The sequence below is a fragment of the Prionailurus bengalensis genome, chromosome A1, assembly GCF_016509475.1.
Source record: "Prionailurus bengalensis isolate Pbe53 chromosome A1, Fcat_Pben_1.1_paternal_pri, whole genome shotgun sequence".
Classification (NCBI taxonomy): Eukaryota; Metazoa; Chordata; class Mammalia; order Carnivora; family Felidae; genus Prionailurus; species Prionailurus bengalensis.
In genome coordinates, this window is record NC_057343.1 from 396975 (window position 1) to 600420 (window position 203446).

At 37.9% G+C, this 203446-nt stretch overlaps 2 protein-coding genes and 1 long non-coding RNA gene across 8 annotated transcripts; 1 reads left to right on the forward strand and 2 right to left on the reverse strand.

The window, feature by feature from the left end:
* Positions 1-33431: 33431 nt before the first annotated feature.
* RNF17 (ring finger protein 17) lies at positions 33432-148505 on the forward strand. 2 transcript variants are annotated; one of them, XM_043574478.1, is made up of 37 exons: positions 33432-33581; positions 35730-35824; positions 44524-44615; positions 54680-54791; positions 55702-55785; positions 57194-57294; positions 62069-62240; positions 63701-63777; positions 64503-64577; positions 69183-69490; positions 70487-70576; positions 71794-71952; positions 74834-75023; positions 76141-76309; positions 78388-78578; positions 79501-79642; positions 90939-91092; positions 91306-91421; positions 92380-92500; positions 95801-95921; positions 97968-98195; positions 99105-99255; positions 99411-99529; positions 105182-105272; positions 106435-106550; positions 108172-108458; positions 109774-109937; positions 125627-125746; positions 126917-126997; positions 129203-129328; positions 130801-130857; positions 134376-134492; positions 135710-135878; positions 138445-138580; positions 143440-143629; positions 147761-147860; positions 148329-148505. In XM_043574478.1, exons 1-36 carry the CDS (start codon positions 33452-33454, stop codon positions 147857-147859), a joined length of 4950 nt encoding a protein of 1649 aa, XP_043430413.1. In that variant the 5' UTR covers positions 33432-33451; the 3' UTR covers position 147860; positions 148329-148505. The 2 variants fall into 2 exon arrangements, with proteins under 2 accessions (XP_043430413.1, XP_043430420.1); XM_043574485.1 differs by lacking the exon at positions 130801-130857.
* Positions 148216-149241, reverse strand: LOC122480310. The gene is made up of 2 exons (XR_006296549.1): positions 148906-149241; positions 148216-148858 (listed from the first exon to the last, which is right to left on the reverse strand). It is a non-coding gene; the product is annotated as an uncharacterized LOC122480310 (long non-coding RNA).
* A 129-nt stretch (positions 149242-149370) lies between these two features.
* CENPJ (centromere protein J) lies at positions 149371-203114 on the reverse strand. 5 transcript variants are annotated; one of them, XM_043574501.1, is made up of 18 exons: positions 202969-203080; positions 201217-201424; positions 199345-199854; positions 198723-198846; positions 193113-193412; positions 190804-190915; positions 189429-189531; positions 187674-189303; positions 184036-184168; positions 174179-174344; positions 170070-170312; positions 166249-166333; positions 157669-157733; positions 156815-156934; positions 153671-153811; positions 153263-153347; positions 152839-152959; positions 149371-150509 (listed from the first exon to the last, which is right to left on the reverse strand). In XM_043574501.1, exons 3-18 carry the CDS (start codon positions 199786-199788, stop codon positions 150317-150319), a joined length of 4065 nt encoding a protein of 1354 aa, XP_043430436.1. In that variant the 5' UTR covers positions 199789-199854; positions 201217-201424; positions 202969-203080; the 3' UTR covers positions 149371-150316. The 5 variants fall into 5 exon arrangements, with proteins under 5 accessions (XP_043430436.1, XP_043430445.1, XP_043430469.1 ...); XM_043574510.1 differs by lacking the exon at positions 201217-201424 and having other exon boundaries at positions 202969-203114; XM_043574518.1 differs by lacking the exon at positions 152839-152959 and having other exon boundaries at positions 150382-150509.
* Positions 203115-203446: the final 332 nt, after the last annotated feature.

Sequence of the window (203446 nt, forward strand, 5' to 3'; positions counted from 1 at the left end):
CATAGTACTCTGTCATTTTCTCAGGGGTCACATTGAGAAGCATAAAAGAGGTCAGGGGCCATCATTGTAGCTTTATGTAAATAGCTTATAATATACAATGTATATTATGTGTGTATATGTAAGTGAAAATCGTATTGCTGTCCTCAAGGTCTTTCATCTGTATTTTTAGCCCCAATTATCACTGGGTTAATCTCACATCAGTAGTAGCAGTGAACTGGAAACCCTTCCAGGCAGCGACATCATGACCTTCTCATTCCAGTCTTGACAAGGCAGCTAATGCTTTCTAAACTTCAACTAAGAATAATTTGTCCTCACTCTGTTTCCTGCCAGGCTGTCTGAGTGCTCCTGGATGTGAAGGTTGGTAGCTCTTGGTCCTGCCAGAGCCAGCCAGGGAAGCTATAAATACAACATAATGCTCTAAGGGGTTTCACTTGACTTTGAAATAAGTTTGAAAGGAGTAACATATGAAGTAGATGTCTCTTCACAGCAGGAGTCCTATCTAGAATTACTTTCATATTGTACATACACTACTCTTGCAAAAAGTTGACACTGAAATATTTGTAAAATGAACACATAACTAAGGAATTCCGGAAATGAGAGTCATAGATCAAGTAGCTTTCTTAAGTGGTAGACAGAATAAGGCAATAAAATCCCATATCAGAGGTTATTTTTGTTTGTTTGTTGGAGGGACTATTTCATTGACCCACTAAGGTAGGCCTAGATACATTTTAGAAATAATAGCAGAGTTAACTTTAATTGGTGTGGCACATTCACAGCAACTCAGACAGATAAAAATGAGGCCAGATTTATTGAGTCTTTATTTTTTTAATCCATGTTTTATTCAGATTATAAAATTGCAGCTCATTTTAGAAAACTCTAATATCCAAGAGTAAAAATAAAATTAAAATCATCCTGAATCTAACTACTTAGTAACATATAACATAGTAGTTATTTCCTTGGGGTTTTTCTATACATACATATTTTCAGGCAAAATTGAAATACAAAGTTTCCCATTCTGCCTTTTTACTCACCATTGAAGATGTGGGGGTTTTTTGGTCTTTTTTTTTATGTTTACTTTTGAGGGAAAGAGAGACAGAGAGAGAGGAGGGGCCGAGAGAGGGGGAGGACAGAGGATCTGAAGTGGGCTTTGTACTTACAGCAGACAGCCTGATGTGGGGCAAGAACTCATGAACCACAAGATCATGATCTGAGCTAAAGTTGGACACTTAACCAACTGAGTCACCCAAGAGCCCCTGAAGACATGTTTTTTAATAATGTGCAATATTCCATACTGAGAGTACTTTAATCACATCCCCATTGTTGGTTGATTTATTTCAAACTATTCATCTTTAACAACAACAAAAAAAAGGCTGTATCTTGTCATTAAATCTTGTACTACATCTCTGATTATTTTATATTTTTAATTTTTTTTAATGCTTATTTATTTTTGAAAGAGAGAGACACAGAGCACAAGCAGGGGTGGGGCAGGGAGAGAGGGAGACACAGAATCTGAAGCAGGCTCCAGGCTCTGAGCTGTCAGCACAGAGCCCGACGCAGGGCTTGAACCCACAAGCCATGAGATCATGACCTGAACCAAAGTCAGACACTTAACTGACTGAGCCATCTAGGCACCCCTCTCTGATTATTTTATAATTGATTTCTATGGAATGGAGTGGAAACAAAATGGAGCATTTTAAAGGCCCTTGATACACATTACCAAGTTTCTTTTCAGATAAGCTGTCTCAATTTACATTCCTGTCAGCAATAATAAAGCGAATATTTATTTTGCCTGTCATTAGACATGAAAGATTTATCAACTCTAAGAGATTTTTATTCATTCACCAAAGATGTAGATTGCCCACTGTGCAGTCTGAGCATACAGCAGGGAACAAGACAGAATCATGGAGCTGGTACTCCAATGGAGTGGCAGAAAAAATATAATTGCAAAAGGGTTAGAAAAGACATAATGAGGCTTAGAGAGTAAACTATAGGATGGGGAGGTGTGGTAAGCCTACTTTAAATGGGGTGGTCAGGAAAGTCCTTTTTCTTTTAATTTTTTTAAATGTTTTATTTATTTTTGAGAGAGAGACAGAGTGCAAGCTGGGGACGGGCAGAGAGAGAGGAGGACACAGAATCCGAAGCAGGCTCCAGGCTCCAAGCCGTCAGCACAGAGCCCGACGCGGGGCTCAAACCCACAAACCGTGAGATTATGACCTGAGCTGAAGTCGGACACTCAACCGACTGAGCCACCCAGGCGCCCCAGGAAAGTCCTTTTTGAGGAGGTAAGTGACAAGGAGCAGCCACTGTCAAGAACAGAGAGAAGAGAATTCCAGAAGAGGGGACACAGTGAGGTGTGGACAGCAGGGACATGAACAGCAGGTGGCAGGAATATGGACAGCAACAGGAATTAACAGAATTAATAGCCTGGTTAATCAGGCAGTTGGAGAAATAGTCAAGAATCTGTTCACATAGGGTCTCATAGTCCCTATGAAGGAGGTTGGATTTCATTACAAATGCAATGTCACACTATTAAAGTTTATTAATAAAGGCAGTGATTTGCTCCAGTTTACATGTTACAATCACATGGGCTTCTACATAGAGGACGGGGGGGGGGGGGGCAGGAAAGAATGGATGTAAGGAGGTGAGTTAGGCAAGTAAAGCTATGATTTAGCTTTACTATATAAACACTTCCATGGAAGAATTTTGTAAGGGAAGTTACCTGTAGATGATCCAAATCAGGCCACTAGAAAGGTCACCAACTTCCCTGACTCCATGATCATCAAGATGAGAGAAAGAAAAAATATTGAGGCAAGGATCTTCCTCCTAGGAGACTTCTTAAATAGATAGAACTAGATATACATCTAAATGTACATATGCTAGTTGCTCCTGACTCTACATTTATAAAGAGCATAAGGTCTCCACATTCATTCATTCTGCCATCATCATTCCACCTGTGGAGTTTAATGTCTCCCAAACAACAGTAAAAATAGCTAATATTTATTAAATACCCTATTACATCCTGGGCACTGTGACACCTTCCTAAAAGCATTGTCTCATTAATGCTTACAACAACTGGACCAGTTAGTAGTGTCAACCTTGCATTACAAATAAGGAAACGGAGACTCAGGTGAAGTAACTTGCCCAGTGCTGTGGATTTCTTCTGCTCCACTAAGCGCTCAATTTTAGAATCTGTGAAATGATGCAGGGAGAATTTGTGCTTCCATGGAAAACTACCTGCTTGTCTAGATCACACCCTTCAGGTGTTATTTAAAGTTATCAAGAACTGACAGCAATTCAAAATATTCCTTGTCTATAGATATGCAAAAGACTCCCATCTCCTGAGGGACAATCCTCCTTCCTCTGGAAAAGCCAGGTTCATTCCATTTGCACAATCTTCTGACATTCCTTGACTACAAAGAAATACATGCTTTCTGTCCTTTCAACCGGTTCTAACAACTGGTTCCTACATCTAAATAAAAGGCCAATAAAATCTTTAAGACTTGTTCATTCCATTGCTTCTAGAGCCATGATTTTATCTTTTCTTTGAAAAATATCCTTTCACAATGAAAAGAGAGGAAGAAAACTGCCATTCACTCCTTTCAGGGGCTCCTAGCTTTGGTGCAGTTGGATATCTACCAACTCCAGGGGGGCTAATCTTCCCCAGCCAGCTGCCCAAACAAGCCCCAGGGCCTGCCTTCCATTTTCCACTTTTGCTTCATTGATGCTGTTTTTTCCACCTCAGACCAGCTCTCTGGCCAGGCTCCTTCCTCCCCAGACCCCATTCTTTGTTCTCGACCCTCTCCTCTTACATACCAGAACACAACTCACCAGATTTTATCTTCTCGGTCCAGAGGCTCTAAGATAAAATGTAATGGAAATTTAAGACAAAAACCTGATTTACTTTAAAGAGACAGAAGCTCCCCTCTACAGAGTTATTGTAAAGATAAACAAATGTTGTGGAGAAAAGCACTTTGTAAGCCTGAAAGTACAAGAATTTATTAGTTTTTTTTTTCTTTTTGCATTTTATAGTCATAACATGGAATTTCTCCCTCTTGCTTTCATTTTTCAACAAAATCAAGCACGTGCTAGGTATACAGCACCAGGCTAAAAGATGTGAGGAAACTAGGATTGATTAGTGTGGTGCTAGCCTCGTAGGAGCAAATGATACAACAGGAAAGGCACGTTTGTAAATGGGCTGTGGATCGAGGTCAGGGTTTGACACAGGCAGCAGAGGCAGTGTTGTAGGTATTCAGACCACCCTCCGCAGGTCTACTCAGCCGTTAGGAGGTGGGATTTCAATGGCAGAGATGAGGCAGAGCATCACAGCTAGGGAAAGGAGCAGGCAGGGGCCAGAGGTGTGTCCCAGTAGGTCACAGTGTGTCCCAGGGCCAGTCCCCTTCAAGGTAGGTTTCAAGATACCCGGGTGAAGTAACTGGAGGGCAGACAGACACATCTTCTGAACCCTGTGTGCCTGGGTCCAGTATTCTTCCTGGTTGCCCCTGGGGGGCTGCAGTATCCGTGACCAAACCCCCAAGAGACAGAAATAAAGTTGCCTGTGGGAGTAAAAATCAAATGAACTCATCCAGGGCCAAAGCAGAGATGGCAGAGTTATCTTAAATAAGACCCATGCTAAAGACTGTCAGTCAGAAAGCAGCTGTTCACAACAGAGACAAAGAAAAGGAACGCTGAGGCCTGGTTGATAAACCCACTCATGCCTGTCAAAAGGAAGGAGCCTGGTCTCCCTGACCCATGTGATGGCTCCCCTGGTAGGTCTAGACCTAAGGTGAGGACAGGTATTGGCAGGCCCACATCAGGTCACAAACCACATCTGCTTTCCCTAATTCCAAATTCATGTATCGACTTTCTGACTTCTGATGCAACCAGGGGAGGAAAGCCTGGCTGGGGAACGTAAAGACCTCATGCCCATGGCAGTTACTTCATAATGTTAATTTATTACACCAGCATCTCGTTGACATACTTGAGCCTCTATGACATCAGTCATGGTGGAATAATTTGACCCTCTGAAGCCATAAATTCCCTGGAGAAGACTAAAGGGCCACTGCCCCTGACAGGTCTGTGATCATTCCTTTTAATGTCTAGGGTGGGAAACCATGGGCTGGTCCTAGGGGACAATGGGAGGTAAGCCAGGATAGCAGACAGTGGAGCCCTTGAGTGACTGGCTCAGGAGTCAGGACTTTGTTCAACAGGCAAACAAGCCCATAGGTGTAAAGCACCTAGAAGAGTTCCTAGCACCTAGTAGCAGCTCAAAAGGTGTTTGCTATCCTTATTAGAACTTCACAAGTCCTTATTGGCCTGCAAGGCCCTGTGCAATGTGCCTTTGACCTCTATTCTGTGATCTGTTCACACAGGCCTTGACCTGGCTCCTTCAGGATACCAAGTGGTCACCCAGCTTGGGACCTTTGTGCTGGCTGCTCACTCTACTAGAAATGCTTTCTCCCAAATACCCCCAGGCTTCTTTCCATCCCACCCTTCCCAGATCTGTCTGATGACTACCAACACCCCAACACTACCTTCCCCTTTCCATGCTTCATTTTTCTCCTTAGCAATTCTCAGTACCTGACATGCTCCGTGTTTTACATGATGATCTGTTTGGTTGCCTGTCTCCCCATGGACAAGCCCTGAGATGTAAGCTCCCAGAGGCCAAGAACTTTGGTCTCGTTGGTTCATTGATAAGGCCTAGAAAAGTACCTGGCACATAGTACATGCTCAATAATTATATGATGAATGGATGATTGGAGGAGCTTGGAACAGACTGTCAACAAGGGAATGAGTTAAGAAAACAGACCTAGAAACAGAAGCATGAAAAGACCTATATTCCGAAGACAGAAGGAAAGGAGAGGGATTCAGAAGTGAAGGAGAAAAGGATTATTCGTAGTGGAAAAGCATCTGGGCCTTGGAGTCAGATAGATAGAGCTAGGTTAAATACTGCTTTCCATTTATTACATTACTATGGCATTCTCTCAGTATTCATCTATCGTCTCTAGAATAGGGATAATGATATCTGCCTCACGGGGCAGCTGAGGGCATGAACTTATGAGGCCCTCATGTCTTTCAATTGCTGCTCCTTCTTTTTTCACTTTATAGTCACCAGATGTAGATCTATTTTTTCATTAACACTGACATACATATGTAATTTTAATTAATGGGGTCCTATTATACTATGCATATTATACTTTAATTTTTTTTAATTTTTTTTTAACGTTTATTCATCTTTTTTTTTTTTCAACGTTTTTATTTATTTTTGGGACAGAGAGAGACAGAGCATGAACGGGGGAGGGGCAGACAGAGAGGGAGACACAGAATCGGAAACAGGCTCCAGGCTCCGAGCCATCAGCCCAGAGCCCAACGCGGGGCTCGAACTCACGGACTGTGAGATCGTGACCTGGCTGAAGTCGGACGCTTAACCGACTGCGCCACCCAGGCGCCCCTAACGTTTATTCATCTTTGAGGGTCAGAGAGAGACAGGGCATGAGCAGGGTAGGGGCAGAGAGAGGGAGACACAGAATCCGAAGCAGGCTCCAGGCTCCAAGCTGTCAGCACAGAGCCCGACGCGGGGCTTTCAATTCACAGAGAGATCATGAGCTGAGTCAAAGTTGGATGCTCAACCGACCGAGCCACCCAGGCGCCCCGACTTTAAAATTTTTTTTTAATGTTCATTTATTTTGACAGAGAGAAGGGGAGGGCATGCACAGGGGGAGGGACAGAGAGAGAGGGAGAGAGAGAATTCCAAGAAGACTCTGCTCTGTCAGCACGAAGCCTGACTTGGGGCTCAATCTCACAAACCATGAGATGGTGACCTGAGCTGAAATCAAGAGTCAGATGCTCAACCAACTGAGCCACCCATACACCCATATATTATACTTTTTATATGCAATATATTTTTTTTTTATCTTAACCATTTTTTTTTTAAGTACAGCTGTCACACGGTGTTGCATTAGTTTCAGGTATATGACTTAGTGATCTGACAAGTTCACACATTATGCTATGTTCACAAGTATAGCTACCGTCTGCCCCATTATATGATTATTACAATATCATTGATTGTATTCCTTATGCTCAGCTTTTTATTCCTGTGACTTACTTATTCCATAAGTATTCCAGTTAATCCATAACTGAAGGGCTGTATCTTCCTCTTCCCTTCACTCATTTTGCCCTACCACCCCCCTGATCCCAGCAATCATCAGTCTGTTCTCTGTATTTATAGGCCTGATTCTGCTTTTGGTTTGTTTATTCATTTTTTTTTTTTTTTAGATTCCACTTATGAGTGGATACATTTGGTATTTGTCTTTCTCAGTCTGACTTATTTCACTTAGCATAATACCCTCTAGGTCCATCCATGTTGTTGCAAATGGCAAGAGCTCATACTTGTTAAGCCTGTGTAATAATATTCCATTTTGTATATACTACATTTTCCTTATCCATTTGTCTATTGATAGGCACTTACGTTGCTTCTATGTCTTGGCTATTGTAAATAATGCTGCAATAAACATAGGAGTGCATTTATCTTTCCCAATTAGTGTTTTCATTTTCCCTTGTTACCCAGTAGTAGAATACCCCGTAGTAGAATTATTGGATCATTATTTTAATGTTTTCAGTACCTCCACACTGTTTTCCAGAATGTCTGTGCCAATTCCTATTCCCACCAAGAGTGCATAAAGGTTTGTTTTTCTCTATATCCTTGCCAACACTTGTGTCATGTTTTTTATTTCAGCCAGTCTAACAAGCATGAGGTGATATCTCATTGTGATTTTTGATTTGCATTTCTCTGATAATTAATGATGTTAAACACCCTTTAATGTGTCTATTGGCCAACTGTATGTCTTCTTTGGAAAAACATCTACTTGTGTCCTCTGCCCATTTTTTAATCAGCTTGTTTGGCTTTTTTGTTGAGTTGTATCCGTTCTTTACATATTTTAGATATTAACCCCTTATCAGATATATCATTTGTAAATATATTCTTGCATTCAGTAGATTTTCTTTTTGTTTTGTTGATAACTCTAAACAACATATCCTTTATTGTGTAAGAGCCTTTTATTTTTATGTCATTGAAGTTTATTTTTGCTTTATTTCCCTTGCCTTAGGAGACATGTCTAGGAAAATGTTGGTACAGCTCATAGAGAAATTACTGCTTGTGCTCTCTTTTAGGACTTTTATGGCTTTAGGTTTCACATTTAGATCTTTAATCCATTTTGAGTCTATTTTTATATATGGTGTGCAAGATTTTTCTTTTTTGCTTGCTTCTCCCTGCCACCCACTCCAGGGAATCTGTGTTACCAAGTTGGTATGCAATCTTCCTCATTTTCTCCATGCTCATATAACCATAAAGAAATAAAAGGTAGTAATAATACAGCATTAACTTGAAATCACTAAGAATGGAGTAAAAGTTAACTTTGCAAATATGTAGAAAGTAGCAAATATATATGCTAAGCAAAATAAGTCATTCAGAGAAAGGCAAATATCATATGATTTCACTCCTATGTGGAATTTAAAAAACAAAGCAGATGAAGATAGGAGAAGGGGAGGAAAAATAAAATAAAACAAAAACAGAGAGGGAGGCAAGCCATAGGAGACTCTTAAATATAGAGACTAACTGAGGGTTGCTGGAAGGGAGGTGGGTGGGGGGGATGGGCTAAATGGGTGATGGGCATTAAGGAGGGCATTTATTGGGATAAGCACTGAGTGTTATATGTAAGTGATGAATCACTAATTTCTACTCCTGAAATCAATACTATGCTATATTAACATATAGTGAACTATATGTTAAATTCAGTTCACTAAATTTAAATTTAGAACTAACTTAAATTTTATTTTTTTATTTTTTTATTTTTGTTTTTTTAATATGAAATTTATTGTCAAATTGGTTTCCATACAACACCCAGTGCTCATCCCAACAGGTGCCCTCCTCAATACCCATCTCCCACCCTCCCCTCCCTCCTATGCCCCATCAACCCTCGGATTGTTCTCAGTTTTTAAGAGTCTCTTATGGTTTGTCTCCCTCCATCTCTAACTTTTTTTTTCCTTCCCCTTCCCCATGGTCTTCTGTTAAGTTTCTCAGGATCCACGTAAGAGTGAAAACATATGGTATCTGTCTTTGTCTGTATGACTTTTTTCACTTAGCATAACATTCTCCAGTTCCATATATGTTGCTACAAAAGGCCATATTTCATTCTTTCTCATTGCCAGTAGTATTCCTTTGTAAATACAAACCACAATTTCTTTATCCATTCAAAAGTTGATGGACATTCAGGCTCTTTTAAGAATTTGGCTATTGTTGAAAGTGCTACTATAAACATTGGGGTACAAGTGCCCCTATGCATCAGCACTCCTGTATCCCTAGGGAAAATTCCTAGCAGTGCTATTGCTGGGTCATATGGTAAATCTATTTTTAATTTTTTGAGGAACCTCCACACTGTTTTCCAGAGCGGCTGCACCAGTTTGCATTCCCACCCACAGTGCAAGAGGGTTCCCTTTTCTCCACATCCTCACCAGCATCTGTAGTCTCCTGATTTGTTCATTTTAGCCACCCTGACTGGCGTGAGGTGGTATCTCAGTGTGGTTTTGATTTGTATTTCCCTGATGAGGAGTGACGCTGAGCATCTTTTCATGTGCCTGTTGGCCATCTGGATGTCTTCTTTAGAGAAGTGTCTATTCATGTTTTCTGCCCATTTATTCACTGGATTATTTGTTTTTCGGGTGTGGAGTTTGGTGAGCTCTTCATAGATTTTGGATACTAGCCCTTTGTCCGATATGTCATTTGCAAATGTATTTTCCCATTCCGTTGGTTGCCTTTTAGTTTTGTTGATTGTTTCCTTTGCAGTGCAGAAGCTTTTTATCTTTGTGAGGTCCCAATAGTTCATTTTTGCTTTTAATTCCCTTGCCTTTGGACATGTGTCAAGTAAGAAATTGCTGTGGCTACAGTCAGAGAGGTTTGTTCCTGCTTTCTCCTCTAGGGTTTTGATGGTTTCCTGTCTCACATTCAGGTCCCTTTATGCATTTTGAGTTTATTTTTCTGAATGGTGTAAGAAAGTGGCCTAGTTTCATTCTTCTGCATGTTGCAGTCCAGTTCTCCCAGCACCATTTGTTAAAAAGACACTCTTTTTTCCATCGGATATTCTTTCCTGCTTTGTCAAAGATAACTTGGCCATACTTTTGTAGGGCCAATTCTGGAGTCTCTATTCTATCCCATTGGTCTATGTGTCTGTTTTTGTGCCAATATGATGCTGTCTTGATGATTACAACTTTGTAGTAGAGACTACAGTCTGGGATTGTGATGCCTCCTGCTTTGGTCTTCTTCTTCAAAATTACTTTGGCTATTCGGGGTCTTTTGTGGTTCCATACAAATGTCAGGATTGCTTGTTCTAGCTTCGAGAAGAATGCTGCTGCAATTTTGACTGGGATTTCATTGACTGCGTAGATAGCTTTGGGTAGTATTGACATTTTAACAATATTTATTCTTCCAATCTGTGAGCACGGAATGTTTTTCCATTTCTTTATACCTTCTTCAATTTCCTTCATAAACTTTCTATAGTTTTCAGCATACAGATCTTTCACATCTTTGGTTAGGTTTATTCCTAGGTATTTTATGCTTCTTGGTGCAGTTGTGAATGGGATCAGCTTCTTTATTTGTCTTTCTGTTGCTTCATTACTAGTGTATAAGAATGCAACTGATTTATGTACATTGATTTTGTATCCTGCAACTTTGCTGAATTCATGTATCCGTTCTAGCAGACTTTGGGTGGAGTCTATCGGGTTTTCCATGTTTAATATCATGTCATCTGCAAAAAGTGAAAGTTCGACTTCATCTTTGCCAATTTTGATGCCTTTCATTTCCTTTTGTGTTCTGATTGCTGATGCTAGGACTTCCAACACTATGTTAAACAACAGTGGTGAGAGTGGACATCCCTGTCGTGTTCCTGATCTCAGGAGGAAACCTCTCAGTTTTTCCCCATTGAGGATGATATTAGCTGTGGGCTTTTCATAAATGGCTTTTATGATGTTGACGTATGTTCCTTCTATCCCGACGTTCTCAAGGGGTTTTATTAAGAAAGGAATCTGAATTTTGTCAGATGCTTTTTCTGCATCGATTGGCAGGATCATATCATTCTTTTCTTTTCTTTTATTAATGTGATGTATCACATTGATTGATTTGCAAATGGTGAACCAGCCCTGTAGCCCACGAATGAGTCCCACTTGATCATGGTGAATAATTCTTTTTATATGCCGTTGAATTAGAGTTGCTAGTATCTTGTTGAGAATTTTTGCATCCATATTCATCAGGGATATTGGCCTGTAGTTCTCTTTTTTTGCTGGGTCTCTGTCTGGTTTAGGAATCAAAGTAATGCTGGCTTCATAGAAGGAGTCTGGAAGTTTTCCTTCCCTGTCTATTTTTTGGAACAGTTTGAGAAGGATAGGTATTATTTCTGCTTTAAATGTCTGGTAGAATTCCCCAGGGAAGCCATCTGGTCCTGGACTCTTATTTGTTGGCAGGTTTTTGATAACTGATTCAATTTCTTCACTGGTTATGGGTCTGTTCAAGTTTTCTGTTTCTTCCTGTTTGAGTTTTGGAAGTGGGTGGGTGCTTAGGAATTTGTCCACTTCTTCCAGGTTGTCCAGTTTGTTGGCATGTAATTTTTCATAGTGTTCCCTGATAATTGCTTGTATCTCTGAGGGATTGGTTGTAATAATTCCCTTTTCGTTCATGATTTTATCTATTTGGGTCATCTCCCTTTTCTTTTTGAGAAGCCTGGCTAGAGGTCTATCAATTTTGTTTATTGTTTCAAAAAACCAACTCTTGGTTTCATTGATCTGCTCTATAGTTTTGTTTATTTCTGCTCTGATCTTTATTATTGCTCTTATTCCGCTGGATTTGGGGTGTCTTTGCTGTTCTGCTTCTAGTTCCTTTAGGTGTGCTGTTAGATTTTGTACTTGGGATTTTGCTTGTTTCTTGAGATAGGCCTGGATTGCAATGTATTTTCCTCTCAGGACTGCCTTTGCTGCATCCCAAAGCGTATGGATTGTTGTATTTTCATTTTCATTCGTTTCCATATATTTTTAAATTTCTTCTCTGATTGCCTGGTTGACCCATTCATTCTTTAGTAGGGTGTTCTTTAACCTCCATGCTTTTGGAGGATTTCCAGACTTTTTCCTGTAATTGATTTCAAGTTTCATAGCATTGTGGTCTGAAAGTGTTCCTGGTGTGATCTCAATTCTTTTATACTTATGAAGGGCTGTTTTGTGACCCAGTATGTGATCTATCTTGGAGACTGTTCCATGTGCACTCGAGAAGAAAGTATATTCTGTTGCTTTGGGATGCAGAGTTCTAAATCTATCTGTCAAGTCCATCTGATCCAATGTATCATTCAGGGCCCTTGTTTCTTTATTGATCCTGTGTCTAGATGATCTATCCATTGTTGTAAGTGGGATGTTAAAGTCCCCTGCAATTACCACATTCTTATCCGTAAGGTTGCTTATGTTTGTGAGTAGTTGTTTTATATATTTGGGGGCTTCCCTATTTGGCACATAGACATTTATAATTGTTAGCTCTTCCTGATGGATACTCCCTGTAATTATTTTATAGTGCCCTATTTCATCTCTTGTTACAGCCTTTAATTTAAAGTCTAGTTTGTCCGATACAAGTATGGCTACTCCAGCCATACTACTCTTTTGACCTCCAGTAGGATGACAGATGGTTCTCCATCCCCTCACTTTCAATCTGAAAGTGTCCTCAGGTCTAAAATGAGTCTCGTGTAGACAGCAAATAGATGGGCCTTGTTTTTTAATCCATTCTGATACCCTATGTCTTTTGGTTGGAGCATTTAGTCCATTTACATTCAGTGTTATTAGTCAAAGATGTGGGTTCAGAGTCGTTGTGATGTCTGTCGGTTTTATGCTTGTAGTGATGTCTCTGGCACTTTGTGGTCCTTGCAACATTTCACTCACAGAATCCCCCTTAGGATCTCTTGTAGGACTGGTTTAGTGGTGATGAATTCCTTCAGCTTTTGTTTGTTTGGGAAGACCTTTATCTCTCCTTCTATTCTGAATGACAGACTTGCTGGAGAAAGGATTCTCGGCTGCATATTTTCTCTGTTCATCACATTGAAGATTTCCTGCCATTCCTTTCTGGCCTGCCAAGTTTCAGTAGATAGGGCTGCTACTATTCTTATGAGTCTACCTTTGTAACTTAGAGCCTGTTTATCCCTAGCTGCTTTCTGAATTTTCCCTTTATCCTTGTATTTCACCAGTTTCACTATGATGTCTTGTAGAGAAGACCGATTCAAGTGTACGTCTGAAGGGGGTTCTCTGTGCCTCTTGGATTTCAATGCCTTTTTCCTTTCCCAGATCAGGGAAGTTTTCAGCTATGATTTGTTCAAGTAAGCCTTTAGCCCCTTTCTCTCTCTTCTTCTTCCTCTTCTGGAATTCCTATGATATGGATATTGTTCTGTTTGATTGCATCACTTTGTTCTCTAAATATCCCCTCATACTCCTGGATTTTTTTTCTCTTTCTCAGCTTTCTGCTTTCCCATAATTTTATCTTCTAATTCACCTATTCCCTCCTCTGCCTCCTCAATCCGTGCTATGGCCGCCTCCATTTTATTTTGCACCTCATTTATAGCGTTTTTTAGCTCCTCACGACTATTTCAGTCCCTTGATCTCTGTAGCAATAGATTCTCTGTTGTCCTCTATGCTTTTTTCAAGTCCAGCAATTAATTTTACAACTATTATTCTAAATTCTTGTTCCGTTATACTGCTTGAGTCGGTTTTGATCAATTTGTTAGCGGTTGCTACTTCCTGGAGTTTCTTTTGAGGAGAATTCTTCCGTTTCATCATTTTGCATGGTCCCTGGGGTAGCTCCAAACTGCAGGGCACTTCCCCCGTGCTGTCCAGAGTAACTTGTGTTGGTGGATGGGGCCGCAGTCAGATCCGATGTCTGCCCCCAGCCCACCACTGGGGCCACAGTCAGACTGGTGTGTACCTTATCTTCCCCTGTCCCAGGGGCAGGACTCACTGTGGAATGGTGTGGCCCCTGTCTGGGCTACTTGCACACTGCCAGCCTTGTGGTCCTGCTTTGATGGGATCAGGCATATTAGTGGGGGTGGAACCACAAGGTGCACAGGGGCAGGAGGGGCAGGCTTAGCTCGCTTTGCTGACAGTGGTCCCCTGAGGGAGGGGCCCTGCAGCACCTGAAGGGAGGCAGACCCGTAGGAAGGATGGATCCATAGAAGCATAGCATTGGGCATTTCCATGGTGCAAGCAAGTTCGGTGATGGGAACTGGTTCCCTTTGGAATTTCGGTTGGGGGATTGGAGAGGGAGATGGCGATTGCCAGCACCTTTGTTCCCCCTACCCCGAGCTGAGCTCTGTCTTCCAGGGCTCAACAACTCTCTCTTCTGGTGTCCTCTCACCCTCCCCACTCTCCAAGAGCAGAGCTGTTCACTTTTACCATTCCAGATGTGAAGTCCCGCTGGCTGTCAGAACTCATGGAGTCCAGCCCCTCCGCCTTTGCAAGCCAGATTTCGGGGGCTCTGCCTTGCCTGGCGGGCTGCCCCTACAGAGCACCAGCTCCCTCCCACCAGTCCATGTAGCACGCACCACTTCTCCACCCTTCGTACCCTCTTCCATTGGGCCTCTCGTCTATGTTTGGCTCCGGAGAGTCTGTTCTGTTAGTCTTCTGGCATTTTCTGGGTTATTTAGGCAGATGTGGTGGAATCTAAGTGATCAGCAGGATGTGGTGAGCCCAGAGTTCTCCCACGCCACCATTTTCCTTCCTCCCAAATTTAAATTTTAAAAAATTTATTTTTAATATTTATGTTTGACAGAGAGAGACAGGGCATTAGTGGGGGAGGGGCAGAGAGAGAGGGAGACACAGAATCCGAAGCAGGCTCCAGGCTCTGAGCTGTCAGCACAGAGTCCAACGCGGGGCTCAAACTCACAGACCTGTGAGATCGTGATCTAAGCCAAAGTTGGATGCTCAACCAACTGAGCCACCCAGGCACCCAGTCCCAAATTTAAATTTTAAAAAAAGGTACAGGTAATGTCCTAATTTCTGCATTTACTCAACTTCTTGGCCTTCAAGAAAATCCTCCTGTAGACTATCCCAGTGGTGGCATTCTGCCCATGCCTTCCTTTAAAAGAATAGAAAACAGATTTATTCAACTACTCAACCGGTAGTGATAATGTCCTCTGGTTCTTGGGGAAGGGTAGTATTTTAATTCCAGGGCAATTAACATACAGTGCTGTATCAGTTTCAGGTGTATTGTCCTCTAGTTCTTTTATATTCTTCATGGAGCTTAGTATACTTTTAGGCAAATAACAGGCTCTCAATACTCACAAAATAGTGAACAAATCAGACTAAGCACAGGGTAGGGGTGTGCTAACTGATAGAGTAGCAAGTAGTCATTAATGGCCACTATAATTTGTAATTTGAGCACACAGAGAAATAATCGCTCTCCTCTTCATTCTCAAACTTCACATAAAAAGTAGTCTCTCTTAGAAGGACGTAGACTCCAAAATTTTCCTTCCAGTTAAGACCGCTTTTTTTCTCTTCAAAGAAAATGTTCATAATGTGTCCTTTCATTTATAATTTTATGAAGGTTTCCATTGAACATGTAAAGAAAGTAGAAAAATTCTAAGTTACTATGAATGTTTGGTATTTTTCCCACTCTGCTAAAATCCACTTTCTCTTCCAATGAAATGGTTTCAGAGATTCCAATAAAAGAGAGAGGAGGCAGTCTGGGATCAATCTTCATGGAATACCTATACATTTTAATTATTTGCATATGATCTGCTTAGATTTTCACTCTGTTTCAGTGGGTTCCCTTGCATTTGTTAAAAGTGGGCTCTCTTGCATTTCATTATGCTTCTACTACTGGAAAATGGGCATTTGCATGTTTTATCTTGTTTTGCCAATGGATCTATAAAGTGTAGCAGAAAATAGCATCTGTTGTTTAGGTTGTTTGATTCTGTATATTGTTTTTATTTATTTATTTTTTTTATTTACATATTTAGGTTTTCTAAAAAGAGGGAAATACTCAAGAATAAAAGAAATCAACAGTGATTTTTTAAAAAAAAATCCCTTACTGTTTCTGCTTCCCCTGCCCTAATTTCCTTGAAGTCTGACTTTTTTCTCCACTGGGGCAGCTCTCATCAAGTCTGGTGAGCCCCTTCTCAGTCCTCACTATGCGGAGCCTCCTGCAGCATCATATCATATTCTAGAAATTCCTTTTTCTAAAATTTCCCTAGCTCTGTGCCCACCCTGAGTGGGGCAGAAAGCTGACATGTGGTGATATCACTGAAAAACAGTGACATATGATTGGGAGTCAGAAAAGCATAAAGAAAGGCAGTCTGTAATAATGCTAATAGATATGGGCCCTGGAATCAGCCTACTTGGGCATCGTCAAAGCCCAGCAACCGAAGAGCACCAGAAACACACCTGCAGTCAAACAAAGCGAGGTTGAGTTCACTTGCTGCTTCAAAGGAAAGAGGACACCAAGAAAATCATGGGGCTCTCAGTGCAGTAGAACTTGAAGGGTCTTGCTATAGGACCTGGTTTGTCCTGGGAGAGTCTAAGGAAGGTCTAGGGGAGCAAGAGTTAGTTGTGATTGCATGCCATCAAGAAACCAGGGCAAATTGGTGGTTGGGTATCTTGGTAATTTTTATCCAGGAGGGGGGTTGGATTAAAGGGGGTGAAAGCTGTCATGGATAAAGAAACTCACATTAGCTGGAAAAGAGCAATATTTATTTCTAATCTCTTTCTAGGTTCAGACATGAACCAAGTAGTTGTATTTCCACCCCCATTCCACCTTGGCCACGGAGTGGATGTATCTGAGTCGTGTTTAGAGTCTTTGAAAATTGTTCATGCTCAGTTGGGAATACTGTGACCTGTAAGCTTCCAGGGCTGTTTCCTTACCTACACAATTTGAATTTATTTAGCTGGTAAAGCCTTGTACAAATAACTTTCTCTCTCTGTACTTCAGTTTGCTCATTTGTAAGATAGTGATAGTAATATTATCTCACCTAATATAACTGTTGTAAAGACCAGAAGACTTAATACACATAAAATGGTAAGTATTGTGTGTCACACATAGAAAGCACTCAATAATTGGTAGCTCTTACTATCAATGTCATTCTCATGATGATCATTATCACAGCTTTCCATTAGCTTAGAGATGACTTCTCTGAAGTAAAATGCTTCCAAGCTGGCATGATCACTTATGTACACACACACACATTTCCAGAGGCAGGATTTTTCCAATTCTGTTCTCTCAAGAAGCTGTTAAAAAGGCAGTGTTGGGGGTGCCTGGGTGGCTCAGTCGGTTAAGCAGCCGACTTCGGCTCAGGTCATGATCTCGCGGTCCGTGAGTTCGAGCCCCACGTCGGGCTCTGTGCTGACAGCTCAGAGCCTGGAGCCTGTTTCGGATTCTGTGTCTCCCTCTCTCTGACCCTCCCCTGTTCATGCTCTGTCTCTCTCTGTCTCAAAAATAAATTAAAAAAAAAAAAGTTAAAAAAAATTTTAAAAAAAAGGCAGTGTTGGTTTAGATATGCTAAATAAGAAAGTCCTTCAACAACCGTGATGAGAGTTACATTATACTCAAAGTGCAACTGAAACAAGGGGAAGAAGGCCAGGGAAGCCTTTCTTGGCTATGAAATCCTCCAACGATCTTTGCAAAGTACCAGTTTCCCCAAATTAATATGAACTGAGTCCAGTAAGAATAATAATAAGCACAAATACAAATCACTGCAGACTGTTAGTCACCTAAAAATACCCTAGGATCTTCTGTACTAGGAGGGCAACCATATAATTTATCACTCAAACTAGGACACTTATGAAAATAAAATGAGGCCTTATTAATAATTGTGTTGAGATAAGAGGCCCAAACAAGGGTGTCCTTGGCTAACCAGGATGCATGGTCACCCTGTGCATTTGGTGAGACCTGGCAGAAAAAGCACAGGTCTGGGGGCCAGGACTCTCCATCCAAACATATTCACGGACCACTCATTTAGCCACTCAACAGTGTGATCCCCTCAAATGTAAGAGAACAATAATGATGGCCTCTATCCATCTCAGGAGGAAGACGTGAGGAAAGAGATGTTAGTACTTGTTTAAACCACATTTCATCAAGTGGCAACATATTCCTAACGTTATTCAACATTTTCCATAGGGGATCTGAGAATCTGGACTCTTAATAAATTACTGAAATAAGGACTTATGCTCAAAACCAGCAACCTTGCCCTACTTAGCAGTTGGGGTCAAATAACAACAGAATGTAGGGCTTTCTCAGGAGAAAGATACCTCCTTTAACCACCAACTGTTCAAGCAGCTTTCATGGGGGCCATTCCAGAAAGATGGTCCAATCTTCAGAGACTAAAACCAAATACTTAGACTATCTCCAAAATGGTTAGCTCCTCAATATGTGTCCTGTTTGTATCCAAAATGCAGTAGTTGTTTACCACCTAAAAGTGACAGATGAGGGACAACATGGAAAATCTGTACTGTCTTGGCCTTCTGATTCATCTGAATTCTCCAGAAAGTAGCAGCCATTCTATTTATATATTATTCAGCTAGCTCTTTCATAAACAGTAATTAGCCATTTCACATAGTGTGTTATTGGAGAGAGGGTGTTGTAGCCACTCTGATTAAACAGAATGGACCCCACCCAAAATTTGGTGATGTCGAAACCATACACCAAGAGGATATGGAAAGATTTATTACTCACATAATGAGACTTTCTGCTTCCAAGTAGGTCCAAAAATGGCTTGTGAGAACAGAAAAAGGAAAGTAGGGGTGAGGATGAGTTGAGGGTTCCAAAAGAGAAAATACCCAGGCTTTTATTATCTTTTCCCGATGTGGGACAGAAAGAAAAGATGAGTTTAAAAGCTGTCGGCAAACATCAAAAAGAAGGAGTCTGACTCCTTAATACAGGGGGTATGTCTGAGTCAAGTTAGCTCAGTGGGACAAGGACGGCAAGCATAAAGAAAAAACAGGGACACATCTGATCAAGGACTCTTATCCACATAAAGAAAGAACTCTTAAAACACAGCAAGTAAGAAACAATCCAATTAAAAAATGGGCCAAAGACCTTAACAGACACCTCACCAAAGAAGATACACAGATAGCAAGTAAACACATGAAAAGATGCTCCATATAACATGTCATCAGGGAAATGCAAATTAGAACAACGAGAAGGTACCACTACACACCTATTAGAATGACTAAAATCCAAAACACTGACAACACCAATTGCTGGTGAGGATATGAGCAACAGTAACTCATCCGCTGCTGATGGGAATGCAAAATGGCATAGCCACTTTGTAGGACAGTCTGGCAGTTTCTCAAAAATTAAACATACCCTTACTATATGACTCAGCGATCATGCTCTTTGGTATTCACCCAAAGGAGTTGAAAACTTAAGTCCACAAAAAACCTGCACATAGCTGTTTATAGGAGCTTTATCCATAATTGCCAAAACTCAGAACCAACCAAGATGTTCTTCAGTGGATGAATGAATAAATAAACTGTGGTACCTCCAGACAATTGAATATTATTCAGTGCTAACAAGAAATGAGCTATCAAGCCATGAAAAGATGTAGAAGAAACTTAACTGTATATTACTAAGTGAAAGAAGCTAATCTGAGATTACATACCATATGATTCCAACTATATGACATTCTGGAAGAGGCAAAACTATAGATACAGCAAAAAGATCAATGGTTGCTAGTGGTTGGGGAGGGGGAAGAGATGAATAGGCAAAGGAGTTTTCAGGACATTGAAAATATTTTATGATATAATGATTTGTCTAAATCCATTGAATATATAACACCAAGAGCGAACTCCATGTTTAACTATGACTTTGGGAGATTGTAATGTGTCAGTGTAGGTCTGTTCGTGATTACAAATGTACCATTCTGGTGAATGATGTTGATAATGGAGGAAGTTATGGGTGTGTGGGACGAGGTGGTACATGGGGAATCTTTCTATATTTCTCTTAATTTTATTACAAACCTAAAACTACTTTCAAAAAGAAAAGAAACAACATCGCAAACAACACAGTTCTAGAAGCCCTACATGGTGCTAAAAACTGTGCCAGGCACTGACTACAGACAGGGTTTTATTTAGTGCTTATCATTTGCCAGACACTGTTCTAAGCACTTTTATATATGTTAACTCAGTTAATCCTCCCAACAACCTTGAGAGGCAGGTATATTGTTATCCCATTTTGCAAATGGGAAAACTGGGGCACAGAGAGAGTGAGTACATTGTCCAGGTACACATGATTAGCTTTAAGTAGCAGAGTCAGGAATCAGACCTAACCAGTCTGACTCCACAGTCTGTGCTCTTAGCCACTGTGTGATACTGTCTCTCACAAAAGAGGGATCAGTCAATGCCTGTGAAACCCAAAGTTATTTCAGTTTCTTCTACTTGAAGAGAATGCACTCTCCAAGAATACTTTCCATAGTGATTTTTATATATTAACATAAAAAAGAAAACCTCAAAAATATGTGAATAGTCTTACACAATTTTTAAAATTCCATTTAGTTTTGTAGTATTGTGGGAATCAAAAGCCGGAGGTAGGTTTACTACTATTTATATTTTATAGGAAGAAAAACCACAGCTCTAAGAATTTAGATTTGGACTACAGACCAAAGGACTGAGGACTACAGACCACTGTAGCCAGACCTCTTCAGGACCCCTCATGCTTCACCTGGGCCAACCTCTGAAAGGTAATTTCAGGTTCATTCAAAGAGTAGACCTGGAAAACCTGCCGATGGAGAGCTCACTTGCCATGTCTCATGTCTCACTCATGCGATATGAATGCTAATGCAGTCTGGCCACCGGATTTTAGGGCATAAAGTGTAATGAGAAGGCTGCTGTAGTTTCCACCACACATTCATCTTTTTCAAGTGTATGCTGCCCCTGGCCACAGCCCCAAATTCTTTCCACTCATTAACATCTCCAGGAACATGGGAGGGCAAGTGTTATTTAAGAACAGCATTAATACCTGACACTTGTTAACAGTGGACTGTTTCAAAGCCATTTCACACTTAATTCTCATAATAAATCTGAGGAATGATCTGGGTATTTTACAGGTAAGAAGAATGAATCTCAAAGAGATTCACTTGCCTAATGTCACACAGATAATCAATGACAAAACTGAATTTATCTGTCTCCTGGTATGGAGTATTTTTCATGGCCCCATTGAATTCCTCATTCAAAATTCTTGAAAGATAGAAGGGACTAACCAGAAACCCTGAGCAGGTTATGAGTCAACAAGAGTCCATTTTAGTTCATGTGCTCACTGTGTGTCAGACACTGTGGGAGCCCTCTGCAAGCATTATCTCAGTGAACCCTGTAAGCAGCTCTACAAGGCAGTGACTATTATCATGCCCATTTTGCAGATGAGGGCTGAGGTCCATAAGTAATAAGTGTTCTTAGAGACCTTTGGCCAACCTAAGCCTTCCTACTATACTGCTCTGCTTCGGTGGTGTACAGGCCCATTTCCTTCTTTCATTTCCTTGGTAAGCAACATCCTGGGTAGGAGAATCTCCAGCCTATGAGGAGAACAGCTCCTTATTCTGGAGCTAAAAACAACAACTGAAGCTCTTCTACCTATCGCTACCAACTGATCCCCACAACCTAAAAGAGAGAGAAAGCACTTGAATCATATCATTCCCCTGCTTAATAAAATCCAAAGTTTTAGCATAGCCTACAATGCTCCGTATAATCTGCCTTTGTCCACCTCTCCAGCTTCATTTTGTACCATCTTTCTCACCCACCACCACTAACAGGAAGGGTGTCAACAGCACCCTGCAGGGGATAATATGGGAGCCATCTTTAGGAAAATGCAATCTGCCTCAAAAAAGCAAGACCAATCCACGTGAAACAATTAAAGACTGATAAGAAAAGAGAACAGACATTTCTCCAAAGACATTCAGATGGCCAACAGACCTCAACATCACTGATCGTCAAGGAAATGAAAATCAAAACTACAATGAAATATCACCTCACACGTGTCAGAAAGGCTAAAATCAACAACACAAGAAACAACAAGGGTTGGCAAGGATGCAGAGAAAGGAGAACCATCTTGCACTGTTGGTGGGAATGCAAACTGGTGCAGTCACTGTGGAAAAGAGTATGGAGGTTCCTCAAAAAGTTAAAAATAGAACTATCCTACAATCCAGTAATTGCACTACTCAAAGGATACAAAAGTACAAATTCAAAGAGACACATGCAGCCCGATGTTTATAGTGGCATTATTTACAATAGCCAAATTATGGAAGCAGCCCAAGTGTCCATAGACTGATGAATGAATAAAGAAGATGTGATATGTATATATAATGGAATATTACGCAGCCATAAAAAGAATGAAATCTTGTCATTTGCAACAACATGGATGGAGCTAGAGAGATAATGCTAAGCAAAATAAGTCAGTCAGGGAAAGACAAAAACCAAATACTTTCACTCATATGTAGAATTTAAGAAACAAAACAAACGAGCAAAAGAAAAAAAGACAGAGACAAGGCAAGACATAGACTCTTAACTGTAGAGAACAAACGGATGGTTACCAGAGGGAAGGTGGGTGGGGGGATGAGTGAAATAGGTGATGGGAGTTAAGGAGTGCACTTATGATGAACACCAGGAGATGTATGGAAATACTGAATCACTATATTATACACTTGGAACTAATATAACACTGTGTCAGCTATAGTGGAATTAAGATAACAGAAAATAAAATGAAAGAGAGCATAATTGACAGCTAAAATGGATGGTACAGACAAACCACAGAGATCTTAATACTGGTGGGAATCCACCACCTGTGTTCAGCCCCGGTGGGGACCATTTGAAGGAGGCGTTGGGGATCTGAGAGCAGTTTTATGTAAAAACACAAGGATGAATTGAGACATTTAATATACTGTTTGTACTAAAATGACATAGGCCAGTGAACATAGGAATGAGTTATTGGTTTCCAAGAACTTCTATCAATTCTGATGTGAGTTTTATTTGCCTTTAAGATGAAAAGTGAGGGGGTTAGAGGAGATAAGAGGAGGAACACAGAGAGGAAACAAGAGGCTGAGAATTAAATATCCCCGTGAGAAAAGGGTGGTAAGCATGACCCTATTTTGACTCAGGCTACATCACCACACCCCCCACTGCAATTTTTCCATAGTTCTCAAATCCTCCTTTACTACAATGAGTTTAAATACCCCTTCATTTGTGTCTTCCTTTCCTCCCTGAAGCTACTGTCAAAACTGATACCATGTGTTAGAATCATACCCAGTGTTGTGAACTGCATTAAAGACATATCTGACTCAAGTATGGAGAGTGAGGATGGCATTGACAACAGGAAATGGCAGCCATATAATACCCAGCAAGACAACATGAGACTGGAGAAGTGACTGCTTCTCAAGCTTTGCATGAAACGTTTTCATTCTTTTACAACATCTGAGAGGAGGGACAGGGAGCCTACTGTCCATAAGAAATGGGCAGGTGAGGGTTTGGAAAGGTAGAGAACAGAAGCTGCAAGTGTGTGCCTACCCACCACTCTGGCCAGGGCTCCTGAGGAAAGGCTCCAGGGGCAGGACCGCCTTTCAGGTAACAGCATAGCATACACAATCAGTGACTATTACAGTCGGTCATAACAGGTCATGTATTTTTCTATTGAAAGTTACCTGCAAATGCAGTCCCTTTCATCTGCCTCACCACAGAGTAGATGCAAAGCCAAGCTTGGGCTCACTGTCCCTTGGAGATTTTCTAATCATAACAACTTGCCTCAGGGTGCCTGGGTGGCTCAGTTGGTTAAGCATCTGACTCTTGATCTCAGCTCAGGTCTTGGTCTCAAAGTCCTGAGTTCAAGCCCCACATTGGGCTCCTTGCTGGGCATGGAGCATACTTAAAAATAACAACTTGCCTCAAATATAAACAAATAAAGTCACTCTAAACATGGGTGTTGCTTCTCCCTCAGTGTCTATACCTTTATGTTTCTAAAAGAATTAAAAAAGGTGTAGATAGCAGGGAATGTAGGTCTTAGAATGGATGGAACTAGGGAAATGTACATAAACCACCGAGTAGTCAGAAGAAACTTCAGCTATGTAAGGCAATCTGTCTCTCAGTGAGCTTCACCTCAACCTCTTAAATCGGAACCTCTAGAGCTTGGGCCTCTGCATTCCCATAACCTCTCCAAGGGATTCTTAACACACCAAAGTCTGGGAATCACTAGTTAACTTCTGCTGGCTAAGTTCAGGCTAGAGGTATGTAACCTCACCCAACTGTCAGGAAAGCAGTCACTTGCTCTGACAAATGCATATGGAGAATTCTCCCAATTAATGAGTGGAGTCCTGAACAGAGCATAGGAGGAACAGTGACAGATGCTTGCACCCTGCTGCCCTGTAAGAAGGCTCACAGGGGTACATTTCCTCAGGCCCTGCAGGTTTCTCCCAATTTCTAGGATTACAGAGCTCTTCTTGGAGCTATTTCTCAAGAAAGGACACTGTAATCCCATCTTGTCTACTAACTCGTCATAGCCAGGTTGAAATTTGCTGATCCCTACAAAAGGTCCCCAAACCTAGCCTGGAGCAGCAACTGTCATCTCTCCTTTCATCTAAAATTTCATATTGATCCAGTTCATCTCTGTTACAAGTCCCCAAAGTAAAGTCTTCTGGAAGTGGGCATCAAAATTGGTGTAGTAAAATATAGGAGCACGGTCCAGACACCAGAACACCAGAACTCTAACTCTACCCAAGGAAGTCAGAGTGGTTCTGAGCCTTGGCCTCCTCATCCCAAATGAGGAAGGGTATGTAGGAATCTTTAAAGGTCCTTCCTGCTCCACTACCCTGAAATTTCTAAGAAAAAATCTAGAGTCACTTTCTGGAAGAGGTGGGTATTCTGCCACCTCCAGACGCACATAGAAGACAGTGTATACCTTTTCACTGCACACCTCTGATAGTAATGCTTTAGGATAGAAAAGGCAGAAGCAACATGGCAGAAGACCTGAAAACTACCTCCAGAGCATAAAGTTGAATCAAACTGCAAATGCTGTTTGTTATGGGCTGGGTGCCATCTAGTGCATTTTGCGGCTATGTCAAGCTGGTTAGTGGTATGTTTGTGAGATCTCCCTACTGCCATCTGGTGTTCTGATGCCATGTGAGCATTTACTACATTACTACTGAGTATATACTATGTATGAGGCTCTGTGAATGTTGTATAATAAATTATTTTAATGACAACCTGATACTTTCAGAGAGTCTAGGAAAAAATGTCAAGACTTGCTTGCACCACGCAAACGCCCAACACTGTACTTCTGTGGATCCATCCCTCCAACGGGTCTGCCTCCCTTCCGGTGCTACCTCCCGCAGGGGATGACCACGGCAAAACGAGCTAAGCCTGCCCCTCCCGCCCCCGTGCACCTTGCAGATCCACCCTGGCTAATATACCCCTGGCCAGATCCTACCGAAGCAGCACCACAAGCCCAGCAGTGTGCAAGTAGCCCAGACAGGGGCCACACCACTCCACAGTGAGTCCTGCCCCTGGGACAGGGGAAGATAAGGTACACACCAGTCTGACTGTGGCCCCAGTGGTGGGCTGGGGGCAGACATCGGGTCTGACTGCGGCCCCATCCACCAACACAAGTTACTCTGGACAGCACAGGGGAAGTGCCCTGCAGTTTGGAGCTACCCCAGGGACCATGCAAAATGATGAAACGGAAGAATTCTCCTCAAAAGAAACTCCAGGAAGTAGCAACCGCTAACAAATTGATCAAAACCGACTCAAGCAGTATAACGGAACAAGAATTTAGAATAATAGTTGTAAAATTAATTGCTGGACTTGAAAAAAGCATAGAGGACAGCAGAGAATCTATTGCTACAGAGATCAAGGGACTGAAATAGTCGTGAGGAGCTAAAAAACGCTATAAATGAGGTGCAAAATAAAATGGAGGCGGCCATAGCACGGATTGAGGAGGCAGAGGAGGGAATAGGTGAATTAGAAGATAAAATTATGGGAAAGCAGAAAGCTGAGAAAGAGAAAAAAAATCCAGGAGTATGAGGGGATATTTAGAGAACAAAGTGATGCAATCAAACAGAACAATATCCATATCATAGGAATTCCAGAAGAGGAAGAAGAAGAGAGAGAAAGGGGCTAAAGGCTTACTTGAACAAATCATAGCTGAAAACTTCCCTGATCTGGGAAAGGAAAAAGGCATTGAAATCCAAGAGGCACAGAGAACCCCCTTCAGACGTACACTTGAATCGGTCTTCTCTACAAGACATCATAGTGAAACTGGTGAAATACAAGGATAAAGGGAAAATTCAGAAAGCAGCTAGGGATAAACAGGCTCTAAGTTACAAAGGTAGACTCATAATAATAGTAGCAGCCCCATCTACTGAAACTTGGCAGGCCAGAAAGGAATGGCAGGAAATCTTCAATGTGATGAACAGAGAAAATATGCAGCCGAGAATCCTTTCTCCAGCAAGTCTGTCATTCAGAATAGAAGGAGAGATAAAGGTCTTCCCAAACAAACAAAAGCTGAAGGAATTCATCACCACTAAACCAGTCCTACAAGAGATCCTAAGGGGGATTCTGTGAGTGAAATGTTGCAAGGACCACAAAGTGCCAGAGACATCACTACAAGCATAAAACCGACAGACATCACAACGACTCTGAACCCACATCTTTGACTAATAACACTGAATGTAAATGGACTAAATGCTCCAACCAAAAGACATAGGGTATCAGAATGGATTAAAAAACAAGGCCCATCTATTTGCTGTCTACACGAGACTCATTTTAGACCTGAGGACACTTTCAGATTGAAAGTGAGGGGATGGAGAACCATCTGTCATCCTACTGGAGGTCAAAAGAGTAGTATGGCTGGAGTAGCCATACTTGTATCGGACAAACTAGACTTTAAATTAAAGGCTGTAACAAGAGATGAAATAGGGCACTATAAAATAATTACAGGGAGTATCCATCAGGAAGAGCTAACAATTATAAATGTCTATGTGCCAAATAGGGAAGCCCCCAAATATATAAAACAACTACTCACAAACATAAGCAACCTTACGGATAAGAATGTGGTAATTGCAGGGGACTTTAACATCCCACTTACAACAATGGATAGATCATCTAGACACAGGATCAATAAAGAAACAAGGGCCCTGAATGATACATTGGATCAGATGGACTTGACAGATAGATTTAGAACTCTGCATCCCAAAGCAACAGAATATACTTTCTTCTCGAGTGCACATGGAACAGTCTCCAAGATAGATCACATACTGGGTCACAAAACAGCCCTTCATAAGTATAAAAGAATTGAGATCACACCAGGAACACTTTCAGACCACAATGCTATGAAACTTGAAATCAATTACAGGAAAAAGTCTGGAAATCCTCCAAAAGCATGGAGGTTAAAGAACACCCTACTAAAGAATGAATGGGTCAACCAGGCAATCAGAGAAGAAATTTAAAAATATATGGAAACGAATGAAAATGAAAATACAACAATCCATACGCTTTGGGATGCAGCAAAGGCAGTCCTGAGAGGAAAATACATTGCAATCCAGGCCTATCTCAAGAAACAAGCAAAATCCCAAGTACAAAATCTAACAGCACACCTAAAGGAACTAGAAGCAGAACAGCAAAGACACCCCAAATCCAGCGGAATAAGAGCAATAATAAAGATCAGAGCAGAAATAAACAAAACTATAGAGCAGATCAATGAAACCAAGAGTTGGTTTTTTGAAACAATAAACAAAATTGATAGACCTCTAGCCAGGCTTCTCAAAAAGAAAAGGGAGATGACCCAAATAGATAAAATCATGAACGAAAAGGGAATTATTACAACCAATCCCTCAGAGATACAAGCAATTATCAGGGAACACTATGAAAAATTACATGCCAACAAACTGGACAACCTGGAAGAAGTGGACAAATTCCTAAGCACCCACCCACTTCCAAAACTCAAACAGGAAGAAACAGAAAACTTGAACAGACCCATAACCAGTGAAGAAATTGAATCAGTTATCAAAAACCTGCCAACAAATAAGAGTCCAGGACCAGATGGCTTCCCTGGGGAATTCTACCAGACATTTAAAGCAGAAATAATACCTATCCTTCTCAAACTGTTCCAAAAAATAGACAGGGAAGGAAAACTTCCAGACTCCTTCTATGAAGCCAGCATTACTTTGATTCCTAAACCAGACAGAGACCCAGCAAAAAAAGAGAACTACAGGCCAATATCCCTGATGAATATGGATGCAAAAATTCTCAACAAGATACTAGCAACTCTAATTCAACGGCATATAAAAAGAATTATTCACCATGATCAAGTGGGACTCATTCGTGGGCTACAGGGCTGGTTCACCATTTGCAAATCAATCAATGTGATACATCACATTAATAAAAGAAAAGAAAAGAATGATATGATCCTGCCAATCGATGCAGAAAAAGCATCTGACAAAATTCAGATTCCTTTCTTAATAAAACCCCTTGAGAACGTCGGGATAGAAGGAACATACGTCAACATCATAAAAGCCATTTATGAAAAGCCCACAGCTAATATCATCCTCAATGGGGAAAAACTGAGAGGTTTCCTCCTGAGATCAGGAACACGACAGGGATGTCCACTCTCACCACTGTTGTTTAACATAGTGTTGGAAGTCCTAGCATCAGCAATCAGAACACAAAAGGAAATGAAAGGCATCAAAATTGGCAAAGATGAAGTCGAACTTTCACTTTTTGCAGATGACATGATATTAAACATGGAAAACCCGATAGACTCCACCCAAAGTCTGCTAGAACGGATACATGAATTCAGCAAAGTTGCAGGATACAAAATCAATGTACATAAATCAGTTGCATTCTTATACACTAGTAATGAAGCAACAGAAAGACAAATAAAGAAGCTGATCCCATTCACAACTGCACCAAGAAGCATAAAATACCTAGGAATAAACCTAACCAAAGATGTGAAAGATCTGTATGCTGAAAACTATAGAAAGTTTATGAAGGAAATTGAAGAAGGTATAAAGAAATGGAAAAACATTCCGTGCTCACAGATTGGAAGAATAAATATTGTTAAAATGTCAATACTACCCAAAGCTATCTACGCAGTCAATGAAATCCCAGTCAAAATTGCAGCAGCATTCTTCTCGAAGCTAGAACAAGCAATCCTGACATTTGTATGGAACCACAAAAGACCCCGAATAGCCAAAGTAATTTTGAAGAAGAAGACCAAAGCAGGAGGCATCACAATCCCAGACTGTAGTCTCTACTACAAAGTTGTAATCATCAAGACAGCATCATATTGGCACAAAAACAGACACATAGACCAATGGGATAGAATAGAGACTCCAGAATTGGCCCTACAAAAGTATGGCCAAGTTATCTTTGACAAAGCAGGAAAGAATATCCGATGGAAAAAAGAGTGTCTTTTTAACAAATGGTGCTGGGAGAACTGGACTGCAACATGCAGAAGAATGAAACTAGGCCACTTTCTTACACCATTCAGAAAAATAAACTCAAAATGCATAAAGGGACCTGAATGTGAGACAGGAAACCATCAAAACCCTAGAGGAGAAAGCAGGAACAAACCTCTCTGACTGTAGCCACAGCAATTTCTTACTTGACACATGTCCAAAGGCAAGGGAATTAAAAGCAAAAATGAACTATTGGGACCTCACAAAGATAAAAAGCTTCTGCACTGCAAAGGAAACAATCAACAAAACTAAAAGGCAACCAACGGAATGGGAAAATACATTTGCAAATGACATATCGGACAAAGGGCTAGTATCCAAAATCTATGAAGAGCTCACCAAACTCCACACCCGAAAAACAAATAATCCAGTGAATAAATGGGCAGAAAACATGAATAGACACTTCTCTAAAGAAGACATCCAGATGGCCAACAGGCACATGAAAAGATGCTCAGCGTCACTCCTCATCAGGGAAATACAAATCAAAACCACACTGAGATACCACCTCACGCCAGTCAGGGTGGCTAAAATGAACAAATCAGGAGACTACAGATGCTGGTGAGGATGTGGAGAAAAGGGAACCCTCTTGCACTGTGGGTGGGAATGCAAACTGGTGCAGCCGCTCTGGAAAACAGTGTGGAGGTTCCTCAAAAAATTAAAAATAGATTTACCATATGACCCAGCAATAGCACTGCTAGGAATTTTCCCTAGGGATACAGGAGTGCTGATGCATAGGGGCACTTGTACCCCAATGTTTATAGCAGCACTTTCTCAACAATAGCCAAATTCTGGAAAGAGCCTAAATGTCCATCATCCGATGAATAGATAAAGAAGTTAGGTTTATATATACAATGGAATACTGCTTGGCAATGAGAAAGAATGAAATATGGCCTTTTGTAGCAACGTGAATGGAACTGGAGAGTGTTATGCTAAGTGAAAAAAGTCATACAGAGAAAGTAGATACCATATGTTTTCACTCTTACGTGGATCCTGAGAAACTTAACAGAAGACCATGGGGGAGGGGAGGGGAAAAAAAGGTTAGAGAGGGAGGGAGCCAAACCATAAGAGACTCTTACAAACTGAGAATAAACTGAGGGTTGATGGGGCATAGGAGGGAGGGGAGGGTGGGAGATGGGTACTGAGGAGGGCACCTGTTGGGATGAGCACTAGGTAGTGTATGGAAACCAATTTTACAATAAATATCATACTAAAAATAATAATAATAAACTTTTTATAAATGTTAAATCCACTGTTTTATTGAAACGAAAGTAGAACCAAGGTTAAAATACACTTGATGCTTTTAAAAGTCATAATAAAATGTGGAATATCTATCTCTGTATCTGTGTTCTGAGATGGCACTACACCAATGGTGTATACATAGAGACACATATGTAATGAGTAAATCAAGGTTCAAGACCCTGCCCAACCAAATTACTGCATTCTGATATTTCCTTTGTACCTCACTTTCTCCCACTCCTATGCAAATACCAATGACAACAAATCTGAATTTTAAAATAGAAGAGAAGGTAATAAAGCTTGTAGAAGATAATAAATACAATGAATATTTAGCTTGGGGAAAGATTTTAAAACAATATTCACAAATTGCAAATCTTAACGAAAATTCCATAGTAAAATACAACACTTTTGGACAATAAGAGATATCATAAAGTAAAACACACACACACACACACACACACACACACACACGCACACACACACCCCAAAACAAATCATAGCCTAGGAAAGGATATTTGCAATGGAATCTAGAATAAAGAATTGCTATAAATCAGTCAAGAGACAACCCAAAAGGCAAAAAGAAGAATATGAAAGTCTAAATGAATAATAAACATGAAAACTCATTAGTCATTAGAGAAATGTAAGTAAGGCCACAAGGAGATATCATGGCACAGGCATTGAATTGGCAAAAAATAAATAAACAAAACAGCTGCTAATCCAAGCTTTTGCATGGTAGGTTAGGTTCACACACTGATGGCAGGAGTGAACAGGTAGGCTAAAAGGTAAAGAATTCTGTTTATCTTGTATACCTTTAGGTGGGGAAAATATCTCCCCTGTTACCTACAATATATACATGCTTTCAGGTAAGCTTGGGATTTGAAATATGCTGTCAGGGTAGTCTATCAAAACACAAGCCAAGACATTAAATTAAAGTGCTCCTAGATTCATCATGCATTGAGGTGCCTAAAGGAAGCAAAAATGAAATCTGGGGAAATGTATCCTTAATACAGGTCTTACAAGATTCCCACAGATAAACATTTTCAAACATGAGCTTAAAATCCAAAATTACAAAACATATGAAGAAACAAATCACCACGAATGAGGACTGGTAAAAATAATAAATTGCATATTTATACCTCTGAAGAATATCAGAAAAAGGAATGTTGGGGTTATATAACAAAATAAGTGTGCTTAAAATATTAAAGTAATAAAAGATGGAACAAAAAACATGAGAAAGGAACATAATTCTCTCCAAAAAAGATCAGGCAAAATTTGAAATAAAAAAAAAGAGAATATCTAGAATTGAATAAAATAGTCACTGAAAATTTAAAACTCAGTGGTCATGTTAAATAGCAGATTATGTACGGCTGAAGAGAGAATTGATTAACAGGTATAGATATCTGAAAAAAATTCCCAGAATGCAGCACAGAGAGATAAAGAAATGGAAATATGAAAGCGAAGTTAAGAAAGGTATAGAATGAAAAGGCCCTATTTACTGTCTAACAGGAGCTCCAGAAAAAATAACAAGGGAGAAATAATATTCAAAGAGATAAATGTCTGAACATAATATTTGTTTCTATTTTTTTAATAGAGGAGAAAAAAAGGAATATATGCAGGCAGTTATTCTTACCCTCTGAAGGCACTCTGCCATCTCTAGATGTTTCCTCCACAATATACCTGCCCCATTGCTACCAGATTACTTTAGCCCTTGCTCTTACAACTTCACTAGCACTCTACTGCTTGAAAGGTAAAGTCCAAACTCCTTAGTCCAATATTGAAGACTCCCCAAAATTCTACCCCAATATACCTTCTCCAAAAAGCTCACTTTAAGGAAATTCATGCTCTGACTTAATGGCCTACAAATTAAATTCCAGAGAGGCCACTGCACCTCCCACTTTTCTTTGCTTAAGCCATTCTTTCTCTCTGGAATGCCTGATGTCCTGTTTACTCCTTAAAGTCCTACCCAGGTTTTAAGGTCTAATGTAAACCCCTATATCCTTTAGGAAGGCTAGACATCATCTCTTCAGAATGCAGTAATTCTTATTGTTTCTAATCTCCTCTGGCACTTAACACAAGCCACCCCCAGCAGAAGTTACCGTTTTAGAGGTAGAGGGCTACATACCTCTCAAGCAGGAACCTGTTAGTTTACAAATGCTTAGCATCCCCAACTGCTCCCAGCAGTGCCTTGTATACCATTAACAACTATTAACGATGACCAGACTTTAGTTTGAAATTGTTAATGGAACCTCCCCACCGGTAGATACTGATAGGTTCTCCACTAAGGCTACTATTAGTCAAGCCCCCACATTTCCAGCACACAGGTTTAGGGCCTCTAGCCCTAATATATTGAGGGAAGAAGGATGACTTCAATACAAAAGATTGTTTTCTACCTGTAAAGTCGACAACAATTTAAGTAATAATACGCGAAATCTGAATTTGAATGCAGTAAGAGTGCTACGGGAGTGTGCTTTAGGTAAAAATCTGAAAGTAAGTGGTCCTTCCCTGACCTCCGGTGGCGTCCTTCCTCAGACTGTACCCGCCCAAGTCCAAGCCGAAAACAGCCACCCCCGCACCTGGAATTCCGGACGCCCCAGCGTGGCAAGCTGAGAAGGCGGGCTAAACTCTTTGATTGGCTATCAGGAGCCGCCTGCCCTGAGGATTGGTCGCTGCCGCAAGGGACGCCGGGACTGGCACGTGGTACCCGTCCTCGGATCCCGAAGGAGGCCGCCATGGCGGCAGTACCTTCGACGGCTTGTTTCAGCTTGTCTGCCTATCGGCAGATGGGGAGGAAGAGTCGGCCGTGGGGCGCTGCCGAGATTCAGTGCACTCAGTGTGGAAGAAGGGAGTCCAGAGTTTCTGGTGAGGAGACCCCCATGGGGCCCAGCCCCGCCTTGGCCATCTGCCCTCCATAGGCTCTGTCCCAGTCAGGCTGCTGGGCCTGGAGACGGAGAGCAAGGCCTGTCCCGAGGGCTGGGAGCCGAGTGGGGTGGCAGTGTGGGGCGCTGCTCAGTTACAGCAAGGTGGACCTGGAGAACTGTGTCACAGGCCTCCCTGCGTGTCTGCAGCCCACCCTCGGGGCGGCAGAGACGTCCCCTGTGGTCAGGGTGGCTCCGTACCTCTCCGAAGCTTTCTCCACTTGGCACCTGCTTCTCTCCCTTTTTCACTGATTCTATTAGGGAATGGTGTGTGAGCTCTCTTGAGCGTTAGTTCAAAAACTCCCCCGGGTTCACAGATTCGTGAAAGGGTAGATGTAAAAATTTAGCCCATTGTCTTGTGATCAAGAAGTAACGAAATTTGATTTGCTTGTGTAGATTTTCTTGCAGGAGGAGTAATGAGTAGACCACTTTAAAACGTTCCAGGATTAGAAAACAGATATTTGGCATTGGGAGGGAAGCGTTATCGCTCAGTTTGGCTTAAGGCATTGTTTGGGAAACAATTCACTCTTTTTGTGCATCTTGTGTTTTTTCTTTGTACATCAAGGGGGGAAATCCACTGCACTCCTATGGATTTAGAATCTGCTCCAGTGAAAACACTTTCAGGTTACTTTAATGTAATTTAAAATGCCTTAGAGTGCTGTCTCTGGCGGGAGTTGTTGAATTTCAAACTGCAGTTGCTGAAAAGTCTTATTACCACTCCAATGACTACTTAACATTTATACTTTAATAGTGAAAATCGTTCATTTTCTCAGTCCCTCCGAGATGGACTCCGTTTGAGAGATGTGAGTGAACCTTTGTAGAAAAAGTTGGTTAGTTGTGTTTTAAGGTGGGGAGCCAAGTTTCTCCTACTCTTTTTATCACAGCTGTCGCATAGAAAATCTCCATTGTTTGAATCAAATAAGCATTACCAGATAAAGTTTACGAACATGACCTTTTAAAATCACTCATGCTTCCATATGTTTGTATTACAATGCTCAGAAATACTAGGTGGTATTTAGGCATATAAAATTGTGGAAGTGCTTTGTAAGCTATGATGTATCACAGATTAGACTGGTACAATATCAGAAATTGTATAAGGATAGACAAGTTAAACAATTTTGATTTATTTGGAAATATTATCTCTGAAATTTAAATAGAGCTGTAAAATTTAGCTTGGTCATAAGCAAGTTTCAGATATTTCGCTTGGCTTGCAAACTAAAGCTTTTTTATCAAAAGAATGTAATTCTTATAAATCAGCAAGAACACTGTCTTTTGGCAATAAAATATAACTGATTTTATCTAGTGCTTTTCCTTTTTTTCTTAAAAAGTGTTTTAAAATGACAACTTTTTGAAGTTACATAGCTAAAACAAATATGTTTACTATGATAAGCTTTAAATTCTATTGACAGCATTAAAATCTTGATATTAGGCTTTCACTCAGGATTATGGTATTTCCCCTCATAAATGCTAGGTTTGTGAAATTATCTTTATGTGAATCATGTATGTGTGACAGTAGTAGCATCTGGCTTCTGTCAAGTATCTTAGGTCATTGTAAGAGAGAGGTCTTGCCAATGTCTCATATCTGCCCTCCCTGTTCCCTTCACAGGATTGGAAATATAAATTAGAGGCAATGGGAACAAATAGAAAGAGTATTGGACTTGGACACAGAACTAGGCTGGAGTCTAGATTATACCATTTAGCCACATCACCAAAAGGTTTATCCATTTCTAAGTTGAATGTAACCTTCCTAAGCCTACTTGGCTGTGATATGTACAAGGATCAAATGACGTATGTCAGAACATTTTGTATGATTATAAGATATGGCAAATTCGAAGTAGTATCGGTACCAGAAACTAAATTAATGCAAACAATATTACATAGCCCTGCTTGGCTTTCAATTTGACTTTTTCCCTCCTTCAGACTTAATAGCTTCTACTGAATTTTGTTTAACAGGTCCTGCATTTCTAATGAAACTTGATATCTCTTCCCATGTAAGAGTCCCCTCTTTTAACTTTTCCCTCTGATTAATGCTGCACATTCAATGCTAACAAACTATAGACAGTTTAATTCACAGCAGAATTTCATTTCATAGGTCACCACCATGAACTTCAATGTGGACATGCTTTTTGTGAACTGTGCTTGTTAATAACTGAAGAACACAACACAATTATATGTCCTGATTGTGAGGTAAGTTTTATCATCTTTCATAGTCAGTATATTATAACCTACTGTTGAAGGTAAAAATGTTAGAGAAAACATACTTCTAGTTAGAACCTGAAATTTTGAATTTTTGCTGCTGAGTCTTAAAGCAGCTTAACAAAAGATAAAGCTTTTTTTGATTCGTTTTATAATTGTTACGAATATTCAAGAAAATACAAAGTTAAAGTTCTACATTAATCAGCCTATATATTTTGACTCTTTTTAAAAAATAAGTTTTTAAATTTTAGAGAGAGCAAGTGTGCAAGCAGGGGAGAGGGACAGAGCGAGGGAGAGGGAGAGAGAGAGAATATCTTAAGTAGACTTCACACACAGCATGGAGCCCAATACAGGCTCAGTCCCATGATCCTGGGATCATGACCTGAACTGAAATCAAGGGTCAGATGCTTAACTGACTGAGCTACCCAGGCACCCCTTTGGAGACTTCTGTGGAAAATTGCCTCTTTTTAATTATTTTCATTTATTTTTTTACATTATTTTTAATGTCTATTCATTTTTGAGACAGAGAGAGACAGAGCATGATTGGAGGAGGGGCAGAGAGAGAGGAAGACACAGAATCCAAAGCAGGCTCCAGGCTCCGAGCTCAGAGATATTAGCACAGAGCTCAATGTGGGGGCTTGAACCCACGAACTGTGAGATCATGACCTGAGCCGAAGTCAGACGCTTAACCAACTAAGCCACTCAGGCACCCGTATTTTTATTTATTTTTTACGTTTATCCTAATTTTTACTGTTTCCAATGATCATTTTTGTTTATTTTTTCAAATTTTTATTTAACTTTTAGTTAACATACAGTTAATATTGGTTTCAGGAGTAGAATCCAGTGATTCATCAATTACATACAACACCCAGTGCTCATCATAACAAGTGCCCTCCCTAATACCCATCCCTCATCTGGCCCTTCCCCCACCCACCTCCCTCCATCAACCATCAGTTCTCTAAGAGTCTCTCATGGTTTGTTTCTCTCTCTCTTTTCCCCCATCCCATATGTTCACCTGTTCTGTTTCTTAAGTTCCACATATGAGTGAAATCATGTGGTATTTATCTTCTCTGATTAACTTATTTCACTTAGCATCATGCATGTAGCTCAGTCTGTGTCATTGCATATGGCAATATTTCATTCTTTTTGATGACTGAGTGATATTCCATAAGAATGTCTTTTAACACACATGCACACACACCATTCATCTTTATCCATTCATCAGTTAATGGACATTTGGGCTCTCTCCATAGCTTGGCTAATGTTAATCATGATGCTGTAAACATAGGGGTGCGTGTCCCCCTTCAAATCTGTATTTTTGTGTCCTTTGGGTAAATACCTAGTAGTACAATTTTTGGATCTTAGGGTAGTTCTCTTTTTAACTTTTTGAGGAACCTCTATACTGTTCTCCAGAGTGACTGTACCCGTTTGCAGTCACACCAACAGTCCAAGAGTGTTCCCCTTTCTCTGCATCCTTGCCAACACCTGTTGTTTCTTGTGTTGTTAATTTTACCCATTCTGACAGGTGTGTGGTGGTATCTCATTGTGGTTTTGATCTATATTTCCCTGATGATGAGTGATGTTGAGCATCTCTTCATGTGTCTGTTAGCCATCTGGACGTCTTTTTTGGAAGTGTCTATTCATGTCTTCTGCCCATTTCTTAGCTGGATTGTATGTTTTTTGGATGTTGAGTTTGGTAAGTTCTTTACCGATTTTGGATACTAACCTTTTATCAGATATGTCATTTGCAAATATCTTCTCCTATTCTGTAGGCTGCCTTTTAGTTTTGTAGATTGTTTCCTTCACTGTGCAAAAGCTTTTTATTTTGATGAAGTCCCAATAGTTTATTTTTGCTTTTGTTTCCCTCACCTCTGGCGACGTATCTGGTAAGAAGTTGCTGTGGCCAAGGTCAAAGAGGTTACTGCCTATGTTGTCCTCTAGGATTTTGATGGTTTCCTGTCTCACATTTAGGTCTTTCATCCATCTTGAATTTATTTTTGTATATGGTGTTTTTACTTATTTTTAGTGACATATATTCCTTTCAAGTCTCTACCTTTCTTTACCACGCCAATAGCATGCAAGGAAATTTTGAACTCTCCCTGACCCTGAAACTTAGTGTGTTATCGAATTTATATTTGTAGAGATGCCATAGTTTAAAAAGAGAAACAACACAGTAGCCTGAAGTAAACTTCACAGGCACTAAAAAAGTACAGTTGCACTAAGATTAAAATCTATAGACCCATAATAAAGTAAAATTTAATGAACATCCTTTGCATTTGCTACAAATACAAATGTAGTTCAATTTATATAGTATGTCCCTGGAAAATTGTCTTTTAATCTGTAAATTCTTTTTCTTTTTTTTAGGTTTACTTATTTTGAGAAGGAAAGCATGGGAGTGGGGTGCAGAGAGAGAGAGGGAGAGAGAGAATCTCAAGCAGGTTCTACAAGGTCAGAGTGGTCATGATGCAGGGCTTGAACTCATGAATCTTGAAATCATGACCTGAGCCAAAGTCAGACACTTAATCAACTGAGCCACCCAGGCACCCTTTAATCTCTAAATTCTTAATGTCCCACTTGAGATATCAGATGATGAGGATTTGTAGCCATTGTTTTCTGTCAGTGAGACAAACAAGATAGAAGCTGAAGATCTGGAATGCAGTCATAGTTCTGTCACACAAAGCCTGAGTTTCCTCATTCATGAGATGGAAATAATACCTACTTTTCTTATAGGATTGTAAGTCAAATTTGAGTTATGTAAAAGTTCTCTACAAGCTTCAAGACCATTGAAATAAGTGTTATAATCAACCCATGATCATTTAGGTGTGGATTAATTGGTTTGTAGGTTAAACATGGTAAAAAAAAAAAAAAAAATTCATACATGTAAATTTGTGAAGGTTTGAATTATAATGGAAACATTTACATGTTAAAAGATGTCTATTTTGGAATTACATACTTTACAAATTATGGCCTTTATTGTGGGAAATTCTTTTCTCCTGTCCTTTTTTTGACATTGGGTTCCTCAAATGTGGCTTCACTACATAGTTAAAGGGGAGCCTAGTTCCTGTGGTTGTAATGGAAGATCCCTGACAGATTCAGTCTTGTGGTGGGAAAGGGAATAAACAGGCAACTGGAACTGTCTCTGCTTATATCCATCCTGTTATAATACTCAAAAAAACAGAGACATTTATTAGAACAGTAACCTTTCCCTTTTTTGGCAAATGACTTCATGCTTAGTGTCTTAAATCATTATACTTGTATTATTTTGAATAACATTTACATGAATGTTTATGGTACATTTACAAATGCTAGTTTTGATTTTATGGTTATGATAAATCTATTTTGTATCATTTTAACTAGTTCTGACTCTTACTTCAGGAGATCTGTTTCATCCTTCCCCTTTCTCCTCTTGTGCTTTTAGCCCAGGGAATTGACAAGGAACTATAATCAGATTCTTCACATGCGCTAAAGCTGATCCTTATTTAAGGGAGTCCCTTCAAGTAACCTTCCTGAAATTGTTACCACTCTTTTTTAATTTTTGAGAGAGAGAAAAATGAGCAGAGGAGGGTAGAAAGAGAGGGAGACACAGAATCCAAAGCAGGCTCCAGGCTCCAAGCTGTCAGCACAGAGCTGGACACAGGGCTCAAACTCACAAACTGTGAGATCATGACCTGAGCCAAAGTCGGACGCTTAACTGACTGAGCCATCCAGGTGCCCTGTTACCACTCTTTTATTAGTTTTTAAAATGTAGATTTTTGCTTATATCTAATATTTATTTTGAATAGGAGAATGAACTAGTTTAAATTAGTAAAAAGACTGAATTTATAGACTATTTGAGTAATGTAGTTTATTATTTTTATATTACATGCTCTTTTCTAAAGAGTAATTTAAATACTTATGTTCACATTAAGTTTATATTTATGATTTATCTTTAATGTTGAAGGCCTAGGTATTTAAGCCTAAAATGATTCTATTCCGGATTAATAGATATACTTATGTTCTTATTTCTGAGTTTGGGTAAACATGAATTTATCTACCGGTATGTTTTTTTTTTTAAGAGAGAGAGAAGGAGTGGGGGAGAGGGGCAGAGGGAGAGAGAATCTTAAGCAAACTCCACACTCAGCCCCAATATGGGGCTCAGTCCCATGACCCTGGGATCATGACCTGAGCCAAAATCAAGAGTTGGACACTCAACTGACTGAGCCACCCAGGCACCCCTACCTACCAGTCTTTATCTTTCATAGTTGTATGGTTTTTGATAACATTGGTTCTTTGCTTTTGATTGATATTAATGGTTACTTCATAAGCATTCTACATTTTGCACAGCAAGATGGCAGATTTTGTTCATAAGATCATACTTAGGTATCATTCCAGAAATACTGACATTGTATTGATCTATTGGACCGGAGTCCAAAAATATACCATGTGAGAAGGGAAGGATAAGTTTTCTAATCAATAGATAATTACTATCTATTACCAGTCCCATGTGGATTAGAAATGTAAACATGCAAATTAAACATTTAAACTAAAAGAAAGTACAGATAATTGCATAATCTTGGATGGGGAAGCCTTGTTAAAACCTATCACTGAAAGCAGAAACCATAAAAGAAATACTGGCCAAATTTGACTGCATTGTTTCATTTACAGGTAGCAAAAACAAGCAAAAAACTCACCACAAATAGCAAACTGAGGGTTGCTGGAGGGGAGGTGGGTAGGGGGACGGTTTAAATGGGTGATGGGTACTGAGTATTATATGTAAGTGATAAATCACTAAATTCTACACCTGAGGCCAATATTAACACTGTTTTAACTAACTGGAATCTAAAAACTTGAAACTAAAAACAAAAACCAGTGATAATTACGTAATTTTTGTTTTATTTTTTTTAACGTTTATTTATTTTTGAGACAGAGAGAGACAGCATGAACGGGGGAGGGTCAGAGACAGAGAGGGAGACACAGAATCTGAAACAGGCTCCAGGTTCTGAGCTGTCAGCCCAGAGCCCGATGCGGGGCTTGAACTCACGAACCGGGAGATCATGACCTGAGCCAAAGTCGGACACTTAACCCACTGAGCCACCCAGGCGCCCCTCTAATTACATAATTTTTTTAAAAATGACAAGCTGTGAGGGTCGGGGAGAGAACCTGTTTTATATATTAAAAGTTAAGAATCTGTATACAATTTTAACTGAAATCTTTTAGGTCAGTTGTATTTAATATTTTCTTAAATTTTCTGGAAGAGGTATCCTCTCAAATCTGTTGATAGTAACATTAATCTCTTAACTGTGAAATGCTAAACCAAAGGGGGATAAGTGAATAGGCATATAGAAATTAAGGTTTTAGCTGCCAGTTTGGGGGTGGGATATTCTCAAAAAATAACTTTCAGTCCAATGTGTTGTGTTAATAGTAACACTTTTTCAGGATGCCTGGGTGGCTCGGTTCAGTGTCCAATTCTTGATTTTGGCTTAGGTCATGATTTCACAGTTCATGAGATGGAGCCCCAAGCTGATAGCAAAGAGCCTGCTTGGGATATTTCTCTCTCTCTCTCTCTCTCTCTCTCTCTCTCTCTCTTTCTCTCTCTGTCTCTCTCTTTCTTTCTCTCTCTCTGTCTCTCTTTCTCTCTCTGTCTCTCTCTGTCTCTCTCTTTCTCTCTCTCTCTCTGTCTCTCTTTCTCTCTCTCTCTCTGTCTCTCTCTGTCTCTTTCTCTCTCTCTCTCTCTCTTTCTCTCTCTCTCTGTCTCTGTCTCTCTCTTTCTCTCTCTTTCTCTTTCTCTCCCCCTCTCTCCCTCTCCCTCCCTCCCCCTGCCCTGCCCCCTGCACATGAATGTGCTCTCTTACTCTCTCAAAAAGCATTAAAAAAAGTAACATTTGCCTCCTAATTATCTTATAATACAAGACTACCTTTGGTCTGTTATACTTAAAACCTTAGGGGCACCTGGGTGGCTCAGTCAGTTAAGTGTGAGACTTTGGCTCAGGTCATGATCTCACAGTTCATGAGTTCAAGCCCTGTGTTGGGCTCTGTGCTGACAGCTCAGAGCCTGGAACCTGCTTCAGATTCTGTCGCTCAAAAATAAATAAACATCAAACAAACAAAAAAAAAACCTTGACAGACATCCTCTCCCCCACCAAAAAAGTATATTTAAATGGTGACTATAACATGTAGTAATCAGCTTTATTTCTCGTAGCAACATTAACTTTCATTAGAGTCTCCTACAATTACTTTTTTTAAAAAGTGCATGTGTGCAAATTTAAGTTAAATCAGTCGGTAGTACTATGTAGAAGGAAAGATGAATTTTTAACTCAAAATTGACTTCCCCTTTGGGGGTGCCTGGGTTGCTCAGTCAGTTGAGCATCCGGCTTTGGCTCAGGTCATGATCTCATGGTTTGTGAGTTCGAGCCCCGCGTCAGGCTTTGTGCTGACACCTCAGAGCCTGGAATTGCTTCAGATTCTGTGTCTCCCTCTCTCTCTGCCCCTCCCCTGCTCATGCTCTGTCTCTCTCTGTCTCAAAAATAAACAAAACATTAAAAAAAAATTGAGTTCCCCTTTAATAGCAAACAGTTGGGGCCGCCTGGGTGGCTCAGTCGTTTTAAGTGTCTGACTTAGGCTGAGGTCTGATCTCACAGCTCCTGAGTTCAAGCCTTGTGTAGGGCTCTGTGCTGACAGCCCAGAGCCTGGAGCCTGCTTAGGATTCTGTGTCTCCCTCTCTCTCTGCCCCTCACTTGCTTGCTCAGTCACTCTTTCTCTCTCTCAAAAATAAATAAAACATTAAAAAAATTTTTAATAGCAAACAATGAGTATAGCTAATGTATAGACCTTAGCTGGCTTTTGAACATTGGCCGATATCCTGCAATTACTTTTAATGGCTATGTAACAAACCATTGTACATAAGTTCCGTAATTATTTACTAATACCTTTATTATAAACACTTAAGTGGTTTTGAAAAATTTTCACTATACCTTTAAAATTTTTTTAATATTTGTTTGTTTTTGAGAGAGAGAGAGAGTGCGAGCAGGGGGAGGGGGCAGAGAGAGAGACAGAGAGAGAATCTGAAGCAGGCTCCAGGCTCTGAACTGTCAGTGCAGAGCCCCATGCAGGGCTTGAACCCATGAACTGTGAGATCATGACCTGAGCTGAAGTCAGATGCTTAACCAACTGAGTCACCCAGGCACCCCAGTTTTTCACTATATCTGTATATAATTCTTCAAAACCACCCCTCCCCAAAAAATTCTGAGCCAATTCTGTTAATTTCTAACTCCAAAACAAATTAATGTTTGAATTTGTCATATTTACTTTAATGTTTGGCATTTTGATGGGCGAAAAGTAGTTATTTTCTTACTTTAAACTTTAATTCCCTGACTATTAGTGAAATAGAGCACCCTCATATGTTGACTTCAAGCTTCCCTTTTGGGAGAATCTTTAATAGATCCTGAAATATACTTTGGATATTTCCCTTTTGAATTGTTTTTTTCCCTACTTGTAAGAAGAGTTCATGTGATAGGGATATTAATATCTTATTCTGTATATCTTAACTATTTTCTACCAGTCTTTCACTTTTTCTTACATTTAGCCTTTCAGAAATGTTTCTTTTACTTGTTTTCCTCCTCTTTAATGGTTTCTGGGTTTTAATTAGACCTTTCCATTTCAGAGTTATATATGTATTTTGTATGCTCATTTCATTTTATGATACATATTTAAATATTTTATAATATGTGATGTTAGGTGGGTGTATAACATCATTCTTCAAAATGATTAGCTGACTTTCTCACACTACTTGTTGAATAATCCTTCCTCTTTTTATTTATTTTTTAGTTTTTAATGTTTATTTTTGAGACAGAGACAGAGCATGAATGGGGGAGGGTCAGAGAGAGGGAGACACAGAATCTGAAGCAAGCTCTAGGTTCCAAACTGTCAGCACAGAGCCTGATGTGGGCTTGAACTCACAGACGGAGATCATGACCTGAGCCGAAGTTGGATGCTCACCCGACTAAGCCACTCAGGCACCCCTCCTTCCTCTTTTTAATTAAAATGCCCCTTGTATTCTGTATTAAGTTTCCATATATATATGGATCTGTTTCAAGGCTCTATTCTACTCATTTATTGTGCCAGTACCTTAGCATTTTAATTACATTAGCTTTATTATCTGGTGGGATAAATAAATCTCTACTGAATGATATGTTGAAATTTTTGTAATTCTCACATAATATATTTTCCATATGGACTGTAGAATTGTATTAATTTTATATTAGATGTATTTAAGGATATTAAATCTTTGTCTCCAGGAACTGGACATTATTCATTTATTCTGTTCTTGTTTTATGATCCCCAATAAATTCATTTTCTTTTCTTAGAACTTTTTTCTTACTAAATTTATTCTTAAATATAATTGTGGAGTTTGAACATAACTTGAGATGTCATTGTGAATATTTTAGAGTAGATTTTAAAAGTATCATTACAGCTATTTCCTTTAGAGTTGTGGTAGAATTAAGCAATTTAATTAATGTTCTGTTTAATAGTTGCCAAAATTAGATTTCTTCAAATATTAAAATAGGGTAAAAGCATCATACATGAACAGTTTTTTCTTTGATTTAAAGAGAATCTTTAAGATTATCAACTTTATCTATGAATGGCACACTAGTTGTTTGAATTCCAGATAAACAGAATTTGTTGAATGACTTTGTTTTTATTCTTGTCCTAAGGTTGCTACAACTATAAATATGAGACAAGGATACTACCCAACAGATGGATGTATTAAAGAAGATTCTTTTATAGAAAAACTGAAGGCTAAAAAGTATGTTCTATGTGCCCTTATTTTAGTGTTTAAATTTCATGTATTTCTGAAAGGATAATTTTAGCATCATTGGTAAAATGTCATTCTTACATCAGTGTTTCTACCCCATTGTTTATAGAGTGTTCTTTATCTGTTTTACATTTTTTTGAGTACAGTTGACATACAATATTACATCATTTTCACAACAGGGATTCAACTTCTTTATATGTTATGCTATGCTCACCACAAGTGTAGCTACCATCCGTCAGCATACAGCACTATTACAGTATCATTGATTATATTCCCTGTGCTGTTCCTTTATTCCAGTGACTTACTCATTCCATAACTGGAAGGCGTATCTCCCATGTAGAGTGCTCTTTTATAATTTGTCTTAGCTGTTAATGGAATGGACAAACTCCTACGGAAGCAACATTAATTTGTCCTTATTTAAAGTGGCGGGGAAAAAGAATGCAAGATAAAGCTGAGAGTATCATTCTAGCAAAAGTTATTGTGGTACTGGCTGAGAGTAAGATGTGGTTAAGTAACCTATTTCTGTATTGATTCTTAAGTATCACGAGTATGATACAGTGGAGGACTTTGGAAAGAGATGGTTTGAGAGGTGATTGATAAAATGAAAAGTGATAACTTGGAGATTCTTTTATTTTTCCTTTCTTCCATAAGACTGTGTGTGTGTGTGTGTGTGTGTGTGTGTGTGTGTTAGTAACGTAGAGATTTTTTTTCTCAATTGGTAATGCAGAGATTTTTTAAAAACATATCCCACCCAGCTGGAAACCAGCACCTGAGTTATTTTTTATTGCACTTATTTATTTATATATGTCTTCTGTTAGTCTGTAAGCCCCTATAAGGGCATGGACCACATTTTATTGCCTTCTACATCCCTGGTGCCAAACACAGTAAACATGTAATAAATGTTGTGTTAGATGAAATACCGTGATATTTTGACACTTGCTAGATTTTTCCATGTTTCAGTCCTCTAAGTAAGTTTACTCTTATGGTTGACTATGGAATGGATCAATGTGAAAAAATAATAAAGTTTTACTTTGCAACTTTATGAGAGTTAAAGAAACTTATTATTAATTCGCTGAGACCCTACTCAGATGGTAATTATATTTTTGTATAAGTTTAACTTTTTAAAGCATATTTAATGTGGTCATAAATTATGTGGGAAATAAGAGAAATACAGGAAACCCTTAAGGAATGATTTCATTTGAAACGTGGCTTTTTTTTTTTTTATTGTCAAGTTAGCTAACATACGGTGTAGTCTTGGCTTCAGGAGTAGATTCTTGTGATTCATCACTTACACACAACACCCAGTGCTCATCCCAACAAGTGCCCTCCTTAATGCCCATCACCCATTTTTCCCACCCACCCAACCTGTGCCCCCATCAACCCTTAGTTCTCTGTATTTAACAGTCTCTTATGGTTTGTGTCCCTCCCTGCTTGTATCTTATTTTTCCTTCCCTTCCCCTATGGTCATCTGTTAAGTTTCTCAAATTCCACTTATGAATGAAAACATATGATATCCATCTTTCTATGACTGGTTTACTTCACTTAGCATAATACCCTCCAGTTCCATCCATGTAGTTGGAAATAGCAAAAATTCATCTCCGAATAGTACTCCATTGTGTATATATACCATATCTTCTTTATCCCTTCATCAGTTGATGGGCATTGGGCTCTTTCCTTAATTTGGTTATTGTTGATAGCGCTGCTATAAACACTGGGGTGCTTGTGCCGTTTTGAATCAGCACTCCTGTATCCTCTGGATAAATTCCTAGTGGTGCAATTTCTTCATCGTGGGGTAATTCTATTTTTTGTTTTTTGAGGAACCTCCACACTGTTTTCCAGTTTGCATTCCCACCAGCAGTGCAAGATGGTTCCCCTTTCTCCACATCCTCACCAACATCTGTTGTTTCTGGAGTTGTTAATTTTAGCCACTCTGGCGTGAGGGGGTATTTAAATGTGGTTTTGATTTGTATTTCCCTGATGATGAGCAATGTTGAGCATCTTTTCATGTGTCTTTCTGCAATCTGGATGTCTTCTTCGGAAAAATGTCTATTCATGTCTTCTGCCCATTTCTTCACTGGATGGTGTTTCAGGTGTTAAGTTTGGTAAGTTCTTTATAGGTTTTTGATACTAATCCTGTATCTGATGTGTCATTTGCAGATATCTTCTCCCATTCCATGGGTTGTCTTTTAGTTTTGCTGATTTTTTCCTTTGCTGTGCAGAAGCTTTTTATCTTGATGAGGTCCCAATACTTCATTTTTGCTTTTGTTTCCCTTGCCTCCAGAGACATGTCAAGTAAGAAGTTGGTGTAGCCGAGGTCAAAGAGGTTGCTGCCTGTTTTCTCCTCTAGGATTTTGATGGTTTCCTGTCTCACATTTAGGTCGTTCGTCCATTTTGAGTTTATTTTTGTGTATGGTGTAAGAAAGTAGTCTAGTTTCATTTTTCTGCATCTTACTGTCTACTTCTCTCAGCACCATTTGTTAAAGAGACTGTCTTTTTTCCATTGGATATATTTTCCTGCTTTGTTGAAAATTAGTTGACCATATATTAGTGGGTCCATGTCTGGGTTCTGTATTCTATTCCACTGGTCTATGTGTCTGTTTTTATGCCAATACCATATTTCCTTGATAATTACAGTTTGTAATACAGGCTAAAGCCTGGGATTGTGATGCCTCCAGCTTTGGTTTTCTGTTTCAATATTACTTTGGCTACTCGGGGTCCTTTGTGGTTCCATACAAATTTTAGGATTGTTTGTTCTAGCTCTGTGAAGAATGCTAATGTTATTTTGATAGGGACTGCATTGAATATATAGATTTATTTGGATAGTATTGACATTTTAACAATATTTGTTCTTCCAATCCATTTACATGGAATGTTTTTCCATTTCTTTGTGTCTCCTTCATTTTCCTTCATAAGCTTTCTATAGTTTTCAGCATACATATCTTTTGCATCTTTGGTTAGGTTTATTCCTAGGTATTTTATGGTTCTTGGTGCAATTGTAAATGGAATCAATTCCTTGAATCTCTTTCTGTTGCTTCATTATTGGTGTGTAGAAATGCAGTCAATTTCTGTATATTTTATATCCTGCAATTCTGCTGAATTCATGTATCAGTTCTAGCAATTTTGGGGTGGAATCTTTCGGGTTTTCCATGTAGAGTATCATGTCATCTGGAGAGAATGAAAGTGTGATTTCTTTGCCAGTTTTGGAGGCCTTTTATTTCTTTGGGTTGTCTGATTGCTGAGGCTAGGACTACCAACACCATGTTAAACAAACACTGATGCACGTGGACATCCCTGTCGTGATCCTGATCTCAGGGGAAAAGCTCTCAGTTTTTCCCCATCGAGGATGATATTAGCTGTGGGCCTTTCGTATATGGCTTTTATGACATTAAGGTATGTTCCTTCTATCCCTACTTTCTTGAGGGTTTTTATTAAGAAAGAGATGCTGTATTTTGTCAAATGCTTTTTCTGCATTTGTTGACAGGATCCTATGGTTCTTACTCTTTCTTCTATTAATGTGGTGTATCATGTTGATTGATTTGCAAATATTGAACCAGCCCTGTAGCCCAGGAATGAATCCCACTTGATCATGGTGAATAATTCTTTTAATATACGGTTGAATTTGATTTGCTGGTATCTTGTTGAGAAATTTTGCATCCATCTTTGTCAGGGATTTTAGACTATAATTCTCCTTTTTAGTGATGTCTTTATCTGGTTTGGGAATCAAGGTAATGCTGGCTTCATAGAATGAGTCTGGAAGCATTCCTTCTGTTTCTATTTTCGGAACAGCTTGAAAAGCGTAGGTATTAACTCTTCTTTAATGCCTGGTAGAATTCCTCTGGGAAGCCATCTGGTCCTGGACTCTTATTTGTTGGGAGATTTTTGATAACCAGTTCAATTTCTCTGCTGGTTATGGGTCTGTTCAAATTTTTTGTTTCTTCCCATTTGCAATTTGGTAATCTGTGAGTGTTTAGTAATTTTTCCATTTCTTCCAGTTTGTCTAGTTTGTTGGCATATAATTTTTCATAGTATTCTCTAAAATTCTTTGTATTTCTGTGGTATTGGGTGTGATCCCTCCTTTCATTTGTGATTTTATCTATTTGGATCCTCTCTATTTTCTTTTTGAGATGTCCGACTAGGGATTTATCAATTTTGTTTATTCTTTCAAAAAACCAGCTCTTAGATTCATTGATCTATTCTACTGTTTTCTTGGATTTTATATTGTTTATTTCTGCTTCAATCTCTATTTCTCTTCTTCTGCTGTCTTTGAGCTTTCTTTGCTGCTGTCTTTCTAGTTCCTTTAGGTGTGAGGCCTGGTTGTGTATTTGGGACTTTTCTTGCCTCTTGAGATAGGCCTGGATTGCAATGTATTTTCCTCTTAGGACTGCCTTTGCTCCATCCCAAAGGGTTTGGACTGTCATGTTTTCATTTTCATTTGTTTCCATATATTTTTTTCATTTCTTCTTTAATTGGTGAACCCATTCATTCTTTAGTAGGGTGTTCTTTAACCTCCATGTATTTGGAGGCTTTCCAAATTTTTTCTTGCGGTTGATTTCAAGTTTTTTAGCATTTGTGATCTGAAAATATGCATGGTGTGATCTCAATCCTTTTATATTGGTTGGGGGCTGTTTTGTGACCCAGTATATGATCTGTTTTAGATAATGTTTCATGTACATTCAAGAAGAATGTGTATTCTGCTGCTTTTGGATGAAAGTTCTGAATACATCTGTTAAGTACATTTGGTCTAATGTGTCATTCAGAGCCTTACAGTTTCCTTACTGATTTTCTGTCTGAATAATCTACCCATTGTTGTAAGTGGAGTATTGAAGTCCCCTACAATCACAGTATTACTATCTATACATTTATTTATGTTTGTGATTAATTGATATATATATTTGGATGCTTCCATGTTGGGGGTACAAGCATTTACATTTGGTAGCTTTTCTTGATAGATAGACCCCTTAATTATGATGTAATGCCCTTCTTCATTTCTTGTTACAGTCTTTGTTTTATTTTATTTATTTTTTTTAAATTTTTTTTTCAACGTTTTATTTATTTTTGGGACAGAGAGAGACAGAGCATGAATGGGGGAGGGGCAGAGAGAGAGGGAGACACAGAAGCAGAAACAGGCTCCAGGCTCTGAGCCATCAGCCCAGAGCCTGACGCGGGGCTCGAACTCACGGACCGCGAGATCGTGACCTGGCTGAAGTCGGACACTTAACCGACTATGCCACCCAGGCGCCCCCAGTCTTTGTTTTAAAATCTAGTTTGTCTGATATAAATATGGCTACTTTGGCTTTCTTTTGCCATCCAGAGCATGATAGATGGTTCTCCATGCCCTCACTTTCAATCTGCAGGTGTCCTCAGGTCTAAAATGAGTCTCTTGTAGGCAGCATGTAGATGGATCTTCTTTTTTTCCTTTTTTTTTTTTTTTAAATCCATTCTGATACCCTGTGTCTTTTGATTGAGGCATTTAGTCCATTTACATTCTGAGTTATTATTGAAAGATATGAACTTAGTGCCACTGTGTTATCCCTAGATTTCGTGCTTGTGGTGATGTCTCTGGTCCTTCATAGTCTTTGCTGCTTTCCACTCATATAGTCCCCCTTAGGATCTCCTGCAGGGCTGGTTTAACGGTCATGAACTCCTTCAGTTTTTGTTTGTCTGGGAAAGCCTTTATCTTTCCTTCTATTCTGAATGACAGGCTTGCTGGATAAAGGATTCTTGGCTGCATATTTTTCCTGTTCAGCACATTGAAAATTTCGTGCCACTCCCTTCTGGCCTGCCAAGGTTCAGTGGACAGGTCTGCTACTACCCTTATGTGTCTACCCTTGTAGGTTGAGGCCCATTTGTCCCTAGCTGCTTTCATAATTCTCTCTTTATCTTTGTATTTTGCCAGTTTCACCATATGTCATGGTGTTGACCTGTTTTTGTTGATTTTGAAGGGAGTTCTTTGTGCTTCTTGGACTTGGATGTCTGCTTCCTTCCCCAGATTAGGGAAGTTCTCAGCTATAATTTGTTCAAATAAATCTTCTGCCCCTTTCTCTCTCTAATCTTCTTCTGGAACTCCTATGATACAGATATTTTGTTTCATTGAATCACTTAGGTCTCTAATTTTCCCTCATTGTCTAGTAATTTTCTTTCCCTCTTTTTTTTGAGATTTATCATTTTACTTAGTTTTATCTATTTTGCCTACTCTCCCCTCTTCTTTTTCCATCTTCCCTGTCACTGCATCTATTTTATTTTGCATCTCATTTATAGCATTTCTTAATTCATCATGACTATTTCTTAGGTCTTTGATCTCTGCAACAATAGATTCTCTGCTGTCTTCTATGCTTTTTTTTCAAGCCCAGCTATTAGTCTTATGACTGTTATTCTAAATTCCTGTTCATATATATTGTTTATATCTGTTTTGAGAAATTCTGGCTGTCATTTCTTCCTGGTATTTCTTTTGAGGAGAATTCTTCCATTTCATCATTTTGGCTAGGTTTGTGTCTTTTACATGTTTTAATAGCTTGTTATGTGTCCTGTAACTGTGAGACCTGCTATATTAAAAAGGGGTCATACACTATCCAGGGCCTGGCCTTCAGGAGGTGTTTTTAGAGTGTGTTGGTGCACTCTGTTGTTGTGTATTTGGCTGCTCTACTCCACTGATCAGTCTTCTACAAAGCTCCTCCTTACTCGTCGTGGTGGATTGTTTAGACCTTCTGACAGGTGTGCTTTGATTTTTTGTTGAAGTAACCCTGAAAGAAAGGGAAGGGGACCTGATCCCATAGAAAGAGAAAAATGAAAGGGGAAAAAGAAAAAAAAAACAAAACAAGCAGAGAATCAGAGAAACTATAAGTCTTAATCCAGAGAAAGAGAAAGGAAAATAAAGAAGGAGATCTAGAAAAGGTGTAAAAAGAATAAAAATGCCTGATTACACAAAGAAACAAAGCAGAGAAAGAACAAGAAGAAAATTTATATATATACATTAAGAATTGACCAAAAATCAAATCTGAAAGTATGAACCTGATTCCAAAGGAAAAAAAAGAAGAGAATATAAAGAAAAAGAAGAGAGAAGAGAAGGAAAGGAAGAGAAGAGGGGAAAAAAAGAGCAACAGACTAACATACAAAATCACAGGACAGGGGCATCTGGGTGTCTCAGTCAGTTAAGTGTCCAACTTTGGCTCAGGTCATGATCTCATGGCTCCTGAGTTCGAACCCTGCATCAGGCTCTGTGCTAACAGCTTGGAGCCTGGAGCCTGCTTCAGATTCTGTGTCTCCCTCTCTCTCTGCCCCTCTCCCACTCGTGCTCTGCCTCTCTCTCAAAAATAAACATTAAAAAATTAAAACTCAGGACATTTGTCTGTTGGTATCTGGGACCAGTGACTGTGCTGGTCTGGAGGAGAGGTCAGCTACCTGCTTTGGGTCAGTCTCGCTCCAGTAGATAAGCAGTTGCCAGGCACGGAGGGGTGGGGTTTAGTGTAAGCGGATCCTGCTCCATGGGGGCCACTGTCCTGTTCCCTGAAGCCCCACTGTGTTGATGATGGGGAGAAAAATGGTGACACCCCAGTCTCTCCTCCCCAGACCAGGAGTCTCAAACTATGCTGTTGAGGCAGCCCTTACAGGGTAGCATGGGCGGTGGGCTTGTCCTGCTCCACAGTTGTCCCACGCCTCCTAGGTGGTTAGCTTGGATTCAAAACCTGATGTCTTAAAGGATCCCACACCATGAAGACCCAGTTCTGGGGTAGCGCTGCTCTGCCCTGCCAATATGGCTAGCACCTGCAGGATCTTTTGTCCTTGGAGGGGCAATATACCCTCTTTCCACAGCACTCAAGGGAGGGGACTGTTCTCTCCCAATGCACCCCTGAGATTGCTACCAGGCCGGGGGACTGGCTTCTCTCCCCACTAGCACATGCACATGGTCTGGAGAGTCATGCACTTTTGAAATCTCCATTCTTCAGCTCCTAAGGCTGTTTGCAGAGTAAAGACTGGTACTCTCCGTGTTTCTCATTCCCCAGTCCGTGGTCCGGAGAGGTTTTTTTCTTGTCCTAACACAAAACCACAATCCATAGCTTCTCTTTCTCTCCCTTTCATCTCTGTACATAAAGGGATCCCTCCCCTCCATTGCCATGCTGTTTTATGTCCCCCAATTTGCATACACACACCTCTGTCCCACCAAACTATCTCCTTCCACCTGTGGAGATTTTTCTGTCATTCCCCAGATAGATTTCCTGTGTGTTCCAAGTGTCCTGACCTCAATACAGCTGTGTTTGAGGGAGGAGGGAAATCCTGGTCCCCCTACTTCTACACCATCTTAACTTCTTAAAACCTTTCCGTTTTGTTAATGGCACTGAGCATCTGTAAATCACTCTAGTTCCTCATATCCCATTCAGTTTGTCTCCTGTAAACCCTAACTTCCACAGTATCTTCCGTATTCGTAATTTATCTTTGATTTCTACTTAGTCTTTTTTGACTACCTTCTTAGTACATCCATACTTTTCCCTGATCCATGCTTCTTCATTACCTATCTAAATAAAATCCAAAATTTTTTACACTTAGCATTCATAGTCTTTCACATGACTGCTGCAGCTTCTCTGTCTGGACTTAAACGAGTACTTCAACAGAAACCAAAAGAATAGTTATCTCTGTAGGTAGTAAACCACTTAGCTAAAGTCTGGCAGCTGGGTATTGAGAGAACCAGTGGAACTCTGGCTTACTGAGTACCAACCCCTATATTTGTATTCCTCCAGGCATTTCCTCCAAATGCTCTGTGTGAAATGATTAGAATCAATCTTTAGGAATCTTTTTGGTTCCTTGTGACTCAATGGCCTCAACAAATTTGAGTCCCTGCAGAAGTCCAGCAGATGACTTACTAGGTGAGGTAGACAGAGTTTAAACAATGAGTGGTATGAATTGTGGCAGACAAAAGAAGGCCCCTCCAAAGGAGGTGGCCCATTCTCAGCTCCAGTCAATTACTTATGTGTGTTAAGACAAATCCAGTGTTGCCAAATCTTCCTTTTTATTCCCCCAAGAGAAGATAGACATCTAGACTTCTATGTGAAATTTTCTGACTTTTTAAAACTTATATAAGTTAAATGTGATTATGTGTTTGTCTAGATATATATCATATGTAGTATGGTTATAAAGTGAAATTTCACTTTCGGAAGTAGATGAATCCATTTTAAGTACCCAAATTTTTTCCAAATTACTGTTTTTTTTTTAAATTCTCCATACCAAGTATACTTATGTTAGAACCTCCTATTCCCTAAATTCAGTAGATTGTGGTTTAAAATAATTGTTTATTTTTAAATAAACATCCCTTGATACATAATGTATTTCCTTCCTGATTTATCTTTAATATCTTGAAACAGGAATTGAAAAATGGACTTCTTGGGGCTAATGTATTCACATGTTTTCAAGAACATGAATACTCACTTTTCAAAGTAATTGAATGTTTAAAATTTGTCTATTTTTTCTGTAAAGGTAACATATTTAAACAACATAATTTCTTCCGTAAACTATCTTAGGCTTATGACTAAGTAAACACCTAAGAGTTTACTATATGTGAGCCATGGGAGATACAAAAATAAAATAGGCAAAAAGTCTAGCATGTGTAGATAAGAAACTGAACTTTTTCTTTTCACATTAACTTACCTGGTAAATTCATTACCTTTTTGTAAATTATCCAGGCCTGTGAGTACATTCTATTAATAGCTGACATTTGTATATAAGTAATTGAGCTTAAAGGCAGTTCAGTGGCTATCAACACCTCTACCAAAAAATAATCAGGTAAGGAGAGGTAACTAGGAGATTAAAGCACAATTTATACTGTAAGCTCTTATTTTTAGGGATTTGCTAAGAAGTTGAATTCTTGGTTAAAATTAAGTTTTATATGAAAGCCTGTTTAGCCATCGCTTCTCTCTTTGCTTATTATAAATGAGAACGAACAGTACATGTTAGTATTATGTAATACATCATATGAATTATTTTTGATGGACAGTAAAAATGAGAATAGAAGGTTAAAACTGTTATATTAATGTGGCATCTGAAATAATGTACTTGACATTTTTCAGGATAAGGAATTGTTTTCAGGACTTTAAAAAGACTACTGATCAGCTAACTATTGGTTTGGAACATTCAACATCCACACACAAGACTATTTTGAACTCCTCAACTGTAATGGCGGTATGAAAAAATGTTACTTATGAAGTAAGATGAAACCAAACATTTTTACTTTGTGTCTGGTAGCTTAATTATTGTCTCTTCTCAAGGTTCCTATAATTATAGATTTTTGGAAGCATGAAGGTAAGCGGCAAACCTATACTCCTTACTTGAATCTCTTGTTTTATTATAATTATACTTGAACAATTCTTATTTCTTCCTAAGGCAGCCCATTCTCCTTTGACCAACTCTGTAGTGTTCTTGACATTTAACCATATTTAGGTTCCCTTTGAACCTAGTTATTGAATCCTATTACATGAAACTTGTATAAAATACAGGTTTTAAATTCTAAAGGTGATTTTTCAAATCATTTTAATGGCAGCTAAAAGGCCTAACATTTGCTATGATGATGATGGTGATGTTATTGTTGGAAGATTGAATCTTACCTGTTACTGTAAAATAATGTATTGTTTTAGTTTAAGATTAGAAATAGAATAAATTCCAAAATACTATTATTAAAGAGAACTTTGGTGATCTGGGGAATGGAGAAAGCACTTAATTTTGCTGTCTTTTACTTCAAGTTTAAATTTTAACATAGCCAAATTATACTCTTCTTTAAAAACTTAATTTTTACACGTGTGTGCATTTATTGCCATGATAATTTTTTCAAAATAGTTTTAAGTTGCAGAATATTCCATTTTTTAAAAAAAGGTCTCTAAAAAAATCTGGAATACCATAATCAAAACTCTAAAATGTTAATGGTTTTGAATTTCTGGGTAAGTAGGATTGAAAGTGTTGTTTTTATTATGTTCAGACTTCTATGGTGGTCTGTTGCTTTTGTAACGAAAATTGTAGCTTGATGTTTTTGCAACTAATACAGTGTATCTAAGCATCTATTTTTATATTTGTATGTGGTCCCCCTTCCCCTTCTTAGGAAAGTAAAACTGCAGAAGAAGAAATTGAGGAAGCGTTGAAGATAGCGGGCTATAATTTTGAACAATTAAGTGTTGCTGTAAAAGTAAGCATTTTGAATGATTAAAGCCTATTGTGAATTAAGGCATGTTCTTTAAATGTGTTCATTTGGATTTTTTTTTTTACTGAAGTTGGAGCTTAGCACTGAGTTATTGAACAGGATAATCTAATGGTAGAGAAACATACAAAAGAATGGAAAACTCCCATGGCCTGCTGAGATTGGTCTCTTAGCATTGTTGTGCTAGCAGCCTACTGAAACTGGAGCACTATTAAGGAACCACGATTCTTTCTTGCTATGAGCTGAAGTTTGTCTTGAAAGTATCGTAGATCATCTTTCTAACATTGCGCATTACTCAGCTGAATACCCTTAACACAGAGTCTTGTTCTCTTTCCTTCCTTACTCCATCCCCCAAAAGAGAGACTCACTTGGTGACAAAAGCAAACTCCTAAGCACCTAATAACAACAAATTAACAACCAAGGCAATCAAAAGAGTATAGCAGATGTGGGAGTTAAGACCTCGGGCGCCTGGGTGGCGCAGGCGGTTAAGGGTCCGACTTCAGCCAGGTCACGATCTCACGGTCCGTGAGTTCGAGCCCCGCGTCGGGCTCTGGGCTGATGGCTCAGAGCCTGGAGCCTGTTTCTGATTCTGTGTCTCCCTCTCTCTCTGCCCCTCGCCCGTTCATGCTCTGTCTCTCTCTGTCCCAAAAATAAATAAACGTTGAAAAAAAAAAAAGACCTCAACATATGAATTTGGGAGGGGGGCAGACAAAATTCACCCTATAACAGCCTGCCCTCTGAAACCCACCTCCAGATTCATGTCCTTTTCATATGCAAAATACATTCACCCCATCCCTTCAGCATCAAGTCTAAGACCAGAATCTAATCTAAATATCTTCTAAATCAGGTATGGCTGGGGTTCAGGGTATGATTCAGTTTTTCCAACATTGGTTGTACAGGTATGGGATTGCTGTTCCTATTCTAAAAGGGAGAAATTGGATGGAAAAAAAATGGGTCATACATCTTAAGCAATAATTCTTTGTCAAAAAGTGCAAAGATGTGGAATAGTTAACATTTTAACTCAAGTATGTTTTTTTAATATTATATATTAAGGTTCTTCCATTTAAGGAATCCTTCCAGAGACAAATTCAGCTATCCAGAGTGGCTCTTCCTGTAATGATAAAAAGGAATAAGAAATTTAGAAAATGTAGTGGGATTTTCTAGGCCTTTTTGCCAGTTTATTGGTATTCAGTGTCAACAAAGATGTGATCTTGATGACAAGTAACAGGATTTAAGTTGGAACCTTATAACTTATTCCATTTTTATCACCTAATCTCCTTTGTGTTGTTATTTTGAAAGGTCTAATAAGTACCTGTTACTTTTAAAATTATTTAAACAGTACAATTTCTATAAAATAAAAATACCAAATTAGGTCTTTGTATTATGTTCTTTCCAGATGCTTGAACACATACACAGTGAAACAAAAGCAGAAACAGTCAGTCTTATAGAGGTTCTGGAGAAACAGTTTGATCAACTTTTTACTTCTCTTGATTCCAGGTAATAACTTAAAAATATATATTCAGGGTGCCTGGGTGGCTCAAGTGTCCATCTCTTGATTTCAGCTGAGATCATGATCTCACAGTTCCTAGATTTGAGCCCTGTATCAGGCTCTATGCTGACAGTGCAGGGCCTGCTTGGGATTCCCTCTCTGCCCCTCCCTTGAGCATGCTAGGTCTCTCTCTCTCTCAAAATAAATAACTAAAACTTAAAAAAAAAAATAGAAACTCAATGAAACTGAAGTTTTTAACATTAGCTTGTCACTTTATTTCTTTGTATAAATTGAAGTAATGAGTAACTTTTGAATGAGTTTGGAAGGTAATGGGTGATTCCTACAGGTTGATGTCTACAACTTGAAAACAACAATTTGTACATTTTAAAAACTTTTTGGCTATTTGCCGTCTGGTTCTAAAGCTAACTTAAATAAGCTTCTTTCTTAAAGCAGCACAGAAAATTATTTTAAAAATCTGAATCCATGTTGCAGAACTTTGCTTACTTGAAAAATGCAAACATGCTTTTTCTTCTACATCATTCCATCATTTTTCATTGTTTATTTGCATCAGAGAAAGTAATAACTAACACTCATTTCTAGACATACCACACAGTTACATATCCATCACTTTAAAACTCTGATATACATGATCTTTCATTTTTTTCTTTCAAAATTTTATTTAAATTCAAGTTATCATATAATGTAGTTTTGGTTTCAGAAGTGGAATTTAGTGATTCTTCACCCAGTGCTCATCCCAAGTGCTCTCCTTAATGCCTATTACCCATTCAGCCCATACCCCCTACCTCCAGCAACCTTCAGTTTGTTCTCTATAGTTAAGTCTTATTTGCCTCCATCTATTTTTATCTTATTTTTCCTTCCCTTCCCCTATGTTCATCTGTTTCTTAACAAAATCATATGGTGAAATCATATGGTATTTGTCTTTCTGTGACTTATTTCACTTAGCATAATACACTCTAGCTCCATCCATGTTGTTGAAAATGGCAAGATTTCATTCTTTTTGATGCCTAATATTCCGTGTATGTGTATACACACACACACACATACACACACACATATATATATATGTATATATATATATATATAGGGTGGTATTGTATACATATATATGCACCCATGTGTATGTATACGTGTATATATATATATATATATAGTATATGTATATATACGTATACATAATACATTTTCTTTATTCATTAGTTGATGGACATTTGGGCTCTTTCTGTAATTTGGCTATTGTTGAAGTGCTGCTATAAATATTGGAGTTCATGTGCCCCTTCAAATTGGAAAGATAAAGACAGAACTACCCTATGACTCAGCAATTGCACTCCTAAGTATTTATCCAAAGGATACAAAAATACATCTTTAATAATTTTTAATCACATTTTTCTTTTTTTTTTAATTTTTTAAAATGTTCATTTATTCATTTTGAGAGAGAAAGCATGAACAGGGGAGGGGCAGAGAGAGAGAGAGAGAGAGAGAGAGAGAGAGAGAGAGAGAGAATCCCAAGCAGGCTTCACCCTGTGAGAGCAGAGCCCAACATGGGGCTTGATCCCACAAACAGAGATCACCACCTGAGCCGAGATCATGACCTGAACCAAAATCAAGAGTCAGATGCTTAAACAACTGAACCACCCAGGTGCCTCCAATTTTTAATCACATTTTTCAATTCAAGAAATAGGATCATAAAAGTTTCAACATGCCAAAAGTAATATAATTAGTAACAGTATTTGTCCATGGACTCTTAGTGCTTTTTTCTTTTTTTTTATCCCATTAGGATGCCTCGGACATAGTCTTCAATATACTATGAAATAGGTTGATTTCTTTAGTCTTCCATATTGGTATTATCGATATCACATGTGGTCGTTAATTATAACATTTAAGTTACAAGTCATGTGCATGCATTTTAAACTTTTTTATGGTGCAAAATATACATAACAAAGATTACCTTGTTAGTCATTTTTTAATGTCCAGTTTAGTGCCATATGATAATTTTATGTTTAACTTTTTGAGGAAACACCAAAGTTTTCCACTGTAGCTATACATTTTACATTCCCACCAGTAGTACATGGGGTTCCAGTTTCCTCACCAACAATGTTGTTTTCTGGGTTTTTTAAATAATCATATCCTAACAAATATGAAACACTAATCTTATGGGTTTTTTGCATTTTCCTCATGACTGGTTGGTTATGTTGAGTATTTTTTCATGTGTGTATTTATTCCTCATTTATATATCTTTTTTGAAGAAAAGTCTATTCAGGTCCTTTTTTTGGACTGGATTATTTATTTTGTTGTTGGGTTGTTGGGTTGTAGAAGTTCTTTATACATTAATGATATTAATCCTGTATCAGATCTGTCGTTTTCAGAGACTTTTTTCCCATTCTTTGGATTGCCTTTTCACTCTTTGCCTTTTCATGAAAGTTATTGATAAAGTTCTATTTATTTTTTTCTTTTGTTGCCTGTGCTTTTGGTGTCCTATCTAAGAAATCATCACTGAATCTAATGTTATGAAGCTTTTGCCCTATGTTTTCTTCTAAGAATTTTACAGTTTTAGCTGTTACACTTAGTCTTTGATTGATTTTGAGTGAACTTTTGTGTATGGTATGAGAGAAGGGTCCAATTTCATTCTTTTCCATGTGAATGTCTTTTCTCAGCACCATTTGTTGAAAAGATGGTTTTTTCTCTGTTGAATGTCTTGGCATGCTTGTCAGTACTCAGTTAACCATATCTTGTGAGGGTTTATTTCTGGGATCTCTGTTCCATCAGTCTGTTCTTATGCCAGTAGCACACTTTTTTGATTACCATAGCTTTGTAGCAAGTTTTGAAATCAGGTTGTGTGAGTTCTCCAACTTTGTTCTTTTTCAAAACTGTTTTGGCAATTTGTGGTCCCTTGAGATTCCGTATGACTTTTTTAGGGTGGGTTTTTCGGTTCTGCCTGAAACATCACTGAGATTTTGATAGAGACTGCATTGCATTGTAGATTGCTTTGGGTGGTATTGTCAACAATATTAGGTCTTCCAATCCATGAATGTGGGATGTCTTTCCTCTTATTTTTGTCTTCTTTCATTTCTTTCAGTAATCTGGCATAGTGTGTAAGTGTACAGACTGTTCCCTCCTTGTCTGTTTATTCCTAACTATATTCTTTTGTGTTTTGTGTTAAAGGAATTGTTTTCTTAATTTCCTTTTCAGACTGTTAATGTATAGAAATGTGTCTAGTTTTTGTGTGTTGATTTTGTAGCCTACATCTTTGCTAAATTCATTTATCAGCCCTGCTAGTATATTTATGGCCTCTTTAGGGTTTTGTACATACAAAATCATGTCATGTGCAAAAATAGATAATTTAAACTTCTTTTCAATTTGGGTGTCTTTTATTTATTTTTTGCTTAATACTCTGGCTAGAACGTAACAATAATATGTTAAATAGCATTGGCCAAAACACATCCTGATCTTGCTTCTGATCTTAGTGAAGAACTGACAGCTTTTTCTCTAACTAGTTTAATGTTAGCTGTGGGTTTTTCATATATAGCCTTTACGTTGATGTAATCTCCCTCAATTCCTGTTTCTTTTAGTGTTTTTATAATGAAAGGGTGTTGAAATATGTCATCCTTTTTCTAAATTTTTTTAACGTTTATTTATTATCAAGAGACAGAGAGAGAGCATGAGCATGGGAGGGACAGAGAGAGGGGGAGACACAGAATCCGAAGCAGGCTCCAGGCTCTGAGCTGTCAGCACAGAGCCTGACGCAGGTCTCGAACTCACAAACCGCGAGATCATGGCCTGAGCTGAAATTGGGACGTTTAACCAACTGAGCCCCCCAGGTGTCCCTATGTCATCCTTTTTCTGCATTGATTGAGGGGATCATGTAGGGATTTTCACTTCTTTCTGCTGTGGTATTAATGTTGTGGTATTAACGTTCGTTGATTTTCATGTGTTGAATCATCTGTGCAATGTAGGAATAAATCCCACTTGGTCATGATGTATTCTCCTTTTAATATGCTGCTGAATTCAATTTGCTAATATTTTGTTGAGGATTTTGCATATAATAATCATAATCATATTTGTAGTTTTCTTGTAGTGTCTGCATATGGCTTTGATAATGCTGGCCTCTTAGAATAAGTTAGAAAGTGTTCCCAGCCCTTCAATTTTTTGGAAGGGTTTGAGGAGGATTGTTGTTAATTCTTTAAATTTTTTGTAGAATTCACCAGTGCAGCCATCTGGCCCAGGGCTTTTCTTTGATAGCTCGTGGGTTGGAGCCCTGTGTCAGGTTCTGTGCTGACAGCTCAGAGCCTGGAGCCTGCTTCCGATTTCTGTGTCTTCCTCTGTCTCTGTTCCTCCACCCACTCATGCTCTCTCTCTTTCAAAAATAAATAAACATTTAAAAAAATAAAAAAATAAAATCTTATTGTATATTTATGTGTTATGTGTGTGTTGATGGAAAATTTAAAATGTGAAGGCACATCACTTTTGAGAAATGAATACAAATGGGTCTTTGAAATGGCACAAGTGATTACAAGATAGGATTTCTCTTTTAGGTAGAATCATCTCGGGTCTGTCTTCTGTGACATGACAATTATATCCTGCTTTTTCTGTAGTTATCCATACATAGTTTTCAATTGTAATACATTTCAGTTGAATTGAATGCCTCATTTACCATGTTCATAAACTAGTGAAATTACCCTTTTGTTACTACTCACGTACTATAGACTTACTTTCATGTGCATATTTATAAAATGCTGTAAAATAATTTTGGGATCTTATATGAAGGAAAAAGAACCTGTGTGAAGAAGTAGTAAGAAATACAGATGATTATCTGTCAAATGTAATAATGGCTAAAAGCTACATTGAAGAGAAAAAAAATGATTTGGCTGCAGCTATGAAGATAGCAAGAGAGTTAAAATCAGCACCTTCTTTAAGGACTTATTGTGACCTGAATCAGGTAATTTTAATAGATCATAATATAAATTATTTCTGAAGTGTATTATTTTACATGCTTTGGAATATACTATTTAAGACTTAAGAAGAATATATTTTTAGATTATCCTAATTTATTTGGCCTCAATTCTTAGTTTGAATTCTAAGACAAACATTAATTTATTTAGCCTTTTGTTATTTACCAGTTAGGGAAATGGTTCAGTAAAGTCTTTATAACACACAATCCGAAAGCAAGTAGGGTGACATTGAGTTGAAAATGGATGTTCCTAAGATATTTGAATAAAAAATGAGGATATATAAGGGCAGCAAACTTAATGGGACTTGTTTTTCTTTTCATGATATGAATTTAGATATGTCTGTCAGCTCGTAAAAACTTAATTCAAAAAACGCCTGGTGGCAGTTGAGCGTCTGACTCTTGATTTGGGCTCAGGTCATGATCCCAGGGTCACAGGCTCAAGCCCTGCATTGGGCTCTGTGCTGAGCATGGAGCCTGCTTAAGAGTGTCTGTCTGTCTCTCAAAAAAAAAAAAAAAAGTCTCTCTCTCTCTCTCTCTCTCCCTCTCTCCCTCTCTCCCTCTCCCTCCCTCCCTCCCCCCCCCCACCTTCTCCCTCACTCATGCTCTGCTTGCTTTCTCTCTCTCTAAAATAAAATTTAACTTAAAGATCTCATTCAGGGTTTTTCCCCCTTCTTCCTGCCTCTCCGAATATGCAGGTCAAGAGATAGGGTGTGTCCAGTATGTCCTGTCATCTATCCAGGTGCCTAGGGAGCATAGTTGGGCAAAAATAAAAACATGTTTCTGATGAGATTGTTTGACAAGACAGGGTTAACCATTGATCTTATTTTCTGAGTTCTACCTTGCTCTCTTTGGATATAGATCCTACTCTATTGTCTTTGAGTCCTCATGGCCTCATTTCCCACAGATAAGCATGTGTTTGGGAAGAACTGAGGTATAAAATAGAAGCCATTGGTTTTTCTGCCTTCAAAGTCTATAAGTGAAGGGTGAAGAGTTTGCCACCATCTTACTTGGTCAGGCCTCTCTCCAGTTGTATTACACATGTTCATGAGGCATTAGGAGGTGTAAAAAAGTGATAAGATTTGGTCTTCTCCCTAGTTAGATTCATTAAGAAGATGAGGCAAAAAAGACATTTGAGGATAGCAGTGCAAATGCAGAGTGAATCTGATCAGAATTTTCTGTGATTACATAACTATATTCTATTTGTTAACTACTGTCTTTTGTTGTTATCTGTTATTTATATCTCTAAAAGATTTTAAATTTCGTTAGGGAAAAAATTCATAAACACCTGATTTGCTCTCATTGGATGCCTAAAGTCAAACCTTGAACACATTAATTAGTAAAACACTTATTAAAGGATATAGTTTTAATTCTAAAATCTTAATTTGTTTTAGCGATAATTTATTTTTTAAAAATTTCACATCTGAGTAACACTTCTCTTCTGATTCTAGATTATCCGTACTTTGAAATTAACATTTGAGAGTGAATTGTTACAAGTTAGCACTCTAAAACTAAGGAATTCTCCCAGGTAAGAAGTTATAACTCAGGAGAACATAACAATTAAGTATAAAATGTATTAGAGCCTAGATTTATTAAATAGCAAGCAATTATAAATTGAAATTTGGGTCACAAATGTTTCCCAAATTAACAACCATATAATTTAATAGTAACTTATACATTAGAAAAAAATTGTTATATGATATTTGTCTTTCTCTGACTAGTTTCGCTTAGCATAATACTCATATGAGGACTTTAAGACACAGAACAGATGAACACAAGGGAAAGGAAGCAAAAATAATATAAAAACAGGGAGGGGAACAAAACAGACTCTTAAGTATGGAGAACAAACAGGGTTACTGGAGGGCTTGTGGGAGGGGAGATGGGCTAAATGGGTAAGGGACATTAAGGAATCTACTCCTGAAATCATTGTTGCACTATATGCTAACTAACTTAGATGTAAATTTTAAAAATTAAATACAAAAAAAGGAAAAAGAAAAAAATTGTTGTCTTTTAGGGTTTTTAATGTCAGCAACTGACTTTTAAAGAAAGTAACAGATTTGTATTAGAGCATTTAAAAATGTTCTGTCTTTTAGAGTTTAATGTCAGCAACTGACTTTTATAGAAAGTAATAGTAAAAGTATAGGAAGTAATAGTTTACTTTTATAGAAAGTAATAGTTCAGTTCAGCTGACTTTTAGAGAAAGTAATAAACTTGGATTAGAACATTTACTTACATGCTAGTGTTTTATTTCAGGTTGAATATGAATTGTAGTGAGATCATCTGTATGTTCAACAATATGGGAAAGATTGAATTTGAGAGCTTAACAAAGTAAGTATAAGAATGGCAACATGCCATTAATATCTGATAGAGTCTAAGAGACAGAAAAATTACCTAAGAGACAGGAAAATTGATGTGTTGTATGTATGATTCAAAAGCTGTAAAATAATATAAAGGGCAATGGTTTCTATCCATTAAATTCTGTGTGAGATATTTAAGAATGAAACGACCTGGAACCAGTATTAAATGATATATATGTGAAAGTTATCTTTGAGATTCATTCATTCAGACAGGATTGAACACTGATTTTGTTCTAAGCACTAACATGATAAACATTATATATGTCAGAGAAGTTACAATAAGTAGAGGATGACATATGTAAACAATAAAGTGAATAATTGCTATGATAGTAATATATACAGAATTTAATGGAGATGCAAAGGAAAGGAATGGTCCATTTTTGGTGGTAACAATCGATTTGGGAAAAGGAAAATTTTATCTATGAAAAATGACTAACAATTGGAAAGGCAATCAAAAAGGAGGGACGCATCATAACAGAAAGAAAGGTATGGTCAGTGAGATAACATACTACATTCAGGGAACTGCATATATAATTTCACTTGGTAGACGATACATATAAGCTAAATCCTGAAGACTTTGTATGCTGTGCAGCAGTTTGGACTTTTTTTTTCTACATCCATGTTATCCAATATGGTATCCATTAACCACATGTGCCCATTTAAATTTAAGCACAAATTAATTAAAACAAAGTTAAAAGAAAAAATTGGAGGGGTGCCTGGCTGGCTCAGTCGGTAGAGCATGTGACTCTTGATCTTGGGGTCATGAGTTCGAGCCTCACGTTGATCGTAGAGATTACTTTAAAAAAAAATTGAAAAATTGGATTCCTTAATTGTACTAGCACATTTCAGGTGCTCAGTAGTAGCCACTTGTGGTTAGTAGCTACCATGTTGGACAGTCCCACACTTGCATTATCATGGAAAGCTCTATTGGACAGCACAGCTATAGACAGTTGAAAACCACTAAAAGATGATTTCAACATGAAAATAAAATAATTAGTTTGAATTTTAAAAAGATACCTTTGGTGGCTATTTATAGGATTATTTGGAAAGGAGTATGAGGCTAGAGGCTGAAGGATCAGTGGGGCTATTGTATCAATAGTCTCAGCAAATGATGAGAAACAAAACATAGGTAGTATCACTAGAGAGCAATAGATATGACAAATGCTAAGTAGGGAAAATTGATAAAACTTACTGTTTGAGTGTGATAAATGAGGGAAAGAGAAGCATCCTTTACAGGCCTGGCTTTGGTGATTAAGTTGATGGATTGGTATTCACCAAGATTGGGACTACAAGAAGAAAATTTGGGAGTTGGGGATAGTAGACATGTTGAGTTACTGTTGTTGATGAGATGTATGGGGGAAAATGTCCAGAGAGCAGTTAGCTACATGTGCTAAAACTTAAGAAAAGGTCTTGAACTTGATTCTAGGTTTAGGATTAGTCAGAATACAGATGGTTTAGAAACCCACCGAAAGAAAATAAGTTCATTCAATTTTAAGTGGTATGTGTCCAGGGGAAATCATCCCTCAGGGAGCATCACATTCATTACCTTCTAGAGTTTAGCCCACAGTGTTAAAAGGTCAGGAACAGACATGAGCAGATCTGCTTTAAGCCAGGTAAACTCCTGTAAGCCAGATTCACAAAACTGAATTCCAGTTTAGCCAGAATGCTAGTTTATTAACTTAATGGACAAATACAATTGCCACAGGGACTAGGATACTTGTGTTGGGATTCTTTTCTAGTCCAGACAGGCCTAAGAAGCGAAATTATCAAAAATTTCTTTGTTTGCAGTCTTGTTTGGAATAAAGGGGAAAAGATTAATCAAGTAGCTTAATAGCATTAGGCTTAGATAGCACATTTCTTACCTCAGAGGAAAGACCCTGCCAGAGGTCTAGAGTGCCAGTCCTTGGGCTCAGGGCATCTTCCCCCAGGTGTGGAGCCCTGTACCATATTTGTCTGTGACCTTACTTTTGTGCTTCCATGGATAATCATCAGTCTTTGCAATGAATACATTCTTCTAGATATTTCCATAACTTGAATATTGTCACTATTGAACATTTTTAGTATCAAAAGCTATTCTGTCTCTTTAAGAGTCTGCATATATCTTGTTTTGATTTTAAATTTAATTCAGAGTAGTCTTAAATTTTTTCCTAGTTTTAAGAGAAAGTACACTGTAATCTGCTTCTACTTATTACAGGTGGTAATTAAACAATGGGTTTGCCCAGTAAGAGTAGGTACTGACATAAGTCAAGGACAGTACCTTGGAAAAATATTAAGTTTTAAAACTGAAAAAGGGCAACCTGCAAAAATAAAACAAAACAAGATTGAGAAGGAATAGGCAGAGGTTGAAGAACAAATGGGAGCAAGTGGTGCTCTAGAAGTCAAAGGAGGAGTTTGAGACTGGACTTGGTGGACAGTGTTAAATATCCCAGGTCAAATGAGAGTTGTTATAAAAAGGAATGTGTGGTTTGCAAAGTTGTGTACATATACATATCCTCAGATATACATATCTTTTGAATTCAATGTGTATTCAAAGCATACCTTTTGTTGGAAGAAACAGATAATGTGTCATTGCTGAATCTAATTGGCCTTGTTCTTATTTCTAAAATGCTTTTTATTTTTTTATTTAAAAAAATTACTTTTAAGTTTATTTACTTTGAGAGACAGAGCAGAGGAGGGGCAGAGAGAGAGGGAGAGAGAGAGAATCTCAGGCAGCTTTTGTGCTGTCAGCCCAGAGCCCAACGCAGGGCTCAAACTCATGAACCATGAGATCATGACCTGAGCTGAAACCAAAGTCCAACGCTTAACCGACTGAGCCACCCAGGCACCCCTAAAATGCCATTTATTTATTTATTTATTTACCCATCCCAGCTGAGGATTTATTGGCATAAATGCAACCATATCAAAACATAAGTTACGAAAAACACAGTCACGATGTGCCCCCTCCTCCCAGCCCAGGCCCCTAAAACCCCCTTCTGAGAGAGGGAAGGAAAGGAAGAGGGAGCCCCCAAACTGCCTAAGAATGCCGCAGCCCCTGGGCCCGTGCAGGGCCAGCCCGGCCAGGGTGGCAGAAGCCGGATGCCGCCCCAGTGCATCCAGTAGTCAGTGGAGCAGGACAGCTCACACAGCTGGCCCTTGAAGTCCAGATCGATGGTGAAGTCCAGGTCGCGATTATTCTTGGCATTGGGCCACATGCCAATGGTGCCAAAGATCTCTTTGCCCGTCTTCACGGTCAGGTAGTTTTCCATGTAGAGCACGGTCTGCTTCCAGCCCTAAAATGTTTTCTCAGTGATGATCTGTGATGAAGCTAAATTCGTAATGGGTTAACTAAAAGACAAGCTTTTTGAGACTCCATCTCATTTCTTTGATAGAATTTCTGTACTTGTAGATTTGATAGCCTAAATCTATGTGGATATGTGAAGAAGATAGAAAAACATGGAGTCAACCATATAAACGATTAGCTGTAGGTTAGTGGCAACCAAATAATACCTCCCAAAGGGTTCAGACTAAAGGTGGTTTTTAGGCTAGGTGGAGATTTCTAATGATCTGTTCAGGATTGTACCCTTCACTGTTTCCTATACTTTATTTTTAAGCTAGGGAATTAGAAGAAATAACCATAATTTAAAATCAAACAGCTAAGCCAAATCACAATGATTTTTTAAGCCTATATTCACTGTTTTTTAGGACTAGAAGATTATGACATGACTGTATCAACTTTTTCCTTCAGCTTCTCATTGATTATACCTCTTGTTGACCTTTTAAAACCCCTAGGTTTCTCTTAAAAACTGAGAATAAGCTGAGGGTTGATGGGGGGTGGGAGGGAATTGAGGGTGGGTGCTGGGCATTGAGGAGGGCACCTGTTGGGATGAGCACTGGGTGTTGTATGGAAACGAATTTGACAATAAATTTCATATTAAAAAAAAAACCTTAGGTTTGCTTAGGGCTGGGAATGGGCAAAAGTTCCTTCTGGGTTCTAAAATTAGATTAAAATGTTCTAAAATTAGATTATGGTGATGGTTGCACAACTGTAAATTTAGTAAAGATGATTGAGTTTCATGTTATGCAAATTATACATCAGTAAGGCTATGTAAAAGATACTTCTGAGGCACCTATACAGCTTTACCTTTTTATATGTGTCATGGTATTTTTTTAAGTTTATTTATTTTGAGAGAGAGAGCATGAGCAGGGGAGGGAGAGAGAGAGAATCCCAAGTAGGCTCCACACAGCCAGCACAGAGGCTGATGTGGGGCTCAAACTCACGAACCACAAGATAATGACCTGAGCCAAACCAGGAGTTGGATGCTCAACTGACTGAGCCACCCAGACACTCCTATATGTGTCACCTTATTAACTGTCATGTGAATAGGAAATGACTTGAATGTAGATACAAAAAATTTATGAAACAATTTAAAGTAGCCATATGCCTATGTATTTTTTTCCTCCCAACTTTTATTTATTCCAGTTAGTTAACATGCAGTGTAATATTGGTTTCTGGTACAGAATTTAGTGATCTATCACATACTTCCAACACTCAGTGCTCATCACAAGTGTTCTTAATACTTGTCTATTTTTTAAACAGATGTAATCCCCAAGAAAATGAAATAGAACAGAATGTTCAAAAGCAATATAATCATAAAAAGGAATTTTCTTGTCATGATACATACCCATCACAAGAAAAGAAAAAGATTGATGTGTCTTTCCTAAATAATGAAGCCCCACCATGTTCTTTGCAATGGGAAACCAATGATGTGCATTTAGAAGCAGAAGATTTCCAGCCACAGAAAGAGGTTGTTGCAACACCATCCCCTAAAACCATTACTATTCTGCCTCAGATGGGATCTAGCCCTGATGTGATAATTGAAGAAATTATTGAAGAAAACCTGGAAAGTGAGTGAAAATACAAAAGCAAGGAAACAATATGTCCGTAATTAGAAACAAAATTAGTCCCTATATTTAATAGAAAGATAGTGCTGTTATCTTATACCTTCTTCATTATGAGTTAACATCCATTGATTCCTTGTCCCTGCTTTCACATTTTCCAGAGTTAGGATAATTTTTATTTTTAATGCAATAATCTAAACTCTAAGATGTTAATTTAATGTTTGGTTTAATTGAAGTATTTGACTTTTTGGTGTTCTACACATAAACCTTATATAAAAAATGAAGATACTTGTAGAAACGATCTCATGTCTTTGTCCTTAAAGAATAGCTTCTCCTAAATCTTTGTTCTGAGATATAATCTGTTATAAAAAAATTTTTAAAGATATCACCTGTTACATAATCTGAAATAAAATCTGTCATGAATATAATAGCATCTATTTTGTAACATTTCAATGTATCATAATACTTTGATTAGATTTACAATGTTGTATTCTCCCTATTAACTACTACTACTGTGTAGTTATATTACTGGTCTTCTTTAGGACCATTTTCAAGTTCCATTTTAGTTCTCTTCCACCCACCACTTCCCAGTCTGTTTCATTGGTTGATTCTACAGAATGACATTTTGAATGAAACAGCGGGGGGGGGGGGGGGGGGACATATTTTCAGTTGTTTCTATTGTATCTTATCACTGAAATCTCAGTGAGTTAAGAGATCTGTTATCCATCACTTCTCAGTCTGTTTCATTGGTTGATTCTGCAGAATGACATTTTGAATGAAAAAAAAAAAAAAAGGAGGAGCATGTTTTCAGTTGTTTCCATTGTATTGTTATCACTGAAATCTCAGTGATTTAAGAAATCTATTATGACTTTACCTACTGATAACAAGGAGTCTTACCATTCCAGTATTTTGCCAATTCAAGTACAGCTTTTTAAACAGTAGTATACCATTGTCAACTTAATAAAACTAGTACAATTGCCTTTATTTCCTATTTTGATGAAGCACGCTTCACAGATTATCTTGTGGAAACACCTAGAGAGCCAAAAAAGCCTTTTCAGAAAAAATCATCTTCCGCTGTTGGATCAAAAGCAGGTACTTTAGCAACTCTGAACTTGATGTTGTGGAGTTTGCTGTACGTAAAGTAACTCTTACATAGTATGAAGGCAGTGAGTAAAATGAATATTACTATCAACTAAAACTTCTTCCTTTTGAATATTAAAGGTTTTGGCTGTTATTGGCAAAAATGTTTCTGAAATTTATAACACTTCTGTCAACTGTCTCCCCAGTTACACATATTTATCTCTTTACCCCATATTCAATATGGATATTATTCTTTGTGATCTGTATTGGATAGTTAAAATGATCCACTTGTTCAGTTTTTATCATCTGTCTATACTTGACTGTCTCCAATTCCACTCCTCCTAGTTTTTGAGTGTTAAACATTTTTACTAAATGAAACATCTACATTGTTCAAAAATTATGTATTAAAATACTGTGAAATTTTTACCTAACTGTTCCCATTTCATTCGGTCCTTCTTTCCCTTCCACAGTTTCTTTATGCATATACAAATACACATACATTATTTTTCTAACTTGTTTTTATACAAAAACATAGCACACCGTGCACACTGTTCTGTTCTTTTAATTCCTTTTTTTTTTTGTAACATTATATTCTGAACATCTTTTCAGTAGCTACACTTGGCTTCATTACTGCTATAAACAGAATATTTTTTTCTTTTATTCTACCCTCACTACCACCCCCAGCTTCCACCAAAACATATATCTCTTCCCCTAAATGGTCCTTAGTATTTGGCTTTGCCCAGATGTTTTTTCACCCCTTTCTAGCCAGGTAAGATTTGTGATTCAGAGTATCTATGAGCTAATTATTAGTTCTTTGGATATAGTATAAACAGGATTTTTTGAGATATGCAAGAAGTCTATTTAATATCAATGGAGTTCTGAGTTCCAAAATATCCATAATGATGTTTTGTTGTAATATGATAGAGTTATAGCATATCTTGACTTCAGCATCTAACTACCACATGAACTACAATTCCACTTAAAATACCTGGCATGTAAAATAAAATAGTTGCAGTTCAGGTTATGCTAAAGGATTTAATGTTGGTAGTGGGAACTTTATCAGTCTAGTTACTATTTTGGGTTTGGACTTCTTTTTGTGGGGCTTAAGTATTCTAGAGTTTTCAATGCCACAAGACACTTAATATTCTTTTAGAGGATATTGCATTCAGTTTTTGTGAATTCATTCCTAACTTATGATTTGTTAATATGGGTTAAATATTCTTATCTAGGTTCTCCAGAGCTAGTTTTTGTAAGCCATGTAATACATCCTTGCCACTTTTATGTCCGGAAGTATTCACAAATTAAAGATGCAACAGTACTGGAAAAGAAGGTCGATGAGTTTTGCAATAAGAGTTTACACCTTGATCCTTCAGACCTTTTGGAGCTAGGTAATGAAATATTACTCCAAGCTAAAATATCAAGTTTATGTAAATATTATATAGTATTTGGCCAACCCTTATAGGCTAACCCTTATAGACCTTTTATAATACAGATTTGTTCCAAAAGCATAAAAGTTTTATAAGAGGGGTGCGTGGGTGGCTTAGTCAGTTGAGTGTCTGACTCTTGATTTCAGCTCAGGTCAGGATCTCACAGTCTGTGTGATCGAGCCCTGTGTCAGGCTCTGCATTGACAGTGCAGAGCCTGCTTGGGTTTCTCTCTCTCCCTCTCTTTCTGCCCCTCTGCTATTTGTGCTCTCTTTGGCTCTCTCTCAAAATAAACTTAAAAGTTTTGTAGTGATATAATTTTATTTAGGTAAGTTAGCTAAATATTGACTGCTGAGTGAAGTATATATAAAACCTCAATTACAGAGTGAAAGGAGTTATTTTTTTAAATTACAAAGCCCGTCGCAGGTTATCTAGTTTGCTTCCCTGTCTCCAGGGAAAATTGGCCTCTAACACGATTCCTTGTACTGTGGCTGTTAGTCCCTTGCTGTCCACATGTGAATATTGAGGATGTCATTAAGCACTTAAATGAGATGCAGGAGAACACCGGTACCTGTTTCCTAGGACCCCACAGAGGGTAGTATATTTTGAGGGTACCCACACTGAGGGTTTGTGTAATTTGCCATAATTTAGGGTCTTATTGCAAATGTTTTCCTTATAATACATTGACTAAATTTGATTATAATAAGATGAAGCTATTATTTGTTTGATTTATTAACAGAGTGAGAAAACCATCTATTAATAGTAATCAATGCCTATGTATAATACCAAAAAGTATTACCTGTTAGTTATATAGTACTTTAAAAGTGTGACTAACTCTCAGCTTATCTGTGTAGCTTCTCAGAATATTCAAAAATTAGGATTATCGTATACTTCTGACAAAAATTAATAGTAATTTTTAACTTTAGATAACTTTTAACTGTTGAGTATCTAAGAAGAAAGAAATGTTGTATTAAACTTAACTTTTATGGCTACAAGTAATTCTCTAAAATTTAATACATGTCCGAAAGAGTTCAGCTTAGATTCAGAAAATTTTCTAAAAAAGCCAAAAAGTCATTCATTGTTTTCAATTAAGGACAATTATTATTTCAAGGCAAATAAATTTGCATGACTTAAGTACCTATATTTTGAGTAATGAGTGATAAGGGAAGAAATGTGAAATGATACTTCAGGAGGATATCCTTTTGTTCCTTTTTCCTACATATGCTCTTCACTGCAAAGGACAACAAATGTCTTCAATAGTCTTTTAACTTACCTATCAAAAAAAAATGGTTTGGGGCTCCTGGATGGCTCAGTCAGTTAAGTGTCTAACTCCTGATTTCGGCTCAGGTCATGATCTCATGGTTTGGGAGTTCAAGCCCCACATCAAGCTCTGCACTAGTGCAGGGATTTTCTCTGTCTCTCTCTCTCTCTCTCTCCCTCCCTCCCTCCCTCCCTCTCACGCATGTGCCTTATCTTTCTCTCTCTGAAAGTAAATGAATAAATAAACTTAAAAGAATGGTTTAATAGTGTATAGTTTAAAACTAAGAATAATTGGTTACGTAGTGTATCTACCTAAGAGAAACGTTGATGATAATCTTTAAGCCAAAATAATTGGTTACGTGGTACATCGACATAAGAGAAAGGTTGATGATAATCTTTAGGCCAAATAAACATTTTGGTTAGAACTAAAATTAAAAGGTTGCCCTAATGTGCCTCTCAACTATCCTATTTTTTTTTTTATTTTTTTAAAAAAAATTTTTTTTTTTCAACGTTTATTTATTTTTGGGACAGAGAGAGACAGAGCATGAACGGGGGAGGGTCAGAGAGAGAGGGAGACACAGAATCCGAAGCAGGCTCCAGGCTCTGAGCCATCAGCCCAGAGCCCGACACGGGGCTCGAACTCACGGACCGCGAGATCGTGACCTGGCTGAAGTCGGACGCCTAACCGACTGCGCCACCCAGGCGCCCCACAACTATCCTATTTTTATTAGCATGTCCAGAGGGGATTATACAGGATCCCTCTGTATATAACCAGTGGTCAGATCTACCAGTTTATCTCAGATAGGTAACTTAGTTGTTAAGAGGATGGACTCTAAGACTACTTGGATTCTCCTCCTACCTCTTTGCCACCATCTCCATAGGGTTGTTGTGTGGAGTAAGTAAATTCAAACGTAATGTACTGAGAACATCACTGAGATCATAGCATTCAAATTCAGGCCTCCTTCTTTCTTGACCTTTTTTCCTGGTTATTAATTTGTAATTCATCTGATCTCTCCCTAAGGTCTTCCTCTGCTGCTATGTCCTTGGTTCATCTTCCCCTTCTCTGAACTCCCAGTGTGTATTTAATTTTGGCATGTCACATACTGCCTTTCATTGTTTCTTTACTTTCATTCCTCTTTATCAAGAGAAGGTAATTGCTTCTTCCTTTATGCTCCCAAAGTATTTTACAGATTTCAGCATTTATATATCTGTACATCTATGTGTGCACACGCATGGATAGAAAATTTTTATTGTTGTAAGTACAGTCATTTGTCCATCTCTTTTTCTTTCTTGAGCTTCTTGATGGCAGGATGGTCTCATTCATCTTTGGTATAGTTCATAAAACATAGGTCTTCAATAAGAGACTGCTAACCTTGTTTTTAGCTCCCTATTTAGCTATATAACAGAAACTATCACAGTATACTACCTTTATTTTTTTCATAGCACCTGACATGTGTATGTCCTCAGTAAATAAATGAATTAAGATTTCTTCGTGATGAAACTGATATATGTGTTCGTAAGTTAGAGCTTATTAGGTATTTTTCTCCATAAATACTGATAATGATTTGTCTTCCTCATTATTTAGGTGCAAGAATATTTGTCAACAGTATTGAAAATGGAATGTGGTGTCGAGGAACTATCACTGAATTAATTCCAATAGAAAGTGAAAATATTAGAAAATTTTGTAGTCCAACCAAATTCTCAGTCCGTGAAGTTGCACTAATACAAATATTCATGGTAGATTTTGGAAATTCTGAAGTCCTAATTGTTACGGGGTATGATGTTTTATAGTTGTTACATGTTTCTGGCCTGTTGATCATGGGGGTGGGATACTAAAGAATAAAGGAAATTGAAAATGGGGATAGAGAGGAGTAATTTATCATTCTTCACTTCTAAGGCATATAATTTGGCTCTATAATTTGTTTTACTAATTACTAAATTAGTGAAGTATTATCATTTATCAATGTTACTAGGTGAGGAGCTAGTAAAAGGAGATTTTTTTTTTAATTTTTCTTTTTCAACGTTTATTTATTTATTTTTTGGGGACAGAGAGAGACAGAGCATGAACGGGGGAGGGGCAGAGAGAGAGGGAGACGCAGAATCGGAAACAGGCTCCAGGCTCTGAGCCATCAGCCCAGAGCCTGACGCGGGGCTCGAACTCACGGACCGTGAGATCGTGACCTGGCTGAAGTCGGACGCTTAACCGACTGCGCCACCCAGGCGCCCCAAAGGAGATTTTTTATGTAACCCAAACTTAAGTACTTTTCTGTGTTGCTTCAAAACAGGGAATGATGCACAAAAGTATTTCCTTTAAATAAAGTATTACAACTAGCTGCAGGATGACTCAGTAAAATTTTAGATCAGACTTCTATAATTTTATCAGTGCATATTGAAGTGGCATAGTGTCTAACCGTAGGTATTCAAAAATATTTCTCTCAGTCTTCTAGGAAAATAAAACAAAAATGATAAAATAATAAAAATAAAACTGAAAATGTTTCTATAGTAAGGACCACTATTAACTATAAAATGGTCACTATCTAATGGCCATAGCTTTATAAATAAATAGATTTCTGTTTGAGGACATCATTATCCCCTTTAAATTTAAGCCAAATAGAAATATGAAAGACAATTCAGATTAAGTCAGTTGAGATTTAATTCTATAGAGAAAAATCAATGTCTGTACTTATAAAAACTAGGTTAAAGCTATGCAGTAAGTATGAATCAGAGTATAACTTTCTGGAAGATTCAGCTTAAGGAGACTATCCTTAGAAATGCATACCTGTTTTGACAGTAAATTATATTTTTAAAAAAAGAAATGCATACCTTTTATGGAGGAAAGCAAATTTGTGTTTCAAGTATTATTTTCAATAAATACCACTTGAATTCTTCTAGAGTTGGTGATACCCACTCAAGATCAGAACACACTGCTGAGCAGCATATAGTAATAAATGACTTATGCCTAGTTCTTAGGAAGTCTGAACCGTATATTGAAGAGCTGCTGAAAGACATCCAGCCGTTAGCACTGCCATGCTCATTGAAAGACATTGTTCCACAGAATTCGGTAAGTGAGACTTAAATTATTTCTTCTTTGGGGGCTAAATATTCCAATTTTAGCTATGTATTACCAGTCAGATTGCAAAGTGTAAGTTCGAGGCACCAATTGTCTTGTAAGTACATTTTGCATAATAAACTATCAGTGCCAGTAAAAAAGGAAATGAACTTCAGGTTCCATAATTAGAAATATTCTTAGTGGGAAATTGAGTTGAATAAGCATATATGCATGGAATTATAGATGAAATATCCAAATAAACCACTAAATTTGAGTCAGATGTGGAGAGAAAAATTTTTAAATATAGTGTAGTGTAAGTTTCCATTTCTTTACTATTTTTGTGGCACTTTGTTCCTTAGTTGTAGCCCATATCACATATTACTTTGCAGTATTTAGGAAAAATTTCATAAATATTTAAGCATAAGTACTTGCATATTTACTTGCATTGTCTATTCCCCAGCAAGACTCAACAACTCCTACAAGACAGGAATTGTGTGTAAGAATATATGTTAAACTGTTACATTATTATGAAATCTATGAAAGCAGGAGTCTGTGTCTTTGCCCATCATTGTATTCCCAGCACATAGCAGATTACCTAGCACATAGTAGGCATTCAACATATATTTGGAAGAATGAATAAATAAAAAGTAAAAGGAAATATATCACACGCGGTGTTTTCCTCAAAATGGTAAAATTGGTTTAAATTTTGTCTTTTGTAATTTTTGGCATTTTCTGAGTTGGCTTTAATTTTATAACCTTTAGAAAGAGGTTTTATTTTTTAAGAAACATGTAGCTTTTTCAAAATTTGAGCATAGTTGGCACACACAGTTACATTAGTTTCAGGTATACAACAGAGCGATTCAACAGCTCTGCTGGAGGTATCACAATTCCAGATTTCAAAATATACTACAAAGCTATACTAATCAAAATAGTAATGGAACAGAATAGAGAACCCAGAAATAAGCCCATGCTTATAAGATCAATTAATCTGTGACCAATGAGGCAAGGATATACAATGGGGAAAAGACCGTCTCTTCAATAAATGGTGCTGGGAAACTGGACCATTTTCTCATACCATGCACAAAAAGAAACACAAAATGAATTAAATTCCTAAATATGAGACCTGAAGCCATAAACGTCCTAAATAAAACATAGTAATTTCTTTGACATCGGCCAGAGTAACATTTTTCTAGATATGTCTCCTCAGGCAAAGGAAACAAAAGCAAAAATAACGTATTTCGAACTACACCAAAATAAAAAACTTTTGCACAATAAAGGAAGCCATGAACAAAACGAAAAGGCAGCCTGTTGAATGGGAGAAGATATTTGCAAATAATGTATCTGATAAGGGATTAATATTTAAAATCTATAAAGAACACCAGAAATGTATAGTTTTAACTCTTAAAATTTACTTTAGGTATGGTGGGGGGACTTAAAGATTCAAAGATCAACTTAAAAATTTTTTAAATGAGTGAATACTTATCCTTACTGTTTAAGTAGCATGTACCTCCTATATTCCTAGTTAACGGAAACTCAGTTAACTGATGATTACAGATATCTTGATTGCATTACATGGCTCCCATTATACTTTCAAAATTACCTTTTGAATTTGTCATTTAAGAGAAAAAAAACTATGCAATACTTGTTTTATTTTAGAATATTTATAATCTTTGTATTAATATTCAGAGGTGAAACTAAATTCTAAAGTACAATAGCTTATGGACACCTTGAGACTGTTCATAAAATCAAAGGTCTAGGGGCACCTGGCTGGCTCAGAACATGTGACTCTTGATCTTGGGGTCGTGAGTTCAAGCCCCATATTGGGCATAGAGCTCATACACACACACACACACACACACACACACACACACACACACACATCCATATATTGTGCATACATAAGCACCGACCTTGGGTTTGTGACCATAACTGTTGTTTAGTGTCTATGGTTGAGTCCCTTTGCTCGTTTGCAGTCTTTGGTTGTATAAAGCCAAATCCAAACAAAACCAAACCAAAGATAAATCCAGAGTATTGTACCATTAGCACTAATTATAATTACTAAGTACATTGGAATTTTACTTTTTCCACAGAATGAAGGCTGGGGACAAGAAGCTAAAGTAGAATTTTTGAAAATGGTAAATAACAAGGCTGTTTTAATGAAAGTTTTTAGAGAAGAAGATGGTGTGCTTATTGTAGACCTGCAGAAACCACCAACAAATCAAATAAGCAGTGATATGCCTGTGTCTCTTAGAGATGCATTAGTTTTTATGGAATTAGCAAGGTAGGTAACTTATTAAATACTTTTGAGATTATAGTTATAAATTGGAATAGCAGAATTTACCTTTAAAAACTATGGACTGACTCCAAAGTGAACATTAAGAGATTAAAAAAAACGCTATTAGTTTTCTAAGTATAGTTGTCAGAAAATGACATTCAGATAATTTAATAAAGAAATTAAAACTCAATTACAACTCAAAATAGAAACTGTAGATACTGAAACAAATTTTAGACTCCCGATAACTTCACAGACAGCTCCCCTAGGGTTTTAAGAATTACAGTTTAACAGTGCCTGACTTAAATTTTCTACCCTTCAGAGTAAGTTCATGATCACCCACTCTGTATTTAATGTCTGAATCTAGAATAGATACTTCAAGTTTCTTCCCCCACCCCCATCACTGATGAACAAAGTAGGACGACTGAGAGAGATAGTGGAAGATACTAACTTTTTGTCTGAGTGGGGAGATGACTCTGGAAGTGACCCAAGTAGGTTTCATTGTAGAGAAATAAGAGTAGTATTAGAGCTGGAGGGGGCCCACGGAGACCCTCAGCTGGCCTGGGTGCTACTATGAACTGTGGTTATCAATTTAACTGAAAGATGAGAAACTGTTTTTTTGTTTTGTTTTGTTTTTGTTCAAAAGAGGAGAATCCTTGAATCTGAGTAGAAGAAACAGGCCTGGCTCAAAAATGTTCCAACACAAAATTGAAGGTCAATTGTTGACTTTGGAGACTTGACATCTTATTTAACCTAGTTTGATAATTGGAGACAATACCAAGAAATGTATTAGAAGAGAAATTGGAAAGGGAATACTCTTGGTAGATAAATAAGTGTATGCACAAGTCTTTTCTTCAGACCAAGTTGCTAAGAGAAGAGATTCTTTGAAGAAAATGGTTCTTGCTTATGCTTTGATTGTGCTTTCGATTAGGTTTAGGTCACAATCACCAAGAAGCCACTCTGAAAAAAATATGACTTTACATTATCACCCACCTGTTTTGCCTAAAGAAATGACAGATGTTTCAGTTATGGTTTGTCATATAAATAGTCCTACTGATTTCTATCTTCAGTTGGTAAGTATTTAGTATTCCTTAGAGACCAAGTATTTTTTTTTCAAATTTTAAGTAGCAATGTATAAGGGAAATGAGTACCTAGTATGACTTTTAGAACAATCCAATACCAACATTCTGTAAATTTAAGTTTCATAGCTGCAACTTTAAACAAGAAATTCTCATGATTCGTAGTAATTTAAGAAACTCTTAATCATGCAAATTAGTGAAATATAGAAGGAAAGGACAGTGAAGGATACCTAATATATGTGTTTCTTGCTACCTTATGAAATCTGGGCAATAGGAAAGCACGTAGAACTGTCATCAAAATACTATGATAAAACCTGTTTCTGACCGTGAACATCTGAGAATTTATTAATTATTACTAGGTAATTTTCTGAATTTGAACACCAAAATAAATTCAAATCAAAGCCATTCATATTTAATTTTGAATGTGGATTGATGGGTTTGTTTAGCTAGCTACTAACAATGAGTTCGTCATTATTAATCTCTTTGTGTCAGTGCTTCATATGAATTAACTCATTCTAAGGGGAATAATAAGTGAATAACTCATTAAATTTTATAACAATCCTGTGAGAAAGACACTAGTATTTTTGTATAGATTGGAGATTCTGACCAAAAGGATGCAGCAACTTGCCTGAGGTCACACAGCTACAGAAAGGCGGAGCCAGGATTAGACTGGGTAGTGTAGCTTCATTCAGAACCTGTCATCTTAAACCCTGTACCATGTTCTGCGGGCTCCCCAGATAAGTTGTGGAAGTCGCCTTATTTGGCCCTAAGTTAGGACTTGCATACATTTCTTTTATTGAATTTTTTTTACAGTGTCTTATATTTAAATTGAAGTAAAACATATATAAAATTAACTATTTTAACCATTAATGTATAGTTCAGTACCATTAAATACCCCAAGTGTCATGCAACTGTTGCCATTATTCATCTCCAGAACTGTTTCACATCCCAAATAGCTCAGTAACCCTTAAACAATAACTCCCCATTTTTCTTCCCCACCCCAGCCTCTGATAACTTGTCCTACTGTCTTTATGAATTTATCTGTTTCACTTAGTATAATGTTTACATGTTATAACATGTATCAGAATTTCATTCCTTTTCATGACTGAATAATATTTCAGTGTATGTATATACTACATTTTGTTTATACATTCATATGTTGATGGACACTTGGATTGTTTCAACCTTTTGGCTATTGTGAATAATGCCGCTATTAACATGGGTGTTCTAGTGTTTGAGTCTCTGCTTTCAATTTTTTTGGGTTTATACCTAGATCTGGAATTGCTAAATTATATTATAATTCGGTTTGTCTTTCTGAAGAACTGCCAAACTGTTTTCCACAATGCTGCACCATTTTATATTTCCATTAGCAATGCATAAGAGTTCCAATTTTTCCATATCCTCACCAACACTTTTTTTTTTAAGTAATAGCTGTTTAGGATATGGATTGTATCTCATTATGGATTTGATTTGCATTTTCCACATGGCTCAGATTGTTGAATACATTTTTCCATGTGTGTATTGGCCATTTGTATATTTTCTCTGGAGAAAGACCTATTCCAGTCCTTTGACCATTTTTGAATTGGATTATTTTGTTGTTGGGGTGTAGGAGTTCTTTATACATCATGGATTTTAATCCTTTGTCAGATACATCATTTTCAGATTTTTCCCCCCATTCTGTGGGCTGCCTTTTTACTCTCTTGGTAGCATTCTTTGATCCACAAAAAATTTTAATTTGGTAATTCAGTTTTTCTGTTTTTTTCTTTTGTTGCCTGTGCTTTTAGTGTCATAGTCAAGAAATTTTTGCTGAATCTAACATTACGAAGCTTTTCCCTTATGGTTTCTTCTAAGAGTTTTATAGTTTTAGCTGTTAGACTTAGGTCTTTGATTTCGAGTGAACTTTTGTGTATGATATGAGAGAAGAGTCCAATTTCATTATTTTCCATGTGGATGTCCAGTTTTCCCAGCATTGTTTGTTGAAAAGATGGTCTTTTCTCCATTGAATGGTCTTGGCATACTTGTCAATATGCAGTTAGCCATAATATATGTGAAGGTTTATTTCTGGGATCTCTATTTACTCCATCAGTCTATTTGTTCTTATGCCAGTAGCACACTTTTTTGATTACCATAGCTTTATATAGCAAGTTTTGAAATTGGGCTGTGTGAGTTCTCCAACTTTGTTCTTTTTCAAAACTGTTTTGGTAATTTGTGGTCCCTTGAGATTCCATATGACTTTTTTAGGGTGGGTTTTTCGGTTCTGCCTGAAACATCACTGAGATTTTGATAGAGACTGCATTGCATTGTAGATTGCTTTGGGTGGTATTGTCAACAATATCAGGTCTTTCAATCCATGAATGTGGGATGTCTTTCCTCTTATTTTTGTCTTCTTTCATTTCTTTTATCACTGTTGTGTAATATACAGCAAGTGTCTTGTTTAAGTTTATTCTTAAGTGTATCACCTTTTTGGATGGTATTGTAAAGGGAATTATTACTTTCATTTTCAGATTTTTCATTACTGCTAAATAGAAACATAACTAACTTTTATGTCTTGGTTTTATATTTTGTAAGTTTGCTGAGTTTTTTTTCTAACAGGTTTTCTTTGTGGATTCTTTAGAGTTTTGTACATATAAAATTATATCAGCTACAAAAAAGATTATTTTACTTCTGGCAGTTGGGATGCCTTTTGTTTCTCTTTCTTATTTAATGGCTCTGGTAGAAGTTCTAATATCATGTTGAATACAAGTAGAAAAGGCAGGCATCTTTTTCTTCTGTCTGAGGGGAAAAGCTTTTGTCTTTCACCATTGACAATGGTATCTGTGGGTTTTTCTCATATGGCCTTTATGATGTTGAAGAAATTTCCTTCAATTCCTGTTAGAGGAGAGAGAGAGAAGGGTTGGAGGATGGGCTAGATGGGTGATGGGCATTAAGGAGGACACTTGTTGGAATGAGCACTGGGTGTTAAATGTAAGTGATGAATCACTAAATTCTACTCCTGAAACCAATACTAATACACCATATTTTAACTAACTTGAATTTAAATTTAAAAAAAGTAATAATACCATTTTTGGGGCACCTGGGTAGCTCAGTCGGTTAAGCATCTAACTTCTGCTTAGGTCATGATCTGGTGGTTTGTGGATTCGAGCCCCTCATCAGGCTCTCTGCTGACAGCTTGGAGCCTGGAACCTGTTTTGGATTCTGTGTCTCCCTCTCTCTCTCTCTGCTCCTCCCCAGCTCACGCTCTGTCTGTCTGTCTCTCAAAAATAAATAAATATTAAAAAAAATTTTTTAATACAATTTTTGCATCAACTGAGATGATCATGGTCTTTCTTTTTCCTTCATTCTGTTAATGTCTTTTGCATTGTTTTAGTTTGTTTTGTATTTTAAACCATCATTGCATTCCAGGAATCCATCTCCCCTAGATCATGATATATAATCCTTCTAATATGCCATTGAATTTGTTTTGTAAGTATTTTGTTGAGGGTTTTTACATCAGTGTTTATAAATGGTATTGGTCTATAGTTTTCTTATCATGTCTATGTATGGCTTTGGTTTCTGGTAGTGTTGGCCTCTTAAAATGAGTTAGGATGAGTTTATCCCCCCCAGTTTTTTGGAAGAGTCCAAGAAGGGATGGTATTAATTTTTTTAAGTGTTCATTTAATTCCACTTACAGTGTAATATTATTTTCAGGTGTACAATATAGTGATGCATTATTTCCTTATATATCACCTGGTGCTCCTCACAAGTGCTCTCCTTAATCCCCCATCACCTATTTAACCCATCCCCCCCAACCACCTCCTTTTAGGTAACTATCAGTTTGATAGAATTCATCATAGAAGCCATATGATCCAGGGCATTTCTTAATTTGGAAGTTTTTGATTACTGATTCAGTCTCCTTGCTAGATACAAGTCTGCTCAGCTTTTTTTATTCATGATTCAGTTTTGGTAGGTGTTTCTAATTATAGTAGATTCTTATAATGCTTTTTATTTATTAAAATCGGTAGCAATTCACCCATTTTCTTTTAATTTTTTTAATGTTTTTACTTACTTTTGACAGAAAGAGACAGAGGTGTGAGTGGGGGAGGGGCAGAGAGGGGAGACACAGAATCTGAAGCAGGCTCCAGGCTCCCTGTTGTCAGCACAGAGCCCAATGTGGGGCTGAAACTCACAAACCTGCTCCAAAGTCAGGCGCTTAACCAGCTGAGCCACCCAAGTGCCCCAAATTGACACATTTTGTTTCTGACTTTAGTAATTTGCATTTTTCCTTTTTTTCTTAGTCAGTGGTTTGTGAATTTTGTTAATTTTTCAAAAGCCCACTTTTGATTTTGTTTTTTTTAGCCATTGTTTCTCTTTTTTCTATTTTATTTATATATAGGCTCTAATCTTTATTATTTTCTTCCTTCCAGTTTTGGGTTTATTTTACCTTTTTTTTCCCTTAAGGTTTATCATTAGGTTATTTATGATCTTTCTTTTCTTTACTGTATATATTTTACAGCTGTAAAGTTCCCTTTTAGCACTTTTGCTACATGCCATAAGTTTGTTGTGAATTTTTCAGTTTTTCTCTGTTAATTTCTAGTCTTCTTCCATTGTGATTAGGAGAGATACTGTGTATGTTTTCAGTCTTTTAAAATTTATTAGGGCTTGTTTTGTTGCCTAACGTATTGTCTATCCTGAGAATGTTTCATGTGCACTTGAGAAAAATTCTGTTGGCTTGAATGTTCTATATATGTCTTTCATGTGTAAGGGGTTTATACTGTTGTTCAGGTAATCTATTTTCATCTTGATAATCTTTGTAGTTCTTGAAAATGAAGCACTTAAGTCTCCTTTTATTGAAAAACTGTCTCCCTTCAATTCTGTCAATATTTGTATCATATATTTGAGGGCTCTGATGTTTGGTGCATATATATTTGTAATTGTTACGTCTTATTGGTTAATTGACCCTTTTATCAATGTATAATGTCATTCTTTGTTTCTTGTAATATTATCTGACTTAGAGTCTATTTTGTCTGGTAATAGCATAGCCACCCCGGCTCTCTTTTGGTTACTGTTTGCATGGAATACCATTTTCTAATTTTTCACTTTCAAGCAATGGATGTTTTTGGATCTAAAGTGATTATCTTATAGATAGCATATAGTTGGACCATTTTTTAAAAACCCATTCTGTAAGGGCACCTGGGTGGCTCAGTCAGTTAAGCATCCAACTTTGGCTCAGATCACCATCTCCTGGTTCATAATTTCAAGCCCCGCATCAGGCTTTCAGCTATCAGCACAGAGTCTGTTTTGGAATCTCTGTCCCTCCCCTAATCGCACTCTCCTTCTCTCTCAAAAATAAATAAACATTAAAAAAAAAAAAAGATTTAAAATCCATTCTGCAAATCTACCTTTTAATTGGAGAGTTTAATCCATTTAAAGTACCTACTGTTGGAAAGGCTTCTGCCATTTTGCTATTTGTTTTTTGTATATCTTCTAGCTTTTTTGTCTCTCATTTCTTGTATTACTTATCTCTATTGTGTTTAGTTGTGTGGGGTTTTTTTTGTAATGTCATTTTTTATATTTTTAAAAAAAAACATTGTCATAAAAAAATAACAAAATTTACTATCTAACCATTTTTAAATGTACAGTTCAGTAGCGTTAACCATACCCACATTGTTGTGCAACAGATCTATAGAACTTTCATTTTGCAGAACTAAAACTCTCTCCATAATCCATTCATCCATTGATGGACATTTGGCTTGCTTCCACCTCTTGGCTATTGTGAATAATGCTACAGGGAACATGGCTTTGCAAATGTTGTAGTTTCATGTTTTGATTATCTTCTTATTTCCTTTTGTATATATCTGTAGTTTTTTTTATAATTACCATGGGGATTACATATAATATTCTAAAGTTATAACAATCTAATATGAACTTATACCAACTTTAATTGCACAAAACCCTACTCCTGTGCAGCTCCAAATTCCCCATTTATATTATTGATGTCAAAAATTAATCTTTAGGACACCTGGGTAGTTCAGTCGACTAAGCATCTGACTTTGGCTCAGGTCATGATCTCACGGTTCACGAGTTCGAGCCCTCTGTCAGGTTCTCTGCTGACAGCTCAGAGCCTGGAGCCTGCTTTGGATTCTGTGTCTCCCTCTCTTTCTGCCCCTTCTCTGGTTGTGTGCCCTCTCTCTCTCAAAAATAAATATTAAAAAAGTAATCTTTATACATTGTGTGCTAATAGATTTCTGATTTTGTTTTTTAAATCCTATAGAAATAGATATTATCCTATAGAAATAAATAGAAATAAAAGTGGAGTTACAAACCAAAATTAATATTTCTTTCATGTGTGTCCTTGTATTTACCTGAACCACAGATCTTTATATCTTCATGTGGCTCTGACTTACATGCTAGAGCTACACTCTATCATCCTTCTAGCTCTACCTAAAGGACTCCCTTTAGTGGTAGTGCATTTCCTCACCACTTGTTTCTCTGCGAATGGCTGAATTTCTCCCTTATTTTTGAAGGACAGTTTTGCTGATCTGTAATTCTCAGTTGACAGGGTTTTTTTTTTTCCAGCACTTTAAATTTATCTCCGTATTGTCTTCTTTCCTCAAAGGTTTCTTAGAAGAAATCAGCAAGTAATCTCACTGGTGATCCCTTGTACATGACAAGTTGCTTTTCTCACACTGTTTTCAAGATTCTGCCTTTGTCTCTGGTTATTGATAATTTGATTATAATGCGTATGAGTGTGTCTCTTTGGGTTTATTCTACTTGGGGTTTGTTGAGTGTATTAGCTTCCTAGGGCCATTGTAACACAATACCATAAAGTGGATGGCTTAAATGACAAAATTTTGTGGTCTGAAGTGATGGAGTCTAGAAGTCTAAAATCAGGGTGTTGGCAGGTTTCATTCCTTCTGAGGTCTTAGAGGGAAAATCCATTCCATGTCTTTTCCTTAGATTTTGGTGGTATGCTGGCAATCTTTACCACTTGTTGGCTTCTGCATTATCCCAGTCTCTTCTGCTGCCTTCACATGGCATTTTCTCTGAACTTGTCTGTCTCAATTTTTTAATAAGGACACCAGTCATATTGAATTAGGTCCTACCTAAGACTTTATTTTAACTTGATAACCTCTGTAAAACCCTATCTTCAATAAGGTTACATTCTGAGGTACTGAGGGGTTAGAACTCCAACATATTTTTTGAGGAGGACACAGTTCCCAAAGCAGTCTACTCTCTGCTCCATCAGAAATTGATGTCCTTCTCACATGCAAAATGCATTCATCCCATCCCAATCATTCCAGCATCAATTCTGAGTCCAAAATCTTATACATAAGTATCATCAGCCAAAAGTCCCAAATCTCATTGTCTAATTCAAGTACAGGTGAAGAATTAGTAGCATACAAGCTGGGGCAAAATTCTTGTCTATATCTGAATATGTGAAACCAGAGGAATCTAAAACCTAGCGGGGCAAATTCTATTAGATTCTTATGACTTGAGAATAATCTTCACTGGCTAGATGCTCCACCTTTCAGTCCCACTAGGATTATTCAGCCTATTTTGGCTTTACCTACTCAGCTCTAGAAGCAGCCTCAATTATTGGAATTGAGTATTTGTCTTCATGCTGTGGAACCCAGGAGGCTGCACCTCTTGGAACAGAGGACAAGTCAATCCTGCCTCTCAGACTTGTGCCCTCTGGGCTCCTGGTGGCAGTAGCAGACACGCCAGCCTCTGAACTACCTTCAGGGTCATTATACCTTTTTCTTCAAAGATAAAACATGTGCAGGGCTGAATAGCTCCATCAGCTCACTTCCTGCCTATAGAATCCCATAAGTTCAACAGCCTTCCTTCTTTCTTCCCATCTCTATTCCCTCCATTTCAAGCTGGCAGAGTTTCTGCTGAGATGATTGATTGGATCCACAAGCCACCTGCCCATAATCTCTTCAGCCACACCCTTGGTGTCCTCTCTAAGCATACTTTCTCATTGTTTACAATATGGATAGGCTGAAAATTTTCTAAATTCAAGTTATGTTTCCTTTATGTTTAGCAATTCTTTATCTCTGTCTTCTCGTGTTTTACTGTAAACAGCAAGGAGAAACCAAGCTGCACATTCAACAATTTTCTTAGAGATTTCCTCAGCTAAATATTAAAGTTCTACTTTCTATCTGACAGAATACAATTCAACCAAGTTCTCTACCACTTTATATCAAGGATTGCCTTTCCTCTAGTTTCCAATAACATGCTCCTAATTTCTGTCTGAGATCTCACCAGAAGAAACTTTGACATTCATATTTCTACCAAAATTCTTTTCAAAGAAATCTGGACTTTTCATTCAAACACTTCAAAACTTCTTCTCTATCCATTACCTAATTCCAAAGACACACCCACATTTTAGGTATTTTTTACAGCAACATCCTCCTTCTCAAAATCAAAATCTGTATTCATTTCCGAGGGCTGCAATAACAAAGTTACACAAATTAAGTGACTTAAAGACCATAAATTTATTGCCCCATAGTTCTGGAGTCTAGAAGTGTGAGATTCAGGTATAAATAGGGTTGGTTCCTTCTTAGAGCTGTGAGTGAGAATATTCCATTCTTTTCTCCTAGTTTCTGGTGGTTAGCTGGAAATTTTGGGTGGTCTGTGACTTGCATTACCATAATCTCTGCTTTCATCTTCACATGCATTCTTCTGTGTTTGTCTCTGTACCTAAATCTTCCCCTTTTAATGACACCACTCATATTGGATTAAGACCTACCATAATCATTTTCACTTGATTATCTCTGTTAATATTCTTTCTCCAAATAATGTCACATTCTCAGGTTCCAACTCCAACACATCTTGCTTGGAGATATAATTTAACCCATAACATTGAGCTTCTTGGATTTAAAGATTCATGTCTGTCACTAAATTTGGGAGGTTTTCAGAAATTATTTCTTCAAATAATTGTTTTGCTCCTTTCTTTCTCTTCTCCTTCAGAGACTCCCATAATGTGTATATTAATATGTCTAATGGTACCCTTAGTCTCTGTCCAAGTCCTGAGTCTCTGTTCCCTTTGCTCTTTTTTCTTTTCCCCACTTAATAATTTCAGTTACCCTATCTTCTGGTTCACTGATCCTTTCTCATGCTTGCTCAAACATGCTGTTGAACCCTCTGGTGTTTTTTTCACTTCACTTATTGTATTCTTCAGCTCCAGAATTTGTTTGATTCCTTTTTATAATCTCTATCTCTTTGTTGGTATTTTAATTTTGGTCCTATGTTGTTTTTCTGGTTTCCTCTAGTTCTTTATCCATGTGTTCCTTTAGTTCTTTGAACATATTTAAGACAGTTCTAAAGTCTTTGTCTAGTAAGTCCAATATCTGGGCTTCCTCAGAGGTGGTTACTATTTATTTTGTTCCTATGAGTGAGCCATGTTTTCCTTTTTCTTTGTATTTCACCTGGTTTTTTTGTTGTTGAAAACTGGGCATTTGACTATTAGAATGTTGTAACTCTGAAAATCAGATCCCCACCTCCCTGGGATTTGCTGGGTTTTCTTAATTGTTGAAGACTATAGTGGTCGGTTTGTTTGAGACTTTCCCATTCTATTTTTGTAAAGACTGTTCCTTTTTGTGATCACTAAAGTCTCTGTTCCTTTAGCTTGTGTGCAGCAAATGTTTTGACAGAGATTTCTTTGAATGCCAGGAACTTGATTGGGTTTTGCTTGGTTGCAGTAAACCCTTGACTTTTCCAGAGTTCTGAAAAATTTATATGGCTTCTCATTTTTTTTCAATGTTTCTGTGTGGGAATGAGAACTTGGAACCCCCAGTCTGCTATTTTGCTGATGTCACTCCTCTGTTGAATTTTTCACTGTTCCCTTTGGATAACCTATTAATGGAAGAACATGAATAATATCTACTTAGAAATAAAAGTTTAGAAAATTTTAAAATTTTAAGTAATTTAAATGGAATAACAAGAAAAGCTAGATTCACAAAATTTCCACTCGCATTATAATGCTCAAAAAAGAGAAAAACCTAATTTTTTGTCATTTGAAATGGATTTTAAAGTATTTTTTAAACTTAAGAATTGGTATTTGGAAAGATAATCAAACGTTTATCTATGATGTTTTGGGATTGTTTTTTTAAGAACTGTGTTTCAGATGCTTTAAGAACTACAGTAACCAAATAGTCTTATTTAGTACAAGAAATTTCAGATTTGCTCAATGCAGTCATTTCACAAACCCTACTGAAATTACTGAGTTAAAGAATTAGCAATTCACTTTAAAACCACGAGATTGATGGTTCATAGGAAACTGGACATTCATATAATGCCAGAATAGTACTACATGAATTATTTGGTGGGTACAGGATAAAAACATAACTGTACAACAGAGGGATCAGAATCATCACCCCAATCTATATGTGAATCTTAGCATGTTAATATTGAGTTAGTGATTATTATGTCTTTTGATGTATTGCAACCTAAGTATATTTACAACGTAAGTATAATTACTTGTATTCTGGCCAAAAAATGTTTGAATCCATCACACCTATAGATACCAACTTTTAGCTTTTGGGAAATTTCAGGAGCTAGATACTACCTAATGGAGGAACAAGCTAAATAATAGCATGAGGATGTAACTACATAATAGATGCTCTTCAGCAAGACTAAGTCATTAAAATAAAAGTACCATGGTAGATTCTAAAAGATTTATTGAAATAACCAGATATAATGTGTAGTCTTGAATACTGGTTTAGGTCAGCATGGGGTATCTAAATGTGGTCTGGAGCATTAATAGGAATCCTTACTGAAATAGAAAAGTGAGAACTGATAGAAAATGCAAATTATCAAACTGTAATCAAATTGCATATATGATATAATTTCATTTTTGTTTTAAAAAATATGGAAAGTTTGTGTATAAGAAAAGGATCTGGAAGGATATACATTTAAGGTATCTGGATATGTTTTTAATGTTCTTGTTCATTTTTGAGAGAGAGCATGAGCAGGGAAGGAACAGAGAGAGGAGGGGACAGAAGATCTGAAGCAGGGTCTGTGCCAACATCAGCAAGCCTGATATAGTGCTCAAACTCATGAACCATGAGATCATGACCTGAGCTGAAGTTGGGACGCTCAGCCAACTGAGCCACCCAGGTGCCCCTGGAGAAATGTGATTTTTAAAACTTTTTGTTATGTCCACATTTGCTAATTTTATATATTGCTTCTGTAATAAGATACTTCAGATATAAATTATGTGACATGATTTATCTGATTCTAACATTTGGTAATTTTATGAATAGTGCTTATAATACATACCATGTGTTTTAATCCCTTTATCTCTTAGATAGAGAGCCTGGATTTTTTATTTCTATTAAAGACAATTGAGGAATTCTATAAAAGTGAAGATGGAGAAAATCTGGAAATCCTCTGTCCAGTTCAAGATCAAGCCTGTGTAGCTAAATTTGAAGATGGAGTTTGGTACCGAGCAAAAGTCGTTGGTAGGAGATTGCACACTATTTCTACGGGCAAATGTTATGCTTAAAAACTGATCCCATTTGAGTTGGTACAGATTAATCATGGAAGTGATGTTATTTGATCTTAACATTTTGCTCAGTTATCTATCTTTAGTAAGCTAGGGGTAATGTTGGAAGGTAAATCTCTGGGTCTCTTTTTTTCCAAGTTTGCAATTTCTAATTTCGTAACTTTTGAAGGATTGCCTGGACGTCGTGAAGTTGAAGTTAAATATGTGGACTTTGGCAATACTGCAAAAATAACACTTAAAGAAATGCGTAAAATAAAGGATGAGTTTCTGAATCCCCCAGAGAAGGTAATCTATTTATCATGAATCATAGGGTTAGAATATTAGCACAAATATGAAAGTAATTTTAGAAATCATTTTTACCATAGAAATATTCTGTTAACATCTTTGTCTGTAAGTAATTTCTAACACATAGACTATAGAAAAGAGTTGCTGTGGTTCCTATAATTTTCTATATAGCAACTATAAGTTATTAAGATGTATGTATATCTTAGCAAATAAGCATTAATTATAAATGTATATGTGTATGTATGTTTGTGTCTATGTATTACTGTTCTGCAGCTCTTAATGTTATACCAGTATAATGAGGTAAGAGGATGATGTATTTTGTGAAAACAAAACTCATCATAGGAGTATTTTTACTGCAATCTCATTTATGTGTAAGTATATATAACATGTGCAAGAGAGAGAAAAGTCTGGAAGAAAAAGTGAAAAATTACCCTTCTCTTGGAATCCTACTCCCCAGAGATATGGTTAAGGCTGATTTTCTATCTCATGTTGCACCTAAGCGTTTGAATTTGGTTAAACAATATTTTTCATTTTAAAAATGGGTAAAAATTATAGGAAAAACTTGAAAATACAGATAAAAAGAGGAATCACTCAGAATTGTTGAATATTTTTGATATATATAAATCTAAGATGTGTCTTCTCTGTTTTTAGCGATTATAGGATTAGACAAATAGTCCTATAACCTGATTTTCTCATTTAACAGCATATCATACTTTCAGTGGATGCTTGTTATATCAATGTCTAAATGTGCAGTAATTCCTTCAACCAAATACTCTGTTGATTCCAATTATTTGTATTTATAAAATATTTTGTAGATACCTTTGTACATTTATTTATTTTCTAAATATGCATTAAATTCAAACACAAAGTTTTTTGTTCACATAAAATTTTATTGTAATTTTGAAATAATTGGAAATTAAGTTTACTTTTCTTAATGGCACAATTCTGTTTGACACAGGCAATCAAATGTAAGCTGGCCTATATTGAACCACGTATGAGAGCAGTGCAGTGGTCCAAAAAAGCTAAGGACAAATTTGAAGAAAAGACTCAAGATAAATTTATGACATGTTCAGTCGTTAGTAAGCTATTTCCATTTTCATTTGTTGCTGTATGGTCATATATACTTTTAAATAAGAGTAACATTATAACATTTGCCAGATCTCAGAATAAATTCAATGTGTCATCAGTAAGAGTAGTGAGAACATGTGTTGAGCATTGGGTGTAGTAGGTATAGTTGCAGGCTCTAGAATCTAAAATCAGCAAGAGGCAGAATTTACCATCAGAGACCAAGTCATCCCAAGAGTGTCTGGTTGGCTCAGTTGATGGAGGGTGTGACTTGATCTCAGGGTTGTAGGTTCCAGCTCCACATTGGCTATAAAGATTACTTAAAAATAAAATCTTAACGGGCACCTGTCTGACTTCGGCTCAGGTCACAATCTCATGGTTCGTGAGTTCGAGCCCCACGTTGGGCTCTATGCTGACAGCTCAGAGCCTGGAGCCTGCTTCCGATTCTGTGTCTGCCTCTCTCTCTCTGCTCCTCCCCGCTTGTGTTCTCTCTCTCTCTCTCTCTCTCTCTCTCAAAAGTAAATACACATTTAAAAATTTTTTGAAACATAAATAAATAATAAAATCTTTAAAAAATAAAAAGATGAAGTCATCCTGGACGTGGCCTCTTGAAAGCTCTAAAGCCAGAAATTAGCTTCTCTTATTTCTGTTTGCATTTTTGCAAGGACTCTATCCTGATTTTGGCATGATGGATGCTAAAGTTTAATGTGCAGGGAAGTGAGGGGAAGTAGGACATAACTGGTAAATAGTTTTCATATGTTCTTTCTTTTTTTTTTTTTTCATTTCATATGACTTAAGTGAATTCAACTGTAGGCTCTCCCCATATTTAGAAAAAAAGTTGTTTCTGTTTTGGAGGAGTTTGGGTCCAAGATACAGGCTGACTATTACCTTACAATTTTATAACCCAACATGTTCTGAAAATGAAAAGTTGAGTAGCAAAATCTGATCTGAATTGACATGAAGGTACATACAGTCTTTATCTCTCTCCTTTATAGTGAATATCATATATTCCGTTTCGGGATAATAATGTATGTTTGTAGGCTGCTGCCTCAGTCTGCTAGAGCTATTACAAAATATTGAGTGTATGTTTTACATAGTCTTTCTCAATTTGAAGAGTTCTGAAACATGTCTGGCCCCAAAGGGTTTGAATTCGGGTATGGGGAGGTGTAGGATTCTGTTGTTTATCTGACTGTGTTGGTCTTAATAAGTACTAGTGTAGAATATACAAGATCATGTTTACTTAGGGTTGATTTATGGGAATTTCCAGGGTAATTTTTACAGCACCTATTTGTTCACATTTATCATACTACGTTAAATGAACCCAACTACTGTAAGAGCGTTAGCCTCTTTTACAGTGAGGAGACTGAAGCTTACTGGTCAGCTGCTCAAGGTTACTTAACGTAGAACTGATGCCTATCAGTGATAATTTATATACATTGTTTATACAAGAAATTGTTCTGAAGAAATAGTTTCTTTAGGGAGGAATGTGATTATAGATATTGCATTGTCAGTCAATAACATTTTTATATCTGTCTTCTCTGATATGAACAGTAAATTAAGGGCTTCTTAGTCCTTGAGTTATCTCCACTGATTTTGTGCAGAATTTAACCTAGATAATTCTGCTTACCAACTTTCCTTTTGGTATTTTATTCTGTTGGTTTTAGCTCCCCCTCCCTGCAGTGGACCTGACTTGGTTCCTTTCTTTCCTCTTTGTTTTGCTTACTCACTTAATTACTTGTTACACCATTAATATCCAAACACTAGTCACAATATAGTTATTATCCTAGGTAATTTGAGCAGGGCCTTCTGGCACTCCTTAAATCTAAAATACCTCATCAACCTGTGCAATGATGAAATTAAGAGTTTTAAGACATTAATATTAAAATGAACTACCACAGACCAGAAGGGGAGCTTTCCATTAATATGCATTGTTACCTTATAAAGCAACGGATATTTAAATTTTAATTAGCAGAGCAAGGAAGGTGGTGACAGTACAGAACATACAGGAATAAAGAACTTTGTGTATGGGAAATATAGTCAAAGAACTGAAGGGAACGCGAGAGCACAAGAAATGGAAAAGTACGGAGATGAAAATTTATTGAGGCTCATCATCGTTTAGCCTTTTATTGCTAGATGACGTATCTGATCCATTAAAAAGGAGTCCACAATCATTTTTAGGCCCTTGGAAAAAGTTTTGTAATATGTGTTTTTATGATATAGGATGCTGGTAACTCTTCATCTTTTTATTTAGAATCATCATTCTGGCCTGCAGCTCCAACTGCTGTTGTATAGAAATTGTAGGCATAAACTGCAGTTTAAGTATGCATTCACTGCATATGTTAAGGCATTGAAGTGTGTGTTTTCTAAAGAAATTCCTCTGTTGTTTATGCAGATACATATTAGGCAGGTTCTCTGTGCTGTGTACCATAAGCAAGTAAACAGGCACATGAGATGTAAATTTTGCGCATAGTTAAACTCCCAGTTTAGTTTAAGAAATCTAAATAGATCTACTTGTTGAAGTAGCCAATTTGTTTTCTAAAAGAAATTAAAAGTTAGATGGTTTGTTCTAAAAACAGAGGAATGGGAAAAAATTCCAGGTTCCAATCTTTTTTTTTTTTTTCAACGTTTATTTATTTTTGGGACAGAGAGAGACAGAGCATGAACGAGGGAGGGTCAGAGAGAGAGGGAGACACAGAATCGGAAACAGGCTCCAGGCTCTGAGCCATCAGCCCAGAGCCCGACGCGGGGCTCGAACTCACGGACCGCGAGATCGTGACCTGGCTGAAGTCGGACGTTTAACCGACTGCGCCACCCAGGCGCCCCCAGGTTCCAATCTTTAAGGGTGTTTTTGGAGTTTTTGTTGTTTTGAACTTTGTGCCATTTTTCTAAAAGCTGTAAACCTTAGCAGATAATCACTGGACTGAATTAACTTTCATTCTTTTGTCCTCTGGAACTAGTTTGAATTTAATAAAACAGTTTATAGACACATCAGAACACTTATTCAATGAATATAGGTCAAGTTATATTTTTCTGAGTTTAAAAGCTTTAAACTGCTTTTGATGTGTTATAGAACAGCACACAATAATCTAAAATAAAAATTGTATTAATTTGCATATGTTACAGACTACATGGACAATTGCTTTATGTTTGCAAAGTGCTACTTTTACCCCTGCAGAGAGACTTTGATATTACTTAGCAAGAAACCACATGTATGCAAAATGAAATTAAGTTTCCTGTTATTTAAAATTGCCTCATTTAGTATATTTTATGACATATTTCTTTCTTTCCCCAAACTCGTCTTAATGGTTTTACAGAAATTCTGGAAGATAATGTGCTGTTAGTTGAGCTTTTTGATTCTCTTGGTGCTCCTGGAATGACTCCTACTAGTATAAATGACCAGCTAGTCAAAGAGGGCCTAGCATCTTATGAAGTAGGGTAAGTAGACCTACAAACTTTAAAAAATTCAGTTTATTCACAGGAAGGTGGTAGGGCACCTGGGTGGCTCAAGTTAAGCATCAAGAGTTAAGCATCCGACTCTTGATTTTGGCTCAGGTCATGATTTCGTGGTTTGTGAGTTTGAGCCCTGTGTTGGGCTCCACGCACTGACAGTGCGGACCCTGCTTGGGGTTCTCTCTCTCCCTCTCTCTCTGCCCCCCCACCCCCCACTGCTTGCTCTTTCTCTCCCTCTCTCTCTCCCTCAAAATAAATAAAACTTAAAAAAAAAAAAAAAGAAAGTGGCATATCATTTTCTTTTGGATATCTGCTTTGGAGTTTCCCCCTGTTTTTGAATCAGGAAAAATAGACGGAAAAATAATTGGAGTCATTAGTTTAATGGGGAGTAGAGTGGCTTTTCCCTCCCTCCCTAAGTGACCCTGAAACCAAGAGAATGGCTCCTCAGGATTTAAAGTACTTCTAGAAAGAGAATAGCATCTTATTTCTAGGTAGAAGATCTGCTTTAGTAGCCCTTTGTACCTATTTGAGAAGAGAATTAGTAAGAGAAATGTCAGTATAGAGTAGTTAGTGGTAGAATTAGCCCACATTCCCATTTGAAGAAATGTGAATTTTTTCTGGGTTCAAGTGGATACGTTGAACGAGAGCTAGATTTGAGCCATTGTGCTAATAATACCCAAGACAGACCAGTGGTTGAGGTGACCGCAGTATAGAAGGGCAGAGGGGTGGGAGTGTTTGCAGTAAACATTAATTAAATGGAGGAAATGAATATATGGATCTCTGAAGAGAGACATGGTTAAGTGATTCACCTGGGAGTTAGCAGCATATAAATGAGTCCATTTGAATAAATGAAAATCACTTTCATTATTCATCTCAATTTCCCTTGATGAAGATGCAACTATGAGGGTTATAATCTATGAGAAAGAAAGTCCAAAACTGGTAGATCATGAGCCTGAGACTGAAGAAAAACCAGGAACCAGAGAGAGAACGTTTCAAGAAGGAAAGAGTAGCTAGTGCTGAGAATTCAAGTCAAGTAAGGGCTGAAAATTATCCATTAGATATAGCAACAAAAATTAAGTCACCTTGGTTAGCTAAATCTCAAGCTTATTGTGAAAGAAATTAAGTTTTTCTTTAATAAAAATAAAGGACATCTAATTATCTGTGTTTTCAGTATGAACTAACCTGACTTATTAAACATTCTAAACACTTCAATAATTTCTCTTTTTAATACACCTTCATAGCAATTGGCTTCCACTTGTATTCTCACTGGCAAGTGGATTGATACTTTTTAGTCATCAAAACAAATTATCAATAATGCTTCTCTTTTTGAGTACAAGATATCAATGGCAGATGATGAAATTATGAACAAACTTGGTATTTAAAACGCTTCTAAAATAGAAAGTTTGGGGGCACCTGGGTGGCTCCGTTGGTTGAGCATCCAGCTCTTGATTTCAGCTCAGGTCATGATCACAGGGTTGTGGGATCAAGTCCCATGCTGGACTCAATACTGAGTGTGGAGCCTGCTTGGGATTCTCTCTCCCTCTCTCTCCGCCCCTCCCCCCACTCATGCTCTTGCTCACTGAAAAAAAAAAAAAAAGAGAGAAAGTTTGACTTTTAAGGGTGGTTTTTGTACTTACTTTGGTAATAGTTAGCCCTTTTTAAAAAAAGAAACTAAAATTGCTGTTAATATGAAAACTGGGAAGTAGCGAATCATAGCTAAAACTTGTTCATCTCTAGGGGTACCTGAGTGGCTCAGCGGTTAAGCTCCCGACTTTGGCTCAGGTCATGATCTTGCGGTTCATGGGTCCGAGCCCCACATTGGGCTCTGTGCTGACAGCTCAGAACCTGGAGCCTGCCTCAGATTCTGTGTCTCCCTCTCTCTCTCTGCCCCTCCCCTGCTCATGCTCTATATCTCTCTGTCTCTCAAAAATAAACGTTTAAAAAAAAAACTTGTTCATCTCTAGATGTAAGCAAATACAAACATGAATATTTTGCAAACTATTTTTGCTAATGGGTTTTGTTATTTTCCAGGTATACCCTCAAGGATAATTCCAAAAAACATAGTGAAGTATGGGATCCTTCTCCAGAAGAAATTATTTCAAATGAAGTAAACAGCTTAAATCCTGTATCTATAAAATCTCTACCTAATGAGAATCTCCAATCACTTTATAATAAGGAACTACCTGTACATATCTGTAATGTGATATCTCCTGAGAAGATTTATGTTCAGTGGTTATTAACAGAAAACTTACTTAACAGGTATAACATATAAGGAAAACATGGATTGCATATGGGCTTTTTTCTATATTTTGTTTCAAAAATCTAGAAATCACAAATGTAGAATTTTATTTATTTATTTTTTAATTTTTTTCAACATTTTTTATTTATTTTTGGGACAGAGAGAGACAGAGCATGAACGGGGGAGGGGCAGAGAGAGAGGGAGACACAGAATCGGAAACAGGCTCCAGGCTCCGAGCCATCAGCCCAGAGCCTGACGCGAGGCTCGAACTCACGGACCGCGAGATCGTGACCTGGCTGAAGTCGGACGCTTAACCGACTGCGCCACCCAGGCGCCCCATAAATGTAGAATTTTAAAAGCAAAATTATTTCAGTTAAACAGTCACTGAAACACTGGTTAAAAGTATACAAATAGTGTATTTACTGGCTATTTTCACTATATTAGAATTAGTCATTCCCCAAATACTTATTGAACACCTATTTTTGACAACCAGTATTGTAGGTGTTGGGGATACAGTGGTAAAAACATTTACAAGTCTTTGGCGTCATCAAGCTTAAATTCTGGTAGAGAGACAATAGACAAAATATTTACTGTAGTAGATGGTGATAAAGACAGTAGAGTAAAAGCAGTTGAGGAGGAAGGCAATTTTGGATGATCAGGGAAGGCCTCAAAAAGACTATGACATTTGAAATGGATCCTAAAGGAAGAGAGGGAGTAAACCATGAGGGTATCTGGAGGAAGATCATCTCATGCAGAGGGAAGAACAAGTTCAAAGGCCCTGCAGTGGAAATGTGCTTGGGTATTCAAGGAAAAACAAGGTATCCAGTTTGGCTTGAGTAGAGTGAGAAAGCGGGGACAGTAGAAGACGTGGTTAGAGACTTAGGTGTTGTAAGAAAAGGTTTGAAAGTTAATTTTTTTTCTTTATACAGTTTAGAAGAAAAGATGGTAGCTGCTTATGAAGACTCAAAATGGGAACCCATTAAATGGGAAAATGATATGCACTGTGCAGTTAGGATCCCAGATAAAAATCAGTGGCAAAGAGGCCAGATCATCAGAATGGTTACAGACACATTGGTAGAGGTAAATGCAGAGTTAAAAATATAATTGTGAAGGTGAATGGATTCAGTATTTTTATCTTGAAATTTTTTAAATCTAATTTTTATTATGCTATTCAATTTGTGAAAAACATTTTGAAATACTGTCTTTCCACAGACTCAAAGTTACTATTTTCATAGGTTTTGCTGTATGACGTGGGTGATGAACTAGTAGTGAATATTACCTGTTTACGAGAGCTTCAAGAAAACCTAAGGACAATGGGAAGATTATCTTTGGAATGCTCTCTTGTTGATATAAGGTAGTTTTTAGCTGAGTAAATTTTCTCATTATTGAATAATTACAAGTATTTTTCTTTTTTGTTTGGTTCTTGTCAGTTTTAATTTTACTAGAATTCTGAAATTTCATAAATCTAGTTAATTTGGGGGGCGCCTGGGTGGCTTAGTTGGTTAAGTGACTGACTTCAGCTCAGGTCATGATCTCAGGGTTCATGAGTTCAAGCCCCACCTCGGGCTCTCTGCTGTCAGCACAGAGCCCACTTTGGATCCTCTGTCCCCCCTCTCTCTGCCCTTCCCCCACTCATATTTTTTCCCTCCCTCTCTCTTCCCCCCCCACACACAAATAAGCAGTTATTTAAAAATCTAGTTAATTTTGAGGTTTTAAGAAGAGGGAAAGATAAAAATTTGGAGCACATAAACTTTAGAGGTACCAAGGAATATAGATAGGTGAGTATCATGGGTATCTAGGTAGATTCAAACTGTTAAATTATTAAAAACTTGAAGGACATAGATAGAAATAAAGTATATTTTATAAGCTTAGCATTGCATGGAAAGCTAAAAATATATAAATTACCAAAAAGTGAATTAGGATTCTGAAAGTGGCATGAAATACTTTTTGAATCTAGTAGAATTCTACCATAAACACAGAGCAGTTTGGATAGCAAAACTAAAGACAGCACAGTCAATCTCTAAAACCTAAGTAGACAACTAGGTTTCCCTCTGTAAGCCCCAAATACAAACAAGTACACCATGTGGTACACCATGCCCTTATGGACCCTTAGGGTTATCGGCATTTGTGTGGAAGGAAGGCTGACTGGGATTCTAACAGCTCTGAGAATAGGAATTGGCAACAGGTTTTCACTGGAGCATGCAAGCCAATCTGAGAACAACAACCAAGACCAAGAAGGGAATAATGCAAGATGCTCTTCATAATTGGATGTGAGAGATCTATAATGTGCCGCATTTTTGTGGTGCTGAAACCTTAGCCATATAACCTTTGGAAGTAAACTGATGCTCTCTTCCGTGACCTCACACTGAGCAGAAACTGTTGGGGATAGAGCCTAATTTGAGCAAGACAGACACTGGGGCAAAGGAAAGAAAAGATGCAGATAAAAGTAGGGGAGAGGAGCAAGATATCAAAGTATGAGGCCATATTTTCTGTCACTTTGGGAGAACAGCACCAGAGAGTTCTAGAGCCATGAAGCTAGGAAAGCAATAGTGATCTACCTCTTCCTTCTAAAAGCACAGGAAATTTTCTTTCATTTAAAACATGATGATGTATCATTTGCAAATATGTTCTCCCATTCAGTAAGTTGTCTTTTTGTTTTGATGGTTGTTTCTTTGCCATACAAAAGCTTTTTATTTTGATGTAGTCCTCATAGTTTAATTTTGCTTTTGTTTCCCTTCCCTCAGGAGACATATCTAGAAAAATGTTGCTATGGGCAATGTCAGAGGAATTACTGCCTGTGTTCTTTTCTAGAGTTTTTATGGTTTCAGGTCTTACACATAGATCATTTTTTCTAAAGAAGACTTACAGATGGTCAAACCACAATAGGTATCTCTTCACACATGTTAGAATAGCTATTATCAAAATGACAAGAAATAACAAATGTTGGTGAGGATGTAGAGAAAAGGGAAACTGATGTACTATTGGTTGAAATATAAGTTGGTGCAGCCACTATGGAAAACACCAAAGAGGTTCCTCAGAAATTTAAGATAGAACTAGTATATGATCCTGCAATTCCACTTCTAGGTATTTATCAAAACACAACTGAAACACTGATTCAAAAAGACATACACACCCCTATGTTCATTTCAGCATTATTTACAGTAGCCTCACCAAGATAGGAAAGCAACCTGTCAACCTGTAGATGAGTGGATGAAGAAGATGTGTGAAGTGATATCCCATTGTACCAGAGTAATTCTGGCCTTATAGAATGAGTTTGGAAGTATTCCTTCCTTTTTAACTTCTGAAATAGTTTGAGGGTAAATATTATTATCCCTTTCTTAAATGTTTGGAAGAATTCACCTGTATGGTCATCTGGTCCTAGACTTTTGTTTGTTGAGAGGTTAGGGTTTTTGTTTTGTTTTGTTTGTTTGTTTGTTTTTATTGCCTCACTTTCATTACCACCAGTCGGTCTGTTCAGATTATCTTCCTGACTATGTCTTGGAAGATTCTGTGTCTCTAAGAATTTATCCATTTGTCCCAATTTTTTGTATATAACTGTTCATAGAAGATTCCTATGAGACTTAATATGGGTATGTATTATCCCCAGATTTCTTTTTGAAAAATACAGAAGTGGCAGTTTTCTGTTTGTAGGGCACATTTCTTCATTGATAAATCCATGGAAATAAATCTAATTCTTTGTAATAAGAATTATAGAATTTTATAAAGGGGGATTAGGAAGTATAAACTTCCCTTTATAAAATAAAGGGAAATGAAATTAAAAAAAACTCCCTTCATAAAATTCATGGAGATGAAAAGTCAGCATAGGGAATATAGTCAATAATGTTATGATAATGTTGTATGGTGACAAACTTACCAGGGTGAGAACTGAGTAATGTATGGAATTATTGAATCAATATGTTGTACACTAGAAACTAACATAACTTTGTTAATTATACTTTAATAAAAATAAGAGATTTATAGAATCTTAGAATTGGAACTCAGAGATCTTAGGGGCATCATGACAGTAATTCTTTTTATACCAGCCCTAATAAATGAACAGTCAAGACCAGCTGACTTCACTGCTGTGGAGCACATCTCTTTCAGTCACTAGTATTTCCCTACACTGTATTAAAATTGGTCTCCACAATAGGATACCTTGTTCTTAGTGACCCCTTTCTGTTCTAATTGCTGGTAGACCATTTATTTAATGTTCTTGAAGAGCTTATCAATAGTAGTTTCCATATCTGCCTGTTTGCACAGAACATTAATCTTACAGGTACCTTTTCCACTGTCTGCGATTACTAAGAGTGACTGTGGGGCCACATCAATAAATTTGTTCTATAAATTGAAAGAATTTAACGCCCTGGAATGGAAATTTCAGGCCAACCATCCTAAAAATTCTTATCCTGGGGGCGCCTGGGTGGCTCAGTCAGTTAAGCGTCTGACTTTGGCTCAGGTCATGATGTCATGGCTCATGAGCTTGAGCCCTACATCGGGCACTCTTTGTCAGCGCAGAGCCTGCTTCACATGCTGTGTCTCCCCCTCCCCCGCTCATGCACTTTCTCTCAAAAACAAACGTTTTAAAAATTAAAAAAATATTTTATCCTAATTTTCAGTTCTACCTTGAACAGTTCAATCAGAGCAATTGAACAGAATTCATCAATCCTTTAATTGTATCCAATAATGTAGAGAATGTGTTCCTATACGCACCTTGAATTATATCTTTTGGACTCAAATGAGATACCATTATTTCATGAGTCTAATACTGGCTAACCTTTAGCACTTCTGGACCCTGTGTTAATTGTCTTATAGGCATTACTCTAGTTAATCCTCACAATAAACCTTTAAGCTATAGATAAGGTATTATTTATAGATAAGAAAATTGAGTCTTCAAGAGGTTATTTTCCAGAGTAATACATCTATTAACTTTTGAGCTAGGATTATAAACAAGTATGAATTTAGAATTGGAGCAAAGTGCCTGGGTGGCTTGGTTAAACGCCTGACTCTTGGTTTTGGCTCAGGTCATGATCTCACAATTTGTGAGATCAGGCCCCAAGTCAGGCTCTGTGGTGACAGTCCAGAGCCTGCTTGGGATTCTCTCTCTGCCTCTCTCTGTCCCTCCCCTGCTATAGACAAATAAATAGGTTGATATTTTAAAAGAAGAATTGGAGCTCTAATCACTATGATTTACTACCCTTCTGAAAAATCTTTTTCTTATAGTAAAATATACAAAACATATATTTTGCCATTTTTAGTGTACATTTCAGTTGTATTAAACATATTCACAATGTTGTGCAACCTTTACCACTATCCATTTCCAGAGCCTTTTCATCTTTCCCAACTGAAACAGAGTTGTATGAATACAGACCAAAGAATTTTTTAATGTTGTAAATACTTCATAGTCTTAAAAGTTAATATTTACAAAATGTATATTCATAATAGAGCATAAGAAAATCTTAATGTTAACACTGATTATTTTTAAATATTTATTTGGGGGAGAGTGCATGTGGGGAAGGGGCAGAAAGAAGGGGACTGAGGATCCGAAGTGAGCTCTGCACTGAGAGGCTAGTTGCAGCAAGCCCGATGTGGGTCTCAAACTCATGAGCCTCGAGATCATGACCTGAGCCAAAGTCGGACACTCAACCAACTGAGCCACCCAGGTGCCCCTGTTAACACTGATTTTTATCTGAATATCGTCATAATAAATTTTGAAAACCACAACTAATTCTAAGAGTCACTGATAATTTAAATTCTTAATTCTTAAGAACATCATTTGGGCTTCTTAGTAAATAGTGTAGCATATTTACTAAATCCTACTTGGTCAAACTACATGCACAGTTGGTTTTGTTCACTCATTAATATGAAAAGATTGGCCAGGTTAGTTGTTTACCCGATGGGTCGACTCCATGGAAACTCCAGATCTAGAAATCATGTATAGAGGACCTTTAGAGCCTGCATTATGATACTTGTAATCTCTTTCATGGTACTAGTTCTTTATTCTTTGGAGGCGGATTTGATGGAAAGTCAGTCAGTTTCAATTCCACAAACTAAAACAGACGAGGAAATTGAATATTCTGCTTTTCATTGACCTATCAATATTCATTGAACATTTTTTTAAACGTTTACTTATTTTGAGAGAGCGCACGCGTAAGTGGGAGGGGGCAGAGAGAGAGGGAAAGAAAGAATCCTGTGCAGGCTCCACGCTCAGTGCAGGGCCTGACACAGGATTTGATCTCATGATTGTGAGTGAGATCCTGGCCTGAGCCGAAATCAAGAGCTGGATGCTATTCCTGAAATCATTATTACACTATATGTTAACTAACTTGGATTTAAATAAATAAATTAAATAAATAAATAAATAAATAAATAAATAAAGTCAGATGCTTAACCAGCTGAGCCACACAGGCGCCCCTATTGAACATTTTTACCATGAATATTAAAAATAAATTGTCCATAAATTATTGAGGCTAATATTCATGGGTTGCAATTCATATTAGATTTAAATTCCAGAAAAAAGCTTTCAAAAATGTTTGGGCAGTGGAATCATTATTGCAAAGGGATTGTTCTTTTTAAATTTCCATTAAATAGTTTTAAAGTGCTTTCTGTGTGCCAGGCATTAGGGATATGATGATGGACATAACACATAATACGTTATCCCCACTCTCAAGAGTTTATAGTCTACTCAGCATGTATGAAATGTACATAATAGGTAAAAAAAAAAAAAGTACATAAAACATTACCTTTTTAAGGGTTCTCAGTGTAGCTGCAGAACAGATATACATGTTAGCATATGATATGATCCCTAAGTAGAATAGAGAGGAATAAGCAAAAGTCTATGAAAACAGAAGAAAATTATGAAAATAACAGAAGCCATGCTTTAATTGATTTCTCACTACATATGAAGTTTGTTCATATATATATGAATATATACATATAGTGGTTCTTTTATATTTCTGTATCTTACGCTATTTGTTATAAAACAAGTTGTCTGTTTTTGTTGTTTTAGACCAACTGGTGGGAGTGACAAGTGGACAGCTACAGCTTGTGACTGTCTTTCATTGTACCTGACTGGAGCTGTAGCAACCATAATCTTACAGGTGTGTAGTGGGCTAAACAGTTACAATGATGTTTTCTACAATTTATTGTTGAGAAAATAACAGCAAACTATTTGGATTTTTTGACAGCATTTTTGGTCTTATTTCAAGTTATAACACCTGTTTATTATAGATACCCCATAGATGATTATATGAATTAATCAAAACATTTCTAAAGTAATAATCTTGAGTTGATAATTTGCATGTCAAAAAACATGCTAGAGAGCATTTCTAAAGCCTTTTGCTATTCTTTACAAACTGAAGAGTTAGTCTTCTAGTGAAATCATATTGATTGTATGCATAAAAATGGGTGTTTGTGTAAGTATAGGTTTGAGAAGAGGGATCTATTTTTTCAGAACCCTTAAAAGTATTCTTTCTTTACTTTTATTCCAATGGGATACCTTTTATTGTGTTAATGATTAGAATTTTCTTAGGTAATTTTTCCGTGTTACTTTTTCTATGTGTACTTTCTCTATTTTCCTAATTCCATGTGAAGCAGAGTATATAGGCCTTGCAGCACTTTCCTTTCTTTACACACACACATACAGCACACCTGGGAAAATACATTTCAGTTCTGTAATTTGCAAACGGTTTAGGAAGATAGACAAATTTGTAACTTATGTTCCCCCAGCCTGTTCTGGGCTGAAAGAAAAGTTTGCAGTCTGCCTCCCCTGACAGATACACCCATGTTTCACCTTGACAGTGAAGTCTTCCTGGGGTGCCTGGGTGGCTCAGTCAGTTGAGCGTCCAACTTTAACTGAGGTCATGATCTCGCAGTTCGTGGGTTTGAACCCTGCTTTGGGCTCTGCACTGATGTTGCAGAACCTGCTCTCTGTCTCTGTCTCTTCTCTGTCCCTCCCTCTCTGCCTCTCCCCCACTCATGCACACCTGCTTACTCAGTGTCTTTCTCAAAATAAATAAACTTTAAAACAAGATAAGACAGTGAGGTCTTCCTGACACATTTCACAAACCAACTATCTGTCCCACTTGACTCTCTTCCATGTTATTTTCTCTCTGATAGAGTCAGGTACCAAAATAACTTTACTTGGTTGGAAATTTATTTTTCTGACTTGGATAAATGTGGAGGAAATGCCTGTGAGAAGTATGTTGTTTATAAGGTTTCCTTTTAGTATTTCATATTTACTGTTTTCTTAAATCACTGCAGGAAAACAATACAACATGGCCATTACCTGTGAAAATTTTCTGCAGAGATGAGAAAGGAGAGCGTGTCGATGTTTCTAAATATTTGATTAAAAAGGGTTTGGCTTTGAGAGAAAGGAGGTATGTACTTTTTTTTTTTAACACCAGTTTATAATGAAGGCTTCTTACTTGCCTGTGTAAATCCTTATATCTGTGTGCTTTCAAACCTGAACTTCATCTTGTTTGCTCCTAATGATTTACAAACTTAACCTTGAGAAGCCAGCTCAGAAATAAATTCATTCAGGATTGCTTATTTCTTTATTCAGGTTCATTAGCTCTTACATCTTTAAATCCCTACTGACATTTCTGTTTTTATGTTTTCCCTTTTGCTTTGGCATTTACACTCTAAACCAAAGGAAAAGAGAATTACATACTGGGTACCATATCTGAGCCCTTTGCCATCATTTGCTTAGACAGAAATGTTGAAGCTTTATGTTGGAAATTGTGGTAGGTATATACCAAAATGTGTTTATGTGAAACACGAATGGATAGCAGAAAAGTAATTGAACAATATTTAAATTTAAAGACCTTTCAGGTACTAAGTTTGTGGTTTAAGGTACCGTTGGTACAAGAGGCAAAGGATGAGGATATTGCTATAGCCCTAGCTGCTGCTTTTTATTTCTCGCCTTCTAGATACAAGGCCTATTAGAACTGCAAACACATGTTCCAAGTAGCCACTTTGTACCATACGTGGCCAGATCTCTTTTTTTATCTTGCACTATTATAAATTAACTTATTTGGGCCAGGACCCCAGTCCTGCTGTAATGGTAGGAGAATGAGAAATCAAAAATAAAATGGGGCATGAAGTAGTTAGGTAAGCATGGTAGCGTGTACTGGCATACAGCAAGGCTCTGCGTAAAGATACCCTGCATGTGTCTCTTTTCAGGTTCACTGGCTTTAGGCTAAAGCAATTCCTTGGTAAAAGAATGGTAAAGTGGAAAGTGCTAGGCAAGTTAATACTGCTAACTGCTAACTGATGTTCTTTACTGCTTTTACGGCACTAAAACTATCAGCTGTCTCAAGGCTGAAGTCCAGGTGGGAACGATGTTAGTTGAAGAATTATGTAGCTGTCTCACAAGTGCTTATCTCCTTTTTTTTTTTTAAAGAAAATACAAGAAAGTAGAAGAAACAAAAACCTACAATTCTATGAAAATAAACAATATTTCCTATAGGTTTTTTTTATAGTAGGCGTACATTTTTTTAACTGGAAGGGAATGACAGGAAGTAAAAAAATTATGAGTTATAGCTTATTACCACTGACACTATCTCAGTAGTGCTGAATTATTTTTAAGGGACTTACTATTTGTATTATTTTGATAGAATGTGTGTATGTTCTGTCTGTGGACTAAATTAGAATCAGCCTGAAGATGTTGTATTTCCCTTTAAGATCTAGTTAATTGTACAATACTTGTAATATACTTTGAGATTTTAAGACAGAATAACATGTAAATATGAGACAGTAATTTAAAACATTTAAGTGAAATTATTACTTTTTTCTCAAGCTGATTTATAATTTAAAACAATTTTTATTATAACTTAAATTATGCTCTTTTTTATGTAACAAATTAGACTAATGTATCCTAGACTAGAACAAATATTTTCTTTAAATTTCCAGTATATTTGAAGGACTCTCTTTATATTGTTTTCCAAAGAATGTTTTTATTTGCTCATGTTTAGATATATTATTTTTTGGATGTTACAGAATTAAAAAATTAAATAACAGCCATTCATCTGAGAAGTCTTTGGAAATCCCCCCAGAACAAGAAGATTCAATGGTTACAAAGTGTATTAAGACTAACTTTGACCCTGACAAAAAAGCTGCTGATGTTATCAGTGAACACAAGGTATCTGAATTTAAGCAGAAAATTCCAGAACCAAGAACCACTGGATGCTACAAACCACCAGCTATTCCTAACATGAAAGTATTTGAGGCAACAGTCAGCTGCATTGGCAATGATGGAACTATATTTGTAGTACCTAAGTTGTCAGGTAATATCTTTTATGTTATGTGGGATTGATTAATCACTAAAAGTAGTAGCTAGCAGCCCCATTCTCTATGAAGTATACATAGATTGAAATACCTTGGGCAAGGTTTAACCTCATTTTCACAGGTTTTTTGTGAAAATAACTCATGCAAAGTGCTTTTCACATAAAAATCATTTGTTGAGACATCAGGGATAGACACTGGGCATAAGAAAAACATGGAGCTGGTTCCAGGTTTGTAGGACCTGGCACTTATGCAAGTTTGGGAGCTCTCCAAGAGAAAAGAATACAAAAGTTCATATTCTGTAGAATGAGGAAAGAAACCACAACGAATGACTGAAGATTGGGAGCCCTTTGAGAATATTCATCTCCTTCCTGCTATCTCTTTAGGCTTACGTACAAATGTTTCCTTACTACAACCTGGGTGCATCCAGCATACTTTGTAACTAACAGCAGCTCTAGCACTCATGGGTATTTAAGTCCATTAGCTCCATAATAAGTATTCCAGCTATGGATAGGGGTATGATGGCTATGCATTTGTTGAAATTTTTGTCTCATTTGTTGACCTCCTAAACCCTGTTTTTCTAATTCAAACACAAAACAAATCTGTGCAATTTGCTAACCTAGAAGTGAATAGTCATAGCTAAAGCTGGTTGACTGTTAACGTTGTCAGGCAATGTGCTAGATGTTTTACATTTAATCCCCCGCAATACTGATAATGGAGACAGGTTCTGTCATACCAGGTTTACAGATTAAACTGAGGCTCATGGAGGTAAAGAAACAAGATCACACAACTAAAGTGGTAGAACTGATGTGGCAGTTGCCCCCATACTTTGCCTTCAGTGGTATCAGTTATGGGGATATGTATTTACTGTGGAAATGATGAGCCAATTAGCAGCAAATAGCAACATTAGAATTTTAATTTTATATCCCAGAATTATGTTGTGTCTATCTAAGCATCAAGTAACACCTGACTTGTGTTCTACTTTACTTAAGTATGCTGGTAAAATGACATTATCTTAACATGGTAGTTCTTTTATATTAGGCTATCTGTTAATGTGTTTAGAGCTTTTAACCATGCTTTATTCCCAAAATAATGCTTACATTTATAACCAGAGATCAGAATAATTATTTACATGCTGTTAGTTCCATGTTTTGAAACATATGGAAGCTACTGAAGGAGTTATATTTTTATTAAAGCTCTAGTAGTTCCTTATACTATTATCCCGGTGATGAGATTATTAAAGGTTATTGATGATTTCATATTGAAATTGGGAGGAAATTCTTCCTAAATGCTTTCTATTTTTAATAATTTCTTCAGAATTTGAGCTAACAAAAATGATGAATGAAATTCAAAGTAATTTAAAATGCCTTGGTCTTTTGGAGCCTTATTTCTGGAAAAAGGGAGAAGCCTGTGCAGTAAGAGGATCAGATACTATGTGGTATCGAGGCAAGGTAATGGAAGTTGTTGGCGGCAGTATTAAGGTGAGTCTGGTATACTTTTGTGACTACTTTAAGGCTAAATGTTATAATGTTAAGTGATCTTTAGAGTATAAATACATGAAAGTTTGATTAAAACATGTATTAATGAGTTCAGTCTTGTAGGAAGACCAGATACATTATACATTTATTCATAATAAGAATTTTTATTTCCAGGGCACCTGGCTGAGTCAGAGTGTGTGACTCTTAATCTTGGGGTCATAAGTTTGAGCCCCATGTTGGATGTAGAGAGAACTTAAATAGGGGCCTGGGTGGCTCAGCTGGTTAAGCATCGACTCTTGATTTCAGCTTGGGTCATGATATTGTGAGATCCAGCCCCACATCAGGCTCTGTGCTGACAGCATGGAGCCTACTTGGGATTCTCTCTTTGCCTTTCCCCGACTTGTACATGCACACATGTGTGTGCTTTCTCAAAAATAAATGAATGAATGAATGAGTAAGAATTTTTACTTTAAAGTATATTTATTAACTTGAATAATCAAAAAATATTTCCAGGTAGAGATTTGGCTTTTGGTGCCTTAATGGTACCACTTACTTGTAATTGGCAGCCCTGTTCGTACACAAACAAGTAAGGCAGCTTGTTTTCCAATACGTTAGATATTTCCTTAGCAAATTTGTTTACAGCCCAGCTAATTTACCCTTTCACAGTAACAGTTTATCTTTCCAGAATACTGAGGTAGTACTTGAGTTTCATGCAAAATCTTCAGAGAGAACTGCATATTTTGAAAAACCACATTCTTGGGGGGGGAGGAAAAATTAAAGAGAAAAGTCTTTTGTTTCTTCTTGCACAAGACTTTTATTACATATTTGATGATGATACCTAACAATTACATAGCACTTCAGGTTTTTAAGCTTCTTTCGCATGTGTGCATTCATATTTTATAATTCATTTCCAACTATCGAATAGATTATTCACATTTTACTAATAAGAAAATTGATATTTAGATCCAGTGACAAGCCCAAGGTCACCATATCAGTGAGTAGTGATGCTGGCATTCATACCTATGCATCTGATTGCTAAATTTCCAATCTGAGTCGTGTGCTTTTTCTGCTGGACTATAAGCTTTAAATCGTTTTAATAAAAGTGAAATGGTTTCAAATTTTCAGTATTTGAGCATATGGATACTTAAAGATTCATGTGTTTAAATGCAAATGGGTCCACTTTCACATACATTTGAATTGTTCAGGTAACCTTTTTCTTTCTTAATATAAAAGTAAACTAAAAATCAGGGCACCTGGGTGGTTCATTTGGTTAAGCGTCCAACTTCAGCCCACGTCATGATCTCACGGTTTGTGATTTTGAGCCACACGTCAGGCTCTGTGCTGACAGCTCAGAGCCTGGAGCCTGCTTCGATTCTGTGTCTCCCTCTCTGCCTCTCATGCTCTGTCTCTGTCTCTCTCTCCCACAGAAAAAAATAAATAAACTTGCATTGTTGTCATGACACGTGAACTTTACGTGTATGGAATCTAAATAAATAGGATGGTGGTGAACATTGATTTTTCTCACACTAAGATCTCTGTTTTAAATTTGTATTATACTTTGGTATTTTAATAATTACTTTTTATTTTTTGTTAAGGTCATTTTACATTTCAAGTATACACAATAAATTTTTCATTCCTTAACCTGATATCTTTAAAGTTTATCCTGTGGTCTGCTTTAAGAAATAATTACAGGGGGTTAGGGGAAGATGGCGACATAGGAGGATGCTGGGCTCACCGAGTACTGCTGATCACTCAGATTCCCCCTACACCTGCCTAAATAACCCAGAAAACTTCCAGAAGACTAGCAGAACAGATTCTCTGGAGCCAAGCACAGATGAGAGGCCCACAGAAGAGGGTAGGAAGGGCAGAGAGGCGGTGCACGCTCCACGGACTGGCGGGAGGGAGCCGGGGCGGAGGGGCGGTCTGCCGGCCAAGCAGAGGCCCCGAGTCTGGCTTGCAAAAGGGGAGGGGCCAGACGGAGTGTGTTCCAACAGCAAGCGGGACTTAACATCTGGAAGGTTATAAGTTAACAGCTCTGCTCGGAGAGCGGGAAGGCTGGAGGACAACGGGAGGGAGAGTTGTTGAGCCCTGGACGACAGAGCTCAGCTTGGCGGGGAACAAAGGCATTCGCCAGCCCCATCTCCCTCGCCCATCCCCCAGCCAAAATCCCAAAGGGAACCAGTTCCTGCCAGGGAACTTGCTTGCACCATGCAAACACCCAACGCTATGCTTCTGCGGATCCATCCCTCTGGCGGTCGGCCTGACTCCCTCCTGGTGCCGCAGGGCTCCTCCCGAAGCGGATCTCCGAAGGATAAGCGAGCTAAGCCTGCCCCTGCCACCCCTGTGCACCTTGCCAATCCACCCCAGCTAATACACCAGATCCCCAGCACCAGAAGCCTGGCAGTGTGCAAGTAGCCCAGACAGGCCACGCCACCCCACAGTGAATCCCGCCCCTAGGAAGGGGGGAGAGAAGGCACAAACCAGTCTGACTGTGGCCCCAGCAGTGGGCTGGGGGCAGACAACAGGTCTGACTGTGGCCCCGCCCACCAACACAAGTTATTCAAGACAGCACAGGGGAAGTGCCCTGCAGTTTCGCACCACTCCAAGGACTATACAAAATGACAAAACGGAAGAATTCCCCCCCAAAAGAATCTCCAGGAAATAACAGCTAATGAACTGATCAAAAAGGATTTAAATATAACAAAGTGAATTTAGAATAATAGTCATAAAATTAATCACTGGGCTTGAAAACAGTATAGAGGGTAGCAGAGAATCTATTACTACAGAGATCAAGGGACTAAGGAACAGTCAGGAGGAGCTAAAAAATGCTATAAATGAGCTGCAAAATAAAATGGAGACGACCATGGCTCAGATTGAAGAGGCAGAGGAGAGAATAGGTGAACTAGAAGATAAAATTATGGAAAACGAGGAAGCTGAGAAAAAGATAAAAAAATTCAGGAGTATGAGGGGAAAATTAGAGAACTAAGTGATGCACTAAAGAGAAATAATCTATGCATAATTGGTCTTCCAGAGGAGGAAGAGAGAGGGAAAGGTGCTGAAGGTGAACTTGAAGAAATAATAGCTGAGAACTTCCCGGATCTGGGGAAGGAAAAAGGCATTGAAATCCAAGAGGCACAGAGAACTCCCTTCAGACATAACGAATCAATCTTCTGCATGACATATCATAGTCATACAGGCAAAATACAAGGATAAAGAGAAAATTCTGAAAGCAGCTAGGGATAAACGTGCTGTAATATATAAAGGGAGACCGATAAGACTCGTGACGGATCTCTCTACTGAAACTTGGCAGGCCAGAAAGGAATGGCAGGAAATCTTCAATGTGATGAACAGAAAAAATATGCAGCCGAGAATCCTTTACCCAGCAAGTCTGTCATTTAGAATAGAAGGAGAGATAAAGGTCTTCCCAAACAGACAAAAACTGAAGGAATTCGTCACCACTAAACCAGCCCTACAAGAGATCCTAAGGGGGATCCTGTGAGACAAAGTACCAGAGACATCGCTACAAGCATGAAACCTACAGACATCACAACAACTCTAAACCCATATCTTTCTATAATATTGAACGTAAATGGACTAAATGTGCCAACCAAAAGACAGAGTATCGGAATGGATAAAAAAAAAAAGACCCATCTATTTGTTGTCTACAAGAGACTCATTTTAGACCTGAGGACACCTTCAGATTGAGAGTGAGGGGATGGGGAACTATTTATCATGCCACTGGAAGTCAAAAGAAAGCTGGAGTAGCCATACTTGTATCAGACAAACTAGACTTTAAATTAAAGGCTGTAACAAGAGATAAAGAAGGGCACTATAAAATAAATACAGGGAGTATCCATCAGGAAGAGCTAACAATTATAAATGTCTATGTGCCAAATAGGGAAGCCCCCAAATATATAAAACAACTACTCACAAACATAAGCAACCTTATGGATAAGAATGTGGTAATTGCAGGGGACTTTAACACTCCACTTACAACAATGGATAGATCATCTAGACACAGGATCAATAAAGAAACAAGGGCCCTGAATGATACATTGGATCAGATGGACTTGACAGATAGATTTAGAACACTGCATCCCAAAGCAACAGAATATACTTTCTTCTCGAGTGCACATGGAACAGTCTCCAAGATAGATCACATACTGGGTCACAAAACAGCCCTTCATAAGTATAAAAGAATTGAGATCACACCAGGAACACTTTCAGACCACAATGCTATGAAACTTGAAATCAATTACAGGAAAAAGTCTGGAAATCCTCCAAAAGCATGGAGGTTAAAGAACACCCTACTAAAGAATGAATGGGTCAACCAGGCAATCAGAGAAGAAATTTAAAAATATATGGAAACAAATGAAAATGAAAATACAACAATCCAAACGCTTTGGGATGCAGCAAAGGCAGTCCTGAGAGGAAAATACATTGCAATCCAGGCCTATCTCAAGAAACAAGCAAAATCCCAAGTACAAAATCTAACAGCACACCTAAAGGAACTAGAAGCAGAACAGCAAAGACACCCCAAATCCAGCGGAATAAGAGCAATAATAAAGATCAGAGCAGAAATAAACAAAACTATAGAGCAGATCAATGAAACCAAGAGTTGATTTTTTGAAACAATAAACAAAAATGATAGACCTCTAGCCAGGCTTCTCAAAAAGAAAAGGGAGATGACCCAAATAGATAAAATCATGAATGAAAAGGGAATTATTACAACCAATCCCTCAGAGGTACAAGCAATTATCAGGGAATACTATGAAAAATTATATGCCAACAAACTGGACAACCTAGAAGAAATGGACAAATTCCTAAACACCCACACACTTCCAAAACTCAGGAGGAAATAGAAAGCTTGAACAGACCCATAACCAGTGAAGAAATTGAATCAGTCATCAAAAATCTCCCAACAAATAAGAGTCCAGGACCAGATGGCTTCCCAGGGGAGTTCTACCAGAAGTTTAAAGCAGAGATAATACCTATCCTTCTCAAGCTATTCCAAAAAATAGAAAGGGAGGGAAAACTTCCAGACTCATTCTATGAAGCCAGTATTACTTTGATTCCTAAACCAGACAGAGACCCAGTAAAAAAAGAGAACTACAGGCCAATATCCCTGGTGAATATGGATGCAAAAATTCTCAATAAGATACTATCAAATCGAATTCAACAGCATATAAAAAGAATTATTCACCATGATCAAGTGGGATTCATTCCTGGGATGCAGGGCTGGTTCAACATTCACAAATCAATCAACGTGATACATCACATTAATAAAAGAAAAGATAAGAACCATATGATCCTGTTAATGCAGAAAAGGCCTTTGACAAAATTCAGCAACCTTTCTTAATAAAACCCCTTGAGAAAGTCAGGATAGAAGGAACATACTTAAAGATCATAAAAGCCATTTATGAAAAGCCCACAGCTAACATCATCCTCAATGGGGAAAAACTGAGAGCTTTTTCCCTGAGATCAGGAACCCGACAGGGATGTCCACTCTCACCACTGTTGTTTAACATAGTGTTGGAAGTTCTAGCATCAGCAATCAGACAACAAAGGGAAATCAAAGGCATCAAAATTGGCAAAGATGAAGTTAAGCTTTCACTTTTTGCAGATGACATGATATTATACATGGAAAATCCGACAGACTCCACCAAAAGTCTGCTAGAACTGATACATGAATTTAGCAAAGTTGCAGGATACAAAATCAATGTACAGAAATCAGTTGCATTCTTATACATTAATAATGAAGCAACAGAAAGACAAAGAAACTGATCCCATTCACAATTGCACCAAGAAGCATAAAATACCTAGGAATAAATCTAACCAAAGATGTAAAAGATCTGTATGCTGAAAACTTTAGAAAGCTTATGAAGGAAATTGAAGAAGATATAAAGAAATGGAAAAACATTCCGTGCTCATGGATTGGAAGAATAAATATTGTCAAAATGTCAATAGTACCCAAAGCTATCTACACATTCAATGCAATCCCAATCAAAATTGCACCAGCATTCTTCTCGAAACTAGAACAAGCAATCCTAAAATTCATATGGAACCACAAAAGGCCCCGAATAGCCAAAGTAATTTTGAAGAAGACCAAAGCAGGAGGCATCACAATCCCAGACTTTAGCCTTGACTACAAAGCTGTAATCATCAAGACAGCATGGTATTGGCACAAAAACAGACACATAGACCAATGGAATAGAATAGAAACCCCAGAACTAGACCCACAAACGTACGGCCAACTAATCTTTGACAAAGCAGGAAAGAACATCCAATGGGAAAAAGACAGTCTCTTTAACAAATGGTGCTGGGAGAACTGGACAGCAACATGCAGAAGGTTGAAACTAGACCACTTTCTCACACCATTCACAAAAATAAACTCAAAATGGATAAAGGACCTGGATGTGAGACAGGAAACCATCAAAACCTTAGAGGAGAAAGCAGGAGAAGACCTCTCTGACCTCAGTCGTAGAAATTTCTTACTTGACACATCCCCAAAGGCAAGGGAATTAAAAGCAAAAACGAACTACTGCGACCTCATGAAGATAAAAAGCTTCTGCACAGCAAAGGAAACAACCAACAAAACTAAAAGGCAACCAATGGAATGGGAAAAGATATTTGCAAATGATATATCGGACAAAGGGCTAGTATCCAAAACCTATGAAGAGCTCACCAAACTCCACACCCGAAAAACAAATAATCCAGTGAAGAAATGGGCAGAAAACATGAATAGACACTTCTCTAAAGAAGACATCCGGATGGCCGACAGGCACATGAAAAGATGCTCAGCGTCGCTCCTCATCAGGGAAATACAAAGCAATACCACCTCACGCCAATCAGAGTGGCTAAAATGAACAAATCAGGAGTCTATAGATGCTGGTGAGGATGTGGAGAAACGGGAGCCCTCTTGCACTGTTGGTGGGAATGCAGACTGGTGCAGCCGCTCTGGAAAACGGTGTGGAGGTTCCTCAAAAAATTAAAAATAGATCAACCCTATGACCCAGCAATAGCACTGCTAGGAATTTACCCAATGGATACAGGAGTGCTGATGCATAGGGGCACTTGTTCCCCAATGTTTATAGCAGCACTTTCAACAAGAGCCAAATTCTGGAAAGAGCCTAAATGTCCATCATCTGATGAATGGATAAAGAAATTGTGGTTTGTATATACAAAGGAATATTACTGGCAATGAGAAAGAATGAAATATGGCCCTTTGTAGCAACCTGGATGGAACTGGGAGTGTTATGCTAAGTGAAATAAGCCATATCTGAGAAAGACAGATACCATATATTTTCACTCTTATGTGGATCCTGAGAAACTTAACAGAAACCCATGGGGGAGGGGAAGGAAAAAAAATAAAAGGTTAGAGTGGGAGAGAGCCAAAGCATAAAAGACTCTTAAAAACTGAGAACAAACTGAGGGTTGATGGGGGGTGGGAGGGAGGGGAGGGTGGGTGATGGGTATTGAGGGAGGGCACCTTTTGGGATGAGCACTGGGTGTTGTATAGAAACCAATTTGACAATAAATTTCATATATTGAAAAAAAAATAATTACATTAAGGGTGCGTGGGTGGCTCAGTTGGTGAAGCATGTGACTCTGGATGTTGGGGTTGTGAGTTTGAGCCCCACATTGGTTGTAGAGATTTCTTTTTTTTTTTTTAATTTTTTTTTTCAACGTTTATTTATTTTTGGGACAGAGAGAGACAGAGCATGAACGGGGCAGAGGCAGAGAGAGAGGGAGACACAGAATCGGAAACAGGCTCCAGGCTCTGAGCCATCAGCCCAGAGCCTAACGCGGGGCTCGAACTCACAGACCGTGAGATCGTGACCTGGCTGAAGTCGGACGCTTAACCGACTGCGCCACCCAGGCGCCCCAGAGATTTCTTAAAAATAAAATCTTAAAAAAAATATTACATTAAACTGTACTCACCCTAACTACCTGTAATGTACTCAGATACCTTTTATTCAGTTCTATTTCATTTTTTTAAATGCTGATTGCCGAACCAACCCAATTAAATAGTAATATGTTAATTTCATTACATTTGGGCAAACTAAATCACTTATTGACATTCCTTATTAACTTTAAAAAGTACATCAAAACAGTATGGCACTGGCATAAAAACAGACGCAGTGGAAGAGAATAGAAAGCCCAGAAATAAACGAATGCTTATGTAGTCAATTAATTTATGACAAAGGAACCAAGAATATACAATGGGGAAGAGACCTTCTCTTCAACAAAGGTGTTGGGAAAACTGGACAGCAACATGCAAAAGAATGAAACTGGATTATATCATACGCTATACACAAAAATTAACTCAAAATGGATCAAATATTTGAAATAAGGACCTGAAACCATAAAACTCCTAGAAGAAAACACAGGCAATAACTCCCGATGATGGGTCTTGGTGACCCATCAAAGGCTGCCAAAGCAAAAATAAACACCTAGGACTACATCAAACTAAAAAATTTCCCACAGCAAAGGAAACCATCAATAAAATGAATAGGCAGCTTGTCAAATGGGAGAAAATATTTGCAAATCATGTATCTGATAAGGTGCTAATATTCAAGATATATAAAGAACCCATATAACTCAATAGCAAAAAACAATCTGGAAATTTGGTAGAGGATCTGAATAGACATGTTTCCAAAGAAGACATACAGATGACCAGCATGTACATGAAAATGTGCTCAAAATCACTAATCTTTAGGGAAATGCACCTCAAAGCTACAATATCACTTCGTACTTGTTAGGACTGTTATTAAAAAGTCAAGAAATAACAAGTGTTGGTGAGAATGTGGACAAAAGAGAACCCTTGTGCACTGGGAATGTAAATTGGTACAACCACTACAGAAAACAGTATGGAGGTTCCTCAAAAAATTAAAATAGAACTATCATATCCAGAAAGTCCATTTCTGGGTATTTATCTGAAGGAAATGAAAACACTCAAAAAGCTGTATGCAAAAAAAATATATATATATATACACACACACATATATATATGTATGTATATGCACCCCCATGTTCATTGCAGCATTATTTACAATAGCCAAGATATGGAAGCAACCTAAGTGGTCTATTGATGCATGTATGTATATGTGTGTATATATATACATATATATATATATATATATATATATATATATATATAAACACACACATACACGCGCACACATGCATGCAATGGAATATTCAGTCACAAAAAAAGAAGGAAAACTTGCCATTTGCAACAATATGAATGGATCTTGAGGGCATTCTGCTAAGTGAAATAAAGTTAGAGAAGGACAAATACCACATGATCTCACTTATTTGTGGAATATAAAAAACAAAACACCATCACTATCAAAAAATACTAAGCTCATGGATACAGAGAACAGATTGGTGGTTCCAAGAGATGAAGGGGTGGGGTGTACAAAGTGGGTGAAGGATCAACAAATATGAACATCCAGCTATAAAATAAATCATGGGGATGTACAGCATGGTGACTATAGTTAATAATACTATAATAATACTATATTGTATATTTGAACATTGCTAAGAGTAAATCTTAAAGTTTTCCTCTCACACAAAAAAATTTATGGCGATGGATGTTAACTAGATTTATTGTGGCAGTCATTTCACATTATATACAAATATCAAGTCATTATTTGTATACCTGAAACTAATGTTATATGTCAATTAAAATAAATTTTAACAGGGCGCCTGGGTGACATGTCAGTTGGGCATCTCACTTTGGCTCGGGTCATGATCTCATGGTTTGTGGGCTTGAACCCCATGTCAGGCTCTGTTTTGACAGCTCAGAGCCTGGAGCCTGCTTCGAATTGTGTGTCTCCCTCTCTCTCTCTGCCCTCTGCCCACTCGTACTCTCTCTCTTTCTCTAAAAAGTAAACATTAGGGGTGCCTGGGTGGCGCAGTCGGTTAAGCGTCCGACTTCAGCCAGGTCACGATCTCGCGGCCCGTGAGTTGGAGCCCCGTGTCAGGCTCTGGGCTGATGGCTCAGAGCCTGGAGCCTGTTTCCGATTCTGTGTCTCCCTCTCTCTCTCTGCCCCTCCCCCGTTCATGCTCTGTCTCTCTCTGTCCCAAAAATAAATAAATGTTGAAAAAAAAAATTTTAAAAGTAAACATTAAAAAAATTTTTAAGGGGTGCCGGGGTGGCTCAGTCGGTTAAGCGTCTGACTTCGTCTCAGGTCATGATCTCGCGGTTCATGGGTTTGAGCCCCGCGTCGGGCTCTGTGCTGACAGCTCAGAGCCTGGAGCCTGTTTCAGATTCTGTTTCTCCCTCTCTCTCTGCCCCTCCCCTACTTTCACTCTGTCTCTCTCTGTCTCAAAAATAAACATTAAAAATTTTTTTAAATAAATTTTAACTTTTAAAAAGAAAAAATTGGAATGCATATTAAAACAAAAAACACAACTGGAAGAGACAGAGACACATTAGAACAAGACATGACAGAGATGTTGGAATTACCTGAGAATTTAAAACAACTATGATTAATATGAAAAGGGTTCTTGTGGATAAAGTAGACTGTGCAAGAACACATGGACAGTGTAAGCAGAGAGAGAAAAATACTAAGAAAAGACAAAGTAGAGATAAATACATAAACAAAAATGAATGCATTTGATGGACTTATTAGTAGACTGGACACAGATTGTGTGTGTGTGTGTGTGTGTGTGTGTGTGTGTGTGTGTACATACACACACATCACACATCTTGAGACCTCCCAAACTGAAAAGAGAACAAAGACTGAAAAAAAAATTCAAATACCCAAGGACAACTACAAAAGGTATAACATATGGATAATGTGAATACCAGTAAAAGAAAGAAAGGATTGAAAAAGTATTTGAAATAATTACAACTGAGAATTTTCCCCAAATTAATGTCAGACACTCAACCACAGTTCCAGGAGCTAAGAGAACACTAACCAGGATAAATGCAAAAACAAAAATTTTTTAAACTACACCTGGGCATATCATTTGGAATTACAGAAAATTAAAGAAAAAATCCTGAAAAAAGCCAGAGGAAAAATGGACCTCACCTATAGAGAGACAAAGAATTAGATCCAGGGTCAGCTGGGTGGCTCAGCTGGTTAAGCGTCCGACTCTTGATTTCAGTTCAGGTCATGATTTCATGGTTCATGGGATTTAGCCCCACGTTGGGCTCTGTGCTCACGTTGTGAGCCTGCTTGGGATTCTCTTTCCCTCTTTCTCTGCCCCTTCCCTGCTCACATGCGCATTCTCACTCTCTCTCAAAATAAATAAACTTTTAAAAAAATTAAGAATTACATCCAATTTCTCCTCAGAAGCCATACAAACCAGAAGGTGGGTTTAAATGTTTAAAATCTTAAGAAAAACACCCCACCAAACTGTGAAATTAACCTTCAAAACTGAGTGATAAACAAAGACTTTCACAGAGAAACAAAAATTGAACTTGTTGCTAGTAGACCTGCCTTGCAAGAAATAGTACAAAAAATTCTTTAAAGAGAAGGAAAATAATAAAGGTCAGAAACTCAGAACTAAGTAAAGAGAACTGAAGAAGGAATAAGTGGAGATAAAACTTGGAGTTTTCTTATTCTTAATTGATGTAGCATAATAGTTCAAAGTAATAATAGCAACAATGTGGTTAGTATATATGCTTATGTACATATATACAAATATACCAAATGCATATTTATGCTTGCTTAAATATAAGTGAAATAGATAACCATAGTACAAGGAATGGAAGAAAGGAATTAGGATTGTTTTGTTATAAGGTATTCACGATACCTGCAAAGTGGTAAATGTTTTTTGAAAATAGACTTGGATTCAGTGTAAATGTTTAATAATGATAATAATTCAGTATTATAGTAAACTAAATGGAAACCACTAAAAATTGCTTTTTTTTTAAGTAGGCTTCATGCCCAGTGTGGAGCCTAATGTGGGGCTTGAACTCACAACCAAGAGATCAAGACCTGAGCTGAGATGAATAGTCAGATGCTTAACTGACTGAGCCACCCAGTTGCCCCTAAAAATTGCTTTTTAAAAAGTATAATTGATATGCTAAGAAAAAGAAAATGCAATTATATAAAATGCTCATTTAAAACCACGAGGCAGAAAAATAGTGGAAAACAAGAACAATGAACAAAAGCAGTAAATGGAAAATAGTAACAAATAAATGTACCAATTAACTGTATGTTGTCTACAAGAAACCCACTTTGAGTATAAGACACATATAGATTTAAAATGAGTGGAAAAAAATGAGTGGATAGAGAAAAATATTCTGTGCCAACACTCATTGGAAGAAAGCAGGGATATCTATAATTTCAGAGTAGACTTCAAAGCAGGAAAGTTATCAGGGATAAAGAAGGGCATTACATAATGACAGAGGAATCAATTCTCTAAGAAGACATTACAGTTCCTAATATGTATGTGCATAACAACAAGAGTAAATCTGCACGAGGCAAAAACTAATAAAATTGGAAAGAGAAATACCCACTAACATAGTTGTGGACTTCAACACTCTATCAGAACTGACAGGTCTAGCAAGCAGAGAATCAGTAAGGACATAGTTGAACTCAAAAATACCATCAATCAACTGGATGTAATTGGCATCTCTGGACTAATTCATTGAACAATAATACGTTCTTCTCAAGCTCACATGGAATATTTATCAAGATATACCACATTCTGAGCCATAAGACACACTTTAAGTTTAAAGAGGTAGAAATCAGTGTCGGCTCTCAGACCAGAATGGAATTAAACTAGAAACCAGTAACAGAACGATAATCCCAAAATACATAGAGATTTAACAACAAACTTCTAAAATACACATGGGTCAAGGAAGAAATCTCAAGAGAAATTTAAAAATATTTTGAGCTAAATGAAAATGAAAACACTTATCAAAACTTATGAGATGCAATGAAAGCATTGCTTGGAGGAAATTCACAGCATTAAATGCATATATTAGAAAAGAACAAAGATTAAAATCAATTTTCTAAGTTTCCACCTGAGGAAACTACAAAAAGAAAAAATTAAATCCAAAGTTAAGCTGAAAAAAATAAGAATTTGAGCTGAAATTAATGAAATTGAAAACAGAAAATCAAGAAAGAAAATCTATGAGATTAAAAGTTGTTTCATTGAAAAGATCAATAAAATCATTAAGCTTGCAACCACGCTAATCAAGAAAAAGAGAGGACACAAATTACTAATATCATAAATGAAAGAGGGCACATGAAAAGATAATAAAGGAATATTATGAGTAGATCTATACTCACAAATTTGACAGCCTAGATGAACAAATTCCTTAAAATGACACAATTTGTCAAAACCCACACAGAGAAATAGAAAATCTGAATAGTCCTATATCTAATAAGGAAATTGAATTAGTAATTCATAACCTTCCAAAACAAAAAGCACCTGGCCCAGATGGTTTCATTGGTAAATTCTACCAAATATTTAAGGAAGATATTTTACCAAGATCTCTTTCAGAAGATAGAAGCAAAGGAAATACTTCCTAACTCATTCTATGAGGCCGGCATTACTGTAATACCAAAAATATACAACAACATTACAAGAAAACAAAGCTACAGACCAGTATCAGGAATATAGATACAAAAATCCTCAACCAAATAGTAGAAAATCAAATCCACAATGTATAAAAGTAATTATATACATCATGACCAAATGGTTATCCCAGGTGTTCAAGGCTGATTCAACATTTGAAAATTGGCTAATGTAATGTATCACATCAACAGGATGAAAAAGAAAAATCACATGATCATATCAGTAGATGCAGAGAAAGCTTTTGAGAGGATCTCATACCCATTCATACTAAAAAGTCTCTGTAATAGGTATAGAGAGGAACTTCCTACCCTGATTTAAAAAAAAAAAAAAAAAAACTACAAAAAACTTAACAGCTAACATCATACTTAATGGTGAAAACCTCATGACTGTCTCACTAAGAGCAGGAGCAAGGCAAAGATATTCCCTCTTACCATTCCTTTTCAACATCATAATAGAAGTACTAGCTAATGCAATCAGATAAAAGGAAATAAAAGATAAATTAGAAAGGAAGAACTTTGTTTACAGATGACATGCAAAAGAATGAACAAGAAAATTCCTAGAACTCTAAGCAATTATAGCAAGGTTGCAGGATACAAGGTTAATATACAAAAGTCAGTCACTTTCCTATAGACCAGCAATGAACAAGTGGAGTTTGAAACTGAGAATACAATACCATTTACGTTAGCACCCAAAAAACGAAAATACTTAGGTATAACTCTAACTGAATATGTACAAGATCTATCTATACAAGGAAAACTACAAAACTGATGAACAAAATCAAAGAACAAAATGACCGGAGGGATATTCTAGCTCATGAATAGGAAGACTCAATATTGTCAAAATGTCAGTTCTTCCCAGATTTATCTATAGATGCAATGCAATGCCAATCAGAATCCCAGCAGGTTGTTTTGTGGATATCAACAAATTTATTTTAAAGTTTATAGGGAGAGGAAAAAGACCCAGAATAGCCAACACAAAGGAGAAGAACAAAATCAGAGGACTGATGCTACCTTACTTCAAAATTTAACTATAAGGTCACAGTAATTGAGATATTGTGGTATTAGCAGAAAAATAAAATAAACAAATGGAACAATGGAACAAAATAGAGAGCCTAGAAATAGACCCACAAAAATATAGTCAACTAATCTTTGACAAAGGAGCAAAGGCAAAACAACTAAGCAAAGATGGTCTTTTCAGTAAATGCTGCAGAAACAAGTGGTCATCCACACACACAAAAATGGACCTGGACCCAGACTTTTACACTCTTCAAAAAAATTAACTCAAAATGGATCATAGACCTAAATGTAAAACACTATAAAATTCCTAGAAGATAGCAGAGAAAACCTCAATGACCTTGGGGATGGTAATGACTTTTTAGATATCGCACAGAAGACCCATAAAATAAGGGATAAACTGGACTTTATTTAAATGAAAAACTTCCCCTGTGAAAGCCAATGTCAAAAGAATGAGAACACAAGCCACACAGTGGGAGAAAATATTTGCAAAAGACACATCTTATGAAGGACTATTATCCAAAAATGTGTGAAGAACTCTTAAAATTCAACAAGAAAACAAACCAGTATACTCCTTTATTAAATGTAAGCCAGTGCTTCTAAAATACTTAGGAAAAACAAAACAAATTATCTTCAAAAGAAATTCTAAAGGAATTTGTAAATCTCAGAAGACTCTGTTAAAAAAAAAACTGGTTTGGGGCGCCTGGGTGGCGCAGTCGGTTAAGCGTCCGACTTCAGCCAGGTCACGATCTCGCGGTCCGTGAGTTCGAGCCCCGCGTCGGGCTCTGGGCTGATGGCTCAGAGCCTGGAGCCTGTTTCCGTTTCTGTGTCTCCCTCTCTCTCTGCCCCTCGCCCGTTCATGCTCTGTCTCTCTCTGTCCCAAAAATAAATAAACGTTGAAAAAAAAAATTAAAAAAAAAAAACTGGTTTATGTGTAAAAAAAAACCTTTGACAATGAAATTTAATACACTGTATGGAATGAAGGAATACAGTGTTTCTTTTTTTCTGGAAAATTTTCAAATCCATTTAGATCTCTTTCTAGGATGTCTGTTTTTTTAAATACCTAAGAGTCCCTACTGGCCCCTAGTTTTTAATAGTAAATTTAAATTATAAATTTTATTTGTTCTGTTTCAGGTACAATATTTAGATCATGGATTCACCGAGAAGATTCCACAATGTCACCTTTACCCTATTTTACTATATCCTGATATACCCCAGTTTTGTATTCCTTGCCAGCTCTATAATACCAAATCTGTGAGTAAATTGTAATTTGTAGGATGATTAATTTTAAATATTGTCTTTTTATTAACAATCCCTTTCAGTTGTAGCAAAAATAATAAAATACTTAGAAATAAGTTTCTTAAGACAGCTAAAGGGCCTTTATGAAGAAAACTACAAAATCAAACTGAAGGATAAAAAAAAAAAATCTGAGAGGAGCCTGGGTGGCTCAGTTAATCATCTGACTTCAGCTCAGGTCATGATTGTGCAGTTCACAAGTTAGAACCCCGCATTGGCCTCTGTGCTGATAGCTCAAAGCCTGGAGCCTGCTTGGGATTCTGTGTCTCCCTCTCTCTCTGCCCCTCCCCCACACATGCTCTGTCTCTGTCTCTGTCTCTCTGTCTCTCTCAAAAATAAACATTTAAAAAAATCTGAATAAGTAAAGAGACCTAATATCTTCATAGATGGGTAAGTGTAAGACTGTTGAAATTTAGTTATTTCTTCATCAAATAAAATCACTACAGATTTGAAGCTGGAAATCAGATAAAGAAGTGGTGTATTAATTATCTCTTGCTGCATGACAAATTAAGCTAAAACTTAGTAGTCTAAATCAACAATAAACTTTTTTTTCTTTCACATAGTTTCTGTGGTTCAGGGATTAGGATCAGCTTAGCTGAGTGGTTTTGGCTCAGAGCCCCTAGTAAAACTGCATGAATATGTACAGTCATCTAAAGGGTTCACTGGGGTAGAGGATCTGCCTCCAAATCGCTTTCACGTGACATTGGTGGAAAGTTGAGGCTCCTCAGTGGCTTTTGGCAGGAGGCCCCAATTCTTTGCCACATGAATGTCTTAACATTAAAAACACAACAATCACTGCTCCTTAATAAATACCTATTTTAGGCATTATCCAAGCACCACATTGGTATATTGGTGTTTTAAAAAAATTTTTTGTGATGCTTTGTTTTTAATGTAGGTTTATATTTTTAAAGCCTAAAATGCTTTAAGAGAGAACTGTAGTGAGGGAAGGAAGCTCAGACAAATTATTAGTTTCATATGGCCATGATATTCTCTTAAAACTGCTCGTATAGTTTATACTACTGTCTCCCGTTACCTGTTTATGGCTACTTTTATATAACTTCATTTGCTTTCTGCTCTGTCATATTTTGTGAAACTGTGAAAGAATCTGAGTTTATTAATCCCAAATAGGTTGGGAATGTCTGGCAACCAGATGCAATAGAACTCCTTCAGGAACTGCTTTCGAAGAGAGAGGTGGAAATTCACATTATGGTAATTTATATTCAAGGCATATATTGTTGATTTAAGTTATTGGCCATAATGTGTTGTAGGTAACATAATTTGAGGGATATTTTAATGATGAAAAATGTTCCTATTTGAATATAACTTATTCACTAACATATAAAAGTTACCACTTTGGTTTCTAGGCTTGTTTTAAATCTAATTTTGAGCAAGTTCCTGAGAACTTTCATAAGCACTAACGTCAGTAATCTGAAAGATTCTTTATTAACAACCTAATAAGGAGCAGTACCAAAGAATTGGAGATGTTTATAAATATACATAGTAGTTCTCAGGATGTGACCATGTACGTAGCACTGTGTGAGGTGCAGGTGAGCCCCTGTGCTCAAAGACCTTATGTAGTTGGTGAAACAACTAGATGTAAGATATAAACCTAAAAACTTCACACTACAAAGTGACATGCCAAGAGCCAAGTGACTGGTAAAAAGAGTAAGTGTAATAGGAACTTAGAGATGGTAAGTGAGGTAGCCCTTAAAAGTTGGGAAAGTTCTCCTGACCAGGGGAATAGAATTCATAAGTAAGTGTAAAGAAACAGAACCGGGCACGGTACAATTAGGAAATAGCATAACTGTTTGGCTAGAATAAAAGAGGTTTTGTGAGGAGAAGTGGTGGTGAATAGGATTTAAGAGAGGTAGAGGTGAATAAGTGGAGCCCATTGGAGGTTTCTGAGCAGTGAGGTAATGAGATTGATCTGCAGCTATGTTTGAGGATTCCAGTAGAACGATACAAACACTGTAAGGAAAGTTTTTCTGTATGAAAGGTGACTGACTACAGGATGATAAAGACTTAACAAGAGCCACAGACCTACTTATATAAAACAGTACAGAAGCTTTAATGTTGCTGATGTTAGTACCAAGAGCCCCTCTCTGGTTATTCATAGCCCTTGTGGAAAATCATGGCAGTAAGATAGAGATCAAAATTCTTTGCTGTTTAGCTTAACACAGGAGAACAATTCATAGTATACCCAAGACTGCTTGAATTGTCAGAAACCATGAATGTGCATGCCCTACAGCCCTTACTGCCAGAACAGACTTTACCCAGACTTGCTCCTGTGACTTTATATACTAAGAAATACTGATTGACTCTAGTCTCAACCTGGAGGTACAGCAATGGACTGAATAGTCAGATGTCTGCCTTCATGGAGTTTCCATTTCAGCAGTGGGAAACAAAATAAAAAACATAAAATACAAGGTATATTAGGTTGTGGTAAGTGCTAGGAAGAAAACAAAGCAGGAAGGGCTGATGGGGAAAGTGGGGCAGGGGAGAAGTTAACATTTTAAACACAGTGGTCAAGGGAGGCCACACTGCAAAAAATGAGATAGGAGTAAAGATTCTAAAATGGTGAGAGGACCAACCATGAGATGTCTGGAGAATAGTGCAGAGAGCTCCAAGGCTGGAGCATGCCTGGGGTGTTCAAGGACTGGCAGAGAAGCCACTGGGGCTAGAGCAGAAGGAGCACGATAGAAAAGAATTGGGGGTGGGGGAGAGGTTTGTGAAAGCTTCAGCTGTCAAGCTGACAAAGGCAGCCACTCAAGGGCCTGGGCAAAGGAGTGACATGATCTACCTTTAACGTTCTAGTATTTTCACTCTGCTGCACTGAGAAAAGCTAGAGAGTAGAAAAGATAGAAGCAGGGAGGTCTGCTGGAAAGCAATTATAGAAACTCAGTAGAGACAGGAGTTTGGACTAAGGTGGTACCAAGTATCAATGAAAAATGATCAGCCTATCAGCTACGTACATGTTCAGTACCTAATAATGCTAAGCGGACTTAAGAGTTTAAGCCATTATCCTAACTCCTCCTTCTAGACAGTCATTGATGTCTTCTGATTCTGTCATTCTTGGATTTTTAACAAAACTTCATTTCTTTACCTCTGAACATACCTTTTCTTTCTCCTTCTGCTTGGTGTAAATTATTAGTATTATTTAAAGATGATGTAATTTTCTAGTAAATAACTAGCAAACTATCTTACATGTAAATATATTTTACAGAAACTATAATAGTAGAATTACTGTTTTATAACCTGCCAAAAGACCAGGAAGAAAATTTTATGAAATGAGCCACTAGTCAAACTGGTAAAACGGTGATTGTCAGAACTCTAATATCATATTTGCCTGCTATAAAATTTGAATCTTCAAACAGACTTTATTTTATAATAATAATCTTTATTGAAATTAAACAGGAATTACCTGAAAACCCATGGGGGAAATTATCGATTCATCTCTATTTTGATGGAATGTCACTTTCTTATTTTATGGCATATCATAAATACTGTACTTTTGAGCATTCTGAAGAGATATTGAAAGAAGTAAGTGAGCTGTTTTTCTATAAGAACCTAAGTTATTGAAAAACTGATTCTGGATAAAATGTCATATTTTGCCTTACACTTTAAGTCTTCAATATGGTTGTGTTTGATATTTTAAGAGAATATAGAGAATTTTTAAATTATCTGTTGAGGAAACAATACACTACGTCATGCTTTATGTCCTAAATGTCCTTAAAAAAGACTTTAATTGCATTAAGATTCATTTAATGTTTCTGTATCTTCAAACCTAGTGAAAAGACCATCCAGTATCTAATGTTGTTTTATATATATGCTGTTTGAACATATACATACAAATTTTAATAGAATTTGCTGCCAGGAAAGGATTCTCTCCCCAGATAAATTTTTTTTTCCATTTACTTGACATTTTAACATTTTCCCCATTTTGCTTCTGGATTTTAAGCTTAGCTTCAAGAAATAGCTCCTTTCAGTTTTCCAGTGTTTCTGTTTTTTATATTTTAAAAAACATAATTAGCCTGTCATAGATATGTTTTCACATTGCAAGATGCCATAAATACTTAGTGGCAATAGGGAATCCATCATAAATAATAACATTAACATTTTATATAGCAAGATATTTTTTATTTCTAGACTTACAGTTCACTTGTTACATTTTTAAATACTCATTTTCATGACAGGACACAACCAAATATTGAATGTTCAGTTCAATATAGAAAACTATTTCTCACACTTAGAAATGTGATATTACTTTGTACATGTAATTCTCACTGCCAGCTTTTTCTTTTGAGCAGGGGGGTGTGTGTGGTGTGTGTATGTGTGCTCATGTGTATTTGTACTCATGTGTTTGTATGAAAGGTGTTCCATCTGTTAAACTGGTTTTATAAAGATTACTAAGTCCCTCCCGTCCCGTTGTACTCTTCAGTGTGAACATTTAAAAGAAGAGGTAAGAACTCCTACTCTTTGCAGTTGGCCCTTGAACAACACAGGTTTGAACTGCGTGGGACCACTTATGTGTGGACTTTTTTACAGTACTGTAAATGTATCTTCTCTTCCTTATGACTTTCTTAACATTTTCTCTAGCTTACTTTATAATAAGAATACAATATATAATACATATAACATATAAAATATGTGTTAATCAACTGTTTTTTTTTATTGGTAAGCCTTCTGGTCAACAGTTACGTTTTTAGGGAGTAAAAAGTTATATGTGGATTTTCCACTGTGTGTGGTGGGGGGTCGATGCCCCTAACCCTCATGTTGTTCAAGGGTAGCTATAATTACCATTGACGTGTGTTTAACATGATTTTGAAGATTCTTCTTGTTGCACTATGAAGATTACTCAGAACATTAGATTTTTGTATAGTTAACCCAAAATAACTGCATGAATGCCAACAAGAACATGCACCCAGTTTTTGTGGGGACAAAATATGAAAGTGCCTTAAAAATATTATATAGTTGAATTTGGTTTATTAGTTAACAATACTTTATTATTTCAGAAACTAACAGATTATGATAAAAAGTATGAGGATGAAAGATGGGAAATAAGATTTGAGGTAAGTTACAATCCAAACAATTTGGAAACTTGGATACTTCATCAATACAGGGGATCTAATATAAGATCAGGAAGCAATAAGCATTTTCCTTTATAACAGCTTTATTGAGATATAATTTACATACTATAAAAATCACCATCTTAAAATGTACAATGCAGTGGGTGTTCAGTATATTCAGAGTTGTGCAATCATCACAACTACTTAATTCCACAACATTTCATCATTCCAGAAAGAAACCCCATACCAACAGGAGTCACTTTCCTTTCCCAGTTTCCTGGAGACCAGTAGTCTGTCTCTCTAGATTTTCCTATTTTGGACATTTTATATAAAGAGAATCACATAATATGTAGCCTTTTGTAACACAGTTTCTTTTACTAGAATAACATTTTTAAGCTTCATTCACGTGGCAGTATGTATCCTTATTATTGATGAATAACTTTCCATTACATGGATATACTACATTATCCATTCATCGGTTGATGGACAGTTGGGTTTCCACCTTTTTGCAATTGTGAATAAAGCTGTGAACATTTGCATACAAGTTTTTATGTGGACATCTGTTTTCACTTCTCTTGGATATGGACCTGATTCCTACCAGTGGAATTGCTGAGTCATATAGTGACTTTTTACCATTTTAAGGAACTTTGAGACTGTTTTCCAAAGGGGATGCACCATTTTACTCTTATACTAGGAGTCTCCAGGGTTCCATTTTTTTTTCCATATCCTTATCAACACTTGTTATCTGACTCCCACCCCCCCCACCCCCCCACCCCCACCCCCTGCCCTGCCATCCTAGGATAGGTGTGAAGTGGTATTTCATTGTAGTTTTGATTTGCTTTTCTCTGGTGACTGATGATGGTGAGCATCTTTTCATATGCTCTTTTTTTGGCCATTTGTATATTTTCTTTGAAGAAATTTCTGTTCAAATACTTTTCCCAGGATTTGACACCAAAAGCAAAGCCAACAAACACAAAATTAAACAAGTGGGACTATATCAAACCAAGAAGCTCGGCACAGCAAAAGAAACCATCAACAAAATAAAAAGGCAGCCTACAGAATGGGAAGAAGTGTTCGAAAATCAAATATCTGATAAGTCATAATATCCAAAATATATAAAAACTTACACAAATCAATAGTAAATAATAAACAATCTGATTAAAAAGTAGACACAGGAACTAAACAGACATTTTTCAAAGAAGATGTACAAATAACCAACAGACACATGAAAAGGTGCTCAACATCACTAATCATCAGGGAAATGCAAATCAAAACCACAATGAGGTGTCACCTCACACATGTTAGAATGGCCATCATCAAAAAGACAAAAAGAAGTGCTGGTGAGGATGTAGAGAAAAAGGAAACCCTTGTGCACCATGGTGGGTATGTACATTGGTACAACCACTATGGAAAATAGTATGAAGGTTCCTCAAAAAATAAAAATAGAACTGTCATTCTCAATTTCACTTCTAGGCATGTATTCAGAGGAAACAAAAGCACTGTCTTGAAGAAATGTGTGCTGTACCCCATGCCCATTGCAGAATTATTTACGATAGCCACAACCTGGAAACAGCCTAAGTGGCCATCAGCAGATGAATGGATAAAGATGTGGGGTGTGTGGTGTGAGGCTGTATGTTTGTACACACTGGAATAGTATTCTATTTGGCCATAAAAAGGAACTCGTGCCATTTTTGACAACATAGATGGATCTTGAAGGCATTATGTTAAGTGAAATAAGTCAAAGTATATAGACGGTATGATCTAATACATGGAATCTAAAAAAAAAAAACAAAACAAAAAAAAAACTGAACTCAGATACAACAGATTGGTGGTTGCCAGGGGTAAGGGATGAGGAGAGGGGGAAATGCATGAAGGCATCAAAAGATACAAACTTCCAGATGTAAGTCCTGGGGATGTAATGTACAACATGGTGATTATAGTTAACAACACTGTATTGTATACTTGAAAGTTGCTAAGAGAGTTGATAGTAAATGTTTTTATCAGAAAAAAAATTTTATAACTATTATGAGGTTATTGGTGTGAACCTTTTGTGGTAGTCATTTCAAAGTATATACATGTATTAAATAATTACGTTGTATACCTTGCACTAATACAATGTTATATGTCAATTATATTTCAATAAATCCAGAAAAAAATAGAAAATAAAGGTAAAAAAGAATGAAAAAATCTCCTGCCCATTTTTAGTTGGGTTGTTTTTGTTGAATTGTAAGAGTTCTTTATATTCTGTATATAAGTCCTTTATCAGAAATACGATTGGCAGGTATTTCCTCCCATTTTGTGGGTTGTCTTTTCACTTTCTTAATGGTGTCCTTTAAAGCACCAAAATTTTTTATCTTAACGAAGTCTTTTTTTTTCTTTTGTCACTTGTGCTTTTTGATGCAGGAAGAGTTTTAGTGAAAGTTTCATTATTAATAAGTAGAATTTTATTCCTATGATTATAAAAATAGCAAACTTATTGTCAAGTGCTTTGTAACAAATCAGTAAAATTTAGCAGTCATAGTCACTTTTTGCTGAACTCTACTAAGTGGTTCAGATAGATTTTGTTCTGTTTTGCCACCAGTTTGGAAATGTTAAATATTAATAAATTAAATCTACAAATTTAAATGTGATTATTTTACTTTTTATGCTAATTACCACATTTAAGAATCTTTTAAAGCTTTCTTTAAAAAAAAACAAAAACACCCAGGGGAACCTGGGTGGCTCAGTCAGTTGAGCATCCAACTTCGGAACAGGTCATGATCTCCTGGTTTGTGAGTTCAAGCCCCGCATCAGACTCTGTGCTGACAGCTCAGAGCCTGGAGCCTGCTTCAGATTCTGTGTTTCCCTTTCTGTCTACCCCACCCCCGCTCGCATTCTGTCTCTCTCTTGTCTCTCTCTCTCTCAAAAATAAATAAACATTAAAAGAATTTTTTTAAAAACATCCAAATACCTTTGCGTTTAATAACTGCTGACTGCCAGGATCCTCTTGGGAATCACATAAGTCTTAGTTTTTGGTTATGCTTTCTTAGAGTTTAAAGACAGCACACTTTTTTTTTTTTTTTTGACGATTTTAACTTGAATCTTCCTTTGGCATTTCATATATTATTTTAGTTTTTATTATAAGGTATATACTTATTCTAAAAATAAATACTGTAGAAATGTGAATAGAAAAAAAGTCCCCTTTCTACACATCAGATGCCCCAGTCCCACTAAGCAGTGACAATTACCATTAACTGTTAGCCAGTCTTCCAGAGTTTTGTGTGTATATGTAAATATGTATACATAAAAAAAAAAAAATTCATCTGAGTTTTTAAACACACACAAAAATTTTTTAACTGGAGGAACAAAAGAGTGCTGAAGATCTTTACTCACATTTTGGTCCTAAAACAAAATTATTTTGTGGTATTCATTATCTAAGAGAGCTTGCTTTCTGCTAATTGAAAATTAATTGGCACTGGAATGAATGTATTGGATTTCTGTAATAGCTATTCTGAAATCTGAATTTGTTTTTGGTGCTTTAGGAATTGCTTTTGTCTGAAACAGAAACTCCTATTTTACCACCATACTTGCCTTCATCTCTGCCTCCCCCAGAAGAACTCTATGCTGTTCAAGTTAAACATGTGGTCTCACCTAATGAGGTATGTGGTCTAAATGATCGGTTGTTGGTTAAAAATATAACAGGCAGTCTTGATCTTAAACTCGAGGATCAACTCTTCACACTTCTGTCTTCCTGATCTTAAACAATTGAAAATCAGTGACCTCCAGTTTGCCCACTGTGTCATTTCCTCTTCAGACATTTGTTAATAAAGCAAGTTTTTCAGGCAGTTGCTGTGTTTCCAGTATTGTGTTGCTTTAGTCATGTTTATATCAATATTTAGGTTTTTAGGGCAGAACTGTTTCCATCTATGAAATCTTAAACATCTCATTTCCGTGGCTTCTTCCCACACTGAACTCTAGCTGCTCTTTACCCTGCTCTGTTTTCCATGCCACTTATCGTCTTCTAACACACAGTGTCCCTTTCTTACTATGACTGTCTGCTTCACCCTACTAGAGTGTAGCTCCATGAAGACTAGGACTTTTGCCTGATTTGGTCACAGATGTGTTCCCAGAACTAGAATGCTGCCTGTTATATAATGGGCACTCAACAAATATTGACTGAATAAATAAGTTCACTAAAGAAAATTCAATTACATGACCTTGCCTAACAAGAAAGAAGTGACAAATTAAGTAGCTCAGGCCGTTCCTTCAGCTCTTTTCCATAGTAAACCGTTTTTCACAGGCGGAAGAATTTGCTATATAATTCCATCAGAGAAAATAGTATACAGCTGTAGTTGGTTTTTGTAATGATTTCTTTTCCTGTTAGTTATTTATTTCTGCATCACAAATTACCCCAAACTTAGCTTGGAACAAAACCCACATGAGAGTCAGAAATCCAGGAGCTACTTAATTAGGTACTGGCTCGGGATCTCTCGCTGACGGGCTGTGGAGATGTTGGTGGTAGAAATGGCACCCAGGACCCACTTCCAAAAAGACTCTGCTGGGTGTGGTCTTGGGCCTCCCCGCAGGCTTGCTGGGAACATGGCGCATGCTTCCCTGAGGAGAGTTGCAGGGAGAGCATACGACCAAGACAGGGGCCATGTGTCTTTGATGCTCTGATCTCAGCAGTAACCTATCATCACTCCTGTCACACTCTCTTGTTCACAAAGATCAACTCTGGTCTGATGTGGGAGAGGAACTGTACAAGGGATCATCAAGGCCCTTGTTCAGACTGCCTGCTGCAATAATTTTGTCCGTATAAGTGGATACTAAAAATTACAAAATTCGAAAGTCTTTTCCTTCCCTTCTCCCCACTTAGGTGTATATTTGCCTTGATTCTGTAGAAAGTTGTAATCTGTTTAACCAGCATAGTGACACAGATGACAGTGGAGCTAGCTGGGAATCTGAGTCTGAAAGCCTTAACGAAGCACTGAGGAGGTTCAATAAGAATGTGGAAACATTTCCTCTGCTGACGGATTTTAGAACAGGTATGCTAAATTTTCTGAGTATAATAGGATCCTTAATAAAACCGTTGTTTTGTTTGAATGGACTTTTGAGGCTGGGCTATTTCTAATGTTAACTGATACTTGTACACTTTATAAGCACCATCTCTTTGAATCCACAAGACACTGTAGATGAAGTGTCGTTCTCATTTTCTAGATGAAAGGAAGTAACTGCCTTGGGGCATTTCCATGTTCCAGAACTCGGTCTGCATTGGAAAATTGACTGCATAAGATGATTTTTCTAAGCCTGAGGTTTTACCATTAGCTCAAATTGTGAAAGTTGTCATTCAGACCTAAATGACATTAATTTTAATTACAAACCACCTAAGTTGGTAATTTTGAAGTAGGATATGGGCACTCAGATTGTGTCCCGTCTTGTCAGGATAGGTCAAATAGTGCTGTATATTTTTCTTCTAATCCATTCCTACCCATCTTTATTGTATATGTGATTCTTTTAAGAAAAAAATGCATCTCATTACTGGTGTTGACAATTTCTGAAAACCAAGAGTGGTATCTATACATTTTTATCACTATGTGATACAGAGATGTATTTTTTCTTAGTATTTTGTGTATCAGAGGATAAGCTAAAGCAAAGGAAAGCATGAGCCTAAAATCTTGCCTGATTTTACTCAATGAGATTTTAATTAGTTGTGACTCATGTTTGGCTGATAAACAGCACTCGCTTTCCCTCTGTTCTTCCCCCAAACTGTACATAGCAGTTTAGATGTCTGCTCAACCGTCCCCACACTGTAGGTGTTCCCTGCCCTCCCCATAGAAGGTAGCATTGCCCGCCACCCTCCCCTGCCCCCCCCCCCCATTTTTGCTCATGCGTACTGCTTCTTTTTCAAAAAGCACTGTGAGTTGGGACTCTCTGTACCTAATTGTGTCATCAGCAATTAGAAGGGCACCTTGTGCAAGTTAGGTGCTCATAAACATTTGTTGAAGGAGTGACAAATAAATTCATGATTTTTTCTTTTTATAAACTCAGATTTATAGCCTGGATGAGATAATTCCTTCCTCATTGCGTTCTTGTCTAAAGGGAAGTCACAGAAACCTACTGTGTGTAATGTGATTATTCATGGAGCTATACATATATTGTGCATTTTCTGTGGGTATTTTATCCTTCAGTAAAAGTTTTTTTTTTAATATGCATATGTACAAGTTGATTTGTAGGCAAATGCCTATTAAAAAGTTATTTTGTAGGTTAAAATAACATGACGACTAGGTTGGTTGGGTTGTTGTTGTGTTGTTTTGTTTTGTTTTGTTTTTAATTCTGAGATGAAACTTCAGCCATGTTTTTAAGGCTGGAAATGGTAAAAGTTGGAAGGACTGTTAACAGTGATTCAGTCAATTGCTTACTATGCAGACCGCTCTATTAGAGGAGATTCTTTACTGTTTCATTGATAATCTTCTCTATAAACTCAAATTGTTTACAACTCTTTCATAAAAATCTTTGTACATTAGAGTTGTGTAGTATTTAAATACCATTTGCCCGCAACCACACTTTTGTGGAGATTATGTAGAAGAGAATAGGATAACATACAGAATGAGAGGGGTGGAAGTGGAAGAAGACAGGAGCCTGAAGTATGCTCTGTATACCCTGAAATCTAAAAGTGTACGAAGAAAAGGGAAGTAGATACTATACTAATTTTTCCAGTTTTACTCAAGCGTAGCATTCATTCATTAGATTTTTTACCAAGCAATATGGTACCAGATACCGTATTAGGAATACAAATATAGTTCTGCACATAAGAACTAGTGGGCTTGCTGAGAGGGGCATGAAAACTAAGTTCAGTATGAAAATAACAGTTTGCATTAAAGGTGTGTTCACAGTGCCGTAGGATCACAGAGAAACCAACGATTAGTAGTAGTCAGGGCTTTGTAAAATTGGAGCTGATCTTTGAAAGAGAGGTTTATCATTAAAGGGGGCATTGAGGAACATTCTAGATATGGGGAACAGCCAGGAGCTAAAGTAGAAGCTCAAGTGATTCTAGTTAGGTAACACTTGAGGATATGTGGTAGGAGATGGTTGGGAGTAGATTGTGAAGAACCCTATATATTGCAGTACTAAGGACTTGATATTGGAGATGTTTATAATGCCGTTGAAGAATTATAAACAAGGGCAATTGAATTTTTAAAATTTAATCCTGGTGGTTTTCTACAGAATGGATTGAAGGAGGACCACATTGAAAGCAGGAATAGCAGAAAGCATCTTTTGCAGAAGATGATGGCTCAAATGAAAAGACATTTGGGAAGTCTAAGATGCAAGGGCAGTGCGAGGATGGTCTAAGCCATGGGCAGAGGAACTAGGAACTGTGAGAATGGGAGAAGTACCTTTCTTCAGAGTTTAGTGCTTGGGAATTAGGAGAAACAGGTGCATAGACTGTAAGCAGAAACATGCAGGATCCAGTGTTTGACAAACTGTTGAGTGTTTAGTTCTGAATGATGGGTTTATGGTGTTTACGTTTTCTTTGTACTTTTCTGTATTAAAAACAATTTTGTAAAGAAAATACAAAGCAATGTGATTTTTTCCTTTTTTCTGTCTTTCTAGAAATGCCTTGCCTTGCTGAATATGATGATGGCTTATGGTATAGAGCAAAGATTGTGTCTGTTAAAGACTTTAATCCTCTAGCTGTCCTGGTGCAATTTGTTGATTACGGATCAACTGAAAAGCTGACAATAAACAGGTTTTTTTTTTTCTTTTAAGTCAACTTAGTTGAATTAGAATTCTTAGAGCTTTTTAAAATAATTATTGGGAAAGTTTTGGTTCTTATAAAAGAAAAACTATTTTAAAGCTATTTATTTATTAGGATTTTTTAAATCTATAAGTCTCTTTATTGTAAAATATAACAAACTTTACCATTTTAGCCATTTTTTTCTTTTTTTTGTTTTTCTGTTTCTTTTTTTTTTAATTTAATTTTTTCTTTTTTAAAATTTACATCCAAATTAGTTAGCATAGAGTGCAACAATGATTTCAGGAGTAGATTCCTTACTGCCCCTTACCCATTTAGCCCATCCCCCTCCCACAACCCCTCCAGTAACCCTCAGTTTGTTCTCCATATTTATGAGTCTCTTCTGTTTTGTCCCCCTCCCCGTTTTTATATTATTTTTATTTCCCTTCCTTATGTTCATCTGTTTTGTCTCTAAAGTCCTCATATGAGTGAAATTATATGATTTTTGTCTTTCTCTAATTTCACTTAGCATAATACCCTCCAGTTCCATCCACGTAGTTGCAAATGGCAAGATTTCATTGTTTTTGATTGCCGAGTAATACTCCATTGTGTATATATATATATATACACACACACACCACATTTTCTTTATCCATTCATCCATTGATGGACAGTTGGACTCTTTCCATACTTTGGCTATTGTTGATAGTGCTGCTATAAACATGGGGGTGCCTGTGTCCCTTTGACACAGCACACCTGTACCCCACGGATAAATGCCTAGTAGTGCAATTGCTGGGTCGTAGGGTAGTTCTATTTTTAGTTTTTTGAAGAACCTCCATACTGTTTTCCAGAGTGGCTGAACCAGCTTGCATTCCCACCAAAAATGCAAAGGCATTTTGGCTTTCTCCGCATCCTTGCCAACATCTGTTGTTGCCTGAGTTGTTAATGTTAGCCATTCTGACAGGTGTAAGATGGTACCATTTTAGCCATTTTTAAGCATACATTTAATTGGTGTTAAGTACATTCAGGATGTTGTGCAGCTAATGCCACTGTCCATTTTCAGGACTTTTTCCTGATCCCACACAGAAATTCTGTGCACGTTAAACAATAACATTCCATTCCTTTTCCTTAGCTACTGATCACCTTTATTCTACTTTCTGTCTTCATGAATTTGCCCTATTTTAGGTACCTTATATAAGTACTATCATAGAGTATTTGTCCTTCTGTGTCTGGTTTATTTTACTTAGGATAACATTTCCAGGGCATATTCAATTATAGCATGTATCAGAATTTCATTATTTTTATGGCTAAATAACACTCCTTTGTATATACCACATTTGGTTTATTCATATGTTGATGGACACGTGGGCGATTTCCATCCTTTGGCTATTGTGAATAATGCTGCTTGGACATTAATGTACAAGTAGCTGTTTGAGTCCCTGCTTTATGTTGTTTGGTGTGTATACCTAGAAGTGGAATTGCTGGATCACATAGTAATTTTGTTTAACTTTTTGGGGAACTGCCAAACTTTTCTGCAGTGTCTATACCATTTTACTTTCCTGCCAGCAATGCATAAGGCTTCCAGTTTCTCCACATCCTTGCCGACACCTGTTTTTTTTCTAATTTTTTTTTGTTTGTAATATTTGATTGTGGTAAAATACATGTATCATAAAATTTATGATTTTAACCACTTTTAAATGTACAGTTAAGTAATGTTAACTATACTTACATTGCTATGTAGCCAACCTCCAGAAATCTTTTCATTTTGCAAAACAGAACCTTTGTACCCTTTAAACAGTATTCCCCCTCTTTTGCCCCTCATCCAGTCCCTGGCAGCCACCATTCTACTTCTTTCCCTATGAATTTAACTGTTGTAGGTATCCCATATAAGTAGAATCATGCAGCATTTGTCTTTGTATAACTAGCTTATTTCATTTAGCATAATGTCCTCAAGGTTCATCCATGTGGTAGCATGTATCAGGATTTTCTTCCTTTTTAAGGCTGGATAATATCCCATCATTGTATATATTACCTTTTATCTATCCATTCATCCATTGATGGATATTTTTTTTAATATAATTTACTGTCAAGTTGGCTAACATACAGTGTATGCAGTGTGCTCTTGGTTTTGGGGATAGATTCCCATGATTCATCACTTACGTACTAAACCCAGTGCTCATCCCAACAGGTGCCCTCCTCAATGCCCATCACCCATTTCCCCTCTCCCCTGCCGCCCTCATCAACCCTCAGTTTGTTCTTTGTATTTAAGAGTCTCCTATAGTTTGCCTCCCTCGCTCTCTGTTTGTAACTATTTTTTTTCTTCTTCCCTTCCCCCACGGTCTTCTGTTAAGTTTTTCAAGATCCACATATGAGTGAAAACATGATATCTTTCTCTGACTGATGTATTTCACTTAGCATAATACCCTCCAGTCCCATCCACGTTGCTGCAAATGGCATGATTTCATTCTTTCTCATTGCCAAGTAGTATTCCATTGTATCTATAAACCACATCTTCTTTATCCATTCATCCATCATTGGACATTTAGGCTCTTTCCATAATTTGGCTATTGTTGAAAGTGCTACTGTAAACATTGGGGTACATGTGCCCCTGTGAATCAGCACTCCTGTATCCTTTGGATAAATTCCTAGTAGTGCTATTGCTCTGTTGTAGGGTAATTCTATTTTTAATTTTTTGTGGACCCTCCACACTGTTTTCCAGAGCAGCTGCACCAGTTTGCATTCCCACCAGCAGTGCAAGAGGGTTCCTGTTTCTCCACATCCTTGCCAGCATCTGTTGTTTCCTGAGTTTTGTTTTTTTTTTTTTTAATTTTTTTTTTCAACGTTTATTTATTTTTGGGACAGAGAGAGACAGAGCATGAACGGGGGAGGGGCAGTGAGAGAGGGAGTCACAGAATCGGAAACAGGCTCCAGGCTCTGAGCCATCAGCCCAGAGCCCGACGCGGGGCTCGAACTCACGGACCGCGAGATCGTGACCTGGCTGAAGTCGGACGCTTAACCGACTGCACCACCCAGGCGCCCCTCCTGAGTTTTTAATTTTAGCCACTCTGACTGGTGTGAGATGGTATCTCAGTGTGATTTTTATTTGTATTTCGCTGATGATGAGTGACGTTGAGCATTTTTTCATGTCTGTTGGCCATCTGGATGTCTTCTTTGGAAAAGTGTCTATTCGTGTCTTCTGACCACTTCCTCACTGGATTATTGGTTTTTTGGGTGTTGAGTTTGGTAAGTTCTTTATAGATTTTGGATACTAACCCTTTATCCAGTATGTCTTTTGCAAATATCTTTTCCCATTCCATCGGTTGCCTTTGTTTTGTTGATTTTTCTTTTTTTCAGTGCAGAAGACTTTTATCTCAATGAGGTCCCAATAGTTCATTTTTTCTTTTAATTCCCTTGCCTTTAGAGATGTGTCAAGCAAGAAATTGCCACGGCTGAGGTCAAAGAGGTTGTTGCCTGCTTTCTCCTCTAGGGTTTTGATGGTTTCCTGTCTCACATTTAGGTCTTTCATACATTTTGAATTTATTTTTGTGTGTGGTGTAAGAAAGTGGCCCAGGTTCATTTTTCTGCATGTTGTGGTCCAGTTCTCCCAGCACCATTTGCTAAGGAGACTTTTTTCCATTGGATACTCTTTCCTGCTTTGTCAAAGATTAGTTGGGCATACATTTGTGGGTCCAATTCTGAGTTCTCTATTCTATTCCATTGGTCTATGTGTCTGTTTTTGTGCCAATACCATTCTGTCTTGATGATTACAGATTTGTAGCAGAGGCTAAAGTCTGGGATTGTGATGCCTCCCACTTTTGTTTTCTTTTCCAACATAACTTTGGCTATTCAGGGTTTTTGTGGTTCCATAAAAAGTTTAGGATTATTTGTTCTAGCTTTGAGAAGAATGCCTGTGCAATTTTGATTGGGATTGCACTGAATGTGTAGATTGCTTTGGGTAGTATTGACATTTTAACAATATTTGTTCTTCCAATCCATGAGCATGGAATGTTTTTCTATTTCTTTATGTCTTCTTCAATTTCCTTCATAAGTTTTCTGTGGTTTTCAGCATACAGATCTTTTACATCTTTGGTTAGGTTTATTCCTAGGTATTTTATGGTTCTTGGTGCAATTGTAAATGGGAATGATTTCTTGATTTCTCTTTCTGTTGCTTCATTATTGGTGTATAGAAATGCAACCAATTTCTGTACACTGATTTTGTATCCTGCACATTCATAGATATTTTGGTTGATTCCACATTTTAGCTATTGTGAATAATACTGATATGAATGTGAATGTATAAATATCTCTTCAAGACGCTGCCTTCAGTTCTTTGGGGGTATATACTGAGAAGTGGAATTGCTGGATCACATACTCGTTCTATTTTTAATATTTGGAGGAGCCAGCAAACTGTTTTCCATTTTATACCAGGTGTCCCAGGAGTTCCAGTTTCTCTCTACATCCTCACCAACACTCATTATTTTCTGGGGTTTTGATACTAGCCACCCTAGTGGGTGTGAGGTTACATCTCATTGTGGCTTTGATTTGCATTTCCCTGATGATTAGTGATGTTGAGTTCTTTTCATGTGCTTGTTGGCCATTTATGTATCTTCTTTGGAGAAATGTCTACTTTTTAATGTATATTTGCTATCATTCTGTAGGTTGTTTTTTCACTTCATTGATTATGTCCTTTGCACAGTTTTTAATTTTGTTGTAGTCCAGTTTATTTTTTCTTCTCTTGTTTGTGCTTTTGGTGTCACAGCTAAGAATTCATTGCCAAATCCAATGTCCAAACCTTTATACTATGTTTTAGTTTTGGCTGTTAGAGAATTTTAATCAGGACATTCTGAACATTTTAAGAATTTCTTTTGTGACAGACTGCGTCAGATTCCTCTTCATCTTATGCAGTATCCAGCCCGAGCCATAAAGGTTCTCTTGGCAGGGTTTAAACCTCCCTTAAGAGATCCAGGGAAGACCAGAATACCATATTGTCCCAAATGGAGCATGGAAGCACTGTGGGCTATGATAGACTGTCTTCAAGGGAAACAACTTTATGCTTCTTCCATGGTAACTATCTATCTTTTTTTTTTTTTTTTCCAACGTTTATTTATTTTTGGGACAGAGAGAGACAGAGCATGAACGGGGGAGGGGCAGAGAGAGAGGGAGACACAGAATCGGAAACAGGCTCCAGGCTCTGAGCCATCAGCCCAGAGCCTGACGCGGGGCTTGAACTCACGGACCGCAAGATCGTGACCTGGCTGAAGTCGGGCGCTCAACCGACTGCGCCACCCAGGTGCCCCATCTATCTTAATTAAATCTACTTGAAGCTATTTCTAGGGTCCCTATTAATTTTCTAAAGTACTTTCTTTTTGTTTGTTTGTTTATTTTTGAGACAGAGAGTTTGAGTGGGGGAGGGGCAGAGAGAGGGAGACAGAATCAGAAGCAGGTCCAGGCTCTGAGCTGTCAGCACAGAGCCCGACATGGGGCTGGAACTCAAGAACCGAGAGATCATAACCTGAGCTGAAGTCAGAGGCTTAACCGTCTGAGCCACCCAGATGCCGCCTCTAAAGTGCTTTCAATCTATGCAACTCTAGATGCAAAAAAATTGCTTTTAAGCATATAAAGCTATAAATATACAAGATTAATTTTAAGGTTTGTTAAAATTATGTTTTAGTTTATATTTAGCAAACTTTTATTATAAAATATCATTGATGTGATCAATCAATAAGATGACAATGATCAAGATGAGTGTCCTGTAGTCAAAGAATTCCTAAGTCAATGAAGGAAATCAAACATTTGTAAACCATTAATGAGGTAGAATGAAATACAGTCTATCATATCATAAAAGAAGTATAGGTAACTTGGGGAGGTGGTGTATAAGGATTGATTATTTCCAGGGCACCTGGGTGGCACAAACATCTGACTCTTGATTTCTGCCCATGTCATGATCTCATGGTTAGTGAGTTCAAGCTCCACATGGGGCTCCACACTGTCAGCATGGAGCCTACTTGGGATTCTCTCTCTCTTCTCTTTCTGCCCCTCCCCTGCTCATGGGCCCTCTCAAAATAAATAAATAAACTTTAAAAAAGGATTATTTCCATCTAAAAAGATTAGGATATATATAGTATTTGAACTCCTCCTTAGGCATTCAAATAATAAGTAACAATAATAAAAATAATAAAAAAGTAAAAACAATAATAAGGTAGGTCTGGGAAGTGAATTGAACTGTATCTGAAAAGTAGGAAAGACCAGAATAGGAATTCTGGTCGAAGTCTTGAAAAGGATGGACGTGTACTAGTTTTGAATTTAATGCCGTAGAACTGATCAAAAAGTCCAAATAAACACGTACAGCACTCACGTTCCACACCAAGCACACAGAGAGAAACATACAACACACACTGTACTTATAACATGCAAAATAAATGGCAAAGACACACATGCACCACATATCACACATAAAATATACACCAAACATATACCACACAAAAAACCATGTCATAGAACACACACTTACCAAAAACCTTTTACACAAACTACACATAAACCACAAACTTCCCACACACATCATAAAAAACCACACTCAGAGCACACATATACCACGTACATAAAACACATTACATACCCACTTGAAATACAACAAACAAGAATTACACAAAACACACAAGATACACAAATACCGCATATAGCATGCATACCACACACATGCCACACAACCACAAGAACACCATTCACACACACCATGTATTCACTGAGACACCAAACATAACACATGAACAACTCAAAAACACACAACACTTAACACACACACATACACCACCAATAACCTACACCACATATACAGCACTCACACCCCACACATAATACAGAGAAACATACAACACACACTACACATACAGAACACACACAAAAACCAAATCACCCAAACACCATATACTCATTCAATACATACCAACCACACAAATACATCATTCAACATTCAAACATCACACACCACACCTACATCATACCTACAACACATTTATACTATAAACTGCACACAACCCATTCATCACATATATACCATTCACACTGCACATACACCACACATAAATACCATACACCATATACTTACCCAACATATAACACAAACACCACACCAAAAACACAAGATACCACACACATATGCCACACATACCTGTCACACAGTACACATGTACCATGTGCACACACATATCACATAAACATCAAATATACAACACACACCAAACATATAGCACACTGATACACCACAAAAACACCACACACAAATATACAATATGCACTACAGAAATATCAGTCACACACCACATGGGCACCACATATAACGAACCCAACACTGGAACACCCACACCGCTCACAACAGACACTAGCATAAACCACACACTAAGGCGGGTAGCACACACACAACACACAAAACACATAGGGAATATAAACACATACTGCGTACCTGACACTAATACACTATTTACACACCACACATACCAAATATCTGCCACGCAAACATATCACACAACAAACACCATGCACACCACTCATACACCACACATACAACTCTTATACTACACACTTATACTACACACACTGCACACACAAGTATATGCCACATACACATACATGTTTGATACACCATGCACATCTCACACATAATGCACACATTACACACAACGCATACTACACACACACCATGCCCCAGTCAAAACCACTCACACTGCTCATATTACCAGACACACACAACACACATACCACACACAGTCCAAACACACAGCACACAAGCATCACATACACCAAACATACAGCACACACAAACTACACATAACCCACATCTAACCCACAAAAACCACACCAAAATATAGCACACTACAGAAATATTATTCATACACCACATATACACCACACACATACCAACATAACACATAAACCACACACACACTAAAACACCACTCAGCACCACACATAACACACACAAAACGCACAACACATACAGAATACACATAACATACTGCACACACATTACCCACATATCACATACACACTATGCGTACAACACACACACCACACCTATATCATGCATATAACACATTTATGGAAAAAAACAAAGGTTCAAATAAGAAAGTCCAGATCATGTTTAATATAAATATTCTTTCTTTAAAAAAATTTTTTTTAACGTTTTATTTATTTTTGAGACAGGGAGAGACAGAGCATGAACAGGGGAGGGTCAGAGAGAGGGAGACACAGAATCCAAAACAGGCTCCAGGCTCTGAGCTGTCAGCACAGAGCCCGACGCGGGGCTCGAACTCACGGACTGCAAGATCATGACCTGAGCCGAAGTCCTTCGGCCACTTAACCGACTGAGCCACCCAGGCACCCCTAAATATTCTTTCTTTAGAGGATTAGCATGTCACAAAGGGGTGTTCCATAGACAGAATCTAGCCTGAACCTGTTTTATTTAGTGCAGTGTTTAAAATTGGAAAAACTCACCCCCCAAAATTCTGTATTTCTAACTTCTGGTTAAATATTATAAATTCCAGGAATCCTAGGTCTCCTGTCCAAACTGGCACTCAGCCAGAGTGGTATAGCAACAACCCCTTTGAATGGAAATACACTCTTTAATTCAGCCTGGTCCTCAACACTATTGTTTCGGCCCAACCTACCCAGGATTTGGGGATTCCTGACGTACTGGCTCTGACAAGAATGAGCTCTTAATAAAACAACTAGAAAGTACATTTTGAAAACCCCTAGAGGTACATATCATGCTTCTGTGTGTGCAGAGTAAATAGCTTATGTATGGTTTCTCTCAGGAAGCCAGTGGAAACACAGAGTTGTAAGTATTTTTACAGATAAATGTATTTATTTACCACCATGAATAACATTCAGAATTTGGTCAGTTTATGCATAAAGGTACATGGGTAGAATATAAATGAATTTTAACAGGGATGGTAGTGTTAAAGCCCATTGGCTCAATCTAGGTAAACTTTTGGGAAGACTTAAATTTTAAATAAAGTGTAAGAATGGGAAGAATGGGATTTAATAGGAAACCATCACAAAGACCTCTTTAAAGTATAAATTATTAATAAATTTGGAGAATGCCTTTTCCTTCCAGTGTGATACAGGCAAAATGTAGGAGAGAAAAGCCAGCAAAGACCTTACTGTATTTTCTTGACAACTGTCTTTTAATTTTAGGCTCAGGCACCAGAACAAATAGTGACGTTATATGAAGATGAACAGTATCCAGTTCATATGTCATTAGTAGAAATGGGACTGGCAGACCAAGACGAATGATGTAAGTATCATGACTTCTTGTTCACCCTTATGATCAGCATAAAGCATGCAACTAATATAGTGGAGATTAATACTAAATTGCCCATAAAAGCATCTTTGGATTTTCCTTGATTTCTCAAAGAATGATAACAAAGCTCAACAAGACTCTTCTAGACTTCTTTGTAGGCCCTTTTCACCTATTGAATACCAGAACCAGAGAGGATCTGCATCTGTAAGAATGCTTGGAATGGCTATCATGACTATTCATAGTACCAGATAGTTGTTGGGGATGGGCACTAGAAGTAATTTAAGCACACAAGGATATGGTATGCACAGAACACTGTTGAACAATCCATGTCCTAATAAAGCTATTGAACTGCTTGGGTAACCAGCTGTTTATTCATCCACATAAATGTAACAGGTGATTCAGTAACTAGTTTGAACATTAAATTAAGCAAAGGTTTTAAATAACATGCATTTTGTTTTTCAGGTAAACACTTCAGAGCATCTACAGCAGCCCAGAAGAAGGTTTTCTGTTACATGTAGGCCATTTCAGGCTTACTTTTCTTGACTTGTTCTGCAGTTGTGCTGGCGTTTTTTTTCTTACATGTTAAACTACTAGGAATTGTTTGAAAAAAAATAGTTAATAAATATTTGCTTTCAAGTATTTTCTGGTTTTATTTTACAATAATTTCAAAAGCAAGTATTTTAGGAATATGAAAAAATGTAGTTCATTTTATAACGAATATATATTCAGTTTAAGTAAGACCTTCTTAGTACAGTTGGAAGCTCCTATAGTGACCTTCCCCAATCATTCTCTTCCCTGAAGAGGTGAACACTGTTGTGATTCTGGTGTTTATTATTCTTACGTTCTTATTTTGCTGCATATGAATGCATCCATAAGCAAGATATAGTACGGCTGTGTATATTTTTTTAATGCGTGCACTATCGCACCTTTAATTTTCTCACTATTGGCACTGTTTATCCATGTTGGTATGCAGAGCTCTACTTTATTCACTTCTTTATTCTTCTATCCATGTTGGTATGCAGAGCTCTACTTTATTCACTTACTTTATTCTTCTATCTGTGCACATAATTCTGTTGCTAGATATTTAGGCTGTTGCCAGTTTTTTCTCAATTACAAATATGTGTACATGTTACGGGTTTTCTAGTATATGTACTTAGTAGTGGAATTTACTAGGTCACGAGGTGATTGTTCTCCAAAAGGTGGTTTACTCCATTTACTACCATCAGTAGTCTGAGTCCCTTGGCAACATGTGGTGTGGCCAGTATATGATACTAGTATAAAAAGGTATCTTATTATTTCAATATGCATTCACTGGTTTAGTAGTCACTTGTTTGCTTTTTCATATCCTTTGTCCATTTTTGTTTTGTTTGTAATTATGTTATCTGTAGGAATTCTTTACATATTCTGGATATTAATCCTTTGTCAAGTATGTGTGTGTATATATATATATATATATATATATATATATATATATACTAGTCTGTGGCTTATCTTTTCTTTTTTGTGGTATCTTTAGACACACCATTCATCAAGCTGTTAAGGTTTGCGCTGTGCCTCATTTAAAAATCCTTCTCTATCCTGAGATGATGTATATAACTCTTTATTTGAGAAGTTTGCAACTTTTCTTAAATCATCTGGAATTGATATATTTAGCTTTTTTAAGGTTATTGTAGTGACTACAGCAACCTGTAATTATTATGTAAGTGCCTTGCAGGTGCCTTGTCCTTCCTTCAAGGACATCTTGCTTCTGTCAGCCTACAGTTTTATAGGTTATAACATCAGGGTACCTGTGGTTGTTCAGTTAACACCAGCTAGTTATTTTTCACACACCCTCCATCCTCAAGTGTCCTATTCTGACCACTTACATATCCTCACTGTAACTTTTCTCCTGTGATGCTCTGTACTCACAGAATGAACTCTTCTACCTGTGTTGTTTGACCTATTTATATTTATTCATGGTTTTAACTTTCCATTCCATTATATTAAAGAACCTCTACAGTAGATAAATGCTTTAATTTTAGTACTAATTGAACACAGTATATTCTGACTGGAGACATTCTCTTATTCCTTGACTAAACTTTCTGTGCAAGTCTTGTTCTGTGGCTGATGTGCTCATGAAAAATCTGTGCTATTGTATTTCTTGTACTTCTTGGTTTTTATAACCATCTTCAACAAGTAAGAGTCTCATTATTTTTACAGTCTACACAGTTCATAAAGTAATACTTCTTTCCTTAGACATGCATTCAACTGTAGAAGACAGGTGAATTAAAAATGAAAGCTGTTCTTGTACATTTCAAAGAATATAAAAAACTACGATGTTTTATTTTATAATCCAAACATAATCTCTTCCACTTATATATAAATGAAACCACAGAATCCACAAGAAGTGTACATTTTTTGAGAAGAAAATCAAGTTAGTGTTATTTCATGATGAGTCACATATAGGATCATTACAATTTTGTATCCATTAGGATATTACCATCCTTGTCTTTAACTCTTATTCGACCAGATGTGTACTTTGTTTCTTGATGACCATTTGTATATACGGTTTTAACAGTGCCATCTGGATATTCCCGTCTCTTGAACTGGGCAGTGTGTAGTTCTCTTTGGCCATTATTAAACTCTATGATTTTGTTGCCATCTCTGTAAATTTAAAATAGAATTTATTTAAAAATATTAAATATGTAACAGGAAAATGATCTAAAAGTGGCTTTTGATTCTGACAGTTCTCTCTTTTCTTAAAGCCTCCTGTGGTCCCTTCCTTATACAATGCCTTCTTTGCAAATTCTTTCCACCCTGTTTCTGCTTCACGCTATTAGTTCCAATGATCAAATTAGCACTTAAATGTGCCCATGAAAAGGGGGACGCCTGGGTGGCTCAGTCAGTTAAGCGTCAGACTTCAGCTCAGGTCATCCCATGGCTCCTGAGTTTGAGCCCCGTGTCAGGCTCTATGCAGTGATAGCTCAGAGCCTGGAGCCTGCTTCGGATTCTGTCTCTTCTCTCTGCCCCTCTCCTGCTCCCGCTCTGTCCCTGTCTCTCTCTCTCTCAAAAATAAACATTAAAAAAATAATAAAAAAGGAAAGGTGCCCATGAAAAGTTTTTAATAAATTTATGTCGTGAAACTACAAAATCCTTAGGTTTGTTTTTTAACTTTAGATGTATTATGCATCTAAGAAAAACTGGGCATTGTATTAAAATACCGCTTTCAGTTTTTACCTTTATTCTTTTCACTAAGTAATGCTTGCTCTTTATCAGGTTGGAAAAGAGACTTTATATTCCTGGGAAGTGGCATGACTAGACTTAAGACCTGTTCAGAAGCCGTGAAACAAAAGAAGCAGTTAATCCCAAGTGGACTGCTTGATGTGCATGCAGGACATTCAAACTGAACCCCCTAAAAATAGGTATGATGTGCTGTTAGGAACAAAGCAAGGTTTATAGATGGTAAATTACCACTTCTCCACACTGTTTTTTTTGTTATTTCTCAGATTTTATGTAAATATAGTGGCTTTGCGCCACATTTAAGTGTTAGACTTAAAAGCCATTTTGAGAGCCACTGCTTTATCATGTGCAGCCCTGGGACCAGGGATAACAGCATCACCTGAGACCTCATTAAAAATGCAAATTATTGGCATGGGGCCTAGCATTCTGCAATTGAACAATCCCTTCAGGTGGTTTTAATGCACAGTGAAGTTGAAGAACCACTGCTATAAATCAAAAATGCCAAAATAATCCTGAATGAACTAATATCTGACATTTGCCTGAGTTTAGATGAAAAAAGACTGGCCATGAGTTAACAACTGTTGGAAAATGGGGGCGCCTGGGTGGCTCAGTCGGTTGAGCGTCTGACTTCAGCTCAGGTCAGGACCTCACAGTTGACGAGTTCAAGCCCCGCATCGGGCTCTGTGCTGATGGCTCGGGGCCTGAAGCCTGCCTCTGATTCTGTCTCCCTTTCTCTCTGCCCCTCCCCCACTCGTGCTCTGTCTCTGTCTCAAAAATAAACATAAAAAAAAATTTTAAAAAATTGTTGGAAAATGAACAGATGAGTACATGGAGGTTTTCATATTTTCTTTTTATTACAGAAAATTTCAAACATAAGACTTAAAAAAAAAAAAGATGGAAGTCTCTGAAATTGTTCAGAGTATAATGTACAGATAAAATTTTTCGCAAATTTTAGAAGACATTGGTATTTATTTGGTTGAGCAGCAGAGAAAGTTTCGAACCATATTCAGGAAAAACACTGCATAAGAAGTTGCTACATTATTTGAATTAGCGTTTACTTTTTTTTTTTTTTGCTGTGTCACAGAATTCAAGTTAGTTAAATGCATGCACACTCTAGGAGAGGAGGGTGCAAACTAAAGTAGGACAGTGAACTTGACAAACCTTCAGCACAGTGAGTACAAGAAACTCTGTATTATGGATTGAAGACGTCACTAGGAAGAATTCTCTAACTTCAAGAAATGTAACACTCAGAAGGATAAAGAGGTTGTTATTTTAAAAAATTGAGTCAGGGAGGCCAGGGAAGTAAAATGCTAATCAGGCTGGGACAGGGAGATCCAGCAAATCAAAATATAAGCCAGAGAAGAAATAAACAGTCTAATTCAAATACTGCTGCCATTGTTTGGTTATTCTTAAATACTGGGCAGCTTTCCTTCTTTGTGTCTTATTCACTGTTTTCCAGTTTCACCAAATTTAATTCTGTACAAATACTTGCCATTCCCCTTTTGTCATGTGCTATACAGACCTCCTTTAAGTTTCTGTAGAGTATATATTAGAACCTATACGTCTCTAACGAGATCTAAACTCCAAAATGCTGAAAACTCTTCACCTGGTCTCAAAGTGTGTATCTGTGCTCAGTGCTAAACTCACAAACATTCTGAATGACTTATACAAATGTTTTAAGACTTTCAAAATTCACTTGGAAATAGAAGTTGAAAATTGACAAATCTAGAAGCAAATTTAACAGCTATCATACCTTTGTACTCTTACAATTGTACCATCTGGAAAAATACTTTCTTCTTGTCCATCGGGAAATAGGTTTTTGATCGTCTGGTCAGGAAACGTGATTTCTTTTCTCCCGTTTGGGAAGTGTTTTTCTGTTTAAAAAAAATTACTATAAATATTTTTATTTATTTTATTTTTCTGGTTTTTTTTTTTTAAAGTTTATTCAGTTTTTAGAGAGACAGCGTGAGCAGTGGAAGGGCAGAGAGGGGAGGACAGAGGATGCAAAGCAGGCTCTGTGCTAACAGCAGCGAGCCTGATGTAGGGCTTGAACTCACGAACTGTGAGATCATGGCCTGAGCTGAGGTTAGATGCTCAACTGACTCAGCTACACAGGTGCCCCTTATTTTTTTTAAAAGGAAACCATTTAATTAAGAAAGGGCAGAACAAGTTTTTACCTATTTGTCCACTTGAGAAATGTAAGACTTCTAGACCTTCTGGGTAAGTAGTGTGAGTGGTCTGGGCAGATGCATAGTAGTAGATCTGTAAAGACACAAAGTCAGTATGCTTTTTCTCTGGAGATGTTTGTTGTTGTTGTTGTTGTTTTTTTTAATTTAACGTTTATTCATTATTAAGAGACAGACACAGAGCGTGAGCAGGGGAGGGGTGGAGAGAGAGGGAGACACGGAATCTGAAGCAGGCTCCAGGCTCCGAGCTGTCAGCACAGAGCCCAACGCAGAACTCGAACTCACGAACCGTGAGATCATGACCTGAGCCGAAGTCGTTACCTGACCAACGGAGCCACCCAGGCGCCCCTCTCTGGAAATGTTTAAGCCATGTAGAAAAACACTGCTATGTAAACCTACCACTCTCTCATCTGGCATGACTTGCTTCACATCACCATTAAAGAAAGTGACGGTGACAGTCTTCCCATCTGCACTCACTTCTTTTCGAGTTCCATTTGGAAACAATATAACATGGCACCCATTCTTATAAACCTTTTCTATCTACAAAAAAAGAGAAACAAGATTATCAATATGAGAGATTTCCTCCTGAGACCAGATGATAAAAATGTCCCTAACTCTTTTCCAAATTGACTACTTTGATATCTCTCGTAATACAAGCAACATTGTCACAAAAGGAGAAAAGTTAATAAACTCCCAAGTATCAACACACCACCATTCTTATGTCACCTATTCTACCAAAACCAACTCATTTTTTGCTGAATTTTCTTTTTTTAGAGTATAGTTGACTGTACACAATATTAGTGCCAGGTGTACAACATAGTGATCTTACAAGTCTATCCATTCTGCTCTGCTCACTTGTGGCTTTCCCATCGGTCTCCCAACTATTACAATATCATCAACTATATTCCCTGTGCTGCACCTTTCATCCCCATCCCCATGATTTATTCATTCCCTAACTGGAAGCCTGTTTTTCCCACTCCCCTTGACCCATTTTGTCCATCCCCCGACCCCTTCCCCTCTGGCAACCATCAGTTTATTCTCTGTATTTATAGGTCTGATTCTGCTTTTGGTTTATTTATTTAATTTTTTAGATTCCACATGAGTGAAATCATATGATACTCAGTCTGACTTATACCATCCAGGTCCATCCATGTGGTTGCAGATGGCAAGATCACATCCTTTTTATGGCTGTGTGATATTCCTCTGTGTGTGTGTGATATTCCTCTGTGTGATATTCCTCTGACACATACACACACACATCTTCCTTATCCATTTATTAATGTACACTTAGTTTGCTTCCATAAATTGGCTACTGTAAATAATGCTGCAGTAAACATAGGGGCACATACATCTTTTCAAATTCAGGTCTTCGTTTTCTTTGGGTAAATATCCAGTAGTGGAATTACTGGATCATACAGTATTTCTATTTTAAACTTTTTTAGGAACCTCCGTACTGTTTCCACAGTGACTGCACCACTTTGCATTCCCATCAACAGTGTACAAAAGGGTTCGTTTTTCCCCACATCCTCATTAACACTTTTTTGTCTTTTATTTCAGGCATTCTGACAGGTGTAAAGTGATATCTCCTTGTGGTTTTGATTTGCATTTCCCTGACAGTGATGATGAGCATCTTTTCATGTGTCATCAGTATGTCGTCTTCGGAAAAATGCATTCACATCCTCTGCCCATTTTTTAACTGGATTATTTGTTGTTTGGGTGTTGAGTCGTATAAGTTCTTCATATATTTTGGATATTAACACCTTATCAGATATATAATTTGCAAATACCTTCTCCCATTCAGTAAGTTGCCTTTTGTTTTGTTATTGGTTCTCTTTGCTGTGTGCAAATGCTGTGTGCAAAAGCTTTTTATTTTGGTGTAGTCCCAATAGTTTATTTTTGCTTTTGTTTCTCTTGTCTTAAGAGACATATCTGGAAAAATGTTGCTATGTCCAATGTCGAAGAAAGTACCGCCTGTGTTCTCTTCAAGTACTTTTATAGTTTTAGGTCTCACATTTAGGTCTTTAATCCATTTTGAGTTTGTTTTTATGTATGGTATAAATAAGTGGCCCAGTTTCATTCTTTGCTGGTAGCTGTCCAGTTTTCCTAACGCCATTTATTGAAGAGACTATCTTTTCCCCATTGGATATTCTAGCCTCATTTGTCAAGATTAACTGACCGTATAAGTATGGGTTTATTTCTGGGCTGTCTATTCGGTCCCATTGATCTAGGTGTCTATTTTTGTAACAAACTAATTCCTTCATCATGGTATAACCTCCATGCTGTTTTCTCTGAATTCATGAAAAAGACTTTTTACAGTTTATTTGATCAAAACAGGGTCACATACAACACTTGATATATGTCTTAAATCTCAACCTTTAACAGTCCCTGCCCTGCCCCTTTTTAATGCTAATTACTTATTAAAGGACCTGGGTCATTAACCATATAAAATTTCCCACACTCTGGAATTGGTTGACTGCTTTCCCATTATGGTGTCATCTAACATGTTCTCATATATCCTTATACTTCCTGGAAACAAACTAGTAGTCACATCTAGAGGTGTGATTAAATTCTGGTTGAATTATTCTGACAAGAATACTCTCTAGGAACTGATGAGAGCTGCTTATAGCTACACATTCAGAAGGCAATCCCCCGCTGTCCTCATGAACTCAAGACCAACTGAGTCACATTAGTTAGATCTGCCATGAAGCCCCATCAACCTGTCATCCATGGGTTCATGGTTTTTCATGACTACTGCCCAGAACCTGTATTTCAATTAGAGATTGCAAAGTGATGATTCTCAAGTTTTCTCATTCCTTTTCCATTTATTAGCTAGAATTCTTCTTAAAAAAAACACCTTTTCCTGTACCAACTCTGCTTTAGTATAACAAATTATTGGTGGGAAAGTCTAACTACTTCCTTTGACTATTGTTATTTTGTCCTTTCTCACTCCTCAAGACTAGCAGTGAATTTTGGCTTTATCATTTCAATTAAAATGGGTCAAATTAAGGTATTCAGAAAAGTAAATTTTCTATAAACCTGAGGAAAAACTACCTCATTCCCTCCCTGCTAACAAACCCTGTTTATGTCCCCCTTCCCTTTTCATTCTTGCTTCTAGCTGGAACACTAAGCCAGGCGATTTCCTGCTCAAAACCTTTCCTAAGCACAAGAATAAAACTGTGCAGCTAGAGATGGACAGAAAGGCTGCAGGAAGGATAAGGCCTAGAACAGAGGCTTTTAAAAAGTACCAAAGATTACAAAGGCTTTTTAGCTATGCTTAGAGAAAGAACAGAGTTTAAACAAAGAACTGTATTCCCTCCTTTGCTGTATCCCTAAACTAGAAAGGGCAACTAAATGCCTGTGTGTGTCTAGCATTTTTAGGAGTCCAAAGACTCAAGCTAAGGTCACACCCCAAGGAACTAAAGTTCGTAAGGTCCCTCAGTGGTCTTGAAGATCAATTATTTTAGAATCTTAAGTGTTCCAATTCTACTTTAACCTATACTTATTTCTTATAATACTCATTATTTAAAAAAAAAAAAGTTTAACCTTTCCATCAGGATGACTGATTTCTCCCTGGATTTCTTCTTTTTCCTCTTTTTTGTCATCCTTTTTATATTCGGGATCTGAAAGGTCCACTGATTCAGGGGGCTCCCTGGGTGAGGCAGTCTGTAAGGACAAAAGGCTCTCTTTCATCTGTCATAAAGGACATGTAATAACATTTCAAGCAGCTAAAATTTACATTTATTTCCGAATGCCAGATTCTCCTATTATAGGATTTGACAGCTAGCATTTGGTGTTTATAAAAAACATTTACAGGGGCGCCTGGGTGGCGCAGTCGGTTAAGCGTCCGACTTCAGCCAGGTCACGATCTCGCGGTCCGTGAGTTCGAGCCCCGCGTCGGGCTCTGGGCTGATGGCTCAGAGCCTGGAGCCTGTTTCCGATTCTGTGTCTCCCTCTCTCTCTGCCCCTCGCCCGTTCATGCTCTGTCTCTCTCTGTCCCAAAAATAAATAAACGTTGAAAAAAAAATTAAAAAAAAAAAACAAAAACAAAAAAACATTTACAGGGCGCCTGGGTGGCTTGGTTAAGCGTCAGACTTCGGCTCAGGTCATGATCTCACAGTTCTTGGGTTCAAGCCCCACATCGGGCTCTGTGCTGACAGCTTAGAGCCTGGAGCCTGCTTCAAATTCTATGCCTCCCTCTTTCTGCTCCTCCCCCACTCATGCTCTGTCTCTCTCTCCTTCAAAAATAAATAAAAACATTAAAAAATAAAAAATAAAAAAAACATTTACAATGTTAGGTAAAAAACCTTTATAAATGGTTTAGAAACTTAAGTCAGTTAACTAAGCAGTTTCAAGCCTGAGTAATCTATGTTTAAATATATAAAAATATAGAGATTTACTTGTCCCTTATCCAAATTGCCTAAGTCACGAGGAGGCACAGTCTTGGATCTTCGAGATGGATTACCTGTTAGAATATAATTGTCGGAGTTAGTTTTCATATTTAATTGAAAGTTTTAAATTTACTTAATATTATGGTCAAATATTTCCTTAGTTCATATCCTTTTGTGAACTACTATCCTTTACCCATCAGCTAAGGAAGTCTTAATATTTTTCTTTACTAATTCATAGGAGTTCATTATCGAACTTCAAATATTTATTCAGGCACTTAAGTCCAGTGTGACCCAAGAAAGACAAGGACAATATCCATCTTCTGAGAATTTACAATCTGGAGGAACAGACAGGTGCTCAACTAACCTAACAGATGAATCCAAAGGTATTTTGGAGCTAATCACAAGGACTTTAGTTAGAGGTTAGATGTAGGGTAGATATAATAGAGGCATCCAAGAATACATCTCGAATTTTGCTTGACAAAATAACTGGGTATTAAAATCCAGACCTAATTGCTGTGGTTTAAACTGTTTAGGTTATGACCAGCACACCAATCATATACTATATTAGTAATACATACGTTATAGAATAAGTGTATACACATATACACACACTCACCAACAACAAATTAAGGTGAATTTTAAAAAATATACTGACATTCTAATATTTTTTTCCTATGATGCCCAAGGGGAGGGTGGGTGATGGGCATTGAGGAGGGCACCTGTTGGGATGAGCACTGGGTGTTGTATGGAAAACAGTGTGACAATAAATTTCATATTAAAAAAAAACAAAAAAACCATGCCCAAAATTTGCAAGTTTGTTTCAAGTACGTGCCACTGGATGCTACACAGAGAGCACACTAAAGAACAGAAGCAGAGTCCATTCAGGCAGTTGGCGGGCATCTGAGAAGGCTTGTGCAGTACCCAGGGAGACAGAAATGTTCTGACTGCACTGTGTTAAATCACTGATAGGTTCCAAAGAGCTGGGTTTCATATGGTTCAACCTAATTAATCAATTCAGAAACTATCAACATCAGAAGGATTAGTTTAGAGATCCCTGGGAGTGCATTTTGGCTTGGGCAAACGGGTAGATGGTAGATGGTTCTGGGGACGAGAGGAATGCTCTGTTTTGATGTAATAAACGAAGAACAATTGCCGGTACCTTACTTACATGTGCAAAGTAAGCTCTGTTGGACCTCACTCCTAAATGTTTTAACCATCCTCCATAGAAAAGACTAATATCCCCATTTTAGAGGTAAGGAAAACGAGGCTGAGGTTAAATAATGTACCAAAGTTGTCAGCTAATAAAGCAAACCAGGATTCAATCCTATGAAGCTTAATTCTTCTCTCAAGCTGTTCATGAGCAGAAACTGGAAGCCTCTAAGCAAAGACCCACTGAGAGGACCAGGACACATGAGCAGGACATGGAGCTCTGACTCCTGAGTCTGTGTTCACTACTTTGAGTATAAACATACCTTATAAAATTACATATCTTATAAAAGTTGGGACAGATTAAATTATTTAATAAACAGTGCTGGAATAGCTAGATATAGACAATATAGGAGGATAGGTTTATGACCGCAAGATAGGGAAGACTTAAGAGGCACCACCCGTAAAGTAAAAAAACTGAAATTCAACAACATTAAGAATCTTGGGAATTGTGGGTAACTGTAAGGTACCATCAAGCATCATGGCAGTATAAGTCATTCCTTTTTTCCTTCCCTTTTTAAACAACTAATTAGACATCTATAACCAAATGAAAGTACCTCAGCACCTCATACCAAGGGATCTGGGAGCTTTCCTGCCCACCTGGGCATCCAAAAATAGGACCTCAGTAAGGGATGCATATCCAAGGGAGTTAGTGAACCTGCCCGTCCCCATTCACCATGACTGGAAAAGAAACCCAGAGAGCACAAACCTTGGTGGATACCCACAGACAAAAGAGAATTTGCAGAAGTCTAGTCCACCCTGAGGGGAGATTCCAACATGCCACTGGAACAGGACAGCGATGAGTTTGGATGCAGAGAGGGAGGAACTTGCCAGAGCTGCTCCCCTCCCCAGGGAGACGCAGCATGCTAAGTTGTTTGGCAGTGGCAGTAACAACCTCTCCAAAGGAAGTGATAGCAAAGCAAAAGCAACAAGTGACTGCCCAGCTAGGCCAGTTATATGGGTTGTGGCTAAAGAAACATCTGTCTCCAACAGCACCCAGATCTCTGAGGAGAGATCCCCATGACTTGGAGAAGGAAAGAGAAAGGGAAGGAAGCATACTAGAATATCAAAGGTCATTACAGGAATGTTGTTCCTGCTGTCTGCTTCAGCACTTCAACATGAAGTCCAGAGCCAACAAGCCTCTGGTAGTACCCCACTCAGGCCCACAGGCACCCCCAAAGCCCAAGTGCTAAACCCACACCTCTCCTAACTCTGCTCCTTATGTGCCCTCCCAACTACAACCAAAGAGCTGTTATGTGCCTAACAGCTCCTTATGTGCCCTCCCAACTACAACCAAAGAGCAAGATTCAGTAAACAGGGAGCATGCTCAGAAAATAGGCCACAGTTGGTGAGCAGGGGAATAACTACAAATTTGGACCATTTTACCACCTTCTGGAATACAGAAGAATGGTTTCTAACAGCTAGACTGGTGAACTATAAAAACCAAAGAAATCATAAAAACTAAGAAGGTATCTGCTATTTCAAATGGGAAAGCAGAAGTCCATAGCTACAAACAGTATAAAAAATTAAGGAAACATGGCATCACAAAAAGAAACTAATAGGTTTCTAGCAACAAAACTCAAAGGCATGAAATACCACATCTGATAAAGAATTCAAAATTGCTCTTGTGAAGAAATTCAACAAGTTACAAGAAAACTCAAAGACAATTCCATGACGTCATGGAATAAAATTAATGAACAGGAGTTCTTTACAAAACAGACTGAAATTATAAACAAAAACCAAACAAATTCTGGACCTGAAGAATTCAACAAATGAGATGAAGATGCAATAGAAAGCATCTGTAGCAGAGCAGAACACATGGAAGAGAAAATAAGTGACTTGGAGGACAGGAATATAGAAATAACAACAGAAGAGGCATAGGAACTAAGATGAAGAAAGAGTGAGGAAAGCCAACAAGAGCTATGAGATTCCACCAGAGAGCCAAATATTGGAAGAATTGGGGTTCCACAAGAAGAGAAGGGACAGAGAGTTTATTTAAAGAAATCATAGCTGAGGAGCACCTGGGTGGCTCAGTTGGTTAAGCATCCAATCTTGGCTCAGGTCATGATCTCATTGTTTGTGAGTTCAAGCCCCACATCAGGCTCTGTACTGACAGGTCAGAGCCTGGAGCCTGCTTCAGATTCTGAGTCTCTCTGTCTCTGTGGCCCTCCGCCACTTGTGCTTGCTCGCTCTCTCTCTCTCTCTCTCTCTCTCTCTCAGAAATAATAAATGAATAAACTTTAAAAAATAAAATACAGAAATAATAGCTGAGAACCTGTCAAACATGGGCAAGGACTTGAACAAACAAGTCCATGAAACTAATAGGACACCCTATTACCTTAATGCAAGACCTTCTCCAAGATACATTATAATGAAACTGTGAAAAATTAATCACAAAGAAGAATCTTAAAGGCAGCCAGGAGAAGAAGAAAAAAAAAAAAGGTAACATACAACCCCCCCCCCCCCCAAAAAAAAACCCAAGACAAACCAAATGAGGCTACCAGTGGATTTCTCAGCAGAAACTCTACAGGCCTGGAGACAGTGGAATGACATATTCAAAGTGATGAAAGATAAAAATTGCCAGCCAAGAATATTATATCCAGGAAAATTATCCTTCAGATATGAAGGAGAAATAAAGGCTTTCTCAGATAAACAAAAGCAGAGGGAGTTTAATCACCTGCTGTGCAAGAAATGCTGAAAACAACTCTTCAAGCTGAAACAAAAAGATGCTAATCAGCATCATGAAAACATGTAAAAGCAAACAACACAATGGTAAAGATGAAAAATTTATAATCAGGGGCGCCTGGGTGGCTCAGTCAGTTGAGCATCCGACTTCGGCTCAGGTCATGATCTCACAGTTCGTGGGTTCGAGCCCCGCGTCGGGCTCTGTACTGACAGCTCAGAGCCTGGAGCCTGCTTCCGATTCTGTGCCTCCCTCTCTCCCTCTGCCCCTCCCCTGCTCATGCTCTGTCTCTCTGCCTCTCAAAAATAAAGAAACATAATAAAAAATAAAAAATAAAAAATTTATAATCAAATACAGAAAACTCCAAATCTACAATAAGATGGTATATTAACCACTTAACTATAGTATAAAGGTTAAAGGAAAAGAACATTAAATAACTATCACTCAGTGGTGAAAAGCTAAAAGTTTTTCTTTGGAGATTAGGAAAAAGACAAAGATGCCTACTTTTACCACTTTTATTCAACATAAAATTGGAAGTCCTAGCCACAGCCATTAGGCAAGAAAAATAAAAAGCATCCAAATTTATCCAATTTGAATTAGAAGCAAAAGTTTCACTATTTGCAGATGACGTACTAAATATAGAAAACCCTAAAGACTCAACCAAAAAATCTTTAAGAACTAATAAATGTTGTTGTAAAGTTATAGGATACAAAAATTAACAAAGAAACCAGCTGAATTTCTATGCACTAATAACAAGCTATCAGAAAGAGAAATTTAAGAAAACAATTCCATGTTACATCAACAAGAATAAAATATCTAGGAATAAATTTATCCAAGGAGGTGAAAAACCTATAGTCTGAAAACTGTAAGACTGATAAAAGAAATTGAAGATGACACAAATAAATGGAAAGATACATTATACTTCCGGGAAGAATTAAAATGTTCATACTACCCAAAGCAATCTATAGATTCAGTGCAATCCCCATCAAAATACCAAAGACATTTTTCACAAAACAAATAATGCTAAAATTTCTATAGAACCACAAAAGACCCCAAATAGCCAAAGCAATCCTAAGAAAAAAGAACAAAGCTGGAGGCATCACAATTGCTGGTTTCAAACTATACTGCTAAACTAGAGTAATTAAAACAGTATGGTACTGGCGTAAAAAAGGACACACAGACCCATGGAATAGAACAGAAAGCCCAGAATTAAACCCTCACATATACAATCAGTTAATATTCAACAAAGGAGCCAAGAACACTCAACGAGGAAAGATAGTCTCTTCAACCAATGATGTGAAAACCAAACACATGCAGAAAAGTAAAATTGGATCTCTTTTTAGACCATTCATAAAATTAATTTGAAATGGATTAAAGACTTAAACATAAAACCTGATACCATAAAACTTCTAGAGGAGAACACGGAAGTAATCCCTTGACATGGGTCTTGGCAATGATTTCTTGGATATGACACCATAAGCACAAGCAACAAAAGCAAAAATCAACAAATCAAAAATCAAAAGCTTCTGCACAACAAAAGAAACAATTGACAAAATGAAAAGGCAACACACAGAATGGGAGAAAACTTTTGCAGAGTTAATATCCAAAATACAGAAAAACTCATATAACTCAATAACAAAATAATGTAACTGAAAAATGGGCAAAGGAATTAAATAAGCATTTTTCCAAAGAAGACATACAAATGACCAACAGTACATGAAAAGATGTTCAACTTCACTAATCATCTAGGAACTGCAAATCAAAACCACAAGATATCACTTCACACTTGCCAGAAAAGCTATCATCAAGAAGACGAGACGTAACAAGTATTAGCAAGGATGTGGAGAAAAGGAAATCCTTATGCACTGTTGGTGGGCATATAAACTGGTTCATCCACTATGGAAGTTCCTCAAAAAAATAAAAATAGATCTACCATATGATCCAGCAATGCCACTTCTGAGTACATACTCAAAGGAAATAAAAACAGGATATTGAAGCCTATGTTTACTGCAGCATTACTCACAATAGCCAAGATATGGAAACAACCTAAGTGCCCCTCAATGTATGAATAAAGATGTGATATAGATACACAACAGAATATTATTTTGCCATGAGAAAGAAAGATATACTACTATTTGCAATAACATGGATGGACCTTGGGGACATTATGCTAAGTGAGGTAAGTCAGACAGACAGACAAATATTGTATGATATCACTTACAAGTGGAATCTAAACAAGCCAAACTTGTAAAACAAGAGTGAAACCATGGTTACCAGGGAGGGGGAGTTTGGTGGATAGGGGAGATGTTGTTTAAAGGTACAAACTTGCAACAAGTAGTAAATAAGTCCTAGAACAGTATAGTGAATATAGGTAATATTGTATTATAATGAACAATTTGGCTAAGAAACTAGATCTTAAACTCTTCAACCATTAAAAAGATATAATAACTAGGTGTGCCTGGGTGGCTCAGTCGGTTAAGCGTCCAACTTCGGCTCAGGTCATGATCTCATGGTTGGTGGGTTCAAGCCCCACATCAGGCTCTTTGCTGACAGCTCAGGGCCTAGAGCCTGCTATGGATTCTGTGTCTCCCTCTCTCTCTGCCCCTCCCCTGCTCACGCTCTCTCATAAATAAATGAACGTTAAAAAACTTTTTTTAAAGATACAATTATGTGATATGATAGAGGTATTAATTATCACTACACTGGCAATCATAATATATAAATACATATATCAACATTATTATATACCTTAAATTTATACAATGTTGTATGTCAAATACATTTTCAATTAAAAAAAGGAAAACAGTTTTGGTTCACCAAAAGATATCATAAAGAGTAAAAAGGCAGGCCACAGACTGGAAGAAGATATTTGCAATGTGTGTAACTCTTAAATGATTACAACGGAGGGAGGGGAAATCCCCCCACAAACCAATAACGAAAAAGACAACACCACAGAATGAGTAAAAGACTTGATCAATTTTTCTCATAGAGGGAATCTAAATAGGTAATAAACATAGGCAATGGTATTTAACATATTTAGTAATCCCAGTAATGCAAATCAAAACTATGATGAGATAGTTTTCATCCATACCAGACTGGCAAAAATTGAAGTCTGACAATACCAAGTATCAACAAGGTGTGGAGCAGTGCAAGCACTTACATTACTTTACTGGTTAGGCAGTAAAATCATTTTGGAAAATGTCTTGGCAAAATCTATGAGTGTTAAAGACATTCTTACTGATTACCCAGTAATTGCAGTATGTGCCCTAGAGAAATGAATGTAACCAGAGACGTTTACGAATGTTCACAGCATTATTGTTTAACATCCCAAACTTAAAAAAAATTTAGCCATCAACAGGTTAATTTTAATATATTCATAAACATTCAAACTGCCTTGCAGGAAAATTAGTGAACTAGAGTTGCAGATCAACATGACTCTCAAAAACAATGTACAATAAAAGACAACAGAATACATACAGCATAACTATTCAGAAAGTTCAAAAAGCATTTTTGTAGGACTGCACTTATAAGAGTAGAAACTACGCAGATAGGGAATGTAATATGATCATGGAGGTGAGAGCTCTGGGGTGCTGTTACTCTCTTTATCTTGCTGGTATTTATCCAAGTATTTCCTTTACAACCATCAAGCTGCATATGTTATATCCACTTTTATAAATTCAATTCATGAAAATAATTTCTAAAAATTCCTGGTAAATTAAAAATCTAGTTGTGAAAACAAAAGTTAATGAGAGAAAATATATATTTGTGGCCTAAGGATTGAGAAGGATTTCTTAAAGTCATAAAAAAAGATGGATAAATTCCATATTAAAAGGAAAAACATGTATATAAAAAACACAAACCGAAAGCTAAACCCGGACTGGGAAAAGATCGTGGCAGTGTTTGTAACTGAGAAAGGATTGGTACGCAGACTAACTTCAATAAAGAGAAGCCACTCCCTAAAAAGTTTTAAATGGGCAAAAGAAATGAACAGGCAATAAACAAAAGAGGAAACCCAAATGTCCATTAAATATACAAAAGGATGCTCACATGACCTTACCAGGAATCAGAGAAATGCATATTAAAATTACACTAACCCACCATTTCATGCCCATCTGACTGGCCACAGTCTTAAAGTCCGACCAGGTCAAGGGTTGGTAGGCACAAAAAGCATACTCTGCTGACAGCAAAAAAACTGGCAGAGCCACTTTGCAGAGCAAAGGGAAAATCTCCTCCAGTAGCACAAACCTGGTATGACCCAGCATCCTACTCTTGATATGTATCCTGGAGAAACTCACATGACAGATATTTTCTTCAGCCTTATTCATTCTATTGACACACTGGGGGAAAACATGAAGTTCATCAACAGGAAAACTCAATTGTGCAAATATATATGGAATCTGTATAGCTATTAAAATCAACAAACTAGAGTTTTATATGTATTAATGTGGGTATCAAAATATTGAGAGAAAAAAGCAAATTGTAGAGGGATACATAGAAACAATACTATATTGATTTATGAACATAATGTAGTAAAAGAATGAAAAACAAGCAAAGGAATGTTGTCAGGGTGGAAGTAAGTTGGGGAGAATACACAGGGGCTTCAATGATATTTTACAATGTTTTACTTCTTATATTAGGTGTAAATTCTCTATTCTTTAAATTCCTAATATATTTTGTAAAAATATCATGCAACTTCTTACCTTGTGTTGGCAAATGGTTTTTCTTGTATTTTTCTACCTGGGTTCCTGAAGAAATCTGACTCTTTTGTAATCGAACTGATGAATTCTATAGTATGAGATAATTTTGAATATAAAATTAGTGCTTGTCTACATATTAGTACAATGAATGAAACTAAAACTCAGCTTGCAAGGAGAATGGCTTAAGTTTATGTTGTTTTCATTTATCATCACTACAGGTCAGAGTGAACAAGCTATTATTTATGAATGTACTATACACACACACAGACACACACACCACCTTTGGAAAAACAGATGGCCCTGAACAACGCTGTGGGGGTTAGGGGCACTGATCCCCGAAGCAGTTGAAAATCCATGTACAACTTTGGACTACCTCAAAATGTGACTACTAATAGCCTACTGTTGACGAGAAGCCTTACTAACAGTATAAACAGATTAGCACATATTTTTATGTCATATGTATTATACACCATATTCTTTTTTTTTTTTAAGTAGGCACCACACCCAGTGTGGAGCCCAGTGCAGGGCTTGAACTCAACCCTGAGATTAAGAGTCAGATGCTTAACTGAGTGAGCCACCCATGTGCCCTATGTATTGTATTCTTACAATAAAGTTAGCTAGAGAAAAGAAAATGTTATTAAGAAAGTCATACACTCCGGGGCACCTGAGTGGCTCAGTCGGTTGAGCCTTCGACTTCGGCTCAGGTAATGATCTCCTGGTTCATGAGTTGAAGCCCCACATCAGGCTCGCAGGTGTCAATGCAGTTGTCCCCCTCTCTCTCTGTCCCACCCCTGCTTGCACTCTCTCAAAAATATATAAAATGTTTAAAATAAATAAAACTTTTTTAAAATTTAAAAAATGAAAAAAAATTGTACGGAAGAGAAAATATATTTACAGTGCTGTACCGTATTTATTGAAAAATTGTGTGCAAGTGGACCCACACAGCTCAAACCCATGTTGCTCAAGGGTCAACTGTATATTCATTCTTCAAGTGAGGGCATAACAGACAACATAAAATGAAAGTCTTCTGTAACTGTTGCCAGATTAGCCAGAGAAGAGGGCAGTTAGTTACTCCTCAACATCAGCAAAACCCCCTTATCTCTACCTCTCCTGTGAACACTTCCCAACCATCTTGCTCCACTTTGAGCCCTAGCTCCTTACTAAGATGGCTCACCACTGCCTCCTTCTAGGGATGGAAATTTCTCACCCTCAGAATTTACACCCCTAGGTTTAGAGGCAGGGTACAGGTAGGTCTTCCTTGCTCCCCATCACTGATTCCAACCAAATCTCTCTCCTGCCTAACCACCCCTGTCCTAGTTCTGTGTCTCATGTCCACAACTCACACAACACGTACTCACCTTGCCAGGAGATAACTCCACTGCCTTAGCTTCAGTTTTCCAACCTACTCTATCCTCCCTCAGCCATGGACACCAATGGACAAACTCTACAATTGGTCATTATCAATATGTGCAATTACCAATAACTGCAAACATCTCATTTTCAAAGCCTTTGAATCCAGAATGTGGGGAATTCTACAAAATAATTACCCTGGTCTACTGAAAAAGCCAATGCCATTTAATAAAATGCTATAGTATTCAGGGGTAAGATGCCATGATTTCTGCAATTAGCTTCACATGGTACAGCAAAACACATACACACAAGTGGTTAAATATTAACAGTGATTGAATCTAGGTGACTCTTCAGGTGGTCATCCTATTGTTCTTTCAAATGTCTCTATTTGGGGAAGCTGTTATAATAAAAGGTTTGGGGAGATGGGGAGAACCCCACTTTCTTCAGACTGCTATATCTAGCTCATTCCTCTAACACCCTAACTCCACCAACTGTACAGGGTCCTACAATTCATTAATCCATGTAGATTTTCTATGTCCCTCAAAACCTTATGGTCTTATGCAGCTTAAACCAAGTTTCACCGCAGTGACTCTGGTTGCCTCCATGCCCTCACTCACTTTGTGGTATTCACCTGGATGACCAGACCTCTTCTAAAATATAACTCTCTACCACCTTACAACCAAAATGCTGAACAAGAAAATAATGCAAACAACTCTCACCTGAAAATATGATCTCTAACCTACATAGGCTCCCAAAGCAGTCCAGGAACCAGACTACACTTCCCTAGTTCCTTTGCCTTTCACTCTCCTTCTCTCATCTCCCCAAACCTCCTACATCTTCACTCTCAGCTGACGACCAAGCTTTCACTTCACTGACAATACTAACATTAGGAGGGAGCTTCCTACCAACAGGTACCACGCATTGAGCCTGGGTTCCACACCTTCAACCTTCTGCTACCAGGCACATGCTGTCCATGCTCCTGGCCAAGGCCAGACCCTCCCTTCATTCCCTAAATCCCCCCTTCTCTCATTTATGAACATTGCTCCAACAATTTCTTCCCACCTTCTCCTGCATCGGCATTTTCCTCTTTACTGAATCAATTCTGTCAATACAGAAACACTTGTTACTTTTCCCATTAAAACAAACAAAACAAAAACAAAAACAAAAACAAAACAACCTTTCCTACAGCCACTACCCCTTCTCTTTCCATTCACTGCAACATCTCTCCAGAAAGTTCTTATTCTCTGTCTGAAACTTCTCATTCTCTCTTATCTAGTCAGGCTTTTACTTTCAACACATTCCTACGTGGTAAATCCAATGACCAATTTTCAGCCCTCATCTAACTTAGCAGCAACCTTTGACATCGCTGGCCACTCTCTCCTCTGGGAAGTACTTTCTTTACTTGGCTCTCAGGACACCACACTGGCTTCCTTAACTCCATCCTCTGGTTGTCAATTTTCCTCCCCCCATCCTCTCACACTCTGGCTCAGTACGTGGATCTCTTTACTACCCACGCTTTTAGCTTTGGTGAACTCCGCCAGCCCAAAGCTTTACCACACATCCTGATGACCCCTAAACTTTTAGCTCCAATCTGACCTTCTCCTGCTATGTACATAACTTCCCAGACAATATCTCAACCTGAGGGCTAATAGGCATTTCAAATTTACCCACCTAAACCTGAGATCCTAATATCCACGCTCCCAAGAAATACATGCTCTTTTCTTGTGGTCTCTTACAATAAATGGAAACTCTATTATGCCAAATCACTACACTACACTTGGAAGCCATTTTTTTTAAAGTTTATTTATTTTTGAGAGAGAAAGAGACCGCATGAGCGGGTGAGGGGCAGAGAGAGAGAAGAGAGAGAGAAAGAGAATCCTAAGCAGGCTTTGCATTGTCAGCAGAGAGCCTGATGCAGGGCTAGAACTCACGAAACTGTGAGATCATGACCTGAGCCAAAACCAAAAGTCGGATGCTGAACCAACTGAGCCACCCAGGAACCCTACTGGAAGCCATTCTTGACTCCTTCCTTGCTGTCACATCCAATATCCAGCTTATCAACAAATCCTATACACTTCTCAGCCCTCCACTGCTGCTCTTCCAGTCTAAAGCCCCTCTCATCTGTGGTGTGAATAACAGTAACAATCTCCTAACTGGCATTCCCGATCATGCCTATAACCTTCTCCTCCCCATTCAGTCTACAGTCAACAGCAGACAGAGTGACCTTACTAAAATAAAGGATCAGGCCCCCTCTTCAACCATAGCCCTCCACAGCTCCACTTCTCCCTCAGAGGAAACACCCAAGGGCTTACAGGAATCAACTAAGGCCTAATGAACTCTGTCCCACCTCCCTCTATCACATCTCTGATCACATCCCCTACCACTCTCCCCACTTCCTCTGCTCCAGCTCTATAAATTTGAGGGCTCAAATATTTAATATCTCCCTGACTTGACGAAACTGGCTCCAAACCTACCATGGATCCATCTTTTTTTGTGGCAGTCACACACGGACCCATCCTTATGTTGCTCTCTGTAGCTTCTGCTTTCTTCCAGGCGTCTAATCGGAATCTTTCCATCACTTTTATTTCTTCCCTGAGGTCTGTGTTCTCTCTGACCAACATTTCTATTTGGCTTCTAAGACGGCCATGTGTGCTTGACCATTTTGCTTCCTTTCTTTTCAAATCTTCCTGTAACTCTGCTATCTGCTGTTTCAAAGCCTCTCAAAACAAAACAACAACAACAAAAAATTACTAGAATAACGCAATAGAAGAAAAGAGATACATCATCAAAACATAAGTGCTGCCGTAGCACAGGCAGCAGAAAAGGGAAGGCTTGGTCAATCACATTTCAAAAACATCAAGTTTTTCATGAAAAGGGAAAGGAGTTCAGGGTAAAGACTCACCTCATACCATCAACAAAACTGATTCCAGAAGAAGGAAGGCACTACTAAGGAGTTCACTGCAATAACACTGCCATGAGGTAATAAAGGTCTACACTAAGCTATTAATTGAAATAGAAAGAAAAACAAATGGGAGATTATCTGGTAAAGAAAAAATTAACAGGGATCATGACTAATTGAATGAAGAGCTGAGGTAAAGGGATGAATAAAACATTCAAAGTCAAAACCACCAGCCCTGAAAGCAGATTCTGTTTCAGATTCATTAGAAGAAATGGGTTTTAAGAAACTGATCTGTTTCAGATGGACTAAATGACATTTGTGAAGAAACTCCTAGATGGGGCGCCTGGGTGGCACAGTCGGTTGAACGTCCGACTTCAGCCAGGTCACGATCTCGCGGTCCGTGAGTTCGAGCCCCGCGTCGGGCTCTGGGCTGATGGCTCAGAGCCTGGAGCCTGTTTCCGATTCTGTGTCTCCCTCTCTCTCTGCCCCTCCCCCGTTCATGCTCTGTCTCTCTCTGTCCCAAGAATAAATAAACGTTGAAAAAAAAAAGAAATTAAAAAAAAAAAAAGAAACTCCTAGAAATGTCTAGAAGCAATTTGCAACTGTACAAATAAAAATCAAGACCAATGTCAAAACTAAGGAAAAATTCATCACCTACATGGCTTATGTGGGTGCATGATATGGGGAGTGCCTGAAAGCTGAGGCAAGGAGCATGAGCAGAAGCAAGATCTCCTTGCCCACCACCTGAGAACTCACCTGAAGGCAGTGAGGAGCCCTAAGGAGCTCATTAATACGCATGAAATAAAAAAGTACATGGCAGCAAATGAAAATGAAAACATGACAGTCCAAAACCTTTGGGATGCAGCAATGGCAGTCCTAAGAGAAAAGTATATTGCAATCCAGGCCTACCTCAAGAAGCAAGAAAAGTCTCAAATACATGATCTAACCCTACACCTAAAGGATCTAGAAAAGGAGCAGCAAATAAAGTCTAAAGCCAGCAGAAGATGGGAAATAATAAAGAATAGAGCAGAAATAAATGATATTAAAACAACAAAACCCAGCAGAACAGATCAATGAAACTAAGAGCTGGTTCTCTGAAAGAATTAATAAAATTGATAAACCCCTAGGCAGACTTATCAAAAGGAAAAGAGAAAGGACCAAAACAAATAAAATCATGAATGAAACAGATCACAAACAACACCACAGAAATACAGACAACTGTAAGAGAATATTATGAAAAATTATATGCCAAAAACTGGGCAATCTAGAAGAAATGGACAAATTCCTAGAAACATACAAACTACCAAAACTGAAACAGGAAGAAATAGAAAATGTGAGCAGACCTATAACCAGCAAAGAAATTGAAACAGTAATCAAAAATCTCCAAACAAACAAGAGTAGTCCTGGGCCACATGGCTTCCCAAGGGAATTCTACCAGACATTTAAAGAAAAGTTAATATATATTCTCGTCAAACTGTTCCACAAAACAGAAATGGAAGGAAAACTTCTAAACTCAATCTATGAGGCCAGCATTACCTGATTCCAAAACCAGACAAAGACCGCACTAAAAAGGAGAATTACAGGCCAACATCCCTGATGAATCTGGATGTAAAAATTCTCAACTAGATATTAGCAAATCTAATCCAACAGTACATTAAAAGAATTATTCACCACGATGAAGTGGGATTTATTCCTGGGCTGTAGGGGTGGTTCAGTATTCACAAATCCATCACCATGATACACCACATTAATAAAAGAAAAGTACAAGAGCCATATGATCCTCTCAATTGATGCACAAAAAGCATTTGACAGAATAAAGGACCCATTCTTAACAAAAACACTCAACAAAGTAGGAATAGAGGGAACATACCTCAAAATCATAAAGGCCATATACGAAAGACCCACAGCTAATATCCTCCTCAATGGGGAAAAACTGAGAGCTTTGCCTGTACAGTCAGGAACAAGACGGGGATGTCCACTCTCACCGTTTCTATTTAAACACAGTACTGGAAGTCTTAGTCTCAGCAATCAAACAATGAAAAGAAACAAAAGGCATCCAAATCAACAAGGAAGAAGTCAAACAATCATTATTCGTAGACAACATGTTACTCTATGTAGAAAACCCGAAATACTCCACCAAAAAATTGCCAGAACTAATACATGAATTCTGCAAAGTAACAGGATATAAAAATCAACATACAGAAATCTGTTGCCTTTTTATACACCAATAATGAAGGAGAAGAAAAAGAAATCAAGGAAGCGATCCCATTTGCAATAGCACCAAAAACTGTAAGATACCTAAGAATAAACCTAATCAAAGATTTGAAAACTACAGAACACTTATGAAAGAAGTTAAAGACAACACAAAGAAGTGGAAGAACATTCCATGCTCATGGATTGGAATAACAAACATTGTTAAAATGTCTATACTACCCAAAGCAACCTACACATTCAATGCAACCCCTATCAAAATACTACCAGAATTTTTCACAGAACTAGAACAAATAATCCTAAAATTTGTATGGAGACACAAAAGACCCCAAATAGCCAAAGCAATCCTGAAAAAGAAAAGCAAAGTGGGAGGCATCACAATTCTGGACTTCAAGCTGTATTACAAAGCTGTAGTCATCAAGACAGTATGGTACTGGCACAAAAACAGACATATAGACCAATGGAACAGAATAGAGAACCCAGAAATGGACCCACAAACGTATGGCCAACTAATCTTTGAGAAAGCAGGACAGAATATCCAATGGAAAAAAACAACAGTGCTGGGAAAATTGGACAGTAATATACAGAAGAAAACTTTTTGGCTTTTCAAAAATAAATAAATAGTTAAGAGTTTGCAAGTATTAATAACTGGGGGAAAAGAAGCCCGAAAGCTATGAGAAACATCAAAGACAAGCTAACTAAAACAGATTTTTACGGGGCGCCTGGGTGGCACAGTCGGTTAAGCGTCCGACTTCAGCCAGGTCACGATCTCGCGGTCTGTGAGTTCGAGCCCCGCGTCAGGCTCTGGGCTGATGGCTCAGAGCCTGGAGCCTGTTTCCGATTCTGTGTCTCCCTCTCTCTCTGCTCCTCCCCCGTTCATGCTCTGTCTCTCTGTCCCCAAAATAAATAAACGTTGAAAAAAAAAAAATTTAAAAAAAAAAAAAAAAAAAAAAAACAGATTTTTACTACAAGACCAGAAAGTCAAACCAATAAGTGAAAGAGAAAGGTAACTATTAGAGAAAAACATACAAATGTAGTGCTGGGAAAGATTGGTGAGCAAGTGCTCTACCCAAAGGAAGAGTGCAAGATTTACAGTTAGTACAGAGGGCTTCAATTCATATAAATGAACAGAATTAACAGCATTTGGTATGTGGGACATTAAACAGGTCAATGCAACATGACACTGGTGAATTTCCAACTCTTGGCTTATTAATTCACCGATGCCGTTATTGTAGTCTTTTTTTTTTTTTTTTTTTGGAAGACTTTGGTAAGAAAACAACTGATATATTTCACTCTAAAAGCCAAAACTACAAAAAATGTTCTTCATGTAGTATCTCAGATTATTTGTTGAGTCAATGAATGATTAATAAATTGATACCCAATTTCTCTTTGACACATCATATAACTCTGAGATCCTTATTAGACTGTCATCCTTACTAACTCATATAAGTATAACGTAAAGAACTGGCATACCTGTATTTCTTCACGTTCTTTTTTATCTGGAAAAGTTCTTGCAACTGTAGTATACTTCTCAAAAACTTTCCGTTCCTTTTGTAGCTTCCTCATTTCCTCCTTTTTAAACTCTTCTATCCGAGTCAATTCTTTTGCTTTCTGTTGTTCAAAGTCTGTAATTTCTCTCCTAAAATGACCAAACCGTGTTATCATCTAAAGGGACCATCTTAATGGAGTAATCCACATGTGGTACAAAACGGAACACCAGGGACAGCCTAGGAATGCAGGAACTGCTGGTCTTAGTGAATCCATCTTCCATCCATCATACTGAAACAGCTGTCAATTAATTCCATGAAGCATTCCCCCAATAAATATTCACTGAGCATTTGCTATGAATGAAGCACTACCCTAGGTACTGGAGAAACCACAGTGAAAAAAACCAAACATCCTTATTCCCATGAAGCTTCTCATTCTAATGGGAGAGACATAATAATAAACGAGATAAAATATATGGCACATTAGAAAAGTGTTAAGGGGAAAAATAATGCAAGTAAAGAGTGTAGGAAATAGCAAGGAGACTGAAATTATGGATGGGGTCATCTTGCTGAGATAATATTTGAAGTAAAATCTGAAGGGACTGAGAGAACAGCCACGATGATATATGGACAAAACAGCTCGGGAAGAGGAAACACCACAGGCAAAAAGCCCAGAGGTAGGAATATGCCTGATGTGTTCAAAGATCAGCTAAGAGGCCAGGGTAGCTAAAACAGAGCAAACAAGAGACAGAACAGCAGGAAAAAGTGTCAAAAAACAAACAAAACAGAGGGCCCAGATGAATTCAGGTCTTATAGACCAGTGTGGGGACTTTGGTGTTTAGCTTAGGAGAATGCTGATCAGAGAAACTGTCATAACCCAGGTTCATTCTGAGGCTCTGTTAAGAACATATGGAGAGTGACGCCGGCCAGATAGTGGAATAGGACGTCCCCAGCTCACATCTCCCTACACAAACAACAATCTGACAGCCAACCACAGATAAAACTGCTTTTGTGAGAGCTCTAGGATCCAGGTAGGACATTGAGAAACCCCAGTGAAGCCTAAGGCTGAGGACAGCCACTTTGAGAAGACAGTCCCATGGCCCACTGGCAGGCTTACCAAATGTGGTCCTAGCTACAGGCCTAAAACAGCCCAGTCTGTCTGGAGGCTCAGCTCCAGCCCCATCTGCCAAAGGACCCAGGAGGAGCCACACCCAACTGTGTCCCCTGGTAACAGGCCCACAGACCTCAGTCGTGACTATAAAATCAGAAACAGTCCTGTAACCTGGCTCCAGCCCTGCTCTATTGTGGTACTGGAGTCAGTCCTGCTCACCCAGGGACCCAGCAGGAGGACTGAGGAGCCTAGCAGGAAGCTGCTCAAAACCTGTAGGAGCCACACCCATTCTCACTCCTGGTAACAGACCCACTGTCTGCACACTCAACAGTGGACCTGAAAGCAGCCCCACGATGTAGCTTCAGCCCTGCTGGACTCTGGTCCTAGAGCAGTCCTGTGCAACTGAGGATCTGGTAGGAACCGCATCCGTCATGTCCCTGTTCACAGACCTGCCAATTAAGGACACTGTGGACTCAGCAGTAGGCACACTACAACCCCACTCAATTATGATCCTGGAGGCAGACCATCAGTCCAGGCATCCAGCAAGAGAAGGTCTTTACCTGCCAAAACTGGTCTGTTAAGACAAAAAGAGCTTTTTGGCCTTTCAAATGCAAAAATGTCAACACAAGAATTAGGCAAATGTGACACCACCAAAGGAAACTAGTAAATTAATAAGGCTCCAGTAACCAATCCCAAAGAAATGCAGATCTAGGAACTGACAAAGAATTCAAAATAATTGTTTTAAAGAGTAAACTACAAGAGAACACAGATAAGGGCGCCTGGGTGGCTCAGTCGGTTGAGCGTCTGACTTCGGGCTCAGGTCAGTATCTCATGGTTCGTGAGTTCAAGCCCCACTGACAGCTCAGAACCTGGAGCTTGCTTTGGATTCTGTGTCTCCCTCTCTCTCTGCCCCTCCCCCACTCGTGCCATGTCTTTCTTTCAAAAATAAACATTAAAAAATAATTTTTTTAACAAAAAAAAAAGAGAACACAGATAACTCCACAAAATCAGGAAAATAATACCTGGGAAAAAAAACAAACAACAAGTTCAACAAAGAGACAGAAATCATTAAAAAAAACCAAAACTATAGTTACTTAAAACTAAATAAATAAATAAAACTTAAGGGGTGCCTGGCTGGCTCAGTCAGAAGACCATGTAACTCTTGATCTCAGGGTCACGAGTTCAAGCCCCACAGGGGATGTAGAGATTACTTAAAAATAAATAAAATAAATAATACAAAAACAGAAATTCTGGAGCTAAAGAATACATGAATAAAGTGTAAAATACAATAGAGAACTTCAACAGCAGACTTAAGCAGAAGAAAGAATCTGTGAACTCAAAAACAGATAATTTGAGGTTAGCCAGTCAGAGGAGAAAAAAGAAAAATAATGAAAAAGAGTGAAGAAAGCCCATGGGATCTATGGAGCACTACAAAAGAACCAATATGCTCATTATGGAAGTCTCAGAAAGAAAAAACAAGCAAAATCAACAACCCCCTTAGAAGACTAAGAAAGACAGAAGACTCGAATAAAATCATAAATGAAAGAGGACATGTTGCAATAGATGCCCCAGAAATAAAAAGGATCATATTATGAACAATTATATCCCCAAATCTGGATAATCTAGAAGAAAACAGACAAATTCCTAGAAACATACAACCTACAAAACTCAATCTAGAAGAAACAGAAAGGCTGGAGACCCATAATAAGGAGATTGAATCAGAAATCAAAAACCTCCCAAGAAAGAAAAGTTCAGGACCAGATGGCTTCCCAGGTAAATTCCAGCAAACATTCAAAAAATAATTAATACCAATCCTTCCTGAACTTCTTCCAAAAAAAGAGAAGAAACACTTCCAAACTCATTTTATTATGAGGGTAGTATCACTTAGATGCCAAAGTCAGACAGTGACACCACAAGAAAACTACAGGCCAATATCCCTGAGGAATATAAGATGTAAAAATCCTCAATAAACACTAGCAAACCAAATCCAACAGCACATTAAAAGGATTTACACCATGACCTAGTGGGATTCATCCCTGGAACATAAGGCTGGCTCAACATATCAAATCAATTAAGGTGATGCAAACTGGTGCAGCCACTGTATAAAAGTTTGGAAGTTCTTCAAAAAATTAAGTATAGAATTACCATATGATCTAGCAATTCCAACCCTGGGTATATACCCCAAAGAACTAAAAACAGAGACCTGAACAGATATTTGTACACCAATGTTAGTAGCATTATTCACAATAATCAAAAGGTAGAAACAACCCAAATGTTTAGCTGTGAGCCAAGAAATGCAAGGATTGCCAGCAACACACTTCTCCTACCCCACCCCTCCCCGTCGGCCCTCACCTTCCCCAAGAAGATACTCTCCTCCAATACAAAGGAGATACTCTCCTCCACCTCCAAAAAGAAGAACGGCTTCTCCCCCTCCCCCTCCTAAACAAAGGGCATTGCCATCTCCACCACCAAAGTGTGGGTTCTCCCATTCTCCACTTACCAAACAAAGAACCTCCCCAGTCACCAAGAGATATTCACATTCATTAATATCAAAGCATAGGAAAGGGTCTTCCCCAAGCCGATCTACCCAGGAGCCCCAGTTACCACAACCAAACAGCATTCACCCTCACAATGGCTTCGAGGTCCTCAGACCTCAAGTCCTCCACCTGTTCGAAGAGGAGCATCATGAATCACCCCAAAGTAGGCAGTCCCGATGTCCAAGTACTAGGCCCATCAGGAGAGTCTCCAGGACTCTGAAACCCAAAAACACAAAACAGGCTGCCTCACCAAGCCCTCAGTCTGTAAGGAGGGTTTCATCCTCCCAATCTGTCTCAGGATCTCCTGAGCCAACAATTAAAAAGCCCCCACCAACTCAGTCTCCTGTCCAGTCTCAGTCACCCTTTACCAACTGGTCACCAGTGGTACCAGTCAAAAAGGCTAAAAGCCCAACACCAAGCCCATCTCTGGCGAGGAACTCAGACCCAGAAAGAGGTGGGAAGAAAAAGAAAAAGAAGGACAAGAAACACAAGAAGGATAAGAAGCACAAGAAGCACAAAAAACACAAGAAGGAAAAGGCCGTGGATGCACCTGCTGTGGCTGTTGTACCCCTGCAGCCATTGCTGCTCCCACAACCACATCAGCACAGCTGGAACCAGAGGCAGAGCCTGAGCCTAAGGAGACCAAAAGCGAGCCTGAAGACAATCTCAACGACTGAGAAAAGCACTTGAGTGAAAAGGCACTGAGGTCGATGTGGAAGGCTCAAGGGTCCCCACAGTCTTAGGTGGGAATGTGTGTTATGATGTACATTTTATTTGGTCTGTACACAATTCAATTTCAAAATTGCTAAAATGTGTTTGAGCTTTAGACTATAACATTTGTTGTAATAATTGCTAGGTTGAAGTTCACCATGTAAAAAAAAAAGGGCACGGATTTGCATTGCAAACCAAAGGTGTCCACAGTGTATCATTGACAGCTGACATAAATTCATTTCAAGTGAAATATTTTAAACCAAAAAAAAAAAAAAATCCCCTTTTAAAAAAAAGGAGGGTTTCAATATTGTGGGCATTCTTACAGTTTCTTTAAAGGCCTTGGTTATTCCTAGAGGTTTTCCTTTCTTTTGGTTTTTTTTTTCTTTATTTTTTCTCATTTGAGTCTTAGCACCCATTTAAGTTATGATGCTTGTAAACGTTGTAAACGTTGCAAGGACCACAAAGTACCAGAGACATCACTACAAGCATAAAACCTACAGTTAACACAATGACTCTAAAACCATATCTTTCAATAATAACACTGAATGTAAATGGACTAAATGATCCAATCAAAAGACACAGGATATCAGAATGGATAAAAAAACAAGAACCATCTATTTGCTGTCTACAAAAGACTCATTTTAGACATGAGAACACCTTCAGATTGAAAATGAAGGGATGGAAAACTATCTGTCATGCTATTGGAAGTAAAAGAAAGCTGGAGTAGCCATACTTATATCAGACAAACTAGACGTTAAATTAAAGGCAGTTAACAAGAGACGAAGAAGGCATTATATAGTGATTACAGGGTCGATCCATCAAGAGCTAACAATTATAAATGTCTATGTGCCGAATTCACAGGCACCCAAATATATAAAAGAACGAATCACAAACATAAACAATCTTATTGGTAGGAATGTGGTAATTGCAGGGGACTTTAATACTCCACTTACAGAAATGGATAGATCATCTAGACAGAGAATCAGTAAAGAAACAAGGGCCCTGAATGATACACTGGACTGGATGGACTTGACAGATACATTTAGAACTTTTCATCCTGCAGCAGCAGAATATACTTTCTTCTCGAGTGCACATGGAACACTCTCCAACATAGATCACATACTGGGTCACAAAACAACCCTCAATAAATATAAAAGAATTGAGATCATACCATGCACACTTTCAGATCACAATGTTATGAAACTTGAAATCAACTACAGGAAAAAGTTTGGAAAACCTCCAAATGCATGGAGGTTAAAGAACATCCTACTAAAGAACAAATGGGTCAACTAGGCAATTAAAGAAGAAATTAAAAAATATATGGAAATAAATGAAAATGAAAATACAACAATCCAAACGCTTTGGGATGCAGCAAAGGAACTCCTAAGAGGAAAATACATTGCAATACAGGCCTATCTCAAGAAAAAAAAAATCCCAAATACAAAATCTAATAGCACACCTAAAGGAACTAGAAGCAGAGCAGCAAAGAAACTCCAAAGCCAGCAGAAGAAGAGAAATAATAAAGATCAGAGCAGAAATAAACAATATAGACTCTAAGAAACCAGTAGAACAGATCAATGAAACCAAGAATTGGTTTATTGAAAAAATAAACAAAATTGATAAACCTCTAGCCAGGCTTCTCAAAAAGAAAAGAGAGAGGACCCAAATAGGTAAAATCATGAATGAAAGTGGATTTATGACAACCAATCCCTCAGAAATACAAGTAATTACCATGAAATACTATGAAAAATCATATGCCAACAAACTGGACAACCTGGAAGAAATGGACAAATTCCTAAACACCCACACACTACCAAAACTCAAATGGGAAGAAATAGAAAATTTGAACAGACCCATTACTAGTGAAGGATTAAATCAGTTATCAAAAAATCTCCCAATAAATAAGAGTCCTGGACCAGATGGCTTCCCTGCAAAATTCCACTAGACATTTAAAGCAGAGTTAGTACCTATCCTTCTCAAGCTGTTCCAAAAAACAGAAATGGAAGGAAAACTTCCGGACTCATGCTACGAAGCCAGCATTACTTTGATTCCCAAACCACACAGAGACCCAACAAAATAGGAGAACTACAGCCGAATATCCCTGATGAACATGGATGCAAAAATTCTCAACAAGATACTAGCAAATCGAATTCAACAGCATATAAGAAGAATTATTCACCATGATCAAGTGGGATTCATTCCTGGGCTGCAAGGCTGGTTCAATATTCACAAATCAATCAATGTGATACATCACAGTAATAAAAGAAAAGATAACAACCATATGATCCTGTCAATAGATACAGAAAATGCATTAGACAAAATACAGCATCTTTTCTTAATAAAAACCCTCAAAAGTCGGAATAGAAGGAACATACCTCAGCATCATAAAAGCCATTTATGAAAAGCCCACAGCTAATATCATCCTCAATGGGGAAAAACTGAGATATTTCCCCCTGAGATCAGGAACACAACATGGATATCCACTCTCACCACTGTTGTTTAACATAGTGTTAGAAGTACTAGCATCAGCAATCAGACAACAAAATGAAATAAAAGGCATCCAAATTGGCAAAGAAGTCAAACTTTCACTGTTCACAGACAACATGATACTCTACATGGAAAACCCAACAGACTGCACCAAAAGTCTGCTAGAACTGATACATGAATTCAACAAAGTCACAGGTTACAAAATCAATGTACAGAAATTGGTTGCATTTTTATACACCAATAATGAAGCAACAGAAAGACAAATAAAGAAACTGGTCCCATTTACAACTACACCAAGAACCATAAAATACCTAGCAATAAACCTAACCAAAGATGCAAAAGATCTGTATACTAAAAACTATAGAAACTTTATGAAGGAAATTGAAGACACAAAAAATGGAAAAACATTCCATGCTCAGAATATTGTTAAAATGTCAATACTACCCAAAGCAATCTACACATTCAATGCAATCCCAATCAAAATTGCATAGGCATTCTTCTCAAAGCTAGAATAAGCAATCCTAAAATTTGTATGGAACCACAAAAGACCTCAAATAGCCAAAGTAATATTGAAAAAGAAAACCAAAGTGGGAGACATCACAATCCCAGACTTGCCTCTACAAAGCTGTAATCATCAAGACACAACAGACACATAGACAATGGAATAGAATAGAGAACTCAGAATTGGACCCACAAATGTATGGCCAACTAATCTTTGACAAAGCAGGAAAGAGCATCCAATGGAAAAAAGAAAATCTCTTTAGCAAATGGTGCTGGGAGAACCAGATAGCAACATGCAGAAGAATGAAACTAGACCACTTTCTTATACCATACACAAAAAAAAACTCAGAATGGATGAAAGACCTGAATATGAGACAGGAAACCATCAAAACCCTAGAGGAGAAAGCAGGAAAAAACCTGTCTGACCTCAGCCGCAGCAATTTCTTACTCAACACATCTCCAAAGGCAAGGGAATTAAAAGCAAAAATGAACTATTGGGACCTCATCAAGATAAAGAGCTTTTGCACTGCAAAGGAAACAATCAACAAAACTAAAAGGCAACCAAAGGAATGGGAAAAGATATTTGCAAATGACATATCGGACAAAGGGCTAGAATCCAAAATCTATAAAGAACTCACCAAACTCCACACACGAAAAACAATAATCCAGTGAAGAAATGGGCAGAAGACATGAATAGATACTTTTCCAAAGACATCCAGATGGCCAACAGACACATTAAAAGACGCTCAAGGTCACTCTTCACCAGGGAAATACAAATCAGAGCCACACTGAGATAGCACCTCACACCATCAGAGTGGCTAAAATGAACAAATCAGGAGACTATAGATTCTGGCAAGCATGTGGAGAAACAGGAACCCTCTTGCACTGTTGGTGGGAATGCAAACTGGTGCAGCCACTCTGGAAAACAGCGTGGAAGTTCCTCCAAATATTAAAAATAGAACTACCCTACGACCCAGCAATAGCACTGCTAGGAATCTACCCAATGGATACAGGAGTGCTAATGCATAGGGGCACACGCACCCCAATGTTTATAGAAACGTTTTCAACAATAGCAAAATTATGAAAAGACCCTAAATGTCCATCAACCGACGAATGGATAAAGAAGATGTGGTTTACATATACAATGAAATACTACTTGGCAATGAGAAAGAATGAACTCTGGCCATTTGCAGCAACGTGGATGGAACTGGAAGGTATTATGCTAAGTGAAATACGTCAGTCAGAGAAAGACAGATACCATATGTTTTCACTCATGTAGAACTTGAGAAATTTAACAGAAGACCCTAGGGGAAGGGAAGGGGAAAAAATAGTTACAGAGAGGGAAGCAGGCAAACCATAAGAGACTCTTAAATACAGAGAACAAACTGAGGGTGGATGGGGGGTGGGGGAAAGGGGAAAGTGGGTGATGGGCATTGAGGAGGGCACTTGGGATGAGCACTGGGTGTTGTATGTAAGCCAATTTGACAATAAATTATATTAAATAAATTTAAAAAAAGAAAAGAAAAGAAAAGAAAGCATAGTTCCACTGGATGCCTTGACTTCAGACTTCTGGCCTCCAGAACCATGAAAAAATAAATTCCCGTTGTTTTAAGCCACCTCATTTGTGGGTACAGTTGATCCTTAAACAACATGGTTTGAACTGCATAGATCCACTCATAAACAATTTTTATAGTACAGTACTATAAATGTATTTTCTCTTCCTTATGACTTTCTTAACATTTTTTTTTCAGTACCTTACTTTAATCATGAGAATATGTATATAACACATATAACAAACTATGTGTTAATCAACTGTTATTGGTTAAGGCTTCCAATCAATCATCAGTAGAATATTCGTAGTTAAGTTTTTAGGGAGTCAAAAGTTTTATGTGGATTTTCGACTGTGCAGGGGTTTGGAGCCTCTAACTCCTGCATTGTTCAAGGATGAACTGTACTTTATTACATTAGCCCTAGAAAATTAATGCATTGGCCAAGGTAGCACCTGAAATCACAGCTCCAAAATGCTTGTCAAATTTCAATTTATGAACTCATCACTAAGAGAATTCCCCTTTTAACACATTTCTGATGACAGTGGGTCATTTTAATTAAAAAATTCTTATGTGGTGGGGCGCCTTGGGTGGCTCAGCCGGTTAAGTGTCCAATTTCAGCTCAGGTCATGATCTCACAGTTCTTGGGTTCTAGCCCCACACGGGCTCTGTGCTGACAGCTCAGAGCTTGGAGCCTGCTTTGGATTCTGTGTCTCCCTCTCTCTCTGCCCCTGACCCACTTGTGCTCTGTCTCTCTTTGCCTTTCCAAAATAAATAAATGTTAAAAAAAAAAAAAAATCTTTTTTTTTTTAATTCTTATGTGGTAAAGGTTTCACTTCCTTTTCCTTTTTATTATTGGATCGACAAAACTTGTTTCAAATATTCTAGATAAAATCTTAAAGATAAAAGTGAATCATTGTATCTTTTCCCAACTTATATGCAGACTTACCTAAGTTTTTCCAAGGCACTTTCACGTTCAATGCGAAGTTTAGCTAAAGATGTGTTCTCAGCTTTAAATTTTTCTATTTCTGTTTCCAATTCAATTACTTTCTCTCTCAAAACTTGAGATCGAGCACTGTCACCTATAAAATAGGCCATATATATTGAACTTCACAAAAGGTCTTCAGCAGCAGAAACCAGCTAGCTATTAATACTAAGAGCCAAATATATGGTAAACATCTGTACTATTAAAATGCACAAGAAACAACGCCTCTGAAAAAAAAAAAACTATATGAACCTGACTTTCCAGATAAAACCAATCTATATTTAAAAAAGACATTATTCAACTGAAGAGTAACAATCTACCAATGAATTAATATTACATATAAAAAGAAATCATTCAAATAATGTTTAAAAACCTAATACATATGTTTTTTGTCTTTTTGATAACAGCCAATATTGTAATAACTGTATGGTGACAGATAGAAACTAGACATATCATGGGATCATTTCATAATGTATAAAAATACTGAATCACTATGATGTATACCTGAAACTAATACTGATGTTGTACATCAATTGTACTTCAATTTAAATATGTATATATGAACATGAGTAAGTAATTCACAAGACATCTAAAGCAAATAATTAACATCAAAATCAAAGTTTACTCCCACTAATCATGGAAATACAAATTAAGATGTTTTTCACATACCAATTTGCTATTTCAAAGAGTAAAAAAGCCAACACTTCTGTTCTTCCACTACCCTTTTGAAAAATTGATTTCTGCACAAAAATATGCATTGCAACATTATTTCTAATAGTGAAAAATAATTTAAGTATCCAACATTAAGGAAATTACTGAATAAAATGATGCTGTATTCACATAGTGTTCTGCAACCATTTTAAACAATTTTTTAATGTTTATTCATTTTTGAGAGAGAGAGAGAGAGAGAGAGCACAAGCAGGGGCAGAGAGAGAGGGAGACACAGAATGTCTCCAGGCTCCAGGCTTTGAGCTGTAAGCACAGAGTCGACTCAGGGCTTGAACCCACAAACCATGAGATCATGACCTGAGCTGAAGTCAGATGCTTAACCAACTGAGCCACCCAGGCACCCTATGTTCTGCAACCATTTTTAAAATACACAAAAGTGTTTTAAAGAAATGGCCAGTGCATATTATACACCTGGTCAAAGAAGATAAGGTAATTTGTTTTTTGTTTTTTGTTTTTTTTTAAGTTTATTTATTTTGAGAGAAAGAGACTGGAGCACGGGGGCAGAGAAAGAGAGAGAGAGAATCCCAAGCAGACTCCACACTGTCAGCACAAAGCGCAACGTGGGGCTCAAACTCACAAACTGTGAGATATGACCTGAACCAAAACCAAGAGTCAGACGCTTAACTGACTGTGCCACCCAAGCACCCCAAGAAAGAAAAGCTAAGTTTTTTTACTTTTTTTTTTAAGTTTATTTGAGAGAAAGAGCAGGGCAGCGGGGGCAGAAAGAGAGAGAGGGAGAGAATCCCACAAATCCTGAGAAAAGACCTGAGCTGAAACCAAGAGTCAGATGCTTAACTGACTGAGCTACCCAGGTGCCCCAAAAAAGATAAAGTCAGTTTATTTTTTTATCATTTTTTTAAGTTTATTTATTTGAGAGACAAAGACAGCACGAGTGGGGAGGAGCAGAATGAGAGGCAGAGTGAGAATCCCAAACAGGCACCATGCCGCCTGCACAGGGCCCAACACGAGGTTCAAACTCACAAAACCGCGAGATCACGACCTGAGCCAAAACGAAGAGTCCGACGCTTAACCGACTGAGCCACGAGGGCACCCCAACATAAGTTTTAACAAATGTCTGTACCATATTAAAAATACATGGGAAAAATGACTGGAAGGAAAAATTCCAAAATGGTATCACAGCTACCTTTGGATAGTTCAGTTTAAACATTTTTCATTCTATACTTAAGCTTCCAAACTTTCTGCAAAAAGTACTACTTTTAAAATCAAAGTATTTTTTTAAATAGTTTAAGTTAGGGGCATCTGGGTGGCTCGGTCAGTTAAGTGTCCAACTCTTTCTCTTTTTTTTTTCAGGTTTGTTAATTTTGAGAGAGAAAAAAAAAGAGCACACATGTGGGCAGGGGAAGGGCAAAGAGAAGGTGAGACAGAGAATCCCAAGCAAGCTCTGCCCTGTTAGGCCAGAGCCCAATGTGGCGCTCAATTCCACAAACCATGAGAGCGTGGCCTCAGCGGAGATCAAGAGTCCAACACTTAAATCAACTGAGCCACCTGGGTGCCCCAAACGTCCAACTCTTGATCTTGGCTCGGGTCTTGATCTCACGGTCATGGGTTCAAGCCCTCTGTTGGGCTTCACACTGGGCAAGAAGCCTACTTACATAGCTTAAGTTATAATTTACATTTTTTTCAATGTTTACTTATTTTTGAGAAATAGAAAGATGGAGTGCAAGAAGGAGAGGTGCAGAGAGAGAGGGAGACACAGAATGCGAAGCAGGCTCCAGGCTCCCAGCTGTCAGCACAGAGGCAATGCGGGGCTTGAACTCACAGATGGTGAGATCATGATCTGAGCCAAAGTCGGATACTCAATCGACTGAGCCACTCAGGCACCCCTACAATTTAAAGCACCTGTGCTTTGGTAGGCATTCACAGTTTACTACATGATATGATGGAAAGGAGTTTTCCATGTAAGTTTTAGAAGTCCATCGCATCAACTATACAGCCATTAAATGGAACGTGACAGATGTGTAAGCGGGAAAAAACAATCTCCAAAATTTATTATAAGGTGAAGAATGGCCTATAAAAAACGTGTTTTCAAAGTGCGTGGATTGCTCAGTCAGTTAAGTGTCCAACTTTGGCTCATGTCATGATCTCACAGCTCCAGGGTTCCAGCCCCACATCAGGCTCTGTGCTGACAGCTCAAAGCCTGGAGCCTGCTTTGGATTCTGTCTCCAGTCTCTCTGTCCCTCCCCTGCTCACACCCTCTCTCTCTCAAAAACTGAATAAATATTAAAAAAAAAATTTTTAAGTGTTTTCATTTGTGTAGAAAGAAGATTACATACCCACTCCACATATGCTTTCATATGCACAGAATCTTTTTAGAATATACAAATGAAATGGGAATATAAGTTCCTCTAGGAAAAGGAATAGGAACCCAAATATAGGGAAGAAAGGAAATTTCAATTTTACTGTATTTCTTCTTGGTCCTATCTAGCAAGTTAGCGCATGAGTAGTAAAAAAAAATAAAAATAAAAAAATAAGTAAATACATAGTCATTTTAAAAAGTGCACACACAAAGGTTCACCTCATAGTGACACAAACCACAGATTGGATACTCTAGTTACAAAAGAAACTTATGTTACCTCAATTCATAATGAAGCAATTAATGTTACAGCCTTGAGAATAAGACATAGGCTTAAATTAGAAAATCTGAAATCAGAATGCATCCATATCTTTTGTACTAGCGGCCATTACATTATTTAGACCCAAAAAACAAATCAAATTTTAACAATCACCTACTTAGACTTCTACTGAGCAACTAGAACGATTAGGATTTTAAGTGTTCTGATAAGATACCCCTACTGATAAGATAAATGTTAAATTTATAACATTCTGATACCTATTTTATAATGCTGACTTACCAGGTGGTTGGTCTTGACTTGGGTTTAACTTGGGTTCACTTCCCAAGTGTGAATCTGATTTGGGTTTCAGTTTCAAAGCAGGAAAGAATTTCATCATGAGATCTGACGTAGGAGGAGGGCTTGTGCTCCTACTGGATTTCCTCAAGTCTTCTCCCTTCTTGACTGGTGCGACCTTCCTTTTTATTGCTTTGTCTGGTACACATATTTCACTCTTATTAGGGTAGGCTGTCTGAGGAGTCCCATTAGTGACCTCTGTCCCAAGAACAGCATCATGTTTAAATGAATTCTCTTCAAGGTCAGTCCAAGTTCTTTCATCGTCAAAGTCAATTTTACTCATACTTACAGATGAGGGTCTTCTTGAGGACTCAGAAACTTTGTTTTTCAAGCTTTCTATTATGATAGACTCATCACTACTGTAATCTTTATCAGACAAATCTAAATCAACATCTCTCCTTTGATCTTCTTGCATCCCAGTGTCCCTAAAAGGCCCCTTACCATCACAGACCTGTGGACTGTCTTCTCTGCTGCTGAAACCCCTCTCTTTATCGTCAGTTGATGGTTTTATGGTAACATCAAGTTGTTCCTCAGAGTCGGTGCTACTGTCACTGTCCATGGCACCTTCGTCATCACCTACATTCCACCGAGTCTGATTTTCAGAAGTGCTAGTTTGGAATGCTTTCCTACTGACTTTACAAGACTGTTCCCTATGTGCTTCAGGTGAGGACACTGAATCAGTCTGTTTGGGTGCGACCTCACACTCACACACATTATCAGGTTCAGTACAGTCTGGAGCCTCATTGTGGTTACACTGAAGAATGGGATCCAGTGTCACCATCTTCTCCTGCTGTACGGCTTTGACAGGGGTGGAAGACAGCCGGTGCCCTTTGCAGATCTGCTGGTCCCTCTCTAAGATTTTCAGTACAAATGAAGAATTACTGGAAAATGATATTTCATCAGCAGCTTGCTCCAAAAACAAAAATTCATCTAACTCCAAATTTTCCTTTTCCTTTTCTCGTTCCCACTTTTCTAACTTTTTCTGAAGAGAAATGTCAAGAGAAGATTCTGACTTTTTCAAGGTCTCATTTATTGGGCTCTTAGAAGCCATGCAGCTGACCAGCCCTGCTGAAAGAGGAAGTCTGTCTCTACCTGGTGTCTTATTCCAGACTTTGCAACCAACATCACAAGGTTTTGCACACTCGGGCATTTCTCTACTATTAGATTCAACTTTTTTTTCTAATTTGATCTGGTCTCTAAATTGCCCATCACATTTCTTCCCTGCCAGTATTTTCAATCCTGATGGAGAAAGACTTTTCCTGTTGTTACCCTTAAGCACTTTTGGCTTCTGACTAAGTGTGACAAAACCACTGCTGGCCCTAGCTTTACTGTTCTTTTTAACAGGAGGGTTCTCTGTACACAGTTCTTTGTTTATTAGAGCAGTTTTCCGCTGGAATTGCTGTCTATCCATTTTAAACACAGGTTGGTCCTCTGAAATGCTCTGATTAGGCACTAGTTTACTTTCTCTCCCTTTCTGAGACTTAGATTTAGCATTAGTAAATCTAGCTAAACCTTCTCCTCGTTTCAAGAATGGTTGTTTTGGCTTTGCTTTGATTGGCAATGATCCTTCTGCTTCCTAAAATAAAGAATATTTTAATTAATTCTGGTATATCCAAGTTATCTCAATGTTCTTTTTAAAGCAAATTATAAATAAATCTCTAAAGCCTCATCTAACTTAATCAAGATAGTGGCGATGCCTACCCTTAGTTGTTTTCGTTTCAATTCTTGTTCTTCCAGTCGAATTTGTTCTTCTAAGTAGTCTTCAAATGTCTGTTTCCTCTCTCTGATAGCAACTTTAATAGGCCTAATCATAAAAATAAAGTTATTTAGCATGCAAGTCAAGATGTGGTGAATATCTGCCTCAGTGTGCCTGACAGAGATACCTCTGATTACACTGAGAACTAACCATTTTCAAAGTCACAGACCCCGTATGAGAATCCAAAGAAAGCTATAATCCTACCCCATCTCCCAAAATACAGAAAAATACAACACTCTACACGATTGGAAAAAAAAAAAAAAAAACCTTCTGAAGTTCATTTTTTGCCTATAGATTATATAACTTTAAAATATACTTTGAGGAGCGCCTGGGTGGCTCAGTCATTGAGCATCCAACTTCAGTTCAGGTCATGATCCCATGGTTCGTGAGTTTGAGCCCTGCGTCGGGTTCTATGTTGACAGCTCAGAGCCTGGAGCCTGCTTTGGATTCTGTATCTTTCTCTGCCCTCCCCACTCACAGTCTGTCTCTCAAAAATGCATTAAAAATTTCATTAAAAAAATAAATAACTAAGAATAAAATATATTTTGAAAATACTTCATCAAATAAGCACTTTAAGAAAGATCCTTGACAGGGGCGCCTGGGTGCCTCAGTTGGTTAAGTGCCAACTTCAGCTCAGGTAATGATCTTACAGCTTGTGAGTTCAAGCCCTGCATCAGGCTCTGTGCTGACAGCTCAGAGCCTGAAGCCTGCTTCGGATTCCATCTCCCTCTCTCTGCCCTTCCCCTGTTCACACTCTGTCTCTTAAAAATAAATAAACGTTAAAAAAAATTTAAAAACAAGATCCTTGACAATGTAATAGAGCAATAATCAGAAGTAATTTGCCCATCCATAACATCTATTAAAATATGTCAAGTATTTAAGAAAATAAGAAATCTCAATATTGATAGTTTATATTTGTCATAAGATTTTTAAATTCTGTAACTAAGCTTACCCAATTATAATTTATAAGTGACACCAAATGTGAGACTCAATATTAATTTGTTTTTGTCTTTGCCAAAATAGGATTTACCTAACTATTTGAGAGAAGATTAATTTTATCCAGATTTCTTCTCTTTGGTGAAAAAAGTTTGCTCAATTCTTCCAAAACAATGCAAAGCTATCTGAACTGACAGGTCTCCCCGACCACTGTCTGTTGCTGACAATATGTGGTAAGTTGTAACTTCAACATTATACTTAAAAGCATATTCAAGCAAAAACAAGAAAACCATGGGTCTTTTTTAAAAAGAAAGTGCTCTACCATAATAGCTGGCTATTACATTAAACTGTCACACTTCTTATTCCTTTCAATATGGATGATACCTTTCTTCAATATTAGCCACTTCTGAAGAATCACCAATTTTTTTTACATTCACATCTTTCCCTTCCTGAATAGGTTCGGCCACTTTCTCCCAACATGGTGAAACACCTTCTCCTAGGATAAAAATTAGGAACAATTTAGTTCCAAAAAATAAAGAATAACATCTTAAAACCTGAGAGTTTTACAAGTTACTATGCTAAAGTAATATTTATCAAAAGTAATATATGCCAAAGATTTTAGAACCCTCAAGGATTTCTTTATTATGACTTCTTTATATGACTTTTTAATATGATTTCTTTAATAGGAGATAAACTACAAAACCCTATTTAAAACATGACACTGTTCATGAGGTAAATGTTATGGGCTTTTCTAAATTAAAAAAGACTAGGATCACCTGAGTGGCTCAGTCGGTTAAGCATCAGCCTCTTGATTTCGGCTCAGGTCAAGAATTCATGGTTTGTGGGGATCAAGCCCCACTTCCAGCTCCACACTGACAGCATGGAGCCTGTTTGGGGTTCTCTCTCTCCCTTTCCTGCGCAGGCGCTCACTCTCTCTCTCAAAATAAATAAATAAATTTTTAAAAAAGTGATTCATTAAAAAAGACTAAAAAGAGAGCTATAACAACTGAATGTAACAGATGAACTTGACTGTTCCTGGTTTTTTTAAAAAAACACATATTTGGGACAATAGGGGGAATTCTAAAATGAATTTAAATATTAAGGAATAGTATTAGAGAATACTATCTATACAGAAGAGTATCATAATTTTTACTTGATGTGTGCTGAAATATTTGAAGTGATGTAACATAATGCCTGCATATTACTTGCAATGAAATGACTGAGCAAGTTACATTTAAATGTAGGCAGAAATACAGATGTATAGATATACATACACACATAGAAAAATATGTAGACAAAGTAAATACAGCAAAATATTAACTGCTGAATCAAGGTCTATTATTTATCATTGCAGTAGTCTTTCAACTTTTCTGGATGTTTGAAATTTTCCAAAATAAAAAGGTAAGAGAGTATACTGCTTAAAAAATTTTTAAAAGGCATGTGACCTTTCCATATTCTAAATCAGAAATAAAATATTATGCACAAAGGTGCCCAATCCTAACTAGTAAGGGTAGACACCTTTTGTCATATTTTCTGCACTTTTTTAGAACTTTCTCCAAAGAACATATTCATGAAAACACCATCAAAATTGAAAATAAAATTCAAATTAAAAATACTGGAAACAACTCAGCCCTACTGCAAAGAACATTAAATACTGATATATTATTTGATGACCAGCATGATGACAACCATTAAAATTATGGTTATGAAACTATGAAATTTACCATCATGTTTGAGTAGGAAAAGAACACATTACTTTCCATCTTGGCTGGGAAAAGAACACAATTATACAATATTTTACAGTTACAAAATGTAAAAAAAAAAAAAAAAGTGGAAGGGGGAATGGGGAACAGAAACAGCATTTTAAAAAAGGAAAAAAGGGGCGCCTGGGTGGCGCAGTCGGTTAAGCGTCCGACATCAGCCAGGTCACGATCTCGCGGTCCGGGAGTTCGAGCCCCGCGTCAGGCTCTGGGCTGATGGCTCGGAGCCTGGAGCCTGTTTCCGATTCTGTGTCTCCCTCTCTCTCTGCCCCTCCCCCGTTCATGCTCTGTCTCTCTCTGTCCCAAAAATAAATAAAAACGTTAAAAATAAATAAATAAATAAATAAATAAAAAATAAAAATAAAAAAGGAAAAAAAAGACCAGAAGAAACTACACCAGAAATGCCACAAGACCTCCATGAGTTTAGACCATCAGATGCTGCCAGTTCTCTGGCAAAAACATGTTGAGCACGAGGAATACAGAAGTACAGTGAGGGCAAACCGAGTGTCTGGGAGTGGACGGAATTTCTCTTCTGAATAATAACTGCCACCACCAACCTATTTCTCACATTTCACATCTTCGATCATGTGCCCCTCCACTACCACACATACTACATAACCTCAAACTATTTCTAAGCTCTCAGAGAAAAATAGTACACACAGAACCCACCATCCCCCTTTTTGAAGACCCCATGCTACCTTGAGAGGTTTGAAATCAGCATGAGTATTGCGATTGTTCTCAGAAAGTCACAAAATTCTGTGTCCAGTTCTGTGTCCAATCCAGGCTCAATGGTTACGCAACATGTAGGGGCTCATAATTAAAGCCACAGGCACGGGGGACAGGGGAAAAAATGCAGGAAGGACTTTTCTTGTCTTAGCACAGCTTGGTAACACTGCTAGCTAAGTACAAAAGAGAGAAATAGAAGTAACTCACCTATAGGATAGTCATGGTTTTCTTCCTTCAAATCATTGTTTTTCACAAGTGCTTCTTGATATTGTGCCTCACAAAACAAAGTGAGAGGAGCACCAGTTTTTGCAGTTAAGACAAAATCTGGATGAGTAGTTCTACAGAAGTTGTTTTGTTCATCAGATAAAATGTTGGAAGTGTGTGTTTTTTCTTGGGTTTGATTCTGGTAGACATGTGACGGTAGGAAGGGCGAGGTTTTCTCTACAGTGGTTGAATTTCCTGGAGATCTATACTTCTGGCTCTGACCATCAGGCAGTAGGGTTAAACCTTGCAATTAAAAAAAAATAGTTGAAAAAGAAAAAAAAATTATCAAAACTAATGACTTCCTAGAACATTTTCGCTTCTACCTGTTAGTGATCCCTACCTACCAGGTTTTCTCCAAAGTGATAAAAGTATTTTTTCCTCCTTATATTAGGAAACTCTATTTAACAAAATGATGAAATTTAGAAGCCCAAAATGACCGCTGCATAATGTGAATCAAGGGTATGTTTATACGACAATTGATGTGCAGTGTAGACCTGGCACAGCTGCAACACAGCCTGCTTCTGGAAGGCACCATTCATCTTCCATCTGTGAGCACTGCTGGAATTCTCAACTCTGCAGCCCCACAACAAACACAGAGAGCACCAATGCCAATAGCTGTAAATGATCTGAAGAGTTCCCTAAAGACAAATAAGCTCCCTAAAGACACCCGGGGTGCCTGAGTGGCTCAGTTGGTTGAGCATCCACCTTTGGCCCAGGTCATGATCTCATGAATTCAAGCCCCACATCAGGCTCCGTGCTGACAGCTCAGAGCCTGGAGCCTGCTTCAGATTCTGTGTCTCCCTCTCTCTCTACCCCTCCCCTGCTTGGACTCTGTGTCTCTCCCTCAAAAAAAAGTAAAAAACATTGAAAAAATGTAAAATGTTAAAAAAAAAAAAAAGCGAAGGGGCACCAGTTGGCTCAGTCAGTGGGGCATGTGACTTTTGGTCTCAGGGTTGTGAATTTGAGCCCCAAGTTGGGTGTAGAGATTACTTAAAAATAAAATCTTAAAAAAAAAAAAACAAAACAAAACCAGAAGGGGCACCCAAGTAGCTCAGTCAGCTGAGCATCCAACTCTTGATTTCAGCTCAGGTCAGGATTTCAGGGTTTGTGCATTCCAGCCCCAAGTTGGGCTCTGTGCTGACCACATGGAGCCTGCTTGGGATTCTCTCTCACTCTCTCTATCCCTCCCCTGCTCACACACTCTCTTTCTCCCTCTCTCTCAAAATAAATATTTAAAAATATATAAATCGAAGAAGAGAAGACACAATGGAAGGGTTTTATAAGAGCCATGCCACCCATCTCTCAAACCCTCTGCCTCATCCCAGATCACAAATAAAACTGGAAATGAGGTAGGTCTTCAAAGACTATCAGGCTCAAACTCCTTTCTTTTATAGAACAATACTCTCTCCATCCAAAGATTTTTTTAAGTTTATTTATTTTGAGAAAGAGAGCATGAGTTGGGGAGGGGCAGAGAGAAAGGAAGAGAGAGAGAATCCTAAGTAGGCTCTACGCTGTCAGTGGAGAGACCAATGCGGGGCTTGAACCCATAAACCATGAGATCATGACCTGAGCCAAAATCGAAAGCCAGACTCAAATGACTGAGCCACCCAGCATCCCCAAATGTTTCTGACTTACAGTCACCTCACTTCAGACTAAAGATGTCTTTGATAAAAGTGCAATACCCCAAAGAAGCAGTTCTCAAAGTGTGGTCTGTAAACCCCTGAAGGTCTCTAAGATTCTTTCGGTGCATCCACAAAGTCAAATCTATTTTCATAAGATATTAAGATAGTATTTGTCTTTTTCACTTCATGCACTAATGGTGCAAGAGCAAAAGAGAAACTCGTGGTACCTTCACTCAAAAGCAGGACAGCAAAACAGTGGCACCAAACTGTGCTAGCAGTCACTGTATTAGTCACCACAAAAAACAAACAAACAAACAAACAAAAAACAGGGGCGCCTGGGTAGCTGAGTCAGTTGAGCGTCTGACTCTTGATTTTGGCTCAGGCCATAATCCCAGGGTCGTGGGATCAAGCCCCACATCAGGCTCCATGCTGGGTGTAGAGCCTGCTTAGGATTCTCTCTCTCCCTCTGCCCATCTCCCCTGCTGGTGCTCTCTCTATCTCTCTCTCTCTCCCTAAAAACAAAGTTTTATTTAAGAATGTCCTAGATAGGGGCGCCTGGGTGGTTCAGTTGGTTGAGTATCCAACTCTTGGTTTGGAGATCAGGTCAAGATCTCACGGTTGTGAGATTAAGCCCCATGTTGGGCTCCATGCTGAATGTGGAGCCTGCTTGGGATTCTGTCCCTCCTCAGCGCACTCTCTCTCTCTCAAAAAAATAAAATAAAAAGGTCCTAAAGTTGCAAGAATTATTAATTTTTAAACTGAATTTGAACTGTTGAGTTCAAGTGTCATTTCAACATTCTATAGGACAAAACAAAAAGCGTGCATAAATCACTTCTACTGCAAACCAAGACATAGCTTGGTTTGAGATGTAAGCTTGACTAGGCACTTCTCTCAAAGAACATCATTTTTACTTGAAAGAATAAATGACAAAACTATGATGATTTAAACCTTCGTACTTGGCAGACAGTTTCTCAAAAATTAAACAAGTGAGCCAGTCACTTCAAAAAAAATGACCACAGTATTTAATAGTAAAACTTGAAGTCTCTAGTAAAAATTAGAATTTATTAAACAAACCTACCACCATGAGCTTGACAGCTTCATAACACTTCAAGACTTAAAAAAAAAAAAAAAAAAAAAAGACAAAAATTTTTTTTTAATGTTTATTTTTGAGAGAGAGAAGGAGAGCACAAGTTGGGCAGGGGCAGAGGGAGAGAGAGGGAGACAGAGGATCCCAAGCACCTCAGCGCTGACAGCAGAGAGCCCCATGCAGGCACTGACTCAAGAACTGTGAGACTATGACCTGAGCCTAAGTCAGACACTCAACCAACTGAGAGACCCAGGCAGCACCCTGTTACTTCAAGACTTTTACGATGAGCTCTGTAGTGGTATTAATGGATATAATTTTTTGATATTATATGATAAAATACACTTAAGTATATTTTAAAGACCTACATAACTCAGTGAACCACTACTTTGCAAATAACCAATGCACAATTTTACTAAATCATGCATGATAAAAGAGCCATTCAAAATGCCAAGATATTCCAATATATTTCATGTAATAGAGTATAAAAAAGTTCATTAATATAGTTTCAGACTCCATACTTTGAATTATCACTAAGAAACGGCCAATTGTTAGGTTTGGGTGCAATATCAAAGAAATAACTACAATTATTTGAAAAGGCTATTACAGTACTCTTCTTTCCCTCTTCCAAGTAAACATCCATGTGAGGCCGAATTTTTTTTCACATGCTTCAATCAAAACAACATAACTTAAGAGAATGAATGCAGAAGCAGATAGGACAATCAGCTGAGCTTTTTTAAACCAGAAGTTAAAAGAGGTGTTCAAAAATATAAAACTATGCCATTCTTCTAATTTTTTAGAAAAACCTCTTCATTAAGTTACTTATGATAACATGTAACTGCTTTTTATTTTAATGAATTAGTTTTTTAATTTCTCCAATTTAATTTCTGATAGTTAAATATCAACAGCCATAGCCCATAGAACAAATACTCTGGAGTCCTCATTAATTTAAGAGTGTTCAGTGGTCCTGAAACCAAACAGTGTTAAAAATCACTGTCCTAAAAGCAATGTGCCATAATTGAAAGGCGCTAGCTTTAATATCAACAATGTTGAAACTGCTTCCTTATTGCTCTACCGTAGTGCTATTTCTACCTTAAAAAGTATCACAGGCTGTTATTGAAATGATCTGGATTATCCTCTTATGTATTCCATAAAGGAACCCTGACCCATTCAACTATTTCAAGACACACACCATGTTCTCTACATTTACTAAGATAAACGTCCTAATTCCCTAAACCACTCTTCATTTGATACATTTCTCATCACTACCACTACTACTATTCCCTGAATCCCATCCAGCTCCTTTGCACATTCATCTGCCAATGTCTTTTATTCTTCGTATTCTCAATGCCCAGTGCAACCTCTGAACAGAACAGGCACTTTTGTGAATCAGCACTGTGTCTCTGGGAAGGTGCCATCAAGAAGCAAACACATGTTCCAGATCACTATTTCTCAAACTAAGGGATACAATCCATTAGTAATTTTATCATCAGAATCATGACTGGTACTTTTTTCAATGAATGAGATTAGGACAAAATAAATAGAAAATATCCTTACAACATGCCAGGCACACCAATAAAGACTGATTTATGAAATTTCTTTGAAATTGTGAGTCACGATTTTAAATGTTTTTGTTATAATGTGGTATGGTGAAACATCTCTCAAAACCACTGCTAGAGATCAAATTTACACAGGTTTACAGTCCCCTGATAAGTATATCGTGTTTTCTGTTAATTGATCTAGTATACAACAAAAGATGTGTCATCTGCCACCACAGAAAATATTTTTGGTATGGTTCCTCTGCTGACCAGAGTAGCCTCTACACATATTTTACCATTATGACCCTGAGGAGTTTTTTCTTTTTCTTTTTCTTTTTTTTTTTTTGAGAGAGAGAGAAAGAATCCCAAGTAGGCTCTGCTTTATCAACACAGAGCCTAATGCAGGGCTCAATCCCACAAACCACGAGATCATGACCTGAGCGGAGACAAGAGCCAGACACTTAACTGACTGAGCCACCCAGAACACCCTACGGAGTTTTTCATTCTTCAGGCAGGGGCTGTAAGCCAGTAGCCCTAGGCCAAATTTGGCTCTACATCTTTTATTCTGCTAGGTCTTTTTAAAATTTTATAGGGACGCCTGGGTGGCTCAATCGATTAAGCATCTGACTTTGGCTCAGGTCACCATTTCACAGTTTCTGAGTTCGAGCCCAACACAGGGCTCTCTGATGTCAGCACAGAACCCACTTTGGATCCTCTGTCCCCCTCTCTCTCTCTCTCTCTGCCTTTCCCCCTCTCCCTACTCATCTGCTCTCTCACTCCCTCTCTCTAAAATAAATAAACATTAAAAAAAATCTTTAGGGGCACCTGGGTGGCTCAGTCAGTTAAGTGTCCGACTTCAGGCTCAGGTCATGATTTCACGGTTCATGGGTTCAAACTCCGCGTCGGGCTCTGTGCTGACAACTCAGAGCCTGGAGCCTGCTTTGGATTCTGTGTCTCCCTCTCTCTCCTTGCCCCTCCCTCTCTCTCTCTGCCCCTCCCTCGCTCATGCTCTGTCTCTCAAAAATAGGTAAATGTTAAAAAAAAATTAAAAATCTTCAAACTTTCATTTTATAAATAAATATGACTGCCGTTAAGCAGGGCACACATGCTCCAGAATGGCCCAGCTCCCACCTGTCCCAATCATATACCACCACCACCATTTCATAGTTATCTGCAAGGCCCCTAAAGAAACTGGGGTTCACCACATATGACAGAGTAATGGTAGAAAAAACCTGTCAAACAACTAAAGGTGAGAAATGTCACTGTTCACTGTTGAGCTGCCTGAAGGCTCTGTGTAAGCACAAAGTACCTGGGAGTGGTTGGTGCCCAGACACAGTAGTGAGCAGCTTCTCTTGTTCTTCCAGAAGTCTCTGTAGTTGCTCGAAATGCTGCCTCCTCAGCTGTTCCTGCTTCTTCTGTTGTACTTCTTTCAGCTTTTTAAACATAAAACTTGATTAAACTAACTTTACATTTCTTTAGGGATCTTTGCTCCTTACATTTATCTTAATCCCTCTCATCTCCCTTTTCGTATCATCTCTAATACAGAGTTTCAAAGAGTGATCCCTAAGTAACTACATCTGCCACCCAAACTCTAAAATCCTATTTTTTATGAAGGAAACATAGAAACAGAAAAAGTCATTTGAATCTGTAGATTCTTACAATACGATGGGTATCAGTACATTTATGATCAACTTTTCCCCTTTAATATCTAATCAGCCATTTCCAATTCAGTTTTTACCAAACGAAGCAGAAACTTAAAAGATATTGTTATCTCGAGTGTTGTATGTTACATATCAGACCTGTGTTAATGTTTCACATTAGATAAAAGGCAAAATTTGGTATTTTGAGGATTTCCCAGGAAAGGGGAAGAAAACTTTCCATCAACAGAAACTTGCAATAATGCAAATACATTAGGCCAAATTCTCTTGTACCTGTTCAAGCTTTTTAAAAAGTGGGTCTTTATAAGGCACTTCTTTGCATTCACTTGAAAGATCTGAGACAATGTCATTTTTGTTATCTTCCCAGTGTCCAGGAGCACCCTGACATGACACCATTTGTGGTTCCTCTTTAGTTAAAGGAAACACTGCATGTGTTTCAGACTTATTTGATTGTAGTTTATAAGGGCTGTTAGAGTCCAACTTCTGTTCTTCATGAAGTGAATCTTCTTCACTTATAAAGGTGAAGCTATCTGAAAAATGCGTGGCTTTAACAGGAAAGCTGGTAGAAATGTTCACACTTGCTCGCTGCTCTTCGTCTGCTTCCAAAATAGGAAATCCACGATTTAATATGACCCCAGCCCGAGAAGGATTGGTCATCCACTGGGTTAGGAAGCTCTGCCCACTGTTTAACTCTGAAGAGGCTGGCATCACGAACATTTTAGTCCAACGACACTATTATATTTAAATAATATACAAGCTGGAACTGCTATTAATTTCCAACACCTGTAGAAAGAAGATGCCAACAAAAAACATCGGTTAAAGCTGTTCTACCCAAACCGCGAACCAGCACAAAAATCTACTGGATATTTCAAATTCAAAAGACTTAATCAGCAAAGCAACTGGGCAAGAAGTTACGTGGTTTGTTTTTGTTTTTGTTTTTTTTTAAGTCTTAAAAATATCCAAATTGAGTGAATCAAAAACCTAAGTTCCTTGCTGACAGAATCAGCATATAGATGTTATTTAAGGCCTTGACACTGGGCGAGATCACTAAGTGACTGAGGGTACAAAAAAGAGAAAATGTAGAAAGTAGTGTCCTGGAGACCAAGTGAAAAAAGTGTTTCAAGGAAGAAAGAGACGTGTTAAATGCTGTTAACAGACGAAGGGTGAGAACTGAGAACTGATCTTGGAATTGAGCAACGTAAAGGTCATGATAACTTCAATGAGAGCAGCTGGAAGGGAGAGGGACGCTGCCAAAGCTTAAATGGAGGAAATACATGAAAGAATGAGAAATTAAGGACAGCTAACTCTTCCCAGGAGTTCTGTTATAAAGGGAAGGAAATAAATGGAACGGTGGCTGTACAGGGAAGCATGGTGAAGAATGATTTTTTAAGACAGGAGAAATAAAAGCAGGTCTGTAGGCTAATGAGGATGGACAGAGGAGAGAATTAGTACAGCCATATCTCTGAAGTGAGGGGTGAGAAAATCTAGTACCAAAGCGAAATGACGTTTCACATTATTTTTCAGACACAATTCTAGATTTTAACTTTATCAATATAATACAAAAGGAAATGAAAAATGGCAATTTGGAGGCATACATGTATTTACTTAGCTTTGTACCTAGTGTCTGAAAAAAAAAGATACAAGCAGAAAAAGAAATATAGACGCACAAACATTACGATATGCTCATACTCACTCAAGTGGAACAGAAATTAAAACAGTAATGACATACCAGTTTTCCCATACCAGGTTGGCAAAAACTAAAAAACTGATAAACCCCAGTGTGGAAAAGAAATCTTCCATAAAGTGCCATTTGGGAATGTAAACTGGTAAAACCTTTTGAAGGGCAATTTGACACTATCTATCCAAATCGTAAATGCACAGAAACTCTGACTTAGCAATTTCACATCTAGGCATTGTGTGCTATATTGGCACAAGTTCACGTTTGTAACAAACCGAGATTAACTTAAATGTCTATCAAGAGAGGACCGACTAATTATGGCTTTTACATTATGCAACTGAACAGAACAAGCGAGACCAGGTACTGACTGATATGGCCATCTCGGAATATCCAAGACACGTTGTTAAGTTGACAAAGGCAAAGTGCAGAGCAGTGTGCAAGAGATAAAGACAGGAAAGCAAGGTTACCTGGACCTGTGCTGTCCATTCTGGTAGCCACTATTCGGCACTTGAAAGTACTCAATATGACTGACGAACTGAAAGACAGATGGTGTCACTTTATCAAAACCGGATTTAATGGAATTTTAAATCAAGTGACTGCTGTTTCCCTTGTTGCTTTACTGCACTCAGCGACCTACGCTGAAAATACTTGTCCTCCATCTTCTGAAGCACAATCCTGAAACAGCGTCATGAGTCGAGTTGTTAAAACTCCTCAATGCATTAGGTGCAAATGCTGTGAATCACCAGTGTGTACAACTGTCCAAATAGAAGACAAAACGACTGCTCGCAAACTACTCAATAAGCAAAGACCAAAGTGGCGGTGTGATTTTTACCACTTTTGAGAACCACAGCTACTGAAACGTTAAAAAAAGAGAGAGAGAAAGAAAAAAAGGAACTGTTGCTACAGACAACACAGATGAGTAATGTTGAGTCCAACTCTCAACAAATTCACACCTGTATGTTCCCATTTAATATGAAGTTCAAGAACAGGCAAAATAAATGTATAGGTACAGAAGTCAGACTCATGGTTATCTAGGAAGCTGGGGGTTGGCATCATTGACTGAGAAGCGGCTTCCGCCTTTGGGGACGATAGGGAGTCTTATTATCTTTAACTAGTGGGGATTACTCTGGTGTATACATTTGGGTAGTACATTTAAGATTAGGGAAGATTGCTTAATATCTGCTATTCCTGAATAATTTTTGAAAATCTGTTCTAAGCGAAGTAATTCTAATTATTTTTGAGATGACGCCTTTTGAAAAAGGACCAACATTTCATCAAAACCAGCCAGGTAATCTTTGTTAAACTGAAGTGACTTTAGCAGGAAACTTGTGAAATCCGAATTTAGAGACACAAGCTACAAGGTTATTCTGTAACATTGAAAACTAGAGAAGCTCCCTACTAGACTGACAAGTCCAAGTCCCCTTGTGCTGCAGCATTCAAGGCATCTGCGTCTTCCCACACTTAACACCTCTGTTCCTTCATTTCAACTTCATGACTATGATCTTCCAAGTATATTTACTGTCAGCATGAATAAAAATAGTTTCACTTCATCTGCTATTTATTGCTGGGAAGGCCTTGCTAAAGGGAACATATATATGTCTACAAAGGGTTAGTATGTGGACTAGGATTTTCTAGACATTAAAATCTGTTTGAAACAAATGGACAGCCTCGCAACCTCCAAAGACTGCTATGTAAACGTTAAAGCAGTCTGGGGGGATACATTTTCTGCATTCTGAGGGGAAAAGTGGATACAAACAGTTAACTCAAAGCCATCCTCAGACCGTATAACTAGTTGGTTAGGGAGGTGATTTAACAGTCTCCCAAATACAAGTCCTCGAACGCCACGAAGGCACAGCAAAGCTTTGAAAGACAAGGACGACTAGGGTGATGACGGGCCTACGTAAGGACAGAAAGCAAACCAACTTTACACTTTCTCGAACCCACTGTGTCCCCCGCGCCTCTGAACAGCTGTTTGAAGCAAAGCCCAAACCACAGGCGGTGAGAGTCCCTGAAAAGAAGGCTCCCCACAAAAACAGCGTTAAGCTGGGACGGCCACAGAAGTGTTGGCCACCGTCGCACGGCCGGCGAGCGTCCCGCTCGCTTGGCGCCCAGCTGAGCCAGCACTGAGGCCGGAGCAGATCCCTCCCACGCACCGCCAGCACTCTTAGGCGCAGGGCCACAAACACACTAGCTCCCCCGCTCCTCTGCCCACACGTTACCGCTCCGCAGTCCTCTGGCCTCTCAGTCCACTCAAACCACAGCGAAAATCGCCACCGCATTTATGAATGAGCCGCCACAACCAGCACCTCCGGCCGGAGCCCCGCCCCCAGGCCCGGCTCCGCCCCTGATCCGAGGGCTCCTGGGAAATGTAGTTTCCACAGGCCCCTTCGGCGCTTGCGCGGGGGCACCGGAGAAACCCACGTAAACTACCACTCCCGGCGGTCTCTCGGGGACGGACGTTACCTAGGGTCTCACCGGGAGGCGCCTTCCGCCTGGGCCGCGGGGCTAGTGGCTGGAGTAGGCGGGCGGCTGGGCGGGAAGGAAAAAAAAAACCGTTCTTAAAGAGAACTTCCTGGACAGAGCTAGCCCGCCCCCAACCCCAGTCCAGCCTTGGAAACTAGGGAGAGCGCCTTAACGAGAAGTCGATCGCCGTGTTCAGAGAAAAGCTGGGAACCTAGAGATTCAGAGCTAACAACC

Coding starts and splice junctions, on each gene's coding strand:
- RNF17 (XM_043574478.1), top strand. CDS start 33,452: ATGGCGGCAGTACCTTCGACGGCTTGTTTCAGCTTGTCTGCCTATCGG. Junction 106,551..108,171: donor TTGGCTTTGAGAGAAAGGAG/GTATGTACTTTT, acceptor TGGATGTTACAG/AATTAAAAAATTAAATAACA. Junction 109,938..125,626: donor TTGTTGGCGGCAGTATTAAG/GTGAGTCTGGTA, acceptor GTTCTGTTTCAG/GTACAATATTTAGATCATGG.
- CENPJ (XM_043574510.1), bottom strand. CDS start 199,788: ATGTTCGTGATGCCAGCCTCTTCAGAGTTAAACAGTGGGCAGAGCTTC. Junction 193,413..198,722: donor TGGGCACCAACCACTCCCAG/GTACTTTGTGCT, acceptor TTTAATTGCAAG/GTTTAACCCTACTGCCTGAT. Junction 150,510..152,838: donor ACAATTGTAAGAGTACAAAG/GTATGATAGCTG, acceptor TTAAATTTACAG/AGATGGCAACAAAATCATAG.